The 288358-nt window shown below is 42.3% G+C and overlaps 3 protein-coding genes across 3 annotated transcripts; all 3 read right to left on the bottom strand.

Moving 5' to 3' along the window:
* Positions 1-74309: 74309 nt before the first annotated feature.
* LOC126413046 (esterase B1-like) lies at positions 74310-200576 on the bottom strand. Its single transcript, XM_050082942.1, has 7 exons — positions 200433-200576; positions 188642-188924; positions 177669-177854; positions 132470-132690; positions 119418-119583; positions 114018-114180; positions 74310-74457 (listed from the first exon to the last, which is right to left on the bottom strand). The coding sequence occupies exons 1-7, from the start codon at positions 200574-200576 to the stop codon at positions 74310-74312; spliced, it is 1311 nt and encodes a 436-aa protein (XP_049938899.1).
* Positions 200577-216313: 15737 nt separating this feature from the next.
* LOC126412872 (carboxylesterase 5A-like) lies at positions 216314-235599 on the bottom strand. Its single transcript, XM_050082748.1, has 4 exons — positions 235421-235599; positions 229234-229357; positions 219326-219458; positions 216314-216492 (listed from the first exon to the last, which is right to left on the bottom strand). Exons 1-4 carry the CDS (start codon positions 235562-235564, stop codon positions 216342-216344), a joined length of 552 nt encoding a protein of 183 aa, XP_049938705.1. The 5' UTR covers positions 235565-235599; the 3' UTR covers positions 216314-216341.
* Positions 235600-238085: 2486 nt separating this feature from the next.
* On the bottom strand, positions 238086-263757 carry LOC126413045 (esterase B1-like). The gene is made up of 4 exons (XM_050082941.1): positions 263529-263757; positions 246988-247173; positions 239987-240207; positions 238086-238259 (listed from the first exon to the last, which is right to left on the bottom strand). Exons 1-4 carry the CDS (start codon positions 263755-263757, stop codon positions 238086-238088), a joined length of 810 nt encoding a protein of 269 aa, XP_049938898.1.
* Between the last annotated feature and the right edge of the window lie 24601 nt (positions 263758-288358).

Raw genomic sequence — 288358 nt, 5'->3', positions numbered from 1 at the left:
CCTTTATTCTGAAATACCAAATGCACGAAAATGTGAGTGTTGATGATAAATTAGAATTTTATACAAAAATTCAACTCATCAAACACAAAACATACTTTTTTATTTTCTAAGGTTGAACAGTATTATTGACGTAGAGAATTGTTTCCATTTAAGAGAGAATTGTTTCCAATTAAGACACTTGAGATGTCATATACAGGGTGTTCCAAAAAGGTACGGCCAAACTTTCAGGAAACATACCTCACACACAAAGAAAGAAAATATGTTACGTGGACATGTGTCCGGAAACGCTTACTTTCCAAGTTAGAGCTCATTTTATTACTTCTCTTCAAATCACATTAATCATGGAATGGAAACACACAGCAACAGAACGTACCAGCGTGACTTCAAACACTTTGTTACAGTAAATGTTCAAAATGTCCTCCGTTAGCGAGGATACATGCATACACCCCTCCGTGGCATGGAATTCCTGATGCGCTGATGCAGCCCTGGAGAATGGCGTATTGTATCACAGCCGTCCACAATACGAGCACGAAGAGTCTCTACATTTGGTACCGGGGTTGCGTAGACAAGAGCTTTCAAATGCCCCCATAAATGAAAGTTAAGAGAGTTGAGGTCAGGAGAGCGTGGAGGCCATCGACTTGGTCCGCCTCTACCAATCCATTGGTCACCGAATCTGTTGTTGAGAAGCGTACGAACACTTCGGCTAAAATGTGCAGGAGCTCCATCGTGCATGAACCACATGTTGTATCGCACTTGTAAAGCCACATGTTCTAGCAGCACAGGTAGAGTATCCCGTACGAAATCATGATAACGTGCTCCATTGAGCGTAGGTGGAAGAACATGGGGCCCAATCAAGACATCACCAACAATGCTAGTACTGTAGAGCAATGAGTCGCACGTCAACACAAGCACCGAAGTCAACATTACCTTCCTTCAATTGGGCCAACTGACGGTGAATCGAGGAAGTACAGTACACACTGACGAAACTAAAATGAGCTCTAACATGGAAATTAAGCGTTTCCGGACACATGTCCACATAACATCTTTTCTTTATTTGTGTGTGAGGAATGTTTCCTGAACGTTTGGCCGCACTTTTTTTGTAACACCCTGTATATAGCCTGAGTCACGTAAGACGTAACACTCCTTTTATTTCACGAACGGTTACGCATATCGAAACTCAGTTATCGGAAAATGTTAGAGAGTCGGGGGCCACGCATGTTTTTGTTTGGTTAACGTTTTTAGCGCTGGTATCAACTGAGATATTCAAGTAAGTTCGTTTTTTTATATGGAACTGTATACTTTTTATAACTTCGTTCGATAGTTCTTGAGAAGACAAATACAATATATAGCGCATGTTATTGTTGGCATTGAAATCTGTCGTAAAAACGTTGGAGAAATGCCCTAGAACTTGAGAGCACGGCGGCCGGAAACAGCATGAGCAGTGCAAACACTGGCAAGCAGGCGTCTCGGACCCGGCTGCGTAGTTTTATAACGTAAGGTAGGCCTGCGTTTTCCGCTTGAACCAACGTACAACCTAGATGCAGGTTCATCGACGAGTGTTGCAAATGGAAATACGTCATATACTAGAAACTAGGACTTAGGAAAACTATCTCACATTTGTGCTTCCTCCCAGATATACGTGAGCTGAAACAGAGAAATCAGCCGTTCATTCTTCAAAAATGAAGAATTCTTACATGCTGCAAAAAGCCACTACCGTATTAAATATCTAAATATTAGAAAGAAGATTTGACCTATATTTTCCGGTACGTGGTCAGAGATGAAACACGTGCTGCCGGATAACTGTCTCTACCTATACTGATCTAAATTATAGCATATGGGATACATTCGTTGAACTAAATATTTTATTAAAAATGCATTGGTGACCATCTGTGCACCTCAAAACAAATATTGTTCTTAACGAAACGTCATTTCATACTGAACGTAAGAGCGTAATGATAGTGTTAATAGATGCGTGCAACACACACTGACGACTTATTTGAGACTGCGATGCAATTTAGTACACACATAAATGAAATAAACAGTTCACTAACAATGATTTGGTAACCACCTAAGTCACATAACAAAATTTTATCTTCCAAAAAGCGTCTCATCCTTTGTTTAAACATGTGCTCAAACTGTTGACCATGGACTGAAAGGCCATTTGCAATCGCCGTTCGAAAGAAATGTGAACAGTGGATGATATGGTAGGGCATGCACTGGCGATTCGGTAACACATATCGTTGGGGCTTCGTCATAGACTGCGTCTTTGAGTGCTCCCCAAAGATAGAAATCAAAAGGACTCAAATCGGGGGACTTCGCAGGTCATTTGACAGCAGAATTTCGTCCTGTCCCACACTGTAATTTCCTGCGACGCCGCACCGTACGTTTACGCTCCACGGCTGTTGACGGTGCGCCAGACGAAGCCAGTGTGGATTTTCCGCTGCCCAGCAGTGCATCTTATGTAAATTTAAGTTAGCGTGGTTAGTAAACGTTGCTTCTTCGGTAAAGAGCGCACCTTAGAAAAATCTAGGGTCGTCCCTCAGTTGGTAAAGAGCAAACCGACAAAATTCTGTACGACGTTTGAGATCATCGTCGGTGAGTGCCTGATATAGTTGCAGATGATAGAGATGGAAGTTCTGTCGATGCAAGATGCGAATGATACTCGTCTCGTTGATTCCGCTTTCCTTGGCAACATGTCTCCAACCACGGTGCGGTTTCATTAGCGTTGTAGTCAGAATAGCTACTTCGTGTTCTCTGTCGGTTGCAGTCTTCATTCTAGTCCGGTTTTTGACATTCAAGCAGCCTGTCCGCACTGCCTTCTTAATAATTCGTGCAACTGGATGGAGTGTCGGAAAATGGTTATCCGGATAGATAGCCCAATATCACTGTACTGTTCTTACGGCGTTTATTTTACATCAACTATATAACAGTAGTATATCCTATTTCCCCTCATTGGCGTACACGTCTGCACGCAACGAATGCTGAAGCAGAAATGAGCGGCCTGCAGTGAAACAGTAAAGAGAATAACACGAGAGCTCTGCTTGGCGGTGTTTGCACCGCTATGCCGTTTCGGCCATGGTGCTCTCAAATTCTAGGACATTTCTCTAATTTAACTAACGACAGGTTTCAAAGTCAACATTAACAAACGCTGTATCACTGAAATTGTCTTCACAAGAGCTATAGAATGCAGTTATAAAAAGTACACGGTTCCCTTTAAGAAAACGTACCTTCTTCAATGTCTCCGCTGCCATCAGCACTAAAAACATTAACCAAACAAAAAATACGGGCCCCTCGACGCTCTAACATTTGCCGGAAAGCGCGTTTCGATAAGTGTAACGATTCACGAAACAAAAGGTCATTAATCCGCCAGGAGGATTCGATCTGGGGCCGGCGCTCCTACCCGAGTCCAGGAAGTAGCTCCCTGGCGGGTCGTCATAAACAATGGGATGCGTGAAAGGCTGCCGCATTGTGTATGATGTTTAAAATTTATTCGCAACACATTTCGTAGACAGTATCCACAAATGTCGCTGAATGTTGCTACACAAATATATCAATGTACTCACATAGACAGAGACATATGACCCCATAAACACTGATATGTGTGGAAAGATGTCGCATCATGCGTTAATTCTTAATACATTTATTCTTTACGACCAAGACATTCCTACGGCTGAACCAACTTAACGAAATCCCTGCCACCTGGCAGCCCTTCTGACAGCTATCAACTGTGAAGTGCAAAAGGCTGTAGGCGAAAACAACAGCCGTTTATAGAGCTATGAAGAGGAGTTAAAATAGACACGGATAGAAAATCGCGTTGCAGACACACGAAGCAACTGCGCCCAGGATATTGGAACTATGTGATAATTTCAAAGGTGTTTTCACGAATGTATGGAAATGAAATTTTATCGGTATTACATTAAAAATACTGTTAATTTTTTTGTTTTCGTTTCTAATAGAAATTTGATAAAATGAATACCTGGGCAATGCCGGGTTTGGCAGCTAGTATGAAAATAAAGTATACGGACAGCGGGAGGTGAAAGTTCCCCTGAAACTCATGCATTTATATATAAGATCATTATATTCAAGCCACTTAGCACAGTAAATAACGTCAAATACCATGTTATGTGACATACAAGCATTGTATTTGTTAGTTAAAAAAACAGGAATTCTTGCAGACCGCAAACAAACCCCGCCTTTTACTGTAGCTCGTTTGTATGAAAAATGATCCTGGAGGAATGAAAGAAAATCTTGAAATTATCGCCAGCTTTCCTTACGCACGGCTTGTTCCAATATGTCTACTACCTGCCTAAGGGTGTCTGTCTCACAAGCTCCCCGCGTTTTTATTCTGCCCAGAGTCCTACCGCATCACTAAGGACCAGCGATGATGCCGTAAAAAGCGCTTTCAAGTTACAGGGTTCTAATTTTGTGTTCTTCGTATGAAAGATGACGCAGATACTTTAGAAAAATAGAAACTGCGGCAAGTACATCAACACTGACTGCTTTCATCCTGAGGAATGTGAGTCAGATGTAGAAATCAGTGTCATCTAGCAGCAGCTAACGCAGAACAGGGAATCAGCGATCATAAAGCGGTTACGGCATCGATGATTTCAGCCGTAAATAGAAATATTAAAAAAAGTAGGAAGATTTTTCTGTTTAGCAAAAGTGACAAAAAGCAGATTGCAGAGTACCTGACGGCTCAACACAAAAGTTTTGTCTCAAGTACAGATAGTGTTGAGGATCAGTGGACAAAGTTCACAACCATCGTACAATACGCGTTAGATGAGTATGTGCCAAGCAAGATCGTAAGAGATGGAAAAGAGCCACCGTGGTACAACAACCGAGTTAGAAAACTGCTGCTGAAGCAAAGGGAACTTCACAGCGAACATAAACATAGCCAAAGCCTTGCAGACAAATAAAAATTACGCGAAGCGAAATGTAGTGTGAGGAGGGCTATGCGAGAGGCGTTCAATGAATTCGAAAGTAAAGTTCTATGTACTGACTTGGCAGAAAATCCTAAGAAATTTTGGAGTTATGTCAAAGTGGTACATGGATCAAAACAAAATGTCCAGACACTCTGTGACCAAAATGGTACTGAAAGAGAGGATGACAGACTAAAGGCCGAAATACTAAATGTCTTTTTCCAAAGCTGTTTCACAGAGAAAGACTGCACTGTAGTTCCTTCTCTAGATTGTCCCACAGGTGACAAACTGGTAGATATCGAAATAGACGACAGAGGGAGAGAGAAACAATTAAAATCGCTCAAAAGAGGAAAGGCCGCTGGACCTGATGGGATACCACTTCGATTTTACACAGAGTACGCGAAGGAACTTGCCCCCCTTCTTGCAGCGGTGTATCGTAGGTCTCTAGAAGACCGTAGCGTTCCAAAGTATTGGAAAAGGTCATAGGTCATCTCCGTTTTCAAGAAGGGACGTCGAACAGATGTGCAGAACTATAGACCTATATCTCCAACGTCAATCAGTTGTAGAATTTTGGAACACGTATTATGTTCGGGTATAATGACTTTTCTGGAGACAAGAAATCTACTCTGTAGGAATCAGCATGGGTTTCGAAAAAGACGGTCGTGTGAAACCCAGCTCGCGCTATTCGTCCACGAGACTCAGAGGGCCATAGACACAGGTTCACAGGTAGATGCCGTGTTTCTTGACTTCCGCAAAGCGTTCTATACAGTTCCCCACAGTCGTTTAATGAACAAAGTAAGAGCATATGCACTATCAGACTTATTGTGTGATTGGATTGAAGAGTTCCTAGATAACAGAACGCATCATGTCATTCTCAATGGAGAGAAGTCTTCCGAAGTAAGATTGATTTCCGGTATGCCACAGGGGAGTGCCATAGGACCGTTGCTATTCACAATACACATAAATGACCTTGTGGATGACATCGGAAGTTCACTGAGACTTTTTTCAGATGATGCTGTGGTGTATCGAGAGGTTGTAACAATGGAAAATTGTACTGAAATACAAGAGGATCTGCAGCGAATTGACGCATGGTAAAGGGAATGGCAATTGAATCTCAATGTAGACAAGTGTAATGTGCTGCGAATACATAGAAAGATAGATCCCTTATCATTTAGCTACAAAATAGCAGGTCAGCAACTGGAAGCAGTTAATTCCATAAATTATCTGGGAGTACGCATTATGAGTGATTTAAAATGGAATGATCATATAAAGTTCATAGTTGGTAAAGCAGATGCCAGACTGAGATTCATTGGAAGAATCCTAAGGAAATGCAATCCGAAAACAAAGGAAATAGGTTACAGTACGTTTGTTCGCCCACTGCTTGAATACTGCTCAGCAGTGTGGGATCCGTACCAGATGGGGTTGATAGAAGAGATAGAGAAGATCCAACGGAGAACAGCGCGCTTCGTTACAGGATCATTTAGTAATCGCGAAAGCGTTACGGAGATGATAGATAAACTCCAGTGGAAGACTCTGCAGGAGAGACGCTCAGTAGCTCGGTACGGGCTTTTGTTAAAGTTTCGAGAACATACCTTCACCGAAGAGTCAAGCAGTATATTGCTCCCTCCTACGTATATCTCGCGAAGAGACCATGAGGATAAATTTAGAGACATTAGAGCCCACACAGAAGCATACCGACAATCCTTCTTTCCACGAACAATACGAGACTGGAATAGAAGGGAGAACCGATAGAGGTACTCAAGGTACCCTCCGCCACACACCGTCAGGTGGCTTGCGGAGTATGGATGTAGATGTAGATCTGAGAATTGATCTGGATGAGCATAGGACAGGTAATCTAAGGATAATCTAATTTATTTATATAAATGATATGTTTCTGGTATTACGGGTAAATCTAAAATATTTCTGTTTGCTGATGACACTAACTTGGTAGTAAAGGATGTAGTGTGCATCATTGGCTCGGTTTCAAATAGTGCAGTTCATGACCTAAGTTCATGGCTTGTAGAAAATAAACTAACGTTAAATTACAGTAAGACTCAGTTTTTACAGTTTCTAAGACACAATTCAACAAAACCTGACGTTTTTATTTCACAGAATGGGCATATGATTAGTGAAACTGAACAGTTCAAATTTCTGGGTCTTCAGATATATGAAAAACTGTCGTGAAAAGCCCACTTTCAGGATATTGTTCAAAGACTTAATGCTGCAATTTTTCTTATTCGAAAGGTATCTGAGGTGAGTCATCGTTCGACACGAAAATTTGTCTACTTTGCTTATTTTCATTCACTTATGTCGTATGGTATTATATTTTGGGGTAACTCTTCCATTCTAAAATGATATTTTTGGCTCAGTAACGGGCGGTTCGGGCAATAAGTGGTGTAAGTTCACGATCCTCTTATCGACCACTGTTCATGAGTCTGGTTATTTTGACATTGGCCTCTCTCTCTCTCTCTCTCTCTCTCTCTCTCTCTATATATATATATATATATATATATATATATATATATATATATATATATATATATATGTTCCTTACTGTCATTTCTTGGTAACAATATTAGCTTATTCCCAAGAATAAGCAACTTTCATTCAGTTAACACTCGGCAGAAATCAAACCTGCATTTGGATCGGAATTTCTTAACTCTTGTGCAGAAAGGTATGCAGTATACTGCTGCATCCATTTTCAATAAACTACCACTCTAATTCAAAAATTTTAGCAGTAATCCACGCTCGTTCAAACTGAAATTGAAGAGTTTCCTCATGGGTTACTCCTATTCTGTCGAGGAGTTCCTTGAAAAGTTAAGCGGATTCATGTTGTATTGCTGATTGTCTGTACTTAAACTTGTGGATTGACTTCCTTCTTCTTCGGATTCATTAACATTTTATTTTTATCTGTTGTTTCTTTTATGTTATAATTTCATGTACTGACACGTTCTATGATCTTGGAGATTTGCTTCTCAATTTGGTCCTATGGAAACTGATGTGTAAGAAATATATATATGGATATGCACTTATCTGCAGCAACTGACATTTCTATTGTGAAGATACGTTTGAAGCATATTTGCTTCATTTTTATCTACTACCAGAGATAATATACCCATATACCACATACAGGACCCATGCTTATCTAGCTGCTTCTGAACATCAGCTTGAGCTTCAGGGAGCCACTTACTCTGTTGATACATCCACAATCTGCAAAAACATAATTAATAAACTGATACCAAGGGATCAGTCCATTAGGCAAGCAAACTGTGACTAGTCATCTCTCAGATACGTCGAAAAACACTATAATGCTTAGCTTGCTGTAGAGTCCTACTGTGTCGGATATCAAAAACTACATCTACATCAACATCTGCAGGAGTACTCTGCAATACACAATCAAGTTACTGGCAGAGGGTTCATCGAACCACTTTCAAGCTATTTCTTTACCGTTCCACTCTCGAACAGCGAGCGGAGAAAACGAACATTTAAATCTCTCGGTGCGGATGCGGATCCCATACCGCGGGGCTATGCTCCGTAAGAGGACGGGAAAGCGTAGTGTAGGCAGTGTCTTTAGTAGACCTGTTACATTTTCTACAAGCAAATCGCAGTCTTTGGCTCGATTTTCGCACAACATTACCTATGTGATCGATCCAATTACGAATAATTGTAGACGAAATATTAGTTGATTTCACAGCCTTTAGATTTGTATGATTTATCGTGTTACCGAAATTTAGTGGATTCCTTTTAGTACTCATGCGGATGACTTCACACATTTCATTATTTAGAGTGAATTGCCACTTTTCGCATCATACAGGTATCTTGAATAAATAATTTTGTAACTGTTTTTAATCATGTGATGATTTTAGAAGACAGTAAATGACAGCATCGTCCCCAAACAGTCTAAGAACGGTGCCTCCAAAATCATTTACGTGTAGATCAGAAACAGCAGAAGGTCTATAATGTTTGCTTGCGGAATGCGAGATATTACTTCTGTTTTACTAGATGACTTTAGTACTACGTACTGTGACCTTTCTGACAGTAAATTATGAATCCAATCGCACAGTTGAGATGGTAGTCGTAGAGACATAATTTGATTAGAAGTTCCTTGCGAGGAAAGGTGTTAAAAGCCGTCTAGAAGTCTAAAATTATGGAATCAGTTTGACATGCCCTGTTGATAGCATTCATCACTTCGTGAGAATAAATAGGTAGTTGTATTTCATAAGAAGGATATTTTTTGAAACTGTGTTGGCTATCTGTCAATAAATCGATTTCTTCGAGGTATTTCATAACGTTTGAACATAATATATGTTTTAAAATCCTGCTGCAAGTCGACGTCTGATCCGTAATTTAGTGGATTGCACTTATTTTTTTCGGGGTTTTTGGAATGACCTGAGCTACTTTCAAGTCTTTAGATACGTATCTCTCGGTGAGCGAGCCGTTGTGTATGATTGCTACGTATGGAGCTATTATTTCAACGTACTCTGAAAGAAACGTAACTGGTATACAATCCGGACTGGAGCCGTTGCCATTACTAAGCTATTTAAGCTGCTTCGCTCCACCGAAGATACCTAGTTTTAAGTTACTGATGTTAGCAGTTGTTCTTGATTCAAATTCTGTACTACTTACGTCTTCTTCTTTGGTGAAGGAATTTCGGAAAACTGTATTTGGTAACTCTACTTTGGTGGCACTGTCTTCAGTAGCATCGGAAAGTGAAGGTATTGATTGTATCTAGCCACTGGTGTACTTTAGATACGACAAGAATCTCCTTGGGTTTTATGACAGATTTTGAGAGAGAGATGTATAGCAACTTTTAGGTAGCATAAACATTGTTGTTGTCGTTTGATAGTCTATGTTTTGAAGGAAAATATATCTGGTGATGCTGTTGGCTTGCGGCAGGCTTCCTGAGCCTTCAGAACGACGACATCCCGGGCAACGCGGGCCTTAAGGACCAGGTGCTGGCGCTACAATGGATACAAAGGAACATCGCAGCCTTCGGGGGAGATCCGAGCAGGGTCGTCGTCTTCGGGGAAAGCGCAGGTGGCTCCTCCGTATCACACCTCCTTCTCTCACCGGCGACCAAGGGTGAGCATCTCTCAAGCAGTCAAGGGCATAAACCACGTGCATTTATTCAAGAACTGGAAGACTCCTAAACAAGATACGAAAAAAATGGTTCAAATGGCTCTGAGCACTATGGGACTCAACTGCTGAGGTCATTAGTCCCCTAGAACTTAGAACTAGTTAAACCTAACTAACCTAAGGACATCACAAACATCCATGCCCGAGGCAGGATTCGAACCTGCGACCGTAGCGGTCTTGCGGTTCCAGACTGCAGCGCCTTTAACCGCACGGCCACTTCGGCCGGCAAGATACGAAAAGCAAATGTATCAGTACAGTTGACAAAGTTACATAAATATTTCAGTTTCTTTCTTGTTTTTGTTACAGCCTCTTTCGACTACCTCATTAAAATTCTTCTGTGTGTACTGACACAGCGTCTTCTAAAGCACTTAAAATGTTAAAATACTACAGTAGTCGTTTTGGCCTATTATAGCAAGTTTCTTCAGGGAAAGACTAGATTGGTGGGTAACGTGTGCTTCAATGTATTGATTTAACAAAACAAAACACGTCAGATTTCTTCGATTCTTTTGGGCCTGAAATACCACTGATCGGTATTAGGAGGCAGAGAGGCGATATGAAGCAGACTATTTGTGGATTACACGGCTTGTTGTAATCGGCCTCAACAGGCCACGTTACACATGCGGACGAGTGCGCCAAACTGTCCGTTGAGCAGGTCTGTCCCGCCCTGTTCACCTGTTCGTTGACGATGAGTCCGCGGTCGGATCCGTGGTCTACGTCCGTTGGTTCGATCAACGGACCTCTACCTACTTGCCCCGACCGCTAGGAGCCAACCCACACTTCCGTCAGTGCAACCAGGTAGGGTTTGGCAAACAGTCGCCGGTATGCACTCACAGTCGCACAGGTCGGCGAGCGGGTCGGTGGACCAGTCGCGCTGTGAATGGATGCCCATTACGAATCAGCTTCTGGGGAACATGAGGAGAAATGATGCCAGTTGTACACGCAGGTTGCAGCAGTGTGCGGTTAGACCGGTGCACTTCTGCCACACGTGGTGCGTCATATCATGATCGTTGGCAGAAAGAACTCCTAGCGTCTGTAGTTGTCTCCTCTATTGATGTTGTGAAGCTGTTTCAGGATCCAGAATGAGATTTTCACTCTGCAGCGGAGTGTGCGCTGATATGAAACTGCCTAGCAGATTAATACTGTGTGCCGGACCGAGACTCAAACTCGGGACCTTTGCCTTTCGCGGGCAACTGCTCTACCATTGAGCTATCCAACCACTTGCCCGCGAAAGGCAAAGCTCCCGAGTTCGAGCCTCGGTCCGGCACACAGTTTTAATCTACCGGGAAGTTTCATATCAGCGCACACTCCGCTGCAGAGCGAAAATCTCATTCTGGAAACACCCCGCAGGCTGTGACTAAGCCATGTCTCCGCAATATATTTTCTTTCAGGAGTGCTAGTTCTGCAATGTTCGCAGGAGAGCTTCTGTAAAGTTTGGAAGGTGGGAGACGAGGTACTGGCAGAAAGTAAGGCTGTGAGGACGGGGCGTGAGTCGTGCTTGGGTAGCTCAGTTGGTAGAGCACTTGCCCGCGAGAGGCAAAGATCCCCTGTTTCAGGATGTCAATCGCTGCTGTTATTTTGCGGGTGTGCATCCACATCTCTTTCTCAAGTATGCAATCACGGTGGTGTTCCGTTAGTGCTGATCTGCTGTGCCGCCTCAACCGAACATAGTGCTCATGCTCTGCTACGTGAGTGCCGACAGGCCTCCCGGTTTCCTCAGTGTAGGTGTCAACGCTCTCGCAATTTATTTCACCTGCGGCGTTGAAGCCTTTTAGCGCACCCTCAGCCGACCTTACCAAATACTGGATCCAGTAGTCAGTCTGGAAAACTGACTTGGTGCCCCCTCTGTGAAGCACCTTGCCCACTCGATAACTGACGCCCTGAAGGTGAGGTAAATGTACCATGGGACCTGTTCTTTTATTTCATTTTCTGTACCTGGTTTCTCCTTATTGGTTTACTGTCCTAATTAATTTCTCGGAGCAGAAGTTTTTCCGAATTAAACTATCTACTGAATTAAAAAGACGATATCAGTTCTGCAACTACCTCCGCATAAGCCACCAGTACAAGCCACGCGACAATTCAGTGCTACTGTCTTGCAGAAGTACTTTCAGTAATTTAAACAGACTGATGAAAAGAGCGAAATAGCAGCAAAGAACTGAAATTTGCTATTCAGAGTTATTATTTGATACCAAAAAAGATGAGGGATTCCACACAGAATAATCAGATTGATATTGCATTATTTACGTTGTTCTCTTGGCACAATCATACTAAGACCTGCTCAACAACGCGGCCAAAAAAAGAAAAATATTTAAACTGCAAAACCTTTTCGTGTATGAGATGCCGGCTTGCTAAACGCGATCAAGAATCAGAAACAACAATTAAATAAAAGATGATCTGCCTCAGGTTGATCATAACCACGGGTGCCAGCTGCTCGTTCGATTGCCAAAGAAATCACAGTATTGCAGTATAGCTCGCCAGGTTGTAAACTGAAGAAACAGATTACCTCGTATTCTGGAGTCCACGTATAGATAATACGCTCTGTTCCTAGCACCACTGCATGAGTACTAACCATAGGCTACTTTTAGGTATCGCTCTGCATCTTTCGCAGTGTAATACAATGCACCCTCGATAAAAATCACACTTTATCACACGTAAACAGTACAACTTGACTCCAGAGAAGCCTAAACGGAATGGATTGGAGTAGAACGCCTTGTTCAAAAATGTTCAAATGTGTGTGAAATCTTATGGGACTTAACTGCTAAGGTCATCAGTCCCTAAGCTTACACACTACTTAACCTAAATTATGCTAAGGACAAACACACACACCCATGCCCGAGGGAGGACTCGAACCTCCGCCAGGACCAGCCGCACAGTCCATGACTGCAGCGCCTCAGACCGCTTGGCTAATCCCGCGCGGCAGAACGCCTTGTCTTCCTTCAAATATGCAAGACTATATGGCGTAATGGCTTTCTCATTTCTTTGGTAGAATATTACTCTTTTCATAATAATAAAATATAGCATACTCAAGAAGGGCTCAGCCTTTACATGACCGATTTACATCCCTAAGTATTTGACAATGAAGAATTATTAAGCACAATATACTTTTACATTCGTTTGATGAAATCTCTCTCCCCACAATCATCTTTAATTAATCATATTAGAGATCAACAACACACGCAAATGTAAATGTAGCGCTGTTCTGTTACAATTCTAGCTTCTCCTTCCCCAGCTTGTGCTTCGTCTCTTAGTTAATCGTACGCCTACGGACTTAAGAATGTAATCTTATTTTCCGATGATCGCAAATCTGAGGGTGTATTGTTTGTGAAAGTTGTACTGAAAGAATGGCATGACACTGCTTATTTTCTTTTTATGAATGCACAATATATAATCAATACACCACACTAGGATACCAACTTAATTCGTAACTCCTTCATCGTGGGAATGATTCGTGTTTAATTTTAGGGAGAAATTTCTTGACAGGGCTCTTCAGCGGAGTAATCATGGAAAGTGGGGTGGCGACGACCCCTTGGGCGCTGACGGACAAACCCCGCGAGAGGGCGTACCGCATGGCGGAGGCGCTAGGGTTCCAGGCGCAGGGCGGCAACCACACTGACGACGACGACGCGCGGCTGGCCGCCTTCCTTCGCTCTGTGAACTACTCCGACCTCGCCACTGACGACTCTGTGGTACTCTCGCATTTCGTAAGTGCGCCAATTGACTATGTTTTATCTACTATTTCAACAGCAAGCTGCGGTTGAAATACCTGCTCAAGCAAATACAAAGTTCCTGAACATGTTACGCAGGACGTCCGAAAGAATGGCATCATGGATGAGGAGAAAATATTAGTAGCAGTTTAATAATAACAGGTATACTATTCACTGAAATGCCTTACAGACCTCCTGTGTGTCTGCCCCTAAGTAATCTTGGAGGAGGTTCCCTTCCTTTTTGTTTCTCTCTTGTGTACATTCTAACCCATATTCTGTGGGAGACCTCTTTTTCCATATATCATGGAGTTTTGAAGAGAGTTATGACTCTTAGAAATTGGAAGAGGTAGCCTTTCTAAGTTTTAGAACCACAGTGTGCGTTATGTCAGACGAAATCCCTCTGAGATTTATTTCATGACCCTGTACGTTAATTAAGCACGCAAGGGAACTAATGCGAAGACTTCGACACAATCACACAGTGACGATGTTTTTTATATCATTGCCAACCAATTCCTAACGAAATAATCCAGTCATCGTTGGTTTAACAAGGAATGCAGCGAGACGGCCGACCATCAGCGCGTAAAAGTGATTCGCATTCTTTAATACGAACATTTATTACGAAGAAAACCCTTTGCACCTATAGTGTTCTGTGTAATTCTGAGTGCATTGTGCATTCGAACATGGGCAAATCGTTGGTGGTCGTATGGTGGTTGCTTCCGTAACCAAGACATCCAAAGTGGTTGGCATTTCAAAAGGCACCGCATCGAAGATTTCTATACCATACAGGGAAAGCACAAACCGGACGAGAGTGTGTGTTGAATGAGAGTGACGGGTGGTCATTGAAGAGGACTGTAACGAGAAACAGAAGACGACAGCTGCAAAAGTCACTACAGAACTGAATGTCACCCTGTCAGCACAAAAGCAACACGAATGGAGCGCCGTAAGCACAGACTTGCAGGGAAAGCTAGACTTCCAAAACCACTCATCTGTAGTGCAAATACCTGTAAAAAGAAACGTGCTGCCAAAGCCATAAAATCTAGGTTATGAAGAAATGGAAGAATGTCATCTGTTCGGATGAGTCTTGTTTCACAGTGTGTCCAACTTCTGGCCGAGTTAACGTCCCAAGAATGAAATGGGGGTCCATAAGAAGAATGGAAGCAAGATAGTCGCAAACTAATGAGGCTCGATGGCTTAATGTGAATCAATTTGTTGTTTCTTGGATGTGGCAACATTATTTATAGAGACCGAAACAGTATCCCAAAGACCAGGTCAGGGCCGACCACGTGTGATATCAGAGAGAGAGGACCGCTATTTGGATTTAAGTGCACGAGGGTACCGCGTTAGAACTGCACGGCAACTGGAATATGACCTCGCAGTATCCACTGCACGTGTTGTATCGAGACAAACGTTGTCCAGAAGGCTTCAGCAGAGTAGCCTTTATTGTCGTAGATCTGCTGCAGGTTTACCTCTGATGCTTCTTCACACAAGTAAACGCCTAGAGTGGAGACGACAACACGCGAGCTGGGCGGTCGAAAGTAGGCCAATGTTCTTTTCACAGATGAGTCCCGATTTGATCTGGAGAGTGATTTTCGACGCATTCGCATGTGGAGGGGACGTGGAACACGATTTCGGGACCCAAACATTATCGAAAGAGATCGATATCGAGGAGGGTCCCTAATGTTGTGGGCAGGGATTATGTTGATCACATAAACACCTCTTTATGAAATTGTATGGGTGAATCGGTAAACTTTAACTGTTGTCAGGTATCGCGACGTGACCCTGGGACCTCATGTGAGGTTGTTGCCAGGTGGCGCGGGCCCAGACTTCGTATTGATGGACAATAATGATCGACCTCATAAAGCAAGAGCGGTTGATGTTTTCTTGAAAACGGAAGATACTGCACGCGTGGCGTGGCCTGATAGCTGTCCCAATTTCATTTCCATAGAGCATGTCTGCGGTGCACTAAGAAGACGGGTTGCATCACTTTAACATCCACCAACTACTCTCCAAGACTTGCGGACAGCTCTCCAGGAAGAATGGGCGTTATTGCCTCAACATGATCTCATTCACAGCATGCCCCGTCGTTGTCAGGCCTGTATTTCTGCCAGAGGGGGTCACACCCCATACTGAGCACATTAACCGGTTGTCGGAATGTGTGTGCAGATCTGTTAAGTTGGATAAAATGAAGAACATTATTGTCTACCATTATGCATATTTCAGTTGTTCACGTTGTGTATTCTTTACATTTTTTCAACTTTACTATCACCTGTTTTCCTGAATGCATATCAGGCACTTATAAGGAACAAAAGGCGCACAAAAGAGAAAAATTATCCTCTAAAATACTCTGAGATCTATTGATATCAACGGGATAATCCGCAGTTATTTTGGGAGTGTACTTATATGTCGATGGGTATGTATGTGTTACTATCCTGCTAGGAATTGATTGGTATTAATTATCTTTATTCACTATAAAAATTCCATTTGAATACAGTATTAGTAATAAGTATAAAATTACAGTATTAGATATGTCAGTTACGGTTTGTAATTAAAGTAATTCGTAACTGATTTTATTTCAAAAATTTTTATTTATTTTCTAAATTGATTTCCGTGTTTAGAAAACCTATTCTCAATCAGTTAATGTCTTTCCATTAGACACTAAGATTGATCAGAAAACAATAATAAAATAACTGTTTAGTAACTAACTCGGAGCACATAACCTGGGTAATAGTTGTTGTTTTGAAACAGATAATACAGACGCAGAGGGCACTGTTGTTCACAGTTTAGTAAATTTCATTACCTGATGGTGTCCATTTGGTGTGTAGTCAGATTAGGCTGAAACTTCATATCCTGGCACACTCCGCTGTAGAGTGATAGTCTGATTCCAGATTGGGCTGTAGGGTGACATCCAAACTGCTCGTGAGGAAAAGCAGTCTTTGTAAGTGTCGGCTGCACGTGTCGCAGTGACCAGGTCAGACTCCACCAGGCATCCACCGGCAACGACTCCACTTGACTTCCACACCAATTTTCTCTGCTTTTGAACAACTGCAACTGCTTATAGAATACATTATCCAAATGTCGCCTCAGTTGTATATGTTTCATTACACCACATCCGACTTCAGATACAAACGTCCCTTTTCGAGTTGTATCTGAAGAAAGTTCTGAAATTAGATGGGGTACAATAAAAGTTATGCTGTTAAGGCGAAATTTTTTATAACATGAAGACTGTCATTGCTTACGCCTGTGACTAAGATACTTCCCAGCTAATGTTCATATGCCTCAGATTATACATATTAGCCAAGCGTCTCCAGCAGAAGTTATTACTTGCTTCTATTTTCCTTTACATGTTACTGGGACGCCCAGATTCTTCGACCTACCGATCAAATTATTATTACATGCCAAAAGATACACTTACTCATCAAAAACGGTGATTTCTAAAAGTCTTCATGTCGCGAGTAATTCATACTTACTCTGATATCTCTTAACTCCATGTATAATGCTAGTAAAAGGACATATATTATCTTATCCTCAGGCTGTATGTTGCTACTATAAACCCATTATATGTCGTCCTTTCCACTGTAACTTGGTGCTGAGGGGGTGATAATCCTGAAATATCACTGTCTGGAGACTAGCTTCCTCTCCTTCAGGATCGTCTCATGCAACCAACGTTTAACTTGTAACCTAATTCTTGTAGTGCCGAACTACTATGCATGTACTTTTCTCTTTTCATTTTAATTTAGAAAACTTGTGGTCCAAGTGATAATTTGTGTGTGGTCCGCAGCTCGTGGTCGTGCGGCAGCGTTCTTGCTTCCCGCGCCCGGGTTCCCGGGTTCGATTCCCGGTGGGGTCAGGGATTTTCTCTGCCTCGTGATGACTGGGTGTTGTGTGATGTCCTTAGGTTAGTTAGGTTTAAGTAGTTCTAAGTTCTAGGGGACTGATGACCTCAGATGTTAAGTCCCATAGTGCTCAGAGCCATTTTTTTGATAATTTGTGTATAGTTGTGATGAAACATTCTTATTTAGAGGTACGACATGCTAACACCTCTTGCACCATTAACGCAATGTTCCCTGTGCAGGAGAAGCGCTGCCCGGTGCACCTGGCTTTCGTCCCCGTCGTGGAGCCACCATCGGACTCTGCAGTGGTCATCGAGCCGCCAGCAGACGTCCTCAGAGCTGGCAGCTACAACCAGGTCCCCATCATTCTTGGCGTCACTTCTGGAGAAGGTTTCCTGGTATATCTCTGTACGTAACAAAATCTTTGAATTCCCTTGCTTCACAGCCAACGCTTGCAATCACATGTGACTGACTATAAATTTTTTAGTACACTGCCGTTTGTGAAAAGTGCAACACCGAGAAGGAATTACCGATTAGCGCCACGCTTGGTGGAAGTGCCGACGGGTGTGAAAGCAGAACGTGATACTTTTTGCACCGAGATAGGGTACACGTAGGCGGAGGACAGCCATCTCGTGTCGGTCCGACAGGGTCAGTGTTGCGCCTAGTGTAGTCGGTGCAGAGCTGTCACACAAGGTGGAAACAATACAATGAGTGCCAGTATGCCTCGTCCACTTCGAAGGGAGCTATGTCGGCATGTAAGCGAGTTCGAACGGGGCAGAATGACTGGTCTCCGGGAAACGGGGTTGTCATACCGTGACATTTCGGCTCGCACAGAGCAGGCTGCTACGACAGCGATGCGTGTGTGGAAACAGTGGATAGAGAAAGGTCGTGCGCAGCTACGAGCGGGAACTGGACCGCGGAACGTGACCACAGCACGGGATGACCATCATCTTGTCCGCATGGCCATTACGGACCGTACAGCGTCATCCACAGTGTTGGTTCGTCGCTGGAGCACTACAACAGGTGTGAACTTGTCTCCATCGACTGTCCGTCGTCTTCTGCTGCAGGCTGGACTGGTTGCTTGCATGCCATTACGTCGGCTTCCATTGTCCAGAAACCACAAGCTCCGCCGACTGCAATAGACACGTGGACACCGTCACTGGATTGCTGAGTGGTAACATGTACTCTTTTCGGATGCGTCCCGCTTCAACGTATCCTACAGCGATGGCCGCATACGTGTCCGGCGGTACCGTGGTGAGCGCAACCTGGAGGGCTGAATTGTGGGGTGGCATAGCAGACAAACCCCAAGTGTGATGGTTTGGGGAGCCATGGCTACAACAACCGATCTCGCTTCGTACGTATTGCTGGCGCTTTGAACAGCAACCGGTACCTAACGGAGGTTGTGGAGCCTAAGGTACTCCCCCTGCTTCAGGCATCTCCGCAGGCCACATGTCAAGAGGACAATGCCCGGTCACATATTGCGAAGAATGTACGGGCCTTCTTCGAAGAGCGACGGTTACCATTGCTTCCCTGGCCTGCACGTTCGCCAGACATGTCGACCATCGAACATGTCTGGGATATGGTTGGTCGGCACCTAGTGCGTCACGGTCCTCCAGTAACAGGGGTTGTGGGCTCGGATACAAACTGCGTGGAGGGAAATCCCTCAGGAACGTACTCAGAACCTTATTGATTCAATGCCACGGCGTATAGCAGTTGTAATTGCACCGCATGGTGGCCACGCGACGTAATGAATAGTAGGGCTCAAACGACATGTACAGATTTGAAAAGGTAGTCATTCGTTACTTGTCATGTACGTAACTTGTGGTATTAATTTAAGTGAGTTCATGTGTTTCCTTCTTGGTGTTACAATTTCCACAAACGGTAATGTATTTGTATTCATTGTAGTTCCACGTGTCCTCACGGGTACTCAGATAACTAGTTCTGCGTATTTGGTTGAAACACTCCATTCACAAGATCGTGGGCGCACAGTACATTCCAGAAAATATCTTAGACGCTGTTTCATTTGAAATAAAGAAAATATGCAGTCTAAGTCTGAAACTGCGCTGTAGCTCGAATAAATTAACCTCCTGATTCACAGATGACAGTGGACGTGGTCCCTGTCGCTGGCTGGGGGACAGCATGGTACTTGCCCATGCAATGTCGATGACAGCTCGCACTGCAAGTGAAACAGAACACGCACCTCGAAATTGTTGTCTCCGTAATCATCAGTATTCGGGAGGGCATTGAGGGTTTTAGCAGTAGGAGCAACTGATTTAGTCACTTTGATGGATAAATCAACACCATAACTACACGCTTAAGGACGAATTACACCCATTAGATCAGTGCTCATCCTCGTATATTAAATTCAATGAAGTAACAAATTTCATAACAAAGCATGAAAAGAACTGAATGTAGAGGCTAAAACTCAAATTTTTAATGAGGAGGATCCACTACTAATGTAGTTATTCACATACTTTCATCTGTGGGCCAGTAAAACTGTTGTCAGAATTTTACTAAACAATAAGTTGCTCGGAGTGTTTTCCACAACATTTTCATTATCGCTTCCTTTGTGGGTTCCATATCATCATGCCGCTCTCATCGTGAACTTCTGTTTACAGCATGTCTTTGTAACAGTACTACTTCTGCCAGAGTACATTTTTATTGTTCTTTATTTCGTATCACTAATTTGAGTTTATTGCATTTCAAATTCTAATAACGCTTCCTGTGTTTTGGAGGTAACTGTAAGCCTCTTACGAAGGATAATAGAACGTTGAGAGGCATTGGCTATTGCCAATACTAAAAGTGGGCAACCTGTTCAAAACATAGCCTGCAAGCCATTGTTCTGTGGCTGCCGATTTTCATTTATTTGAACTATACATTATTTTCCACGAAAACCATCTGGGAGAGCCATCAGTTTCTTGCCTTCTCAACGAAGCGATTTGGTGCCAGTAACTACTTTATTTTGTGGAAGATTTTGGCGTCTGTTATGTAACTGTAATCACCAGTTCACGAGTTATCAAATACCGTTAGAAACATTATGTATGTCGTTAAGAATAAAAATTACTGTCTAGGTAAATGAAAGCAAAATATCTAATATTAACTCTGCAACAAAATGCACCCACTTTGGCGCGGCGTAGTTTACCAACAACCTCATTACGCTATCTAAAACCGATTGTGAAATTATGGGAGCTTTGTGACTTCTAGAATGACTAGGAATGATTTCACAAATGGGAAATGGGAGCGGGAGGGGGGGGGGGGGGGGAGGGAGGGGGGGGTGGACAAAAGTGAAACACAAAACAAATCGATCTTGTTTTTTCTTTCTTTTTCTTCTTCTTCTCTCTCAAGCATTAGACCAGTTGGTCCTTTGCGAATTCTTGCTCTACCCATTTTCTCTTGGATCTGCCAATGTCCATTCTTCCTTAAAGGATGTACTGTAGAAGTCGTTTTGGTGTACGTTCATTGTGCAGCCTTTCTATATATTCTTTCCATCCTTTTCTGTATTCATTAATCTGTTCATTTAAGTCGTAAGTCCCTACATCCTTTCCAATTATGTCTTTATTTCATTTGTCTCTTCTTATCAGTCTCTGTACTGTTGTCAAAAATCAAATCTCAGCTGCTTTGAGTCTACTATTTCTAGGGTTCATACTCTTACTCTCACACTTGCTTCTTCAATGTAGTCCACGTGGAACTGCTACAACTTTGAACAATTATAGCATGGTGTCCTTTCGAACTTTTCACCTGAGCGATTGCTTGACGGTGTCACACACTATATTGAATCTCCCAACCTTTTTTTCAACATCGACTTCGCCTTTATATGTCACAGCATTGCTATTTTACATAGTTTATACACCGCTCTCTCAAGTTGTCTTCGTTGTTCGCAGCTAGAATCTGGTCATCAGCAAACATAAGAGTTTTGATAAAATCTCTTCCTTTGAAGCTCTCCTCTATATTAACTTTCATAATCCGTTGTTTCTGTTCCCTCATAACGTCGTCTAAACACAAATTACGAATAAAAAGTATCGGCGAAATACATAACCATTGTCCAATCCCTTTATTAATATTTCTACGGGCGATGTTTCCAGATTCTAGCTTTACAGTTATTTGTGTTCCTCTGCATATACTTCGCGTAACTTCGGTCAATTGTAGTGGTATTTCACCTTTTTCCGTATTATTCTCTAGTATCTCGATCCTACAATTTTGACTGCCTGCCAGAAGGCGTGGACGTTGACGACAGCCGATTTGGTTTTTCTCTCTGGTCTGGGAGTGGTATTTCGCCGTTTGGCTGGCTGGCTTTTGGGGGAGGAGACCAGACAGCGAGGTCATCGGTCTCATCGGATTAGGGCTGGATGGGGAAGGAAGTCGGCCGTGCCCTTTGAAAGGAACCATCCCGGCATTTGCCTGGAGCGATTTAGGGAAATCACGGAAAACCTAAATCAGGATGGCCGGACGCGGGATTGAACCGTCGTCCTCCCGAATGCGAGTCCAGTGTGCTAACCACTGCGCCACCTCGCTCGGTCGCCGTTTGGTCTGCGTTGTCAGTCGTCCCTGTTGTGTGTGTGTGTGTGTGTGTGTGTGTGTGTGTGTGTGTGTGTGTGTGCGTGTGTGTGCCTTGTACCGGCGATTTCCGGTTGACGCCGGTCTCGACCCATTCCGGTCACAAGATAATCCATATTTTTCCTCTGTGCACATTAGCAAAAGCTTTACTGTAGTCTATAAAGACTATGTGGGTTTTTAAAAAGGTATTCTATTTTTTTCTGTTATTTTATTAAGGAAAAGATGATAGCAAAATTTTCCTTTCGAAAACTTGATATTTCTTCAAGTAATATGCCGTCTACGATTTTTCTAATTCTATTTACTATTATCTTCGCATATTTCTTGTATACCGTATTTAAGAGATTTATACCTTTATAATTTCCATAGTCTGTCCTCCATCGCCCTTTTAAAAATGGGTATTGCCATAGCTTTTTCTAGTACATGATTATTTTTTTTCACTACTAGCATTTGTTTAAAAAGTCAAGTAGCTTATCCTAATGGTAGGTATTCATAAAGTTCCATGTCTAAATAGTCCGTTCCAGGAGCCTTTCAGTTTTTATAGTTTTGTAAGGCCATCTTGAGGTTCCTTAAATTCTGTGTTATCAATTTTCGAAAGACATCTGCTCTTTTTTTCTTCTACTGTCTCATTTTGTTGTTCCTCCTCACACACATATTTTTACAGAACTTCATCCACTCATTTACATGTGCACTCTTTTACAGATTCCCCTACACGCTTTACATTTCCTTCACTATTAGTGCTACGTCTCTGAGTAATTATTGCACGTTGACGTCGAACGTAGGCTGTGGTCTCATTAATGTAACTGGAATATGTATTAGGAAGTCTTTGTCCGGGGGTATTTGTCTGGAATGCAGCCACGTTGACGTTACAGCTTGCATAGACCACGGTCGGGAAGTCCGCGTCACCAGCCAACCTTGCGTCCACTGTTGTCGTTGGACGTACCACACTCGGAGGGCCTAACTTAAATACTTTCGCACCATGGGGATCAGCAACGATGGGCACTGTGCTGACAATCCTTGTGCTCCAGATGTCAGTGGACTTTTAAGTGTGGTTACTTGTCCTGCTGCAAGTAATCTTAATCCCTCTGTCAGTGTACGTGACGTCGATGTGTAACCCTGACGGCCTAGCAAACAAAATGTCTGCCATCCCGGGCGCTAGTCGGGAGGCCGCTGAACTACCCCTGAATCCAACGAATCAATAGATGCATGAAAGTCGTATGATTCCGACACGTTGTTATAGATGTTTCTCCTTCTTTCACGAGGCATAACATGACCTTTTTACAAAGAACCAACATTTAAATGGGACCGAGACCGCTTAATTTTCCCTTAATGCAGAATGTAAATGACGAAACTAAACCTATTTTTGGCATTTGCAGTGAAATAGTAATCTTATGCATACCCAAGCTCGAAGTAAACTTGTTCCCAGATTTACCTTTGATGCATGCCGGCTTTTTGGTGTTCCAATTGCAATGACCAGTACTACACTGAATTACCAAACAAACATGGACCTAAAAATATTAAGCATAGACAGTTTTAGCACAGCATTATACAATACTAAAGAACCTTACAGAGCTTAACAACTGCTAAATATCTATGGGTATTGGATATATATCACAAAAATCCGCCTCGCGGGGTAGCCGCGCGGTCTAGGGCGCCTTGTCACGTTAGTTAGATTAAGTAGTGTAAGCATAGGGACACTCAGCAGTTTGTTCCCATAGGAACGTATCAACATAAAACTCCTTCTCCCCTTATCTCTCCCCACTTACTCTTGCCCCCGTCTGTTTGTCCATCTTCTCCTCCACCTTCTCTCTCTCTCTGTTCATCATCTACTACCTCCTCTCTCTGTCCATCTCCTTCTCCCCCTCTCTATTTCCAATACCTCACCCCCCCTCCCTCTGTCCTCTTGTTCCACTCTATGACCTTTACCCTTGTTGATTGTTATTGCAAACGATATCTTGATTTAGTGTTAAGCTCGCTTAAAATCAGTGGTAAATCGGTTGGGGTCATTGATATACCGGGTATGAGAGACTTCTCCTGGTGCTGGGTCTACGAGGATAGTAGCCTCAATGGCAGTATTTCACATAGTTGTAGTCTGCGAAGGGGCGAATTACAATGGTGGTGGTGGTTAGCGTTTAACGTCCCGTCGACAACGAGGTCATTAGAGACGGAGCGCAAGCTCGGGTTAGGGAAGGATTGGCAAGGAAATCGGCCGTGCCCTTTCAAAGGAACCATCCCGGCATTTGCCTGAAACGATTTAGGGAAATCACGGAAAACCTAAATCAGGATGGCCGGAGACGGGATTGAACCGTCGTCCTCCCGAATGCGAGTCCAGTGTGCTAACCACTGCGCCACCTCGCTCGGTGAATTACAATGCATCGGACGATTCAGATTCCGTAATAGTATTTTAGTAATAGGCCGATAAGCTAAAAATACAGTTTTCCTATTTTCCGTGTAACCGACGACAAGGAAGAAAACATAACAGCACATTGTTGTGTATATAATTTTTGTTTGAAAATATGTGCAAGGAGAAATAATGTCAACATGCGAGAAAAAGTTTGTGTAATGGTTTACATGTTCTTCTATCGTGGTTAAAAATCACTGCGAAAAAGAAATCGGAACCGCGTTATTTTTACAGCACAGCGTTTTCTATGTCTCAGTCTGTTATAACAGAGAACTTGTACATTACTGCTTAAAAACTATATGGCCTACGACCGTCTTAATGTTTAGAACAGTATAGTGTAAAAATCTGAAGTAATTCGGTCAATACCTTCTTGAGGTATTTGTTAACGAAGTTTCCCCTTTACGCACTGAGCGCCAAAGGAACTGGTACAGGAATGCGTATTCAATACAGAGGCAAGTAAACAAGCAGAACTCGGCGCTGCGATCGGCAACGCCTATATAAGACAACAAGTGTCTGGCACAGTTGTTATTATGCTCCAGTCATACTGTGCCTTGTGTTCTTTTAATTGTCGCAGTGTGTGGCTTTTGTGTGTGCTACTTTTAAACAGTTTTTTATCTCCATTTTACAGTCGCCCCTTTTTTTGTCTATTGTCTTCCATGATGTTCCCTTTTTTAATATCTATGTTCACCATATTCTCTCCTTTGTTATTTTTAAATGTCTTCTATTGTTTTTTCTATGTCTTTCGGCTGAAGAGCAGCGCATATGCTGCTGCCAGCCCGCCCCGATGGGGAATTGAAATACAATAAAGAAAAAATAATGGCGCAGTTGTCAGATCGGTCATTGCTGCTATAATGGCAGGTTATCACGATTTAAGTGTGTTTGAACGTGGTGTTATAGTTGGTGCACGAGCGACGGGACACAGCATCTCCGAGGTAGCGACGAAGTGGGGATTTTCTCGAACGACTATTTCACGAGTGTAGCGTGAACATCAGGAATCCGGTGAAACTTCAAATCTCCGACATCGCTGCGGCCGGAAAAAGATCCTGCAAGAAAGAAACCAACGACGACTAAAGGGAATCGTTCACCGCGACAGAAGTGCAACACTTCCGCAAATTGCTGCAGATTTCAGTGCTGGACCATCGACAAGTGTCAGCATGCTGAGGGCAAGTGGTTCTCGACGATTCAGTCTGCGCTACTGCTGCAGTCCCAGGTTCGAATCCTGCCTCGGGCATGGATGTGTGTGATGTCCTTAGGTTCGTTAGGTTTAAGTAGTTCTAAGTCTAGGGGACTGATGATCTCAGATGTTAAGTGCCATAGAGCTCAGAGCCATTTGAACCGTTTTGTCAGCGTGCTAACCTTTCAAATTCATGGATGTGGCTTTCGGAGCCGAAGACCCACTGGTGAATGCTTGATGACTGTACGGGACAAAGCTTTACGCCTCGCCTGGGCCCGTCAACACCGGAATTGGACTGTTGATGACTGGAAACATGTTGCCTGGAGGGACGAGTCTAGTTTCAAATTGTATCGAGCAGATGGACGTGTACGGCTATGGAGACAAACTCATCAATCCACGGACCCTGCACGGCAGCAGGGGACTGTTCAAGCTGGTGGAGGCTCTGCAATGATGTGGGGCGTGTGCAGTTGGAGTGATATGGGACTCCTGATACTTCTAGATACGACTCTGACAGGTGCCACGTGCGTAAGCATCCTTTCTGATCATCTGCATCCATCTATGTCCATTGTGCATTTCCACGGACTTGCGCAATTCCAGCAGGACAATGCGTCACCCCACACGTCCAGAATTGCTACAGAGTTGCTCCAGGAACACTCTTCTGAGTTTAAACACTTCCACTGGCCACCAAACTCCCCAGACATGAAGATTATTGAGCATATCTGGGATGCCTCGCAACGTGCTGTTCAGAACAAATCTCCACCTCCTCGTACTCTTACGGATTTATGGACAGCACTGCAGGATTCATGGTGTCTGTTCCCTCCAGCACTGCCTCAGACATTAGTCCAGTCCATGCCACGTCGTGTTGCGGCTCTTCTGCGTGCTCGCGGGGGCTCTATACGATATTAGGTAGGTATACTAGTTTCTTTGGCTCTTTAGTGTACATTATATACTGTATATGGTTATATCTTGGTGTACTGACACATACGTAGTCTATTTCGGACGGAATGTGATTAGAGTACCGTGTAAAAATCTAAAGTAAATCTTTCAAGTACATTTCGAGACTTTTGGTGACAACACTAAACAACGAGCTGGCTTTATGGAGAAGTATACATAAGTATAGCCTATAGCTGGGATATTACTCAATATGTGTGCCCACCCGCTGTATGCAGACCAGAAACCTGCTGTGAACATCGACTTATAAATACTGCATACCAGGACGTTCTACTAAATGACTGAAATCTTGGTGTAAATTTCATTAGCCTTTGCTAGAAGCTTTAATCTGGACCTGCAGCGCTATCGTTCATGGAATGTCTGGCTGTTGCTGGAGAGCTGTGCGTGTGTTGCAGCGGCGGGACTGCTGACGGAAGTGGGGATCGCCGACATGAAGGAGAACTTCACGGCGCTGGTCGGCTCCCAGCTGCCGCTCCCCACGGAGGAACAGCGAACTCGTGCGGCGCAACAGCTGGAGCAATTCTACTTTGGGGACGACGGCTTCTCCACAGACGACATGCAAGCCGTTGTTGATGTAAGCATAAGTAAGGCATTCTGCTGTGCCAAAGAATACTAGCTAAATCATATCGAGTTGGCTCCACATTGGGTTCCCTATAATACTCCAAAGCTGAATTGGGAGCCACACCCGGTTTGCCCAAAAGCAAGTATCCATGATCGAGTCTCTGTTAGTGTCTCAGTTATGACGCAAATATTGGTGGTTCAGTCGTGAGGCTTTAGGTCTCCTGAAATGAAGATACTGTAGATTTCTCGTTGAGTATTAATTAATTCGTTTGTGGTGAAGTATAACAGGGGTGGGCGGGGGGTGTTGATGAGACACCTTTCATATCATTCCTCTTTAACTCCGATGTATTGACGGAGTCTCATGACACTAGAATACTTCTACTTTCTTTATTTCGCAGTATTTAAAATGTGATGTGAGGCAATGCTATGGGAAATTTCCTACACGTGTATTCTTGTTTAGGAGTCTACACGACTTTTATTACCAAAGGGTTATGATACTTCTAGGTTTACTTGACTGTCTAGCACCAAATTTTCTCATACTTTCGGCGTTTTCTTGCTTGCAATTTTTTTCAAAACAAAAATTCTAGCTATTCTAGAGACAATAATCCTTCCCTATCGTAGTTAGTCACGTGCTGGTAGTAGAAGACAAGCGTCAGGGACGTCAAAACATATAACATATAACGTACTGATTAGGAATGATCTTTCTCCTATAAGGTACTCTTTAACGCTTTTCAAGTGGAATAAAACTATTCTGATTAATAATATTTTCTTAATCTGGAGAACCTGTGACAGAAACAGGTAATCTGTATTTGAATGTAGATATATCGATCACTAGATTCAGACACCACTGTAGTATCGTGCAAACTTCGGTTACACGATAAATCAGTCTAATCTAAAAGCCGTAAATTCAACTAAATACCTAGGTATTACAATTACGAAAAACTAAAATTGGAAAGAACACATAGAAAATGTTGTCAGGAAGACTAACCAAAGGCTGTGGTTTATTGGCAGGACACTTAGAAAATGTAGCAGACCTACTAAGGAGACCGCCGGCCGCGGTGGCCGTGCGGTTCTAGGCGCTGCAGTCCGGAACCGCGGGACTGCTACGGTCGCAGGTTCGAATCCTGCCTCGGGCATGGATGTGTGTGATGTCCTTAGGTTAGTTAGGTTTAAGTAGTTCTAAGTTCTAGGGGACTGATGACCTAAGATGTTAAGTCCCATAGTGCTCAGAGCCATTTACTAAGGAAACTGCCTACACAACGCTTGTCCGTCCTCTTTTAGAATATTGCTGCGCGGTATGGGATCCTTACCAGATAGGACTGACGGAGTACATCGAAAAAGTTCGAAGAAAGGCAGCACGTTTTGTATTATCGCGAAATATGGGAGAGAGTGTCACAGAAATGATACAGGATTTGGGCTGGAAATCATTAAAAGAAAGGCGTTTTTCGTTACGACGGAATCTTCTCACGAAATTCCAATCACCAACTTTCTCCTCCGAATGCGAAAATAGTTTGTTGACACCGATCTACATAGGGAGAAACGATCACCACGATAAAATAATGGAAATAAGAGCTCGTACGGAAAGATATAGGTGTTCATTCTTTCCGCGCGCTATACAAGATTAGAATAATAGAGAAATGTGAAGATGGTTAGATGAACCCTCTTAAGGCACTTAAATGTGATTTGCAGACTATCCATGTAGATGTATCAGTATTTGCTGCTCCATGTCCTCTTACCTGCGCAATCCAAGAAAAATAAACTGCGATAAGCGATTCCGGTGAAGAATTACTGCTTATGTTAAAGCTTGCCACATTTTATGCACCGGTAGCCGTTAGTTTGTAATTGTGATGGTCCACACATTCGCTGAAGACCTTGCCAATCATCGTCGAACGTGCAATAGAGTCAGCAAAATTCAGCATCGAACAGCCGATGGACCTCACTCACAGTCGTCATTTACTTCTGAAATGAAACGACATCGCATTAATTCTGTGAGAGAATAGAAGTTGCTCGGTATTCAGTCTGTGTTATTTCAATTGAAATTGACGTTTTTGACAGCTGCCTTCGACGGAAGACAAACTTCTGACCATATCAGGGATAAAGGCAGGTACGAGGTAGTTTACAACAGTGAAATCAACGCTCAGCCCATAGACTGATTCATTCCCTTCTGCCTGTGTAATCTATGTGAATCCTTTGGCCAAGTGGTAAACAGCACTAATAGCTTACTGAAATATTCCTTTGATACTTCTAGCTACCAGAAGCTTTATTACAACAGAACAGTGAAGCAAACCAGACGAGTATGGGGTTCACAGGACTACCATCTTTAAGATCACATAATTACAATCCTCAAACCGCTGTTTCTCTAATAATGTTGTTATCAGGGGAAGAATAGGGAAAAAATACGGAAGTTTGGTGGGAGATATGACAAGGACAGCCCTCTACAACGTTAATCTGTATGTGCTGACGCACTTGGCAGATGTCACCATTTATTTTTACAGGGTAATTGTTTATTTGCAGCTGTTTTCAGATCTCTATTTCATTCAACCAGCGAATTCCTTCGCTACGGCAGTGGTGAACTCCAGCAGTATACCTGTACACTTCTATTACTTCGACTACAACGGCCCTGGCTACACGAAATACGGTAAGACTGCACCATTAGGCGTTGCTTCCATCTACAGATCACAGTTTCTGAAAAACGTGATCACAAATTTATAAATAAAATTAGTTAAAATACTATAGTGTTTCCACTACAATTTTATTTCGTAGGACTACTACTTCTATGCACAATCTCACCACACTTGTCAAAAACCCAGTTACTGAATAATGTTGTTTCCTTTATTGGTTAATATTACGATCTGACTGATTTTCTCAAACAGCGGCGAATTACACGACATAAACAAGTATGCCAATTTTGTTTCTTCACCGCACATACAGGAAGATAGCACAGATTTAATCCACGTATGTCAGCCAATAACCTTCACACACATACACATTTATGGTTAAAAATTACATATAGACGCTTCACTTAAGGTAGCAGGGAGCTATAACCGAGGAAGAGAAGGGTATATTCAGTGCTTCTTTCATCGACAACAGGCAACAGCAAAGTAGGAAAAACTGACGTGTTGCTCCACGACTTAGGCTATGGCACAAGAAGAATAATGAAAACCCCCACTGTAGTAACTGAATACGCACTAACCAGTTCTCTGAGCTGCGAGAGAAAATGGGGCGTCTACTGTGATGATTGTCTGGAAGATCCCCCATAAAACTGGCGACTCAAAGAAATCAATTTTACGTATAATATCTAGTTAACCTCAGTGTTAAAATATGGTAGTACTACTTTCCCTATCGCAACTTAATCCAGGACAACAGCTTGTTATCAGCACTTGCGTAGGCACAGCTGAACCCACTAAGAGAGAGAGATGACACCTCAAATGTATTAACTAAATGAAAGTACGAAACTTACTTCCAGTATGCTGGATGGTAACAAGGCAGCAACCTGAAATGATTCCACAAAACTGTAAAAAAACGTCAAGTTGCACACAAGTTTTTCTTTATTAACTAAAGACTAGTTCTGGACCTTTTCAGTCACTTTTCAAATCATCCTGTAGCAAAAAATATAAGGTGCTCGAAACTGCCTGTTGGGTTCTGTCTCGGATTCGTCGGACGACGTTAGTCCGATGATTTTTCTGACGTTTCGCTAGCATGAGTGTTTGACGTTGTCAAAGGTTCACCCTCCATTGCTGGTGGTCGACTGGAGCCGAGATCGCGGCCGCAGACTACATGTACCTGGCGCGCCAACGTCCGAGGGCTTCTTCGCGGGCGTTTCCGGTACGGTTCTCTTGCTGTCTGCGACGATCATTAGCTGCAGCGCGAGAAGCCAGGATCCGTTTACCCTGAGTCTTTCTTCTTTCTTGTTGAAGCTGTTCTCGTCTTTATCTTCTTCTACAGCTTCTCTGAACAAGCGGGTGCGATAACTCTTCTCTACAGCCAGAACTTCTATGTCGATGAATTTTACTAAGCGGTCGGCCTCACACAGCGCGTGCTCTGTCACGGCCGATTTCTCCATCTGCCCCAACCTGCAATGTTGCTTATGTTCCGTGATCCTGGTGTTGATTGAGCGTCCAGTCATTCCAACATAAACTTTTCTGCACGTGCGTGGTACGCTGTACATTCCCGACATTGTAAGTGGATTCCTTTTCTCCTTTGCCAATTTGAGACACTTTCTGATCTTCTTTGTCGATTTTTAAGTAATCTTTACACCGTGTTAGTGCATACGACCGATTCTGTCCGTCAATCTGGGAATGTATGGTAGAAAGGCCATAGCTGACATTGCTTTTTCCGATTTGTCACTTCGCCGAGTGTTTGGCCTGTATACGAGTGCGATGCCCGTTACGTGTTTTAAGTGCAACAGAACAATTATTTTGTCACCGTAGTAATCCACAAGATTTCCGTCTTGGTCTCTAATTGATGTACCTATTTCTGAAACTATCTCACCGCAGTCGGCATGTAAATAGGCGAATCTGGTTATTGAACAATCTTATATCCAGGTTACGGCAAGCTGGAACTGATGTAACATTTGTGTGGGAGCAGCATTGTGGAATGAGCCGCCATATATGTTACAGTCAGCACATGGGACGTCAATATTATGAATATTTACTAGATGTTTTACTATTTATAAGGTTTTTTTTTCAGGAAAGACTATCTCAAAACCTAAAACTGAACCTATATTACCATCCAGCTTAAAATCGACATACCCATTACTCATCATCTCGCATCATTTGGGAATTTTATTGTAACTGAAGGTTTCACATTTTTTCCATTTCTCCGCATTATTTTTGTTACCATTCTTGATGTATGACTCCGCCTCCTTCAACAAGGTGGAAGTAATGTCACCGAATTTATAAGTGGCGTTTTTATAGTAACACTGTTCAAAACTTCCAGATCACGTATCTGATTACAAAAGTTGAAGTTATTGTTTCTCGATGTAATGTTTGTTACGGAAGTGTAAACAAATAAGGATAGAAACTGAAGCAACGAATACTGTCCTTATCGAAGTTAAAGTTGAGACTTACATGTCGCCAGAGAATGTAATTCCATTACATCAATGCAAGTAAATAAACTGAGTAAGGGAATTTCATATGCAATAAGGCTGAAGACAGCTGTCATAAACGAGTTTTTACCGGACGGGCTAAACGTTACACCATGTTAGATGGCATCCGTTGAGAGACTGTCATTACTTGCTAAAAAACTTGCTAATTCATCTAGAGCGCAGAAACTTGAAATACAGGTAGCCGCACCTCTGATTTTAGGTGACTGAATCGAACTGTCACTATACTTAATTGTCTAGTTTTTGAAATATCTCAGTATTTCCGGAGGAGGTGAAAGATTGCTGTTGCTGTTGTATATAGGGCGTATGCATAACAGAATTTCCAATTTGAAAACGCTGTTCAGAATTACGTCAGATTTGAACAGTGTGTTATTGATCCAAGAGGAAACGCCAAGGAACAATAAAAAAATTAAAGAACATTTCACCATAGGTTGTGCTATAAGCATCTTAATGTAAATGTGGCCCGCTACAAATGACAGATGAATCGCAACAGCACGGCTATGGTTTGAGTTGCACACTAAACATCCGTACTGTTCAATGTGAATCAATGCACAAGTTCTCTACTGTTAGTAAGACCTTGCATCAAGGCAAATTGTACCACACTGCGGCCTTTCAAAAGTAAATTGATGGTGACCCTCAATTACGTACCCTCAGACTCAGAGTTGAAATATTAAAAGTTTTGGCTAGTTTCGTTGTCTAGGGGCTGGAATACGTAGTTGCCACATTAAAGCCAAATACTGCTGAGTGTACAGTATACAACACGAACATACACATGAATCGAATGGTCTAAGGTTTCTATCACTCGGCAATTGCGAATTTTGAATGTAACATAGAAATTTATAAATGAAAGATTGCAATTAAATAAAATCTGCAGGTACTATTTTTAACAACTTTAAATGATGCATACGATACCAGACGTATTTTTAAGAATGCCGTTTATTACTGCAAAACACTTATTGATGTCGATGGTCCAGCAATTAAATAAAATATCAGTTGAATAACAGGGAAACAATAGATTCCTACTTCACGTAATTAGTTATGAACAACAACATAGCTCGCTAGATATTCACTTCAAAACGCATACTACATCTTCACTGCAGAAGCCACGGAAATCTCACAAGTACACAAGTCGGCACTTCGAAATATTTCCATCTCCCGCGATCACGCACAAACTGCTCAACACTCTCCAAGTATTTCCTGCGACCGTCCGTCGCGCCTTCCCGTCCAGCACTCCCCATGTCCTGTGTGACCTGATGCTCCTCCCCCGCTTCCCTACAGTGTCTCCATTGATTTCGGTAGTCGCCTATCGTAGTAACGAACTTTGTGATTGACTAGAGCGCTTGCGCCTTGCCTCCAAGCCAACACACACACACACGAACATATTGAAACACTTACGAAATACTGGATTTACATTTAAATAACTTGAAATTAAATAAATATTCCTGTGGCTGGAGCAAAAACACGCTCTATCACACCTTATTAAATACATAAACAAATCAAATAAACATATATCAAAGGAACAGAAAGAAAAGTAGGTCAGTAGCTTAATGTCTCCTTGTTTTCTAAAACACAGTAAATATTTGACCAATTTCGTCATGAATACTATATATCAGATATAAACAAAGACATACACGAATAAATATATTTATAAGCATGCTGCTACCGTTTCTTCATGTAACTGTGGAGTACTTACGGCCTGACGCGATCAATAGTAATCGGCCACTTTGAGCTCCAATAACTCATGTATTATTCAAGTTTCATACCTGTATTTCATACCAATTTAGGTTTACACTAATAGGTTTCTAAAGACACATCAACAAAATCGGATGAACCGTTTAGATTTTGGAAATTCGTTACTGGGTGTTACTTGTATAATTTACAGTCAGATACTAAACTTTAAACTAATAAAGATATTGAAAATCTGATTACACCATCAGAATTTTCGTGCAAATAATGGTAACATAGATGTTTCATTTTAAGGTATCATGATTTCTCTGACTATTATTAATTTCTACATGAACCGTGAAATGTCTGCCATAATGGTTTCACAAACCCCGCCATCTTTGGCACTTTCAGCATACAAATCTCCTTCATTGACACAAAGCCCATTTCTCTACACAGCGTCAACATGGAATTCCCAGCCACGCGATCGGTCTGGACCACGAGCTGGGGCTACCCCTCTTGCTCCGGCTAATGTTCAGCACCACATGGTCACTGATGAGCCCCAGCTTGCCGAGCGGCCCATGCGCCCACGCCACCTTCGAACTTAGAATACTTTCAGGGCGCCATAACTCGCCCATTGCCTCACAACACCGAATGGTAAAAATCGGTTTTCAATTGTCCTGGGCTCAAAAACCGCACAAAATGCAAAATGACGTCAGTTCTTAATTGTTGTGGACTGGTGCAGGACATATTGAATATGCTGTCCACCATTTTCTGTCACAAATGGAAATCACGGAACAGCATATTCCACTACAGTTCGCAGTGTCTCTGGAGTCATGTTTATAATGCGTTGCCCAAAGTACGCCTTCAAGTCAGCTACATTCATAATTAGAGCACTGAACACAATGTCTTTCAGATAACCCCATAGTCAGGAGTCCCACAGATTAAAATTAGGTGATTTGGATGGGCAGGTTGCAGGAAATAACGGCTGATAATTTTAGCGTTTCTGAGATCCCTGTGCAGCAGCCACTTCACTGGCTGCGCAATGTGCAAAGGAGTTCCATTTTCTATAATAATGATCTTACCCATACATAGACGTTGTTGAGCGGTTGGGATCACGTTGGTGCACAAAAGACTCTCCTAACGCTTACCAGTGATGGTACAAGTAACATTATTCATCTCCTTGAAAAATTACATTCTATGATACACGATTCGGCTTAGAATCCCAGTGACTGGACTATAATTGTCTTAAGTGATGAGCCCCACTTCGAACTGAGACCCAGTGACCAACGAAGACACGTCTAGGGATGCCCCAGACAGTGATGGGACACCAACCTGACTGTTACCCAATGTACAGCCCGATAACCAGGAGTTGTAGTCAGGAGTGCCATTTCTTTTCATATCAGGACCCCTTTGGTTGTCATCCACAGTACCCTTACAGAAAAGATTTCACCAACATAATCCCGCTGGCACACGGCGAGATTTTCTACTGCTTGTCTTACTTGCCAAACCCTACCTTGGCCAGCAAGATCACTGAATCTCTCCCCAACTAAGAAAGTTCGGAGCATTATGGGCAGGACCCTCCAACCCACTCGGGATTTTGACGATCTAACACGCCAATTGGACTGGATTTGGCACGATACCCCTCAGGAGAACGTCCAACAACTCTATCAATGAATGCCAAGCCAGCTTGCATAAGTACCAGAGGTAGACCAACGCATTACTTCAAAATGGTTCAAATGGCTCTGAGCACCATGGGACTTAACATCTATGGTCATCAGTCCCCTAGAGCTTAGAACTACTTAAACCTAACTAACCTAAGGACATTAAACAACACCCAGTCATCACGAGGCAGAGAAAATCCCTGACCCCGCCGGGACTCGAACCCGGGAACCCGGGCGTGGGAAGCGAGAACGCTACCGCACGACCACGAGTTGCGGACCAACGCATTACTGACTTGCTCTCAAAAAAATCACCCAATTTTTCAGATATTGTAATCAATTGTTTGTGTCTACGTGTACATCATCACATCTACCGATTTTCGTCCTATTCGGATAATTCTTTTTTTTTTTCTTGGAGTCTAGGCGCATTCCAAATCACTTCAGCAATACAAACATAAATTTCTAGGACACAAGTCTGAAAATTAGAATGACATTTGATATTTCACATCTTTGAATAACGGAGATTTAATATCGCCGGATAAAGTGCTATCACATTCGACATTTAATTTTAACGATATTGCTTATGGTAAACTAAATAATACGAAGCCATATTTTTCTTTGGGTCACCATTATGGCGTGGACTGCTTTTGTATGTGCCAATAACATTTCAAAACTCTGCACCAGTTAATTAGAGACAATGCTAATGGAACTACTCTTTTCAGAGGAGAGGAACATTATTTGAATCATGCATTCAGCGATCATGTCAACTTGGATATGACTTTTAATGCATTCCTCCAAATTTGCAGATGCGCATAGAGTGACTTAATGATTTAAGTAAAGGATATTTTCATATTATTTTCGACAATTATATTTGTGTTAGATATCATCTGTTATGCATGAGCAGTGGTATAGGCTGAGATGACTGCTTATAATCATTCCAGATATTGATTTAGCACTATGATTGTCAACAATTGTCTCTGTTCCACTTGACAAACGAATACTCTTAAAAGCTAGATGTTGAAGTTATGACATAAATCTCCGCAGGTAACTGAAAAGAGCAGTTGAAGCTGAGTCTGGAAAGAGCATCGGAACCTATTTTTCAGCGACCAGAGTGATTGGGGTAGGTTTTTCAGAAAGAAAACAAGGCAGACAAAGATGGACAGGGGGTCAAAGAAAACATAGTATCTGTGAAAGCAGATGTAGAAGAAGAATATGAATTAAATGAGGAGATGGTGATACAAATGAGAAAGAGTCACAAAAGAAAATTATGGCATAGGCTTGGGGTAAACTGGCAACATAAAAACCCGTGACACGGTATAAAGCAAAATATGTGATCAAACAGCTAAGTGTGGACGGTTATTAATTCATAAGTAACTGTTGAAGGAGATGATTTCATTATATATTAAGTGAGATACTGGGGATACAGGAGATTGCTTAATATATTGCTTAAAATTAGACTTTCTAAGAAGAGTCACTCAGCATTAGATTTTGAAAATTGTGTTAAAATACACAGGGCAAACAATGCTGATAAACAAAACAACTTCTTCTTCGGAGGCTATAAACATACCAACATCGTTAAACCTCCATTAGATAAAACTGCTTAGGAATCATTATTGACAGGTGATGACATACGTATCAGTGTGAGACAGAACGAAAATGCTCTTGGTGTTCTTGACTATAAGACATTTCCCACAGAATCACCATCACACATCAGTTTTGATGACTGTAATAATCCAAATAAATTGGTGGAGTGATGGTTTTTTTTTCGAAATTCAAAAGTGGTAGGCAATAACACACATGATAATAAAATGAAATGCGATGTTGTGTATAAGAACAGTCGATAATTGAAAGACTACCATAAAAGCGCGATTTGCAGATTTGGAAACAGTTCATGTAATTATTACATGGGATTTTGCATCTCGATCAGTGCACATTGGGTCTTGTGAACAGATGGCAAGGGACTGTATTCAATTTCAGAGGTAAATTGAAAATATGCACCGAATTATAGCACCAGTGTTATGCACCCAACTGGAAACTTAACAGAGTTGAGTGTTTAATGTACTGCTCAGCTGAACACCTCTTATTTCGCTCTCCCCTGTAGGTAACGGGTGGCGACTGCTAACAACTGTTTTGACATATGAGGTGTGGCAGGTGGCTTAAACATTCGTTAAATTTTGTGATGCAGAGTTGTGATCAGCCAATATAATCATGCAACACAGAGGCATAGAGAGGCAACAATAGCCGTGTTTCAGATTCTTGAACGCACACATCTGTTTCCTGTTACTTCTAACATGAAGATACAGCAGGCACATTTCAGGCTATGTGTCCTTAATTATGCATACCTTAAATCATACACACATACAAAGTCATGTTCTTTGAAATGTGGAAAATGAAATAAGATTGTTATATGGATAAGACAGGACTACCTGACTTATGCTGACTAACCGCATTTTTTGGCTGTTTCTGGCTAGAGAAGGAAAAGGAGTAGGTGGAGGAAAGGGGTAGGGGCTACAACCAGAACTGAGCTAGTTCCATAATTTTTAAATTACCACTCGACAACCTCTCTCGGTTTTACATTTGACACCACTGCCATTTTTCATTTTTAAATTTCCCATTACTGCCCTGGTGGCATTTTTCAAATTTCCCATCACTGCAATCTTGTATGTTTAAATTTCCCTCCAACACCATGTCGCATTTTATAGTCTCCCATCATCAACCATCTTGGATTTATGAGTTTCCTGTCAGTACCATCTTGTATTTTTAGCGACTTTAGTACCGACTAGTGGGAGAAACTCGAACTGTGTGCTAGAGGCCCCAGAGATAAAATACTTACAGACCTGAAGTAGTCAGTCAAGAAGTGGGTAGCATCTACTGCGTGATATCGTAAGTGAATATTGGTATCTAAACGTAACATTAGGTAATTTGCTTCATTACCTTATTGTTTTTACCTTTACCTATATTATGTCGCATTTCCACTCTGAACTTACTGTAGAGTCACTGGTAGTGTCGAGCTTACTTTTTCTGTTATTTATTTCTAATTTCAACGAGGTTTCTATTCCTGGTATTATGTGCATAGCAGGCAGGAATTCTGAAAGTTTAATTTCAATTCTCCTATGATAAACTAACGTGACCTGCTGTTGGTGCTGTGTTACACTGAATGTACTATTCATTGCTAGTGCATAGGGAGATATCACATTATTGCTTTTTAAACAAATATTATATAATTTTGCAAAAAATTAGGAAGTGTTTCCTATTTAATGTTAATTATTACTGGGTTTTCCTGATGGAGATATAATGAGCTTGCTCTGACAAATCATTCTGCTTTGTCTTATAATTAAAAAAAGAATATCTACTTACATCCCTATTACTTTAATCAATTTCCAACGATTAACGTACAAATATTTTACAGGTATGATACATGCTGGGGAAACTACGTATCTGTTTTCAGACGGTTTATTTAAACCAGGCACAGAACCTAATTCCAACGATTTGAAAGTCTCAGATCAGATGACAACACTATGGACCAATCTCCCAAAATACAGGTGAGTACAGCATCAAAAATTTTGCTTATTTACTTTTAGTTAGTAATAGCTTCCTCAGTCAACTACTGTTTGAACAGAATATTAATTTGTTGTTTTTGTAACCTTGGCGTGAACAAATCATAAATTGTATACAAAAAATCTTCTGTTGCTACAAAGGAAAGTAGGAAAATTCTTTGTCACCGAAAATAAAAAGTTGGTCAACATAGTTGCAATAAGACTATCAAGTATTGTAGAGAACTGTACGTTAAGAAAGCTGTGAGTACACGCTTGATTTAACAATAGAGCTGAACTGAAATTACTAAATGCATACGCTGGCGTAACCTATAATACATTGAAGAAGCTGATACTGATCAACACAAATGATTACTCATTTGGCCGATAGTCTTCTTTTGGACATGTCTTCTGACTGGTTTGATACGGCCCGCTATGATTTCCTGTTCTGTGCCACATCTTTTTTCTCAGAATTGCACATACAGACAACATCCCTAATTATTTTTTTGGAGGCATTCGTATATCTGTCCTGTCCTATAGATTTTACTCTCTACAGCTTCTTCTCATACCATACAATTTACTTCCTTGCGTCTTAATACGTTTCCTGTCATCTTGTTTCTTCTTCCTGATGGTGTTTTCCACATAATGCTTTCCTCGACGATTCTGCGCTGAATCTCCTCGTTACTTAACACCCTACCTAATTTTCAGTATCCTCCTGTAGACCAATTCGCAAATGCTTCGATTCTGTTCTTTTCCGTTTTTCAGAGTTTAGCGTGAAAGAGTACTTTCTAACCAATGCCATTCGGACTGTGGGTATCGAATGTGCAGCTTCTTCCGGGACGTAGCTGTTGTGTTGAGTGTGTGCATAGTGTAGCGTTGTGTTTGATGATGATGGTAACGGATGAAACATAGTGCCAGTACGTAAGCTACTCTTCTAGAATAGCACCAAGACGGTCATCGAGAGTAACGACCCACTCTATATGATTCTTCACCAAGGTTTGGAACCAGGAGTCATGTGTATAATCTGTCAATGAAGGAGCATAAGTTATCAAATCGCACAAACATTCAAATATTTCTTTAAGTGTTTCTATAGTTGAAGATATTAATCAGAAATGGTTAATAACGTAAATAAAGATTTTCCCCACGTAATGCCAGATTGCCTCTATAGATTTAACCGGGATATAAAGAAAGTTAGCGTGTCCCTAAATGAAATTTCAATAGAAATATTTAAGGTGGAACTTCCTAAATTACATACAGACTCTCTGTGGAGAAAGAAACTTGCAAAATTGGAACAATGGTGTTTTTATTGAACATTATAAAACATAAAACTAATAGCTCATGAGCCTCCACAGTCTAATGTACAGGTTTAACAATCAAATTATCACTCAACGACTATAAATAAAATTAAATTTTAATTAGGCAAAGAAACAAACTCTGTAGATGTGTAAGCAGCACAACGGGTCATTGGTAGGGGGCGAATTAAATTATAGAACGGAACAATGAATGGGTCAAATGGCTCTAAGCACTGTGGCACTTAACATCTGAGGTCATCAGTCCCCTAGAACCTAGAACTACTTAAACCTAACTCACCTAAGGACATCACACACATCCATGCCCGAGGCAGGATTCGAACCTGCGACTGTAGCAGCAGCGCTGTTCCGGACGGAACAATGAATATTAATCAGAATTTAGAGAAGGATTCATAACTGTTGAATCACCAACAATGTTCTAAGCTGTCCCAGAGGATGGAGAAAGAAAATGGATCATATAGGATTCATGTTTCTTTTTCCTTCGCTGTCATTCGTTTTCTTTTATATCAGTCCGTCTGTTTGGTACAAATTTTGCAACCGATTTTAAACTAACTTCCGATGAGCTACGGACTTGAAATTTCATAAATAGCTCAGAACTGAATAACAATTGCAATATTAACGCGCTTTTTTGTCTGGTGTGTGTCAGAGGGTACTTTGTGTGCACTGCCTTACCCCCTCTCTCCTGTTCCACTCGCGAAAATGCTTCGTGGGAATGGTGATTGCAGGTAAGCTTCAGAGTACGCTCGAATCTCTCTCATTTTTACCTACACGATCTTTTCACGAGATAGATGTAGGAGGAAGCAATGCATTGGTTGAGTCAGGTGAAATGAAACTGAAATAGGCCTGATATTTACCACAGATCTCAGTTGTAATCTCATCGAAATATTTGAAATCTATCGAAAAATTTCAGATACACACAAGACTAAATAGCAGAACATTATTATTTAATCAAAAATTAATTTTTAATGTATCACATTTTTAAATTAGAATAACAAGTATAAAATAATTTCACCCAACCCCATATAGACTCCTAATACCATACAGGTAGTCCTGAAAGTTTGTAATTGTGAATTTTTAAAAGCTATGAAAATGCTTGTAAGATATAAATCGAAAAACGTGGGGTACATGCAATATATAATTGATTCTTAGATATTGCACTTCCTTACTATTATAGTATTTACTGATTTATGCATGACTGCTTCACCTACTTTCCTTGTGTATTAGATGCAGCCCACGTTTTTCGTTCAAAAGTAATGGACTGTGCGGCTGGTCCCGGCGGAGGTTCGAGTCCTCCCTCGGGCATGGGTGTGTGTTTGTCCGTAGGATAATTTAGGTTAAGTAGTGTGTAAGCTTAGAGACTGATGACCTTAGCAGTTAAGTCCCATAAGATTTCACACACATTTGAACATTCGTTCAAAATCTTACATGTATTTTCACGACTGCCGGTATGGGGTTAGGATTCTGTATGGGGTAGGAGGAAATATTTTATAATTTGTAGTCTGGTTTATAAACGTGGTGTGCTAAAGATTCATTTTATTTAAGTAAGTACTCTGATGAGACTGCACTGCTTGTATCTCGTGTTACAGCCGCAAGAGCCAGCAGTGTTGCAAGATGACCACTTCCAATTCCAAAGTGATATATGTGGACTGCTGTGGAATTGGATTTCCGTTTCTGTGCCCGAGCAGCGTATCAAGAAAACTTACACAATTTATTTATGCATTTATTTTTGGTTTGCAAAACACCATACATTAAAAATCAAGTAAAGTCAATAGTAATAAAATTTAAAGTTACATATACTTGGCCAAATATTCAGCTACACAGATGGGCTTATTATTACCTAACTGTAAATACAGTGGGGTGTAGCTTTGCTGAGGTTTGGGTATGTCGGTATGTAGTCGTCGGTTTGGAAATTCCCAGGGTCACATAGTGGTTTCCCATCGAAGTAGTCCCATGGGGCAAGGTGATACTTGCAGTTTGAGACCCTAGTCCTCAGCCTGTTGAGAGCCTTCCAGGTTATGAAGAATTTGTTGCTTCTAGCTACAAGTACTTCCTTCAGCTCCTAGATGAATTTGGTGTTTCCTCCTTTTGTAGATGAAGTATTTTCTCTTCTACTGTGGGCTGATTGGCCCTGATGTCCAAAGGAAGCTTTTTCTTGAGCGAAGCAGCCTGAGCTGTTGTTGGTGCCCGTATAGGGGAGTGACGATTATCTGTCATCTGTTTCATCTTTTTCCCCCTCGGCAGCTACTTGCCGCCGTATACTGAGCATAGCTATCCCTATGAGAGGTTATATCTCTGTCGGCGTTGGCATGAACCACCCTGATCTGATGCAGGAGTACACTTTTGGCCACATCAATGTGTTTCACATAGGCTAAATTCTCCCACAGAATCGCGATACATTCAGCTGCCGACAAACTGAGTACAATGGCTTTTGTTCGAAGCACTTGTCGGTCAGCAGCCCAATTTGTGTTGGTCAGTTTACGAATGATATTACTCCTAGCACTAATCTTTTGCTTAGTGTCTGCGCAGTACTGATTAAATGACAGAGTTCTGTTTAACTTCACACCTAAGTATTTGGGACTGTAGCAGTGTTCTTGCCCCTGCCCTTCCCGACTCACATGGAGAGTTCTTTTGGCTTCTTTATTCCTAAGGTGGAAAATGCAAACTTGCGTCTTTGCTGGGTTTGGTTTCAGGTGGTTTTGGTGATAGTAATCCCCCAGTATTCCAAGATAACTCAATCAGGTGCTGTAAAGATACCACAGCATTCCAACGCCTCAGTAATCACCCAATGGTAATAGCCGCACTTGTCGGCACCTAGACCTTGGCTGTCGAACCGTATATGAAAGCATCAAGTAATGAAGAATGCTGTTATTGTATAACTTACTCAGTAACAGCATTCCCTACTAATCGATGCTTCGACACAGGAGTCGCGGGCTGAGGCTCGTGCCGACAACTGCGGCTGGTACCAGTGTGTGACTAGTGAGGTACTGAAATGTTGTGGCATCGTAAGAGCAGCTGACAATGACGATGCTCTGTCAGACGCAATAAATGGTCAGGCTTTATGGCTGGCCTGGCATACACTGCACTTGGTCCGAGACGGCTGGCAGGACTTGCAGGCATCCTGTGCTGAACTTATGATCAACAGGGATTGGTTGGAGAGTCAGGCGGTGGCACCCACTGGCCTTGGCAGTTCCAGTTCGAAGCCTGGAACCATCAGGGCTAGCTGATGTCCGTAGACCAGCGGCTTAACCTAGTAAGTGACGTTGCATGATGATACTGTGGTAGCTTAACGTCACATTGGACTGATGACTGGCATTGGGACTGTGCAGGCGGAACGCATGACGCCGAAAGGATTCTGCTTCTACCAGCTGAGCTGGGAGCATAGACACTCCGTCCTGTAGTGTAATGAGAGGAGCTAGATACCCCTCACGTAGCCAGCTGTGGAAGTGCTGCATCGTGCTCAGCACGTAGCAACCTAGTCCATCACTGATGGAAGAACCTCGCGTTGCAGGGTAATGAGTGAGTGCCATTCCAGTAACTGGATGTAAGACAACGTCCACCGCTGGCCCGAAAATCCCTTCGTTGGCTGTGTTGGCGAGCCTGAGGGTGATGCCACAGCTCTAGATACAATTCAACAAGAAATGGAGAAACTAAATCAGTTGTACTCAGAAGAAAATAGCATATCGAGAAAATTAGTACAAATTAACGGTAACATTGTAGACCAATTGGTCAGCTTTTGAATTGAGAAAGTTAAAGAATACTACTGGATGCCTATGTAAATAACTTGGAATGCGTTTTCTAAACTAATTGTTGTGTTAAAAACAAGCTTCTGAAGCATCTGTAAATGAATGCTTGAAGCCAATCGTGTGGCTAGTTTTGAAACAGGACAACGAGCCATGAATTTCTAAAGAGTACAAAAATGAATGTACCCTTATATCATTATTCTCTCCTACACAGTCAACTGATTTGGAGAATGTCCACAATCAAGTGGTTCCACAATGCACTTAATTATATGAACCATTCGAATAACATAAGAGATTTGTGACTTTATGAAGCATAAGAGTGTCCTCCGTTGAATGGAATGTGTTCGTCAGAGCAACTAAAGTTAATCCTCACAGTTACAATGGGTGACTGAAGTGATGAATTTTTCTCAATTACCTCGTTATATTTTAGTTCAAAATATATGCAGACTTTTCTACGAACGAAGGTAAAATTTATAATATCAACGATAAATTCGTGAGATGCCTGTTGAATTTTACGCAAAGTCTAGGTATAAAAAACAGCTGAATACATTTCAGGTTAATAGAACACACATCATGAAATATCTTCAAAAATAATGCGCCATTCGGCTCCAGCAGAAATAACACCAGTACCAAATGTGATTCCTACATCGAAGCCATGCAGGTCACATGACATCTGATGTTGCTGATCATTGTGTCAAAAAGCCCCGTAACAAGCTAATACAGTTTTTCGTGGAAAGGTGCTCCCAGATCGAGAAAGGCCTGTAAGCAGTAACACGACTCATGAAAGCATCCAAAACAAGATCTCTGGAGCACGAAACGGTTCACAGCAAGTGATGAGACGTCTGCTGTTGGGACGAAAGCTGTGTCGCCGAGATTTTAGCAAACTTATAGAATGGTGTCGTTTCCTATTGCTGGGAAATAAGAAGATTCATAAACGTAAATGGCCTCATCTCAACCTGTACATGTGTGTGCACCACATACCTTTACTGCCTCTTGAAGTGCCGTTTTCACAGATATTTTGTAGATGAAAATGGTCACAAGGTTCTCACCCGATTAAAACACCCATTATGCACTAAGTAGACTCATGATAGTCATCTATGAGGATAAAGTTCGTCCACTGACTTCAGTTTTGTGTACACTGTCCTGTCACATTAACGTGACCCTGTATCAAAAACCTGAATAACCGCCTTCCACAGCGCAGACCAGTACAGCAAGAGAGTCAGTGAGGTTCAGAAAGGTAGCAACAGGGAAGTGAACCATGCTAACTCCCGTCCATGGCCAGCCTCGCTAAGGTACTCAGTTGAGAATCCATGGTGCGAACAGTCCTATCGAGGTGATATCACAGATTCCTCGTTGGGTTTAAATACAGCAAATACAGGGAGTTTGCTGGCCAAGAAGTACGGTAAGCTCGTCGCGGTGCTCTTCAAACAACACGTGGACACTGCGAGCTGTGACTCATTGCATTGTCCTGTTGGTAGATACCATCGTTTTCAGGACCAACAGCCTGCATATAGGGGTGGACATGGTCGCCAAGGATTGATTCATGGCTATGATGACCCACTGTGCATTCCAGAATGAGGAGATCACCAAGGGAATGCCACGAAAACATTCCGCAGACCATAACGCTCCGTCCACCAGCCTAAATCCTCTCGACGATTTTTGCAGGATTTTTGCTTTCTGACATTTCACGCCCTACACGCCAAGGGCCATTTATCATCTGAAAAGACAACCTGTCGCCACTCTGTGGACGTCCGGTTGTGGAACTGAAGTGCAAATTCCAACCCTCGTAGCCGATAAACAGCAGTAAGCACGGGAGCAATAACCAGACATCTCTGTGGAGACCCATACACAGCAACGTTCACACGCGAACCGTTTACAAACTTAGCCGTTTCGGAAATGCTTCCACCTTTGACCCGAAAACCAATGAGCACGCCGTTTTGGACGTCAGATAAATTGCTCCGTGTCCATCTTACAAGACCGACTGCACTGTTTGACGCATCCCTCTAAGAGTGGACGTTGCACATTAATTTCGAATATAAGTGGTGGCCACGTTAATGTGACTGGGCCGTGTAAATTAAGCGCCCTTTGCAAACACTTCCTCTTCTGACAAGCAATAAACATCACATACTTGGTCTGCTGCCTCACTTACATACAGCCTCCCTGATTTATTCTGCAGACAGTGCTCAAAGCAATAAATTTTTCGGCGGATGTAATTAAAACTGATGTAACTGCTGGTACTGTATTCCTCTCCCGTCGTTTGTATAACAGCATTTATCGATCTTAAACCTTTAGTCGTCTTTGACTGAAACTTACGACTTCCCACTTGTAAACAGCGACGTTTCCATAGTTTATAAAGATAGGAAAGACAAATATTTAATCGTCAGTTACCTCTGCGGGAGTTACAGCCGCCCTCGTACTGTTTACGAGGTGACTATGACACCGTGCAGCCATTTGGCTATGTGGTCTGTCACAGCTTTGTGCAAGTTACGTTTGTCGATCTGAGCGCTGTTTGTTGGTGTGCAGCTGTACCAAGACAACCACGTATTAACTTTGGTGTCCATCATTTATATTCTCTCGAGCTAGGCGTGATTCTGTTATTTTTCTAAATTTGTAAAAATGGGTGAATTTTGTCGTTTCTCTTCCCATACAAATACAAGTTAAGAGTTTGTGTTACATTTGAATCAGATGAACTTTGTTATAGTTTCTGCTTGACAGAGATACGCACAATGCACCAGAAAATCGTCAATTTCTTTTCTAGGGATCCGGCACCATCTGGAAATCCAATAGTGTGGGAAAAGCTGACTGCTAATGCTTCCAACTACCTTGATATGAAACTCGAATTTGTGACACGTCAGGACTTGCTCAAGGAACGAATGGAATTCTGGAGAGAAATACTGTCTTCACACTGAGTGATATACTGTGATATACATTCTCGTGTACTGTTTAACGTAAATTGAATGTTGCTTCTGTTTCGTCTGTAAAAAAATTTATCATCACTACATCAATCACAATTTCATTCAAAGTGTCTTAACTAAGTTTCTATGACGAATTGTTAAGATGTAGCTGGTGTCAGTAGTGATGTGTAATTTGTAATCTTGCACTATGTGATAAGTACATTACTATTTTCAGTGATTTGGGATCTTTAATTTTTGATCTAGTTGTCAGTCTGAGAGCAACTGGTTGTTCATCGTGAACCTATACGAACATAATATTTTCGTAATCTGAATTCGATGTAAATATTTCTAAACAGGTATAGGCAGCTATAATGGAGCTCCTCATATATATATATATATATATATATATATATATATATATATATATATATATATATATATATACGAGTGATAACGGCGATGAAGATCATCAGAACGGCACAACTGGCGGAAGAGGGAGGCTTTTGTATAAAAGCACCAGACTGTAGCGTCTGTTCCCACAGTGGGCGGCTACAAAAGGTGTCTGTCCCACATGTTAGTGGCGGTCTCACTTATCATTCTAAGCTAAATGCTTGAATTTTTATCATGGAAAAGTTCAACTACTTTTCCCCAAATTAGACTTTAACCTAAGACATGATAGTAAATTTCAAAAGGAAAACTACTCCAGGAAGTAACCAATCTTCCATCTCTATTCATAGCGGTGAAACTAGGCCTTTGGATTCTGGAAAGCCTAGAAAGCCATGTAAGGAAGAGTCGCAACTTCCTAGAACTTCTTCAAAGATAAGAACCAAGAGGAAATTACTGGCGACTCGGAACATCGGCACATTTATGAAAGCTGGAAAAATAAAACACCTAACGGACACTCTCAATCAACGCAACGTACTTATATTAGCACTTCAAGAAACAAGGTATCTGGATGAAAATTCATTTTAGTCAGGTGGATATAGAATATAAAAAGGAAAACCAGCCATTAAAAATTCCCATAATACTATACTGGGGACAGCATTTATGGTCAAACACCAACTTACTGAATCAATAACTAATTTTATCCTCCCATCAGAACGAATTTCATTTCTGACTATAAATGCACATGCACCTATCAACCTACGTAACAGAACAAATGTTGACAAAGTGGAAGATTTTTGTGAAATGTTAGAACACGAAACATCCAAATTACCAAAAGAACATATAAAAATTTTAGTGGACGACGTTAATGCACAAGTTAGCAAAGAAATAAAATTTAACTCAATAGTTGGAGATTATCCAGCACATGAAAGAACCAACAGAAATGCGGAAAGACTCATAGATTTTTGTAAGCAATTTAACCTAAAACTAATGTCGATATTTTTCAGGAAACTTGCAAAAACGAAAAAACGTGGGTATCACCTAACCCAAATCATGATGAATATCAATTAGACTATGTGGGAATAACGACTCGTAACTAAAAGGAAATCTTTGATGTCAGAATGAGGAAGGGCTTAAACATAGACTCAGACCATTATCTGACTGAAATAAAGACCATGTTCCAACCGAAGAAACCTAAACCAAAACCAAAAAGATTTTCAAGCGTAAACACTACAAATCTCACTCAAAATCAGGAAAAATTCTGTGATGTATTAAACACAACAAAAATGGATGTCTGGGATGAAATTAAAGAAACAATGATAGAGTCAGTTAAAGAAATGGGAGAACCTCAAAAATACCAAGACACAGATGGAAGAACGAGCTGTGTGATGAAGCAATTGACAAGTGACTAAAGTCATGGAAAAAATGGAACAGTAATAAGAAACATGAATACTGGAGGGAGTTTAAAGAAGAAAGGAAAAAGACAGCAAAAATCATTATATCAGTGAAAAGAAAATATGAAAAAGACAGTTTAGAAGAAATAGATACAGACGTTAAAAGGAACAACATTAGAGACTTCTATAAGACTTTCAAAGAAGTTTTAACAGGATTCCAGTCACCAAGTTTACATTTCAAAGATAAAAATGGAAAAATGGTTTTAAGCAATAAAGAGAAATGGCAACTTTTTGCTCAATACTTTGAAAATCTATTAAATTGTGAAGAGCCTAATGACAGATTACAATTTCAAAAACCACAACATTAAAATCCACCATCGGAACCACCTACAGTAGAAGAAATAGAAAATATTATCAAAGCATTGAAGAATAACAAAGCACCAGAAGAGGATGGGATAACAGCAGAAATGTGGAAACTAGGGGGCTTATCCGCATCGCAGAAAATTCACAAAGTAGTTAAAGACATTTGGACAAAAGGAATCATGCCCAGTGACTGGAAACAAGCATTGATCCATCTTATACATAGAAAAGAAGATAAAACAGACACCAACAACTACAGGGGTATATCCTTGTTACCAGCAACATACAAAACACTGTCTAAAGCACTTCTAAATACAATGGAAGAAGAAGCAGGATCTAATATAGGGGATTATCAAGCAGGATTTAGAAAACATAGATCATGCGCAGAACAGATTCTTAATTTAAAAACAAATTGGGAGTGAGAGCTATACAAACTTAAAATATAGTAGATACATTCGTAGACTTCAAGAAGGCCTACGTTTCAATTGACAGACAAACACTATTCCAGATACTATATGAATCAGGTGTAGGCAAAAACACCAGAAGACTTGTTGAACAAACGCTCACAAATACAAAATCAAGGATTAAGTTTCAAGGCGAAATTTCTGATCCATTCAAAATCAAAACATGAGTTCGACAAGAAGATAGACTGTCCGCAATTCTCTTTAACTTGGTTTTAGATAAAATAGTAAAAACATTGGAAAGCACATTAAAAACAGAGGCACAAAGGTTATAAGCACAGGCTAAGGAAAGAACAAATTTCAAGTGAAATGTTTACCCTTTGCAGATGATAAGGCATTGATAACTGAAAACTGAAGAGACGCAACAGTTATGCTTGATCTGTTACACAAGATTGCTGAAAAGACTGGCTTAAAAACCGAGCGAGGTGGCGCAGTGGTTACACACTGGACTCGCATTCGGAAGGACGACGGTTCAATCCCGCGTCCGGCCATCCTGATTTAGGTTTTCCGTGATTTCCCTAAATCACTCCAGGCAAATGCCGGGATGGTTCCTCTGAAAGGGCACGGCCGACTTCCTTCCCCATCCTTCCCTAATCCGATGAGACCGATGACCACGCTGTCTGGTCTCCTTCCCCAAACCAACCAACCAACCAACTGGCTTAAAATATCCTATGGAAAAATCGAGTATATAGAACACAAACGTAACACAGAAAAGTTTACGAAAACAAAGTATGGAAAAATTAAAAGAGTTGATTAATTCAGATACCTTGAGCAATGGATCCAAGCCAATGGACTGAATAACACAACAAATAAAGAAAGAATAAAAAAGTGAGAATTTGCATATAAATTAACACAAAACAACTACAATAAGAAATCAATATCAATACAAGCGAAGATTAGACATTAGAATTCAGATATTAGGACATAAGCAACATATGGATCAGAGAGAGTAACATAGAATGAGAAAGGCGAATTAAGAGAACTAGAAATAGGAAAGAGACAAATACTAAGATAAACTCTAGGTCCTGAGAGAAACAATGAAAATAAGAGGATTAAAAGGAGAAATAAAGATTTATACAAAAACTACAGTAAAGATCACAGGTACAATGAGGAAGAGAAAGCTAAAATTTTATGGACATTTAAAAAGAATGGAGGGAACACGGATTATAATGAAAATTTAAATTATGTTACTAAGCTGAAAAAACTGTAGTATGGATAGACGCAATAAAGAAAGATGCCAACAAAATGGATGCTACAGAAGAAATAATGCGTGACAAGAATCACTTCAGGCTACTGATAGAAAACGCAAACTGTGAAGAAGATGAGCCAAAACCTCGACCCAAGAAAGTGTGAACAGATGAGCAGGGACGAGCAGTTGGAGAGAAAATGAGGAGGTACTGGGGAGAAAGGAAAAAAAAAGAAACACTATAAGTCTTAAGTTGTATGGGGTCCATAGCTGGCCAAATTCGTAAATAAAAAAAAAGGAGTAAATACATCAATATGCAACTTTCGGCATGTTATATTTAACAATGTGTACAATTTTCTGATGTATGCAAGTAATTTGTAACATTCATAGCTGCCAAATTATGACACCACCTTCGATAAAAATGTTACTGGATCACTTTTTCTGTGGCTCTAGGAAGAAGCTTTCTTCAACATGTAACACTCCCACACCCTACGGCATTCGTGGAATCGACAGTGACTAAGGGCACCAAATTACCGAAAAATACATCAATTTCGTACGAAATAAACAGAAATGGTGTGGAAAGGAGTAAAAACGCTCGTTACTGTGACATTTGGGTAAGTTGCCCTAACAACGATCGGCGCGAATCATAGGTAAACATTAAGATTAATGTTATTACCGATTAAGAAATTGCAAATTAGAGAAAATGTCATTAATTATTGAAGCTATATGGTAACCAGTCCTACAGTGGACAACAGTATTTGGAATTAACTGGAACAGATTGAATTTTAACTCAAGTAACAATTAATGATACATGTATGGATGACTGTGGTCATTACTCATGTAGAAGATCAATTTAATATATCAACTACCACAAAATTTTGTTGTTCACTTACCACCATATTCAACATTTAAGAATTATCTAAAATAAAAACTGACTGAATTATTGTCTCCCATGATGTGTTAATAATTACATAGCTTAATCTCACAGTAATGTTTACTGTTACAGAGTTTAGCTAACAATTTCTTCCAAATAGTTAAAATTCATTATCACAACCGCAATAATGATGTATAAATAACACCACAGTAAACAGCAATATATTAAGACAACGCCGAAATTTGGTAGCATATGAAATTACTAAACACACTAAATTGAATGATAAATATGAATATGAGTATAAAAGAAACTTTTGTTTCACAGCTTTAATAATTACAATACTTAAACAAGTTTCAAGAAGTTGATTAATATTGTTTGAGTAGAAGATTTACTTAATGGCTTTCATTAACTAGGAAGAATTTATATTTCAAAGAAAGTGAAAAAATAGTTTTTCTTTTTGGCTCAATTACTGTACTTATATTGATCATTTCTCTTTTTCATAAGGTGGTGCTCGATAGTTAGGATGATAGGATATGGGTCCTGGGTTAATAATTGCCATTGAAAGAGGATTAACAATGCTGGTTGTCTGAAATGGTACTGTCTTATAATGTAGAGCTAAAAGCATGATGCATTAGTTTGAAGGCAACAGTTACATTGAACTTGTCTCATATTGCAATTATGAAAATTGTTAGAAATACTTTAGCCACACAGTATCTTTCCTTTACCATGTTCATGAAGCCTCTTCAGCAATTAACACTGTACTGAGGCCTACAGGATTTCATGTCTCTCAAATCCACTAAGCTTTTCCAGCTACACTGCCACCAGCCCATACACATACATACTCATTCACACTCGCTTTTTATCACAGCCGCATTGCATTGAATCCCTTTCACTGCAACTTCCGACTCTACCCCGCTCTCACATACTCCACGGATAGTGTGTACTACCTTTGATTCCATACAACGCAGCATCTCTGACATTGACATTGTGTCTAGTTTACAAAATTTACAAAATCGTTTGAATGTGTTTACATGAAATCAGAACCACGGTATTGCACCTGATCTTCATTGACAAAGAAATAACGAAGAATATTACGTTCTTGGTAACATAATAACACAGAAAAATACAAAAGTAATTCTGTATCATAGTGTGACACACTATGTTGAACTGTTACATAAGGAGTAACATTTTTTGAGCTGGTTTCGGTAGTAACAAGACCACTAACCACTGTCTCACGAATCAATGTCCCACTATCAGAAGAGGTGCGCGCCTTCCTGTGATGAATGTAAGTGAACATGTAATTGTCGTGCAGGTCATGACATCTCCAGTGCGCCTGAAGTCTATCGGTCTGTGCCCTTTTGATGTAGCTATGAAACAACTACATAGTAAGTATATTCACACTTTCGCAATGAATACGACAGCCGAAAAGTGGATATGCATTTCCCTTGTGGTGAAAGTGGCCATTCCGTTAAGGCAGCAGCGTAGTTGTTTACAGAAAGATATTAAAATGTTCAAATGTGTGTGAATTCCTAAGGGACTAAACTGCTGAGGTCATCGATCCCTAGACTTACACTCTACTTAAACTAACTGAAAGTAACTTATGCTAAGAACAACACACACACCCATGCTCGAGGGAGGACTCGAACCTTCGGCAGGAGGGGCCGAGCAGTCAGTGACATGGCGCCTCAAACCGCGCGCCCATCCCGCGCGTCGAAAGCTGTCCTGATCGTGTCAAGCATTCGTTAACTACCCTTGGAATAATTTTTTAAACACACGAGACTGGATAGGTGAAGAATAAATGCGCCATGAAAAACAGATGCAACATGAGTCATATGCAGCCTATATTTTAGCAACGGTAAAAGATTAATCATGTGTCAGTCCATGGCTGCTTTAGGTGCGACAGTGACAATTCAAAACTTTCGTTGTGCGAATACTATAGTCCATCGCGTTTCATCCTTCCCACAATTCGCTCCAGCAGTGGTTTCATTGTAATGAATTTCAAAAGCTGTTACAGCTTTCAGAATGTTCTTTACATAACTGAGAATTAGTGCGAAATTTTTACGCAACTTTTTCTTTATCGATGAAGCACGTCTGTAAACGATGGACGATTCACTCTTCGCTGTATGCGCTACTAGCCAGCTGAGAAGCAGCGTTGGCTAAGAGAAGTGGAGAGTTGCAGACAGGACAGGAGACACTACGGGTTAGGCAGAAAAGCAGTCGCGGACAGAGTCAGTCAGAATGCTCGTCTGAACTCACTGTGAGTAAATCAATTAGCTGGAAGGGCTCTGCTGGTTTTATAATTTATACAGGGCGATTCAGCTTCGCCTACCAGTTTTATGCAGCTCACAACACCTAACCACATGCGCCAAGTTACTCTGATTGGAACATGTTCGTATTATGAATACATTAGAGCACATACTCCGTCAGTTCGGTGTTTAAGGAATTAGTTACTTCACTGTTACCTCGTTTTAAGCATTAATTTCGCTCTTTGCTACATCCGGCTAACAGGCACGACATAGAAACATAGTTAGAGGGTGATCCAGTGGCCCCTACAGAAACAGTCTTATGCAGCCCAGCAAACGTGTGAAGTCGTCACAAGGTCGATATTCCCCTGTGCGGGGTAGCCGGGCGTTCTGGTGGCCCTTGGCCTCGGTTCGCGCGGCTCTCCCAGTCGGAGGTTCGAGTCCTCTCTCAGGCATGGGTGTGTGTGTTGTTCTTAGCGTAAGTCAGTTTAAACTAGATTAATTAGTGTGTAAGCCTCTGTAGATTAGTTCAGTCCTGCTTTGCACAACAGTTTTTAGCATGGATAGGGACTGCAACTGCTGTGTTCGGATGCAGGCTGAGTTGGCATCCCTTCGCTCCCAGCTTCAGGCAGTGTTGGCTTCGGTCACACAGCTTGAGGCTGTTGCCAATGGGCATCACTGTGGGGGTCCGGATGGGGGTTTGTCGGGGACGGCCAGCTCGTCCCACGCATCCCCGATCGGACTACGACTGTGGCTGCCCAGGATACTGTCCACACTGAGGCTGACCCCTCACCTGTAGTAGAGTGGGAGGTCGTCTCGTAGTGTGGCAGGGGGCGAAAGACATTCAGGACGGCTGAACGGAAGGCCTCTCCAGTTTGTCTGACGAACCGGTTTCAGGCTCTGTCTCAGGCTGATACTGACCTTCGGCCTGACATGGCTGCTTGTCCTGTTCCAGAGGTTGCCCCTCAGTCTGCAAGATCCGGGCGGTCGCAGAGGGTGGGCTTACTGGTAGTTGGGAGCTCCAACGTCAGGCGCGTAATGGGGCCCCTTAGGGAAATGGCAGCAAGAGAGGGGAAGAAAACCAATGTGCACTCCGTGTGCATACCGGGGGGAGTCATTCCAGATGTGGAAAGGGTCCTTCCGGATGCCATGAAGGGTACAGGGTGCTCCCATCTGCAGGTGGTCGCTCATGTCGGCACCAATGATGTGTGTCGCTATGGATCGGAGGAAATCCTCTCTCGCTTCCGGCGGCTATCTGATTTGGTGAAGACTGCCAGTCTCGCTAGCGGGATGAAAGCAGAGCTCACCATCTGCAGCATCGTCGACAGGACTGACTGCGGACCTTTGGTACAGAGCCGAGTGGAGGGTCTGAATCAGAGGCTGAGACGGTTCTGCGACCATGTGGGCTGCAGATTCCTCGACTTGCGCCATAGGGTGGTGGGGTTTCGGGTTCCGCTGGATAGGTCAGGAGTCCACTACACGCAACAAGCGGCTACAAGGGTAGCAGGGGTTGTGTGGCATGGGCTGGGCGGTTTTTTTAGGTTAGATGGCCTTGGGCAATTACAGAAAGGGCAACAGCCTCAACGGGTGCTGGGCAAAGTCAGGAGATGCGGGGACCAAGCAGCAATCGGTATTGTAATTCTCAACTGTCGAAGCTGCGTTGGTAAAGTACCGGAACTTCAAGCGCTGATAGAAAGCACCGACGCTGAAATCGTTATAGGTAGAGAAAGCTGGCTGAAGCCAGAGATAAATTCTGCCGAAATTTTTGCAAAGGTACAGACAGTGTTTAGTAAGGATAGATTGCATGCAAACGGTGGTGGAGTGTTCGTCGCTGTTAGTAGTAGTTTATCCTGTAGTGAAGTAGAAGTGGATAGTTCCTGTGAATTATTATGGGTGGAGGTTACACTCAACAACCGAGCTAGGTTAATAATTGGCTCCTTTTACCGACCTCCCGACTCAGCAGCATTAGTGGCAGAACAACTGAGAGAAAATTTGGAATACATTTCACATAAATTTTCTCAGCATGTTATAGTCTTAGGTGGAGATTTCAATTTACCAGATATAGACTGGGACACTCAGATGTTTAGGACGGGTGGTAGGGACAGAGCATCGAGTGACATTATACTGAGTGCACTATCCGAAAATTACCTCGAGCAATTAAACAGAGAACCGACTCGTGAAGATAACATCTTGGACCTACTGATAACAAACAGGCTCGAACTTTTCGACTCTGTATGTGCAGAACAGGGAATCAGTGATCATAAGGCCGTTGCAGCATCCCTGAATATGGAAGTTAATAGGAATGTAAAAAAAGGGAGGAAGGTTTATCTGTTTAGCAAGAGTAATAGAAGGCAGATTTCAGACTACCTAACAGATCAAAACGAAAATTTCTGTTCCGACACTGACAATGTTGAGTGTTTATGGAAAAAGTTCAAGGCAATCGTAAAATGCGTTTTAGACAGGTACGTGCCGAGTAAAACTGTGAGGGACGGGAAAAACCCACCGTGGTACAACAACAAAGTTAGGAAACTACTGCGAAAGCAAAGAGAGCTTCACTCCAAGTTTAAACGCAGCCAAAACCTCTCAGACAAACAGATGCTAAACGATGTCAAAGTTAGCGTAAGGAGGGCTATGCGTGAAGCGTTCAGTAAATTCGAAAGTAAAATTCTATGTACCGACTTGACAGAAAATCCTAGGAAGTTCTGGTCTTACGTTAAATCTGTAAGTGGCTCGAAACAGCATATCCAGACACTTCGGGATGATGATGGCATTGAAACAGAGGATGACACGCGTAAAGCTGAAATACTAAACACCTTTTTCCAAAGCTGTTTCACAGAGGAAGACCGCACTGCAGTTCCTTCTCTAAATCCTCGCACAAACGAAAAAATGGCTGACATCGAAATAAGTGTCCAAGGAATAGAAAAGCAACTGGAATCACTGAACAGAGGAAAGTCCACTGGACCTGACGGGATACCAATTCGATTCTACACAGAGTACGCGAAAGAACTTGCCCCCCTTCTAACAGCCGTGTACCGCAAGTCTCTAGAGGAACGGAGGGTTCCAAATGATTGGAAAAGAGCACAGGTAGTCCCAGTCTTCAAGAAGGGTCGTCGAGCAGATGCGCAAAACTATAGACCTATATCTCTGACGTCGATCTCTTGTAGAATTTTAGAACATGTTTTTTGCTCGCGTATCATGTCGGTTTTTGGAAACCCAGAATCTACTATGTAGGAATCTACATGGATTCCGGAAACAGCGATCGTGTGAGACCCAACTCGCTTTATTTGTTCATGAGACCCAGAAAATATTAGATACAGGCTCCCAGGTAGATGCTATTTTTCTTGACTTCCGGAAGGCGTTCGATACAGTTCCGCACTGTCGCCTGATAAACAAAGTAAGAGCCTACGGAATATCAGACCAGCTGTGGGGCTGGATTGAAGAGTTTTTAGCAAACAGAACACAGCATGTTGTTATCAATGGAGAGACGTCTACAGACGTTAAAGTAACCTCTGGTGTGCCACAGGGGAGTGTCATGGGACCATTGCTTTTCACAATATATATAAATGACCTAGTAGATATGTCGGAAGTTCCATGCAGCTTTTCGCGGATGATGCTGTAATATACAGAGAAGTTGCAGCATTAGAAAATTGTAGCGAAATGCAGGAAGATCTGCAGCGGATAGGCACTTAGTGCAGGGAGTGGCAACTGTCCCTTAACACAGACAAATGTAATGTATTGCGAATACATAGAAAGAAGGATCCTTTATTGTATGATTATATGATAGCAGAACAAACACTGGTAGCAGTTACTTCTGTAAAATATCTGGGAGTTTGCGTGCGGAACGATTTGAAGTGGAATGATCATATAAAATTAATTGTTGGTAAGGCGGGTACCAGGTTGAGATTCATTGGGAGAGTGCTTAGAAAATGTAGTCCTTCAACAAAGGAGGTGGCTTACAAAACACTCGTTCGACCTATACTTGAGTATTGCTCATCAGTGTGGGATCCGTACCAGATCGGGTTGACGGAGGAGGTAGAGAAGATCCAAAGAAGAGCGGCGTGTTTCGTCACAGGGTTATTTGGTAACCGTGATAGCATTACGGAGGTGTTTAATAAACTCAAGTGGCAGACTCTGCAAGAGAGGCGCTCTGCATCGCGGTGTAGCTTGCCCGCCAGGTTTCGAGAGGGTGCGTTTCTGGATGAGGTATCGAATATATTGCTTCCCCCTACTTATACCTCCCGAGGAGATCACGAATGTAAAATTAGAGAGATTAGAGCGCGCACGGAGGATTTCAGACAGTCGTTCTTCCCGCGAACCATACGCGACTGGAACAGGAAAGGGAGGTAATGACAGTGGCACGTAAAGTGCCCTCCGCCACACACCGTTGGGTGGCTTGCGGAGTATAAATGTAGATGTAGATGTAGACCTCAGCAGTTTGGTCCCATAGGAACTTGCCACCACCACCATATTCCCCTGATGGCTTACATTATGGTACTAATATTTAGTGATTTCACCTTAAAACGATCCTGAACGCAAATAGCAGGTGGTGTAATCTGTTCGCAAAACATCAATCCTTTAAATCATGTATCCACTACCGTTCACCATATAACTATATCAATATGTCGTGGCTAGTGACGAGGTGTAGCAAAGAGTGAAAATAATGTTTAAAACGAAGTGATAGTGAACTGACGGATTACGTACTCGAATCTATTCGTAATACAGGCACGTTCCACAGCAGTGTAACGTGGCACATGTAGTTAGGCAAGTTTCAAATGGAGGCAGTACCAGCCGTTCAAGTTCGCGTTGTATGTGTTGCAATGCACCAACTGCTGTACATCTTGGACTAGGCCGACCCCGTCACTTGCGATGTATTGACCTCTACTCAGTGCTACTTGGACTGAGACGATCCGGCCACTTGCTGATAAACAGTCACTCTTTCTGTATGTAAGGACTTCGTTACTAGCATGATAAATCTCAGCTGGGGACGTCGGTTTTGCGTACGATATTTGGAAACAAACGAGAAAATTAATTGCATCTTCTGAGTTGCTTATTTTTCTCGTTATCCTCCAATACTATGTATTACCCTCATGAATTAGTCAGACCACCAGGTCTCCCTTTCACTTTAGTCAATCGGCTGAATTGCATTTAGCACAAACCCGTGTCGCTAAATCGCATGCAAAACCCATCCTCTGGTCACAATATTAATAAATTTTGTGCTATGGGTAGGGTCATGTGGGTTGTGTGGTTAGGAATTGATAGATTTTAATACAGCGACTGTAGCAACTGCAGGAAGTACAGGAAGTAGTGATTACTTGCAACTTTGCGAATGCACAGAGGTTAGGGCACCACAGCCAGTAGTCACAGCAGAAGTGTAGGTGGGTATCGTTCCGAGTGCGCAGCAGAGACATCTTCTGGCCGGGAAGATCAGCGTTCTGATAACCGTCAGCAGCAGGAGCAGGAGGCAGGAAACGTCGCCGGGGCAATCGGACGTCCAGGGTTCGAGGCCAGTGGCCCAAACTTCCCAGCAGCGGCAGCAAGTGGCGGGGTCGTCTCAGTCCAAGTAGTACAAAAGTCAACACATCGCAAGTGACGGGGCCGGCATAGTCCAAGATGTACAGCAGCTAGCGCATCGCAACACATACATAGTGAACTTTAACGGGTGGTACTGGCTCAACTTGAAACTTCGGGCTAAGAGGCCATGTTCGATGTAGAAAACTTTCTTATAACGTCTCCTCCCCGACAACGGTAGACATCTTCAAAAGCAAAGCAACCAGAGCCCGAGTGAATGACGAATATAAGGGCAGTGTAGAATGCACCACAGCCCGTCAGATGACGTCGACTACGAGATTGTCGCTGGTAAGGCCAACATTCTCGCATTATCGACTGAAAGTAATCGGTCGACCGAAAGACAGAAGCGCTGTGTAGTCGATATGTACACAAACAAAAGGTTCAGAGCTTCGCTAGCTTTCAGAATGCACTTTCTATTTCATGCTTGTAGGAAAACACACACACACACAAAATCACATGCACACGCCTGTCTCCCTACATTGTGCTCAGTCGACTGCCAGCTTTTTCCTAGCCCACAGTGAGTATACTGGGATGAGGTGGGGTCTTTTTCCTACAAATTTGAAAATGCATATTTTTCCTACAAGGCTTAAAACGGAGGTGCATTCCGAAACCCGTCCAATCTCTATACTTCTTGTTTGTGTACCTATCGAAGACGCAGCGCTTCTGTCTTTCGGTGTGTCGTCACCTTTATTCCTAAATAAATGGTATCTCTCAACCAGAACTTTCGGTACGAAAGTAACCGATCGTATTTTTCCGGTGCTACATTGACATTCAAATTTTATCTAATTTAACACCTTCCTCTTTTCTGTTAAAATTGTTACGATGTTTATAAATCTCAATAGCTTCTGTATACAAGCGGGCATGATAACGCAGTGTTTTCGATATGATGCTCGCCTCACTGACTTTTATTTCATGATCACCCTCTTGGTAAACATGTTCCGCTACGGCCGATTTATCCATTTCACCCAGTCGGTATCTTGTTTTTAATCAGACGGATGTTAACACTTCTTTTCGTGTTACCAATCCAAACCAGTCAACAATTACAAGAAATTTTATATATACCCTGTGTATCCTAAGGATATCGAATATTTTTACTGGTCTTAAACATATACCCCATGGCCAAAGATCCCATCCTCTCGCACGATAACAAGCTCGTCCAAAGAAATCAGTTGACTTTTATTCACCGTCTCCATCGTCAAATGGATTTACGGGTTGATACTGTTTAGATATATCAGGAAGTCATCCCAACTCCTCTGCACTGTGTGTCTATACTACGAAAATATCATCGACATATCGGTACCACCTGACTAATCTTTTACTAGCAGTCTACAACGCCCGTTGTTCAAAGATGTCCTTAAACAAATTGGTCACGGCCGATTTAAGACAACTGCTCACTGCCACCCCGTCTATCTTTCCATAAAAATCATTATTGTATTGAAAATACGTTGTGATGAGGGAGTGTCTGAATAATGCCACACTATCCGCTGGAAAAATATTCGCTATGGATGAGATAGCTTCGTACCCCGGAGTCGTGGTAAATAGCGACATACTAACAAGGATATCACCTGGACCTATGCGCATTCCTTTTAATTTGTCAATGAAATGATGTGAGTTTCTAATGTGACTATCTGTTCTACCAACATAAGGTTTCAGCAGTGAAGTAAGGTGAGTAGGAGACCATGTAGCACTAACAACAGTCCTCAAAGGAACTTGTGGTTTGTGCACCTTGACTAATCCATAGAGACTAGGCGGGTACACTTCCGTTTTGCAGAGTAGCTTCTTATCGTTAGAGGAGAAGACGGCTGTATCGCCAGTCATTTGGTGATTTTTAAAATCTTCCTAGTCTGGGCCTTCTGAAGTTTTTTTATAATTTGTGCAATTCAAAATATTATTGATCTTTTCATGACAGTGCTCATCAGGACCATATCAGAAGAAGAGCGAGGTCGCTTGGTGTATCCAGGGGACAATTTGAAACGATTTGAGAGATGTCGACCTCTTGTACTGTCATGTATAGTGTTTCTATTGCAGAAAGCGCTTCACTGTCAGGTTGGCTTACAGGTGTTGTGGCTTTAAACGTAGAGAAATCGCTGGCGTTACTCATATCATCGACTGGATTTGGGCAGTTTTTCATTATGTGGCCAGTAGTTTTACATTTATAGTAAATTACATCATCCATTTACACACAGATGTAAAAATACTGGCTTAGAATGTAAACTGTAATTTAGATGACACTCTATCGAAATCTTCAACGATAAATTGTGCAGTACGTCGAAAGCCCTGCATCTTAGACCGCATATGTCCAAGAGCGCGGTCGTATTTAGACACTTGATTAATTTCTCAGCTTTTGGATATGAAACGAAAAACAGTAGTAAAAAAAACAGAAAGGAACAACTTGTGTGACTGAACTTTCGCAACGCCTGAGTGTCGCAAACATCATGTTAATTAGCGTGCGCCTTCTTACAGTAATGAGTCAACGTATCCAACTTGTGTAGAAAAATACAGGTGTTGCCATTTGCGATACATGATTAGTGTGCAAAATCTGAGCTACATATTATGTCACTCACGTCTTGCAAATAGCCATGGATGACGCTATCAAGTAAATTCTCTATGAGGACCACTGTGTCTGGACAGATAAACAGTCAGGAACGATGGGTAATTGATGACACGTTGACATAGTCGATGTCAGATGCGACGGCGTGGTCGTGGAGCTGCCGGCTGTGCACGCATCGGCGCCTCGCATTGGTGCGTCGATATTCTGAGACCGTGACAGTAGTGCCCCCACAGAGCTGGTCGACGTACTAACCATGGCTGGTCACAAACCTAGTCGGATGTTTACGTTTCAAAATACATTAGTTTCTTAACAGAAACATCGCGATCGACTATACAAACCCTTACACGAGTTCAGTGGTTACTAACAAATCGACACATTAGACGCAGTAAACGAATAAACTAACTGTAGACGGTAAGCCAGTCACGTAATCTCGGAGTCAGCACGCGTTTTTTCACTTCCACAGCTGTCAGCCGACTTCACACATATGGCATACTATATGACATTTCATCCGAGGACTATATGAGAGAATGAACAAAAATAAATCTGAAGGAGCACCATTTTTCAGAGAAAAAGATAATGCATCATATCCTACATCAGAAAAAATAATCGATATTACTGATTTGCTAATACAATCTTTTTTCTTTTCATGTGGGGTCCACAAACAGTTATCTCAATTGGTGTTGTATGCAACCACACAACATTCCCTAACGCTATTCCACAACAAACTATACTAAAACTGATGCATTTTGACGAAACGTTTAATAACGGCATTTCGTCCGTAGGCTTATTGAGGTTATGTTACTCAAGGTACAAAGCACTAGCTATGAGCACCTGATAACAGAGAAGTTTTTCAGTAATGCATCATCTCACTAAGCACCAGTTTATGGAGGAAAAAGATAATGCATCACTTTCTACACAAGAACAATTTAATTGATTATGCTGACTGGCTAATACTGCATTTTATTTGCATTTGACCTAAACGTACTAGAGGTTATGTACAAAATGAACTTTTCAAGAGTTCTGTGACATTTACCACTGGAACTACATTGCCAAGGCTATCCGCACGTTTATAGCTCGTATTTCGATAACAAACACTCAATAATACCAAAATATTGTCGTAATGCTCCATATTACGAGATGTAAAGGCAAAACATAGCCAAAGGAAAATGAACTGACCAAACACCAGTTTACGAGAGAAAAAGGCACTTTGACAAGATTTTGTTGCGATGTACTACTTAGGTCTATACTCCACATTTTTGTAATAAGCACGGAGACTATGATAACCCAAGGAGTTTTTGCTATAGTGATGAAACATACAGGTTAAGGGACAGTGTTGACGACGAATGTTCAATTTTCAAGGCACAATGGACAGTCAAATCAAATATTACCACGCCAAAATTTTCTATATTACTTAGCAAAATAGATGTCGCTCCTTTATTAGCACCACTGAAATAAATTACATGTTAGCTGATGGTCTGAGTTAGATACCTACAAATCGTTCTGTAACACTACGAGACATACGTGGGCACTACTGCTAGTCTAATTTACAGTATTACGTCCAATTATCGATTAGAATAGTGTCTGATATTTGTACCAAATTAAATAACATAATTTCCAGATCTTAATTTTTGAAAATTTCATCTTATTTCAGCTAAAAGCAACATCAAAGTTAGCCATACATTACAGTTACCACCACAGGGTAGGGGGGGGGGGGCATTAACTTTATCTTGCAGTACAAAATGTTTATCTTTTGCTGTTATAGAGAAAACTAGTTGACAGACTGATAAAACAGCATACTTAACAGTGGTAATACACGTTTATATAGGTAGGAAATGAGGGTTGATATGCTTATCTTATTTTCAAAGTCAGTCAAATAGAATAGACCTCAGGCTGGGATATTAACTGTATCTTGCCGTACAAAACGTTTATCATCTTCTGGTGACAGTGCTAGCTTATGCTATTGCATAGTGGGGGATACATGGCATTCACCTGATACATCCTCATGTCACAGAAAATTGTAAGAAAATGCTGCTGTTACAGAAAGATTGTGACAAAATGCTCCATACATCTCAATGTTTACAAAACACATGTAGATTCCATACACTGCATTAAAAGTAATTTGTAAGCCTAGCTTGTTCTTTTCCCAGTGGGGAAGTGAGAAGCGAATAAATGGAAAAAGGTTTTGTTGTGAAAATATTTCACTGATTTATACATTTACATTTACAGATGTAAAATAAACTTTATTTATTACTACCATTTTTGTGCGTTCTGTATTTCTGGTGAAAGACACTAGTAGTACTAGCGGTAGTACACTTTCTTATTCATGATGAAAGCTCTTGATGTCACAAAATATGTTACATACTCCTTTCTTGGTCTTTTATAAGTAAAACAGCATTTTAATGGATTTGTTGTGTCTGGATTTCTTTGTATAATGTCTGGGTGTCAATGCAAAACAGTTCTATCCAGTTCTCGACAGATTTTCTATCTATGAGGGAAGCATTTGACTTCAGTTGTGCAACTGCAAATTTAAAAGAAAAACTATGTTACAGTTTCACTATATCATGAGGCAATTTATTACAATTTTGCAGTTACATGCGACAGTTTGCTACAATAAGCTTTTACGTAGATGGCAAGCAGACACCCACTGCACATACACACTGTCAGATACTGGTGATATAATGCAGTTTTAAGATCCAGCAGCTGACACCCCAGCAGTTGACAGTCTCCTTACCTGATAGCCCAGTAGCTGATACCGCAGCAGCTGACTCTCTAGTAAATACATCCGAGTTGCTGCATCCCAGCGATTGACACACACTGAACATACACTATTTCAAATCCAGTAGGGCTTACCTGTAAACTGCTGTCCACATATACCGTTAACTACTGCTGTTACAATATTGTTTTAGGATGACAACCACTGTCAGGTTGTATTGTCAGAATACTATATCAGTTCTGAATGCCTACTTGTTTGTTTCAGATATCACTGGATTTACTGTTAAGCATATCATTTTGTTCCTTTTTTTCAGTCGTAGCCTAAAACGAGGAAAGAAAAGCAAAAGAAGATTCTTAAGTGAAAAGAACATCAAAGGATTCAAACTTGGGAACAGCGAAAAATTTGATGCCTGTGGCAAATGCTAGTAAACTGTACAAAGATCCCAGTATAAAGCTGACAAATAAAATTCTATAAAAGATCCGGTTCAAAGACAAATGGGTCCCTACTGTGGAATACGTGAAGGATTTTAAACTCAGTTAGTTAAGTGAATCTTGGAGAGTCGAAAGAATGGATTCCCTCTTATTAGAAGTCAACTAATAGAAAATGTCCAATAAATACTTACAGCGTTGAAGGTGAATACTCCATTTGAAGATAGGATACCTGGAAACATGTGCACAGAATCATTTTCTCAAAGACACTCAGATATCAGAAAAAGATTTCAAGAGACAATGACTCCATCAAGGTACAGTGTTACTGATAGAAGATCAAGGAGTGAGTGATATAAAGAGCTTGTCTCATGAAAAGTAGGATGTACTATTACCACTACCTCTACAAGTCTGTGTCGTGAAAAAACCAGTATGTTCGAAAATCGTAAAAAAAGATGTCTTCATTTATGTTAATGTAAATACATAAATCAGTTGAAATTATTACAACCAAACTTTTTTTCATTTCCATGCTCCCAGTTGCAAGAAGAACAAATCAGACTTACAAAATTACTTTCAACACAGTTTGTTGAACCCCCTTGTGTTTTGTAAAAAATGCAGTGTGGAATGTATGGAGCACAGGGTCATTTTGTTACAGTTTTGCTGTAACATTAGGATGTATGGGTTCAAGTGTCATGAAGTTTCCACTATGCGATACCATATGTCAGAATTCTCAACAGAAGATGACACATGTTTTACAGTACAAGATAAAGATAGTATCCAGAATGAGATTTTCACTCTGCAGGGGAGTGTGCGCTGATATGAAACTTCCTGGCAGATTGAAACTGTGTTCGGGACCGAGACTCGAACTCGGGACCTTTGCCTTTCGCGGGCAAGTGCTCTACCAACTGAGTTACCCAAGCACGACTCACTCCCCGTCTTCACAGCTTTACTTCTGCCAGTACCTCGTCTCCTACCTTCCAAACTTTATAGAAGCTCTCCTGCAAACCTTTCTTTCAGGAGTGCTAGTTCTGCAAGGTTCGCAGGAGAGCTTCTGTAAAGTTCGGAAGGTAGGAGACGAGGTACTGGCAGAAGTAAAGCTGTGAAGACGGGGCGTGAGTCGTGCTTGGGTAGCTCAGTTGGTAGAGCACTTGCCCGCGAAAGGCAAAGGTCCCGAGGTCGAGTCTCGGTCCGGCACACGATTTTAATCTGCCAGGAAGTTTCATCAAGATAGCACCCTAGCATGGGATCACAATAATGTTTGACTGACTCTGAAACTAAGTTGAAAGCATATTAACCCTGAATTATTACTTACACTGAGGAGACAAAAGTCGAGGAATATCTCCTATTATCGTGTAGTACCCACTGTTGCTCTATGTAGTGTAGCCACTCGAAGTGGTATGGACCTAAAAAGTCGTTGGACCTCTTGATTACGTCCCATACATGTTCGATGGGACTCATGTTGGCAATCTGGATGGTCATATCATTCGCTCGAATTGTGGCCGTGTGTCATGGTGCACAGTCATCCATAGAAAGCCCACCGTTGTTTGGAAACGTTAAGTCCATGAACGGCTGCAGATGGTCTCCAGCTAGTCGAACATAACTATTTCAAGTAAATGATCGGTTCAGCTACACCATTCGACCCAGTACATTCCATGTAAACACAACCCGCACCGTTATGGAGCCACCACCAGCTTAACAGTGCCGACTTGGATCCATGGCTTCGTGAGGTCTGCGCCACACTCGAAACACACCACCATTTCTTACCAACTGAAATCGAGACTCATCTGACCAGCCCACGGTTTTCCAGTCGTTTAGGGTTCAACAGATATTACCACGAGCCCAGAAAAGGCGCTGAAGGCGATGGCGTGCTGTTAGTACAGGCACTCGCGTCGGTTTTGCTGCTGCCATAGCCGATTAACGCCACATTTTGCCGCACTGTCCTAAAAGATACTTTCGATATATGTGCTACATTTATTTATGTGGTTATTTCACGCAGTGTTGCTTGTCTGTTAGCACTGGCAACCCTAAGCAAGCGCTGCTGCTCCCGGTCATTAAGTGAAGGTCGTCAGCCACTGCACTGTCTGTAGTGAGAGGTAACGCCTGAATTCCGTTTTCCCGGCACACTCTTCACACTGTGGATGTCTGTATACTGATTTCCATAACTATTTCCGAAATGGAATATCCCATGAATCTAGCTCCAACTACCACTCCGCATTCAAAGTGTGTTAATTCCGTTCATGCGGCCGTAGTCACGTTGGAAACCTTTTTAAATGACTCACCTGAGTACAAATGATAGCTCCACCAATGCACTGCCCTCTTATACCCTGTCTACTGGATACTATCGCCATCTGTATATATATGTATATTGGTATTGCATGACTTTGTCACATCATTTTATTTGAATATGTATTACTGATCCTCAATATGTAATTTCATCAGTCATGTGGTGTCCGCTGAATGGCAGAAGAGAAACATTATGCACTCTAGATAAAATTAATATTTTAGTTTGAGGGGCGACATAATGTCCGGCTGATTTTGATACCGAATTTAGTTGAACTAAGAGGAGCCTTAGACAAATTAAGATACAGAAATAACATTATTTACTCTGATACAAAGACCACACTATACTCATACATTAGTTCACTTTAAGCTCTAAATTAGATCAGCAGATGACTCCAGGTCTGTTCTGTAATGTTACAGAGCAACTGTTTACCAACTTTTAAAAATTTAATGCGTTGTACCAAGCCCATCGACTAATGAAATTTTCTAACATGATTTTGGTAATGTTCTTGTAGTTTGAATGTTTCTTGCTTGCCGGGAAGTTTTCAGTAACACATCAAAAGGAAGTCCCTTCGTATGTCTCTCTCTATTGTTATTTCTCATGTAGCGTGATGCTAGTTTCTATAAAAAGGCTTAGAAAGTGTGGGGAGCACCACGATCCATGGTGCCCACAATAATCACCGAATATGAAACCAAAGAGTGCCCAGAGAGTCTGAATGCTTGTTGAGGGACAAACATAGAACTATCAGAGCTTGACAACACAAAGAAACCACAAAACAAAATGCGAATGCAAACTGAGTAAACAACAATTAGTGATCTTGCCCCAGCCTGCACTGGAGTTGCCATGTCAAGGGACAAAGAGTCATGGGGATCTCTGCTAGGGTTTCCACCTGGGCACTATGTTGGGACATCAGAGGCTTGGGATAGCGTTAGGTTGATGCTTCACCAGAGTTTGAAAGTGAAGATCCAACAAAGACTTTGGCGGGGGGAGGGGAGGATTGTTCTTTCTGATAGCTGGAGTAAAGATAAAGAGAGGTACTGCACCTGAATCAGATCGTCACCTGGCAAACGGGTCTTCTGGGTGGTGGGCGTCTACAGGCGAGGACATAAACTATATGGCGAATGGAGCACAGGAGGGAGTAACGGCAGTAGGTGTGAGTGCTGAGTGGTCTCTCCCACCTGTATTAAGAGTCCCTCTGTTCCTCACTTGGGGCGGCAGCTGTTCAGTTTGAAATGGGCACAATTGGTTCAGGTGACATTGTCAGGCGCTGCTAATCTACTGCAGTTATGTAAAGCTATCACATTTACTTCCAGTCACAATGGCCTGCGTCCACCCAGAATTGTGTGACCAGACTGTGGAACTCTGATAATGCTGCGGCGTAGCCCAGGGGCCACAGGCATGTGGGAGCAGGCGCAACAGTTTGACGAGTCTGTATTGTTGAAGGCCATGCAGTACCGCAGCTGGATTGCATCTGTTGATTGGAGCTGCCTGGTTAGATGCCAAAGAACAATACAGGGCGTCTTCCCCGTTTACCGCCAGACTCTTTTCTTCAGCTGCCATCTGAACATCCTGTCTTTTCAGTACTTAGCTACAGTCTGGAACTGCGCGACCGCTACGGTCGCAGGATCTAATCCTGCCTCGGGCATGGATGTGTGTGATGTCCTTAGGTTAGTTAGGTTTAATAGTTCTACGTTCTAGGGGACTGATGACCACAACAGTTAAGTCCCATAGTGCTCAGAGCCATTTGAACCATTTTTTTTCAGCACTTAATGTGACCACTTTGATGTAGTTTGTTTATGTACTTTTTTTGTAAATATTGATGGAACTGTTGTCCACTGCTGCATATATTTTTCGTCAAGTATCTCTTATGTTGCAATTCTTCGTTCTTAGCACAGCTGTGTCTGATGATGCTGTATCAATGTATGTCAATAAATTAATTTGCGACCAAGACCTTCCACGATTCATTGTATGAAGACGTATTTGTAGTGGGGACAAATCTTATGTTTGTCATACAATGTTAAAATGTATTCCAAACTTTGAAATTTAAAATTAAACGACATGACACCAACTGTTTCTTAGCTCGATATCTCTTAACGTACCATATACGAGAAAACTATTATTTTTGCAAATGATAGGTTACATAACATCTACACCGTAATAATTTGATGTCATGCTGTTTATTTCTAATTCCAGTCATCCAACTGCATTTTAATAATGGATGATGAAGGCATATTTTGACTACAACGTTCATTTGTTAGCGTATATCGAACACTTAAAAATGGTGCAGTTGAGAAAGTCTAAGGAACGTCAGGCAGTGCAGTAATTTATTAACTGTAATTTAGTATAATCAGTGTGTCCAATATGGGCTAGAATCGCCAAGTAAACAGGTAGTAGCGTGACCCATCTACCGACATTGTTAGCAGAACTAGCACTGAATCGGCAGATAATGTGAGAAGGCACGATAACAGGTACTAAACAGTTGTAGTAAATATGTGGGTGCCGCAAAGACTATTCTAAATGATCCAGAAGTATCACATAGTGGTATATCCAGTAATACAGGCCCATATAGGATACAGCTTCAAGAAAGTATTAACTATAAGTACATTTGTATTTTCTACAGGCAAAGACATGGTATAAAATCATACAAAATTTTTCCCTTACGGGAAAAGAGACTACACGAAAAAAATTATTTGTGATTATGAGTCTTTACGATACGAGGTACCAGACTGTAGTAGTAAATCAGTTACTTTTAAAATCTTTTCAACCTACTTTAGTAAAGCTCAACATGATTAAAGGAAGATTCACTTTGTATTTAATCACTTGGAAATCAATTTACTTCAATATAAGTTACTCGATGTATGTCATTTTCCCACAGTACAATCTGTTTGAAGATGATTTTCATGCGAAGTTTAGTAGAGGCAGTTTGCAGAAGAAGGTGTGAATACAGATACTGGGAGCAGAAGTATGTAACATACCCCGAGATTATCCAAGTTTTTCGTATGACGTTATCGGTGCCACTTTTACTTTCGTAGCTTTTGACACTGATTTAGTTCTGGAATACCTGTTACATGTTTGCTAAGAAAGTATGTGATACAGTCCTGCCTTTGTGACATTAGTAGATTTGTTACCTGTTTGTAAATAACGTAATCACTTTTCTCAGTCACGGCATGCTGTCAAAGATGCCGTCCTATTCTTTTACGACTATGAAGAATATAAAAAGCTAAACTAAACTCCTCCCGAACAGGCCATGAAGCCCCAACGATACCGACCGGCCGCCGTGTCATCCTCAGCCCACAGACGTCAACGGATGTGGATATGGAGGGCCATGTGGTCAGCACACCGGTCTCCCGGCCGTAGGTCAGTTTACGAGACCGGAGCCGCTACTTCTCAATCAAGAAGCTCCTCAGTTTGACTCACAAGGGCTGAGTGTACCCCTCTTGCCAACAGCGCTCAGCAGATCGGATGGTCACCCATCCAAGTGGTAGCCCAGCCCAACAACGCTTAACTTCGCTGATCTGACGGGAACCGGTGTTACCACTGCGGCAAGGCCGTTGGCACTAAGAATATGTACCAGACAGTAATTGGCTACAACTGTATTGATTAACTATGGTCCTTTTTTATTTTACGCCGAATATAATCTACAAAATTCTAAATAAATAAATATTAATTTAGAAATTTATCAATTATAATTTCATCGTTTATTGTTCTCTTTCCTAATTTGTGTAAAGTGAGCAAAGTCATTAAAAATATCGCGTTTAATGAAATATTATTAAAAACTCATCATTTCAAGACACCTCGTATTTTGAGATAATTCTGTTCTAAATTACAAATAGTTGTAAAGAAAAAACCTACACTTAGATTACATTTAAACCTACATTTCAAAATATATGAGCCATTCATCTAAATCTATTCTTTTTAGAGAATGTAACAGCATTTCGACAAATTTTCTGCAATTTCCAATTACAATAAGCTCATACACCAAATGATTGGTAATTTAAAACCAAACACGCTGCTATCACTACGTTACTTTATTTCAGTAAATCGGTTTGGTTTCAGCATTTCAGCTGCCAGACGGCAGTTTGTTTCTAACGTTGTGATTTCTTTTATCAGGTGAACTATATACAGTTCTTTGGTGAATGAAAATGTTTGTACAGAAATATGAGAAATGAAATCGTTACAGTAAAAATTAATTAAGAAGAATCACAAAATGTGCCCAGATGTAGAACGTTATTTATATGCCCGCTGAATTATACGAAACATTGGACACTGGAGGCAGATCTAAAGACAACCACTTTCTCCAGTAGAGGTTGTAACTTTTTGAGAGTATAACTTTTTACTTGCAAGAATGGTGTTCACCACTAAGGGTACATTGAAATGATGTATACATTTAGTCTATCACAAATTCTCCTTAATTACACGGCTCATTGCGAAGTATGTATGAACTTTTTAGAATGGCGGTGTTGTGGTATGAGCGGAGTAGTGCGACGCGAAGGAAATTCAAGACAACCCACAGCTGACCTGTAAAATGTGGGTTACGTTTTACTTCCGTAACGCGTCAGTCAATGCAGCATTGCGCCAACTGCTGAAGCCTTGTCCACCATCCGCCTAAGCACTCGATGGGTGTTTCAGCACCGCCAAGCAAGCAGGCTACCGCACAGAGCATGTGCTGCAGCACAACCTGAGCCAGAAACCGACGCGTGACCACATCCACTGAACGTAGATGTCGTGGACCGACGTCAGACTGCACCACCAGACAAGGGTGTGTACCTATATTTGCTCTAACTTGGAACAACAAAGGCTTTTCCTGAACGCCGTCTGCCTCACTACGGGTACCTACACCTCCAACGGACTCCTTTTATCACTTTCCAAGCCCTCGAACTCACAACGGCCAGGCGGGAAACCGACACACCGGAGGAACAGCTCTTCCACCAGCCACCGTAGATGCCAGCACACACCTGCATTTCCTGATGGCTGTCGATCTTCCACGATAATCGAGTCCATCAACATGAGGGAGCAAATATGAGGTAGCCAAGGAGGTGGAAAAGTCGGTTCCACTATGCCACGACTGCTTGATAGCTACAACAGGAAAACACAATTAATTAGCAGGAGTACAAAATAGACACTATTTATTACTTAACTTTGTTGTAGTCCATGATCTGTTGGTTCTCAATTATAGAAGACGCGACTACACTAAGCGTTTGTAGAATGACATAATTTACAAGTCACAAATCTTGTAGTGACGAATTAATCTCTCGTAATCTTGAACGTCGAATCCGGTGAATTTGAAGACTAACTTGGAATTGGGCTACAAAGACTTTATGGCAGCTATGTCGGAGCTACAGACGATGACTGACTAACATCGGCACTGGCTGACCACTTAGCGCGGCTACGAACTGTAGACTGGGACAACTGCACTCCTGCTACACATGAAGTGATCTAGCGGCGCCTCGCGGCGAGCCTAAGTACTGCGACTGGCTGTGTACTCTCTGGCTAACACAGCCGTTCTTCTGTTCCGTTTATCGAGAGAATCGCATCCGGCGAATCGATCTCTCATTCGGCGGTGTGGACGTATGACTGACGACATCATGCCTCCACTGTAAAACCTGTGGTAATAGTTACTACAAATCATAAAATGTTACAGTATGCTTTTGTTCGTAAGTAGCAGACCTATACGTAAACCATCTACAAATGAATACGTAAAATAAATCGACAGCTATAGATTTCAGTAAACCACGACCACACGTTGTACAATGCTCCCTACTCACGTCAGATATTCAGGTAAATGGATACATAAAACATTTTCTCGAAGTACCGATTAGCCGATGAACGATAAAGGTAGAGAGATTTCATTAGCAGGTTCTTGGAAACTTCACAAGTTTTATTGGAATCCTTACTTCAACTAAACAACAACACCGTTTCTGTGAGACTTATGTTTGTGAAAAATATTTCCATAATAAGGGTTTTCTTAATGGAGGTAGAAGGCTATTCAAATGGACGAAAAATTATAATGAGTTAATTAATAAAATAATTATGAAATATAACAAAAATTATATCACAATTTGCTTGCGTCGTACATTACAAAAAAGCCTTAATATTTCATAGATTGAAGAAGCGTGAAACTAAATCCACAAAAATATCTGTATCGACTTTATTGTCAGGAACGCTGTGGTAGTTGTTCCTCTCGAACCTCTTGATCGACTGATGATTAGCCAATAGTAACTTTTGTAGAGATACGTACCAACATAGTTGCATTGGCTCAGCCAAATGGAATTGAAGTTTTCACAGCTTCTCTAACCCAGTGTCGGTCAGAGATTCTCGAACTGAGTTACAACCTTTTGTAAAGTCCTGGAATACAGCTAAGTGTTGGCGAAACTATATGTAGCTACACATTTTTGGAAACTACAAACAATTATTGCGATCAAAATACGTTGATACTGTTGTCTTTATACAGCGATCTTTATTGGGCGTTAAGGCGACATGTGACACAAATGGATAAAAAAATCAGGTAGTCCTTTGTATTTGCTTTTGAATATCGCTCTCCTTATCCTATACTGCAGAATCACGAATGACTAATCGTTTATGGAACGAACGCGGCCTTAAAATTTCATTAGAGGAACTGTGGGATGGTGCATGGAACAGAATTAGGATTTATGTTGTGATGATACTTTTTTAAAATCAAATAGAAGCAAAATTTACTTTATGTTGAGCAGCACACGACAGTATATCACATTATGAAACTCTTTATGAAGGTAGTATTTCTCTCCAAAAATCCATCCGCTCCTTGAGCAAATCTTGACGTGTCACAGATTCCAGTTTCATATCCAGATAGTTGGAAGCATTAGCAGTGAACGTGTCCCATACCACTGGATTTCCAGATGGTGCAGGATCCCTGAAAACAAAATGAAAGCCCAGTCACACAATGTGCATATCAATCTCAAGTAATTCCTTTATTAATTGTGACCTCCATGAACACTGACGTAAGCACTCAGTATTTATATATATGGGAACTGGAACGATGCTCTGTTTTCCACAGTGACGTGACTAATGATTACAACATTCATAACCAGAGAAGTCATTCACACCAAAACCAATACGTGGTTATCATGATAGAACTACACAAAATCGCAACGCACCAGGCAACGGTAAGCGTTACCTGCGCAAAGGAGCTAACTCTGAGTCAGTGAGTGGGGGCGGTACTGGTGCTATGTCAACGAGCGGAGACAAGTGGAACAGACAACGAAGTCACATGGCACCGTGCTGTGACGGCCACCGAAAAAAAAGCTATGCTGGCAGTTGAGACACAGTCAGGTCTGTGATGGTAAATGTTTGTTGTTGTGTTGTTCCTAAATACTTCCAAGTTTGGCCAATGGCCGTTTATCTATGTTTAGTATTAGACGTTCAAACATACTGGAATGTAATCCAACAAACTACCGTCTGCTCTTTCTCCATTTACCGGAGTACTGACGTTATTGAACAGAAGGTTCATTACAGTGGTATGTAGTTTATATAGAAAGAGGTATGTGTGTATCGCATACCTTTTGTCCCGAGGGCAAGCGTATACAAAATGCACTAAATTTCGCCAGTGTAGTGGACGAATGTTCTACTCCATTGATTCATACTTCTAAGACTCAAACCAGCAGCGTTCTGATCTGACGAGGACCTGAACTCATTATCATCCACCAAAAATCTATGAGTAACATGTATCTGGACGAGGTTATGTATGTATGTAAGATTATTTTTTTAGGTGGTGCAGGTAGCTTTATGTGGTCTTTGGAATGGGGAGATGTATACGAACGACATCACTCGCCCTTATGTTTCCCTGTATGCTTTTTCAGTACAAAATAACAACATTCTACACCTCATTTTGAATGTACAGACACCGTCTGGATCACTATTTCTTTTATTAATTATTACCGGTTTCTGTTTGCCCAGCAGGTCATCTTTATATCTGTAGCTCATCTTTATATCTGTAGCCGCGAGGTGCAGTTTTTCAACAATGGTATGAGTGACATGACATACCATTTTTGTTGATTTTAACCATCGCGTACCAGAGATTACATTATTTGTCTAAAATGTACCCTCCTAATATGTAGTCACATAGTTTCTAAGCTTCATCGCAATCGACAGATAACTCATACAGTTATTGCTAATATTCTAATTGTTCCCTCGACTCAGGAAAAGAATCTTATAACTTTAGAACGACAATGAAAAAAATTCACAAATTCTGTATCATTTTGCAACTAAAATGTTGCTGTTTTATTGATAATGGTACTAAGGGAAGGGTGTATGTAACAGATTCTTCTCTATAAAACAAACTATTACTTTAATACCCTTACTTTAGTTATTGTCTAATACAATTGAGTGATCAACATTTCATAATCGGTACCTAATAATGGCCTTTTTATAAAAAGAATCAATAGATAACTGTATTGCCTTTTAATCATTCGACAATACGTTCAGACGACTACACCTAACTTTAATCACGCCAAAGCTATTTTCTTCTCTCAAATGCATTCTTTTAAAAATTCTGTATGAGGGATTGTGTATCAAACACGTTTGCTTTGAACCGAATATTCCAAAAGAATTAATGTTTTTAACGTAATGGATAGGCATGGCCCCTGCTTTACACAGAATTTAATTTATCTGCATATCTACAATGAATTGTGATACAGGAAGGCTGGGATATGTTCACAAAAAGTAAGCAGTTTAGAACAGGAATTTCATAATCACACTTGTTCACTCATGTATGTAATGTAAGTAATTCTTCTGATGTCTTTGCTCAAACCTGAGCATCTGCTAAATGCCAAAAAATCCATTAACTCCCACAATTCAGAAATGAAAAAAAATAATCCACCCGTGTTAGTAGTCATTCTATTCCGGAATTTTAGTTCTATCCAATGACAAGCAAAGAAATGACTATCTGTCTGGTCTGAGTGCCACATCGTTGGACACAGTGTTATGTATACAAAAAAACCGCATTTGTTTTACTAGAAAAATTCTAAAAACCTCGCATATAATGTAGAAGCACTGAAACGGCAAGCATTTACTGATAAGTAGTGAAAGAGATATTGTGACTGCAGCCATCGATCTCATGGCACACCGTCAGAACAAAGCCCAACTTCTGAGTCTGGAAAATCTAAGAAAAATGTAGAATTCAGTTCTGCACTTCACACAGTTTTGCTTCGAATATTTACTTTGGACATTGGAAGCAATTTCACTTTTTTTCGGAACAAGCCAAGATGGTGTTTGTGTGCGGTCAAGCAGATGGAAACGGTCAAGAGGCAGCACGGCTACACCAAACCAAGTACCCTCACAGACACCAGCCACATCACACAGCATTTCTAACCCTTCTTGGGCATTTGTGTGACCATGGGTCCTTTCAGACAGACGAACTTGCAGGCAGGCGATGGACTGGGCTTAAGCCAGATTTGGAAGACCCGGTTCTGCCTCTCGACTGTTTCCATCTGCTTGGCCGTACATAAACACCATCTCGGCTTGTTCCCTGTATGAATACTGCTGTTCACTGTACGCTGCGTCGATCACACAACCTGCGACACACAAGGAACACACACCATGCGGTCAGAAGAACTTTCATTCGTCAGCGTCATCTACCCTGGCAACGATGCGTTTCCAGACACATTTTTATAGGATATTTTTTCCTCCATTTTCACTCACAAATCCGTGCCTATAGTTTCTCGGTATTATTAATATTCATCCAATATATCAATTACGGCAGTAAATGTAGGGAATAAGTGTGAACTCTGTTACAACGATTATACATAAACTACAAAAACATACAAATATAAAGTGTATAGAAAAAAGAATATTTCATACATTGGAAGTAATCAACAAAAACGTTACATGAAGTGAATGTACACACCATCACATTCAAATCTTAACAAGACAACTTATAGAAAATGTAATGCATTTACTAGGTATAACACAATGAATTTACAGTTTATAAAACAGCACCTTGAAGCCATTGATGATGTTTGACCACAAAATGGATCAGTATGATCGAAATGTGATTTACAAGAGACTAGTACAATAAATTAAGATACGGAATGTATGCTAGAATTTAAAAAATGAAAGGAATAGGTTAGAAAATTTATAACAATAAAAAAACACTGATTGAACTCAATATGGTATATGAAAAGTAGTCAAAACTATATGTCAAAGCGTAAACATGAAAGAAATATTCAACTATATAAATGCAATCAGTGTTACAAATAAAACTGGCAGACAAGTAAAGGATTTTATCATGGGTATATTGTGAACATGAATGGCTGTCACTAATGTTGCATACAAGAAGAAATTGAATACTGAAAGAGGAAAACATTTAAATCTCTAAGACTCACATGTACAAGATTCACATCAGTAAACGCAAAGGTATTTCTCAATATGAAGAGTATCAAAGAAAAACGCATCAAATTAAAGCATAAGAAATACTCAATCACAGAATCATCATCAATTGCATATACAAGGCTTACAAATAAAGGAATAATTCTGTATAGAGTTTGAATACAAACAATCTTAACTAATCGTTCACATCAAAAACCAATTCATTACAGCCTAAATACCTACACATCTTCAGTGACATGAAAGGTGTCATCCAACATAGGTCTACTAGTCACATTAACGATTACAGAAATGATGTTTTTCGTCACTCGTAGCTAACACATTTGCCACATAGCACATCATTAATAAAAGATACATAGTTAAAGCAGCATCTGAGATGATTTGTGGACAAAAACATTCTCCAAATTGGCTTGCTTGCCCAGACTTCCCAACTTAAGCCAATGGAACACCTCTGTGAAGTGTTAGAACGCTACTTCGTGGCAATCCCAACGCTTAACGCCAGTACCTGCTCCTGTTTCGGCTATTGATGAACAATGGGCCGCCATTCGTCCACACATATTCACACACCTCCCCGAAAGTGTCGTCAGCAGAGTTTCACGCGTCACAAAGAGGAATGATGGATACACACCCATATTAATGTCCACTAACAGGTATCTGGATACTTCTCATCTCGTAAAGTATCTCTTGGGGTGGGGCGTCTGATACTGTTGATAGTGACTCTACATGTAAATATATACTCCGCAAGAAAATGTACATTGTATGAAAGAGGGTACTTTGTACAGTTTCTGTAGTATTCACTGATAAAAACTGCTGGAGGAAAAATGACTTTTTACATGCTTCTGCAGGCCCTCTGGCCACACATAATTTTCTCATGGCGAGATGTGAGATGGTAGCAGCAGATTTACCATACAGTCTTTCTAGGATGCCGGTTCTCTAAATTTACCCAACAGGGTTTAGCGACAGTAAAGTAGTCTTTCCTTCACATACTCCCAATTGAGTTTTCCAAAGATGTCTGCTACACTCTAGTATACGATATGGCGAACTATTTCCACCCTACCAGGGCGTCTCTACGTTTTGTCGATTTCTGTTATCATGACTACTTGATAAATACTCAAGTCGCTGGAGCCGTACTCTAGAATTGCTGTCTCTGACATCTTGTATGAGATTTCTTTTACAGATGTACTGCACTTTCCCCGAACAATGCCGACAAAACGGCGTCTTTCATTCGCCTTCCCTTCTAATTGATGATACGTGTTCGTCGCATTTCACATCGATTTTCAGTATTATTCCCAACCATTTATACGACGTGCTCCAGATATTCAGCACTGATGTTATCGCATGCTGCCTACTCTTCTTTCTGTTTGTTTGGGCTTTATCTTCCGTTTATCCCCATGAAAAGAGAGATGGCATTCATTACACCAATTGGAAATTTTATTCACGTCTTTCTGCACTTCGTTATGATCGACCAACGATGATAATTTTCTGTGGATAAAGCTTCCTTGGGACAGGGACAGCCGTCATTTGAATGCTGACGTTAGCCATACGAGTTAATAAAACTGCCTGTACTTATTTCAGCCACTCTCTGTAGAGTGTATCGTACGAACAAATAAGGTAAAGAAAGACAACTCAAAATTTAAATTACATAGAAGCTATTAAAGGAATCATGTGTCCACAGCTTGGACAGCATATCACCTATTATTTTACCTGATTATCTTACTGCTACAATAATATCTGACATTTAGTCTTCAGTGACTAAGCATTTGTGTTTTCTTTTTTTTTCAAAAAAATTGCTGTTTGTGTTTGCTAACATCACAGTTACGACTAATTAGTACTCCTTTCAAGTAATAATTGATTCTGGAACCTGTTGACAGCCACAGTATGAAGAACTATTAATGACACGACGTACCTGTATTTGCCGAAATTGGTCCATAGTGTCGTCAAGAGATTGGCCACTCTCCCATCATCCGAATTAGGATCCGTATCTGGCTGAGGCGAGTTTCCCGGAAACAGATAGAGGATTTCCCCTACATGCTTCATACCTGAAAAATGTTTGTACAACAAATATTGTTGGCAATGCCTTAAAGTAGATGATAGTCAAGCAGACGTCTCGTCACCAGCACCACGTAGCTGTACATCTTTAGTACCCTAATGATCAAAACAACTTAATTAAGCCCAGCGTGAATACAAGTGTTAAATACTAATGATTAAAGTTGTGACAAAAAGTGCACCGTATTTGTTTTCTATGGTCTGTTGCCAACAGCTGCATATATTATGGTATGGTATTAAAACCAATAGTGAAATAAATGTTTTTCATTTGAATCAAGAAAACCTTTCCATTTCTATGACTGGAATAACAATAGGTTGTGGTATTAATTTGCTCGCAATAGCTGCTACATAGAGCTGACTAAAACTGGAAATAAATATCAAGAAACATCAAATATCTAATGGAGAATGTACCGTTATCGTAACCTGATATCAATGGTGGAGGCTTATCTTTGGTAAAACTCAGTATTGTTTAATGAGATTCTTAAAGACTTAGAATGCGAAATAATCTGGGTGAAGAGAAGCAAGGAAGGTGTATAAAAAATAGTAATCATTTCTGTCATCATCCACATGAAGTACCGAGGTGTGGAATGGTTCAGTGAAAACTTAGGTAATATATGTAGTATATAAAGTCTCCATTAAGGCCATAGTGGATATGAGGAAACCTAAATTTGAGAGTTGTTGCCTGGAAGACAGACTTATTTTGAAGTGGTTGTAGGAACAAAGACTCTCGGAACTAAACATCTTTTTCGAAAATGGTTCAAATGGCTCTGAGCACTATGGGACTTAACTTCTGAGGTCATCAGTCCCCTAGAACTTATAACTACTTAAACCTAACCAACCTAAGAACATCACACACATCCATGCCCGAGACAGGATTCGAACCTGCGACCGTAGCGGTCGCGCGGCTCCAGACTGTAGCGCCTAGAACCGCTCGGCCACTCCGGCTGGCCATCTTTTTCGAAAATTACCGCCGACAGTCTGTCAGCCAGCCACTGCCACGGGACACATGTTGGCAAAATATCCGAATATGACGATTCAAAAAATTTAGTGATACGAATTAATGAAAAGTTGAGGAAGGTAGGAAGATATTTATTCGTCACAAAGTCAAGCACCTGAGCCACCAACAGCAAACATTTAGGTCTAGGGAGGAAAATGTGAGGAATGCGTGTCACAACTGTAAAATATTGTGACCTACACTGAAGAACCAGAGAAACTGGTACACCCGCAAATAACGTGTAAGGCCCCCGCCAGCGGGCAGACATGCCGCAACACAATGTGGCAAGGACTCAACTAATGTCTGGAGTAGCGCTGCAGGGAACACTGACACCACGAACGCTTCAGGGCTGTCCATAAGTCCGTAAGAGTACGTGAGGGGGGGGGGGGGGGGATGGAGATCTCTTCTGAAAAGCACGTTGCAAGGCATCCGAGACACGCTCAAAAATGTTCAGTCTGGGGAGTTTGGTGGAAAGCGGAAGTGTTTAAGCTCAGAAGAGTGTTCCTGTACCCACTCCGTAGGAATTCTGCACGTGTGGGATGTCGCATTGTCCTGAAGGAATTGCCCAAGTCTGTTGGAATGCACATGAAACATGAGTGGATGCAGGTGAGTACACAGGATGCTTACGTACGTGTCACTTGTTAGAGTCGTATCTAGATGTATGAGCGGTCCCATAGCACTACAACTGCACACGCCCCAAACCATAACAGAGCTTCCACCAGCTTGGGCAGTCCCTTGCTGATATGCAGAGTCCATTGTCTCCATCCCCATACACGGACATCCGCTCCATACAGTTTGAAAAGAGACTCGTCCGATCAGGCAGCATGTTTCCAGTCATCAACAGTCCAATCTCGCTGTTAACGGGCCGAGGAGAGGCGTAAAGCTTTGCGTCGTGCAGCCATCAAGGGTACACAAATGGGCCTTTGGTTCCGAAAGTTCATATACATGATGTTTTGTTGAATGGTTCGCACGCTGACACTTGCTGACGGCCCAGCGTTAAAATTTGCGGAATGGTTGCACTTCTGTCACGTTGAACGATTCTCTTCAGTCGTCGTTGGTCCCGTTCTTGAAGGATCTTTTTACAGCCTCGGCGATGTCGGAGATTTGATGTTTTACTGGATTCCTGATATTCACGGTACACTCTTTGAAACTGTCGTACGGGAGAATCCCCACTTCATCGCTAACTCGGAGATACTGTGTCCCATCGCTCGTGCGCCGACTACAACAGAGCGTTTAAACTCACTCAAATCTTGATAGCCTGCCATTGTAGCAGCAGTAACCGATCTAACTACTGCGCCGGACACTTTTTGCCTTATATAGGCGTTGGCGACCGCAGCTCAGTATTCTACCTTTTTACATATCTCTGTATTTGAATACGCATCCCTATACCAGTTTATTTGGTGCTTCAGTGTATATTCTATACACATTTGTGATGTTTGAGAGAGAGAAAATATCGTGGTTCAAGAACAATTTTAGACAATTATCACTAAATCGAAGACAGGTATGTAGCAGGTTAAAATGCTTGCTGACAAGAAAATGTTCAGTGAAGTCTCAGAACAGCTATACGAGATGCGCCCAATGTACACTGGCTGCCAAAATAGTGAAGCACCCAAAAGGGGACGAGGAGACGTAAAGGCACTTCTAGGGTTGAGAGGGTATATGATGTTACTTCAGTAATTACAAAACTGAGTCAAATTTACATATAGCTTGGCAGTATGAGCCCACTTAGCAGTGTGATGTTGCACAGTCTCTGGCCTGGATGTATGCCCTTATTCGGTTGGGAAAGGTAAGATAAAGTTTCCCGAGGTATCCGGCCTTTGATGTATATATTGACACTGAGAGTTGACTTTCGAGATGGTTTTACACATGTTCTATCTAGGATAGATGTGGGGAATTTGCTGGCCATAGGAGTACCTCAGTATCTCAAAAACAGTTTTTGCAGACACTTGTTATGTGTGGATGAGCATTTTCTGTTGAAAAATATCATCATAATGTTGTTCATGAGAGATAACACATGAGGACGCAGGGTATCAGTCACATACCGTTTTTCTATCACAGTCCCCTCAGTGTACCAGCCGCGGCTTGGAGTCACACGTGGTGGCTTCCCACACCTAGTCCCCAGGAGTGACACCGCTGTGCTTCTCCAAAACAGTGGAAGAATCAACACCTCTTCAGATCACTGCCGTACTCGCAGATGATGATCGTCTGGGCTAATGTAGGCTGAACACAATGCGACACAGTTCATCAGTAGACCGCACTTCCCATTTATGGCATAATATCTAATACAGCCGTTTGTGTTGTGATGTTAACGGCAACGTACACGGTAATTCGATAGTCCGGCTGCTGTTAGTCCCCAACCAATGGAGTGGGATGATACACAGTGTAACAGGGGGCCCATTATGTGTTCTTGAGTTTGGTCCTGAATACTGCGTTCCTCCCTTGTGATGGTCAGATTTGGTTGACCGGAAACCTGACGGTGCATATGCAGCCCTCATGTTCCCGAGCAGTTCAACATCGGGTCACTGATACATCCGAATGCCCCACAAGTCTGAATACGCGCAAATCGACCAGCCACAGCCGGAAAAATGGTAACTCACAATGAGGCTCCTTTCAGACTCTGTCAGGTTCTGATAACGCTGTCTCGCACGAGTACGCGGCATCTTCGCGCTCTTCACCGTGATCGCTTAAAATCTGACGCTCCGCTCTTCACGTCCCTTACATTCCCTACCAGACCTGATAACAACAGTAAAAATGTAAATGCCGTGTGGCGAGGGCCTCCAGTCGGGTAGACCCGATCGCCTGGTGCAAGTCTGTCGAGGTGGCGCCACTTCAGTGGCTTGCGTGTCGATGGGGATGAAATGATGATGACAAGCACAACACAGTACCCAGTCGCTGAGCGGACAAAATCTCCCGCCCTGCCGAGAATGGAAAACGGGCCGTGAGGTATAACATTCCGTCGTGTTGACCATTCAGCTATCAGGGGCGGGCATAACAACAGTAAACACGAGCAACACTACAGTTTGATCTACGAACGATAGCGGATCGTGCATGTCGAAGCACGGACGCGGATTGCGTTGTTGGCCATTCCAAGCGACAGTTGCGGTACGCAGATGAGCGTGTTTTCCACTTGAAGAATGCGTATGTGCTGCAAAATATGTCTCGCCGCTTATGCAGAATTTATCACTTACAACCACAATCAGTGATGAAAGTTCGTAACAAATGGAATCTAAATTCACTCAGCAGCTCCTTACGATCACGTTTAATGGTCGCATTAGGTACGGCGTTCTAAGCAAAACGCTCAGAACACTTCTGAACGTTCATTGGCTGCGGGATAATACGTCACGTAGCTGGGGAGAACAAGCCTAAACTCGACCGCCATTGTTCGTGACTTCGACTCTAGTGCATTCCTGTGACCGTTCTGTCTGTCACAGGTCACAGAGAATTGCAACTCTAATTATCTACACATCCGGCGACAGCGTGTACGTGTACGAAGTTGCTTTGGGATTCGACCATTTCTTCTAGGTGTTTCACTTCTTTTGTCAGGCAGTGTATTTGGAGAAATATCTCACCCACCGTGAAAATGATGAGTTCCCATACTCCGAGGAGCGTAGGTGTCGACGCGGGATACCCGCGCCGCAGTATTAGGAAGGTCCTAGCGGAGGAGGTTTGCCATTGCCTTCCTCCAACCGTAATGGGGATGAATCATCTGATGATGAAGAGGACGCAACAACACCCAGTCATCTCGAGACAGGGAAAATCCTTGATCCCGCCGGGAATCGAACCCGGGACCCCGTGCGTGGGAAGCGAGATCGCTACCGCAAGACCATGAGCTGCGGACCACCGTAGAAAAAGGCTTATAAATTTCGTTTCTGCGGGAAAAGTGTCAGCGGGATTAAAACTTATTAGAAGATTAGTCATGATACGAGTATCACTGAAACGGCACCGTCCGCTGTGGCCGAGCTGTTCTAGGCGCTTCAGTCTTGAACCGCGCGATCGCTACGGTGTTTGTGATGTCCTTAGGTTAGTTAGGTTTAAGTAGTTCTAAGTTCTAGGGAACTGATGACCTCAGACGTTAAGTCCCATAGTGCTCAGAGCCATTTGAACGATTTTGTTACATCACAAAAACACAGTACATAATACACCTGTTTACATAAGCTGGACATACTCTAAACACTGAAGATTATTCTTAAACGGCGCATAAGGCACAACTGCCTTCGCATTTGCGGAAGAGGAGTGCAATGTGGGTGGTGACTATGAGAATAAGATAGAATAGCGGTAACATTATAAGAAACAGGACGTGGAATACCAAAAGTCTGAACGTGGGTGTAGGGGAAGGAATGAAAGAAACGGTTACGGAAGAATATGGGCTAGGTAGTAAGAATGAGAGAGGAGAAATAGTAATTGATGTACTGCAATAAATTTGAGATAATAGTGGCACTCCGTTTAAGAATCACGGGAGGAGGAGACACGGGAGCATTCGAAATGGATTACATCATGGTCTGACAGAGATTCCGAAATCAAATATAGAGTGGTAACCCATACCAAGGAGCAGATACAGACTCAGATTTCAAAGTCCTAATGGTGAAGAGCAGACTGAAGTTCAAGATAATTGTAAGGAGAGTCAGTATGGAAGGAAGTAGTATACTGTGGTGCTGAGGAAGGATGGGATGTGTTTGAAGTTAGCTAATGATGTGGATACTGCGCTAAGCAATAGCAGAGTAGGCAATACAGTTGAAGAGGAATACACATCCCTAAAAAGAGCAATCACAGAGGTTGGAAAGACAAACAGAGGTACCAAGAAGGTAACTGCAAAGAAACCTTTGGTAACGCGAGAAATACCTCAATCGATCGACGAAAGAAGGAAGTATAAAATATTCAGGTAAAGACAGGAATACAGCAATACAAATAACAAATGAAATAAGTGCAAGGAAGCCAAGGCTAAATGGCTGCAGGACAGATGTGAAGAAATCAAAAAAGAAGTGATCGTCGGAAGGACTGACCCAGTGTGTAGAAACGTCAAAACAACCATCGCTAGGATTAAAAGTAAGAATTCCTCTCTTAAACGAAGAGGAGAGAGTGGACAGGTGGAAAGAGTAGATTTAAGGCGTCTACGGGGGTTGGGGACGTGTCTGATGATGTGATAGAAGGAGGAGTTAGAGTCGATATGGAAAAGACAGGGGTCCAGTTTTAGAATCAGGATCCAAAAGAGCTTTGGAAACTTTAGAACAAATAACGCAGAAGGGGTGGATAATTCTTGTGAGTCAAATCGCTTTGACCAGACCAGCGAACGGATGCACCTAACATTGAAATCTGGCGGCATTTCAGGGCTCTGATAGGGAAGTTTCCCGGGTTCTGATAATCAGAACGCCAGACCGCGCAGTTTGCGAATTTTCGCGGCGGCGTCAGAATATTAGAGCTGCCGCAGCGCCCCGCTTTCTGGCCCACAGCACACCGTTTTCTGCTGCCGCCTGAATCAAGGTGAAAGGGTAAAGTATTGCTGCAACGGCGTAGGGTTTTTAAATGGTATTCACTGCTCTGATACTCTCAGCTCAAACATTGTTAGTGGTACAGCTGATCGTAATTGATTCCATTGGAATAGAGGTGGGCCTCACAGTGGATGGAATTAAAAAACAAAGTCAGATTCCGTTGTAAAAGAGATTAATTCAGAGGAGAATTTGTGTACAAATGTTGATGGTATTGGGACAGCAACCAGCCACAAATTTACTTTCAGTTACTTTATTCAGAGGGTATTGTTACCGGTTTCGAATCGTTATGATTCATCTTTAGACTGTTTATATGCTTTCCTTATAATATGTGGTGCGTTTTTTACAGATTAATTGTCCTAAAATATAAATAATACATAATTATAAGCACGCCACGCACAGATGGTTGCTTTACAGATTTTCATTGGATGTGACTTACGTAAAATGTCGGTTTGGAGTGTTTGTTTTCGTAACATTCGACCAACAGATGTGAATACACTCCCATTGCATTCTTATTGTTGCACGCGTAAATTTCTCTCACTGAACACTTTAGATTTGTCACTGAAAAGATTTCTACCACGCACCACATGTTCTGATACATACAAACAGCTTACAAACATATGAGTATCAAAGATGCTATTATATATCGTAACATTTGAAGATGTCCTATTTTTGGAAAAAGACTATATATTCGCTTATGGAAATGAAACGCTTTTTACACTAGCATAGAGAGACATTAACTTTTTGAGTTTTTTGAGTGGATACTGTTACATTAATTATAAACTTGTTCCATTTTTTTAGAATTGTATAGGTAAAACAGTACATTATTTAATTACATGTAGCGTCATGAGAATTATAGTAACATATAAATTTGCTACTTGATGTGCAGATAGACATAGCAATATTATTTGCTTTGGAGGTTGGAAAATAATTTTGGAAATTTTTCAGGAAAGGGGTGTTAGCTAACTCTGTTCATTAAGGATATAGTCTGGGGTGCTGTTTTTTTGTGTGTGTATTTCTATTTCTTCTGATATATTCATAGTTGCTCCACTTTCTGCTAGATGTAAAATGTTTTAAGTTGTTCTCAATGTTTCTCATTGAATGGTTTTCTTCAGCAATATGGGCTGCAAATGCAGATTTGTTCAACTTTCCAAGCTTTGTGCAGCTTCCACGCTAATGTGTGCTTTGCCTACCAAACACCATTTCTTATCTGATTTGTGTTTGTCGTTTTCGAGTAAGATTTATCAGCTAGTTGTAGCTACTGAAGATTTAATAAACTTGTCATTATTATGTAAACTTAAATAAGCCACTGTCCTCGTTCATACTCCTTCTACTATTCATTGTTTTTAACTTTATTGCGTTGGTACATGAGTAGCTTCACTCAGACGTATATTTATGATTAAAGCGAGAGACAGCCTGCTGCATTATCCGCAAAAGCCAAAGATCCAGGTCCGGATCCCAGGTAGATTTCGACTTTTATTTTTTTGCAACTTTTCGTTTTTTGCTTTTAATTATTTTGAGAAAATTCGCCCGTCTCACTGGGTGTAACGATGATAGCATTTGAACTGATAAAATTTATTTCACTTTGGAAACAATTTTTTTTTTAAGTTTTCATCGGAGAGGTGTAAAGAAAGCATCTCTTTACGGAATGTCCTGGACCTCACTGGTTGCTACAGATAGATACGCGATTTGCGCCTGTTAATCTTCAGTGAACAGCACAGTGCATATTTGGTTTACTGTAGTAGATGTACTGATTGTTCTTACTGTCCTTCGTACATGTATTTCTGCGCCATGTCGTTCCGTTTTCTGTTGTTATCAGTGAGAGAAAGACAGAAGAAGCACTTCCCTTTGAAGCACTGTTCTTTCATTTCGCTACGTACACAAGTGAAGCAGACGCATATAATTTTTAACAATAAATAGAGCCTGCTTATGTGCCTTAAACGTATTGGTTGTCGCAAATGCAGATTCAATATCTGCTGTCTTCCACTGCTGATGATTCCAAGGAACTGAACGGAAAAATAACTGCTGTGAAATATATCGAATTACAATAACTGTACTAGGAATTTTCCATGTAGCAATATTAACCAATAAACGAACATAGAAAACAATATTACTCAGAAATTGGATTAATGTCAAATTTGGTGAAACTAAGAGTGCATACAGTAATATGTATTATTAAATGGAGGTTGAGCATTGTGATATTTTAAATAATAGGAGTTATTAATAGTATATTTAATGTTACCATAAAGCTAGTCTAGAAAACGTATGTGTGTGCAAATGCAATTCCTGGCGGTGAACGCTTACCGTATTCCGTGTTGCCGGTTCCGTTGTAGTCGAAGTAGTAGTAGTGAACGGGTAGACTGCTGGTGTTCACTACGGCTCTAGCGAAGGTGTCCCCTGGATACATGAAGTACAAGTCGGAAAACAGCTGCAAATAAACAGTTACTTCGTAAAATTCCAGCGAAATGGCTGCAGGATAAATATGACAGAATCGAAAAAGTAATGCCCGTCGAAAGGACTGATTCAACATACAGAAATCTCAAAACGTCCGTCGGTGAAATGAAAAACAAACGTTGCAACATTAAGAGAGATCGGATAGATGGAAAGAGTAGAATGAAGGCCTATGTGAGGGGGAGGAAGTACCTGATGACGTCATAGAATAAATTGGAGTCATTAAGTAAGAGATAGGGGATCCAGTATTAGAGTTTGACCTGTTGCTTCAGTTAGAAACTGATGAGCCTCAAGCAGGGGTAGGTGTAGACAGGACACAAGAAACTTTCAATAGGAAATTGAAAAAGAATGTAGGAAAGTCATCGAAAAGGAAGAAAGTTTTGTTGTTAGGCAGTTCTCATGCCAGAGGTGTAGGCCAACTTCTGCAGGAGGAATTAGGACCAGAATACCAGATCACAAATTTTTTCAAACCAAGTGCTAGTCTGGATCAGGTGACAGAGGATTTAGGTTCACTCTGTAAAGGATTTACCAGGGAAGACACCATGTTTATTGTGGGAGGGCCAGGGAACAGCATCGACAGAGATCCTGGGTACAGTATAGAGTGTGACCTGGTAAAGATTGTGTCGGCATCGAGACACACCAATGTTGAATTTGTATCTGTCCTGAGACGCCATGACCGGCCTCATTTGAACTCTTCTGTTGGGAGAGTTAATTTGGAGTTGGAACGGCTGCTTGGGTAGGGTGCGGGGGCTCATATTGGTGTGGTTCCTGTTGATTATCTCAGTAGGTGGGACTATACCAGGCACGGCCTACATCTCAACAGGAAAGGGAAGGGGAAACTGGCTGGGGTAATAGCAGGAAATTTAAGGAGGGGGAGGCACTGCCATGAATGGTAAAATACCAGTGGTTACAGGTGTTGGAGCAGCACCTTTTTTAGGATAGGTAAGACAGAAAGATGTCAAGTTCTACGAGAGGTCAGGATTGAAACAAATCTTCAGTTTAGGAAAGAAATTAAACAGCACAATTCTAGCACACTGGATCACCAATCACAGCTATCAATTATAAATTTTCACCAATCACCAGAAATTTTATCTTCACCAAGTTGTATCTCAGTCCTAGGTAATTGCATTGATGAATTAAAGTCACCCAACCCAGTTGACATAATCTGCCTCTCTGAACACCGTGTGACCACTGGTATAGGAACTAGGCCTAAGCACAATGAGAAACTCAGACAGGAGAGTACTGCAAATGTTAGAATAAGGAAAGGTTCTCATAAAAGTATAATTAAAAATAATGTAAGTATATTTCATCAAAATATTGGGAGTTTAAAGAATAAAGTAGATGAGCTTCTGGTTTGTTTAGAAGATTTAGAAGCTGAGAATGAAATAGATATACTATGCCTGTCTGAGCATCACATTGTTACTGATATGGATAAGGTAAATGTAAGTGGATATAAGCTCTCTGCACATGTAATGAGAGAAAATATGGAGAAAGGAGGAGTTGCCATATATGTCAAAAGTTATCATTGTGCAAAAGGTATAGAAACAAAAAAGTTTTGTGTAGAGAAACATATAGAAGCATGTGCTTGTGAGCTTAAATTAAATAAAGGCACGTTTATAATTGTAACTGTATATAGGTCCCCATCAGGAAATTTTCATCTATTTCTGAAAAATTTGGACTCCTTGTTGTGCTATCTGTCAGACAGGGGGAAGCAAATTATTATTTGTGGGGACTTCAATGTAGATTCTCTGAAAGAGGGTAATAGGAAAAATGACCTTGAAGTATTACTCGGTTCTTTCAATTTGACACCCGTTATTGATTATCCTACTCAGGTGGTAAAGGATAGCAGCTCACTGATAGATAACTTCTTTATAGACCAAGATAAGTTTAACCAGATAAATGCTCAGCCTGTTGAGAATGGTCTTTCTGATCATGGAGCACAGCTAGTTACAATATATGACATAGCTCCATTCAGCAATACTAAACAGTCCTCCAAAGTAGTACATTCAGTCAACAATTTAACAATTGCAAATTTCAAGGAAAGCCTACAGCAGTTAGACTGGGATGAGGTGTACCGTGAACCTGATGCCAATTTAAAATATAATTTATTTCATGACATTTTTGTAAATGCATTTGAAAACTGCTTCCCCAAGAAAATAGTTAAATATACTCGTAAGAAACCTTGTAACAAACCATGGCTTACTAAGGGTATAAAAATATCTTGTAACCGGAAAAGGGAAATGTATCTGACAGCAAGAAAGAGTAGTGACCCAGAAACTATCAAAAATTATAAAAATTACTGTGTTATATTAAGAAAAGTTATTAAAAAATCCAGGAGTATGTGTATCATGTCTGAAATCAGCAACTCTGATAATAAAATTAAAACAATTTGGAATATTATTAAAAGAGAAACAGGTCAACCAAGAGCAGAGGAAGACATCATTACCACCAATTGAATGAAAACTTTACGAACAAAAAGTCAGAAGTTGAAAATATTTTTAATAATCATTTTCTAAATGTCGTGGATATAGTAGGATCCAGGTGTTCATTAGAAGATGCTAGGCTGTTAATGGAAGAGGCCATACCTATGCAATTTGATACAATTGAAATCTCACCCACTTCTCCCTCTGAAATTAGGAAAATAATAAACTTGCTAAGAAGCAAAAACTCACATGGAATTGATGGCATTTCCAGCAAAATACTAAAAGCTTGTTCTCAACAGATAAGTAAGATTCTCAGCCACCTGTGTAATAGCTCTCTGGAACAGGGCATTTTCCCTGATAGACTGAAATATATTATTGTTATACCTTTGCATAAAAAGGGGGATAGATCTGATGTCAACAATTACCGTCCAATCTCCCTTCTAACAGCTTTATCCAAAATTTTTGAGAAAGTAATGTATTCAAGAGTAGCTTCACATTCCTGTAAAAATGAAGTACTAACAAAATGTCAGTTTGGTTTCCAGAAAGGTTTTTCAACAGAAAATGCCATATATGCTTTCACCAGTCAAATTTTGAATGATCTGAATAACCGAACACCACCCATTGGGATTTTTTGTGATCTCTCAAAGGCTTTTGATTGTGTAAATCATGAAATTCTGCTAGACAAGCTCGAGTATTGTGGCATGAGTGGGACAGTGCACAAATGGTTTAATTCGTACCTAACTGGAAGAGTGCAGAAAGCTGAAATAAGTAGTTCTCGTAACATGCAAAGATCAGCACATTCCTCAAACTGGGGAACTATCAAGAATGGGGTTCCACAAGGGTCAGTCTTGGGTCCTTTGTTGTTCTTATTATATATTAATCACTTGCCATTCTATATTCATGAAGAAGCAAAGTTAGTTCTCTTTGCTGATGATACAAGTATAGTAATCACACCTGACAAACAAGAATTAAGTGATGAAATTGTCAATACTGTCTTTCAGAAAATTACTACGTGGTTCCTTGTAAACGTACTCTCACTGAAGTTTGATAAGACACAGTACATACAGTTCCGTACAGTGAATGGTATGACGCCATTAATAAATATAGACCTTAATCAGAAGCATATAGCTCAGGTAGAATATTCCAAAATTTTAGGTGTGTCCATTGATGAGAGATTAAATTGGAAGAAACACATTGATGATCTGCTGAAACGTTTGAGTTCAGCTACTTATGCAATAAGGGTCATTGCAAATTTTGGTGATAAACATCTTAGTAAATTAGCTTACTACGCCTATTTTCACTCATTGCTTTCATATGGCATCATATTTTGGGGTAATTCATCACTGAGGAATAAAGTATTTATTGCACAAAAGCGTGTAATCAGAGTAATAGCTGGAGTCCACCCAAGATCATCCTGCAGACATTTATTTAAGGATCTAGGGATATTCACAGTAGCTTCTCAGTATATATACTCTCTTGTGAAATTTGTTATTAACAACCAAACCCAATTCAAAAGTAATAGCAGTGTGCATAACTACAATACTAGGAGAAAGGATGATCTTCACTATTCAAGATTAAATCTTACTTTGGCGCAGAAAGGGGTGAATTATATTGGCACTAAAGTCTTTGATCACTTACCAAATAGTATCAAAAGTCTGACAGATAACCAACAAGTAGTTAAGAAGAAATTAAAAGAATTTCTGAATGACAACTCCTTCTACTCCATAGAGGAATTTTTAGATATAAATTAAGAAAAAAAAAGAAAAAAATATTAAAAAAAATAAAAAAAATAAAAATTAAAGAAAAACAAAAAACACAAAAAAATAAAGTTGTTATATTAACTTAAGTATGTTGTTAAATTAACCTAATTATGTCATGTATTGGAAAATTCGACTCGTTCCACATCATTACGAAATATCGTATTCATGATCCATGGAACTAGTATTAATCTAATCTAATCTGATCTAGTCAGATGAGTGCTAAAAGGAACTCGTTAAACTTCGGTTACACGATAAATCAGTCTAACTAAAAGCCGTAAATTCAACTAAATACCTGGGTATTAAAATTACGAACAACTTAAATTGGAAGGAACACATATAAAATGTTGTGGGAAAGGCTAACCAAAGACTGCGTTTTACTGGCAGGACACTTAGAAAATGTACAAGACCTACTAAGGGGACTGCCTACACTACGCTTGTCCGTCCTCTTTTAGAATACTGCTGCGCGCTGTGGGTTCCTTACCAGATAGGACTGACGGAGTACATAGAAAAAGTTCAAAGAAGAGCAGCACGTTTTGTATTATCGCGAAATATGGGAGATAGTGTCACAGAAATGATACAGGATTTGGGCTGGACATCATTAAAAGAAAGGCGTTTTACGTTGCGACGGAATCTTCTCACAAAATTCCAATCACCAACATTCTCCTCCGAATGCGAAAATATTTTTTGACACCGACCTACATAGGGAGGAACGATCACCACGATAAAATTAGGGAAATCAGAGCTCTTACGGAAAGTTAAAGGTGTTCATTCTTTACGCGCGCTATACGAGATTGCAACAATAGAGAATTGTGGAGGTGATTCGATGAACCCTCTTCCAGTCACTTAAATGTGATTTGTAGAGTATCCATGTAGATGTAGATGAAAGAGCTGCGGAAGGCTTGAGATCAGATAAGGGAGAAGAGAAGGATAATATACCACGCAATTTCTAAAATGATATGGGTAAGTGGTAACGAAACCACTATTCACGTTGGTCCATGAGACTGGCGACGTACCATCATAATTACAGAAAAAAAAATTATCCTCACAATTCCGAACATAGCAAGAGCTTATAAAAGCGAGAACCATCGCGCAATCAGTTCAAAAGCAGCATCCAAGCTGCTGACGAGAATAATATAAAGAAGACTGAAAAAGAAAATTAAATATATGTTAGATGGTGATGAGTTTGTCCTTAAAAAGGTAAAGGCACTAGAGAGGTAGTCCTGACGTTGCGGTTGATAATGAAAGCAAGGGTGAGGAAAAATCAAGACACGTTCATAGGATTCGTAGACCTGGAAAAAGATTTCGACGATGTAAAATGGTCCCAGATGTTGGGTATTATGATAAAAACAGGGGTAAGATGAAGGGAACCAAACAGGGACAATAAGATTGAAAGAGCAAGAACCAAGTGATCGGTTTAAAAAGGGTGTAGTGCAAGGATGCAGCTTTTTGTCCCTACTGTTCAATCTGTACATAGAGGAAGCAACGACGGAAATAAAAGAAAGGATCAAGAGTGGGATTAAAGTTCAGGGTGATAGGATGTCAATGATAATATTCGCTGATGACATTGCCATCGTCAGTGGAGAATTACAGGACCTACTGAATGGAATGAACAGTCCAATAACTGTAGGATATGGAGTGAGGGAAAAACGCAAAAAACTAAAGTAATAAGAAATGACAGAAATGAGAATAGCGAGAAACTTAAGATCAATACTGTGGATCAAGAAGTAGACGATGTTAAGGGATTCTGCTATCTTGGAACGAAAATAACCCACGACGGACGAAGCAAGAAGGACATAAATATCAGACTAGCACAGGCAAAGAGGGTGTTCTAGAGCAATAAAAGCCTGTTATTATCAAACATAGGCCTTAATTTGAGGAAGAAATTTATAAGAATATTCATTTTGAGCATAGCATTGTACGGCAGTGATTGATTATGGTAAATCGGACCAGTAGAGAATCGAAGCGTTTGAGATGTGGTGCTACAGTACAATGTTGAACTTTGGTAGTCTTGTAAGAAAAGGGAAGAGGACGTTCTCCGTAGAAACTGAGAAGTAAGGAACATACTGAAATTACTTATGAGGAGGACGGTCAGAATGAAAGGACATGGTTAAGACATCAAGGAATAATCTTCGTGGTACTTGAGGGAGCAATAGAGAGCAAAAATAGTAGGGAAAGGCTGATATTAGAATAATACATTCAACAAATAACTGAGGCCTTTGAGTGCAAGAGCAGCTCGGGGACGAATAGGTTGGCGCAGGAGAGGAATTCGTGGTGTGTCCATGAAAACAGTCAGAAGACTGATGACTAAAAAGAATTATTGTACAAATAAGTGGAGACATCAGTCACGTGCATCAGCACATACAGATCAGCATTTCAGAGGCCTGCCACTGTCATGTCACCCAGTACGTAACACATTACCCCTTCCCGCACCCACGGACTGGTTCTTTAGCTGTTGTAGGTGCCAGAGCCGATTTCCAGTAGCGGGGGCAAGAGGTCTCGCTCCTCGAGTCTAGTATGTTGGCTAAAAGCATTATGATTTTCCCGCGATAGTTTATGTTTTATTGGAATTAGTCTTCGAAAGTCCTGGTAGAATGTCGCCGGTCGTGCGGTAGCGTCGTCGCTTCCCGCGCCCGGGTTCCCGGGTTCGATTCCCAGCGGGGTCAGTGATTTTCTCTGCCTCGTGATGACTGGGTGTTGTGTGATGTCCTTAGGTCAGTCAGGTTTAAGTAGTTCTAAGTTCTAGGGGACTGATGACCATAGATGTTAAGTCCCATAGTGCTCAGAGCCATATGAACCATTTAGAATGTCGCCGTTCGCCAACGAATGATATTAATGGGACCAAGAAATGGCCTCTGAAAATGTATACGTCCTGGTCCTGAGGTCGAATGGCTGAAATTAGTGGACGATAAAGCAATTTCGTGGATCGGCTGGAAGCTTGCCTAAGGAGATGTCAGCCGCCACTCTTCGTGGATGAAATGTGGGAACTAGGGAAAGCAGGAAAAGGTGTGTGGGGGGCCTAATCAGGTACCGTTGATTGCATAGTAAGTACATAAACTTCATTTAAGAAAATAATTATTTTAAAACATTCATTTCAAAAAAATTGACTGTAACACAAACTACACTGACGGCTGAAGGCCTTATTTGGAAAGAATTCAAAATTATTTGTCGGCTGAAGGCCACAAGCAATACTTCAGAACAATTAAGCGCTGAAGGCCTGAATTGCTAGTGAGGAAGACAATTACACGTTGAAAATACCAAAATAATTCTTAAAACTATCATTTAAAAAAAATTGACTGTATCACAAGCTATACTGACGGCTGAAGGCCTAATTAAGAAGAATTCAAATTATTTGTCAGCTGAATGCCACAAGCAATAGGAATAATTTAAACAAAATATTATTTTTAAACAATTGACATTATCAGAACAAATAAAGAAGGGCGTGATCCACAGACAGTGCTGCAAGGATCCACCTGAGAAAAAGTTCCTACAGCTGTGTAAGCGGTGAGACAGGCAGCCAAGAGTTATGCTCACTTAACTCATACTAGAGACAGCTTACGCCGACCAGCACACTCGCAAAATCCACCTAAGATGCGATAGCCAATATAACGATAGAATAACAGTTAGCATCGTCAAATGACAAGCATTTAATTGCACAATTTGGCTCCACCAAATCCTAGTACGCAGACAGGGTTAAGACCAAAGTGCCTATTCAAAATCTGACTAGATGCACATGAAATCGCAAAAGACAATTCCACAACCAACTCAAACAATGCTAAAACAGTCGATATACAGCAACAAGACGAACTGCACGTAGACATGAACGCTAAGAACACAGAAACGGTGGAAAGACCAGATACACGTCGTCCACTGAGACGACCGATCGAACGACCAACCATCGTCGCCAATCAAGTCAGGCAAGGCAAACGTCGGAGTATAAAACCGCCAACTGACAGCCTGATGGCGTGAGGTCACTTCGAGGGACGGACAGACACACAAGTGAAAGTTACATTAATCGAATATAACGATCCATTCAACTTAAACTCGCTGAATCCGGACCTCGACGTGGTTGTGTACTCTCGCGACCACATCCTTCCATCGTACAGTTCGTATATCGCCAGCTCCCTCGGCGAGTACGGGCGCTGTCGGGCCTCACTGCTGCTCCGTCTCATCTCAACTCCGACACACGACGACCCGGAAATACTAGAGGTGGCTCCAAAGATAGTACCACAGAACTCGCTATCGATAAACGCCGCTGCTGCCACTCACGGACAGACGAAGCGAGCAAACGTAGTGGCGCCAGTGAACGCACAAAGAAAACGAGAGGTCACAATCCGAAAACACGACGCCAACCTGTGAACGGCACAAAAGCGAGCCGGAACACGACTCAGTCGATACAGGAGACGATTCGCGAGCCTTGTAGGGTGGAGGTGATGTTTGAGAAGTGATGAGTGTGTTTCGCCGGAAGTGAGTGATCCTGAGAAATGAGCAACGTTGTTTTGCCAGTACACAAAGCTTTCAGAAAGTTCGCTGGAAGGTTGCTGCACATGGGCGTAGAATTCTGGGTAAGATGACGGTTTTCTAAGCGAGTGTAGCAGTTTAGCGAGTATGCCTGTTCTAGGTAGGAAGGGGCTGCGTAGTAGAGCGTGGAACCATCACCTGCCGCGAGTTGGTGTGACTGCACGAAGGCAACTCGGCGAGACTCAACTGATTTGTTTCTGTGGAAACTTGAAGAATGGGTTTCGCTTATCTTTCTCCATTTCTGATTTTAAATTGTTATCGTGCTTTGCTCTTGAAGGGCGTCCTTTGTGGGAGTTACTAGAAACAAACTTGAACCGGTGTATTGATTATTTACAGAGCACGTTTTCGAATCCAGTATTCGAATCTGGGAGGCTCTCTGATAGTGGTTGGGGTACAACAGGACATTTTGCAACTTGTATATAACCCCCTGTCCCAGACATGGATGCTTTCGCATTTAAATGATAGTCGACATTAAAACAAATGCATGCAACTAGACAAATTCAGGTGGAGACACTTCGTTTAGATTTAGTAGCGGTCTTGGAAGGCAGTCGAGTCTGAGTGTTGGGATGCTATCTTCAAAATTTCAGCCGTTGAACAAAATGAAAAATTTTAGGCCGAGAGAAGGGGGTGTTTCCTCTCCTGCCTTCTGATACAGGAAGCAGTTTGGGGATTAGTCAAGATACCCCCACAAACTTTTGTAGCTCTTTTTATGCGTATGCGAGGTAGTTTAAGTTTTAGGGGGACTTTACCGGGATGTGGACGAGAGCCATCCCAGCAAGCAGTCGGTGCTCAGAGGGGTATTTGGAAACCACTGCGAAATGGAAACCACTACGAAAATCAAAAATGTTTGTTTGCAATAGTTAGTTACGCCTTACGGCTGCTTTTCTTCATAGCCGACGCTCCGACATGGGCATCTGCCGTAGCGTTGTACCAACTTTCTATTACCCTCGTCATAGAAGGCAGCCGCCTGTGCTTTCCGCCAATCCTCTACGCTCGTCTACAGCTCGTTGTCTGTACCAAAATGTGATCCTCATAGCTAGCGGCTCATTTGAGCACGGCTGAAACTCAGGAAGACCAAATTACGGGCTATATTGTGGATGATCAGACACTTCCCATCGAAAACGCTGCAGGGGGATCTATATTGCCCCTGCATAGTGCGGCCGAGAATTGTCATGAAGAACGAAACGCATGACAGTTAAGTAATGTGGGCTGTCGGACATCAGGCGAAATCTCTCACCATGTCCTCATACTTGGCGGGAGACATTATTTTCTAGGCATATTTACATGCTCATTATGCTTTCAGAATTGAAAATAGCGACGTGCTGCGGTCGACGGGCATACTAGAGAACTACCAAACACATCTGTGTATAACTTCATCGGATTTTCTCAGTGGTGTCCATTTCGCCACCGATCGGAACTTAACTTTCCGAACAGCCCTCGTATATATAATCTAGTAGAAAGCGTAGGGTGCTCTTTAAGGCTATTCACAGATGATTCAGTCGCTTATACCAATGTAGCAACGCCAAAAGATAGTAAGAGTTTGCAGGACGACCCGCAGAGAATTAACGAAATGTGCAGACTCCGGAAGTTTACCCTGCACGTAAATAAATATAACATATAGCGCATACATAGGAAAAGAAATCCACTCCTGTACAGCTACACTATTGATGACAAACGGCTGGAGATAGCGTCTACCGTAAGATATCTAGCCGTAAATATCCAGAGCGACCTTAAGTGGAATGACCATATAAAACAGAAAGCTGGAAATCAGAGATCAGATTCATCGGAAGAATCTTAAGGAAATGTAACTCATCCACGAAAGAAGTGGCTTATAAGACGCTTTTCGGCCGATTGTTGAGTATTGTTCATCTATCTGGGATCCCTATCAGGTACGACTGAGAGAGAAGATCCAACGAAGAGCGGTGCGTTTCGTCACGAGATCGTTAAGCTGGTGAGAGAGCGTTACGGAGATGATAAACAAATTCCACTGGCAGACGTTACGAGAGAACCGTTGTGCAGCACGGAGAGATTTACTATTCAAATCTCGGGACCAGTACTTTTCAGAAGGAGTCAGCCAACATATACTCCGCCCCCCCCCCGCCCCCCCACCCCCCCACCCCCCCGTACATCTCGCGTATTGACAACGAGTAGAAAATTCGAGAAATTAGAGCCAATGCAGAGGACAATCATCACTCTTACCACGCACTATGCGCGAGTGGAGCAGGGTTGGAGGGATCAGATAATGGTACCGAAAGTACCCTCCGCCACACACCATTAGGTGGCTTGCGGAGTATGTTGTAGATGTAGATAACCATTCCCAGGTAATGGTCTGTTCAATTGGACCAGAGGATTAGAGGATTCAGTCCATTCCGTGTGAACATAACCCTTACCATTATGGAGTCACCACCACTTCCACAGTGCCTTGTGACATCATGGCTTCCTCTGCGATCTGTGCCACACTCTAACCCTACCATCAGCTCTTACCAATTGATTCGGGATTCATCTGATCAGACCACGATTTTCCAGTCGTCCAGGGTCTAATCGATATGGTCACGAGTACAGGAGAGGTGCTGCAAGCAAAGTCGTGCTGTTAGCAAAGGCACTCGCGTCGGCTGTCTGCTGCCATATCCCACTAACGCCTGATCTCGCCGCACTGTCCTAACGGATATGTCCTCCGTACGTCCCACTTTGGCACTCTGGATCTGTAGTTCTCGGAATACTGGATTCTCTACCGATTTCCAAAATGGAATGTTCCATTCGTCTAACTCCAACTACCAATCCACGTTCAAAACCTGTTAATTCCCGTCGTGCGGTCACAGTCCCGTAGCACACCTTTCCACATGGATCACAAATTACAGCTCCGTCAACGCACTGCTCTTTTATACCTTGTTTAGGCAATACTACCGCCATCCGTATAAATGCATTACCGCCATCTGTATGTATGCGTATCGCTATCTCTTGAATTTTGTCACCTCAGCCTATTTATATCTTCCACATCCTTCATTAGCACCTAAAAGTCGAACACTAGTAGATGTCGACTCATCACCACCTGAAATCGCTAGGAAAGATGTTCCTCAGATGCCAGTTTTAGTATTATGAATGAATATTTTTGTAATCATCATTTATATATGTTCCAGTGAATGAGAATTTTATTCGAGAAAATGAAGACACTTTTATGAGCAATAGAAGATCTGTGCTTTCGACGTACCGTAGTATGTTTCATTCTTTCTGGAATAAACTGCGCATACCTCCAATATCGCACCACAGCTTTTGACTCGAAAAAAATGGTTCAAATGGCTCTGAGCACTATGGGACTCAACTGCTGAGGTCATTAGTCCCCTAGAACTTAGAACTAGTTAAACCTAACTAAACTAAGGACATCACAAACATCCATGCCCGAGGCAGGATTCTAACCTGCGACCGTAGCGGTCTTGCGGTTCCAGACTGCAGCGCCTTTAACCGCACGGCCACTTCGGCCGGCTTTTGACTCGAAATGTGCTCTTAACAGAGGGAAGTCAGTGAGCGTTTGCACACTGCAGCACACTCGATGATTTAGGTCGGGAGCGTCCTAGTGAACAGCTAATTTCATACAGTAATATACTGAGCTATGGTTAAAGAGGTAATGAAAAAAATAGAGAGAAGGCGTATAGTAAGTATAACCCCTTAAGAATATGGCATTTGTGTAAGAGAAAAAGTAGGAAGATATTTAAACTAAATTCCTGATAGCATGTTTGTATGAATGGTTCTTTAGATTCTAGCAAACTCTTTTGTTAGCAAAATACCAATCACTTTCAAAGCATTACGTTTCCGTTATACGAGGAATATAATTCTTGTTCACAACCACCTGTGTTACATATACCATTGTTTATTATGGCCATTCCATACCACTAAAAAGTGACTAACTACGATCGCCTTCGACTGACCACTATAGCACCACAAACGATTTGCTACTTCAGTTGAAATATTCTGCGAGGTTTAGTTTTATTAACATTTGCAAACACGTAAACACTGATACGTCTCAAAATGTTTCGTTTTTCAGGTAACTGTACCCAATAATTTAACCTTTTGGCAAGAAAAATTCTTGTAGATAGTTATAGAAGAGTCATCTGTGTAGGAAATGTAGGTCAGAGACACAGTATTTCCCTACAGGGGCTTGAATGGTGAGGATCCCCTTGTGACATAACAAATACTTGTTTATCAAAGAATGGTTTAATGAAAATGTCGTGCTCCAATAGACAGGACCTTTCTCTAGAACCTACGATAGGTGTAGTGTTTAGTGTCCAATGGATTAAGAAGCAGAGCTTTGAGGTGTAGAACTGGTGGACAGCACGAAGCGAAGTAGAGAATTTTTCTGGAGAGAGCAGAAGCACATAAAGCCCAACTGCGGGTTTAAACAAACAGCTTGAAATGGAAAATTTCAGAAGGCTCGGTAACATAATGTGTTCAGCGTGATATAACAGAGCTACAGAAAATCCAGGTACACCTGCATTTACAACTACATCTTCACCCCGCAAGCCACCTTACGATGTGAAGAGTAGAGTATTTCTAGTGGCACCATAAAAAAAAATCGTTCAAATGGCTCTGAGCACTATGGGACTTAATTCTGAGGTCATCAGTCAAATGGTTCAAATGGCTCTGAGCACTATGGGACTTAACATCTGAGGTCATCAGTCCCCTAGAACTTAGAACTACTTAAACCTAACTAACCTAAGGACATCACACACATCCATGCCCGAGGCAGGATTCGAACCTGCGACCGTAGCGGTCGCGCTGTTCCAGACTGCAGTGCCTAGAACCGCTCGGCCACCCTGGCCGGCGGCACCATCAAGTAACATGTTGATCGACTCCTCTGGGAACTGTTTACTGAGCAACTCCGTACACCTCTCGCACACGCTAGCCGATCCGGTGATGAAACGGGTTGCTTTAAGTTGTATTTTCTGTGTCTGCTCTACTAAGAACGACCCCAGACTAACGATTAATCCTCAGGAATCGACCTTACGAGTGTTTTGTAGTGTCACATCGTGGAAGAATTATATTTTCTTAATTTTGTTCCATGACTCCCTACATGGCATCTGCTGTTCATACAATTAGTTTTACATGGTCTTTCCTCTGTTCCTCAGTGCTGTCTATTGGCTTTTACTGTTCCCGGTGATTAATCGCCAATAGCGTACTCAAACAGTAATGGATTTCTTTCCCCATGTATTCGCTATTTTATTTACACGCCAGGTCAATCCTGTACCAATTATCAATTCTCCTTAGATCTTCCCGCATTTCGCTACAGCCTTCCCTTTTTTCTTTTTTGAATCATCAGTCTTCTGACTGGTTTCATGCGGCCAACCACGATTTCCTCTCCTGCATCAACATCTTAATCTCAGTGTAGCCCTTGCAACATACGTCCTCAATTACTTGCTGGATGTATTCCAATCTCTGTCTTCCTCTAGTAACATGGAAGGTATTCCCTGATGTCCTCAAAGATGTCCCATCATCCTGTCCCTTCTCCTTGTCAGTGTTTTCCGCATATACCTTTCCTCTCAGATTTTGCGCGTAAACCTCCTCATTCCTTACTTTATCAGTCCATCTAATTTGCAACATTCGTCCGCAACACCACTTCTCAAATTCTATGATTTTCTTCCGTTCCGGTTTTCCAACAGTCCATGTTTCACATGCTCCAAACGTACATTCTCAGAAATTTTTTCCTCAAATCAAGGCCTATGTTAGATAGTAACTTCTCTTGGCCTGTAACGCCCTTTTTGCCAGTGCTAGTCTGCTTTTTATGTCCTCCTTGCTCCCTCTGTCATTGGTTATTTTGCTGCCTAGGTAGTATAATTCCTGAACGTCATCTACTTCCTCATCACCGATCCCAATGTTAAGTTTCTCGCTGTTCTCATTTCTGATATTTCTCATTATTTTCGTCTTCCTCGATTAACTCCCAATCCAAATTCTGTACTCATTAGATTGTTCATTCCATTCAGCAGATCATGTAAATCTTATTCACATTCACTCAAGATAGCAACTTCATCAGCGAAACGTCTCATTGATATCCTTTCACCTTGAATTTTAATTCCACTCCTGAAATTTTCTTTTATTTCCATTATTGCTTTTTCTGTGTACATATTGAACTACAGAGGCGAAAGGCTACATCCTTGTCCTACACCCTTTTTAATCCGAGTACTTTATTCTTTGTCTTCCACTCTTATTGTTCCCTCTTGGCTCTTATACATATTGTTTATTACCCGTCTCTCCCTACAGCTTAACCCTATTTTTCTCAGAATTTCGAACATCTTGCACCGTTTCACATTGTCGAACGCTTTCTCCAGGTCGACAAATCCTATGATTGTGTTTGGTTTTTCGTTAGTCTTGCTTACATTATCAACCGCAATGTCAGAATTGCTTCTCGGGTGCCTTTACCTTTTCTCAAGCCAATCTGATCGGTATATAGCACACCCTCAATTTTCTTTTCCATTTTTCTGTACATTATTCTTGTCATCAACTTTGATGAATGAGCTGTTAAGCTGATTGTGCGATAATTCTCGCATTTGTCAGCTCTTGCAGTCTTTGGAATTATGTGGATAATACTTTTCCGAAAATCAGATGGTATGTCGTCAGACTCACATGTTATACACACCAACGTGAATAGTCGTTGTGTTGCTACTTCCCCCAACGATTTTAGAAATTCTGATGGAATAATATCTATCCCTTCTGCTTTATTTGAACTTAAGTACTTCAAAGCTCTTTTAAATTATGATTCTAATACTGGATCCCCTATCTCTTCTGAATTGACTCCTGTTTCTTCTTCTATCACGTCAGACAAATCTTCCCCCTCATAAAGACTTTCAATGTATTCTTTCTACCTATCCGCTCTCTCCTCTAAATTTTTCAGTAAAATTGCCGTGGCACTCTTAATGTTACCACCCCTGCATTTAATATCGCCGACGGTTGTTTTGGCCCTGTATGCTGAGTCTGTCCTTCCGACAATCATTTCTTTTTCGATTTCTTAACACTTTTCACGCAACCATTTCGCCTTAGTTGCCCTGCACTTCCTATTTATTTATTTCCTCAGCGAACTGTATTTCAGTATTCTTGACTTTGCCTGAACATTTTTGTACTTCCTTTTTTTGTCGATCAACTGAAGTGATTCGTCTGTTACCCATGGTTTCTTCGCAGTTACCCTCTTTTGTACCTATGTTTTCCTCACCAATTTCTATGATTGCCCTTTTTGGAGATGTCTGTTCCTCTTCAACTGTTCTCCCCACTGAGCTATTCCTCTTTACCACGTCTGCAGCCTTAGAGAACTTCCGTATCCCACATCTTTGTGTATTGATTCTTCCTGACAAATCTCTTAAACTTCAGCCTACTCTTCATCACTACTACATTGCGGTATGAGTCTATACCTCCTCCGGGTACGCCTTGCAATCCAGTATCTGATTACAGAATCTCTGTCTGACCTTTATGTAATCTAACTGAAATCTTCCCGTAGGACCCGGCCGTTTCCAAGAATACCTCCTACTCTTGTGATTCTTGAACAGAGTATACGCTATTACTGGCTGAAATTTATTACAGAATTCAATTAGTCTTTCTCCTCTCTCATTCCTTGTCCCAAGCCCATATACTAATGTAACATTTTCTTCTGTTTCTTCCCCTACAACTGCATTCCAATGCCTCATGATTACTAGATTTTCATCTCTCTTTGCGTACTAAATTACCCTTTCAATATCCTTGTATACTCTCCCTGTCTCATCTTCAGCTTGCAACGTTGGCATGTATGCCTGAACTATCGTTGTTGGTGTTGGTGGCTCTCTGCCCAACCTTCCCATTCATAACGAATCCTACTCCCGTTATACCATTTTCTGGTGCTTTTGATATTACTCATCTGACCAGAAGTCCTTATCTTCTTTCCATTTCACTTCACTGACCCCTATAAGCTTCTGATATTCCACGCACCGCCTTTTAGAACGTTATCCGTTTGTTGATTACTCAATCTTTTTCTCGTGGTCGTCTCCCCTTGGCAATCCCTCCTGGAGATCCGAATGGGGCGATTCCGGAATCTTTTGCCAATGGAGAGATAATCATGACACTTTTTCTGAGCATACACGCTATGTGTCTTTAATGCAGTGCTTTCCATTGCCTTCTGCATCCTCACGCCGTTGATCATTGCTGATCCTTCTGCCTTTAGGAGCAGTTTCCTGCCCCAAGGACAAGAGAACGCCCTAGTCAGCTCTTCCGCCCTCATTGACAAGTTGGCAGAATGAGGATGACTTCTTATGCCGGAAGACTTCGGCCGCCAGTGCTGATTATTAATCAAAATTTAAGCAGCAACGGGATTCGAGCCCGGGACGGAGGACGGTTAGATTACTAATCATAGACGCAACCCCTTCATCGCGGGTCTTCCCATAGACAACAGCACCGTCAACGGACAGCCTAATCATTCTACTGGTCTCACTGAAAAAAATTTAGTGCCTCGACGAGAGTCTTCAAGACAGTTGTTAAAGGAGAGTCAGTGAAATTTTAAGATCAGTTTTTCACAGGCTATAAAAACTTCGGCTGCTCTCCAATCTCAAAAAGAGCAGACAAAAATGATGTCTCGTATCAAAAATAGTAATCTCAATTATGTTCAGCACATAATTTCACGTTAATATAGTTGGTAGTTACAGCCCTAAATTTACTGTTCAGTATATGAAGCATGAAAATGAGTCCGGAACGCTGAGGGCTATTCGGAAAGTAAGAGTGAACTATCGCCCAAATGGGAACCACTGTGAAAATCCGAGGAAGCTTTGCAGTAATGTGTTGCGCAGTATCTCTAGTACGCCCGCGGATGGCTCCTGCAGCGTTTTCTGTCGGAAGTCATTGATCATCTAGCGTACAGTCCGGACTTGGCACTCTCAGATTTTCAACTCTGCTCACATGGATCGCTGGCTATGAAGACAACGGCGGCTGTCTTCTACGATGAGGGTGTTGCAAAACTGGTACGATGCTACGACAAATACCTCAGTCGGAGAGGCGTCTATGTAGAGAAGTAGCTGGAAGGTGTTTCTAACTGTTGCAAATAAAACATTTTTGATTTTCACTGCAGTTTCCATTTCGTGACAGATCGGACCTTACTTTCCGAATAGGCCTCGTATGTACACTAGATAAGAGGAAAGCATGCGAAGAACTGACTGATTTTCTTATCCCATACATCATGAATGATTACCGTTGCAGTATATTTAATAAATATTTGGTGAATAAAAATTAACTGCCATTAAAAATGGGTGTGGCTGTGCACTTAAGTTAAGGCACCCTCATAAAGAGTGACTGAAAATGGTCTAGTTGCATGTGTTGTTTACATTGGTACGTACATTTTTGTGTATGTTTTCTTTATGTAAGCTATCTCGTGTGTAATTCGCCTTCACTTTTTTGCTGTTAATGAGAGCTATAATAGACCCAGAAGCATATATGAGCTCTTAGACATTTAAATGTGCCTCTTTTGACAGGTATAATTTGTTTTAAGAATGTGCTAATTTTAAATGACTCGTTATTTTTATAATGTTAGTAAGACGCTTGGAAATTATTCACGAAATAGCGCAGAAGTACTCGGTTCTTGCTATTCGGTCGTTACGCTTCGTGTAAGTGTGTGTTTTTGGCGAAAAGGTAAATTGGTCCAATGACTGTCTATAAACGGTATGATCACGATGAGCTATCGCTGGACTTAAAATATTTCGAGAGAGATCTCAAAAGTGGCATTTATTTTACCAGAAAATTTTAATTTCTACTGAAGCAGTTCGGATTTATGCGGCTGAAGGATGTTGGGACACTTTCGGATTTAACGTCAACTCATACTGTACGTCTCCGAAATGGAACTCAATGGAAGGAAACATCAATGTCAAACGGTCGAGGCCCAATAGAAATACGTACCCCGCAACGAACTAGTGACGTCACACTAGTTGCCTTGCCTGACATACAACGCGGACACTTGGCTAAGTATGGGGCCAGATTGGAAATCACTATCTCAAAGTAAAGATACTCACTAAAGTCTAAAGACTTGTGTTGTGTTATCGACAGCGTGAGTGTATTTAAATGCGCAGTTATGAAGTGTTAAACTGCTCTAAAAAGTAACTCGCTCCCCACCGGAGTTGGTCACTGTTACTGGTAACACTTGTGGTGTCATGTCCTGTGACGCACGCTACAGGGCTCGTACATTTGGTCAGGTCCGCAAATAGTTGTGTTTTCACACCAAAAGGAACGTTACGCTAACACAAAGTCACTTCCATTGTCCCAGTATCGTAAGGTCCAAGTGCGGCTATGAGATACTGTAACTAGTAATATAGTACTGGGATTATGGAGCTAGCAGTGGATGAAGAAATTATAAACGGCTAAAAGAAACATAATAATGGATGTTCCTGACAACAACTGGATGGTAAATTTGCCACACTGCTGAGACTCGAAACATAGGGAAAGTGACGTTCAAACATTTCAAAACATATACAAACAAACACATCAAGCAATAGGGTGTTTAAAAGGCAATAAATATAACTTTTATACTTTATTCCCTGTGCTTTCCTTTCTAAGCACCAAATAAGGCAAAGAGACTGTATTTTCCTCCTTCTATACTGCCGGATTTTTCATTATCAAAAAACTTTATTAATGAAACCTGTTTTATCCATTCATGTTCTTATTTATGCGTGGTGTACGCTTGTTCTCTCTCCAGGAATTGCAAAACCTAAATCATTTTATGGTTTCAAATATTTGGAGGAAAACTCAAAGAAAAAATATACTTCCTGCATCCATCACAAAGATGAAACAAACGACAAAAATAAAGATTAAGAAGACACACAATCGAGTGAGTTGACTACCGTCCCTCAAAGTCAAAATTTTCTTCACGAGTATCCTTGACATCGACGCCCAGTTTCGTTGCGTTCCGACAGGTTACGTTGACGGTTTGTGTGAAAACCACCACTCATATGCCTTGAGGACGTCGTTACGTCCAGTTTGGACAGACCTTTGTTATATATATCTATATTTATTATATACATGTTTATCAAAATGGTTCAAATGGCTCTGAGCACTATGGGACTTAATATCTGAGGTCATCAGTCCCCTAGAACTTAGAACTACTTAAACCTAACTAACCTAAGGACATCACGCACATCCATGCCCGAGGCAGGATTCGAAACTGCGACCGTAGCGGTCGCGCGGTTCCAGACTGAAGCGCCTAGAACCGCTCGGCCACTCCGGCCGGCACATGTTTATCGAATGTATTTAAATCCCCTAAGGCTTATGGGACTTTAGCGTCTGTGCTAATCCGCATCGTATAGTAATTAATGCTCTGTTCAGTCATCTTGTAACGTGAATCAAGGATACATTGAAGATTTGCGTGAAGTTTAAGCTTGTCTGCGAGACTGGTGTGTAAAAAGATCCAAAGATCCATCCCACAGCTTAAATTATAATTTTTAAGGCAACCTTTCCCTATGCGAAATTGCTGAAATACACTGAAGGGTCACTTCCCTAATATCGTGTATGTCTGAAGCAGTGCTGGTTGGAACTGACACCATGAATCCGTAAGAGTACGAAGGGGTGGAGACCTCTTCTGAACAGCACGTTGCAAGGCATTGCAGACATGCCTAATAATGTTCATGTCTGGGGAGTTTAAAGTCCAGCGGGAGTGTTTAAACTCAGAAGAGTATTCCTGGAGCCCCTCTGTAGCGATTCTGGACGAGTGGGGTGTCGCATTGTCCGTCGGAATGCACAATGGACATCAATGGATGCAGGTGATCAGACAGGATGCTTACCTACGTATCACTTGTCACAATCGTATCTAGACGAATCAGGGGTCCCATATCAACTGCACACGCCCCACACCATTAAGAGCCTCCACCAGTTTGAACAGTCCCCTCCTGACATTCACGGTCCATGGATTCACGAGGTTGTCTCTATACCTGTACACGTCCATCCGCTCGATACAATTTGAAACGAGACTCGTCCGACCAGGCAACACGTTTCCAGTCATCAACAGTCCATTGTCAGTGTTGACGGCCCGGGCGAGGCGTCAAGCTTCGTGTCGTGCAGTCATCAAGGGTACACGATCGGGCCTCCAGCTTCGAAAGCCCATATCGATGATGTTTCGTTGAATTCTGTGCGTGCTCACTCTTCTTGGTGGCCCAGCTCTGTAATGCGCAGCAATTTGCGCAATGGTTGCACTTCTATCACGTTGAACGATTCTCTTCAGTTTTCGTTGGCCCCGTTCTTGCAGGATATTTTTCCGGCCATAGCGGTGGGAGATTTGATGTTTTACCGGATTCCTTATATTCACGGTACACTCGGGAAATGGTCGTACGGGAAAATCCTTTCATCGCTACCTCGAAGACGTTGTGTCCCATCGCTCGTGCGCCGACTATAACAGCACGTTCAAAGTCACCTAAATCTTGAAAACCTGTCATTGTAGCGGCAGTAACCGATCTAACAACTGCGCCAGACATTTGTTGTCTTATGTAGGCGTTGCCGACCGCAGGGCCGTATTCTGCCTTTTTACATGTCTCTCTGTATTTGAATATTTTTTTTATATTTATTTATTTATTGATTTATTTAACCTGGCAAGATTAGGTCCATCAGGTCCTCTCTTACATCTAACCAGGCATTCTACTTATTTTACATTCATATGTTTTAGTAGGCATGTTAAACTACATCTAGTACAAAAAGTGAAATAAACAATTTGAAAGGTACACCTGGAAAAATACATACATATAGAGTTTATATTCTTAGGTCACAAGTACTGTTATAATTAGACATTATTGAAGAGACAGATTTTAGATAGGAGTGCCGGCAGCAGGGAGTATGAGGGAGACTCATGGTGAAGGGAGGAGAAGAATAGAGACATGATGAAACATAATTAAGGAAATATAAAGGAAAAGAAGATTGCGTGGCTAATAGAGAAAGATGAAGAGGAAGGCATCTCAGAAGCAAGATAGGAGACGCTAGCTTTGCTATTTGACAGATGAGGGGATTGTCCTTGTACATTAATTTTGTGGAGAACTTTGTGAGGATGATAGTAGGAAATGCTTCAACTTCTTCTTAAAAGCAGCAGGAGATCGAATTTTGCGCAAGGTAAGGGGCAGTTTGTTTCAGAGGCGGACAGCGGCAACTGAGAAGGAGTTTGCAAAAGTTTTTGTTTTGTGAGTGGGCACAGTTAGGATACCAAATAAGAATGACCTCGTGTTTCGATTATGATGACATGACAGGTTTTTAATCTCTGAAGCATGGTACTGGGGTGCTTGCGCGATGAGGAGTCGGTGGAGTAGACATAGAGTGTGGTAGTCACGCAATTTGTCCGGCCGCAGCCACCCTAGCTCGGAGTATGAAGCACTAACATGATCATATCGACGAATGTTGCAGGTGTAACGCACACAGGCATTCATGGTTAGCTCTAGCCGTCTTTTGTTTTCACTACTCATGCCTTGTTGAATCACATCACAGTAGTGGAGGTTCGGTAGAACGAGTGCTTGCACGAGCTGGCGTTTCAAGTCCTGTGGAAATATGTTCCGAAACTTTTTGAGAGCATAGAGACAAGCAGACGTCTTTCGGCACACTGCGACTGTATTCTCCGCCCAGTTGAGATGCTCATCCAAAGTTACACCCAAGTTCTTCACTATTTTCTGATATGCTATTGGAGTACCGTCGAGCAGAATAGGAGGTAGCCGTTCGCGGAAATCTGAACTTATTAGTTTCTGATGGGCTATTAAGATTACGTGCGTCTTTTTTGCATTTAGTTTAAGCCCCAGGTTTTTCGCCCATCTCACTACTGAAGACAGATCATCATTCATCTGAGCGATTGCAGTGTTTACATCTTCAGGTCTGACGCTTAGGTAGAGCTGGAGGTCGTCGGCATAGAAATGATATTTACAGGAGGACAGAACCGACGAAATATCGTTGACATATAAAGAAAACAAAAGTGGTCCTAAGACTGATCCTTGTGGCACTCCCGAGGAAACATGTTTCCAGGAAGATTTTTCATTTACGCAAACAACACATTGCTGTCTGTCTTTTAAGTAGCTTTCAAACCATCTCATTGCACTATCAGAGAAATTAAGCTGTTGCATTTTTCTGAGCAATATGTCAAAGTTAACAGTGTCAAAAGCTTTGCTGAAGTCCAGTAGCGTCAATATTGTTGCCTTTCGATTGTCGATGGCATATTTCAGGTCATCAGTTACTTTAATTAGAGCAGTGTTTGTGCTGTGATGTTTACGGAAACCGGATTGAAATTTGTCATATAGGCTGAATTCATGCAAGTGTTCAGTGGAATACGCATGCGTACACCTGTTTTTATGGCGCTTCAATCTAAAATCAGTTGAGTTACACAGTTTTTGATCGTTTATTCAAAACGGACACTACTTTCATATTTGATTTAGCAGACATCATTGTTTCACGTCGCTCTTAATATGTTCAGGGATGTGAAATAGGTGTGGGGGATTCCTTCTTGCATTTGCGATAGCCATATCTGACACATGGTGAAGACTTGTCAAACATCCCGCTGTCAGCAGGCAGTTTCAGGCCAAAAAACTCATAAACAAACTTTAAATCATGGATGAGCATATCAGCAGTCTGCATCCTGTTGTCTGACGGCGGTCACGTTGCACTAGATGGGTCGTTGTTTATACACTACTGGCCATTAAAACTGCTACACCAAGAAGAAGTGCAGATGATAAACGGGCATTCATTGGACAAATATATTATACTAGAACTGACATGTGATTACATTTTCACGCAATTTGGGTACATATATGCTGAGACATCAGTACCCAGAACAACCACCTCTGGCCGTATTAACGGCCTTGATACGCCTGGGCATTGAGTCAAACAGAGATTGGATGGCGTCTACAGGTACAACTGCCCATGCAACTTCAACACGATACCACAATTTATCAAGAGTAGTGACTAGCATATTGTGATGAGCCAGTTGCTCGGCCACCATTGACCAGACGTTTTCGATTGGTGAGAGATCTGGAGAATGTGCTGGCCAGGGCAGCAGTCGAACATTTTCTGTATCCAGAAAGGCCCGTACAGGACCTGCGACATGCGGTAGTGCATTATCCTGCAGGTATCGAATGAAGGGTAGAGCCACGACTCGTAACACATCTGAAATGTAACGTCCACTTTTCAAAGTGCCGTCAGTGTGAACAAGAGGTGACCGAGACGTGTAACCAATGGCACCCCATACCATCGCGCCGGGTGATACGCCAGTATGGCGATGACGAATACACGCTTACAATGTGCGTTCACCGCGATGTCGCCAAACACGGATGCGACCATCATTATGCTGGAAACAAGACCTGGATTCATCCGAATAATGACGTTTTGCCATTCGTGCACCCAGGTTCGTCGTTGAGTACACCATCGCAGGCGCTCCTGTCTCTGATGCAGCGTAAAGGGTAACCGCAGCCATGGTCTCCGAGCTGATAGTCCATGCTGCTGCAAATATCGTCGAACTGTTCGTGCAGATGGTTGTTGTCTTGCAAACGTCCCGATCTGTTGACTCAGGGATCGAGGCGTGGCTGCACGATCCCTTACAGCCATGCGGATAAGGTGCCTGTCATCTCAACTGTTAGTGATATGAGTCCGTTGGGATCCAGCACGGCGTTCCGTATTACCGTCCTGAAGCTAGCGATCCGATATTCTGCTAACAGTCATCGGATCTCGACCAATGAGAGCAGCAATGTCGCGATACGATAAACCGCAATCGCGATAGGCTAAAATCCGACCTTTATCAAAGTCTGAAACGTGATGGTACGCATTTCTCCTCCTTACACGAGGCATCACGACAACGTTTCACCAGGCACCGCCGGTCAACTGCTGTTTGTGTATGAGAAATCGGTTGGAAACTTTCCTCATGTCAGCACGTTGTAGGTGTCACCACCGGCGCCGAAGCTAATCATTGGCATATCACAGCATCGTCTTCCTGCCGGTTAAATTTCGCGTCTGTACCACGTCATCTTCGTGGTGTAGCAGTATTAATGGCCGATAGTGTAAGTGTAAGCTCGCGCCATCATTTATTAAATTTTACGTCTAAGACTGAGGAATGAAAGAAGCAGATTTCATTGTATTCTGATTTCTAGAGTGCCTCTCTATACAACATAGGTAGAGCAAAAGAGTAGGAAGGGAGGCACGCTGTCTCTCAGGCTGCGCCGGAAACAAACTTAGAGAATGTACAAGGACTTTTTCCTCGTGCCAAAAGCCTATAAATTAGGGCCGCCAACATTTTGTCAAAACTGTATGGATAAAAACTGTATCCAGCTGGGCGCTCCTAGCGTACGTGCCACATAAATTGGTAAGTTGCCGCTTCAGAGACCTAATTATAAGGCAGCCAGACTGCATCCTGTTCAGTACTACTTAATATGTATAGTCTATCAGAATAGTGAATCAGCTTATTTACATCAGTGACGGCTTGCATGTCGTCCGTGGAGAAGCCCTCGTCCCCAAAGTAGAACTGCTCCAGCTGTTGCGCCGCGCGAGTCCGCTGTTCTTCGGTGGGCAGCGGCAGCTGGGAGCCGATCAGCGCCGTGAAGTTCTCCATCAAGTCGGCGATCCCTGCTTCCGTCATAATGGTGGTGTCTGCAAAGTAAATGAAACTCTCCATTAACTGCCAAATTTCAAGTGAATTCGAGCGAAGTTCTACAGGATTACGGCCTGGCATCAAGGAGTCATCGCTTGACATCTCTTACTGGCAGGAAATGAAACATGACAAAGATCGAATGACCAGACGAGAAGTTTGAGGATTTAGAGCCATGCATAACAAGAGTCAAGATGGATACTGACTACAGTAAAATTTAAGAGACCTTTGGAGGAAATAGAAGGAGCTAAATGAATATGAAGAGCTAGATGGCAAGCCAGTATTAACTAAAGGCGGGAAAGTCCAGATATGGAAGGGATATGTAGAAGGCCTGCACAGGGAAAGGTGAGGGAAAGTAGATGAAGATAAGTTGGAAAATATGATCCTAAGACAAAAATCCGACAGAGCAGCTAAAGACCTAAGTCGAGACAAACTGCATGGAATACAGGATTATTACAAATGATTGAAGCGATTTCACAGCTCTACAATAACTTTATTATTTGAGATATTTTCACAATGCTTTGCACACACATACAAAAACTCAAAAAGTTTTTTTAGGCATTCACAAATGTTCGATATGTGCCCCTTTAGTGATTCGGCAGACATCAAGCCGATAATCAACTTCCTCCCACACTCGGTGCAGCATGTCCCCATCAATGAGTTCGAAAGCATCGTTGATGCGAGCTCGCAGTTCTGGCACGTTTCTTGGTAGAGAAGGTTTAAACACTGAATCTTTCACATAACCCCACAGAAAGAAATTGCATGGGGTTAAGTCGGGAGAGCGTGGAGGCCATGACATGAATTGCTGATAATGATCTCCACCACGACCGATCCATCGGTTTTCCAATCTCCTGTTTAAGAAATGCCGAACATCATGATGGAAGTGCGGTGGAGCACCATCCTGTGGTACGTTTAGCTCCCTGCTTGCTTTATTCGTCGACTTCCGTGGGCTACGCGTGAAACTTGCCCGCACGCGTTCAACCGTTTCTTCGCTCACTGCAGCCCGACCCGTTGATTTCCCCTTACAGAGGCATCCAGAAGCTTTAAACTGCGCATACCATCGCCGAATGGAGTTAGCAGTTGGTGGATCTTTGTTGAACTTCGTCCTGAAGTGTCGTTGCACTGTTATGACTGACTGATGTGAGTGCATTTCAAGCACGACATACGCTTTCTCGGCTCCTGTCGCCATTTTGTGTCACTGCGCTCTCGAGCGCTCTGGCGGCAGAAACCTGAAGTGCGGCTTCAGCCGAACAAACCTTTATGAGTTTTTCTACGTATCTGTAGTGTGTCGTGACCATATGTCAATGAATGGAGCTACAGTGAATTTATGAAATCGCTTCAATCATTTGTAATAGCCCTGTAGATGACATTTCATCACAAATTACTGAGATTCTTCGGATAGCAAGCTATTACGAAGTATTCTACCTATTGTGCAAGATATGCGAGAGAAGGGAAGTATCATCAGACCGCAAGAAGAATGCAATAATTCCAATTACAAAAAATGCAGGTGCGAGTAGATATAAATACACGTATTACAGAACTACACTGTAGAGCCAAAGAAACTGGTACGCCCGCCTAATATCGTTTTTGGCCCCAGCAAGCACGCAGAAGTGCCGCAACACGACGTATCATGGATTCGACTAATGTCTGAAGTAGAGCTGAAGGGAACTGATACCATGAGTCCTGGAGGGTTGTCCATAAATAGATAACAGTACGAGAGGGTGGTGGCCTCTTCTGAACAGCACGTTGCAAGGCATCGCAGATACGCTCAATAATGTTCATATCTGGGGAGTTTTGTGGCTCGCGGAAGTGTTTAAACTCAGAAGAGTGTTCCTGGAGCCACTCTATAGCAATTCTGGACTTGTGGGTTGTCGCATTGTCCTGCTGAAATTGCCCAAGTGGGTTCAAATGGCTCTGAGCACTATGGGACTTAACATCTGAGGTCATCAGTCCCCTAGAACTTAGAACTACTTAAACCTAACTAACCTAAGGACCGGAGCGGTCGCGCGGTTCCAGACTGAAGCGCCTAGAACCGCTCGGCCACACCGGCCGAAATTCCCCAAGCCCATCGGAATGCACAGTGGACATCAATGGATGCAGGTGATCAGACAGGACACTGACGTACGTATCACTTGTCACAGTCATATCTAGAATGATCAGGGATCCCATATCACTCCAACTGCACACGCCCCACACCATTACAGAGCCTCTTCTAGCTTGAACAGTCCCTTGCTGGCATCTGGGGTCCATGGATTCATGAGGATGTCTCTTTACCTGTACACGTCAATCCGCTCGATACAATTTGAAACGAGACTTGTCCGACCAGGCAACATGTTTCCAGTCATCAACAGTCCAATGTTGGTGTTATTTTCCAGACGAAAGGGAACTCATCTGCGAAAAGAACATTGGCCCACTCTTGGACCGTCCAGGTGGCATTTTGACGACTCCACTCTAGAACTTCCCTTCTGTGAAGACGCATCAGAGCTGCACATACAGAAACCTTCTGTACACCGTTTGTCTCGATACAAGAAGTCCCATGGATGCTGCGAGGTTAGAAGCCAGTTGCCGTGCAGTAATACGGCCACACCGTCGGCCAAATAACGGTTCTCTGTTTTTGATATCACTCGTCGTGAGCCCTGCCCTGGTTTCTTGGATTCTGTTTCGGTCTCTGTAAATTATCGCCACATCCGAGAAACAACAGAACGGTTCACATTAAGTCTTCCGCCATATCAGTTTGCTACTGTCCTGCTTCCATTCCTCTTAGGGCCCTCCACCACAGAGAGTCTGGTAGGCGTCTTCTTTGTGCCATACTGTATCGTCTGTGACTGTGTACACAGCGAATGTGGCTGTGGGACTACCGGCAAACACTAACGCGTTTGACAGGTGCCCTGACGTTATCGTTGACGTGGTTGTCCGTTAACCGGAATGTCATCTTCCGTGCAGAACACGACTATACGGACATCTCTTGACATTTTGTATGATTATACTGTGAATTAGACACAAGACGGGAAAATACAGGTCTGTTGCTTTAATTTTGGGCACCAGTGTAGTAACCAGACGAAGTTCCATGGCAGTTAACAACGGGACATCGTAACATGTTACTCATCCTCTGGCTTCATAAATCCAAGACAATAAACCCAACTAAATGCATAAAAGAAATTCGTGTGAGGAATCCTCATATTGATCATCAGCAACATTTGATCTCTCCATTCTCTGTTGTAGATATTTGCAGCTAGCACAACTTGGAAATAGCATATGAAATAATCTTGATGTCTGTTGTGACGTAACAAGCTAGTTACGCCACACTGCGAAAGGGGCCGAAAGAAAGGCACGCGTACACACACGCCGACTGGCGTCAGGTCTGGAACAGGATAACTATTTAATGGTAGCAAGAAAAGTACGTAGCTGCTTTATACTTAACTTTTAATCTTTGTTGTTTACACGTTCTTCTTTAGACATTTACACGATAACTCTCAAACTAGGTAAGGCTAATGGCGCCTTGCTAGGTCGTAGCCATGGACTTAGCAGAATGCTATTCTAACTGTCTCTCGGCAAATGAGAGGAAAGGCTTCGTCCGTATTGTCGCTAGCAATGTCGTCCGTACAACTGGGGCGAGTGCTATCCAGTATCTCGAGACCTGCCTTGTGGTGGCGCTAGGTCTGCGATCACACAGTGGCGACACGCGGGTCCGACATGTACTAAATGGACCGCGGCCGATTTAAGCTACCACCTAGCAAGTGTGGTGTCTGGCGGTGACACCACAATGTCAGTGATGTAACGTTTGCTTACGAGCATGCAATATTCATATGTTGCTGTGAATATAGTACGAGGTGTGATCAAAAAATAATCGGTAATTCTTTTTAATTTCGCGGGGCTTTATACATCCGATTTTCAAAACATTTTTATGTTGTTGGTACAAATTTTTCTGATGTATGATTTCAGTTTCAGCTGTTATTTCATTGTTGACAATCGAAAAGGTTGTAGGTGTTTTCCAGTGCTCGGCGAAGTTTTACTATCGTAAAAGATGCACCAAAGGATTCGTATTAAATTTTTGTTTAAAAATGGAATAAAACACAGCATTGCATTCTAAGTGTTATCTTTGGCTTTTGGCAAATCTACTAAGAGTAAGACAGGAGTTTACGGATGGTATAAACGTTTCGAAGAGGGTCGAGAAGACGTTGAAGACGACGACCACTCTGGACGCACTAGCAGGTCAGTCACTGACGGCAATGTGGAAGAAGCAAAGAAAATGGTCTGAAAAATAGACTAAGCATCATCAGAGAAATTGCTGATGGTGTCGGCATATACTTTGGCTCATGCAAAGCAATTTTTACGGTTGTTTTCGGCATGAAACCTGTAGCAACAAAGTTTGTTCCCAAACTGTTGAATTTTGGCTAGAAACAACGTCACGTAGACATCACTCATGAATTGCTGGATGAAGTCGGCAATGATACAGAACTTCTACAGCAGCTTATAACAGGTGACGGAACATCGGTATACGCGTATATCGTCGAAACCAATGTCCAGTCGTCCCAATCTAAACTGCCTGAAGAGCCAAGATCGAAAGAATTCGACAATTTCGAGCACGTGTGAAAATTTCTTCTCAATGTTTTCTTCTATTGCAATGGAATAGGGTGAGTTCGTGCCTTATGGTCGTACAGTAAATAAGGAATACAACGTGAGCAATCCGAAGAAAACAACCAGAATGAGGGCAAAACCACTCGTGGAAACTCTATCACGATAATGCTACCGCTCACACCTCAGTATTTGTTGGTGAATTTGTTGGCAAAAGAAAACCGTTGTGTTGTCTCAGTCACCGTATTCACCGGACATGACCGTCTTTCTATTTCCGAGGCTGAAGAAATCCGTGAAAGATGTCGTTTTACCGCCATTGAAGAGATAAAAACGGAATCACTGACGAGCCGAACACCATAACGAAAACGGAGTTCCAGAAGTGTTTCCAAGATTGGAAAGAATGCTGGCGCAAGCGTATATTTCTGAAGGGGAGTACTTTGAAGGTGACAAAATTGATGTTGATGAATGAACGTATGAACATTCTATAAGAAAAACAAGAATTCCCGTTACTTTTCGATGAAACCTCGTGTGTGAACCATAAATGGTAAAATATGCTGAATTTACAGCCACATACATAGTGTACATCACAAAAATTACAAGTAAGCCATATATGAATCCAAACAAAATTAGTGAAGCCCAGATTTTAAGAGGTTTTGTTACTTACTGATGGATATAAGGACTCCTTCTCCAGAAGTGACGCCTAGCATGATGGGCACCTGATTGTATGTGCCAGCTCTGAGGACGTCCACTGGATGCTCGATGACCAGCGCAGAATCCGAGGGCGGCTCCACAACGGGAACGAAATCCAGCGGCAGTGGGCACCGTTTCTCCTGCACAAGGTGCACAGCGTTAAGGTTGGACCCAGTATAGCGGAAACGACTGTATACGTATTACATTTTGTTGTTGTGGTGGTCTCCAGTCCAGAGGCTGGTTTGATGCAGATCTCCATGCTACTCTATCCTGTGCAAGCTTCTTCATCTCCCAGTACTTACTGCAACCTATATTCTTCTGAATCTGCTTAGTGTATTCACCTCTTGGTGTCCCACTATGATTTTTACCCTCCACGCTGCCCTCCAATACTAAATTAGTGATCCCTTGATGCCTCAGAATATGCCCTACCAACCGATCCCTTCTTCTAGTCAAGCTGTGCCACAAATTTCTCTTCTCTCCAAATCTATTCAATACCTCCTCATTAGTTATGTGATCTACCCATCTAATCTTCAGCATTCTTCTGTATCACCACATTTCGAAAGCTTCTATTCTCTTCTTGTCTAAACTATTTATCGTCCACGTTTCACTTCCATACATGGCTACACTCCATACAAATACTTTCAGAAACGACTTCCTGACACTTAATTCTATATGCGATGTTAACAAATTTCTCTTCTTGAGAAACGCTTTCCTTGCCATTGTCAGTCTACATTTTATATCCTCTCTACTTCGACCATCATCAGTTATTTTGCTCCCCAAATAGCAAAACTCCTTTACTACTTTAAGTGTCTCATTTCCTAATCTAATTACCTCAGCATCACCCGACTTAATTCGACTACATTCCATTATTCTCATTTTGCTTTTGTTGATGTTCGTCTTATATCTTCCTTTCAAGACACTGTCCATTCCGTTCAGCTGCTCTTCCAGGTCCTTTGCTGTCTCTGACAGAATTACAATGTCATCGCCGAACCTCAAAGTTTTTATTTCTTCTCCATGGATTTTAATTCTTGCTCCGAATTTTTCTTTTGTTTCCTGTACTGCTTGCTAAATACACAGGTTGAATAGCATCAGGGATAGGCTACAACCCTGTCTCACACCCTTCCCAACCACTGCTTCCCTTTCATGCCCCTCGACTCTTATAACTGCCATCTGGTTTCTGTACAAATTGTAAATAGCCTTTCGCTCCCTGTGTTTTACCCCGGCCACCTTCAGAATTTGAAAGGGAGTGTTCCAGTCAACATTGTGAAAAGCTTTCTCTAAGTCTACAAATGCTAGAAACATAGGTTTGCCTTTCCTTAATCTATTTTCTAAGATAAGTTGTAGGGTCACTATTGCCTCCAACATTTCAACGGAATCCAAACTAATCTTCCCCGAGGTCGGCTTCTAGCAGTTTTTCCATTCGTCTGTAAAGAATTCGTGTTAGTATTTTTCAGCAGTGGCGTATTAAACTGATAGTTCGGTAATTTTCACATCTGCCAACACCTGCTTTTTTTGGGATTGGAATTATTGTATTCTTCTTGAAGTCTGAGGCTATTTCGCCTGTCTCATACAACTTGCTCACTAGAGGGCAGAGTTTTGTTAGGCCTGGCTCTCCCAAGGCTGTCAGTAGTTCTAATGGAATGTTGTCTACTCCAGGGGCCTTGTTTCGACTTAGGTCTTTCAGTGCTCATTATTACGATTTATCTGGCCTATTATCAAGCGGGTGTCGAACCAATCGGCGTGATCGGATGATCTAGTCGTCCTGACAACAATATATCAAGAGCGCCATTATGTAATAGGCTTGTACGCTCGCAGTTTATTCATCTTCCGCTCGCGGACTAAAACGGGCGCTAATGTTGTTCTTTAGCTCCCCAAAATATGGAAATCACGTAGGGAAAGATCAGGACTGTATGGAGGATGTGTAAGGGCTTCCCAGCGAAACTTGTGCAGCGTAATCGAAACGATCTGGCCAACATGTGGGCGGGCATAACTCTGCAACAGTATGGCGCCGATCGTCAACATTTCTAGGAGTTTGGACGTGATGTTGAGCATCAAGGTTTGCCAGGCGTCCAAGTACCGATGTTAACTGTGGCGCCGAGTTCGAGACAATCGAAGAGCAGCAGGCACTTGTAGTCAGAGAAATGACGACACAATGTTTCATCTTCCCTGACAGTACGTGACAGGAAACGATATTCCTCATCGAGATATCGTTCCATGTGGTGCAGCGATGTCGACACTCTGTTCAACTTCGGTTCCTCCGTCAAGCTGTAGGAAATCGACTGTGGTGACTGCGTGTGCGGTACCGTAACTAATGTCCAACATGTCCGCAGTCGGTCTTTTCTGATGGCAGTAACCACCGCAGCAGCGACAGGACGGGTAATGACACGATGTGCCTGTCCTGGCCGACTGCTAACTTTCAGTGGTACCACACATTTTCGAAATCGTTTATTCCAGGCAAACACACGCTCACATGACATACTGTGATCGCCATACGCAACAGACATTTAGACAAGAATTTCACTTCCTGATACTCCATCAGCAGTCAGAAATCGAACTACAACTCGCTGTTGCTCTTTCGGAGCTTCATAATGAAATCCGACGCACACGCGACTGGCTGACTTCACGTCGAGCACGTATAACAGACAAATAGTGAGCAATGAATGCACACGCTGTTCGTTCCTGATTCCGAACAGAGGGCACTTCTGTACAGATACCTACCTGCCTTTCCAACGGCTGCCCTACACTCGTTATATAATCTGTCTCGTTTTCATCTGACTGTCCCTTATAATATTTTCATGTTTACGTTCTGTCATGCAAAAAGATGTTGTAAACTGATTCACGCATTCATTTCTTTTGGAGAATCACTGTGAAAGCACAGGCCGCTGAAGGCGAAAGTTTGGCAAGTCTGTCTCCCCTGCTGACCGTTTCACCACAAATATGCATTGTTTTGAGTTACCGACATCGCGCATGCAGCAGTCAAGAAAGGTAACTGGTGAGCAACTGACCTGATGCGCTTGGTCCTACCATCCCCATCGCCCAGTGTTAGGAGCCAACTACCTAGGCTGAAGCCTAGCCTACACAGATCACGGTATTCAGTGCGATGCGTCGGACCTGTCATCAAATCCAACAGAACCTACTGGTGGAGTGGTCCCTGTTAGTGAAAAAGACAGTTTGTCGTTGCCCTACATAAGAATGATTCGCCTAAGTATGTAGAATCCGAATAACCAATTTTCTAATATGAAATGAGAAGAAAGTAGCTTATACAGGGAATCACGTTACTGAAAATGAACTGACTTACAACTCTAATAAAGAAATATCTTTCCAGTGGTCAATATTTGTTCGCTAGCACTTGCACGATGCTGTAATCAGACTTCATGGTGTTCGTATTTTTATAACTGTGTCAAGTAACGTTTATCTGCATTTTATAGAAGTGTCCCTTTTTTAATTTAGTTACGCACACTAATAACTCATTTATGTTCTTTCCTTATAGTTTCTTAGCAAAGCTCTTCGTATCATGTAAACATAGAAAGTATTCTGCCTATAGTTTTGTGCCTATAGCAGTACAAATGAGGAAAGCAGCTGTATAGTCTGAAACATACTTTCTGTGTATTGTTCCTATTTAACATACTAACATGACCACAGGTCGAAAATCAGTGTGGGTGCTCTAAATCACAGTTCACAAATGTTGAAACTAAACCTCCTGAAAATCCAGTTTCAATATCTTTGAATGAGCAACACCTGACAAAGGTAAACAGACTACTGTTTATTACGTTCTTTTGCCACACTAATCAATTAATACAAAAAGTAATCCACAATCTATATGCAACTGTTTTATTTTTAAAATCTTTGTGTAATTTCTAATTCTCACTCATAAAGAATGTGTTCCTACGAACGGTGAATAGTTTCATGAAAAAGTACGCCACAATGACAAGGTTCAAATTTTTTGCTTCTTGTTATTGACATCCAAAATACCATTGTTGTTCAATTTCTCTTGCGTCGTTGTGTAGCACAGATAAGATTTTAATCTTCTAAGGGCGGACAAAGAAAGGTCTGCTCTACCTATAGAAATTGGTATCGTTAAAGCGATCGTTATCAATTTCATCGTGTCTGGGTTCGAAGCGCACTAAGTCTTCTGTACTTACAACGAAATAATTTTTAGATTTACACACATTGAACATCATATTCGTATGGAAAGTTGGTCTTTCTGGGACAAAGCTAGCCTTATAAAATTCTGTTACATAACTACAATCTTTAGTTTTGAGAAATATAAATGTCTCTATTTCTTTGAAGTTTGTCACAGCGTCTTTAGAAAATCGATCCTCGAAAGACTGGATCACAATAACTCTCCGGTTATAACCACCGGGGCCCGGCAGAAGCGTATGTTGAAGTGCCGTAAGCAAGTTTTCGAGAAGCGATTCAAACTTTTGGATGTTTCAAATGTTTCACATAAAATTTTTTGGTCAGATCCAAGCAAGAGCTCCATACGTCATCGGAACTGTCATCGGTTCGAGATAACTTCACAACATCTCGGACACTATTAATATTGTCCGTCGATTTATGAAGATGTAGGGAGAAATTTTGCAGAAAAACATGCGCAGTTTCACCTCGGTCTAAAATGTTGACAGGAAGTGTCATGACAAAGATTGATACAAAGGAACACAGAAAATTTAAGATACTTTTAGCTTTAGCACCGACATCATATTTTTCGAGCTCAAGTTCCCCAAAGAACAAAATTAACTGTTCGTAGTTCTGGAATACAATTTTCAAAAAATTTGTTCTACAACATCTCCTGACAGGGAAAACAGTTCGAGGAGCTACGGGATGAATAAACTTAACACCTTTGGCAGCTCGCAAGGCTTCAAATATTGCTAGTCGCTTGGGGGACGCGAGTGTAAAATTGATTGTTTCTTTCACACTTGAAAGGCTCTCACCATAGTCTCACTTTGCATTGCCTCTTGTGTCACACGGCTCAAAGGCAGTGAACCTCTAGAACTCAGGGCTCAGTTTCTCTGATTTTTCCTAGCAACCCAGAAAAAGCGCCACTCATATTTGCCGATTTGTCAGTAGCAATACTTCAGCATGACTTGATATCTAGAGAAAAACGAGTGAGAACGTCCATTAAAGTCGTCAACAGTGCGTCAGCTGTAGAAGATTCCGTATAAGAGAAACCAAAAAAAGAATTATTAAATTTGAAAATTACCACCACTGACACATCCACAATTATCGAATAGTAGTGGGAATATTTTACTAACTGCAAACTGTATCAAATTTTGTAAGACTTCTTTAGCCATAATAGAACCTATTTCACTTTTTATGGCGTGCGAAAGCCATCTACACTTTGTAAGCCGGGGCTAAGAGGATAACTAATAGTAACAATCCATTATAATTAGAATTTTCATCTGTGTGGCCAGGAATTGCTAACCTATGCTGTAACAGATAACGCAGTGAAGGTAATATTCCCAACAGATGTATACCATATATAGACCGAAGACATGAACGAAAATTTTTAACAAGGCTGGGACTCGAACGTGGGTCTCCTGCTCAATAGGCAACTGTGCTAGCCACAACGCCACTCAGATAGAGTGGCTTTGCACAGCTGCACGCACTAACCTAGACATCTCCATCTTCAATCCCAATTCTCATTCATGCCTCAGCCCACTTCAGATTCCCAGCAGACCCCGTTTCGTTCGATACTGAAGTGCTACTCCAGCCTTTGCAGTGCTGTTCAAGATGGAATACCAACTGCGCTGAGGCGTGAATGGAATTTGGGATAAGGCGGGACGCGTGCCAGGCAAATCTGCTCAGCTGTGCAAATCCACTGTGCCAGTCTGGTGTAGATGTTATCGCATCTGCCTTGAGCATGACACCTTGGTTCGAATCCTAGCCTTGGTATAAATTTTCATTCGTCCCTTCAATCTGCATATGTACATCACAGATGTTGAGACTTGAAAACGTCTCTTAAAACATATTTTTTCATTTGATTCTCAACAGAACTGCTCTTGCAGAGTTCATTTCTCCCTCGTTACCTTAGACATTAAACGCTAACCGTTCACACATCTATCAAACGCACTTTTCCTAGTGCAACATGACGTATGAGAATTAAACTTCTCATGACGAGCCAATCTTTCTAATGCTACGTTCCAAGAAGAAAATCAGACTTCAAAGAATGCTTTTATCACAAATTCGTCTTGTTTAGCTTTCTTCGCGAAAGGCCCACTACAGGAATTCATTTCCTTACATACACAAGAAACACTGTACCATATTTCGCGTCTTACAACGGTCACATTTCACGGTGTTTGGAATGAACAACCACCACCAACACGACCAGTCTTCTTTGTTTCATTCGATACAGCTGTCGAGTTGTAAACATCTGAAGCAATAACTGGCTATGTCGCCGACGAATTACTTTTCTTCATTGACGAGCGAACAATGAATTTACCCATTACAAAAATCAACCACGACAAAAAATAAACAAAATAAAATTTAATTATAAATAACTGTAAATGATACTACGTTACGCAATAATAATTGTAAGCTAAAACCTACTGTCCAACAAAGAACAGTACTAAGTGAGTATTTATTGACGCAAAGTACGCGGTGTGAATCTCTACCGCCCGTTGCCCGTTGGGCGGATCATTCAAAAACTTTCGTGACGTTTCCAAGAGAGAGTAGCGCTGAGCACTCGTCAGTTGTTTCTTGAGGACTGCTCAGAAGCACCAGGCTGAGCTTACGTAGGCCAACGCGAGAGCGTGACAGCAGAATTGGAATAATTGAGAGCTTCGAATTTTTCCTGAATTTTTCTGTTTTCTTATTTATTCCTTTCTACTTTCCTTCGCATATTGTGTGGGTGCTGAGCATCCCAAAAAATTTCGGGAGAGTGCGCGAGCGCTGGAATGTCCACCGTGTCGGCTATCCTGCATACTAACGTTTTATACTTGCAGTGCTGGAGCAACGATATGCTGCTCTTTGTGCCCGAGCGCTATCAAAGTACACCAAAAATCGACGTGTTAGCTAATTGTAGCCCATAATTGTCAGTTTAAATGTTAACGGAGGACATTTTTTTTTTACAAGTACGTAAATAGCAAAAATCTCTAGATAATTCCTCTTTGAAAGGAAAATAAAATATCTCTGAGCGTCTTGGAAGGTTCTTGCACCACACTGTAATTAAGTTTGGATGTATTCATGCTAAAGATCTTCTAAAGCCTCTCTTTTCGTTCACTTCTCTACATTGCTACGCACTTTTCTAGTTCACATTACTGGAATCATACCAGAGCACTAGACAGGGTGTAACAAAACACTACCGAGAAACTTCGAGCGGTTGTAAAGGATGCCTAGAGGAACAAGTTGAGAATAGGAACCCGCGTCCGAAACGTCATTTAACGACGCTATAGAGTGTCGGCGTTATATGAGCTGGCGCCTGCTGCTAGGCCGCCTCTCCGACAGCAAACGTGACTCTGTACGCTGACGGACCGTAAGCGGAACGTGTCGCCATGTTGTTTGTCATACAGTGATTGTGACTGGCTACCACCACCGCCAATGGAGCAGATGGAGCTGGCTACTGCGTAGATAGGCCTTGTCTTCTATGAATGCGATGCTCTACTATCTCGGTGGATGATGTTTCGGGCGCGGGTTTCCATCCACAGTTTATTTTTCTCTTGTATACTCAAGAACATTGGAGATTTTGGAGGGTTTGGAAGGGAAAAGTAAACTGTGGATGGAAACCCGAGTTCGAAACCGTCATCCACGAAGGCAGTAGAGCATCACCTTCATAGGGGACGAGCTCTATCTGTGCAGCTCTTATCTTCTCTACTGGTTACGGTGGTAATCGCTGTATAAAAAACAACATGAGACTTTCCGGCAAACACCAACATTTCCCCGCCTCTTGGAAGACGGCCAAGGTGCTGATGTTCAGGAAGCCTGGCTAAGACCACTCCCTCCCACAAAATTACCGACCCATCAGTCTGCTGAGCGCGCTCAGCAAGATCGTTGAGAAGGTAATACTAAAACGACTCATTAGGCACTGCACTACAAACGACACCCTGAGGCCGGAGCAATTCGGCTTCAGGAAACACCACTAGACAACACAACAACTCCTCCGCGTCGCTGAATACATAACACACGGATACGACACAAACAAAGCAACTGGGGCGGTGTTCCTGGACATCGAAAAGGCCTTCGATCGTGTGTGGCACAACGGCCTCATACGCACTCAGCGACGCAGGGTTCCCCGACGGGCTCGTACGTCTCATACATTTATATCTCATGGACAGGAGTTTCAACACCGATGTGCAGGGCAAACAATCGACACGACATGATATCCAGGCAGGAGTACCCCAAGGAAGCATCCTAGAGCCCTTACTGTTTAACCTCTACATTAACGACCTCTCAGCTACACACAACATGACGGAGGCAATCTACGCAGATGACACTGCCATCCTTGCGCAAGATTGGAAGCCGTCAAACATTAACTCACGACTACAGACTGCACTCAGAACTGCAGGGCCTTGGCTGGTGAAATGGCGTGTTAGAGTAAACGTCGCAAGTGCGAAGCCGTTCTGTTCACTAGGAGACCGAAACTACTGCGCAAACATCAACACTCCAACCCAATAACACTACAAGCACGCCCAATACGTTTCCGCGAGAAGGTCAAATACCCCGGTGTCTGGCTGGACCGGAAGCTACTCTGGGGGGAACACATTCAACACGTGACCAACAAAGTAAACGCGAGACTGAAACAACTCTACCCTATGCTTAACAGGCGTAGCACACTGAATAGGAGGGTGTGCACGTCCATGTACACCACACTTTTCATACCTCTGATGACGTATGCTGCTCCCGTCTGGGGATACGCTGCGCCCACACGCCTGCGCCGTCTGCAGCTCATACAGATCAAAGTACTCAGAATCATAAGCAACGCACCGCGCTACACACGCACCGCAGATTTTCACCGGAAATATCGGCTAGATACCATCTTGCAAGTATTCCAAAAACTCACCGCACGACTGTACAAAAACACGAGACATTCGCGAAACCCCTTTATCCCTTCTCTGGGTAACTACGACCACAACCATAGATGGAAACATAATAGACCAAAGACACTATTGCCGGCTGGTGTGGCCGAGCGGTTCTAGGCGCTACAGTCTGGAACCGCGAGACCACTACGGTTGCAGGTTAGAATCCTGCCGCGGGAGTGGATGTGTGTGATGTCCTTAGGTTAGTTAGGCTAAAGTAGTTCTACGTTCTAGGGGACTGATGACTTCCGAAGTTAAGTCCCATAGTGCTCAGAGCCATTTGAAATATTTGAAAGACACTATTAGCAAGAAACTATGGCCCATAGCACGCTAACACGACAGTACTGGCGAGCCCCTGAAACACAGCTACTACTGACAACGCCAGTTGCTCGACCCCGGGAAAAACAGGCAATCGCAGGGAAACCGTACTATACACAGCACGCAAACCAGCCACACACATCCCCTACACTGTGAGCTGATCTATGACCGAATGCCCACTAATATATGACGACCTTGAATTGGTACAGGGACGCAGCAGCTGCAGCAAGCCCTACAACGAGCACACGCAACGACAAAGGTAGCGATGCACGATACCTCGTACTAACATAACCACACCTTGCATGCACTGTCGCAGATAGCAAGCCGCTACTGCCCATACTACCCGTCCTACTGTCGCAGAGGTTTTCTCCCTTGGCGCTTGCCTTGGCACTTTTCTCCCTCTGCCATTACAAACCGCTACCCTTCGATCGCTTTCGTCCACTTTCTGTCTCCTGATGGACCATGTCAATGAGTAATCCTACCCAAACCCATGGACAACATCGCAACCCGCATCCTGTGACTCACGATTTGAAAACTAACATGTTTTACGGAGGTGACAGTAGAACTTCAGGTTTGGTCACCACGTTGGTCTGGGTGAGGAGGGGCCCCATCCTTTATGAAAAAAAATCCTCCCGTCTACCGTCCGTCAGTGTATAAAGTCACATTTTCTGCTGAAAGGGCGGCCTCTTAGCAGGAGCCGGTGCCTGTAACTTGGACGCTTTGTAGTGTCTCTGAATGACGTTTCCGGAAGCGGGCTCCTATCCTAAATTTCTTCCTCATGACGCCCTCTACAAGCTCTCAAAGACTGTCAGTATCGTTTTGTAACACATTGTGTAGAATGTAAGACCACTAACAAATGAAGGCGTTTTCAGAGCAGAATTTGAACGCTGGTTTCTCCTACAGCAGAGAACTTCGCATCAATCACACCTTTTATTGTTGTCAATTGTAACAGGGTTATAACGCAAAACCTTAGTACTTCCATAGCTTCCAAGTTCAAAAATGAACTGTTTATTCAGAAGCGAACCACAATGATATCACTGCATGATCGGTTATTTATTTCTGCTATAAAGTTCTATTTCTGTGAGTATACTAAAAAGCTGCTGCCTGCACTGCGAATTTATATTCGAGTATTTGAGGTCTCCTACACACTGTCCCATTCCGCTGCCAAATTAAGTACAGTAGAGTCTCGATTATCCGACCTAAACCGGCCGCGGCAAGGTCGGATAAGCGGGAAGGTCGGATAACACGGAAAATAATACAAAAAAACACAAAAATTAAAGTAAAGTAGGCCAAATGAGTTAAACATTTAATACAATACAAATCAGATTAGACTGAATAGATATTTACTGTGTGAAGAAGTTAGTAATTGTCTTTTGTTTGCCTGTTGTTTGCCGTTTTTCTTTGCTGCTAAATCTCGTAGTTTCTTAAGAAGTAAAACCTCGGTAGACGATGTTTCCTCTAGTTGCTGTACATATTTTAAAGGAGTTTCTAAGGCCTTGTGTCCTCCGTTGTGAAAAATCTTGGGCGCACTTTCCTCCACTACATCCGCTTCTTCGCCTTCTTCTTTTTCGTTTACCGTGTTGACTATTTCTTCATCTGTCACTTCAAATTCTTCATCTTGGACAATCCATTCATTTACGTCATCTTCTGTGGCGTCAGCACATCCCAGAACTTTTCGTAACAATGAAAGCAGGGTAGTATTTTCTGGTTCCGTCTGGTGCTATAGATTTTATTCATCTGGAGAATTTTCTTGATTTTCCTGTAGCAAAATTTACAAGGATTTTGCAATTGTATTTGCTCGAACCCTCTCCCAAGATTGGGCCAAGTCATAAGCTACGTCTTTCAAATTAATACGGCGCAACTGCTCTAGTATGTCTTCTCCATTTTCCATAGCATTAATTAAAGAGGAAAGCAAGTTTCTACGGTAGTTTCTCTTCAGTGTCTCTAAGGTCCCTTGGTCCATAGGCTGACATAAGGATGTGACATTTGGGGGCAAAAAGATGGCCTTTATATCTCGATCTTGAAGTTTATCTTCATTAGGATGACAAGTGGCATTGTCTAGAAGCAACAGTGCTTTGCGGGGCAAGTTGTTGGCTTTCAAAAACTGACAACACGTTAGTCATTGACCTGTCGTCGGCTGGCGCACGGCCGGCGCGGTGAAAGGGTGGGATAACACAGAAGGCCGGATAACCGAAGATCGGATAATCGAGACTCTACTGTAGTATTTAAGTTAGTGCTAGGTTCATCAAACCAACTTGTTGGAATTCAGAAAATACTTTTTTTCTTCGCCACTTATGTCTCATACAGTTCTTAGGCTGTAGGACACATCTGTGAATATATTTATGACAATGTTCGTTGATGAATCGCTTGCCGTAGTTAACTTTAGTAGCCACAACAGTCCTTCCACAAACGGACGTAGCTGAAATTTCGGCCATGAAATGAAAATTGTCTACCTCCCTCTATAAAATGACTGGCACTGATAGAACACACTGGCAAGTGAGAATGTTTGTTCAAGAAGTCCCAAATATCAGCAGGACTGACGATATCACCGCACCAAACCTTAACCATACATCGCTGAACACTGCATGAGTTGCATCACTGAGTATCAACTGTTCGAGAGAAATACCAAAGGCGTCGCACATTTTCACAAAAATAATAACTACGAAAAACAAGGTAGACGTTGGTAGCGAACGAAACGACAGTCAGCAACATAAATGGAGTTCTCCTATTAAATTTCAGTCGTATTGGAAAACAAAACTATTTCCTGTTGTGAGTTAACTAGCACTGCGCTCTCATTTAAATGTATGGCCGAAAAAGTCAACCATCAGGAATTGTGAACCGAACCCTGTCGTCCAGGACCGCGTGCCACAAAGGACGCACATTCAGCACGAGATGGGGATTCACAGACCTCTATTGTCTATTGCGGCCAAAGTGCTGTAGTGTGCGAGTGAGACAGACGAGGACCTACGTCATAGGGAAACCCAGTAGAAGCTGTTTGGGGCTAGGGAGACGTAGCAGTGTTAAATATGGCGGATCTAAGATCGATCATAAAGGGAAACAATTACGAAAACTATTTAATACTGTGGTAATGCAGGGAATCAAGCCACAGTAATTTTAATCTGCCATCCTTCATAAAGTTTCATGGTGATCCCAATAAAACTTGAATATTGATCATATCTATAATAGTTCAGGATTTACTGTTAAAGTGAAACTGACAAGTTTCGTAACAAAGACCTGAATGCTAAAATCTGAACGCTTTAGTCGATCTTAACGATCGACATTTCATATAGAAGCGCATCATTAAAATGACAAACGTTGTCAGTATCAATTCTGTAACTTCATTTGTTTAAAAGATATAGTAAATTTAAATTATCAGTATTTTCAGTTAAGCATCAGATCATCATTTCCTCCGCACAAAACACATTAAACGATGACAGCATGACATCTTATTGAATCATTAGCTAATAGAATATTTGTTGTAAAGTTTAGTGCATAATAGTTAATTTGGTTCTTTATTTATTTATCTGAAAGCACATTGGTGCAAGGCTACTGGCCGTGACATTCAAAGTAAAGAAGGAAATTGAGTTTGAGCCAAGGCATTTTGACGAAGAGGAACCGCATGTAAGCCCGAACATACATGGGATGTTAGCTCGCAAAAGTAGTACACACATCACACAACATTAACAGGTTCGCTTACGAAATCTGAGAGTGCAATTAGGTCGGGGCCGTTGAGGATGGAGTAATTTGTGGCACGAAGGAGGGCGGCCAGCCGCGCGTCGTCGTCGTCAGTGTGGTTGCCGCCCTGCGCCTGGAAGCCGAGTGCCTCCCCCATCCGGTACGCCCTCTCGCGGGGTTTGTCCGTCACTGCCCAGGGGCCCGTTGCCACCCCACTCTCCATGATCACTCCGCTGAAGAGACCTGCAGTGAAATTTCACCCTTATTATTAAAGAGCACAGTGACAGAAACATGGATGAAATTATACCATACTTTAGCGTTTGTACTGTGAAGAGCATTCGTAAGAAAAGTGCCTCTGTGTCAACGGATGATTTCTATACATATAGGGCGTTCCGAAAATATTCGTTCTAAGTAATACAGGAGGTAGAGAACATGAAAAAAAATACATTTTGATAAGGAACGTATGGTCTCTGAAGTCAGCTTGTAATGTTAGGGAACGTTTTCGTAGTCGTTCTGACGTGCAAGCTGTTTTATAATTTACATACAGAAAACCGCTGCGACTGTTGTTGTTGTTGTTGTTGTTGTTGTTGTCTTCAGTCCTGAGACTGATTTGATGCAGCTCTCCATGCTACTCTATCCTGTGCAAGCTTCTTCATCTCCCAGTACCTACTGCAACCTACATCCTTCTGAATCTGCTTAGTGTATTCATATCTTGGTCTCCCTCTACGATTTTTACCCTCCACGCTGCCCTCCAGTACTAAATTGGTGATCCCTTTATGCCTCAGAACATGTCCTACCAACCGACTGCGACTGTTAGAATTCTTTATTGGAAAACACGACCGTTTTCACAAATTAAATTTGCATCCTCAGGTGCTTCACTGTATACAAAGGAACAAAAGAACTTCTCAGAAATCTAGCCATGCCAAGAAACAGTCAGATAAAAGTGATAAGGTCTGTGTCTTCTCACAGTCAAAAGGCTAAAGGTTCTATTTAAACTGGATAAGCGTTGCTGTTGCCGGCGCAGACGGCTGCTATGGCCGAGCGGCTCCAGGCGCCTCAGTCTGGAACCGCGTTGCTGCTACGGTCGCAGACTCGAATCCTGCCTCGGGCATGGATGTGTGTGACGCCCTTCGGTTGGTTAGGTTTAAGTAGTTCTAAGTGCAGAGGACTGATGACATCAGATGTTAAGTCCCATAGTGCTTAGAGCCATTTGAAACATTTTTGTTGGCGGCGCCAACTACCCGCTATTTGAACCGAGACTACCGGGGAAAGTCCCCCGTGCACAGTGTCGCAGACATTAAGAAACCAGATACCTTGACTGAAATGTTGGGGGCTGGCTACACGGTTTAAATTACCAAACTACAATAATCAGAAATAGTACAGTCTGTTTATGAGTCGCATAAGTCAGAACTACTATTATAACAACTTTCGAAGGGCTTTCTAACACTATCTAGGGTCCTATGTGCCAGCATTATCAAACGAAGTGTCTTCATAATTAATAAAATTGTTTTCAGAAAGATTGTAAAGAGACTGCATTGTATGGTATAATACGCTCGATATTTATCCTTTAAAAAAATTTCGTATGGCATCACGGCCTGATGCAAGTCCATCGATTGGAATCCACGGCTCGCGCCTCCTTAAAACGAAAGGTAATTCGTCGAAATACTAGCCAGGCAGAACGTTGCTTGATTTCGTTGATAGGGCGCGAACCGGTGTTACCAGCGTGGAAAAGCCGTTGCCCATTTTTTCGTTGCCTCACGCAGACTACACCTACAGAAATCTATGCATGTGGCAACTGATCGTACCTACAAACCACCCTAACTATTATTCCTTTGGGAAGCTAGTAGCATCTTGAAGATCTGAGGAGATATGTCGTGTATGTGCGTGGACAGCTCTATTGAAAGAACACTGCTGTCGAAAAATAAGGATGCTGATTAGAGATGTAGTGTTGTAAGCATAACATACACTATGTGAGCAAAAGTATCCGGACACCCGAAAAATATACGTTTTTCATATTAGGTGCATTGTGCTGCCACCTACTGCCAGGTACTCCATATCAGCGACCTCAGTAGTCATTAGACATCGTGAGAGAGCAGAGTGGGGCGCTCCGCGGAACTCACGGACTTCGAACGTGGTCAGGTGATTGGTGTCACTCGTGTCATACGTTTGTACGCGAGATTTACACACTCCTAAACATCCCCAGGTCCACTGTTTCCAATGTGACAGCACAAAAGCGTATAGGACGATCTCGTCTGTTGACTGACAGAGACCGCCGACAGTTGAAGAGGATCGTAATGTGTAATAGGCAGATATCTATCCAGAACATCACACAGGAATTCCAAACTGCATCAGGATCCACTGCAAGTGCTGTGACAGTTAGGCGGCAGGTGAGAAAACTTGGATGTCACGGTCGAGCGGCTGCTCATAAGCCAAACATCACACCGGTAAATGCCAAACGACGCCTCGCTTGGTGTAAAGAGCGTAAACATTGGACTATTGAACAGTGGAAAAACGTTGTGTGGAGTCACGAATCACTGTACACAATGTGGCGATCAGATGTCCGGATTTGGGTATGGCGAATGCCCGGTAAACGTCATCTGCCAGCGTGTGTAGTGCCAACAGTAAAATTCGGAGGCGCTGGTGTTATGGTGTGGTCGTGTTTTTCATGGAGGGGGTTGGCACCCTTGTTGTTCTGCGTGGCACTATCACAGCACAAGCCTACATTGATGTTTTGGGCACCTTCCTGCTTCCCACTATTGAAGAGCAATTCGGGGATGGAGATTGCATCTTTCTACACGATCGAACACCTGTTCATAATGCATGGCCTGTGGCGGAGTGTTTTTTTTTTTTTTTTTTTTTGGTCATCATTCTACTGACTGGTTTGATGCGTCCCGCCACGAATTCCTTTCCTGTGCTAACCTCTTCATCTCAGAGTAGCACTTGCAACCCACGTCCTCAATTATTTGCTTGACGTATTCCAATCTCTGTCTTCCTCTACAGTTTTTGCCCTCTACAGCTCCCTCTAGTACCATGGAAGTCATTCCCTCATGTCTTACCAGATGTCCTATCATCCTGTCCCTTCTCCTTATCAGTGTTTTCCACATATTCCTGTCCTCTCCGATTCTGCATAGAACCTCCTCATTCCTTACCTTATCAGTCCACCTAATTTTCAACATTCGTCTATAGCACCACATCTCAAATGCTTCGATTCTCTTCTGTTCCGGTTTTCCCACAGTCCATGTTTCACTACCATACAATGCTGTACTCCACACGTACATCCTCAGAAATTTCTTCCTCAAATTAAGGCCGATATTTGATATTAGTAGACATCTCTTGGCCAGAAATGCCTTTTATGCCATAGCGAGTCTGCTTTTGATGTCCTCCTTGCTCAGTCCGTTATTGGTTATTTTACTGCCTAGGTAGCAGAATTCATTGACTTCGTGACCATCAATCCTGATGTTAAGTTTCTCGCTGTTCTCATTTCTAGTACTTCTCATAACCTTCGTCTTTCTCCGATTTACTCTCAAACCATACTGTGTCCTCATTAGACTGTTCATTCCGTTCAGCAGATCATTTAATTCTTCTTCACTTTCACTCAGGATAGCAATGTCATCAGCGAATCGTATCATTGATATCCTTTCACCTTGTATTTTAATTCCACTCCTGAACCTTTCTTTTATTTCCATCATTGCTTACTCGATGTACAGATTGAAGAGTAGGGTCGAAAGGCTACAGCCTTGTCTTACACCCTTCTTAATACGAGCACTTTGTTCTTGATCGTCCACTCTTATTATTCCCTCTTGGTTGTTGTACATATTGTATATGACCCGTCTCTCCCTATAGCTTACCCCTACTTTGTTCAGAATCTCGAACAGCTTGCACCATTTTATATTGTCGAACCCTTTTACCAGGTCAACAAATCCTATGAAAGTGTCTTGATTTTTCTTTAGCCTTGCTTCCATTATTAGCCGTAACGTCAGAATTGCCTCCCTCATCCCTTTACTTTTCCTAAAGCCAAACTGATGGTCACCTAGCGCATTCTCAATTTTCTTTTCCATTCTTCTGTATATTATTCATGTAAGCAGCTTCGATGCATGAGCTGTTAAGCTGATTGTATGATAATTCTCGCACTTGTCAGCTCTTGCCGTCTTCGGAATTGTGTGGATGATGCTTTTCCGAAAGTCAGATGGTATATCGCCAGACTCATATATTCTACACACCAACGTGAATAGTCGTTTTGTTGCCACTTCCCCCAATGATTTTAGAAATTCTGATGGAATGTTATCTATCCCTTCTGCCTTATTTGACCGTAATTCCTCCAAAGCTCTTTTAAATTCCGATTCTAATACTGGATCCCCTATCTCTTCTAAATCGAATCCTGTTTCTTCGTCTATCACATCAGACAAATCTTCACCCTCATAGAGGCTTTCAATGTATTCTTTCCACCTATCTGCTCTCTCCTCTGCATTTAACAGTGGAATTCCCGTTGTACTCTTAATGTTACCACCGTTGCTTTTAATGTCACCAAAGGTTGTTTTGACTTTCCTGTATGCTGAGTCTGTCCTTCCGACAATCATATCTTTTTCAATGTCTTCACATTTTTCCTGCAGCCATTTCGTCTTAGCTTCCCTGTCCTTCCTATTTATTTCATTCCTCAGCGACTTGTATTTCTGTATTCCTGATTTTTCCGGAACATGTTTGTACTTCCTCCTTTCATCAATCAACTGAAGTATTTCTTCTGTTACCCATGGTTTCTTCGCAGCTACCTTCTTTGTACCTATGTTTTTCTTCCCAATTTCTGTGATGGCCCTTTTCAGAGATGTCCATTCCTCTTCAACTATACTGCCTACTGCACTATTCCTCATTGCTGTATCTATAGCGTCAGAGAACTTCAAACGTATCTCGTCATTCCTTAGTACTTCCGTATCCCACTTCTTTGCGTATTGATTCTTCATGACTAATGTCTTGAACTTCAGCCTACCCTTCATCACTACTATATTGTGATCTGAGTCTATATCTGCTCCTGGGTACGCCTTACAATCCAGTATCTGATCTCGGAATCTCTGTCTGACCATGATGTAATCTAACTGAAATCTTCCCGTATCTCCCGGCCTTTTCCAAGTATACCTCCTCCTCTTGTGATTCTTGAACAGGGTATTCGCTATTACTAGCTGAAAGTTGTTACAGAACTCAATTAGTCTTTCTCCTCTTTCATTCCTTGTCCTAAGCCCGTATTCTCCTCTAACCTTTTCTTCTACTCCTTCCCCTACAACTGCATTCCAGTCGCCCATGACTATTAGATTTTCGTCCCCCTTTACATACTGCATTACCCTTTCAATATCCTCATACACTTTCTCTATCTGTTCATCTTCAGCTTGCGACGTCGCCATGTATACCTGAACTATCGTTGTCGGTGTTGGTCTGCTGTCGATTCTGATTAGAACAACCTAGACACTGAACTGTTCATAGTAACACACCCTCTGCCCTACCTTGCTATTCATAACGAATCCTACACCTGTTATACCATTTTCTGCTGCTGTTGATATTACCCGATACTCATCTGACCAGAAATCCTTGTCTTCCTTCCACTTCACTTCACTGACCCCTACTATATCTAGATTGAGCCTTTGCATTTCCCTTTTCAGATTTTCCAGTTTCCCTGCCACGTTCAAGCTTCTGACATTCCACGCCCCGACTCGTAGAACGTTATCCTTTCGTTGATTATTCAATCTTTTTCTCATGGTAACCTCCCCCTGGGCAGTCCCCTCCCGGAGATCCGAATGGGGGACTATTCCGGAATCTTTTGCCAATGGAGAGATCATCATGACACTTCTTCAATGACAGACCACATGTCCTGTGGGTACACGTTACGTGTCTTTAATGCAGTGGTTTCCATTGCCTTCTGCATCCTCATGTCGTTGATCATTGCTGATTCTTCCGCCTTTAGGGGCAATTTCCCACCCCTAGGACAAGAGAGTGCCCTGAACCTCTATCTGCTCCTCCGCCCTCTTTGACAAGACCGTTGGCAGAATAAGGCTGACTTCTTATGCCGGAAGTCTTCGGCCGCCAATGCTGATTACGTAGCAAAATTTAGGCAGTGGCGGGGATCGAACCCGGGACCGAAGACGTTTTGATTATGAATCAAAGACACTACCCCTAGACCACGGGTACTGTGGAGTGGTTAAACGACAATAACATCCCTGTAATGGACTGGCCTGCACAGAGTCCTGACCTGAATCCTATAGAACACCTTTGGGATGTTTTAGAATGCCGAGTTCGTGCCAGGCCTCAGCGACCGACATCGATACCTCTCCTGAGTGCAGCACTCCGTGAAAGTATGGGCTGCCATTCCCCAAAAAACCTTCCAGCACCTGACTGAACGTATGCCTGCGAGAGTGGAAGCTGTCATCAAGGCTAAGGGTGGACCAACACCATATTGAATTCCAGCATTACTGCTGGGAGGTGCCACGAACTTGTAAGTCATTTTCAGCCCGGTGTCCGGATACTTTTGATCACATAGTGTAGCATCGCTGATACACGCGTCGTATTATTACTCCAGCTAGAATTCGCAGACGCCGTGTCTGTTTAGAGAGAACTGTAGTTCGGATGCTGTATGTGCAGAACGCGGGTGTAACGAAGTGAAGCTAAAAACTTCTTAATTTGAATTTATGTAACTGGTAAAATCTATGGGTGTAATTGCTGTTAATGAATAATACAATATTTACTTTGTGAGTGAAGTGCACACTTTAGTGCCAATAATGTGTTCTGATGTTAACAATCAACTTCGTGGCGAGAGGTAACGTGACATTCAGTAATTTACATTAGTAATGAAACTTCCTAATAGATTAAAACTGTCTTCCGGACCGGGATTCGAATCCAGGGCGTTTGTCTCTCGCGGGCAAGTACTATATCACCTTTTTTGTCTTTTTCTTAATTGGTAGGAACCTTCCTAGCGCCATAAGGGAGGGTTGGGAGTCGCAACCCGAGGTCTAGCCACCATGTTCTGTTCCCACCCTTCAGGAACCAAGGAAAGCGCAGGAAACGTGGAGTAGAGGTATAGTGAACGTCAATAGTTAACTTATTTATTGCCCTTTTCTTTTTTTTCAATTAAATTAATACCACCGAGAATAGGAGGAAACCTACGTCGCGAGGAGGAGGGCGCAGCAATACGTCAGACTCATTGAGACGTATAGTTTTTCCGAGAACATTCCGATGACATATCGGTTCTAAGCGTGGAAGAGGAACAACCCAGCCCTGGGTGAGTTAAGCAAGACACTGCAAAGGAAACGAGAAAAATCGTATGTATTTTGGATTACGGACAACTGAACAATGGCGTTTATTCAGGAACTGTCAAGAATCAAGGCTACTTTTCTCGCCCTCAGCAAACAAGTAGTGCGCTGCGTGTCCACAGATCCACTTCACAGAGTTCGCCTTTGCTTGAAGGAGGTATGCCGCGTCTCGAAACACGAGCAGTTGAGCAGGTATCCGATGAGGAGTTGTATAGGTAATTACGGCCAGCCTCTGTCGCATTAATAACCAGACACCTCTTGCCGATCCGCGCATCAGGCGATGCTCGTCTGTGCCCAAAACATCACAGGTATACACAGTGGGGTGTCTGCGATGTGAATCCCCTGAAGGCATGACCGGTATACTTGTTTCCATTGACAGTATGATACCATGCAGGCTGGACTTCAGTGTCAAGATAAGGGACTCACACCGATCGACAAACGGCACACAAGTCGACATGGGGATGCTTCCCCTCAACCACGCTGGGTCGCCTGTGCTGCTAAAGAAAGTCATAGATCGCCTTCGTGGATGTCAAGTGCGCTGGCATTATCGCAGTACGGACGTAGCTCACGTCGAGGAGAAAGTGGCGGAAGTAAAAGAAGGGCAGTGGGACGTCCGAAAGCGGTTCAGGTGCTGAGAGAGGGCGTAGTGCAAGGGCCTCCAGCAACAGAATGGTAAGGCAGGTAGGACAATGGCGCCTTTGCGCCATGTGAGAGGCAATCAAAAGGGCTATCGCTCCGTTAGGCACAGGGGGAGGGGGAGGGGGAGGGGGGTCTCGTACCTTATCTTGAACAGCAAGCCGTGGCAAGCAAATGAACGCAAAGCCGCTAGCATGCAGTGGGCCATGGATGGCGGAGTAGGAAATGTCTGTGCCCTGGGGGATACGTGATGCCAAATATACATTTACAAACTGTGTCCATTGCAGAAGGCTGAGTGCTCGTAAACGATGATCTAAGAGCCTACCTAATAATTGGGAAAGTAGGTGCCGGCAGTTGAGGGCAATCGTGGGTCGTAGATCACTTGCGAAATCAAGTCCTAAGCATCGGATAGTATCAGCTATATCCAAAGGAGCAGAGCTGTCAGTAGGAAGCCCTGTATTTATAACCGTGACGCTCGATTTGCGAACCTTAATGCAGCTACCAGAAGCCTCGCTGTAGGTGGTAACCCATGCCAGTGATTCCCTGACCGCAGCACCGTACGAAGAACGATGGCGAGACCGTCTGCATAAGCAATACAGCTGAATACATGGTCACCGACAGACATCTCAGACAGCCGTTGGCGGAGGCTGCAGAGCAACGGCTGCATGGCGAAAGCACGCAACAGTGCAGAGAGCGGGCAACCTTGAGTCACTGATCGACCGATCGAGATGAGAGGAATGTGACGGCTGTTGTAGTGTACACGAAACGTAGCTCCACGAAGGAGACCCCCTATGATGTCGACGGTAGTATCAGGATATCCCATACTGCGGAACACCCCTTCCAGGTAGTCGTGACAGACCCAATCGAACGCCTAGCTGAAATCAAGAGCTGCCAAAGTCCAGACATACGACGAATGTGAGCAAGAACAATTATTTGCCAGTAGTGACAGAGGGCAGTGCGAATGTTATTGGCACCTTCCAATGAAGTTTTATCGGTGGAAACCACGAACCGAGCTGTTTGTTTAAGACGCACAGCCAACATAAGGCCCTGACAAATTTCCGTCCACACTGGCGCCAGAAAGCGACAAAATGTCCGATAAAATGTCATGGCCAAGCGACCTGTTCATAGAAACCATCTGGATAGCATCATGGACTTCGTCCTTTGTGACATTAACAAGCAGGTCCGTCGTCGCATTCACAGGAACCGAGTCGAAGGAGAGTTTTGAGACCATCGTATTACTGTTAGGATGGTGACGTTGTTCAGAATACAGCATAACAATGTGCATGGAGCGCAGACCTTATATACCGTTGGGTATCAAATGGTTCAAATGGCTCTGAGCACTATGGGATTTAACATCTGTGGTCATCAGTCCCCTAGAACTTAGAACTACTAAAACCTAGCTAACCTAAGGACATCACACACATCCATGCCCGAGGCAGGATTCGAACCTGCGACCGTAGCAGTCGCGCGGTTCCGAACTGAGCGCCTAGAACCGCTAGACCACCGCGGCCGGCGTTGGGTATCAAAACGCCGCCAATCATTGGTCGTAAGAACATTAATCAACGTCCTGGGACGGTGTCGTCGTTCCGCTATGACAAAATACACAGATGGACGGTCTTGCACTAATCCGTCGTGTGTCTGCGCCCCGACCATAGCTCCTTCAAGGTGGCCGGCGAGAGAGGGATGTGAGCTGAGCCTCAACACGATGTACCACCGGCTGGCGCTCTGGCGAATACCGCATCATAGTACATTCTCAGAAAACGTTGAAATAGGATTCCTGAGCTCGTCGCCGCGACGCCGCAGCCTCCCTTCCGTGACCAATCAACACCTTATGGAGGGCAGGCTTTGCACAGAGCACGCACCAGGACTGGACAGACTGATAGACCTCACGGCGTCGACGACAAGCAGCCCACATGGTCCCGATGAACTGCCGGCAGTCGGGTGAAGAAAGGTGGATAGTGTTCAGTTTCTACGGCCCACGGCCGCGCTACACTCTTTTGCGGCAGAGACTGAGGGCGTAGATACATGAGTCATGGTCAGAGAATGCAACGGGTCAGACTTCAGCATCCTGCGCCCCACTGACAATATGGCGGGAGATGTACGACGATCGAGGCGGCTGGAAGAATGTCTAGTGAAATGTGTAAACCCCGGACGATCGCCATGAACGTTCTACCAATAATCCACTAGGCTGAGGTGCTGGAGAATTGTCGCTAGCGCCGCACACGAAGAGTGACTTGATAGTTGGTCTTTGGGTGCCTGGGTGCAGTTGAAATCGCCTCCCATGATCAATGCGTTCTGTCGACACAGGAAAAGAGACGTGATTGTCTCTGAGAAGAAGGTGGAACGTTCATCGCAGCTACCCGATGGCGCATAGACATTGCCGATCTTGACGCCATACCTCTGTCATCAGGGCAACAGGCAACTGCATCAGCGAGGATACCGTCTCGCAAGAGCATCACCGCCTCATTACCATTAGGGGAAGCATGAGAGACATATGCACTAAAACCATGAGGAGTACAGGAAGTTGCAACGTGCATCTCCTGAAGGAGAACAACATCAACGTCCACAGTGTACAGCATGTCATGAAGTAAAGCCAGTTTGTGGCGTACGCAATGGTATTGACATTCACCGTGGCTATGCAATAAGTCTGGGAAGCTGTCATCGCCAGGAAGACGGGCGATTCAAACACGGGGGAAGCACAGGGAACTCCCTGTTGGGCTCCCGGGGAAGGAGCCGATCCCACCAAGGGGGGTCCATTGCACGGTATACCTCTAGAATGTCAATCCTCACCATCGATACCACCTGAGCCATCCGAGCACGATTCACAACGCGCCCTCGCAACTTTACTTCCGTCAGTACCTCCTCTCCTACATGTAAGAATGGGTTGAGAGTCGTGCTCGCGCAGCTCAGGCAGTGGAGATCTTGCCCTTTAAAGGCAAAGGTCCTTGGGTTCGAGTTACAGTCTGACATACAGACTTAAACTGCCAGGAAGTTCCGTATCAGCGAACAGTCCGATACGCAGGGAAAATTCGTTCTGGATACATTAGCAGTATTAGAAAACTTCGTATGACATTTCTGGCTATGGCAACCGAAGAGGATCTTCAGCTGCCTGACCGGAAAGCGTTTCCTCCCACCGTACACAATTGTCTCTTTCCACGAGATGTATTAGAGTTTTCTTTTACGTGTACCTGTTGGGTGTAGTTGACTGTAATGGATGTATACATCGTGCGGGGTAATTTTTGTGTTGTATGGTGATAAGTGAGATGCTTGAAACCTGGTGCCGGTACATAGCCTACTCTTTTCGAAAATCACCAAGTGTACCTTCGGGCTTAATGCCCCCATTTTGTGAACAGAGCGCCATCAACAGGCTTTGCTGAACGTTAAATCTATTTTAAATATGACCCAATCAAAAATTCTATACAGGTTGAGTCATCTAAGACGTAACGCAAAGGACAGGACGCTAAGGGGAATGTACTTTGGTATGTGACAATCGATCGAGATATTGCAGGAAGCATGATTTTTTTAAAATAGGATGATATATATATTTTAGCGACACCCAAAAGCGCTTGAAAAGATAGTGATACAACGCTTGTTAACGTTGATGTTGAAACTAGTCGCTAAAGAATCGGTGGGATGTACTAAAATTGGAAAGTGGTGTGGCCAGAGGTAGATACTGGGGTGTAAACGCCACCGAGCGCAAGCAGAGCTCTCGTGCAGCAAGACAGGCCTACGCTACCAACACAAAACCTTATTTTCCATCCTACATAGATACAGGGTCAGTTACGATTTACGTGCATGGAATTACGGCATTTGCTAGCTTCTGGGGCATGAGATGGGGCTTAGGAAAACTATTTCAAATGTGTGTAAGTTTCAAGGTTTTTATGGAAACCACAAAAACGTAAACGTTGCTTCGCCGGTAAAGAGTACACGTTGGAAAAGTATCGTGTCTTGTCTCACAAGCGGTGCAGAGCAAGCCAACAAAATTCTTTATGACTTTCTAAACCACGTTCTCCGGAGCCTGATGTAGTGACAGATGATAAGGATGGGTTTATGTACATCAAGATGTGAATGTCACTCCTCTGGCTGATAACACATTCTTTGGCAATACGTCTCGTGTCAACATCCGCCGTATAAAAGTTGCTTGTCTAACTTCTCATTGGTGTACACTGTAAGTAGACTGTTTAGTTTTTTTATTGGTAACGCCACGTAGCGCTTTTTATGATAATCACTGGCTGTACTGTGTGCAGTCTGTGGCTGGTTTGCATTGTTGTAATATTCGCCATTGTAGTGTTGGGCAGTTGGCTGTGAACAGCGCATAGCGTTGCGCAGTTGGAGGTGAGCCACCAGCAGTGGTGGATGTGGGGAGAGAGATAACAGAGATTTGAAATTTGTAAGACTGGATGTCATGAACTGCTATATATATTATGACTATTAAGGTAAATACATTGTTTGTTCTCTATTAAAATCTTTCATTTGCTAGCTGGCAGTAGTGGCGCTCGCTGTATTGCAGTAGTTCGAGTAACGAAGATTTTTGTGAGGTAAGTGATTTGTGAAAGGTATAGGTTAATGTTAGTGAGGGCCATTCTTTTGTAGGGATTATTGAAAGTCAGATTGCGTTGCGCTAAAAATATTGTGTGTCAGTTTAAGCACAGTCCTGTACAATTTTTCAAAAGGGGACGTTTTATATGTCGACTCTTAGCCGAGGATACCTCACTGGAATCTTCTGATTTTTTTCTTGTAGTTTGTGTAATTAGCGTAGCCTTTGTTTATTGCTAGCGCGTAATCATACAGAGAATTTCCTTTGTAATTGTAGTTTTTCATTGTTGTACAGTAAAACAGTTGTAACATGCATGTAGACTTGCACCAAGTATTTCGCAGCTGCGCTTGCAATTAAGTAGACATTATTTCCATTGCTATGTTAATGTGTTATCTTATTTTGCTCTTCAAATTGTGCTTTTCTGTGTTATCGTGTGAAATATTGTACTATTATGGCGTGTGAAAAACGTAATACTAGGCTCCAAAGTAAACTGAGAAATGATAGTGAAGACGAAAGCAGTGTGTTAGCGCCACCGTGTAATGAATTAACTAATGTTCAACATAGTAATTTGGTAATTGTGCATAGGGAAATGGAGCGGGTGGCAAACAATGGCGTAGGCAGTGAAACAATTAGTGAACAGCTCGCCTCAGGAATCCGAAATGACAGGACACAATTTTGCAAATACTGTAGATTCGGGTTTTGCGTCCTCACCGTTTTCTCAAATAAGTCAAGACACATTTTCTGCTTGTCAAAATGTGAATGTTGCCGGTGCAAATGCACTGCCGAAAAGCGTAGAGGAACAGATTCCAGACACTAATGCATTGCTATTACAGCTAATGCAACAAATGGAACAAAATCAGAGACAAACACAGCAAAAACTTCAAAAGTTAGACACAATGGAACAAAATCTTCAAAAGTTAGACACAATGGAACAACACCAGAGACAAACACAGGAACAGTTAGACACAATGGAACAAAATCAGAGACAAACACAGCAAAAGCTTCAAAAGTTAGACACCACACTTGAACAAACACGTGAAGATTTAACTACTGAGTTACATAACATTGAATCGAAATGTCAAAAAGTCTGTAATGAAGTAAAAACACAAATTTGTGAGCGTTTTCAACCTATTTTTTCGCGGCATGAAAATGCATTACAGAATCACGAAGCAGCCATAAAAGAACTGCAAACCATTGTTCATGAAAATCACGACACCTTGCAAGCTAAAATTGACTCAGTTGCATCTACCGATTCGGTTACGCAACTTGCAAAAACTCAGGAAAACTTAAAGGACACAGTAGATACTCTGAAACTTGGTTCAGAAAAACACACTGAGGAAATAAGTACACTATCGGAGAAAGTACCCGAACTTTCGGATCAGTTCACTAACTTATCTACAAAGGTAGATGATGATCTGAATGACACAAGACCTGTAGTCATCACTGACACAGAAGAGTATGAACAAATTAAGAAATTCAAACAAAATCAAAATCAAATTAATACGCAACACAAAAGAGAAATCCGGGAAGTACAAGATCAGTTGGCACAAGTAATACAAAAATTACATATTTCAGAGGACACTCGCGCTCCAACACGGGAAGAGGGACTTAGAAATACGGAACAACCACAAAATAATAACACAGGACACTTCGGAAATTATGAAAGAAATTGGCAAGGCACACCGAATTTTGAGATGGAACCGCCGAAACGACGTAACAATGACCGACATGCGACTCGCCGACATGATGTTTTTGACTATAAGCTGTTCATTACTACACGTAAATTCAAAACATTTAAGAATTCTGGCAACGACATTCATCCACAAGCATGGCTGCATCAATTCTCTCATTGTTTTCCTCCCAACTGGTCGTTAGAACACAGATTAAAATTTATGTGTGGCTACTTAGAGAATGAACCAGCTGTAAGAATGCGATCGGTCATTCACGATTGTCACAGTGAAGGAGAATTTTATCATGCCTTCCTCTCAGCATATTGGTCTCAAGCTACACAAGACCGAGTAAAACATAGCATCATAATGATGAAACGTTTCGAACAATCTGAATTTTCCAGTGTTGTGAAATATTTTGAAGACATGTTGCACATGAATCAGTACCTGTCAAACCCATACAGCCCCTCAGAACTCATCCGCATTTGCTTAATCAAATTACCTGACCATTTACGACATATTATTTTGGCAGGACGTTGCAAAGACGACATTGAAGCTTTTCAGGGACTCTTACAAGAATTAGAAATTGACACTGACAATCGCAGAACGCGAAAACAGGAATACAACAATTACAGGTCACATCCGACGCAATTCCGCGATGAAAGAAATAATAACTGGACACGACAAGGCTATTCTCACAACAGAAATCGTGACCAAAACAGACACCACCCGTATGACAACCGTTGGCAGAGTAGTAATAATTACAGGGAAAGATCACCTCTCCACGGCAATGACTATGACAGATATAACCATAGAAACAGACAATATGGGAACCAAAACAATTATTATCAAGGGAGGCAGAATAATTTCAGATGCAACGGCCCACCGCGCAGTTACGACTCATGGAGAAATTCTCTACCACGTGACCGACAAGAAAAAAATTACAGCAACTACCGACATGACGACAGACGATATAATCGTAATGACAGACCTGAATTCCATCAGAACTGGCGGGATTCAAACAGGGCAGGGCCCTCCCGACAAGGTGAATTTGTAGAACTTAGGTCTCCAAATCCCAATAACGACGTGCGCCAACAAAGAGACAATAGGCAATAACTCACACCGCTGGCAGCCACAAAATGTACTTATGAAGCTGACGACGTAGCTGCCGTGGCTAGTAATTACGTAAAAATGGAAGACATTAGGGACACGACGTAAAACATAACAACATTGCATATTCTGTGATTCATATTACAGTAAATGACGTAAAATTTACGGTAGTACTTGACTCTGGCAGTCCCATTTCAGTAATTAGTGAAACAGCCTTTAGCAAATGCAACAATTCGAACGATTGCCCCACACATCCGTTACGTAAGATTAAATTACAAGGTGCAATCTTTGGAAAAAGTGTAGATGTACGCCAACAAACCAACTTAGAATTCTTTTGTCAAAGCCACAGCTTCTCTATGAACTTTCTTATTGTCCCATTATTGTCGACGGAAATTATACTGGGAGTAGACTTTTTGAATGAATACAAAGCAATCTTAAACTTTCACGATGCTGAAATAACTTTAGAAAAAGAAGGTAAGTCAGTAGCTTTGAAATTTGAAGATTGGCTCTCAAACCATGACGAAGAAATTAATCGGCTTTACCTGCTGCTAGACAACAGTTCGGAATTTTCGACGGAACTTGACACTAACAATCACTCTGCAAGTACTGACAGGGATGATATCGACGGCGCATTTGATACTAATGAGTTAATTCAGAATAAAATTCAAGCAATTGAGAATTGTAATGACACTGATAGGCAGGACCTTTTTGAGATTTTACTCACAAAACAGGAACAATCAAGGGATTTCAATACCTATTTCGTGTTCGTGAGCATACTAAATTTTGTGTTAGACCATACGTAATTCCGGCGCATTATAGGGACCGTGTTAGAACAGAAGTACAATCTATGCTTAACGAGGGGATTATTGAGCCTGCAGTAAGCTCATACAACAATCCATTACATGTTGTTGAGAAGAAAAATGGATCGATCAGGCTTGTCTTAGATTCGAGACAAATCAATACTACCTTCATTCCTGAAACAGACAGGCCGCAAACGTTGGAAGAACTTCTTCAAAATTTTAATGGTGTAAAAGTGTTGTCTTCCAGTGATCTCAGATCCAGCTTTTATCAGATCGAACTTCATCCAGAATGTAGAAAATACACAGCTTTCCTTTGTTTCGGCGTTTGTTATCAGTTTCGTAAACTTCCTTTTGGTTTGAACATTTCTTCAGCAACATTCATTCACGGGCTAAATTCCATATTACCTGAGTTCTTAAAACGTCACATCACCTTATATGTGGACGATATTCTAATAGCAGAAGCTTCATGGGAACAACATGATCGCATCCTCAACAGTTTGTTACGTATTTTTGCAGAATCTGGAATGACAGTTAACTTGGAAAAGTCTGAATTCGGTAGGTCAAAGGTGAGGTTTTTGGGACATATTATTTCTTCTGAAGGCATTCAGCCGGATCCTGAAAAGTTAGAAGCAATCAGAGCCATTCCAGTTCCATCCACAAAAAGACAAGTCCGCAGTTTTCTAGGTCTCGTAAATTTTTACCGTCGTTTTCTGAATATGCAAATTCTAGTTACACCAAAACTTTGTTCTATCACTGGAAAAAAATACTATTTGGAACTGGGACGAACAAGCACAGTTGGAATTCAATTCTTTGAAAGAATCGCTACTTAACGCGCCAATACTAGCTCATCCAGATCTGTCACAAGATTTCTGCCTTAGCACGGATTCTTCTAAAGTCGGTCTTGGTGCCCATTTATTTCAAGAAGCCACAGAAAATGACACTACTGTTCAGAAAACCATTGCTTTTGCTAGCCGAGTGCTAACAAAATCTGAAAAAAATTATTCCGTTACTGAATTAGAAGCATTAGCTATCGTTTGGGCATTTAACAAATTCCGTTTCTTTCTTTCTGGTAAGCACGTAAAAGTATACAGTGATCATCGTGCATTACGATTTATTACGTCTTCAAAATTAAATCATGACAGGTTAAAACGTTGGGCATTGTTTCTGCAAGAATTCCACTTGACAACAGTCTACATTCCCGGCAAGGAGAACATTGTTGCGGACGCAGTGTCACGCGCACCGGCTGGGCTTGAGAAAAGTAACACAGAAGGCAACCTCGAGAAAAATTTCAGTATTCTTTACATTCAGAAAGTCGCCTTTGAAAACTTCATCACCACATCTTTAAAGGACATTGCTCATGAACAAGATAAAGATCCGATTTGGAAAGACATCAAAAGTAAATGGCATTATTATCTGGTTAGAAACACTCTTCAAACGCTGCACCGTTGATGACAAGGTATGGGTACTTTGCATTCCAGACTATTTTGTTAATAAGCTCATTTGGTACATTCATTTCAGCTATGCACATTTTGGTCCACGAAAATGTTATCATATTCTTCGGACGACTTGTTATTTTAACAATATGGAAAAGAGAATTCGAAGAATCTTGTCTATTTGTAAACTTTGTCAAAAGGCGAAACCATCTACTATCTCACATCATGCTCCGTTGTTTCCTATTATTCCTTCTAAATTAAAAGAATTTGCTGCTGTTGATCTCTTGGGACCCCTTGTCAGAACATCGAATGGATTTTCGTACATTCTAGTCGCTGTTGAACTTACTTCAAAATTTGTTTCTTTCACTCCGTTACGTAAAGCCACTGGACGGTCTGTATCCAACGCCTTTATTAAAAATTTCTTACGTGAAGTTGGCCACGTTGCTAAAGTCATTTGAGATAACGGACCGAAATTCAGAACTGCTGTTTGGTCACGCATGCTTTGGAATCATAAAATCAAACCTGTTTTTATTTCATTGTACTCACCACATTGTAACCCGTCTGAAAGGATTATGAAAGAAATCAATAAGCTTTGCAGACTTTATTGTCACAGAAAGCATCAGCATTGGGACAGATATTTACACTTATTTCAAAATGTGCTGAATGAGATGCCTCATGATTCCACTGCTTTACCACCTACTCTTGTACTGAAGAATGAAGAACCACCGAACAGAATCAGAGAGCTTGTACCTTTCCCGAATACACGTAAACTTCGACACAAGGACATAATTGATTTGGCTATTAAAAATATAAAATCTGCAGCAGACAAGAGGAGAAAACTACACGGTAAAGCAAATGCAAAGAAATTATACATTGGTCAGAAAGTTCTCATTAAAGCTCATTCATTATCACATAAGAAGAAACACTTGAGTCACAAATTCTTTCTAGTTTACGATGGACCTTACAGAATCCGAGGTATACCACATGATAATTGCGTTGAAGTTGAAACTCTGCGTACTGGGAAGAGTAAAGGATTGCACCACATTTCACGTGTAAAACCGTTTATTGAAAGATAATCTGTTTTTGAACTTTGTCTTTGCCATATAACTTTTCACTTTACATTACTAGTAAGCTTGTCAGACTTAGAATCTGTTAACATGCAACAATGTTTGAAGTTAAATATCCAGTCAAGAACCAAGAGAACTTATTGAAACAGAAATTATGAATGCATTGTTATAGTGACCAGATGTCACAGTGCTATTGTGTGTGTACATACTTGATTGTTAGCTGCACGATTACATAACGACTATAAGGCTTACATATTTAGAACATATATTGGTACTGCTAATGAGATTTTAATGCAACATTTTGGTTTACTTGAAAATACATTCTGGATTTAAAGTACTTTCTGTGAGATACCAGACTACACAGTGGTTAGTTTATGTGACAACTACACGGTTTCATCACGACGCTACTAATGAGTGACAATTTACAATGTTGCTTTTGCGGTGTTTCTGTTTTATATCTGCACATTTTTTCTGCATTATTCTGGACAGTAAAACATGTTTTAGTAGTAACTTTTGTGGTATAGCAACGATGACAGAGCCTTTTTCATGGCACAACAATACGTTACTGTACAGTACTTTCTTCATCACGCCAATAAGCATAATAACTATGATATCTATACGCAAAGCATTTCACTTTTGTTTATCATGAGGTAAGTACATTGGCTTCTGCAGAACTTAGCTTTCGGAGGACGATAACTACGACACTTCAACAGAGATTATGTTGCAACAAGATGCACAGTTTAGCGCTACAGTACACGTATTTGAGTGATTAATTTTGTACTTAAATCATTTATTTTTAAAGATATTTGAGTTACAATGATACAAAGGTTTTCCGTGGTACATTTCATTCCATTGCTGTAATCTGTAACACCTGAGGGTATAATTACATTAATCCTCAGGGGGGTACATGCTTACTTTGTGTACCATGTGTTTGGCAAGCACAAGGAGCCCTAGCTAATATGGTATTTGCTTATACAACTTTACACATCGGTACCATATTTCTCTAACACACAAATTACACAGCTATCTGATCATTTAACTAAGAGATAAACGTTTTTTTTACTACATCAGTGACACATGTTTACGCAATTACACCGTTGGATAACTTCGCACTTAAGAAATTGTATTTTGTCTGTACTTTGTGAACTGTTAATATTTTTTCGGACCCATTGTGATATTATGAGAGCTTTGAATGATGTATTTGGTATGGGATCATGATTTTTAAAGTACGTTTGAGGTAGATGACACTATTGAAATGAGCAGAGAATTTTTTTGTTTTGAAATTATTGGAGGAAGCTACGACGATTTTGAGATTTGACTGAGGTTTTATGATGTTATTTTTACGATGACGATGTGTATTATGCTGTTGAGGTATGTTTATGATCAATAAGCTGATGTTATATGATGAATTTGATTATGCTACATATTTATTAAGATGAAATATTGAAGAAGTGTCGATGGATATGTATATGTGCAATAAGGTAAGGAATAATGAGTAGTGGTTAGGGACTCTGACTTGTGAAGAAGTATGTTGGAAACCAAGAATCGTACTTTAAGAGTTATGAAATGTGTGTAAATGCGTGACTGTATCACAATGCTGACGAATATTTTTTTGGACACTTATATTTATAGGATTTTTTTACTACAGATTTGCAACGCAAATTCTCGAACTGTGGAATTTTTATATGAGACTGCCACTATAGCGGAAACTGCTGTCGTAAATATTTCAGTAAGAAAGGTAAGTGACCTTGACGTAATGTGTTTTGGACGCCCAGCTGAGAGGTAGTCGTCTGACAAAAGAAAGCCATTAGGTGCAAAAAAAAAAAGAGGCCATTATCCTCGCTATTGACATTTCTTTGTCAAATACGACACGCTCAAACTTGAAAACATATGATAACACTGTGGCGCTCTTAATTTATTATATTTACTGAAATGTCTAATGAAATGACGAGAAATACACTCCTGGAAATGGAAAAAAGAACACATTGACACCGGTGTGTCAGACCCACCATACTTGCTCCGGACACTGCGAGAGGGCTGTACAAGCAATGATCACACGCACGGCACAGCGGACACACCAGGAACCGCGGTGTTGGCCGTCGAATGGCGCTAGCTGCGCAGCATTTGTGCACCGCCGCCGTCAGTGTCAGCCAGTTTGCCGTGGCATACGGAGCTCCATCGCAGTCTTTAACACTGGTAGCATGCCGCGACAGCGTGGACGTGAACCGTATGTGCAGTTGACGGACTTTGAGCGAGGGCATATAGTGGGCATGCGGGAGGCCGGGTGGACGTACCGCCGAATTGCTCAACATGTGGGGCGTGAGGTCTCCACGGCGGAAGGTGCACGTGCCCATCGACCTGGGACCGGACCGCAGCGACGCACGGATGCACGCCAAGACCGTAGGATTCTACGCAGTGCCGTAGGGGACTGCACCGCCACTTCCCAGCAAATTAGGGACACTGTTGCTCCTGGGGTATCGGCGAGGACCATTCGCAACCGTCTCCATGAAGCTGGGCTACGGTCCCGCACACCGTTAGGCCGTCTTCCGCTCACGACCCAACATCGTGCAGCCCGCCTCCAGTGGTGTCGCGACAGGCGTGAATGGAGGGACGAATGGAGATGTGTCGTCTTCAGCGATGAGAGTCGCTTCTGCCTTGGTGCCAATGATGGTCGTATGCGTGTTTGGCGCCGTGCAGGTGAGCGCCACAATCAGGACTGCATACGACCGAGGCACACAGGGCCAACACCCGGCATCATGGTGTGGGGAGCGATCTCCTACACTGGCCGTACACCACTGGTGATCGTCGAGGGGACACTGAATAGTGCACGGTACATCCAAACCGTCATCGAACCCATCGTTCTACCATTCCTAGACCGGCAAGGGAACTTGCTGTTCCAACAGGACAATGCACGTCCGCATGTATCCCGTGCCACCCAACGTGCTCTAGAAGGTGTAAGTCAACTACCCTGGCCAGCAAGATCTCCGGATCTGTCCCCCATTGAGCATGTTTGGGACTGGATGAAGCGTCGTCTCACGCGGTCTGCACATCCAGCACGAACGCTGGTCCAACTGAGGCGCCAGGTGGAAATGGCATGGCAAGCCGTTCCACAGGACTACATCCAGCATCTCTACGATCGTCTCCATGGGAGAATAGCAGCCTGCATTGCTGCGAAAGGTGGATATACACTGTACTAGTGCCGACATTGTGCATGCTCTGTTGCCTGTGTCTATGTGCCTGTGGTTCTGTCAGTGTGATCATGTGATGTATCTGACCCCAGGAATGTGTCAATAAAGTTTCCCCTTCCTGGGACAATGAATTCACGGTGTTCTTATTTCAATTTCCAGGAGTGTATTTTATGTCTATACACCTGATTATGGCTACTGTCTTTCTAGTTGAGAGATTTTCTGTACTACCTTATGAAATGCCATATGGCTAATGAATGATGTTTCATACCTTCCTTTGTACATATCTGCTCATTTTCTTTAATATCTAGTTTCTAGCTGCACTGCTGCATTGGTTATTATAAAATTTAATAGATGTACTAATATCACTATTTTCTGTCTACAGACCCAGTAAAGAATACGTTTCTCATATACTTTCTTAGAAAAGACAGCACAAATAGACATTTCCCTTCACAGGAATTCCATAAATAATTTTTTAATGACTTGGTAACTTTCTTGCAGAGTAAGTTTTTGTGATGCATCACTTTAGTGTTAAGATGTGACATAGGTATTAGACATGGCCATTTTTAGTGTAATATTTTTTCTGCTTGAGCTATGTCATGTTTAGATATAAGTTACTGCATTTGCTGCTGCTGTTTGCCAGGCATAGTGCTACTAAATTTCACTTTACATTACTCTGTTAAGCCAGTTTTACTACGAATTTATTTTTCTTGTTTGCTGTGCATTACCTTATATTAGTTGTAATATTGCATTGGCTTTGCTAATTTATGTTGTTTGCTTTGCCATTTGTATTTTTTATCATTGCTGTTTGTGTTAATTGTTTTGTGCAGCTGCATTGCCTCATTCCTTAGTTTAGCATCTGAGCTCAGTATATTTAAGTTAGCTTAAGATGGGGTAGGCTATATGAGAGAACGAGTTGTGATGAATTGGAAGAAATGCATTGAGAAGCTATAAGAAAATGGTTTGGCCAAAAAAGTATTTTGAAAGAGGATATGAGCAAAACAAGTAGGGTTTAGGGATAACAGGTTTAGGTAGGATTTTCTTTGAAATAAATGATGAGGTAAGATAGTGGAAAATAAATAATGAGGTAAGAAATATGTGAACATATAAATACATAAAGCATGCTTGGATAGGATTTTTTTGGTGGAAACAAATGTTGAAATAAGACGAAAGATCTATGGAATGAAGTTTTTAGGTTGGACTGCTGTACCAAATGTTACACTGAAAACAAACTCTGCCCTTTCCTTTTGTGTTACTCTGCTATGTGTTTGTGTACTCTTGTATATTTGTGTTTTTCCTGTCTTTATGTGTTTAGCTGATATGAGTTATGTTGTGGAATTTTTCTAATAATATGTTATTTTCTTTGTAAAGATGTTTAGACATTATTTATTCTGTTTTGATTTAATGCTCATGTGTGAAGTTGGTCTTTCAAAAGTTATTCTGATATTTTATGTATTTACTTATGTCATAATTCATGTAACACTGATGTATATGTTTATTTCTATTCTTTTGTAAAGTTTGTGTTACCACAAATGTTATCTGTATTGTTATGTTCTTTAATGATTTATTTTGTACCATTGTTATTGTATTCTTATGTTATAAAATTGTAATTGACACCAGTTCATCAAATTAAGTAACTTGTAAGTTACATTTCACTACACACGTTTCTGTTGGTCATAGTATATGGACAATATGTGAGAAGTAGGGACTGATAGTGTTTGCACGTGTGTTAATAATTCAGCAAGGGACTGGATAACAGCATTGCTGGTTCTAAGGACATTTCAAACAAATTTTTTGTGAGTGGACATGCGGTGGTTTATGGACTTGCTATATTTTCCGCAAGACTCTTCGATGGTGATTGAGCACCTGCACAGTCGCAACAGATGGCTGCTGGCCGTCTCTACAAGGACTACAGTGGGTCTGCATCTTTGATGGCCCACCAGTACCATTATTTCTACAAGGACTACAGTGAGTCTGCACGTTTGATGGCCCACCAATACCGTAATCTCTATCAGGACTACAGTGGGTCTAATCTGTGATGACCTACATACCAGTATTCTTCAAAACTTCGACTGAGTCTGCGGTGGCCCATTACCTGTCTGCATGTCGAGAGTCAGCACTGTCTTTCTGTTGGACGGACAACACTACTTCTTCAAGACTGCGTGGAAATCCACTACTTCCGTGTGCATTTTCTTTTACTGCTCAGACTTTGAGAAAAACACTGCTATTTTACTGTGATGAATGATCAGGACTGTCTTTATAGACTGTGGGAAAATTTTAGCTTTTGACCAACATTGTAGCAATGAGTGTGTGCATTTGATTTATTTGTTATCGTAATGATGAAATTTTTTTTCAAATCTGTATTGGCCACTGCCCAAAACAATTTGTAAAACTTTTTGTGGGGAGCATTGGGGCTATGTAAGTAGACTGTTTCGTTTTTTTATTCGTAACGCCACGTAGCGCCCTTTATGATAATCGCTGGCTGTACTGTGTGCAGTCTGTGGCTGGTTTGCATTGTTGTAATATTCGCCATTGTACTGTTGAGCAGTTGGCTGTGAACAGCGCATAGCGTTGCGCAGTTGGAGGTGAGCCACCAGCAGTGGTGGATGTGGGGAGAGAGAGGGCGGAGTTTTGAAATTTGTAAGACTGGATGTCATGAACTGCTATATATATTATGACTATTAAGGTAAATACATTGTTTGTTCTCTATTAAAATCTTTCATTTACTAACTATGACTATCAGTAGTTAGTGCCTTCTGTAGTTTGAATCTTTTATTTAGCTGGCAGTAGTGGCGCTCGCTGTATTGCAGTAGTTCGAGTAACGAAGATTTTTGTGAGGTAAGTGATTTGTGAAAGGTATAGGTTAATGTTAGTCAGGGCCATTCTTTTGTAGGGATTATTGAAAGTCAGATTGCGTTGCGCTAAAAAATATTGTGTGTCAGTTTAAGCACAGTCATGTATAATTGTTCTAAGGGGACGTTTCAACACGTCTGTATGCAAGGAATAATCAAGCAAAATGACCTGCCGGTAAACGACATGGTTACTGTTAGTTCTGCAGTGCAGACAAATAAATAACCGATAGGCTTGACACAACAACGTACCCCAGAAAGAGCGTGTTTACAACGCAACAGCCGAGTCCGGCCGACTTACTTTGTAATTTTACACTATTTCTTGGCTTATTTTGCAATGAGTCTCAGTCTCAGCATTAACAAGTATTATATATCTGTACTCACCTTTTCAAACTCTCTCGGACACCATCAAAACAGTATGTCATGCTATTTTCAAAAAATTATACTTTTTCAGTATCTTCATCGATGCAAGAACTAGGACACTTTGTTACATATCAAAATTCATGCCCCTTAGATTACTATCGTTAGCAAAAATCTCGTTTTGATACCTGGAACCATTTACGAAATGAAAGGGGTGTTGCATTTTAAGTGACTCACGCTATGTGTAAGATGAGCTTTATTACATATGTTGCATGTAATGTTAATGGCTATTTTTTGGCCGTGGCCATTTTCTAATGCAGTTTCGTCGGTGAAAGGTGTGTGAAAACTAAAAACTATTTAGCCGTACGTGATTACAGTGGCTTGTTGCCCCCACCCCCCCACCCCACGCATTTTGAACATCTGCACATATTTCACGGATGCAAGTGAGACGCTATGCTGTGCACAAACTTTGAACCTAATTCAACGAATTGGGGATGGATTTGATGAAAGGAAGACCAATAGCGCTTCGTTTGTTATCTGTTATCAATGCAACGAATCAGAAATACATACTAAGGAAACTCTTTTAATTGACAGATTTCTTTCTTAAATCTTTGTTGGGAGTCCAACTTCAGAACCTGAAATTCTACGATACCATTCTCGCAAGGTACAGCAAAGGATGATTATACAAAACTGATTCCTGAAGGTCGCGTTTTTGTACAATCTGCTACAGCAGCTATACAAAAGACTGCACTGTCAAATAAACGACGAATTATCATTCATTCAACATTACTTCTATAGCTCCGCAAGACAGGAACTCGGAAGAATTGGAACAGAAACTGACAAGAACTATATATTAGTTGTTGACATAATACGATGAGAACATTATGAAGCCTGACCAATCAGATATTCAGGGTGCGCATTTTACCTAGAAAATCGCGAAACAAAGAAAGACGTTGAATATGTCGGTTTCATCGGCACCCGCAAAATAGCTTCCACCTAATATATATCCTCGTAAACTTCTTCAGACTTCTGATATTAAGGAAATATACTCTCAAGAAAGAAGAAAGATGGATACAAGAAACTACCTTCTTCATATAAAATTTGGGCACTGCCGTCAGTGCTTGTCACATTCTTTCACTATAGACGAGTATTCCCTTCCTGTAACGTATACAACATCGGCTAAAGTCTTGATCAGGGCCAGCGGCAGTCACGGCGGTGCTCATCTACTGCCCATAGGTTGGCAACGCGTCAGATACCCGCAGCCAGTTTTTATGGTTCTTTGACCCAACGTGTGAGTGGCGAGAACACAGGTAATGTATTTCTAGAGCTAAAATTGAAAACATTGTTTTGTTTGCTGTTTTTCAGTGTATTAGTGAATTTTGAAAGATATATTTTTTGAAAATGGCAGTGAGTACTATAAAGCGGACTGATGTAATCGATTTATTTCTGCATGGCGGCGTCGTCTGTTGTTTCACGACTCATCGATTAATTGCAGAGACACGAATATGTACCATATTTGGTGGTGAAATGACTTTTAAAGTGTCAAAGATTTGTGTGGATAGAATCACCTGGAAGTGCAGCAAAAGCCGCCGTTTTGAGTAAGTGGAACAATGTTTTTCAATTCAGTCATAGGAGAAGGTTCGTGAATCAATGTTTATTAATGATATAGAAGCACGTTCGATGTATTAATAAACATTGATCCTCCTACCCTCCCTAATGATTTAATTAAAAAATAATGATCCACCGGCCTACTCTCGTAAGTTAACTGAAAAAAATTGACCCACTTACTCAGATCAATTGCATAGCAACACAGAGCCAAGAAATATTTCACTGATTTTTCGAATATATCACGGGTTGCGACGCCGTCCTTGGTTTTCAGATACTAGCGCAGTTTAAATAGCTGCGATTCAAACAAGAAGCAATTACATTTATTATCCTCGCTTACAGTAATATTACACCATTTCTTCCGAATCTATTACTTCGAAACAAGTCGTAGGCCTGCTTCTTTCTCGATGGCTGCATAACACATACTGCTGACACAAGTTATTTTGTTCCCATCATACCTCACCGCATGGGCTGACAACATTCCTGCACGAAAGACGTACACCACTTCATGACGATCACGTTTCCCAACTGCAGTGGCATTTTTCAGTAAGATATTGTGCCATGTCACAAGACCAGGAGTGTGATGGAACGTGGCGTCAGAGTTCGTGAATTAACAAGAATCAGGTGACTCGTGTGTGCAGATGCGGTGCCAACTCCCTCCAGCGACCTATCAAGGCCTGATTGCTTTTATGCCACGACGTGTTGCCGCTATCATCGGTGCCAAAGGTGGACAAACCGGCTATTAGGTAGGTGATCATAATGTTCTGGCTGATCAGTGTACCTAATTGCCCTGTCTCCGGGTTATTGTTTTTCCGTCTGCTACTTGTTAAAACGACCATGTCATCCGCGAATTACGCAAGTACAAATTGTGGTATTGTGGCTATTGCCTAACTATACTCTGACTTTTGTGGCTCTTCGACAATGAAAAATTCAGTCTGGGGGAGAAAGTAATGCATGTTCCTGTTGTACGGGTGCGGTATAGAGGCAGGGCCTGATGTCAAAATCCAAGAGCTGAATCATCTCTTACACGACGCCGGTGGCTCTGTCACCACGCGCTGGGGCAATAACAGCCGTTTCGGCGGCGCCTGGCGGGCTGCGCACGTAACCTCAGCTGAAACAAGACCTGTCTTGTTTGTATAAAAGCTGGCCGTCCGTCCAGGCTGGGCAATTTGTGACACCTCGGCTTTGAATCGGCGTCCACGTTGTGTTTGCCATGTACCTACCGTTCGCCTAAGAGGATCGGCAACCCCTCACACACTGAAGCATCATGGGTTTGCATATGTCTAAGGCGTTGCCTCCTCCTGGACTGTGTCGATGACAAGGACGAGAGGCGGTGGGACGAGCGCAACCAGAGGTCCTCTCTGGCAGGCACTATTTCCTTCGCCGTGTCTCGTATGCGGAAGTGGATTGTCACAAATTCCTTGACGCCTTGGCTATATAGGATGGGACAAACCAACAGGTCGATCAACCCTTCCAAGATCCAGTAATCATCACAGGTCGTACCATCTGCTCCTTCTGGCTCCATGATTTTTACATCATTTATGGTCGTCCTATCCACCTCACTCCTACCCTGATATACTTTGGCCTCACCCTCGACCGCCACCTCACCTGGACTCACCATCTCCTTACGATCCAACACAAAGCCTACAATAGACTCCGCCTCCTGAAACTCCTGTCTGGCTGCACATGGGGACTGCATCCTCCCATCATTGTTCACACCTACAAATCCTTGATCCGCCCCATCCTTTGTTATGCCAGTGTCACTTGGATTTCCGGTTCTTCCAGATTTTATAAAGCCCTCCAAATCCTAGAACGCCATGTCCTCCACCTCGCCTTTCGTATCCACCTTCCATTCCCCAAGCAGATCTTCTATGACCTCATCCCCTTCCCACATCTTCTTTTCCTCGAACACCTCTGCACCCTGTACATTGTCTGCCAACTCGATCTCCCCCCTCCCCTGGTGTCTTCTTCTATTCCAGTCCGTTTCAACGCCTTTATCGTTGTTTCCCGCCCTCTCTCGATCTCCATACCCTCCACCTTCTTTCCCAAAGCAACTACCCCACCCGGATGATGAACTTCGCCGTGATGGCTACCTCTCCTACCAACTCTGACCCTATCTTCCCCCTCTTCTCCTCAGGGCTCCCTCTACCGTCCTCTTCCCGTCCCCTGAGCGGTTTTCCTCCCCCCTACAACCCCCTCCTTTTCGTGTGCCCCCGTGCCCCCCTTCTGTATCTTTGTGGTCCTTCCCGACTTGCCTTCCATCTCTCACCCCACCCGACTCCTGCCTCTTGGTGCGCCTCCCGACCCCCTCTTCTCTTTTCTTCCTACCCCCTCCAGCCCTCTCCACCACTGCACCTTCCTCCCCTCTCTTTCCCTCCTCTCGTGCCTCCTGTCCCTTGGCAGATCCCACCCAGCAGTTTTTATTCTTCATGTGTACTCCATGGCTTACAGTGTTTTTTAAGTATCTTTCGTTCTTTGTGTTTTAAGCTGAGGCCGACTTTTAACTGGTATGTGTGATACCAGTGTATTTTAAGTGCCCCACAAGTCGCCAGCTGTGCTCTTTTAACTTTATGTCGACTTTTTTTAACTGTCCCCCAATTGATGTCCCTGTAGTCAGTGTATATTTTAACTTCCATTGTCTCCATTTGCTATGTTTTTGTACCTCCCTTTTTCCCACCCCTTTTTTATGTATGGTTTCCTCTTTTTATATTTTGTAATGTCACTTGGCAGTTTATGATAGCATGAATAGAGAGCAGTTCCAGATGAATTGGGAATCTCGAGAAAGTTGGTAAGGCTGGTGAGAATGACAATGAGCGAAACACAAGGTAGTGTAAGAATAGGAGGAATGATGTCCAATACATTGAGTATTAAAAATGGAGTGCGACAAGGGGATGCTTTGGCATGTCTTCTCTTTAATGCCGCCCTGGAGAAGATGATGAGAAACGCAAACCTTCTGAATAGGGGAACGATCTTCTATAATCAGTGCAGATACTGGCCTATGCAGATGACATAGATACAATAGCAATAACCCAAAAAGCAATGGAAGAGACATTTACAGCTCTTGAACAGGCGCGTAGGAACATGAGGTTAATTATTAATGAACAAAAAACTAAATATACGGCAGCTGGAAAAGCAGATAGAGAAAATATGCCAAATGCAACAACAATGGGCAATTATACATTTGAGAGAGTTGAACATTTCAAGTATCTGAGCTCGACAGTTATCCATCTAAATGATACCTCCTATGAAATTAAGCAGAGATTAATACTAGTCAATAGAGGCTACTTTGCCCTAACAAGACTTCTATCCTCAAGGCTACTGACTCGTACCACTAAATTAACTATGTATAAATCACTTATACAACCAGTGCTTACATATGCCTCTGAAGCCTGGACATTAAAGATATTGAAACACTGGATGCATTTGAAAGAGACGAATTATCGGCCCAATCTGTGAAAGAGGAAGATGGAGGAGGAGATACAACCATGAGTTGTATATCATATACAAACACCAACCCATCAGAAGGATAGTGAAATCATCCAGACTGAGGTGGGCGGGACATGTGGCTCGCAAGAATGATACAGAAGTACCAAAAAGAATATTACAAGGAAAGCCAGGAGGGGAGAAAAGACGTGGTCGACCAAGGGCCAGATGGGAAGATGGAGTAATCGAAGATCTTAGGAAGATGGGCTACAGAAACTGGAGAGTATTGGCAAAGGACCGAGAGAAATGGATGGAAATTGTAGAAGAGGCTAAGGTTCATCATGAATTGTAGAGCCAAGAAAGAAGAAGAATAAGAATGCCACTTGGCTGAAGATCGGTGGATTGTGCCACTGTCTGCCCTCCCCTGCCCATATGGGGTAGGGGAATGAAATCACAATAAAGAAAAAAAAAACAGGTCTACAGTTCGCTCCACCAGAGCTCTGGGCAAATTTATGCACTGGGACCTACAACTTTCCAGCGATATTCCGAGATGTACCTGTCGGTCAACTACGCTGAACGCTCAACCTCCGCTGTAGGGATTATCAGTGGCATACTATTCTCGTCCTACTTTACGGCTATGTGTTCCAGATTTATTTCTGTTAGTGTCTGAGAAGTTATATAATTTTTTATTGAGAAGAGTTTCCCTCTGTGATTAAATCTCTCTACTGTGATCGTAATAAACTATTGTTCTTGTTTGCTTGTGTCTTATTATTTCTTATCAAGTAGCTCCCCATGGGAAATATAGCAGTGTTGGCTTCTGCACGGCTTTCAACAGTCTTCTGCCATCTAGCAAAGACCGCGAGCCGCTGGCTGCCAGCCAGCATATGAGACTTGCTTCAGCTGGGCGGGGCCCAGTAGCGCCACCAGCAGAGTAACATCACCAGGCCACCACGACTGACGCCGCGCTATCGATGTATGCCGACCAGGCCCGGTCTTGGCACTGCTGGGGCATCAGTTACGATCATCCTCGTCACACCCCTTGCCGCCACCGTGGGCCGCGAGATCGGCGCCTGACCTCTAGGCTGGCCTGGATCGACGCCGAGAAGTGCCTCCAGACAAGAGCACGCATCTGTAACTGCTTTACACTGATCAGTCAAAACATTATGACTACTGGCCACTGTGACGACGGATGCCACCTGGTGGCGATGCGGGCACGTGACGCGGTAACAAAAGTGTGCAAGCGGAGCAGACACAAACGGGGGATCTCCCGAAGGTAGATATGGGCAGAAAATGAAGAAATCCATTCACATACGCGACTTTGACAAAGGGTAGATTATTATTGCTCATAGCCTGTGAAAGAGTACCTCGAAAACGGCGGAGCTGGCCAGATGTTCATGCACTACTGTCGTGAGCATGTACGGAGAGAGATGGGACAGTTAAACTACCACTAGGCGCTAAACGATTGGACATCCACGAATGTGAGATTCGGAGGTTTATCTACTCCGTAAAGTAGGATAGATAGTGATCTGTGGCACCTCTATCGAAAGGGCGCAATACACAATGTTGTACGTTGCTGAATATGGAGCATCGCAGCAGACCACCCCTATGTGTTCACATGTTGACCCGACGACATCATTAGTCACGACTACAGAGGAAACGGGACCGTGGGTTCGACCATCGATCAATAGAAACGTACTGGCTCTTCGGGTGAATCACATTTTTGCTACCGTAGGTCGATGGTCGTCTCCACAAACGCCGTCATCGAGGTGAACGGCGCCTCAGAAAGTGCATCAAGCCACGGTCGCGGAGCAGTATTATGCTATGGGAGACATTCTTCTGCTCTTGCATGGGACCTGTTGTAATAAACGAAGACACGCTGACAGCTGCGAACCATCTGCATCCATTCATGCCTGATGTCTTCCCCGACAGCGATGACATCTTTCAGAAGTATAATTGTTCGTGTCTTGGAGCCGGAACCATGTTACAGTGGTTTGAGGAGTATTAAGTGAGCTCACAACAATGTCTCGGCTACCAGATTCGCCTGATGTAATTCCTATGGAACCCATCTGAGTCGCTATCGGGTTCCTTAAATGCGTACGGAAATCAGAGGCCCCGTTATTTACGCCAATTACATTACCTGTGTGTAGCATCTAATGGCACATACCTCCATAAACCTAACAACAAATTATTGGATCCCTGATACGCAGAATCAGTGATACATTTAGTTCCAAAGACGGACAAACAAGCTATTCAGCAGGTGGTCATAATGTTTTGGCTCACCAGTGTAGATTGTTAGGGTGATGAAGGGTTTACATTCAGGTCTTCCATGTTGCAGCCACCTTCTCCTCATGCAGGTCTCCCGCAGCCCTTGCCATCCCCTGGAAATCACGATGTCCAGGATCGGAGAGCTCCCGCCGTCTCGACAGCTAAAAGAAGGGATCCTCCAGCCTTTCCATAGCGGTCATTGCACACCCAATCCGCTGCGTTTTGGAGTGAGAAACTGAGTTGCCAGAGATGCTTTGGTCATCAGCAACGTAAATGAGTAGCAGCATGTACATTATATAACCACTCCCGAATTCCTGTATCTGTTGTTCCTGGACTTTTCCTCCTCCCGGTGCTCTTTTTTCCATTAAAGCTGTCGACCGCTGTGGCCGAGCGGTTCTAGGCGCTTCAGTCTGGAACCGCGCTGCTGCTACGGTCGCAGGTTCGAATCCTGCCTCGGGCATGGATGTGTGTGTTGTCCTTAGGTTGGCTAGGTTTAAGTAGTTCTTAGTCTAGGGAACTGATGACCTCAGATGTTAAGTCCCATAGTGCTTAGAGCCATTTGAACCATTTTGAACCATTAAGGCTGGTGTAGACTCGGTTATGGTTAGCGGAAAGCCTGAGGGATAAGCTAATGACACGATTTATGTGTATCCATTGTAACCTAATGGCTCATACGGCCCATGCACTGAACCGCATCGTGTGGAGTTTTGGGTACACCGAAAGAAATGGCATTTCTCCAGACAAACAGGGGGAGGAGTGCGCTTGAAACAAGGAACGCCTTGGGTGCCAGAAAGGTATAAGTCTGTATGCAATGCAGGCGTTATTTATTATAAATAGAGATTTAGGAAAAAACCTCAATAATCGCAATTTGCATCACAGGCTGCTGCGAGGCGTGCAGTGTCAGTGGAAGTGTCTGGAAGGAATCGACAGGGGTCTGAAGCCATACTGACTACAGTTCCGTGGCCAGCTGTGCTAGGTTTCTCGGTTGAGAAAAGAAGACATGAATATTGCCCACTCGAGGTAGCGTGCAAATTCTCAATTCGTTTAAATCTGATGAGTTCGGTGGCAAGAGAGTGAGTAAACTCATCTTGGTGTTTATCCAACCACGTACGTACACAGCAAGCTGTGCCCAGGAAAAACAAACTGCACCTAGGGGTGGACATGATCCCCAAGGATAGAGGCATACTTGTGTTGATCAACTGTACCTTTCAGAATGACGAGATCACCCAGGGAATACTCTAAAACATTACCCAGACCATAACCCTCCCTCCTGTGTTTTCTTTCAGACGTTTCATTCCGTACATGTCAACGACCATCTGTCCGACGGAGTATGAAACTTGATTCATCTCAGTGGACGTCCAGTTGCGGTACTAGTCTGCATATTCCAGCCTTCGTAACCGATGAACAGCAGTCAGCATGGGTGAATGAACCAGGCGCACACTTCAGAGGCCTATACACAGCAACATTCGCTGAACGGTCGCTGAGAAGACAGTGCTGGTAACTGTTGGTAGCTCTTCAGTTCATCTGGGCGATCAGTTGCTCAACTGTTGCATGTTTATTCGCCTGTACGCATCTCCGCAGCTGCCGTTCACTCCTGTCCCCCATGGCCTAACGTGCATCACAGTTACCTCGGAGACTGCTTTGGACAGCGCCATTTTGCCATGCAGGGTATACTTTAACCACAGAAGCACGTCAACATTTTCGGTAATGTTCCTCCCTTGGCCTGTACCCCAATGATTACGCCCTTTTGGACATCAGATAATCACTCCGTTTCAGCACTACAACGACTCCAAAGTTTCCCGCGACTCCCTGACACGCTTTATATACCCTCCACTGCTAGTGCTGCCACCTGGCGTCTGTGAGTGCTTATTGCACGTAGATTTCGAACATAGGAGGTGGTCACGTTAATGTGACTGGCCAGTGTAAATCTATAAAGGATGAAACAAAACGGTAGGACGAAACTTCCAGGAAACATTTCTCAGACTTGAAAGAATAAAATATGTTATATGGACATGGGACCAGAAACGTTTTATTTTCATGTTAGAGCTCATTTCTACTTTATTCTTGGGAAAGACGCGGAAACAGAAAGCATCAGCGCTACATAAAACGTTTTCTTAGATGAAATATTCAAAACACCCTCTTGATTACGTTTGTTTAGAATGTAGAGTAAGTTGAAATTCTTAGGTGCACCGACAATGTTTGTAGTTCCAATTGAACGAGGATAATGTTGATATGTGACTCACTTCTTTGCTATACTAGCATCGGCCACCTAGCATCAGCTGTTCAGTGTTCATCACGGACTTGGTTTCCGGCACAGTGCAGTGGAAGTTCGCTCTAGAGCGGAGCTGACAGACACCTTTTGCTGTAAGGATTAGCAGATTCTAATGGCCATGCCTTTTAATCTTTGTATCGGGAGAGATTTCCAGAATCACAGTGCCCCAATAGGATGTTGTCTGAAGCAATTCATCATCGTCTTAGGGAGCATGGGTCATTTAAGCCTACTACTCATGACTGCGGGAGGTGTAGAAGGACGAGGACACGCCAGCTGTGGGACGAACTTCTTCGTGTAATTGTCAACAACCCTAGTGTCAGCGTAAGGCAATCAACAGCAACAAGAAACGTTGATGACATGACTAGAGAGCGCTACATGAGAACCTGCTGTATGCGTACCATGAGCAATGTGTGCAGGTACTATCAGCAGCTGATTTTCCTACGCGGGAACACTTCTATGAATGGTTCATTCAACAGTGTGTCTACAGTCGATTTAGTACAAATGGCCTGTTCACGGATGAGCTTTCGTTTCAGAGTAGACGATAAATATGTTGAGGAGCTGTATAAACTAAATTCTAAAATGGAAATAAAACTTTTTCGGAGCCATGTCCATATAAAACTCTTGATTCCTGTGTGTGTGTGTGTGTGTGTGTGTGTGTGTGTGTGTGTGTGTGTGAGGAATGTTAAGAGTTTGTCCATACCTAGTTTGGCCATACCATTTTGTTACGCCCTGTACATGTGGTGGAGTTCGGCACATGTCTCAGTTTTTGCCTAAGTTTCATCTTATTATTTACTTGGGATAGTTGCGCATCCATACTCGCATTAAAGTTATGTTTATGTTTGTGCTGCGTTTATCCGATAGCATTAGAAGTGAGCGTAAAAGAATCATTTTGTTTAGGCAACAGGTTATATGAACTGTCGGATGAAATTTCTATTTAGAGTGTTGTTGATAACAGTGGAAACTTAATATGCCTGTCAGGAAACATTGATGTTATATAGTGCAACAAGTTAATTTTTTTTCGAAGTGTGCACCTGTCATAGAAATGGTGGTTTATGAAGAAGTAGTTCCACAGACATGTAACACGAGTGCTCTAAAAAATGAAGAGCGTACTAGGAAGTAGCACAAGTATTAATTGACACAGAATATATAATCAGGGAAATATTTAATGAACGCTGTTTAGTTCCTAGATGCAAGATAGACAGTAAGGTAGATGTAAACAGTGATAAAGCACTGACCAAGGAGAACATGGAATAAGTGACGCAGCAGCGCCGAATGTTTAGCGTTTGCTATCTTCGCATCATGCGACACTGACTCAAAGCAGCATAACGCTGATAGGATGCGAGATGAACGTTGTATGTTACGTCATCATTAAACTGCTCCAGGTCTCCCGAGATAGAGTGAGTATGACTGCAGAAAATCCGCCTGCGACATCTGTCCAAGTTAGAGAAGTGACATGACGGGAGAAGGACGAGGACACGTCAGCTGTGGGAGTAACTTTTTCGTGCAATTTTCAACAACCCTTGTGTCAGCGTAAGGCAATTAGCAGCACCAAGAAACGTACTAGGGGAAGTTTCATGATGAAAAGTGTACCAAGGGCAGGAAAGCTACTTGACAAGATACTGCTGCCCAGGAAGTAAGCTCCTGATACCGCGGAGCTCCTGTGGCGCAGTATGTGAGGTAATTGTGACTTAAGACATTGAAGTTTATTATGAAGTAAAAAGGATTTATTGTGAAGATGATATGTTAGGATTATGACTGCGTTGTGTAATGGAAGGTTGTCAGGTATTGTAGATATTAATGAAGTATCGTATGATGATAAAGTTAGTAAATGGAATTGTGATAGTTCCCAAGTCATTATGTCTGAAAATGCGTTCACAGTGATGCTATCACTAACTTCCTTCTTTTGTAAGCAGTTTTTCTTAGCTCATAGTATAAGGCAACAGGATAGTCTTCATATATATGGATAAGTTCTTATAGATCGAGAAGCGCCTGTTTGTGATTTTTGGTTTATATAGGATAAAGGAGGGAGCGGACAACGGTTTATGTGAGAACTTTATTCAGTTTTTCTTTTCGTGTTATGTGAATTTGTGTGTCATGCATTTATGAGAAGGTAATAGCGCTAGCGTATGTATATTACTAGATGGGAGAGACTATCGAAGTTGCCCTGCAGAGTTCTCCCGGATTACTACACCCTTATTACAATGAGATGGTTTCACACTGCCGCCAAAATCGAAGGTTCACAGCTAAAGTCTAAGAGAGAGTTACGGACTCCTCAGTGAGCCAACATGATGAGTGTTGCAGGAAGCAGCAAGTGGACCAAGAAAATCGATGTAGGGGTAAGGTGATGCAGATGTCAAGCTTCAAAAACTCAATGACTTAGCCCCTTGAATGAGGCACGTCGCAAATAGTAAAAATATCTGAATCTACGTGATATCTCTACAATTCACAATTAAATACCTGGCAGCTGGTTCATCGAACCACCTTCATGCTGTTTCTCTACCGTTCCTCTCTCAAACAACGCGCGGGGAAAACGAACACTTCAGTCTAGCCACGCGCCCTCTGATTTCACTTATTTTATTACAATGATCATTCCTCGCTATGTAGGTGGGCACCAACAAACTGTTGTCACACCCAGAGGAGGAAGTTGGCGGTTTAAATTTCTTGAAAAGATCCAGCCACAACGAAAAACGTCTTCCCCATTTCGTGACAATTCAAAACGAGCTGCCCTTCTTTGAACTTTTTCGATATCACCCATCAGTCCTATCGGATGCATATCCCGTACCGTGCAGGAATACCTCAGCAGATGGCAGACAAGAGTAGTATAGGCGTCCACTTTAACATTTTCTAAATGTTTGCCAATAAATCGCAATCTTTGGTTAGCTTCCCCATAACATTATCTACATGATCGTTCCAATTTAAGTTATTCGTAATCGCAAAGTATATAGCTGCATTCACAGCCTTTAGATTTGTGGCAATCCCGCGTAACCGACATTTAGCGGATACGTTTAGTGCGCACGTGACGGATTTCACATTTTTCATTGTTTAGTGTCAATTGCCACTTTCGCACCACATTTATATCTGTCTTAATCATTCTGAAATTCGTTTTGATCATCTGATGAGTTTACAAGACGGTAAATAACAGTATCATCTGCGAACAGTCTAAGAAGGCTACTCAGATTGTCTCCTAAATCGTTAATGTAAATCAGGAACAGCAGAGGACTTGCAACAATTCCTTGGGGAATGTCAGATATTACTTCTGTTTTACTCAATGACTCATGAAATGAGAGTTTTCTGAACCCAGTTGGACAAATAGCACGATACTACGTAGACACGCTATTTGATGGGAAATCACTTGTGAAGGACGGTGGCAATAACCTTCTCGAAAGAGAGGGAGTCAATCTGACATCCCCTGTCGATATCAGTCATTACTTCGTGAGAACAAAGAACTATTTGTCTTTCATAAGAATGATATTTTCTGAATCCATGTAAACTTTTTGTCAATAAATCGTTTTCTTCGAGATCATCCATAATGTCTGAACACAGTATATGTTCCGACACCCTACTGCTAATCGACGTTAGTGATATAAGTCTGTAATTCAAAGAAGTACTGTTATTTCCTTTCTTGAGAACTGGTATGACCTGTGCAGCTTTCCAGTCTTTAGTTACGGATCTTTCGACGAGCGAGCGGTTGTCTATTATTTCTAAGTATGGATAGCACACTCTGTAAGGAACCTAACTGGTGTACAGTGTGGACCGGAGACCCTGCCTTTATTAAGTGGTTTAAGCTGCTTCGCTATATCGAGAACGTCTAAAGTTACTCATGTTGACAGTTGTCCTAGGTTTGAATTCTGTAATATTTACTTTATCTTCTTTGGTGAAGGAATTAAAGAAAACCAACCGTGTTCAGTATCTCTGCTTTAGTGACACTGCCATGAGTAACGTTACCATTGCTATCGCACAGTGAAGGTATTGATTGAGTCTACATCTACGTGATTACTCTGCTATTCACAATAAAGTGCCTGGCAGAGGGTTCAATGAACCACCTTCAAGTTGTCTCTCTACCGTTCCACTCTCGAAGGGCACGCGGGAAAAACGAGCATTTAAGTTTTTCTGTGCGAGCCCTGATTTCTCTTATTTTATCGTGATGATCACTTCTCTCCATGTAGGTGGGTGCCACCAGAATGTTTTCGCAATCGGAGGAGAAAAATGGTGATTGAAATTTCAAGAGAAGATACCGTCGCAACGAAAAACGCCTTTGTTTTAATGATTGCCACTCCAATTCACGTATCATGTCTGTGACACTATCTCCCCTATTTCGCGATAATACAAAACGAGCTGCCCTTCTTTGTACTTTTTCGATGTCATCCGTCAGTCCCACCTGACGCGAATCTCATTCCAGAATAGGGCGGACAAGCGTGGTGTAAGCAGTCTCTGTTGCACCTTCTAAGTGTTCTGCCAATGAATCGCAGTCTTTGGTTTGCTCTACCCACAATATTATCCATGTGATCGTTCCAATTTAGGTTATTTGTAATTGTAATCCCTAAGTATTAATTGAATTTACAGCCTTCAGTTTTGTGTGACTTATCGCGTAATCGAAATTTAGCTGATTTCTTTTAGTACTCATGTGGATAACTCCACACATTTCCTTATTCATATCCACGATGAGAGTCTCTTTGGGTTTTCAGCCAGATTTCGTTGTGGAAACAATTAAAAGCATCTCGCATTGAAATCACGTTCAATTTCAAGCTTCTGTAAAACTACGCCAGCCTTGGGTATTTCGTGCTCTTTTAAATTTAACATGCTTCCTCCGTTGCTTCTGCAACTCTGTATCCGCCAATATCCGCCTACTTGCTTACAATTATGTGTTGCTCAGAAGTCAAGAATGTTTTCGCAACAATTCACACTTTTAATTGGCTCCCAGACAATGTTTTATACATACCACCGACTTTATACGTGTATTTTCGCTAAGATGTCGAGTGTAGGTTGAAGTTCCTACCAACTATAATTGTGTGAATGGGGTGCCTGTTTGAAATTAGACTCAAGGTTTCCTTGAACTCTTTAGCAAATGTAGCATCCGAGTCGGGGGGTTGGGGGGGGGGGGGCAATAAAAGAAACGAATGCAAAGACGTTTTGTTCGTATGTAATTTAAGTTAACGGCAAGACACGATACCTTCTACACGATACCTTCTCTGAACGATAGCAATGAAAACACTGTTGATGACAGCGCTGCTGGAGCAGAGTTATTAAACACTGTCTTACAAAATTCCTTCACCAAAGGAGACGCATACAGGAATCTCAGAATTCGAATCAAGAAAAGCTGCTAGTATGAGTAACTAAGAAGTAGATATCCTCTGAGTAGTAAAGCAACTTAAATCACTTAATGGAAGCAAGTCTTCCGGTCCAGGTTGTACACCAATTAGGCTCCTTTCAAAGCAAGCAGATGCAATAGCTCCATTCTTAACATTTACGTACAACCGCTCGCTCGAGGAAAGATCCGTACCCAAAGACACGTCACATCAATATCCAAGAAAGGCATTAGGAGTAATCCACTAAATTACAGGCTCATATAATTAGCATAGATATGCAGCAGGATTTTGGAAAATATATTATGTTCGAACTTTATGGATTACCTCGAAGACAACGGTCTATTGACACACAGTCAACACGGATTTAGAAAACTTCGTTTTTGTGAAACGCAAGTAGCTCTTTGCTCGCTTTGTAGAGTGCTATCGCCAAAGGATTCCGTATTTTTAGATTTCCAGACTGCTTCTGACACCCTACGTCACAAGTGGTTTGCAATCAAATTGTGTGCTTATGGAATATCGTCTCTTTTGTCAGATATGAGACTATTCAAAATTTCCTGTCAGAGATGTCACAGTTCGCAGTAACTGACGGAAAGTCATCGAGCAAAAAAGAAGTGATTTCTGGCGTTCGCCAAGGTAATGTTATAGGCACTTCTGTTCTTCCTTATCTATACAAACGATTTAGGGGATAATCTGAACAGCCGTCTTAAGATGTTTGCAGATGCTGCTGTCGCTTATCGTCTAGTTAAGTCATCAGAAGATCAAAACCACTTGAAAAACGATTTAGATAAGATATCTGTACGGTGAGAAAATTATCAAATGAAAAGTGCGAGTCATCCACATGAGTGCTAAAAGAAAAGAGTTAAACTTCTGTTACGCAATAAAGGAATCAAATCTAAAGACCGTACATTCAACTAAATACCTAGGTATTACAGTTACGAATAACTTAAACTGGAAGAACACATGGAAAATGTTGTGGGGAAGGGGAATCAAAGAAAGCGTTTTGCTGGCAGAACACCTAGAAGACACAGCAGATCTATTAAAGAGACTGCCTACAGTACGCTTGTCCATCGTCTTTTGGAGTACTGCTGCGCGGTGCGGGATCCTGACCAGATAGGATTAACGGAGCACATAGAGAAAAGCAGCACGTTCGTACTATCGATAAATAGGGGAGAGAGTGTCACGGACATGATACAAGATTTGGGGTGGACATCACTAAAACAAAGGCACTTTTCGTTGCAGTGGGAACATCTCACGAAATTTCATTCACCAACTTTCTCTTCCGAATGTGAAAATATTTTGTTGACGCCGACCTACATAGGGATAGACGATTATCATAATAAAATAAGGGAAATCAGAGCTCGCAAGGAAAGATTAAAGTGAAGGTGGTTCGATGAACAATCTGCCAGGCGCTGAAGTGTGATTTTCAGAGTAGCCATGTAGGTGTAGATGAACATGTAGAATACGAAAAAGCATAAAGAGGGGAATGAAGAGTTCAAGCATATGACGGCTAAACCTTGAACTATTTCGGTCTTGTGTTTTGGTAGTGATCTTTATAAGCGTAAGCTGTAAAAGTAACAGCACCCCTGTTTCAGCTGTCTCTGTCTGTTGCGGCCTTTATTTGATTACAAAATTGTTAAGGCTTTCGTGGCCACTTCTTGAAAAACTGCCTATTGGCTTCTGTCTCGGGTTCCTCGGCCGCCGTTCGTCTGATTATTTTACTGACGTTTCGCCAGCAAACGTGGTTGGCAGTGTCAAAGCTTTACCCTCCATTACAAGAGAAGTCTACAACTAGTACCAAAATAGGCCTTAATTTGAGGAAGAAATTTCTGAGAATGTACATTTGGAGCACAGTATCGTGTGGTAGTGTAACATGGACAGTGGGTAAAACCGGAAAAGAAGGGAATCGAAGCATTTGAGAGGTGGTGCTACGTTGAAAGTGAGGAATGAGGAGGTTATCCGGACAATCGGAGACGAAAAGAATACAAGGGAAACAGCGACAAAAAGAAATGACAGGATGATAGGACATCTGTTCAGACATCATGGAATAACTTCCACGGTACTAGAGGGAGCTGTAAAGAGCAAAAATTGTAGAGGAAAACAGAGATTGATATACATCCAACAAATAATGGAAGACGTAGGTTGCAAATACTATTCTGAGGTGAAAAGTTTGCGACAGGGGAGGAATTCATGGAAGAGCCGGATCAAACCAGTCAGGAGACTGACGACAGAAAAAAGTAACTGAAAGATGTCATACAACACAAAAACCCTTCCTACCTATAACGACAGAGTCGCATAATTAGGACCCAGTACATGAAATTACCAGATCCGATTGTGCTTTGCACCACCAGTAACGCTGAGTTTCATATACAATATTTCCAAGAGAAAAGGTAACAATCTAGAAAAATAAACTGCAAGATTGATCTACGTATTCATAAAAATAGAAGGAACTCCGATACAATAATGAAGTCATAATAAGATCCTACACATAAGGAAGACTGAACACCTTCTATGAAGTATTCCGAAAGAGAAAAGTACCAAAAATGAACATAAAAATAATTTTGGAGCTCAAAGAACAACCTAGATGTCAAACAGATCTAAAGGTGAGCTGGCAACACTCTGAGATGTTCTCGAGAGCAACATCTCCAACAGAGAACGAAGGACTGAAATACATCAGATGATACAGTCAAGCCTGTTGAGTAGAAACCGTGGACGGAAGAGGGGAGAAACTTGCATACCAAGACAAAATAGTAATGTGGAAAAGGAAACGAAGACTGTTTCGAAGCCGAAACAAACGCGATGTAATGAGACATATTGAAAAACTAGAAAGCAAAGGAAAGGAAACTAGAGGAAAGGAGAAAGAAACCATCTACACCTACATCCATACTCCGCAAGCCACCTGACGGTGTGTGGCGAAGGGTACTTTGAGTACCTCTATCTGTTCTGCCTTCTCTTCCAGTATCGTATTGTTCGTGGATAGAAAGATTGTCGGTATGCCTCTGTGTGGGCCCTAATCTCTCTGATTTCATCCTCATGGTCTCTTCGCGAGATATACGTAGGAGGGAGCAATATACTGCTTGACTCCTCGATGAAGTTATGTTCTCGAAACTTCGACAAAAGACCTTACCGAGCTACTGAGCATCTCTCTTGCAGAGTCTTCCACTGAAGTTTATCTATCATCTCCGTAACGCTTTCGCGATTACTAAATGACCATGTAAGGAAGTGCGTTGCTCTCCGTTGGATATTCTCTATCTCTTCTATCAACGCTATCTGGTACAGTTCCCACACCGGTGAGCAGTATTCAAGCAGTGGGCGAACAAGTGTACTGTAACCTACTTCCTTTGTTTTCGGACTGCATTTCCTTAGGATTCTGCCAATGAATCTCAGTCTGGCACCTGCTTTACCGACGATTAATTTTACATGATCATTCCATTTTAAATCACTCCTAATGCCTACTCCCAGATAATTTATGGAGTTAACTGCTTCCAGTTGCCGACCTGCTATGTTGTAGCCAAATGATAAATGATCTTTCTTTCTATGTGTTCGCAGCACATTACACTTGTCTACATTGAGATTCAATTGCCATTCTCTGCACCATGCGTCAATTCCTTGCAGATCCTCCTGCATTTCAATACAATTTTCCACTGTTACAACCTCTCGATGTACTACAGGATCATACGCGACTGGAACAGGAAAGGGAGGTAATGACAGTGGCACGTAAAGTGCCCTCCGCCACACACCGTTGGGTGGCTTGCGGAGTATAAATGTAGATGTAGATGTAGATGTAGAACTTTCGTTGTTATGCACAAGGTCATTTATATTTATTGCGAATAGCAACGGTCCTACGACACTCGCCTGCGGCACACCTGAAATTACTCTAAAACTTCTCTCCATTGAGAATGACATGCTGCGTTCTGTTATCTAGGAACTCTTCAATCCAATCACACAATTGGTCTGATAGTCCATATGCTCTTACTTTGTTCATTAAACGACTGTGGAGAACTGTATCAAACGCCTTGCGGAAGTCAAGAAACACGGCATCTACACAACCACAGGAGAAAGAAAACGAACGATATGGACTGAACGCACCCTACCTGACAAATAAGAGTGAAGCATGCAGAGGACATCGTCACATGTCAATGTAACTTCGTAATATACACACCGCTGGTGGATGCATAAGTGCCTAGAGTTACAATTTCCTGTCGTTGACCGGCCACCACAGTGGATTAGTGTTCTTCCCAGCCTTGTAGGGTATATAAGGGGCTGCAAAAGCGTCAGATGTTGAGTGATCACCACAAAGACAACACAAAGACGCCGTGTGTTTGTGGGAGACAGTCTTATCAGCATCTGATGAAGTTTGAAGGAGCCTCTTTGTCCGGCTGACGGAATCCTGCAATATCCAGATCAGTGGAGCGTTCTTTTGTGACTGTGGCCCGAAGTTAGACTGCATGGGAGCTCAGAGTCAAGCATCCTTGTCAAGGTTCTGGTCGTCCACGCCCGGTCACTCCGGGCAGGTGTCATCCCAGGCCATTGGTTGGAGGTTAGCAGCAGCCGAAGTAGGAAATTACTGTCCCATGTGTAGGCTGCCATTAACACCAAAACCGAAACCTCTGCACCTGGAATGTTGGCGTGAACGATGAATCGTGGTTCTGCACTTCACCGCATGACCATCGTCGGCTACTTTTCCGACGACCTTGGGAGAGGTCCCTTTCTTCCAACGCTTTGGACAGACACAGTGGTGTTATTCCCGCTGTAATAGTGTGGGGAGCCTTCTGATATGACTCCACGTCATGAAATGTAGTGACTGAGGGAACTCTGCCGGCACAACAGTACGTCACGGACATTCGGCGTCCTTACGTTTCACCCCTCATGCGAGAATATCATGGTTCCAGTTTTCAACAAGACAATGCTCCTCCACACATGGCTCGTTCCTGTATGGCCTGCATGATGTTGAGATACGCCTATGGCCAGCAAGATCCCTAGATCTGTCACAGACATAACATGTACGTATACAGCTCAGAAGTACACTCTGTCCCAGTCCCAATATCCAGGATATTAAGGACCAGTTACAACAGATGTAGGCCAGCTCGCGTCAGAAGAGGGTACAATGGTTTTATGACACGTGGATGCACCCAAGCCAGAGGAGGTGCAAGGTCATACTGATAAATGAGGTCATAACGCCAGCTTCTAAATTTGACTTGATTTTGTAATCACTACAATAATATCATATACCTTACAAACCTGTAAAATTTCATTCCCTTTCTTCCCGTTCTTCTGGATGCTTCACTTTTTTTCTGAGGCAGTGTATGTTTTCTTGCCACTGTGTAGATATTTTTGCTTTTCGTATCTCGTTTTCTACTCGGCCATTTATTCAGTCAACTCACCAGCGTTAAATATTTGATAGCTTACGAGAAACTTACCCTTGGTCGCCGGCGAGAGGAAGAGGTGTGATGTAGAGCCAGCTCCTGCGCTCCCTCCCATGATGGCGACCCTGCTGGGATCTCCACCAAAGGCGGCGATGTTTCTCTGCACCCACTGCAACCCCAATACTTGGTCCTTGAGGCCTGCGTTGCCAGGGATGTCGTCGTTCAGCAGGCTCAGGAAACCTGTCACACATTAGCAGTACTTTACTGTTGAAGTATCCAAAAAAGACGACGAATTTGACGTGTAGTGTTGTAACAAATCTAAAAAGGTCTGAAGATACGAGAAAGTGTATCTGAAATAAATAATCAGCTGTAAAGTGACTCACGTTGTGGAGACTTAAGAATTCGTCGGAAGTTATTTTTGCATAATTTTAATACTTTTTCTTATCTCACAAGTTAGACAAGCCTATGGATTTAAAGTCACTTAACATTGTTCTAAGTGTCATAAACGAAACTTAAGAGAGGGCTAACTAAACAATCTGCTCATCGAAAACTCATGAACTACTTACGGTAGCATGTCACTGGGATATCCTCAGGATGGGTATTGGCCATCGGCGAGAGAGCTGAGTACAGGGTAGGAAAGATACGTGATGCCAACGCATTTCATGTTGGCTAAACATCCACATGCGGCCCTCGTCCAAGGTAGTGCAGGCACTTGGCTTTCCACGTACCACCGTGCTCAAGGTAAGCTATCAGTAAACTGGCTCAACTGAAATCGACTATCGCCGACTGCAACAGTGAGTAGAAGGGCACGGTGCAGAAATTCATTTGACAATTCAGTGTTGGTAATCGACTGTTGGTGGGTAGCCATTCTATCTAGAACCTCTTCCTGATTGAGCTACAAAACCCACCACTCCACAGGCGTACCTCTGCTCACCGCAGGTCATATGGCACAGAGACTAGTGAGATACAATCATCGGACGTTTGAAGCATGGAGAAGATCACCTACAATAGCAAGACGCGGTACATATTGTTCCGCTTGGATGCTTCAGTACGAGTACATTGCCGACGTCTGGCTATGAGTGAGACGGAAACTACGCAGTAAGATGCAATACACTACTTCAGACAAGTGGATAAGGTGTTTTAATATTAGAGATATTTACACTATCTGATCAAACGTATCCATACACCAATATGTAATGCGAAATTCACCACCAGATGTCACAAGAGGTGGACGCACTAGTATACTGGTAAAAGGATGATTGGAGTACCGTGTTGTCAGAGGAGGCGCAGTAGGAGGAAAATGGGTCGCTCAAGAGACCTCAGTGACTTCGAACGTGCACTAGTCATAGGATGTCACATCAGTAAGAAATCCATCGGCGACATTTCAACCATCCTAAAGCTGACTAAGTCGACTGTTGCTGCTGTAAAGCACGTTATACCCTATGGCAATCCATGGAAGTGTTTGGGTTTAGCGAATGGCTGGAGAACGTTACTTCCCAATAGTGAAGCATGAAGGACATGGTGTTTGTTATGTGAATTTTTATCGTGGTTACAGCGTGTGGCATCCTTACTGCGTTTGACAAAATGTTAAATGTGGAAGAATATGAAGATATTTAACAGCATTGTGCACAACGTCCAGTAGAGGAACAATGTGGAGACGTTGATTATTTGGAAATGCATTACAGTCCGCCCTGTCACAAATCAGAATCTGTGAGGCAATTCTTTGTGGATAATAACACGCCTGAAATTGTCTGGCCTGCCTACAGTCTTGATGTGAAAGTAGCGGAACACTACGGAGTGAGTTAGAGCGTCGACTTCGCTCCAGACTCCAGCACCCAATATTATTACCTTCTCTGGCTTCGACTCTTGATGACAAATGGTCAGCCATTTCTCGACAGACATTCAGAGAGCTCATTCAGCCGGCCGCTGTGGTCGAGCGGTTCTCGGCGCTTCAGCCCGGAACCGCAATGCTACTAAGGTCTCAGGTTCAAATCCTGCCTCGGGAATGGATGTGTGTGATGTCCTTAGGTTAGTTAGGTTGAAGTAGTTTTAAGTCTAGGGGACTGATGACCTCAGATGTTAAGTCCCATAGTCCTTAGAGCCATTTGAACCATTTGAACACCTCATTCAAAGTGTCACCAGTAGTCAACCCATCGCAAAGGTGAGGGGTGGACACCCTCCTTATTAATGTCCAGTAACATGTGTATAGATACTTTTGAACGGATATTGCACATAGTGTGAATAGGTCCATGAAACGCCTGTCATCGCCCCTCACTAGCAAACGACGCAGGAGGCCTTAGATCGTATGCATCCGAAACCACAGCATTATATGACAAATATTTCATACACTACTGGCCATTAAAATTGCTACATCACGAAGATGACGTGCTACAGACGCGAAATTTAACCGACAGGAAGAAGATGCTGTGATATGCAAATGATTAGCTTTCAGAGTATTCACACAAGGTTGCCACCGGTGGCGACACCTACAACGTGCTGACATGAGGAAAGTTTCCAACCGATTTCTCATACAGAAACAGCAGTTGACCGGTGTTGCCTGGTGAAACGTTGTTGTGATGCCTCGTGTAAGGAGGAGAAATGCGTACCACCACCTTTCCGACTTTGATATAAGTCCGATTTAGCGTATCGCGATTGCACTTTATCGTATCGCGACATAGCTGCTCGCGTTGGTCGAGATCCAATGACTGTTAGCAGAATATGGAATCGGTGGGTTCAGGAGGGTAATACGGAACGCCGTGCTGGATCCCAATGGCCTCGTGCCACTAACAGTCGAGATGACAGGCATCTTATCCGCATGGCTGTAACGGATCGTGTAGCCACGTCTCGATCTCTGAGTCAACAGATGGGGACGTTTGCAAGACAACAACCATCTGCACGAACAGTTCGACGACGATTGCAGCAACATGGACTATCAGCTTGGAGACCATGGCTGCGGTTACCCTTAACGCTGCATCACAGACAGGAGCGCATGCGATGGTGTACTCAACAACGCAACTGGATGCACGAATGGCAAAACGTCATTTTTTCGGATGAATCTAGGTTCATCATGATGGTCGCATCTGTGTTTGGCGACATCGCGATGAACGCACATTGGAAGCGTGTGTTCGTCATCGCCATACTGGCGTATCACCCGGCGTGATGGTATGGGGTGCCATTGGTTATACGTCTCGGTCACCTCTTGTTCGCATTGACGGCACTTTGAACAGTGGACGTTACATTTCAGATGTGTTACGACCCGTGGCTCTACCCTTCCTTAGATCCCTGCGAAACCCCACATTTCAGCAGGATAATGCACGACCGGATGTTGCAGGTCCTGTACGGGCGTTTCTGGATACAGAAAATGTTCGACTGCTGCCCTGGCCAGCACATTCTGCAGATCTCTCACCAACTGAAAACGTTTGGTCACTGGCGGCCGAGCAACTGGCTCGTCACAATACGCCAGTCACTACTCTTGAGGAACTGTGGTATCGTGTTGAAGCTGGATGGGCAGCTGTACGTGTACACGCCATCCAAGCTCTGTATGACTCAATGCCCAGGCATATCAAGGCCGTTATTACGGCCACAGGTGGTTGTTCTGGGTACTGATTTCTCAGGATCTATGCACCCAAATTGCGTGAAAATGTAATCACATGTCAGTTCTAGTATAATATATTTGTCCAATGAATACCCGTTTATCATTTGCGTTTCTTCTTGGTGTAGCAATTTTAAAGGCCAGTAGTGTAAATACTGACGGTGACTGTCTGACCTGCCTCGTCATGCTACCTAACACTTCTAGGTTAACACCCAATGACATATACACGCCCTTAACGTATCTCCTAACAATATCTGTGTTATGGGTGTAACGTATAAATTGTTAGCAGTTGTCATCTTGAATTGAAAGCGTAGCTTGCCGGGTAGCCGGGAGGAGAGTTGATTTTGGTTCTCTCGCTGGCACAGCTGACGCTGGCAACTGGGAAGAGCGAGCGATGTACCTGCTTTACCCTGCTTGCAATACGTTATATATACTTTCTATGAATCTGAAGAAGTACTATTGAATACTAATCGATCTTTTTCATACTTGTTGTTGTTGTTGTGGTCTTCAGTCCTGAGACTGGTTTGATGCAGCTCTCCATGCTACTCTATCCTGTGCAAGCTTTTTCAGCTCCCAGTACCTACTGCAACCTACATCCTTCTGAATCTGCTTAGTGTATTCATCTCTTGGTCTCCCTCTACGATTTTTACCCTCCACGCTCCCCTCCAATACTAAATTGGTGATCCCTTGATGCCTCAGAACATGTCCTACCAACCGATCCCTTCTTCTGGTCAAGTTGTGCCACAAACTTCTCTTCTCCCCAATCCTATTCAATACTTCCTCATTAGTTATGTGATCTACCCATCTAATCTTCAGCATTCTTCTGTAGCACCACATTTCGAAAGCTTCTATTCTCTTCTTGTCCAAACTATTTATCGTCCATGTTTCACTTCCATACATGGCTACACTCCATACGAATACTTTCAGAAATGACTTCCTGACACTTAAATCAATACTGGATGTTAACAAATTTCTCTTCTTCAGAAACGCTTTCCTTGCCATTGCCAGCCTACATTTTATATCCTCTCTACTTCGACCATCATCAGTTATTTTGCTCCCCAAATAGCAAAACTCCTTTACTACTTTAAGTGCCTCATTTCCTAATCTAATTCCCTCAGCATCACCCGACTTAATTAGACTACATTCCATTATCCTTGTTTTGCTTTTGTTGATGTTCATCTTATATCCTCCTTTCAAGACACTGTCCATTCCATTCAACTGCTCTTGCAAGTCCTTTGCTGTCTCTGATAGAATTACAATGTCATCGGCGAACCTCAAAGTTTTTATTTCTTCTCCATGAATTTTAATACCTACTCCGAATTTTTCCTTTGTTTCCTTTACTGCTTGCTCAATATACAGATTGAACAACATCGGGGAGAGGCTACAACCCTGTCTTACTCCCTTCCCAACCACTGCTCCCCTTTCATGTCCCTCTACTCTTATAACTGCCATCTGGTTTCTGTACAAATTGTAAATAGCCTTTCGCTCCCTGTATTTTACCCCTGCCACCTTTAAAATGTGAAAGAGAGTATTCCAGTCAACATTGTCAAAAGCTTTCTCTAAGTCTACAAATGCTAGAAGCGTAGGTTTGCCTTTCCTTAATCTTTCTTCTAAGATAAGTCGTAAGGTCAGTATTGCCTCACGTGTTCCAGTGTTTCTACGGAATCCAAACTGATCTTCCCCGAGGTTGGCTTCTACTAGTTTTTCCATTCGTCTGTAAAGAATTCGTGTTAGTATTTTGCAGCTGTGACTTATTAAGCTGATAGTTCGGTAATTTTCACATCTTTCAACACCTGCTTCCTTTGGGATTGGAATTATAATATTCTTCTTGAAGTCTGAGGGTATTTCGCCTGTTTCATACATCTTGCTCACCAGATGGTAGAGTTTTGTCAGGACTGGCTCTCCCACGGCCGTCAGTAGTTCCAATGGAATATTGTCTACTCCGGGGGCCTTGTTTCGACTCAGGTCTTTCAGTGCTCTGTCAAACTCTTCACGCAGTATCGTATCTCCCATTTCATCTTCATCTACATCCTCTTCCATTTCTATAATATTGTCCTCAAGTACATCGCCCTTGTATAGACCCTCTATATACTCCTTCCACCTTTCTGCTTTCCCTTCTTTGCTTAGAACTGGGTTTCCATCTGAGCTCTTGATATTCATACAAGTTGTTCTCTTATCTCCAAAGGTCTCTTTAATTTTCCTGTAGGCGGTATCTATCTTACCCCTAGTGAGATAGGCCTCTACATCCTTACATTTGTCCTCTAGCCATCCTTGTTTAGCCATTTTGCACTTCCTGTCGATCTCATTTTTGAGACGTTTGTACTCCTTTTTGCCTGTTTCACTTACTGCATTTTTATATTTTCTCCTTTCATCAATTAAATTCAATATTTCTTCTGTTACCCAAGGATTTCTACTAGCCCTCGTCTTTTTACCTACTTGATCCTCTGCTGCCTTCACTACTTCATCCCTCAAAGCTACCCATTCTTCTTCTACTGTATTTATTTCCCCCATTCCTGTCAATTGCTCCCTTATGCTCTCCCTGAATCTCTGTACAACCTCTGGTTCTTTTAGTTTATCCAGGTCCCATCTCCTTAAATTCCCACCTTTTTGCAGTTTCTTCAGTTTTAATCTACAGGTCATAACCAATAGATTGTGGTCAGAGTCCACATCTGCCCCTGGAAATGTCTTACAATTTAAAACCTGGTTCCTAAATCTCTGTCTTACCATTATATAATCTATCTGAAACCTTTTAGTATCTCCAGGGTTCTTCCATGTATACAACCTTCTTTCATGATTCTTAAACCAAGTGTTAGTTATGATTATGTTGTGCTCTGTGCAAAATTCGACCAGGCGGCTTCCTCTTTCATTTCTGTCCCCCAATCCATATTCACCTACTATGTTTCCTTCTCTCCCTTTTCCTACACTCGAATTCCAGTCACCCATGACTATTAAATTTTCGTCTCCCTTCACAACCTGAATAATTTCTTTTATTTCATCATACATTTCTTCAATTTCTTCGTCATCTGCAGAGCTAGTTGGCATATAAACTTGTACTACTGTAGTAGGCGTGGGCTTCGTATCTATCTTGGCCACAATAATGCGTTCACTATGCTGTTTGTAGTAGCTTACCCGCATTCCTATTTTCCTATTCATTATTAAACCTACTCCTGCATTACCCCTATTTGATTTTGTGTTTATAACCCTGTAGTCACCTGACCAGAAGTCTTGTTCCTCCTGCCACCGAACTTCACTAATTCCCACTATATCTAACTTCAACCTATCCATTTCCCTTTTTAAATTTTCTAACCTACCTGCCCGATTAAGGGATCTGACATTCCACGCTCCGATCCGTAGAACGCCAGTTTTCTTTCTCCTGATAACGACATCCTCTTGAGTAGTCCCCGCCCGGAGATCCGAATGGGGGACTATTTTACCTCCGGAATATTTTCCCAAGAGGACGCCATCATCATGTAATCATACAGTAAAGCTGCATGCCCTCGGGAAAAATTACGGCTGTAGTTTCCCCTTGCTTTCAGCCGTTCGCAGTACCAGCACAGCAAGGCCGTTTTGGTTATTGTTACAAGGCCAGATCAGTCAATCATCCAGACTGTTGCCCTTGCAACTACTGAAAAGGCTGCTGCCCCTCTTCAGGAACCACACGTTTGTCTGGCCTCTCAACAGATACCCCTCCGTTGTGGTTGCACCTACGGTACGGCTATCTGTATCGCTGAGGCACGCAAGCCTCCCCACCAACGGCAAGGTCCATGGTTCATACTTAGTACACCAAATTCTATGGATAGTATAACCATACTGTTAAAATTTCAAATCAATAACTTCAGTACTTTCGGAGATATAACTTTTTACCTAAAACACATAATAACTTTGCTGGCATTGTGAACTGATTTAGGGACGGTAATGTATTCATTTGTAGTATCAACTGAAATTACAACCAAGAGGTTAATTTCATATCTAATTTTCTGGAATTTTCTTTAGTGACGTTACCACAGATTTCTGACGTAATTGAAAATGCTTTGTAAAATCATTATTTCTCGGTATTTTGGTTGTGTGAGTGTTTTCGAGAAATTGAGAGAGTGAATGGACACACACAAGGATGGGGCCCCTCCACGCCCGCACCAACGTGGTGACCAACACAAAAGTTCTACTGTCACCTCCGTATGCATGTTAGTTTTGAATCAGGCGTCACAGGATGCAGGCTGTGATGTTATCCATGCGTCTGGGTAAGACTACTCATTAACATGGTCCATCAGGAGATAGAAGTGGTCGAAAACGATCGAAGGATAGCGGTTGTAAGAGCAGAGGAAAAAAAGTGCCAAGGCCAGCGCCAAGGGAAAAAAACCTCTGCGACAGTAGGACGGGTAGTAAGGGCAGTAGCGGCTTGCTATCTGCGACAGTGCATGCAAGGTGTGGTTGTGTTAGTTCGAAGTGAATGGAGTGCACATGTAAAGTGAGAATGTAATATTTTATTAAAACTATGTAAATGTTTGCGTTAGAAAGTTGTTGCACAGTAGGGGGGATTTGTGACGTATGTCCGAGTGAGCTTGATTCTGCAAAAGGCAGCCAGAAGTGGTGTGGAGTATTAAATTTACTAGTAATTTATTTTATGAACAGTAATCTTAATTTGTTTTCATTAAATTTTATTTAGTTTTGGAATTGCGAAATTTCTAGTGTAAATTACTTGTGGTAATCTGATTCTCTGACATCAGAAATACAGTGAGTAAATAAGTGCTCGAGATGATCTGATTGACCGCTTAACACTAGTCAGCTGGAATTCAGTCATTTCCCGAACGTGTGTGGAGGGCTTTGTGCCTCAGATCTAGGAGTCGAGAGAATCGTTAGGGAGCCGTCTTCAAGTAAACACCTATGTTAAACCGCGCTTATCAATTTTTGTGCGAAAATGTAAATGTTCGAACGTTTGATCAGTTATCGTATCGCTGACGAAAAGCGATTATAGTGTTGAGTATTTTGTGGAAGTTTGAGATTTGGGAATGATTTATTTTAGGAGATATTCGCGTGTGAACACTTCATGTCGTCAATAAACTCCACGTGGCGTGTTTCGTGCAGATAACGAAACACTATGACGAACACTTTTTTTACAAGAAACCTACAGAACGACTGAATGTGTTAATTCGCAAGTGGTCGCGAGTCAGTGACTGTTTCGGACGTTCAGAATATTGGGTCGGGCTAAATACCTTCTGGCTGCTTTCGGGTGTGAACTTGTAACAGAGACAGTCAGTAACATCCCGTAATTGATTGTGGGATATTCAATACGGACTTGGTCGCATGTTCAAAGACAATACACCTACTTAAACGAAACTTCAGTGTTTTTTTCAAACGGTCATTCAAGAATCCAGAACACTCGATAGTTTAACTAGCTTTCAGCTACTACCCATAGGCTGGAGGTATGTAGCCTTTGCGTGGTAGGTATTTAATCGAATTTTCGTCAACGCTACTTTTGTCGCCTAAATCAGTATCTACCATCGCAGAGTGAAGAGGCAGACAACCTGAAACCTACCCGGGTAGGTGGACTGATTGTTTAAATGATAGTGAGAGTCCAATGCGCCCCGCCGCATGGGGAGTAGATGAGCAGCTCTGAACAGGAAGGCTGCACAACACTTTCGGTGTGTGGTTAGGTCTATGCCACACTCTGACGTCATAAAAATTCAATGGGGTGCTTCTAGGCAAGTGTTTCTAATCCGCGTGAAAATGGTTTACTTTTTTGGTTACCAGGAGGCTACACTGGTTTCTAACACCGAATGTACACTACTGGCCATTGAAATTGCTACACCAAGAAGAAATGCAGATGATAGAGGGGTATTCATTGGACAAATATATTATACTAGAACTGACATGTGATTACATTTTCCCGCAATTTGGGTGCATAGATCCTAAGAAATCAGTACCCAGAACAACCACCTCTGGCCGTAATAACGGCCTTGTTAGTCTGGGCATTGAGTCAAACAGAGCATGGATGGCGTGTACAGGTACAGCTGCCTATGCAACTTCAACACGATACCACAGTTCATCAAGAGTAGTGACTGGCGTGTTGTGACGAGCCAGTTGCTCGGCCACCATTGACCAGACGTTTTCAGTTGGTGAGAGATCTGGAGAACGCGCTGCCAGGGCAGCAGTCGAACATTTTCTGTATCCAGAAACGCCCGTACAGGACCCGCAACGTACGGTCGTGCATTATCCTGCTGAAATGTAGGGTTTCGTAGGGATCGAATGAAGGGTAGAGCCACGGGTCGTAACACATCTGAAATGTAACGTCCACTGTTCAAAGTGCCGTCAATGCGAACAAGAGGTGACCGAGACGTGTAACCAATGGCACCCCATACCATCACGCCGGGTGATACGCCAGTATGGCGATGACGAACACACGCTTCCAATGTGCGTTCACCGCGATGTCGACAAACACGGATACGACCATCATGATGTTGTAAACAGAACCTGGATTCATCCGAAAAAATGACGTTTTGCCATTCGTGCATCCAGGTTCGTCGTTGAGTACACCATCGCAGGTGCTCCTGTCTGTGATGCAGCGTTAAGGGTAACCGCAGCCACGGTCTCCGATCTGATAGTTCATGCTCCTGCAAACATCGTCGAACTGTTCGTGCAGATTGTGGCTGTCTCGCAAACGTCCCCATCTGTTGACTCGGGGATCGAGACGTGGCTGCGCGATCCCTTAAAGCCATGCGGATAAGATGCCTGTCATCTCGACTGCTAGTGATACGAGGCCGTTGGGATCCAGCACGGCGTTCCGTATTACCCTCCTGAACCCACCGATTCCATATTCTGCTAACAGTCATTGGATCTCGACCAACGCGAGCAGCTATGCCGCGATACGATAAACCGCAATCGCTATAGGCTACAATCCGACCTTTATCAAAGTCGGAAACGTGATGGTACGCATTTTTCCTCCTTACACGAGGCATCACAACAACGTTTCACCAGGCAACACCGGTCAACTGCTGTTTGTGTATGAGAAATCGGTTGGAAACTTTCCTCATGACAGCAAGTTGTAGGTGTCGCCAAAGGCGGCAACCTTGTGTAAATGCTCTGAGAAGCTAATCATTTGCATATCACAGCAGCTTCCTGTCGGTTAAATTTCGCGTCTGTAGCACTTCTTCGTGGTGTAGCAATTTTAATGGCCAGTAGTGCACTTATTATTGTATTGTAGGGTTTTGTGGTGGTCGGCTATTCTGACTCATAGCTCTTTTTCGAAGTAGAGAAGTGAATAATTACACATTCCCTCTGTTATGCTCTATTTTGGCAGCAAACGATTTCACAAAAGCTTAAAATCAGCTGTCTGATTATCGCAGAGAGCAGAACCTTCTGAGTTTGTCTGAGATGTTTTTAGTCAACATTAGATTCGAGACTGCGTCTACTAAAAGCGAAAAGATATCCAGTTACTTACCGAGGGCGCCGAGGCGGTAGGCGACTGAGACCAGCAGAACGCCCCTCTCAACGAAGTAGTCCGGAGTGCCGCCGGCGGGATTTCCTATCCTGAAGGCGCCGCCGTGGATGTAGACCATGACGGGGAAAGGACCACTACCATTAACGGGCACGAACACGTTCAGGTACAGACAGTCTTCGGAGCCGACAATTGTCTGTATGCCGTCATAAGAGGGCTGGACACACACATCCGCGAAGGCCAGCGCGTCTCGAACCCCGGACCAGGAAGGCGCCGGCTGCGGAGCCTGCGCACGTGAGCACACGGATCAACAGCTGGCCCGCAAGATCAGCCACCACTGTCACGCTTAATTTACTTTCAGGAACATTTAAAAATCAATATTCTGAAATAACGCTATTGTTCTACGATGAGTCACTTGCTGAATTGCTGAATTTCTCGGCGAAGTGACCAATAATAGTCCCCCATCATGTTGGCGTTCCAGCGGCCTTGGTGAAAACGCTCCCCTTTCTCCTCACTAACATCTCCCATATTAGCCGGCCGGAGTGGCCGAGCGGTTAAGGGCGCTACAGTCTGGAACCGCACGACCGCTGCGGTCGCAGGTTCGAATCCTGCCTCGGGCATGGATGTGTGTGATGTCCTTAGGTTAGTTAGGTTTAAGTAGTTCTAAGTTCTAGGGGACTTATGACCACAGCAGTTGAGTCCCATAGTGCTCAGAGCCATTTGAACCATTTCTCCCATATTGTCCGAGAAGTAATCAAGGTAACTGTTCAAAAAGTGAACTTTCAGGCTCATTAAACATTCTAAAGTTTTAAAGTTCTTTAACATTGTAGCTATAATAGAAACATATTCAGGGTCTTTTTCATGTCCTAAGAACTTTGTAATGACTTGCTTGAATGATACCCATGCTTCTTTCTCATTTAAGGCCATTGTGGATTCAAAGTTAACATCAAACATCAATTTTCTAATGTCAGATCCGACAAAGACGCCTTCTTTTAGTTTAGCTTCTGAAAGGTGTGGAAACGTTTGGCAGAGATACTGAAAACATGGTCCATCTTTAGGCAAAGCCTTTACAAACTGTTTCATTGGGCTTAACTTTATGTGTAGAGGTGGTAGGATCTACAAGGTTTTTGCGCAGAATCTTCTTCTCACCAGGTTTTAAAGACTCTCTCACAGGCCAGTTCTTTCTGCACCAGTGTTGATCCCTAGTCCTACTGTCCCATTCACACAAGAAACATGGAAATCTAGTAAAGCCACCTTGCTGACCAAGGAGCACGTATATTACTTTTAGATCGTCACATATCATCCAATCATGAGCAGAATAGCCTATTTTATTTAGCACAATTTCTAGGATTTCATATCTTTCTTGCATATGTTCAGAATGTCCAACAGGTATAGATGCATAGATGTTACCATTGTGTACTAAAAGAGACTTTAAACTAGTTTTGGATTAATCAATAAACAACTTCCAGTGTTCCTTTTCGTACTCAATACCCAACTCATTCATCAGACTGGAAATGTCTGAGCGGTACACTAAATCACCTTCTTGTTGAAAACACTTGGAAAATTGCTGTTCTCTCTTTCTATACACGTATATACTGGTTCCAACTGCCAATAAGCTCTTTTCTTTTAATCTAGAGCCATGCAGTTCAGCTTTTTCTTTCGTTAAGCCCAGATCCCTAACCAAATCGTTAAGCTCGGTCTGAGTAAACAATCTGGACTCTAGACTTTCTGTATTACAGTGGAAGTTATCATCATCTGGTTCATGTAAGTCAGATTGTACATCAGAAAATACTTCTGTTGGAATAGAATTTAAACTGCCTGGTGGTTCAGGAACCGGCAAATCTGCGCCATGCCGTACTGGTCGGATGGCTTACGGAGGGTTAGGGTGCTTATAACCTTCTTGTTTTTCGAATTATTAACAGTAATATTAACAATGCAAAAGTAGCAATCAACCGAATGATTTCATGGCTCCCTCCATATCATAGGAACAGCAAATCTAAAGGCTTTTTTCTCCTTTTTGGACAATTTTCTCATATCTTCAACACACTCATAACATACCTTACGTGGCCCCAAGATTTATCTTGATCACCAAGTTTAGTGCCAAAGTATGATAGATAAACCTTTTTCACAAAGTCTGTAATGTTTCTTTAGTGTTTTTAATCACAAATTCTCCTCAAATATAATAAAAACAACTGTGAGCAGAGTTTTTACAATCACGATTAGACATTGTATTGAGCACATGTACAGGAATCGGGAAAGTGGAGTTAGATTGACAGTAAAAAAAAAGAAACACCATCTGTTAATACAAAAATAGAATCGACCTTTTTTTGCCAGCAAATGCTTTTCAGCAGTGCTACCGACGTCATCTACATTAATTACACCTCCTTTTTAAATTATTTCAACTATTTAAAAGCTGGTAAATTCTTTAAAAATTGCTTAATTTAATAAATTTAACTGTAAAATGTGAAGAAGTGGTGGGTGATACAGTTTTTTAAGTATCATATTTTGATTTCCCACCCTAAAAAACATAAGAATAAGGTATTTTCAGGAAAAAAGTTTTGCATCGTTGGCCTGTGTAATATTAAGTTGCAATTTGACGTTCTGACAAGTGGTGTTACTTCTACAGCGGTTTGGAAGTTTACCTTTAATTATAATCACCCTGAACTTAAAGCGTGATCGTCTTCCATTGGAATTATTTAGTTTCATGTCGTCCGATTGATACTTTGTAAGCTGCAACAGAGTAGGCATAGCTACAAATTATTGGTTCGCTTGAGAAACGAAAAATCATTTTTTGATTCCTTTCAGCATTAGCTGGTCGTTGTTTCATTTTCTGCAGACAACTTAAGGTCGCCCTTTATAAATGACTTATGCTATAATTATATTCTCTATAGCATAATAATTGTAATATATCTTAAGGTTTGTTTCCATCAAAAAATGCATGTTCGAATACGGTATTAATGCGATTTAAGATAGATGACATTTGTTATCTGTTATGTGAAGTGATACTATGTGCTGTTGAATTTACGATGAGTCATTATGACTCGGATATAATGCACTGAAGATAGCTACACGGTATCTGAAATCGATCTGCAATAAACAGATTAAGAACTTCCGACCGATGCTTTCCTAGCTCCCATTTTGAATATAACCAAAACTATACAAGACAGAAATGATAAGAGAACAGAAACGGATGACAAAGAGACGAGAGAGGCGAGGAGTTGAAACATAGTAAAGATAGTTAAACAGTATATCGTGAAGTTTACGGACCCTGTCGGAGCTGCCGTTATATCTAGATATAAGCCATTATCTTATTTTTCAAACAGAAATGTGTAGTATCCTTTGCGCTATGGCGACTGTTACCTAACAGTTCAGGACTTCACAGAAACACTTCTGGCGTGAAATATGATTGAAACTAATTTCCAGTGTAAGGATCTGGTGTTCTACCAATGATTTGAAGTAGGAAGAATATATTTGAGGATACATATTTGGGGAAGCTACAATAGAGAAGACGATAAAGCCAATAAAGTTTGCACGCCGTCGAAGTGTATGCAGTCAGAAGAGTTCTCTATGATTACGGCTTTACGGCGAGCTCGCGACTTCAAGAGTACTCACTATTTGGACCTCATTATACACGTCCTAGTAATCAAGACATAATTGAGCAAAATTAGCTCTTGGAACATTTCGTTTTTGAAGAAAGCCTTTTGTTGTTTTGAAAAATAGGTGCATACATACCTTTTGGCAGACTTGCACAACACCTCAATGCCAAATAAAACGCTCATACAATGTTACGCTGTGTTCTTTAATGAAATAACAGGGATTTTGATGTTGTTTAGAACAACACGCAGGTAAGATCAGAGCTGATGATACGTTGATGCGTTGTGACACTTGCTTGAGATTTAGTAAAGTTCAGCTAGAGTCCCACTTTGACCAGTCATAAACAGCTCTTGGACGTATTTGTTAATGGAGCTTATAGCTTGAGTCAGATTTTCAGGTCTGGCACTCACATAGAACTCAAGATTGTCTGCAAACAGATTTTAGACACAAAGTGAAAATATGGAAGACCTACTATTAATGTTTGGAAGACATATGAACATGCTTAGGCCAAACATGACCATCATCTGAAGCACAACCTATACTGCCACGGAAACCCACCGAACGTCTTGAAACTGCGTACCGTATTGTATACCGCACATGTATTCAAGGCCGACTCATGCATGACCCGTCATAAAGTTTCCGCGTGTTAGGCGGGCCAGTCTCTGAGGGACACCAACACGAGAGGAAATATCAGCTGAGAAACCAGTAGGCCTATTAGATTATTTCGGTTAATCGATAGTTACCGAATTCACTGGTAAAATATTTTATATTTTAAGTGGTGGCAATCAAATCAGGAAGAGATTGCTTTGTTTCCTGCAGTATACTCTACAGCGAACGTAAGAACAAATTAACTGGGCGATCACGAGCAGCACGAAAGATCCTCTTCTTACAGTCTTACGGATTTCAGAAACATATTGTGATTCGTGCTATGTTACGTGAGGCCTGCTTTCAGTTTGGGTATATCTACTGTGAACAGTTTTGTGATAAGGTTGTTGTTTCAGAATACACAGCAAACCAACATCGACAACGACAGTTCAAGTATACATGCCGACGTCGCAAGCTGAAGATGAAGAGATAGAGAAAGTGTATGAGGATATTGAAAGGGTAATACAGTATGTAAAGGGAACTGTAGAATGCAAAAACTGTAGAGGTAGACAGAGACTGGAATACATCCAGCAAATAATAGAGCGCTTACGTTGCAATTGCTACTCTGAGATAAAGAGGTTAGCACAGGAGAGGAATTCGTAGCGGGCCGTATCAAACCAGTCAGAAGACTGACAGCATGACGTAATTACCGACCAATCAGAAGTCGTCTTTGTGCTACATAAGGCCACCTCACCAGCAGTTTTGACAGTCAGTTGCTCCTGGCGAAGACAATAGAGGTAATCGTTGAAAGCTCGACGTTTTACTTTGAATTCATGCGGGAATAAGTCCGAGAAAGCTTTATACGACTGTCCCGTCACGAAAGATCTCATTCTTACATATATGGTGAGAGTCAGCAGCCCTTATCTATTGGTTTTATGGAATCCGCAACACCTTAAAGAACCTCGTGTGGGCTTTTCATATTGTCTTGCTTGCTATGTGCAAACTATTCCCACAGAGGAAATGAACAAGACTCTTTTGTAGAAAATTTAATGTAGTTAAATTTTGTACTGGGATACGTTTTCGCTGGAGGCCATGGTTTCCGAGTTATTCAAGAAAAAAGCGTTTAAAAGTCTCTTTTAGTAGAAGAAATGTCTTTCACACGAGCGAAGACAGGTAGGTGCTCATAGCTATTAGGGTAAGTATTTTAGATCCCATATTTACTGGACATTTTTTCCTTGGGTTGGTCCACACTACTCCCTCCCAAAATGGAAAAGCAGAGTTCTTGAAGTAGAAGAGATCTGTTTCATAGTACCGAAGAAGACAAGTGCCACAGTTCTTAAGGTATACATTTTAGAGCCCTTGTTTTCTAGACACTTTTCTCTTGCTTTTGTGTATGGAACCTGTCCCTAAAGCTTTTTGTGGTTTTTTTGGGACAATATGTAAAATTAAATGAATTATCATGGGTTTGCAATGATTACTAAATCCAGTCAAATTTACAAAGAATTCGACATTGTCAGCCAATGTATCAGTATGACTTTGCACGACATCTGGCCTGGATGCATTAGGATGGGTGGCTTAAATCTTTGTATTCTCTCTCTTCAGTTGATCGATAAAAGATGGAAGTACAAAACTGTTCAGGGAAATTTACGAATCCAGGCATACAAGTCGTTGTGCAATGAAATAAATAGGAAGTGCAGGGAAGCTAAGACGACACGGCTGCATGAAATCGAAAAAGAAATTAAGGACAGAGTCAACCCATAGGAAAGTCAAAACAACATTTGGTGAAATTAAAAGCAAGGTTGCTAAAAGTTCTACGGGAATTTCATTGTTAAAAGCAGAGTAGAGAGCGTATAGGTGGAAAGAGTATGCTGAAGGCCTCTATGAGAGGGAAGAATTGTCTGATGTGATTGAAGAAGAAACAGGAGTCGATGTAGAACGACGGGGAATCCAATAATAGAATCAGTACTTAAGAGAGCTTTGGAGATCTTTAGATTTAAAAAAAGCAGAAGGGATACATAAAGTTCCATCAGAATTTCTAAAATCATTGGGGCAAGTGGCAACAAAACGACTATCCACGACGGTGTGTAGAATGTATGAGTCTGGCGATATAACACCCGGCTTTTGGAAAAACATCATCCACGCAATTCCGAAGACTGAAAGAGCTGATAGGTGCAAGGATTATTGTACAATCAGGTTAACGGCTGGGTATTTGTCACATGTCGATCAATTTGGCTTTAGGAAACGTAAAGGCACCAAGGAGGCAATTCTGACGTTGCGGTTGATAATGGAAGCAAGACTCAAGCTGGCCATGGTGGCCGAGCGGTTCTAGGCGCTACAGTCTGGAACCGCGCGACCGCTGCGGTCGCAGGTTCGAAACCTGCCTCGGGCATGGATGTGTGTGATGTCCTTAGGTTAGTTAGGTTTAAGTAGTTCTAAGTTCTAGGGGACTGATGACCTCAGAAGTTAAGTCCCATAGTGCTCAGAGCCGTTTGAACCAAGACTCAAGAAAAATCAAGATGCGTTCATAGGATTTGTTGACCCTGAAAAGCCTTCGACAATGTAAAATGGTGCGAGATGTTCGAAATTCTGAAAAAAAATAGGGGTAAGCTATAGGAGAGACGGGTAATAGTATTCACCATGTACAAGTGCCAAGAGGGAATAATAAGACTGGGCGACCAAGAACGAAATGCTCGGATTAAAAAGGTTCTAAGACAGGATTGTAGTCTTTCACCCCTACTGTTGCATCTGTACATCGAAAAAGCAGTGATGGAAATAAAAGAAATTATCAGGAGTGGGATTAAAATTCAAGGTGAAAGGATATCAATGATACGATTCGCTGAGGATAATGCTATCCTGACTGAAAGTGAAGAAGAACTGCATGATCTGCTGAATAGAATGAACATTCTGTTGAGTACAGAAGATGTATTGAGAGGAAATCGAAGAAAGACGAAAGTAATAAGAAGTAGCAGAAATGAGAACAGCGAGAAACATAACATCAGGACTGATTGTCACGAAGTATATGAGGTAAAAGAATGCGACTCCCTTTTGTGGAACTATATTAAAGAGCAATAATAAGCCTAAAACCACTGCTGATCTGAAAACAGCCATTCGGGACGTCATCGACAGCACAGATGTTGCGACACTTCAGAGGGTCATGCTGAATTTCGCTATTCGTCTGTGCCACATCATCGCCAAAGATGGCAGGCATATCTAATATGTCATAACCGAAATCCGAATATCTGTAGTGACATCCACATGCTGAATAAAGTGTGTGCACGCCTTAGTTTGTAACTAATTCACGTTTTTCTTCGTATAGTTCAATAATTGTCACCCTGTAGATACATCCTGTAATCCTGGACAAGAGACGTTCTTTAGCAGGTAACGGAAACTCGTATCGCTAGTTATTTTTGTCATCTGCGGTATCGGTTAGTCTATTAGCTCTTTCGTACAAGACCAAGCAATATTCTGAGTTAGTCACCTATTGGAGAGCACTGGTGATAGAGACAAAGTTCGTGGAGATGTACAAGAGTGAGTTGCCAATAGTAAAGGCGGTTTCAGTAGGTGCAGTGTGAATTTCCTTAACTCCGTTCTGCGGGCATTTGTATTAACGTTCCGTATCTTGCTCGTGGCCGGTTGGTGTGGTCAGCGATAATGATACAGCCGTACTGCCGCAAGTGACACAGCTGCAGATTTCTATGTTATATCGGTAACTGGCAGGGATATAAGATCTCTCCCTCCTCCAAATTTTCTGAAAGAATCCCTGTCGAATGGGCGGTGAATGACTAGGTGCTGATGTTAGTACTGCTGGCAGTGGCTGAGGATTAATCACAGCCTTTGACCACGTAAGCGGAGCGTCTGCTGGTGCAGGGACCAGTTTTGTGGAGAAGGTACTGCCACCTACACCTCTAAGCCAAATTCCACCGCTGCTGGTGAGACTGGCCTGGTATGCTAGTCTGGCCTTGAAACTAAGGATGGAGCCCGTCCATTTGCTGGCAGCACTGAGGCTTGGCAGACATGAGACCATCAGTAGTACACCTGACTGGTGAATCACTGGACTATTTTCAACTAGGCATTCATGGTGTCCAAAAGTTCAGGCAACGTTCATTAGTTAACCAGCTGTCGGAGAACAGTGTGGACGGATTCAAAGGCCGAGGGAGAGCATCAGGGCGAGGCAGCAGTGGCTCAGTCCGACGAAAGACAATCTGACGAAGACAGAGTATTCCAGTGGCAGCGGAATCGGTTAATCGGATTTGTGATAGGTTGTATTGACCTTCCACAGACTCCTTCAGGGCCGGCTGAAGTAGTCGGCGATAACGATACGCCTTTATCGTGTTGATTAACGGACCTTCGAAACTCGCGTTAACTGTATCCATTGTTGGCAGGGATGAAAGAAATCCTATGGTTGATTTGTACATCGTTGTTCTATACTTGCCGTTGCTCTGTTGGCGGTGATGTGTCATTGCCTTCATCCAACTTGTGAACAGACTTACGTCTTACATCTTACTTTTAGGAGAATTAGCATGGATTCCTAATCAGTATGCAGCTCGGCACTGTTCACACATACAGTGCGTTGCAAAAGAAGCAAGTAACGGTGAGAAACAGAATAAAGTATAGCGACCGTCTAACAGTGGAAGCCCGAATGTTTCGGTCTGCGGTATGGCACTTGCGCAGTCATATACACAGACCCACATCTTTTCATTATTGTATAACGCTTTTTCTAATAAAAGTAATAATTGAATTCATGATACATTTTAATTTTAGAAACTATTTTAATGCTCTATATGAATTTAAGAAAAATATTTTTTGAGGTTGTCAGGTAAATGAGCTGTAGAAAAGCCCTCTAGGCAACATTTAGGACTTACGTGTGTACGTGTGAGTGTGTGTGTGTGTGTGTGTGTGTGTGTGTGTGTGTGTGTGTGTGTGTGCGTGTGTGTGTGTGTGCGCGCGCGAGTGTAGGTGGGTGGATGCGTGTGGGTGTGAGTGTGTGTGTGCAGGCGTGGTTTACTGCAAAAACAGGTACTAAACAGGTTCGAACCGTCACGTCTGCTGAGAGAGACAACTTTGCAACTTGGAATTTTGCTGTTTTAATGGTTGTAGTAAGGCTACGTTTCCATTTTTTGCAAGGAATAAATTTAGACAGTATCTGCGTTCAAATATGCGACTAGAACGTGGCGGGTCTGCAGGAAAATTCTTTGGATTATTTCACCGGATTTATTGTTCTTCGTTTCATATAAAAGGCACCAACGACACGCCGATCTTGTTTTTTTCTGGACATCTCCTATCCTATGGCCAGAGATAATAAAGATGGTTTCTCATCTTCTCCACCACTCTAATCTTATAAATTACAGCCTCTGGAGGGATCTGTATTTTTGCATTTTAGTAAGTTTGTCACTAGAGCTTGTAATCCGTGGATGGAAAATAACCTTATCAAGAAAGTGACCATTTGTGATACTACTCCTGTAAAGTGATATGTATTGCTAAACACCATTAAGTCTAGTAACATTCCGGCAGGATTCATGACGATTGGCATCTGATCATTCAGTACAAATGAATTTGGTGACGAAGATTACTGGCTATAGGCTGTGACCCATCGTACAAAACCAACTGAAAATGTAAGTAACCTGTTTAAAAAAAGGAAACTGATTAATGATAGGCATGTATGAAGCATTGCTTCTTCTTCAGAAACATGTTCCCCCTGTGGTAATGGCATTGCTACTACCATTGAAGTCCAGGAGGCTTGCCTACCTAACAGCTCCTTCATGGAACTTCAGGCTACAGCGCCACCTTCGGCAGTCATTACGTAATGCCGTCGTCCTCGTGGGCAGAAGAAGCTTTCAAACCGGCAAGAGTAACCTAAATACGTCTTTTCTTGTGTTCGCTCTAGTGGCACCAACAGCTCTTGTATATTCTGCCTCTCTAGTTACGCTTCGGGTCAATATCGTGAACTTCACTTATCATGCTACCTCATGCACAATTCATTTCAGAGGATCGCGTTCTGTTTCCTTTTGTTCCAACGATACTTATATCAGACATTCAAATTTGTATTATAACTGACGTGCCATGCAAATTTGCTAATGAAGAATTTGTAGCCTATTTAACCCCGACAATTGCAGAAAAATGGTTCAAATGGCTCTGAGCACTATGGAACTCAATATCTTAGGTCATAAGTCCCCTAGAACTTAGAACTACTTAAACCTAACTAACCTAAGGACATCACACACACCCATGCCCGGGGCAGGATTCGAACCTGCGACCGTAGCAGTCCCGCGGTTCCGGACTGCAGCGCCAGAACCGCACGGCCACCGCGGCCGGCACAATTGCAGAACAGTTGTATTTTTGTGTTATTAAATACACTCTGTCTTACGATAGCGTACTCCATATAATTTGTTTAAAAAGAAAATAGTAATTCATGTTATGCTGATACAAGATGTTGGACTGTTTCCTAAAGACGACAAGAATAAATCTGTCTGTAAGCGAAAGCATATTGAATATTCTGCTTTGACTTGTACGTCGGGATGGGAGTTGTAGATGCTTAAACCGAAGAAGATGTGTGATTAGATGCTCTCACTCAGCGAAAGAGAAACAGAGAGAGAGACAGAAAGGGATAGAATGAGGGAGGGAGAGACAGAGAGAGAGGGAGAGAGAGAGACAGAGAGAGATAGAGAGAGAGAGAGAGAGAGAGAGATAGAACGAGGGAGGGAGAGACAGAGAGAGAGGGAGAGAGAGAGAGAGAGAGAGAGAAAGGGCACAGAAACAAGGACGCATCGGGAAAAGACGTGTAGAGAGATGACATCCTATGGAAACGGTGCCTCGTTCCGCGCTGAGTTTGCTGGACTCTACTAGAAGTATAGGCTACCAAAAAAATGACTTCCGTGTCGTAGGTGTACTGAACGGCCTATGAGAACAAAAACTGCAGCAACAATAATGACTCTGAGGATAATTCAAATAAAAAGGGTTTCTGAAATGAGAGGTTAATTATTAGAAAAAAATCAGACTTTTCTATAACATTAATAAGCTATTACATTTAGTCTAAATGAATCTTAATAGCTAATAAAAAAGTATGAAGTTTATTACCCTTGCTTAGCAGGCTACACTTTGGGTAACAATTGACCAAACCAAACGTGACAACATATCCAATTGTGAAGTAATGTCTTACTATCTATGGAAGTGGAAAGAACCTCCAATTGGCGAAGTTCCAGATAACTTGAAAGACGTGGAACGTGGGAACCGTGGGCGGAGAGGAGGGGAGGGGGATGGGGGGGGGGGGGGAAGTAAATATGCTGAATGTGAAATAACGGTACTATATTACAAAGTGGGTTGCATTACAATAGCTTTAAAACTGTTTTTAGAATTATTATTTTATATAACAGCAAACCTACAGTCTACTTTACAGTTCTTTTTTGTTCTGTTTCGTCCGTATGATAGGATAATAAAGTGATATTGTTCATATGGAACTGAAGTTGATCACAAAAAGGATGTTTAAAATTACTATCTAAATGTATTACACAAATATGTATTTCTTTGTTTTAGAACTACTTGCTCCAGAACCGAGACCAAGTACAAAAATACAATGGGTGACCATAGTGTTTATAACTTCCTGATGTGTAGCACTCACTCGGAATCGGAGATCACCAAGAGGCGGCGTGGCGAACGGTATGCCCCGGAACTGGTTGTAGAGAGCGCCATTCAATGACGTGGCAACCACGCCCCTCAGAACTCCGTTGTCAGTAGTCACGAACACGTCGTCTCCCTGTAACATGTTCTCCGGTCAACACTGCAATGAACTGAGATTATTGCACCCCCAGTACTGTCTCTCACCCACTCCTTTTTTCAAACACACACACAAGAGCAGAAAGCGTGCTTAATTGAACACTGTCAACGATAGTCATTTGTGGCTATATCGGGGTCATTACATTGCGGAAAGTCTGATTATCATCAAGCGTGCAATTACGTGATAAACACGAGCAAATTTGAGATTTAATCCAGGCCTAACGTGAAAATTCTAGTGAAGTGAACAATTTTATTTCCTAATCGTGTCAGAAGAACAGAAATATAAAAAATAAGTGTTGACTTAATATTACACAAAAGAAGACCAAAAATTGGACACTTCAAGAGCGTTTGGTGCAGGTCTCGTGAGGTCTTGCATATTGCAGGTGGTTGGTGATGAGGAACACTGAAAGCAATGGCTGCTCAGCGCCACACTGGCAAAGAACTGAGACCACAGAGAAACCCCAAGTCCGCAGTTACGTCTTTCATCTCGTTGAGTTTGATCGTAATCTATTGAAATGGTTCAAATGGCTCTGAGCACTATGGGACTCAACTGCTGTGGTCATAAGTCCCCTAGAACTTAGAACTACTTAAACCTAACTAACCTAAGGACAGCACACAACACCCAGCCATCACGAGGCAGAGAAAATCCCTGACCCCGCCGGGAATCGAACCCGGGAACCCGGGCGTGGGAAGCAAGAACGCTACCGCACGACCACGAGATGCGGGCGTAATCTATTGAGAAACCTCCATATTGACCACTTCTCCGAATGTCCTGGGGGAAGTTCTTCCTTTGGAGCCATCCATTCTCCCAAATACCGACATCGCGAGATCCTTGCCGCATGTGGATTCTCGATGAGAGCCTCAGTAGTTGTCAGGAAACTATTTCCTGATTTCAGCCTAGGATGTGCGGGCTGACGACCATATAGTGGATGGGCTTCCTTCGTTGTAGCCTTACTTTTCTCATATCTCGCAGCTACCTCACGTCTGATTTCAGGAGGAGCTATGCCAGCGAGGCAATGGAGTTTGTCCACAGGAATAGGTCTTAACCAATCCGCGATAATCCGGCAAGACTCATTTAGAGCCGCATCTACGTTCTTGGCATGACTGGACTTGTACCATACCGAACATGCATATTCAGCAGTGGAATAACATAGAGCAAGCGCGCTGGAGCGCCCAGGGCATGGATTAGCACCCCATGATGTACCTGTCAATTTTCGCACTATGTTATTTCTGGCTGCCATTTTCTGTTTGGTGTTTAGACAATACGTTAGCGCGCGACCCAGAATTACTCCAAAAAATTTGGGAGTAGGATTATGTACGAGTACGATTTAAGGATTTATTTGCCTGTTTATTCTTCAGGTGGAAAGCGCAGGTCCGAGTCTTGGCAGTTTTATGTTTCAAATAATTCCCATGATAGTAAACAGTGAATTCTTCCAAAGATTATGATAGCGTATCTTCTACAGTCTCAAAACAGCGAACAATAACTTTCGTAAATAACATCACAGTCACCTTTTATGTTAAAGTTATTTATTAGCACTATCGCAATTTCGGCCGCGTGTCCATTAGGCCATTATCGAGTGGTATAGCAGTGATCTAGCACACACCAGAATCTAAAGGTATTCTGATATCGCTACGGTCGCAGGTTCGTATCCTGCCTCGGGCATAGATGTGTGTGATGACATTAGGTTAGTTACGTTTAAGTAGTTCTAAGTTCTAGGGGACTGATGACCTCAGAGTTTAAGTCCCATAGTACTTAGAGCCTTTTCTTTTATTCTGATATGTATATACAACGTCGTCGTATCTGCGCTGCCATACACACAGTGTACACAAGTAGTGGTTTGGCATGATTCACATTAAAGATGTTAACAACGTTAAAAGGCCTGCTGTACGGATTCGACAACGAATGTATACAAGGCTTAAGATTTGTAGGTTACGATATGTGCTAAAACACAGTTGGACCACTTGATGATGGTCACATGGCCTAAATTGTAATAAACATCCCGTTTGAGGTCGTTGTTACAGCACATGCATAACGTAGCTCGACTCCGATGTTGCTGAATAAGCAGGGACCATTCGTGTGTTTTCCATGTGCGTGCGGTAAATGCGCAAACGTGAACTACGACGACGTTATTACCAAATGTATCCAATTTGGTGGGAGACAATCGAACACCCGTCCTATATCCCGATCTCTCTCCATGCGATTACCACGCCTTTGGTCCCTTAAAAAAGGCTTTGCAGGACAGCCTACCTCCTTCGGAGAAAGTTGTGCAGCGGGCAGTTACAGATTTCTTCGCGCAGCATGTCACGGTGTTTTAGCAAACGGGTGCCTTCAACCCGGTGCGCCGGTAGGACGATTGCGTCAATGTTCAAAGCAATTCTGCCTGACTGGCATACCGATTCTGGATTACACGGCCTTCGAATAGAAACTATTCGCCACCCTCTCGTATCTCCTTATCAGCCAGTTTCTGCCAATGGTAATATCTGTCAATCCCACTGTTAGGAGCTTCTTCCTCCTTGTCATAAACCGCATTTCCAAACGTGTTAATGGTCTGAGCTGCATAGGCGGAATTCCTTGCGCAGGGAAGAAGGCCATCCGCAAAAAACAAAATTGTCACTGAGCAGTAGAACACTAAATCAGTTCAACAGAGCTCCCTAGACAAATAGCAGCGAAACCACGTTTGATTTAATGCAGCAGTGTTTAGAGGAAAGAAACCTCAAATATCTATACAGGTCAGATTTAGCAGTTGAAAATTGCGGAGTAGTGCTTATGAAACTAACTCGACTTCGACAGATCTTTGTTTGCCTGAGATGATTTAAGATTTATTTTGGTTACCCCAAGCAGTTCAGGCAAATCACAGCCGATTGTACACAAGCCGAAGGCATGACAACTGGCAACGCTGTGAAGACGGCCTACTACCGACGCAGTCCTATATTCAGCAAAATACGAGTTGTGATTATTTTGATTTCAGTTTTAAGACGTGTAATGTCTCGCAAAATGTTTTCCCTAGACGTCCATATATTTCTGATCTGTCTGTAAATGCAAGTTTTCTTACTAAAGTATTACTATAGAAACGATGTCAAAATATAGCGCGAGTGTGTGATGAGACAGAGTAAACGGCATAAATGTAACTGTTAGTAAAAATTTGTGTTACATATAGCAAATGCTTTATTACTATTAATTAAATAACTTTTTATACATCCCATACAAATACACTGTACAATATGTGCGAACAGTTGCTGTTAGCGAGGCGATAAGAGTTAAACCGCGGTAATCCGGTTCTCAACAGGTATGAAGACACGCGGAGTAATTCCGAGGAAAAGCTGGATAATATTCAAGGGACCCTCGGTCCGTGTAAAGCATTTTGAGGAGACGATATTAACATCAGCTTATACTTCTCTCAAGATTTGCAAGCAAACGAGCAAAAGTACCCAAGAACTCGACCAAAATTACGTGAAGGCGCAATTCCAACAATTTTCTCCAACCTGTCATACTATTTAGTTAAACTAGTCTGCGTCTGGATAAGCCGTAATGGAAGAATACTGAAGCGAGAGCAAGATTTTAGCAAGAGAAATGACGACTGGCTCATAGAAAATGTGATTAAAAGGCTCACGTACGTGTATGAAAATATACCTACGTAATCAGCTACATTTACACAGACAACTCCCCTACTTCGGGAAGGAACCACTTAGGTGGTTGAAACTGCACTTCGGGATCTCCCAGCCATTTATCCCACAGGACTCTACATTACATGTAGGAAGCGACAGATTTTACGCTTCTGCAATAAACGATGCGTTTATTTTTCTACAGATTATCAGTAGAAGGAATTCCAAAAACTGAAACTAATGTAAAGATTAACAGTTGCAAAATTATTACAGTTCAACTGCAGATAAGTCAAAAGAGTAATGGAAACTGTTCGCACATCCTGGCACTACTTATCTGTGTGGCATCTGGAAAATGTTATTTAAATAATAATAATAATACACATTTACTGTTCGTAATACACAACTTCTTACTAACAGTTAAATCTATGCAATTTGTCCTGTATCTGTGCACTCTCACACTATATTTTTAATACTGTGCCTACAGTTACACAACAGTAAGGAAACTCGACTTTATAGACAGATCAGCGATCTTTGGACGTCTAGAGGAAACATTTCACCACACATTGCACATCTTATAACAAGTGAAATCAGTTCAAAAAAAATGGTTCAAATGGCTCTGAGCACTATGGGACTCAACTGCTGAGGTCATTAGTCCCCTAGAACTTAGAACTAGTTAAACCTAACTAACATAAGGACATCACAAACATCCATGCCCGAGGTAGGATTCGAACCTGCGACCGTAGCGGTCTTGCGGTTCCAGACTGCAGCGCCTTTAACCGCACGGCCACTTCGGCCGGCAAGTGAAATCAGTATTCAAGTACTCTCATACTCTTGTTCTCATATACCCAGTACATGACGCTAATTTTTACCTGTTGGTTTTGTTATTAGTAAATTATGACGATAAAACGGCATTAAACCGAGAGCGAAACAATTTCAAACAAACCACACGAAACCTTGTCCTACCACAAAATGTTTAAAACAGTTGGAAGTTGTGCTCATACTGTGCATGTTTTTCGGCTTTCCGTACTCTTTATGTTTCTGGATATGCAACACCTGGAACGAATCTACCGAAACAGATCATCAGAAGAGTGTTAATTACAAAACATTTCAGACATATCATCACTTCTTACTGTTTACGTAAGGAAACAAATAATGAAATTCTGCCGAACTGAAATGATCGCAAAGTAACACTACAGACGTCTTTGTGTATAGTTCATGGCAGCAAAATGATGGAGTGCAGCTGTCAGTAGTCCTACTCAGTAGTCTTGAATGAACTCTGAAAGGAGCCCAAACATCAGGGCTTGACGCACTAGGGCACGTATCACAATTCTGAAATACAGCATTGATAATGGCTAGTTTCTAGCCGAAATGTGGATTTGCCTTAATAAAGCCTGAAAGGAAAGGGCGACTGACTGCTGCGCGCCATCATTTTGAAAGTCATGTCACAGTCTTTGAGTGCGTTCCACATTCCTAATGGGAGGTGATTTAACACGACAGCAGTTATTTCAACATTTTTTAGATCTGTTTCTGCGGAAAATTTGTTTGTAACGTGCTATGTACGTACATACCATGCACTGTGCACTATACTTGACCGGTGCACAATGTTTAGCTTTCGTGTCTCATAATTTTCGTCGTTTGTTAAAATTCCATTATTGCCCATTTAAATGGGAATAGTTCCTGTACACATGTATTAATCGTAGCATTGCTTTTATGTATGAGCATATGGCACGTACTGTCATTTAAGATACTTGATTTCTGAAACCTGGTGGTAGTCAAGGAAGGCAGGATTCGGTTACGATTGTGGACGGGGCCGTAATCAGTTAATATTGGTTGGGTTTTCTTTTAATCACACAAAATTTATTTAAAATCAACAACCAATTAAAATAATGGCAATAATTTAAAAATGGTTCAAATGGCTCTGAGCACTATGGGACTTAACATCTGAGGTCATCAGTCCCCTAGGACTTATAACTATTTAAACCTAACTAACTTAAGGCCATCACACACATACATGCCCGAGGCAGGATTCGAACCTGCGACCGTAGCAGTCGCGCGGTTCCGGATTGAAGCGCCTAGAACCGCTCGGCCACCGCGGCCGACGCAATAATTACAAATTGTTTCAAGGCTGAAGGCCTTAATGGGAATAAATTAAGAACTATTTAAACTTGTTGTAACTTACAATTACAGTTATTAAAATATAAAAGACAAATCACAAATGATCTTAAAGCTCACTGCTAAAGTAGAATTACCAAATTAGGATTTTCAAACAAGTAACCATGCTCTCGGCTGAAGGCCTTAATGGCAATAAATTAAGAAAAATTTCACTGCTGAAGGCCTTAAACGCCAAGAATGGCAATTATTAAAAATATTTAACAATGTACAATAAAACAGCAAACATAATAACAAAGGTTAATTCAAAGGACAAGCAACTGATCACCAAAGAGGTGAGACAAATGATGGTAACTTGGTACTACAATAATAAAATAATAACACAATAAAAAGACACAGGGGTCAGACACAGTCGGCGCTCAAGGAATCGGTCTCTGAGTAGGTCAGGCCAAAAACACTTTCGCGAGCGATGAGAAAGGCAGCCTAGAGTTGCTCACACCACAAGATGGTAACTCAGACTAGTGGCAGTCTGACGAGTGACTAATGATGATAATCTTTGTTGGGTTACCTGACGTCCAATAAACCAAATGCAAAGATGTAAAAATACGCTTAAGCCGGAACCGGCGGTCTGGAGACCGCCCACAGAATACTGTGCTTATAGCGCCCAGAACAAGAAAGGAATCACTACCACCAAGGTAGGAGAATCGCCAGGCAACCTACAATCAAGAAAACTGTCAAACTTACACGTCTCACCGGACAGTGGACGCAAGGCGAGGAAATATACACTGCCGTTACATACACTAACCCCCCAGGGCAGGTACTTGGGGCGTTAGCGGCCACTAGACAGGAAAATATCGCCGGTTGAACTTAACAATTGTAACAAGCAGGAGGTAGTAAATAGTAATTACAAGCCCAGGAAAGCTAATCAGATCCGCCTTCCCCAAGCACTCCACTCGCTGCTCTTTGCCTCGGCGACACTACGAGCAGCAACACGATCTCAAGTCACTGGATAATCGCGAGATTTCACAATGGTGGAGGTTTGTCTACTCGAATTGAAATGCACTCAGTTTAAAACTTGCAGGATCCAGTTTCGAGAAGATCGTGCACCCTCGTGATCACAGCCCTTCGATCCGGCAGTCGATGCGCGCTGCCAGCAGTCCCGGCGTGTGTATGCTCTGCGTGGACCTGGCTCCTCCTGCGTCCCCAACCGAACCGCCCATTCACACGACACGGAAGAACAACGACGTCACCCCAAAGATAGGGCCACAGTTACTACATATCGATAACGCCACTGCTGCCACTAGCGGACAGGCAACACTTGTGAAACCAAGTGGCGCCAGTCAACTCAAGAAGAACACAAACAACCGCAACCATGTCAACTAAACGATACAGTCTGACCTCGAACAGAGGACGGAAACCTATAAACAGCAGCAACGCGAGAAGCAGCACGGCTCAGCAATTTCACAATGTTCCATTTTCGTGTTTCAAAATTTTCGACACTTGTTAATATTATATTTGTGGATATTTAAATCGGAAAATAACGGTAAATTCATTCTTGTGTCCAAGTGATAACCGAGTACATGTATTAGAGAGTAAAACAGCTTTGTTCTTGTGTGAAAGGAGGCGTCCATACGGAGAGTTGGGCCATCTATCTGTCAGCAGCGCGGCATTGTCATATTGAAGGCGCAGGCTTGTGAAGACTAGAATACGAAGCAAATGCCAAGACGGTTCAAAGATGATTATACACAGTCGCCTTGCCATCTGACCTGTCATAAACTAGATATCTAAGGGACACGTTGATTATCGTACCTCTTGAACAGTGGGACGGCGTGGGTCGGCTGCCACTGTTGTGGAGAATGTTACAGCAATCAGCAGTAGCGCGACAGAATGCATGTTTGTCTCTGAGCGGTCACGGTTGGACAGGCAGTTAGCTTATATACTCAAACCACAGCCCAATTATCTTTCACTTGCTTTCCGATAGCACAAACTCGATAAGTTTCTGCACTTCATACGCATTGCACGTGGGTCATAGAAACCGATTACCTCCACCCTGGCGATATAAAAGTAATGTTTATTCGTTATCTCCAAGACCGGAGAACTCGGCAATATGTTCAGGTCTTAGCCACTTCGCGTAAAACGACACAGACACCGTTATCCGCAGTAGTTCATCGCATATAACATTAGGGGGACAGTAAAGTACGGAGTGTGTGCAAAAAGTATCGTGAATTTCCATTTTTTGGAAATTTATTTATTCGTCTACATTAATTTTAGCGCCTTCAAAGTAATCCCCATTAGCTATTATACAGTAATGCCCACGATTCTTCCAATTCCCGAAAAACATTTGGAACTCGATCTTTGGGACAGCATTTACTCTTTCAGCTACGCGCTTTTAACCACATCTAAGCTTGTAAAACGTCGGAACTTTAAGGTTCTCTCTATTTTTGGAAACAGAAAAATGTCACAGAGGGTGGCCGAGGAATCACTACCGTGTTGTTTTTCACCAAAAATTCACCAACAAGCTAGGAAGAGTGAACAAGTGTGTTATCGAGGTGCGAAACCCATGAGTTGTGCGACTTTCCTCGGATTTCTTCCACACAAACGATGGTGAACTTAGAGGTAGTACTCACCTGTTATGAAAGGTTTCGAACAACTTCCATTCGCCACTGTCTTTGCTCTAAATTCAACACCTATGGCACAAATTCTGCAGTCCCTATCCCCACCCTCCTATCGCTTCGTACCCAAAATATCCGACAAGACTTCCTGACATGAGCCATTCAAGCCATTCATATACAGACATCATCAGAAACTTCTCTGCTTGTGATTCGGCTGTTGTTCACAATCATGTCTTTCACTTTTTCCACATTGTCATCTGTTGTTGATGTGCTGGGGCGTTCATCTTTACCATGGCCACCTTGGAAACGCTTATACCGCTCGTAAATCCTTGTTGCACAAATCCTTGTTGTACTCATGGCAGACTCATCAAAAACATTGATAAACATTTCTAAAACTTTGTTACATTTTATCCCTTTCAACAGCTAATTTTAATGCAAATTCTCTGATCAATTTTTAGAACAAATCAATAATCACCACTCTTAAGCAACCGTACGTAACTTCCTTGATTTCTAACGAGCAGACTACAAACCCAACACGGCTACTAGTGTACTGGTACGTTTTACACATGTTAACCAACACAACAAAGAAAAATCGCTTGAAGCCGACTAAGATAACTCATGTAACTACAAAATTCCCGACATTTTTAGAACACACGTCATAATGTCGTTCGAGCGAATGTCGATATTCGTCTGTCATTTACCACCTCGTAGTGTACTTCAAATTCTTGTCAAAGATATTTTAAGGTTAGAGTGACTTCTTTACTCATAAATAATTAAACTTTAATTTGTTGCAGTGTATGGTGAAACGACTAGACAAAAAGCAGAAGAGGACACATCCGGCATCGTATGGCTTTTGAGTTTCGCAAGAGCAGTAACGCAACAGTTGCTACCTAAACGTTGGGCTGGTTGTCAAGTTCATTAGACGTTCGTAAATGTCAAAGGTGATTTTATCAGCTCAAATTCGAATGTTTTGAACTTTCCGACATGAAGCCCAACAACTTTAGACAATGACATCTTAAGGGCAGAAGTGGAAGCAAACCCGTATCAAACAATCGAGGAACTATCAAACACTCTTAACCAACATTAGTCGACAGTCCAAGAACAACTGCAGCAGATTGATAAAGACAAAGCTAACTGATCCGCAACATGCAACTTATTGCTTCAGCGACAGAATAGGAAGCTTTTTTTTGTTCTATTGATCACTGGTTACGCCAAGTGGGTCTTCAATGATACTCCAAAATTCATAAGCCAGTATCTCTCTCTGAATTAATCGCCATGAAGTAAAGCGGAACCGGGTTTACACATCAAAAAGGCGTTTTTTGTGTGTTTGGTCAGGCGTTCACGGGGTCGCTCATTTTGAAGTGTTGAAACCTGGACACATTGTGAGTGCAGACCCTAACTATAAATAATTCGATCGAGTACTCAACCTCTAACCGATTAAGTGCCCAGTGATTGTCAACAGAAAAGGCTCTGTTCTGCAACAAGGTAACGCACGACCGCACTGCGCATGACGAACCCTGGTAAGTATTAATGAACTGGAGTGCAAGGTATTGCCTCTCTCATCACACTCACCCAATATCGCGCCATCGGATTTCCATTTATTCCCCTAACTACAACATTTCCTAAGCGACAAAAAAACTGAAAATAAGCATTATGTCCGAAATGCCATCTGCAGAATTTTCCTCAAAAACAGATTTATTTATATCGATCCAGCGTTGAAATTTTTCAGGTTATATGGTAAAAGTTTGTTGATAGCGAGGGTAATAACACCACTGATTAAAAATAACTTGTTAACCATCTGTTTGAATTTAATGTAAAAAAAGAATATTACTTTCCGATCCCCCTAATACGAATACGACATGCTGTTGCTCATTACATGAGAAGTTAGTTAATGAAACATGAGACAGCTGTATCTTGGTGCAAAAGAGCAATTACTGATCTATTCAGACACCATTGTACGCCCTACAGAGTGGTTACAGATCACCTTAACAATTTAAAAAAAAGTAAAACATTCACCAACATTGCCCGAAAGACACTCATATCCGTATGTTCACGGGTCTTCGAGATATAACGCGTTATGGTAATCTGTGAGGACTAAACTGTGACCAAATAGCACATAAGCATGTACCTTCTCAAGTTATCGACATAATGCGGTCTTTCTGTAGAAACAATGTCAATGCCCATGTGATATCACACACAGCTGAATGTCTACTTACCTTTCCCACTCTAATCCCCCAACTAAACATTCAGTTCCACACCGAAAGCAGTAGTAGTAGTGTAAGGTCAAAAACTGTACCAAATAGACAATGTCGAAAAACAAACGCACTTTTACTAAAAAAAAAAAACTCATCTTTTTCTTTCAAGGTTGAGAACAATCCATCTTGCTCTTGGTGCAATTCCCTATAATGCTCTGGAACTATAGGGAAGAAACTGTACAGTTCTCTGCATTTAATGATAAGCGTTTCCTGATTTATTGGGACTTTCAGTAGCTTATTGATAAAATTAAACAGATAATGCAGGTTATTAAACAGAACTGAGAGTCTTAAGCTGTTTCATTATTTCGTTTACGTATCCTGTCATCATTCTGTATTTCCTGATTTAATAACTTTTGTTGTATTGCTGCAGACCACTCAATGTCTCCATCGTCCATGTGAGATGTCTTCAGGCGGCAGTTCTTAAGTTTTGGGTTTGTTGTTATATTTTATATTAAACAGGAGGGCGCAATTTCAGTACTTATTTATATATTATTTTCGTTGCAGGAATAGTTCAAGTTCCACGTTTATCACTTTCTTGTGATATTTCTCTAGTTTATAAATTAATAGCGACTTATCCTACAGTTTTGTTAATGTAAAATAACGTTTAAAACTGTCATCCACCTTACGGAAAAAGTGGAGATGACGTTTGTATGTGTATATGTGAACTAAAGAGAAATAAAGTAGTTTTGTGTAGAAAGTTAGATATGTGTGTATATAGTACGGTGTCCTTTATCTATGTTTCCCACGAAACATGTTTGCTTAGTCCATAATGGTTGTTTAAATGAGAGGTTGTTCAATATTTGTTTAACATGGAGAAGAACAATGAACCTCATTCTCCAGACGTCTGAGTAGCTGACTGTCGACAAATACACTACCAACGAATTTAAAAACATTGTGAATATTTTGCTCATAGTAGAAAATGCTGAGCAAGAGCTGTAGAGTCTGTAAGTGACAACTTTTTTTAGTGTCGACTTGTATATTTCAGACAAGGATAAAACAATGATAGCGCCAGTCAAACGGCTACTCATTCTGCAGGTGGCACACATAATTTAATGTAAATTTGTAAGAATCTGTGCACACTATGTTGCTCCGTGGAAATGAAAAGTCAGTTGTACAAGGTTAACGTTGCAGGTGTTTTACTACTACACATATCAAAAAAAGTTTTGCATAACCTCGGTTTCGAGAGTTCCGGAACCTGTACAGAAAATTGGAATAGAGATCAACATAAACATCATTTCTGCCCTTTTTATTCCTCATGAAAACCACGCATTGCATATTGTACCACCATACAACGACACCTTCAGAGGTGGTTATCATGATTCCTGTACACACCGGTACCTCTAATACCCAGTAGCATGTTCTCTTGCATTGATGCATGCCTGTATTCGTCGTGGCATACTATCCACAAGTTCATCAAGGCACTGTTGGACCAGATTGTCCCACTCCTCAACGGCGATTCGGCGTAGATCCCTGAGAGTGGTTGGTGGGTCATGTCGTCCATAAACAGCCCTTTTCAATCTATCCCAGACATTTGTGATAGGGTTCATGTCTGGAGAACAACCTGGCTACTCTATTCGAGCGATGTCGTTATCCTGAAGGAAGTCATTCATAAGATGTGCGTGATGGGGACGCAAATTGTCGTCCATGAAGACGAATGCCTCGCCAATATGCTGCTGATATGGTTACACTATCGGTCGGAGGATGGCATTCACGTATCGTACAGCCGTTACGGCGCCTTCCGTGACCACCATCGGCGTACGGCGGCCCCACATCATGCCACCCCAAAACAGGAGGGAACCTCCACCTTGCCGCACTCGCTGGACAGTGTGTCTGAGGCGTTCAGCCTGACCGGGTTGCCTCCAAACATGTTTCCGACAGTTGTCTGCTTGAAGGTATATGCGACACTCATCGGTGAAGAGGACGTGACGCCAATCCTGAGCGGTCCATGCGGCATGTTGTTGGGCCCATCTGTACCGCGCTGCATTGTGTCGTGGTTAAAAGACGGAACTCGCCATGGACGTCGGGAGTGAAGTTGCGCATCATGCAGGCTATTGCTCACAGTTGGAGTCGTAACACGACGTCCCGTGGCTGCACGAAAAGCACTACTCAACATGGTGGCGTTGCTGTCAGGGTTCCTCCGTACCATAATCCGTAGATAGCGGTCATCCACTGCAGTAGTATCCCTTGGGCGGCCTGATCGAACAACATCGCTTTGGTTCACTCCGAGACGACTGGACACTTCCCCTGTTGAGAGCCCCTCCTAGTACAAAGTAACAATGCGGACGCGATCGAACAGCGGCATTGACTGTCTAGGCATGGTTGATCTACAGACAACACGAGCCGTGTACCTCCTTTCTGGTGGAGTGACTGGAACTGATCGACTGCTGGACCCGCTCCGTCTAATATGCGCTCCTCATGCATGGTTGTTTACATCTTTGGGAGGGTTTAGTGACATCTCTGAACAGTCAAAGGGTGTCTGTGATACAGTATCCACAGCCAACGTCCATCTTCAGTAGTACTGGGAATCGGGGTGATGCAAAACTTTTTTTGATGTGTGTATTTTAGTACATTAGCCTTCGTAACATACATTATGTTAATCTTAAATTTTTCTCATTAATTTGGACAATGAACACATGTCGATGTATGTAGCCGAAATACAACCACTTAAATCGACATATATCTTTTGTTATTTGTTTAAGTACGACGGGAACAGAATTTGAAAAGATAGCATAAAGTGGAAGATCCTCGTAAAAATTGCTTAGAGACGCAACTGCGTTGTAAATAATTAACAATATGTCCGTACTGCGACCAGCAATACAAATGTCTCTCAGACATCCGGCTCCAGGTCAAAAAAAGTCTTAACTGTTCTGTATCCTGTACAGTAAACACTTCTTGCAAAGTGCGATGAACATGGTATTCTGGTCCACCGCCGCTTCATATAAGCCTGACAGGACGGACGGCTCCTTCGCTAGCTTTGGGTTTTCTGCGTTGATGAAAGACGTAATCAGTGTGTGTCAAGATTGCAATGCACATCAGTAGCGTGCGCAGTCTGCCATTTAACATCAGTACGAATCACCCTTGCCACGCGACGTTGATACGAAACACCCTCCGCCATGCAGTATTTGTACGAAGTAAAAAAAAGGGTTTTGGCTGTTTTTTCCTTGTGATAACTATTTTATGAAATTTTTATTTTCTTTATATTTATTTCAGCAGTTGCTGAAAATGCTTAAAATACATTACAACTCTTGAAGCGAATGTTAATTATTTCATAAACAACTTTCTGCAGCTACGTGAAAATACGACCGGTATTAGATTCCAGGAAGCGAGTGCCGGAACTGTAAACAATAACAAATAAATAATTTAAGTCCCGGGCAAGAAACAGGTGGAGGTGAATATCAAATATACACTCCTGGAAATTGAAATAAGAACACCGTGAATTCATTGTCCCAGGAAGGGGAAACTTTATTGACACATTCCTGGGATCAGATACATCACATGATCACACTGACAGAACCACAGGCACATAGACACAGGCAACAGAGCATGCACAATGTCGGCACTAGTACAGTGTATATCCACCTTTCGCAGCAATGCAGGCTGCTATTCTCCCATGGAGACGATCGTAGAGATGCTGGATGTAGTCCTGTGGAACGGCTTCCCATGCCATTTCCACCTGGCGCCTCAGTTGGACCAGCGTTCGTGCTGGACGTGCAGACCGCGTGAGACGACGCTACATCCAGTCCCAAACATGCTCAATGGGGACAGATCCGGAGATCTTGCTGGCCAGGGTAGTTGACTTACACCTTCTAGAGCACGTTGGGTGGCACGGGATACATGCGGACGTGCATTGTCCTGTTGGAACAGCAAGTTCCCTTGCCGGTCTAGGAATGGTAGAACGATGGGTTCGATGACGGTTTGGATGTACCGTGCACTATTCAGTGTCCCCTCGACGATCACCAGTGGTGTACGGCCAGTGTAGGAGATCGCTCCCCACACCATGATGCCGGGTGTTGGCCCTGTGTGCCTCGGTCGTTTGCAGCCCTGATTGTGGCGCTCACCTGCACGGCGCCAACACGCATACGACCATCATTGGCACCAAGGCAGAAGCGACTCTCATCGCTGAAGACGACACGTCTCCATTCGTCCCTCCATTCACGCCTGTCGCGACACCACTGGAGGCGGGCTGCACGATGTTGGGGCGTGAGCGGAAGACGGCCTAACGGTGTGCGGGACCGTAGCCCAGCTTCATGGAGACGGTTGCGAATGGTCCTCGCCGATACCCGAGGAGCAACAGTGTCCCTAATTTGCTGGGAAGTGGCGGTGCGGTCCCCTACGGCACTGCGTAGGATCCTACGGTCTTGGCGTGCATCCGTGCGTCGCTGCGGTCCGGTCCCAGGTCGACGGGCACGTGCACCTTCGGCCGACCACTGCCGACAACATCGATGTACTGTGGAGACCTCACGCCCCACGTGTTGAGCAATTCGGCGGTACGTCCACCCGGCCTCCCGCATGCCCACTATACGCCCTCGCTCAAAGTCCGTCAACTGCACATACGGTTCACGTCCACGCTGTCGCGGCATGCTACCAGTGTTAAAGACTGCGATGGAGCTCCGTATGCCACGGCAAACTGGCTGACACTGACGGCGGCGGTTCACAAATGCTGCGCAGCTAGCGCCATTCGACGGCCAACACCGCGGTTCCTGGTGTGTCCGCTGTGCCGTGCGTGTGATCATTGCTTGTACAGCCCTCTCGCAGTGTCCGGAGCAAGTATGGTGGGTCTGACACACCGGTGTCAATGTGTTCTTTTTTCCATTTCCAGGATTGTAGCTTGATAGTTTAGGAAAGAGCCCACGTATCATTGCAAACAATTATTATGGTAAAACTGGGTTAAGAGTGTGATACTTACTGTACGTAAAGGTGACTTGAGACGCAGCTGGATCAAAATTCTGCAATTGTTTTATATTTTACTAAGCGATGTAATTTACATCTCATTTACCTCAGAATTACGAATGCTGAGTGATTGAGCAGCGAACTCTTGAAATTCGACAGAGGAACTGTGGAACGGAAGATGGAATGGAACTGTGTTTTATGTTGCAATGATACAATTTTTTAAGTATTAAACACAAATAACTTTTATTTTACGTCGAGCAAACAATGTGCACCACAGCATGTAACTCATTGTGACGATAGAAGTTCTCTCCAAAAATCCATCCGTTCCTTCAGCATGTCTTGACGTGTCACAAATTCCAGTTCCATATCCAGATAGTTGGTAGCATTCGCCATGAACCTCTCCCACACTGCTGGATTTCCAGATGGTGCTGGATCGCTGGAAGGTAAAATGACAGCCTTTTGATACATTATGGAAACTGAAACTCCTTTTTTAGCGCCTAAAAATAAAATGAAAACGAAAATGCAGTAGTTGCCATAACGGAATGAGAAATGACAACAACATCCACAATCAGAGAAGTTACTGAGATCAAAGCCGAAACGTGATTGTATTGGTACTGTTGCACAAAATTACGACACAACAACCACCGACGCTGCGAAGAACAAGCGTTATAGGCACACAGGTGGTAACTGGATGCCTGGGAGTTGGAGAGCGCCGGTGTCGTGTGAATGAGAGGAGACGGGTGGGACGTACAACGTTGTCAGATGGCGTCGGGGTGTCATATTCACTGGACGAACAGCACTGGAGGCAGCTGAGAGCTAGGGAGAGGTCACTGGTCGTTAAATACTTTTCTTCTGTTGTTCCTAAATTGTGACAATGCTGTTTGTCCATACGAGTAACCAAAGCTGGCCAAGGGACATTCACCAACGTTTTGTGTTATTTGTCCGAAGACTGAATGTGGTAACATTAACCTACGATCTATAGTTTATAAGCTTGTCACGAGGGCAAGTGCTTGCAAAGAGCGCTGAACTTACACTGCGTACGAATGTTCTGTTTCTTTGATTTGTAGATCTAAATCTAATGGTGGAGTCAGATTAATGTACTTTGTTGATCCCTTATCTCGTTTAGTTGCGTTTTTATATATTAGTATGAAATCAGTCCAATGTTCTGTTTGTAACACGGTGTGCAATGATTCTATCTGGTGAAATAATGTCTGAAATAAATAAATAAGTAACAAGCAACAGTGTTTTGATATGCCGAGGTTTCCGTCCAACAAAGATCAATGAATAGAATGTCTGTGAGTGAGGTTGTGTACGTACATAAAACAGCAGTTTTTTAGAAGAACGCACATATCTCAACATACACTTTGGACTGCAGAGGTGTGTGCATATTAGATGACTGACGCTTATTTTCCAATATATGCCTCTGCAATAGAATATAACAGAATTCTGCAAGACGATAACGCTAGATTACACGGGGTTTCGCTAGTACACGAATATTTTCAACAACAAATACTTTAGCGCGAGAAATGACCAGCCGGGTCCATCGACCTTTACTCAACAGGGCTTGCTTGGAATGTATCCTAGTAGAGATAGCTCTGAAAAAGGGGTCGGGTTGCAAAAGGTGGAGTTGGAGTTTTTTTTATTTTCAGGTACGTTGTTTGTGTTACGCCTTTCGTGAAAAATCCAAGTCTTACAACTTCTCCCCTGTGTGCGTTATCTGCTCTCTTGAAAAAGCGCTAAGAAATGGCACTTTCCTCCTCAGTAACGCGCTTCTAGAGAATTTTAGTTAAAAATATCCACCGTCCGTTTTAATGAAGTTAAATATCCCACAAGTTTGATGCATAACGTGTTGGAAAATTCGGAACAGCTACTGAGATACGAGGCTGTGAAAACCTGCAAAAATGTCATGAAATGACAAAAAGATACGTCAAAGTTCCCGCCTTAATAATTTTTTTTAGTTCAGTTTTGAGCACGTTGAATAATAATCAGTGTTTTGGATAATTTAATTTCCCTCAAGATTCATGCGAAGTATTTGTAGTTACTCAGTTACTCCCTATACGTGCTGAGAAATATTGCACTGACAGTTTGAGTGAAAGTGGACTCGAAACTGAAAATACCATCATTAGTCAAAAAGTGTATTCCTGAATGTAAAATCACCAATTTTAAGCCATTATATATGAGTAGAGACATGTAGCTCGTGAGATTCGTGTAATTTCTTGGGAATAGGCATTTTTAGAACTAGTATTCCTGAATGTAGTATCACCGTTAAGCAACTATATATTAAATATATACACGTCTTTCATGAGATTCATATAATTTGTGGGGAACAAGTATTTTTTAAAAAGAAAATCGTTAATTTTAGACTCTCTTATATATACTTATTTTTTAGTAAAATACAACTTAAAAATGGATACTAAATTTTACTTTGATAATCTATACAAAATTTTAAGTTAAAAATTCATCTTATGTAAATACTTATTCCCAGAAATTACATAAATCTTATGGGCTACATGTATATATTTCATACATAATGTCATAAAGATGATATTATATTCAGAAATACCATTTTTAGTTTAGAAGGGTATTTTCAGTTTCGAGTCCACTTTGACTAAAATTGTTAATGCTAGATTTCTTAGCGAATATGGGACGTAGTTATAGATATTTGGTGTAAATATTGAAGGAAATTAAATCATATACAACTCTTGTTATTATGCGTGACATACCTAACGCATAGTGATTTCTTGACATTTTTGCAAATTTTCACATGGTTCTTGTATCATATTCGAAAGCATATGTCACACATGCTGTGCTGATTCTTGAAGAAATCACAATCTGTATTTTTGCAGCAGACAGGCGTAACATTTTTGCAGATTTTAAATACTGTGCTTCCGAAAACAAACTCTAACACACAAAAAGAAAACGACGCACCATTCCGCTCTCTAGAATATTATCACACACACAAGAGAGATCAACCGAGACAGCTAGAGATTTAGATTGTAGTTGTTAGCGCAATCACCTGTCATAGCTTGTCTGACGGTCTTTTACAGCAGCTGATCATCTTGCGGCTATAATAACAGCCGACTTTTCGGTTTCAGTAAATATTTTTTGTTTTCCTCATAATCATATTAGGTTTTCGGATACACACTTACCATGCTTTCGCATTTATATTACAAATGCGACTAATTAATTTTCATTTCAGGTGATAAATTATTCAAGAACGTATTGTCAGCTGTGATAAAGTAAGCAGAATACTAAAAGAGGTGACTCACCCATATTTAGCGAAATTGGTCCATAATCTTGTCAACTGATCTGCTACCTTCCCATCGTTGGAATTAGGGTCCGTGTCTGGTCCAAGTAAGACGCTCGGAAATAGATATGAACCTTCTCCTCCATGTTGCATACCTGCAAAATATTTGTACATCAAACTAGATGGCCTTAAATTACCTTATTTGCAAATACATTTTTCGCTAACTGAACCACACCGTGAGGTATATATCGGAGGTATCGTTACTGAAAACTCTGTGAAGTGTTGAACAATTTCTCTAGCCGACGCTGATGGTTACATAGTGTAGTAGAGCCTGAAAATATGTGTTAAATTTGTAGTATAACTCAGATCACACAGCTAGCATGAAAGTCTTCGTAGGCACAATGTCTAGTGCACAGTCGTGCAAGCCTCTTCATCTCTGTAACTACTGGAACCTACTTCCATTTGAACCCACTTACTGTATTTAAGCTGTAGTTTCCCTCTATAATCCCCCCCCCCCCCCCCCCCCACATACATACACACTTCCTTCCATTACCAAATTGACCATTCCTTGACGCATCAGGGTGTGTCGTATGAACTGAGCTCTTCTCTTATCGTTGTACTTATAAGTTGTAAGACGGATATTCGATAGTCGAAGCACCTCATGTTGTCATCGGTTACATCCAAAATGAATTATATGAAGGGTGAAACTGAAGCCTCTAATTTTAGGTGAGGGAAACCCCTCCGTATGGCCTTTAAGCGGCTACTTTACAAAACAGATATGACCTGCGGGGGAAGAGCCACCGACAGGTCAGTAAAAGACAAGTCACACAATTGCATCCTGAGCCGAACAGTTACGTTTAGTTAGCATAACCAAGACTGATAATCATGCACTGTACGTGTACTGAAAGATTACTCCCACTAATGACTGGTGGCACGCACAAATAATAACTGATACAGAAAACTGACTAAAGCTAGAAATAAATAGCAACGAAATATTAAATTCTGAGTTATATACCAATGGTGGACGCATATTTACTGTCAGTAGTTTTTAGAGGGGTTTAAAAAGAGCTATAACGGGAAATGACCTGGGTGAAGATTAGCGAAAAATGTGTATTAAAAATACTACAAATATTTCTGTCACCACCTACATCTATAGCCGAAATGGTGGAACGCTTCAGTGGGAGCTTAAAAAACTTAGCGTCTGAAGTCGCGGATCACGCCGTGGTTGATATGAGGACATTTCAGTCAACTTTAGGCTGGAAGACGAACGCCTTTGGAGCTGATGATATCGATAAACACTCTAGTGACCTTCTACTAAACATCTTTTCCGGAAATTCCCGTCGACATTTTGTTAGGCAACTCACTAGCCCAGGATAAAATACTGCATCTGTTGGCAAAAAATGTTTCCATCCATATCGATTTAGCGGATGTAGAGATGGGAATTAATTACAACGAGGGTGTTATTAAATCGTTGATCATTCATGATAAACGAAAACCTGACTAAGGTAGGTGTACGTTTCTGTTAAACGAAGGGAACGAGTAGATTATTAACGGCAATAGGAGCAAAAGGATTTCTGAAAAAGAAAAATATATTTACTTCTAATATAAATGAATGTGTTTGGTCGTCTTTCTGAAGCTATTTGTCTGGATTAAAGCCTATATGGATATGAATGGTGGAAGTTAAGGAATTCTGACAAGACAAGAATAGAAGCTTCACAAATAAAGCTTTATACAAAAATGCTGAAGATTAAGTGGGTTGATCGAACAACAGATGACGAGGTACTGAATCGAATTGGAGAAAACAGAAATTTATGGAACAACTTGACTAAGAGAAGGCCTCAGTTGATAGGACAGATCCTGCTGCGCCAAGAAATCGTCAGTTTGGTAATGGAAGGAACTCTGAGTGTGTGTGTGGTGGCGATGGGGGGGGGGGGGGGGGGGGGAGGGGTGAGGGGGGCGGTGGAGGAGGAGGGGTTATACAGGGAGACTATAGTTTAAATTACAAATAGCGGGCTCAAATGCATGTAGGTTGCAATAGTTACAGAGATGAAGAAGCTTGCACAGAATAGACTAGCATGCAGATCTGCGTGAGACCAATCTTCTGACTACAGACTACAACAACAACTGTTTCAAATGTCGAACAATTTGAATTCGGTTTATAGAGAGGCAATAGACGACCAAAGAATTCTCTGGGAAGCCTTCGTAGGAGATAAAGTAGGGCATTTGCTTGGGGGTTTCTAAACTAACTGCTTTGAAAATGAAAAGAGCCGTAAGGAAAAAAATGTATGAAATTTTGAAATATGGAATATTTAAGACGGAGTGTCGAGGATTGTTACTGCAGGAGACTTAGAAGAGGTAAATTGCTGAAGGGATTACTTACTAAATGACATTCAACAGCCTAAATCGCATAAAATATTTCTTTATTTAAGACAAACGGTTTCGACAGACTTTTCTATCATTTTCAGGTCTTAAAACATTTTTGTTGTGCAAACGTGTACATTTTACGCGAAACCTCATTCCAAATTGTCACGTGGATAAAAAATTGCACATTATAACCTTTTTTAACGTGCAGATTCTAATCCACATGGCATTAACGAGAATGATATATCAGCTGGGTTTATTTCCAGATATATTGAGTAAAACGTGTCTGACAGACTGCTGATATTTTTCTGCTCAAGAAGCACTCATTTTTGTCATTATACTTCTATACCCCAACGAATCTTATAATCTGCAGTGGAGCGCACGCTTTCATGAAATTTCAGAATGCAGAGGAGTGTGTGCTGGTCTCATACTTCATGGCAAATTAAATATTTATTGAGATATGGACATGGACGTCGCTTCCTAAAAACTCACCCTAGTGATCCCGCAGTCCTATGTGACGATACCGTGTCGATCCATGGCGGACAACACGGTACAACCCTTGTAGCACGTACATCGCTGCGTCATTCGTAAGGTGAACGGGTTACGTGCTGCTGTAGTGTTGGAATGTGAACGCTGACTCTGCTCTACGTACTGTTTTAGACGATGTTGTATTCAAATCCTGAGTATGCCATCGATGCATTTCATGTATAGGAGGGTGAGTGACAGTGCCATAAACCACTTCAGTTGCATCACGAACGATATCCATATCGCCGGTGCCCTGACAGGAAGACGTTTCAAGAAGTCCACTACCGCTTATGTGAGGGACAGACGGTTCTTGCGCAGAAGGTTGCCTGTTGTATTAGAAGACCTTTCACTACAACTCCGGCAACTGATGAACTTCGTGCATGATGGCGACACTGCCCGTTTTAGTGTTATCGTCCGCCAACACTCGACTCGCCACCATGCTAACGTGGGATAGGTAGAGGTGGACCAACTGTTTGGCCCCGACTCTCACGTGATTTAAACCTGTTGGAATTTTTCTTATGGGGCCATTTGGAAGCGTTGCTGTATGCTACACGTGTGGAGAATGAAGCATCACTTCTTGTAAGAACTCAGGCGGGAAGTCAAAGAATGTGTACAACCCGTGGAGTTTCTGAACGTGTTCGTGTCTCCCTATGGCGGCGAACAGAAGCCTGGCTGAGGGCGGGCATTTCGAACACACCTTGTAAGGCAGTGAACTGGTTGCACCATTGTGAAAATAAACTGGAGTTTCTCATACATTAAGTAATCGACTTTCCTGATTCATATCTCAGTAAATTTCCATTCCTGGACCCCTGTTCATCTTTCTCTATCTTCTGCATGTGCTGAACCTTGTCGTGAAATATTTGAAAAACCCTTTATAATGCATCCGTATACTGAATATTCTGGACCACAGCGGCGGTCACCGATGGATTCGCGATTTCACTTATTAATCTGCCTGCTGCTCAAGCCCTTATTTTCCTTTTCTGTTGTCGTGGGTGTGTGAGAGAGAAAACGCTGAAACACGCTCTGCCACTGAAATCACAGTTCACGTACCTCTTCGGTAAGACACACTGACGGAAAATTTTACATCATGAACACCATTACAGAACGGTACCAGCATTTCAGTGGCTGTGTAGTGTGTCCATTATTTCCAGTACAGAAAAAGGTCATTCCTGCAGATTAAGAATCGTTAGTATATTATGGCTATCGAATGTACCTATTGTTTATGGAACTTTGCAGGTGGAGATCGGATGAAAGCATGCCCAGACAGCGTGCGCATTTACCTTTTCACCATCTTTTGCACTTTGAGATCGGTCGAGTCACTAGCATGAGGGAGATGGGAGCATTCCGACAGACCGCACAGACAGAAAACTGACTGCAGAATGGGTGGTGACGAGACGGGTTCAGGATAACAGTGTTCCGACAGTAATAGGTGCGGATCCTTTCAGAAGGAGTACACCACGAGAGGATCGTGGGATTGTTCGACTGGCTCTGGAAAATAGACCGATATCAGAGGTGAAATCCGGGCAGAGGTTACAGCCACTAACCGTCTATAACGGTGTACTGGAAGCTGGACTGACATCTCGAATTACCCTGCAACGTATACCGCAGATGCCGTGCCACAGACAACAGAGACTTGCGTTGTGTACAAACAAACTCAACTGGGGCACTGAATGCATTCTTTGTTGTTCAGCGAAAAGTTTTGTCTCTGTCTGAGGTGCTCAGATCGACGTCAAGGTGTCCCTAGTCGAACCGATGAAGAGTCACAGGTAACAGAAACTGTGATTATTATTATCGAGACCCATACCTCAGCATCTCCTGCAATCATCATGCTGAGAGTCACTGGAAATTACAAAAAGCGTGATATGATAGTCGTTAAAGAGATGCTGAGTACTCGCCAGTATGTGGCAAGAATGGTACATCTCGTTTGCATATCCTTAATGATAAGATACCATCTTGCGTATCCTAGGATAATGTAAGAAAAAGATATTGCCGAGAACCCGAGAAAATTCTGGCCCTATGTGCAGTCGATAAGCAGGTCGAAGGCTTCTGTCCAGTCACTCGGAGACCAGTCTGGTATAACAGTAGAAGACAGCAAAAGGATAGCGGAAGTTAAATTCCGCGTTCAAGATTCGTTTGACCGTCGCACAGACTCTAGGATGGATGACATAGTAATGCGCATCCCTGGCGTAGAGAAACAGCTGAAAGAGTTGAGAACAAATAAGTCGCCAGGTGCGGATGGAAATCCAGTTCGGTTTTACGAAGCTTAGTCTACGGCATTTGCCCCTCACTTAACTTGCACTCATCGCGAATCTCTCGCCTAATCGATCGGTAAAAAGCGAATGTAACTGCTTCTTATAAGAAAAGAACGGACCCGCAAATTACAGATCAATGTCCTTAACGTCCGTTGTTGCAGAGTTCGTGAACATATTCTGAGCTCGAATATGATAAATTTGCTTGATGACGAAAAGTTTCTGTCCGCGGATCAGCACGGTTCTAGATAGCATCGCTCGTGCGAAATTCTGCTTGCTTTATTCTCCCATGACATACTGCGAATTATGGATGAAGGGCAACTGGCAGATTCCACATTCCTAAGTTTCCGAAAAGTGTTTGACACGGCGCCCCATTGGCGATTGTTAAGGAAGGGATGATGCTTGGTTTGTGGGGCGCTTAACTGCGGGTTCATCAGCTCCCGATTATTAAGGAAAAATTCAAATGGCTCCAAGCACTATGGGACTTAACATCTGAGGTCATCAGTCCTCTAGACTGAGAACTTCTGAAACCTAACTAACTTAAGGACATCACACACATCCATGCCGGAGGCAGGATTCGAACTTGCGACCGTAGCAGCAGTGCGGTTCCGGACTAAAGTGCCTAGAACCGCTCAGCCGCAGCGCTATGAAGGAAGGTACAAGTATAAGGAATAGGTTCCCAGGCGTATAAATGACTCGAAGAGAAGTAACAATACTCAGTATGTTGTCCTCGCCGGCGAGCGTTCATCCCAGGCAAGGCTCAGTATTGCCCAAGGAAAGTGTGAAGGACCGCTATTCTAGACACATAAATAATCTGCGATCGTTTGCTGGTAATGCTGTGGTGTACGAGGAGGTGTCATTGGGTGACTGTAGGAGGATACAGGAAGACTTAGAATTTCTAGTTGCTGTGATGTATGGCACCTAGCTCCAAATGAAGAAAAATGGAAGTTAATGCAGATGAGTCGGGAAAGCAAATCAGTAAGTTCTAATACAGCATTACTAGTGTGACACCGAACAGTCACCTCGATTAAATATTTAGGCGAAACGTTGCAGAGCTATGTGGAATGGAACGAGCACGTAAGGATTTTAGTACAGAAGCTGAATGATCGACTTCGTTTTATTGGGAGAATTTTAGGAACCGGCATCGATATGTAAAGGAGACCGCATATAAAACACTAGTGCAAAGCTTTCTTGAGTACTGTTAGAATGTTTGGGATCCCCACCAGGTCGAATTAAAGGAAGACATCGAAGCAATTCAGAGGCGGACTGCTAGATTTGTTACCAGTTCGCGCTAGTGTTATGATGGTGCATGAAGGACTAAAACAGAAGTCGCTGGAGGGTAGGTGACGTTCTCTTCGACGAACATTATTGACAAATGTAATACTACATGCTTCTCCGAAGGATCGTTGCATGGTACTTCTCAGAAACACAGACACTGTAATATCGTATTCATCCGCCGAAGCCGGTGGGAGTGGCCGTGCGGTTCTAGGCGCTGCAGTCTGGAACCGAGTGACCGCTACGGTCGCAGGTTCGAATCCTGCTCGGGAATGGATGTGTGTGATGTCCTTAGGTTAGTTAGGTTTAATTAGTTCTAAGTTCTAGGCGACTGATGACCTCAGAAGTTAAGTCGCATAGTGCTCAGAGCCATTTTTCATCCGCCGATACCAGGCTAGCGACTTCCGATTAAATGCGCCCCTTGTACGGGAATTACAGTCAGTGAACGAGTGCAGGTTAATGACATATGGGTGACGACATACTGAAGTTTCGATCTAGCTCGGATGCCTGCACGGACAGCCGAAATTTTTAAAGCGACCGCTCACGACAAGCGGAACATCCGGGTTCGAGTCCTGGTCCAGCATAAATTTTCAGTATCGTCATTCCGTTCTACTGTTTGAGGTTTCCCGCACTCGCGGATGCTAATAGAGTTCGGTTGGGGACGGGCGAGCAGCCAAGTCCGCGCAGAGCGCATACACGCAGGGACCACTGGCGGCACGCATGCACTGCTGGGTGGAAGGGGGGGGTTCAACCTCGTTGTCAACCGGACCCACGAAGTTTAAGTTGAGTGGACCTTAATTCAAGTAGTGAAACCTCCATCATTGTGAGATCTCGCCATTTGCTTGCGTGTAGCTGCTCGCAGCAATGTCGCCGAGGCGAAGAGCAGCGATTTTTTTTATTTTTTATTCATTTTTTTTCCTCCTACTCTGGTGGTAGTGGTTCCTTTCTGCTTCCAGATGCTCTAAACAACACCGGAGTCTGAAACATACTGCTGACCGCCGGTTCCGGCTTGGGTGTGTTATTCCATCATTGAATTGGTCATCAGAAGTTAGATAGATTCGGCAAATGATTATTAGTGATGGGTTTAAACTGCCACTAGTCTGAGTTACCATCTCGTGAAGTGAATGCAACTCTTGGCTGCCTGCCTCGTCGCTTGCGAAGTTTTGAGGGACTTTCCCAGGTAGATCCTTGGAGCAACGCCCCCCCCCCCCCCCCTTTCCCCGCTCCTTGGTTTGGTCAGATTTGATGATTTTTTAAAATTTTAATAACTATAATTTCAAGTTTGAAGATGTATAACTGGTCCTAAAAGACTGCTATTCAGGCTTTCATCCATGAAACATTTTTTTAAATTATTACTATTCGAGCGTTCAGCCCAGAAATAGTTGAATTTGTTGTCATTTAGGCCTTCAGCCATGAGTGTTTCTTGTCGTAAAATTTTAATTAGACAATTGTATTCTAGCAGTGAGACTTTGATGATTGTTCTTTTAAAAATATTTTAAAAACTGTAATTGTAAGTAGAAGAAGTTAACTGGTTCTTAAAAGATTGCTATTCAGGCTTTCAGCCGTGAAACAGTTTTTAAATTATTACTATTGGGCCCTTCAGCGGAGAAATAGTTTCAATTTGTTGTCATTAAGACCTTCAGCCGTGGAACACTTCTTAATTTATTGTCACCTTCTATTTCTTGTTGTTTCCAAATAAAGTGTACGTGATTGAAAAATTAACTAACCAACAGCAGTTGATTACGGCCCCGACCACAATCGTAACCCAATCCTGCCTTCCTTGGTTCCAGGTCTCGACTGCTAGCAGAACGTTTAGAGAACCGGCATTTGAAGCTGACTGCAGAACGATTCTACCGACGCAAACGTACATTTCGCCTAAGGAACACGAAGATAAGAGACATTACGGCTCGCACGGAGCCATGTAGACGGTCGTTTTTCCCTCGCTCTGTTTGCGAGTGGAACGGGGACGGAAATGATTTGTAGTGGCACAGGGTACACTCCGCCACGCACGATACGGCGGCTTGCGGAGTATGTAGATGTAGATGTAGAAAATCTCATTTTATGTTCCACATCCCAAACACATTGAGGAATACCCGGCTCGTTGACTGAGATGCACCATCCTCTGATTTGTCACCCATATAGAATGCCTGGGATGCGATGGGAAGACATATTCTGTGATACCAGCCTCCAGCCAGAAATCCATATGGACCGAAGCAGCATGTATTTAAGGCATTGCAAAAAAGGTGTTTCGTACCTGTGGGGATCACACCTCGTACTGAAGGTGGTGATAGACGTCATAGCCGAATACCTGTTACATTATGAAATCTCCACAAAATCTGATAAATACTGGACTAGACTTTCAAGACATAACACTTTCCGTTTCTGTCAGTGTATCACAAGGATCACACTTACAGTAGTAAAGGAGTTTTGCTGTTTGGGGAGCAAAATAACTGATGATGGTCGAAGTAGAGAGGATATAAAATGTAGACTGGCAATGGCAAGGAAAGCGTTTCTGAAGAAGAGAAATTTGTTGACATCGAGTATTGATTTAAGTGTTAGGCAGTCGTTTATGAAAGTATTTGTATGGAGTGTAGCCATGTATGGAAGTGAAACGTGGACGATAAATTCTTTGGACAAGAAGAGAATAGAAGCTTTAGAAATGTGGTGCTAGAGAAGAATGCTGAAGATTAGATGGGTAGATCACATAACTAATGAGGAGGTATTGAATAGGATTGGGGAGAAGAGGATTTTGTGGCACAACTTGACCAGAAGAAGGGACCGGTTGGTAGGACATGTTCTGAGGCATCAGGGGATCACCATTAGTATTGGAGGGCAGCGTGGAGGGTAAAAATCGTAGAGGGAGACCAAGAGATGAATACACTAAGCAGATTCAGAAGGATGTAGGCTGCAGTAGGTACTGGGAGATGAAGAAGCTTGCACAGGATAGAGTAGCATGGAGAGCTGCATTAAACCAGTCTCAGGACTGAAGACCACAACAACAACATCACAAGGAATATAGGGCGATAAAAAAAGTAATTCACTGATGTCGGCATGCCATCCCTCATCCAGAGTTTTTAAAATATTTTTAAAAGAACAATCATCAAAGTCTCACTGCTAGAATACAATTGTCTAATTAAAATTTTAAGACAAACGTTAATGTAGAAAAAACTGCCTGGCAGATATGCAGGTTCTATCGCCCTATCTTCTTGTTTGGAAGATTCAAATAAGCAAAACTGACAAAAATATATCGAATAATATTTCACACTACAAGAAATGACCTAGACAAATATTCGAGTAGAATTATGTACAAACAGTATTCTTCAGACATATGTTTCACATCAAATGTGGTGAAACCAAGAGTGTATAGAAGAATGGGCGCTATTAGATAAAAGCTGTCTGGAAGCACTTAGACATTTTAAATAATTTTATGCAGGTACAAACATTACATTTAACATTATCACCACGCTTATCAGAAAAATTTATTCTTATATAAAAGCAATAGCTGATGGTGAGCGCTTACCATATTCCGTGGAGCCGGTGCCATTGTAGTCGAAGTAGTAGAAAAAAACAGGTATAGTACTGGAGTTCACCACTGCTCTAGCGAAGGAGTCCGCTGCATTAATGAAGTAGACGTCGGAAAACAACTGAAAATAAAAAGCTACTCTTTGTAAACACATAGACGCATCAACACATAGAAAGCTCTACTTCAGATCATTTCACTAAATTATGGTACAGTCGACAGTAACGAACGTAAAAATTGCTCGCTAGAACATTTCTTAAATTTCATATTTTAATTACTACATATATATCATCATGATCAATATAAATTTCGCTATTATTATCTTCATATATTGTCCATGTACTACACAAACTGTGTTGTTGAAACGTTGAGAATGTCTGGTTAGATGTAAGAGACAGTCTGAAGGCCACTGTCTTGCAGGTGAAATCAATGCAAAAGTCAATAAAAAAATTAAAATATCTAAACTTCGTGCCAGAAAAGTGACTATTTAATTTAATTTTAGGATTAACAGAAGAAGATAAGGAAAATATTAAACTGAAGTCTTCAATGTATAATATTCTTTAGGCTAAGTTTCATAAAAGCCTGGAAAATCATGTACACATTTTCATTAAGCTTGTTATATATTTACGGAATTTTGGATCATAAAATTTCTGCATACCCTAGAATGTTCATTTTGTAAGTCATCTGTTACAGATGCAGAATCTTAAAATCATTTTCATTGTTCTCAATAGTGTGTCAAGTCTGCTCTTCAGCTGATATTGCGTCCTTTTCGGCAGTCACCAGCATCTACCCGACTATGGATGGGAAATCCAGCATGCATGGTGTTGGAGGGAACTTTTGAAACATTTGAAAACAAGGACTGCACTCGGTAGTTTTCGTTGTGTGCTAGGGCAGCGAGAAAATTTCTTATCCTTCTGAAGAGCCGGCAGTGATATCAATAAAGTTTTATTTTCATTACTCTGATACATTTGCAACAATGTAAGTTCAGTATCAACGTCATATGAGTAATAGGTTTTTTCCCTGTGTAGCATTAAATCAGCATTGTGTGTGTATCTATTTGCGTGTGTGAGCGCGTTTCGTTCATCTGAATATCTTCATATACCGTGCCGTTATAGAATTCTCTGTCTTGAAAAGCTTACGCCCAGTACATGTTCATCCGAGTTTCAGTTTGCTAAACTTTGACAACGGCTAAGGAGTCTGCTGAATAAATTGAAACGTCCCCTTAGAAAAATTATTGAATTACTGTGCTGATATATCTCTTACATTATTTGATTTTCAAACAGCTGAGCAGAACTGAACGTATTCAGACATTTCGCTCTTTACCTATTCTGATAAACACTAAACTGACACACAATATTTTGAGCACAACCCAATCTGACTTTCAGTAATACCTACAAAAGAATGACCCTGACTAACATTAACATATACGTTTCACAAATCACTTACCTCACAAAAATCTTCGTTACTCGAACTACTGCAATACGGCGAGCGCCACTACTGCCAGCTAAATAAAAGACTCAAACTACTCAAGGCACTAACTACTGATAGGCATAGTTAGCAAGTGAAAGATTTTGATAGAGAACAAACAATGTATTTACCTTAATAGTGTTCAAAAGTCATAATACATACATCAGTCCATGATATCCAATATTACAAATTTACGGTTTCTGATGGACACACGTCCAGATCATCCGCTCTCAAAAATCCGCCATTTCACTTCCCCACATCCACCACTGCTGGCGGCTCACAGCACAGCCAGTGATTTTCATACAGAGCGCTACTTGGCGTTACCAATAAGAAAACCTAAACAGCCTGCTTACAAAATTACAACAGTTAAACGTAGAGCAGGCGAATCCAGGTTTGGCCGAACTACTCCGGAAGACGTTCGACGAGAAAGACGTCCAAGCCACCGACGAAAACATCGACAAAAGTGCAGAATACAGTATCGGACGATCAACAACTAATTTTATGTATGGTGTGTGACACAAGAGGCGTTCAGAAAGAAGGGTACGACACATTTTGTATGATGAATGAACGATGAGAAGGAGAGACAGGTGTGGTATTTGATGAATGTTGATGAGAATCAAGTGCGGATAATTTCTCCTCAAAGTTTATAACATTAAAAAAAGTAACCTAAATTATTTTGTGTGACTATTCGCTTCTCTGGGTGAGACGAGAGCCCACCAGTTTACCATAGGAAGGAAACACCAATAAAATTTATTTATAATGTTGGGAACCCTGCAAAATAAAGGAGAAATGGATTTCTTCTGCCGGGATTGGATTGAATAGTGTTCCACTTGTCACAGGATGATTAAAGGGTAAAAGATTAACTGGCACAGGTTTTCTGGAAATGCTAGGTAAAAAATACGTGAAAAGGGCCTGCAGTCCAAAAGAAATAACTTATTTCTTTTGTTTCTTATTTATTTTATTTCTTATAACATCGTTCTCAGGTCAATGAATGGATGAGCAGTTCTGTATCAGTTTACCACATCACGTTGTGATCTAGCTCGTTTCATGCCACACTTAACACCTGACCACGATGAGGGACGAAATCATCGTAAGATTGACATTTTAACGGCATTTGGAGCTGCACTTTAACCAAGAACTTGCTATCCCAGGAATCCGTAACGGAATGGTTTGAGTTCAATGAAAAATCGAACGATGTGGCACAGTGAGCGCGTCATTGGACATGCATTTAGTAGAAGGGAGCAGTCTTGAGATTCTCGTCCGTAGAGCAACATACAAAAGGTGAATTTCGGGAGGGTTCCTTTGTAAAGGACACGATCAATTTCATTCCCAATCCACGTTAAATCCTACCTTGTGCTATATCTCTGATGATCTCTTCGACACCACGTTTAATTCTAATTGTCATCTCCTCCAGGTTATAGAGCCTGCAGATGAATATTTTGTAGACATTCTACAACAACACTACGAAAAAGAAACTTGCTTACTGGAAAAGCATTGAAGAAACTGAATTGATTTAAAATGGAACGACTTAGGAAATTAAATGCATTTTCGACGTATAAAACGTAGTCTTATTCTGTCAAGCCGAGACATTGTCTCCTAAGCTCTTTAATTTGTTTCCGTAACTGGTAACAGTTAATATATTGGTACCTTCCGTACCTCCAACAACACTCACAATCTTTAAATACCCGTTATTAATAATTGATGTTGGATAAGACCCCAATAGCACCCCCAATTGAGGGTGTGAATGGAGGAAAGTAGTGACATGCAAACACAGTTCTTTAAAGCCTCGAATAATTTAAACCAGATGTGTTAAAAATATTACTCACTATACGGAAATTATCCCAAAATTAGGGGTGGGATGGCCTAAAATGCAAAAAGTGTAAACAAGCTGTATTGGTTTCGAATGCGTAGTATTCGGAGTTTATGGTCTGGTCGATGAAAGTCCTAATGACATTTTACTCCTAGGGATGAGGTGGCAGTAAGATTGGTTGACACGCACAGCTTAACCCTGGCGTGCTTGGAAGAATGTCAGCTAAACTTGGTCCGAATGCGACTCATCTGGGGAACATACTGGAGCGGGTGTGGGAAGGGGCGTGGGGATAAGGGGGCAATAACGTCCGCTAGAGGTTGAGGATGGGTAGGGCAAAAGGGTAACTTGTTAAAATTATTGGCAACCCCCGATATTAGTGTCGAAAAAAAGGTACGGCCAAACTTTCAGGAAACATTCTTCACACACAAAGAAAGAAAATATGTTATTTGGACATGTGTCAGGAAACGCTTACTTTCCATGTTAGAGCTCATTTTATTACTTCTCTTCAAATCACATTAATCATGGAATGGAAACACAGAGCATCAGAACGTACCAGCGTGACTTCAAACACTTTGTTACAGGAAATGTTCAAAATGTCCTCCGTTAGAGACGATACATGCATCCACCCTCCGTGGCATGGAATCCCTGATGCACTGATGCAGCCCTGGAGAATGGCGTATTGTATCACAGCCGTCCACAATACGAGTACGAAGAGTCTCTACATTTGGTACCGGGGTTGCGTAGACAAGAGCTTTCAAATGCCCCCATAAATGAAAGTCAAGAGGGTTGAGGTCAGGAGAGCTTGGAGGCCATGGAATTCGTCCGCCTCTACCAATCCATCGGTCACTGAATCTGTTGTTGAGAAGCGTACGACCACTTCGACTGAAATGTGCAGGAGCTCCATTGCGCATGAACCACATGTTGTGTCGTACTCGTAAAGGCACATGTTCTAGCAGCACAGGTAGAGTATCCCGTATGAAATCATGATAACGTGCTCCATTGAGCGTAGGTGGAAGAACATGGGGCCCAATCAAGACATCACCAACAATGCCTGCCCAAACGTTCACAGAAAATCTGTGTTGAAGACGTGATTGCACAATTGCGTGCGGATTCTCATCAGCCCACACATGTTGATTGTGAAAATTTACAATTTGATCACGTTGGAATGAAGCTCTATCCGTAAAGAGAACATTTGCACTGAAATGAGGATTGACACATTGTTGGATGAACCGTTCGCAGAAGTGTACCCGTGGAGGCCAATCAGCTGCTGATAGTACCTGCATACGCTGTACATGGTACGGAATCAACTGGTTCTCCCGTAGCACTCTCCATACGGTGACGTGGTCAACGTTACCTTGGACAGCAGCAACTTCTCTGACGCTGACATTAGGGTTATCGTCAACTGCACTAAGAATTGCCTCGTCCATTGCAGGTGTCCTCGTCGTTCTAGGTCTTCCCCAGTCGCGAGTCATAGGCTGGAATGTTCAGTGCTACGTAAGATGCCGATCAATTGCTTCGAACGTCTTCCTGTCGGGACACCTTCGTTCTGGAAATCTGTCTCGATACAAACGTACCGCGCCACGGCTATTGCCCCGTGCTAATCCATACATCAAATGGGCATCTGCCAACTCCGCATTTGTAAAAATTGCACTGACTGCAAAACCACGTTCGTGATGAACACTAACCTGTTGATGCTACGTACTGATGTGCTTGATGCTAGTACTGTAGGGCAATGAGTTGCATGTCAACACAAGCATCGAAGTCAACATTATCTTCCTTCTATTGTGCCAACTGGCGGTGAATCGAGGAAGTACAGTACATACTGACGAAACTAAAATGAGCTCTAACATGGAAATTAAGCGTTTCCGGACACATGTCCACATAACATCTTTTCTTTATTTGTGTGTGAGGAATGTTTGCTGAAAGTTTGGCCGTATCTTTTTGTAACACCTTGTACAGTTCAAGGTTGACTGATAACAGTTCCATTGGGTCTAGAATTAACGTGACATAAAAATGGTCGACAACGACTACTGTTTGTGTCGAATTCACTGGATTCGAGGTTACTACGCTGAATGGTAATAGTACTGATTCCAAAATTTATTTTTAGGGAGGGGTGTAGGAGTGGGATAGGACGGGGTAACATCTGAAGTACGAGTGTGGAATATGTGTCATAATTTTAACCATTTTTGGTACACGTAAGAGTATTACAGCTTTCTATAGAAGAAGTAGCTGTGCAGAAGATTTTAGTGAGAAGGAGAGAAGGCAACGTTTAACGTTCCGTCGATGACGAGGTCATTAGAGAACAAGCTGGGATAAGGATAACTGGGAAAGGAAATCGGCTGTATCCTTTTCAACAGAACTAAACTGGCATTTGCCTTAATCGGAAAATCTATATCTTGACTGCAGGACGAGGATTTGAGCAGTTGTCACCCCGATTACGAGTCCAGTGCCTTACAATTTAGGCACAGTCGTTGCACTTCTGTGTGGAGACTTCGAATAGTGAGGATTGCTCATTTATAACATTTCACATCGAAGACCACCGAATGGAGGTAGAAAATTTTGGTATTTTGACAGTACAAAATGCCCTAACTACAACCGCGTTAAAGAGAGAGTCGAAAAGATGACCTTCGTATCCTCCATGCCCCCTACTCCACAGCCCCACCTCTCACTGCAGCAGATTTAGTTAACACTAAAGAAGAATACTAAACTCTTATGTTTTCACAATTTGTGTCAAAATTGTGTCACGAAGGGTCCTTTGGTCTTCCAAGCCCGTCTCTGAGGGCTCTGCTCTTCTAACTGAGCGAACATAGTGTGCCTTTCAAATTATCTCGGATCCTCCAGTTTTCGGAAATTGCAAGGTATCGAAACTACAGCCAACTCAGCACAATGCTGCAAATGCCTTACACTTACGTCAATAACGGACTGCATCTGCTCCATAGAGAAGCCCTCGTCCCCAAAGTAGAACTGCTCCAGCTGTTCCGCCGCGCGAGTCCGCTGTTCCTCCGTGGGCAGCGGCAGCTGAGGACCGATCATTGCCGTGAAGTTCTCCATCATGTCGGCGACTCCCGCATCGGTCAGCAGTTTGGAGTCTGCAATAAAAATGTAGGCTTCCAGTAACAGTCAGCTTTACTGTGAATGATGGCGCTGATGTGGGTGCGTCACGAAATGTCCGCTATCAGAGGGGCGAGGGGCACGATAAGAGGAAAGCGCCTTGTGCGCATGCGCATCGTGAGTAGCCAAGTCCCAGCGGTAAACATTGTCAGCGTGGGCAATACTGAGAGAGAAGCTAGTTTCGCTCGAAACGTGTACTTGCCCGGTACATTTGTCGACCGCTGTGGAATTTCGTAGTCGTGTCGAGTTTTACAGTAGTAAGGTGTGCGAGAGGACTCCAGGAAATCGCGACATGTACGGAAATAGGCCGCAAAATATTTATGACAAACAAGAATATAAATATCATCGCCACTCTTTTTCCCTTGCAGAAATTTGAGCTTTATTTTTAGGGTCCTGCCTCACATTCGGAAATTTCTATGTATTTTTTTTTAAGCCAAATATTTGTGACAAACAAGTCTACAAATGTCACTGCTACTCACTTCACTTGAAGTAATTTGATATTTCGCCTTGTAGTTAGAATCAAATCACAAATTGAGCGAAAGTACCCTTGGCAGAGCGCTGTAATATACAGGGTGGCCCATTGGTAGTGACCGGGCCAAATATCTCACGAAATAAGCATCAAACGAAAAAACTACAAAGAACGAAACTCGTCTAGCTGGAAGGGGGAAACCAGATGGCGCTATGATTGCCCTTCTAGATGGCGCTGCCATAGGTCAAACGGATATCAACTGCGTTTCTTTAAATAGGAACCCCCATTTTTATTACATTTTCGTGTAGTACTTAAAGAATTATGAATGTTCTAGTTGGACCACTTTTCTCGCTTTGTGATAGATGGCGCTGTAATAGTCACGTGGTATCATGTAACATTCCGCCAGTGCGGACAGTGTTTGCTTCGTGATACATTACCCGTGTTAAAATGGACCGTTTACCAATTGCGGAAAAGGTCGATATCGTGTTGATGTATGGCTATTGTGATCAACGGGCATGTGCTACGTATGCTGGTCGGTATCCTGGACTACATCATCCAAGTGTCTGGACCGTTCGCCGGATAGTTACGTTATTCAAGGAAACAGGAAGTGTTCAGCCACATGTGAAACGTCAACCGCGACCTGCAACAAATGATGATGCCCAAGTAGGTTGTTTTAGCTGGTGTCGCGGCTATACGGACGAATGTCGTGTACAGTTCTGCCATTGGGCACAAGAGAAATTACGGGACGATGACAGATTTTTTGCACGCGTTCTATTTAGCGACGAAGCGTCATTCACCAACAGCGTTAACGTAAACCGACATAATATGCACTATGGGGCAATGGAAAATCCACGGTGGCTGCGACAAGTGGAACATCAGCGACCTTGACGTGTTAATGTATGGTGTGGCATTATGGGAGGAAGGATAATTGGCCCCCATTTTATTGATCGCAATCTAAATGGTGCAATGTATGCTGATTCCCTACGTAATGTTCTACCGATGTTACTACAAGATGTTTCACTGCATGACAGAATGGCGATGTACTTCCAACATGATGGATGTATGGCACATTGCTCGCGTCGGTTGAAGCGGTATTGAACAGCATATTTCATGACAGGTGGATTGGTCGTCGAAGCACCATACTATGGCCCGCATGTTTACCGGATCTGGCGTCACCGGATATCTTTTTGTGGGGAAAGTTGAGGGATATTTGCTATCGTGATCCACCGACAACGCCTGACAACGTGCGTCAGCGCATTGTCAATGCACGTGCGAACATTATGGAAAGCGAACTACTCGCTGTTGAGAGGAATGTCGTTACATGTATTGCCAAATGCATTGAGGTTGACGGACATCATTTTGAGCATTCATTGCATTACTGGGGTATTTACACATAATCACGCTGTAACAGCATGCGTTCTCAGAAATGATAAGTTCACAAATGTACATGTATCACATTGGAACAACCGAAATAAAATGTTCAAACGTACCTACGTTCTGTATTTTAATTTTAAAAGACCTACCTGTTACCAACTGTTCGCCTAAAATTGTGAGCCATATGTTTGTGACTATTACAGCGCCATCTATCACAAAGCGAAAAAAGTGGTCGAACTAAAACATTCATATTTCTTTACGTACTACACGAATATGTAATAAAAATGGGGGTTCCTATTTAAAAAAAAAAAACGCAGTTGATATCCGTTTGATCTATGGCAGAGCCATCTAGCGGGCCAACCGTAGCGCCATCTGGTTTCCCCCTTCAGGCTAGACAAGTTTCGTTCTTTGAAGTTTTTTCGTTTGACGCTTATTTCGTGAGATATTTTGCCCGGTCACGATCAATGTACCACCCTGTGTAAATAACCTCAAATGTTGCAGAACGTACTATTACATTTATAAGAAAGTACTTTTTGAGAACATTTCTGGTGGGGAACAGCGGTCTGGCAAAGAGTACTTTAAAAATGGAAAGTACTGAAAAACAGGAGTTGACAGACTTTCTTACGTACTTCCAAGTATGACTAATCCTTCTCCGGAGGTGACGCCCAGCATGATGGGTACTCGGTTGTAGCTGCCGGCTCTCAGCCTGTCCGCTGGGGGCTCGACGATCACAGCAGAGTCCGAGGGCGGCTCCACGACGGGCAGGAATGCCAGCGGCAGGGGACAGCGCTTCTCCTGCGACATGGGCGCAGAGGCAGTCAGGATTACCGAAGATATTGGCTACTAGTTACAGTAAATCACTTCGTCACAAGTGTGTGGAAGATATCACCTGGAACATAAACTTTCTAAAATAATGTGAAAGAAACAGGCGTAGGAGCTGGTATGTTAGTGTGAGAAGCTATTCTACAAGTCCAATAAAGAAATACCTTTTCAGCAGCGTCGCTGTTTGTTCATCAGTTCTTCATGATATTTACACAACTATGCCTAGAGACATTTGACAGATTTTAATCAACATCTGACAGCTCTGCAGATGATGAAGAAATTGATGAAATGTGTGATGAGATATAAAAAATTATTCAGGTAGTGAAGGGAGATGAAATTTAATAGTCATGGGTGACTGGAATTCGAGAGTAGGAAAAGAGAGAGAAGGAAACATAGTAGGTCAATATGGATTGGGGGTAAGAAATGAGACAGCAAAGGACTTTGAAGAGTAGTTGAATGGAATGGACAGTGTCTTGAAAGGAGGATATAAGATGAACATGAACAAAAGCATAACGAGGATAAGGGAATGTAGTCAAATTAAGTCGGGTGATCCAGAGGGAATTAGATTAGCAAATGAGGCACTTAAAGTAGTAAAGGAGTTTTGCTATTTGAGGAGTAATATAACTGATGATGGTCGAAGTAGGGAGGATATAAAATGTAGACTGGCAATGGCAAGGAAAGCGTTTCTGAAGAAGAGAAATTTGTTAACATCGAGTATAGATTTAAGTGTCAGGAACTCGTTTCTGAAAGTATTTGTATAGAGTGTAGTCATGTATGAAAGTGAAACTTGGACGATAAATAGTTTGGACAAGAAGAGAATAGTAGCTTTCAAAATGTGGTGATACAGAAGAATGCTGAAAATTAGATGGGTAGATCACATAACGAGAAGGTATTGAATAGAATTGGGGAGAACAGGAGTTTGTGGCACAACTTGACAAGAAGAAGGGCTCGGTTCTTAGGACATGTTCTGAGGCATCAAGGGATCACAAATTTAGCATTGGAGGGCAGCGTGGAGTCTACAAATCGTAGAGGTAGACCGAGAGATGAATACACTAAGCAGATTCAGAAGGATGTAGGTTGCAGTAAGTACTGGGAGATGAAGAAGCTTGCACAGGATAGAGTAGCATGGAGAGCTGCATCAAACCAGTCTCAGGACTGAAGACCACAACATCTACAACAACTGACAAATTTACGATAATACCTACGAATAATAAGTCAACGTGATCCACAGCCATTCGAACAAGAAAATATACTCCATTGTATGTGAACGGAGTATAAAAAGTGTTATTCATGATGTATTGATATTCAAGGAAGTTTGTGCGAGATGGGTTCCGAAACATTTGACATCAGGAATGAAAGAAACGTGCATAGATGTGTGCAGGGAGACCTGAAGTTCGTCTGCTTGCTGCCCTCTCCTCCTCTCCTTCCTCCACCCTCTGTCTTTTCCGGATCTGGCATCTTCAGATTATCACATTTTTGATCCCCTGAAAGAAGCTATTAGTGGCGCAAGGTTCGCTGATGATGAGGAAGTCCTGGTGGCAATGCATAGCTTTTTATGCAAACGTATAATTCCACATGCAATTGAGAATGTTGTCTAGCGCTGGCATAACTTGAGGAGGCTATTTTTTTTTTTTTTTTTTTTTGATGATCCCTGTATTTGTTTGGGAAAATGGTATACATTTTCTGCACTAGTAACTTACGAATTCCGTGAGGGCGATAGTGTCATCCCTGGCGAGGTCGGAGGCGTTGGCGGCGCGAAGGAAGGCAGACAGTCGCGCGTCGTCGTCGTCAGTGTGGTTATCGCCCTGCGTCTGGAAGCCGAGCGCCTCTCCCATGCGGTAAGCCCTCTCGCGCGGCTTGTCCGTCAGCGCCCAAGGGGCTGTTGCCACCCCACTCTCCATAATCACTTCGCTGAAGAGCCCTGCCGATAAATTTGACTTTTACCTTCAAATACGAATCACTCCCACATTGACAGAATTTACAGTTAAATTAGTACCCTATTGTGGTGCACTAAGTGTGTAGAAACTTTGTAAGAAATGAATTCACACATATTATATAAACGGATGTATGTATGTTTGTATGTTCCGTATCTCCTCCTAAACCAATGGATCGATTTCAACTAAACTTGGTAAATATATCCATTACTGTCAGGCAACCATCACTGTGGTGGTAAGAACCATCAACCTTTCATCGCTCAGGAAATATGACGCCATAAACAATGAGATGCGTGATAATCTACCGCATCTTGGATGAGTTTTATATTTATTACTTCGTAGTTACTAATTCTATTTCCATGAAAATTCACAGGCTGTACCCACACGTGCCACTAAATGCACGTACAAAATTATATAATGGTACCCCAAATAATTCAGGAAATACGATGTCATAAACACTGAGATGCGTGAAAAAATGCCGCATCATACATGAAGTTTTAATACATTTGTTCTCTACTATTTAGTCACTCCTACAGTCGAGTTAACAGAAGAAAATCGGCGACACCAAGCAGCGCTTTTTGACAGCTTTCATCTGCGAAGCGCGAACGGGCGGAAACAGTAGCCGTCTATACGGCTTGAAGAGGGAGCCATAGAGATTTTTACAAAATCGCGTTGCAGACAAGCGAAGCAGCTGCCCCCAGAGGACATAAACTCTACACTACAAACACAGTTCATTTTTTGTTTTCGTCTCGCATAGAGAACTGGTCACATGAATTCCCGAGCAATGCCGGAATTTTCTACTTTTTTTTTTCTTTTTTTTCTTTTGGTCATCAGTCTACTGACTGGTTTGATCGCGACCCGCCACGAATTCCTTTCCTGTGCTAACCTCTTCATCTCAGAGTAGCACTTGCAACCTACGTCCTCAATTATTTGCTTGACGTATTCCAATCTCTGTCTTCCTCTACAGTTTTTGCTCTCTACAGCTCCCTCTAGTACCATGGAAGTCATTCCCTCATGTCTTAGCAGATGTCCTATCATCCTGTCCCTTCTCTTTATCAGTGTTTTCCACATATTCCTTTTCTCTCCGATTCTGCGAAGAACCTCCTCATTCCTTACCTTATCAGTCCACCTAATTTTCAACATTCGTCTATAGCACCACATCTCAAATGCTTCGATTCTCTTGTCAACTAGTAATTCTATAAGCACACAGATACCTGCCGTCCCATTGCGAACTATCTTCCAGATTCGCTACTCTTGGGACATCATGTTAGAGTGTAATGTCCTGCCGACACACAAATACAGACGGAGCAGAAGCCTGCGACGCATTGATAGTTTAAAAGTCTGTCAGATATGTGTGAAAACTGTCTACCAGGACCATTTTGAATACCAATCAGTGTTCATTATACATGGCGTTTCAAGGTCTGTGACTAATGTCTGGCTAAAAGGTCACGTCAGTAGGAACACCTTTTGTTAGAAACACTTCCTTGGAAATTTAGGCAACCTTTAGTACTCGCCGGCAATGGGACGACAAGATATCACCGAACTAGCATGGTATAAAAATGGGTGTGTCTAAGAGGAGAAAGATATTTTAGAAACGAAACTGAAACTTCGGTTTTACGTGGCCTACCGCCTTTCACGAGGAGCAGATGACTGGATAAAAGGCAACACACAGCATACGAAAGCCTCAGGGTGCTTACGTCCTGCAGGCTTCTGTTTGTAACGAAAGTTATTCCTCAGGACGTGACCTATCACCATTAGAAGTTGTCGCAAGAACTCTGAAACGCCCTGTATAGACGTGTTAACTGTGAGACGCCACAACTTGTGCGAATGTGTAGTAGATGTCACTACTTGATAGTCGTTCTAGCTCATCGTTTCGTCACTCGTAATATACTAATAACAGTCATTATAAGTTAACGGTCACTTAAGGTAGTGGTCCTTATTGATGGCAGCCGTCCCGGCAATCTCCAGACGTGAATTCGGCTGGTAATGGAAAGCCTTAATCAGAATGATGAGATACGGGTTGGACTCCTCTAATCCTGGACGGTTGTGACGTCCACATTTGTAGCCATTTTATTTAGCACAGCAACTCGTTTCAAGTCGTCGGAGGTCGTCCTTAATTTGAATGCCGGGTATGTGAAGTTTGCGTTGGTGCGCCGTATCTTACGCAGCTACGGTGCTCACTACATAGCTTGATCCTAGCACCTCATTTGTGTGACTAATTTGGTATTAAGATTTTTGCATTCTTCTGAAGAAGCTTATCTGTAATCAAACTATTCCAGATGGAAGTATATAATTGGTGCTGCTTCCCATAGGTGTTGAGAAGTCGAAACGGAAATGCTATGTCATGAGACACTTAAATTATTTTGCACTTTTTGTTGGGTGCTTTCATTATTCCACTTCTTTAATGCAACTCCAGTGCTGCTACATAGAATATATACTTACACAGGTCAACGTTTAAAAAGTTCTAATAGTAAGAACTACGTATATGAAGATCAGAGAAGATGCGAGTATTATTATTGATTTGCTTATTTAACCGAAGAAGGCAGACTTCGGAATCCTACAAATAACATATTGTGATATTTGTATCATCAGCATCTTAATTAAATCGAATAAGTACAATCAAAAAGGGAAAGTTTTCTAATATTAGCCATAAGTATCAAAAATTTTCCTGCGTTTAAATACACCGATGGAAAAAATCCGCAACACCAAAAATAATTATGTAGAGTACCGAAATTTCGGGGCAACATTTGTTTAGGCGACATATTTAAGTTGTTAACATTGAAAGAATACAGGTTAATACAAGTGCGAGATAAGGCACTGCAAATATGAAATGCTGGTACATTAATAACCTGTGTAACGTGCATGCGTTGTGTTATACAGGAGCCGGTTATCAGTTTGTGAGATGGAGTTCCATGCCTGTTGCACTTGGCCCGTCAATGCAGGGACGTTTGTTGCTGTATGTAGGTGACGCTGGAGTTGTCGTCCACGTCCCGTATGTGCTTGATTGGAGATAGTTCTGGTGATCGAGCGGGCCAAGGCTATATGTCGGCACTCTAGATCATGTTGGTTTACAACAGCTTTATGCGGTCGAGTGTTACTCTGTTGCAAAACACCCTCTGGAATAATGTTCATGAATGGCAGCACAACAGGTCGAAACACCAGACTGACGCACAAATTTGCAGTCAGGGTGCGTGGGATAACCTCGACAGAGTCCCTACTGTCGTACTAAACTGAACCCCAGACCACAACTCCAGGTGTTGGTCCAGTGTGCCTAGCACACAGACAGGTTGGTTGCAGGCCCTCAACTGGCTTCTCCCGACCGACACAAGGCCATCACTGGCACCGAAGCAGAACAAGCTTTCATCAGAAAACACAACAGATCTCCACCCCGCCCTCCAATGGTCTCTCGCTTGACACATCTGAAGTCACATGTGGCTGTGGTTTGGGGTCAGTGGAGTGCACGCTACAGGGCGTCTGGCTCGGAGCTGTCCTTGAGTAACCGATTTGTAACATTTTTCTGTGTCACTGTGGTGCCAACTTCTGCACAAATTGCTCTTGGAGATGCAGTAAAATGCGACAGAGCCATACGCCAGACACGATAGTCTTCCTACTGGTAGTTCCTCGTGACCGTCCGGAGTTCGGTCTTCTTCCGATCGTACATTCTCGAGACCAAGCAACCATCCACCGCTAACGTGAGTCATGAGAGTGAAGTGGTATGGATGTTGCAGTCGTTTGAATTGAATCACCACAGTAAGATGAGATGATGTAGAGACGCGACAGAACAGCGCAGAGGAACATTCGTATTTGGACTTGCCGATAACCTCAACCTGAATGAAGTTGCCCGATTTGTAGATGTATCAACGCGGACTGTCGAACGTGTCTACACAGTGTGATGTATCATTCACAGACGCACCGTAAGATCAGTGCCCATAAAAGCTACTAACCGACAGAAAGTGTAGGCGAACGTCACGCTTTGCAAATGACAAACGGTTTAATCTGCTATTGTCAGTGAATGTAGGTTCATATCAACCAGATTCCGAATGAACATGACTGGTAGTGTCATAGTAAGAACTAAGACATGATACGAGTGCTATTCAGAAAGTAAGGTCCAATCGGTCACGAAATGGAAACTACAGTGAAAATCCGATTAAGCTTTTGGCAGATGCATTGGGCAGTGTGTCTAGTGTGCCTGTTGATCACGTCACGTAGCTCTTTTTGTTTCTGAGCACACAGTGAGCACGCAGGAATGCCTAGAACTACAGTGTCTCCCACCAGGTATAGGTGCCCACTGTGAGGTTTCGCCTGATTTCATGCAGCCCCACATAACATACGAGGTGCTTTCAAGTTCTAAGGCCTCCGAATCTTTTTTTCCAATTAACTACTCACCCGAAATCGATGAAACTGGCGTTACTTTTCGACGTAATCGCCCTGCAGACGTACACATTTTTCACAACGCTGACGCCATGATTCCATGGCAGCGGCGAAGGCTTCTTTAGGAGTCTGTTTTGACCACTGGAAAATCGCTGAGGCAATAGCAGCACGGCTGGTGCAGTGCGGCCACGGAGAGTGTCTTTCATTGTTGGAAAAAGCCAAAAGTCACTAGGAGCCAGGTCAGGTGAGTAGGGAGCATGAGGAATCACTTCAAAGTTGTTATCACGAAGAAACTGTTGCGTAACGTCAGCTCGATGTGCGGGTGTGTGGTCTTGGTGAAACAGCACACGCGCAGCCCTTCCCGGACGTTTTTGTTGCAGTGCAGGAAGGAATTTGTTCTTCAAAACATTTTCGTAGGATGCACCTGTTACCGTAGTGCCCTTTGGAATGCAATGGGTAAGGATTACGCCCTCGCTGTCCCAGAACATGGACACCATAATTTTTTCAGCACTGGCGGTTACCCGAAATTTTTTTGGTGGTGGTGAATCTGTGTGCCTCTATTGAGCTGACTGGCCCTTTGTTTCTGGACTGAAAAATGGCATCCACGTCTCATCCATTGTCACAACCAATGAAAAGAAAGTCCCATTCATGCTGTCGTTGCGCGTCACCATTGCTTGGCAACATGCCACATGGGCAGCCATGTGGTCATAGGTCAGCATTCGTGGCACCCACCTGGATGACACTTTTCGCATTTTCAGGTCGTCATGCAGGATTGTGTGCACAGAATCCACAGAAATGCCAACTCTGGAGGCGATCTGTTCAACAGTCATTTGGCAATCCCCTAATAGAATTCTCTCCACTTTCTCGATCATGTCGTCAGACCGGCTTGTGTGAGCCCGAGGTTGTTTCGGTTTGTTGTCACACGATGTTCTGCCTTCATTAAACTGTCGCACCCACGAACACACTTTCGACACATCCATAACTCCATCACCACATGTCTCCTTCAACTGTCAATGAATTTCAATTGGTTTCACACCACGCAAATTCAGAAAACGAATGATTGCACGCTGTTCAAGTAAGGAAAACGTTGCCATTTTAAGTATTTAAAACAGTTCTCATTCTCGCCGCTGGCGGTAAAATTCCATCTGCCGTATGGTGCTGCCATCTCTGGGACGTATTGACAATGAACGCGGCCTCATTTTAAAACAATACGCATGTTTCTATCTCTTTCCAGTCTGGAGAAAAAAATCGGAGGCCTTAGAACTTGAATGCACTTCGTATGTCTCATGAGTTTCCTTCTGCACGAAAAATCTCGGCTGAATACTGCAGGGGCAACGAATACACCCCTGCAGCGTTTTCGATGGGAAGTATTTGATCACCCTCCACACAGCCCAGATTTGGCTCCCTCTGATATTCATCTCTGCTCACATGAACCACCGGCTATGAAGACATCATTTTGGCACAGACAACGAACGGTAGACCAGCGTAGAGAAGTAGTGAAAAGCGCAGCAGCTGCTGTCTATGACGAAGGTATTGGGAAGCTGGTACAAGGCTACAACAAATGTCTAAGTCGGAACAGCGACTAAGTTGAGAATTAGCTGGTAGATGTAGTAAACTGTGGTTTCCGTTTCGCGACTAATCGGACGTTACTTTACGAATAGTCCTCGTACTACGACAGTTATAAGCCTCCATAGGTTCACTTTGTATCAGATGTGCTGACTTTGATGTACAATACCTGGAACAGAAAAAGCGAAAACATCGGACAGGAAATTGAGAGGAATACCTAAAAAGCTATAGAAAGTGCAGAATGATGTACTTCATAACAGTGGATTAAACAGAACACGGTCAGGAAAGAAAGACCTATTTCTTTCATTCAAGCACTCATCATGAACATAAGTGAGCTAGCAAAAACGGTACTTACACAAACGTAGGAGCTCAAATAAAAATGAAGAAAGCTGGTAACAGAACAAGGTGCACTGGATAGCGAGGATTTCAAACAGATAACCGACGACACGAGTTCTGTTCACCAGCAGCCACCGACAGAAGAGAAGAAGAACAGTGTGTACCTGGGGAAGAAGGATGCATAGCAAAGATACGAAAAGATGGTGGAAAACGGAAAGAAACTAGAGTGGAGAGGAGAGGAGAGGAGAGGAGAGGAGAGGAGAGGAGAGGAGAGGAGAGGAGAGGAGAGGAGAGGAGAGGAGAGGAGAGGAGAGGAGAGGAGAGGAGAGGAGAGGAGAGGAGAGGAGAGGAGAGGAGAGGAGAGGAGAGGAGAGGAGAGGAGAGGAGAGGAGAGGAGAGGAGAGGAGAGGAGAGATGAATTTCTCGCTTTCGTGCTTTTTAGTCTTTCAGTTAATAAATTATCATGCTTGGTTTATGGCGTGAGAGAAACTCACCCTTGGTCACCGGCGAGAGGAAGAGATGTGATGTGGAGCCAGCTCCTGCACTTCCCCCAAAGATGGCGACCTTGCTGGGATCTCCACCGAAGGCCGCGATGTTTCTCTGCACCCACTGCAGCGCCAGCACCTGGTCTTTGAGCCCCGCATTGCCCGGGATGTCGTCGTTCATCAGGCTCAGGAAGCCTGCCACACGACGACAACTTAAGCAGATATTCTCTCTTTCAGCAAACAAATTATTACACATCATTCCTTCCCACAGAGTTTCTAATTTTTCCGCTGTGTAACAAAATATTCAGCTTAAAAGATAGTAGACTACAGAAAACTAACCGTAGCTATCTTTTTAAACATGTGTCGTAGAAAAAGTACAGCTTTTGGTGATACAGAAGTTGTGCAGGGTTACTGAGAACTCATCTGGCTATCTATTTTGTGGTACTGAATACAATTAATTTAATGATTTCATTACAATAATAAATGCCAAGGGTTTTTGACTTTTACTTAATGCACGTACAGCCGACAAAACAAAAGGAAGGAAAAATGGCTAAATTCTGCACCGGGCATTCTCGGAATGTGCAACCGCGTCACGGGTTGTGACAATGCCTTCATCCCACAATGCCCATGTTGGGCTGGAGCAGCAACATATTATCACACCAGTGGGACGTAATATACACACTATTGGAAATGATTACCACTTTAATACAGCACAATTAATGATAGGGTGTAGACAGTGATCAAGAAATACATAGTGATTTGACCAGCAACGCTAGATGTGAGCCACATGAGGTCTGAGTCCCAATGTGCAAGTAGCTGATGGTCAAAGTGCCTTGTCGTCACTCGCTGAATCAATTTGGCTGTGTCTTCTGGTCAGTATTTCTTTATGTCCGTATCGTCATAGGTCGTAGCGGCTTTTCTGTGACAGCTTCTTTTGTCGTGGTGACTACAACTCTTGTGCATATTATCTGTAGTTTTTATGAGATCTACTGTAGTACTAGCTAACAAAAACTGTATCATGTAGCTTTAAAAACAAGTCATTCAAGTTATTTTAAGGTAATTTGTTTTATAGATTTGTAGCAAAATTTTATCTTTCACATAGCATGTATTGCAGATGTAAGAGAGAGTAACTAATCCAATCAACAATCATTCAGCTCTTTGGCACGAGAATAAAACTTATATATATATATATTGTTGTGGTCTTCAGTCCTGAGACTGGTTTGATGCAGCTCTCCATGTTACTCTATCCTGTGCAAACTTCTTCATCTCCCAGTACTTACTGCAACCTACACCTTCTGAATCTGCTTAGTGTATTCATCTCTTGGTCTCCCTCTCCCTCTACGATTTTTTACCCTCTACGCTGCCCTCCAATGCTAAATTTGTGATCCCTTGATGCCTCAGAACATGCCCTACCAACCGGTCCCTCCTTCTAGTCAAGTTATGCCACAAACTCCTCTTCTCCCCTATTCTATTCAATATCTCCTCATTAGTTACGTATCTACCCATCTAATCTTCAGCATTCTTCTGTAGCACCGCATTTTGAAATCTTCTATTCTCTTCTTGTCCAAACTATCTATCGTCCAAGTTTCACTTCCATACATGGCTACACACCATACAAATACTTTCAGAAACGACTTCCTGACACTTAAATCTATACTCGGTGTTAACAAATTTCTCTTCTTCAGAAACGCTTTCCTTGCCATTGCCAGTCTACATTTTATATCCTCTCTACTTCGATCATCGTCAGTTATTATGCTCCCCAAATAGCAAAACTCCTTTACTACTTTAAGTGTCTCATTTCCTAATTACCCGACTTATTTCGACTACATTCCATTATTCTCATTTTGCTTTTGTTGATGTTCGTCTTATATCTTCCTTTCAAGACACTGTCCATTCCGTTCAGCTGCTCTTCCAGGTCCTTTGCTGTCTCTGACAGAATTACAACGTCATAGCCCCATACAGATTCCTAACCCCTTCAGATAGTCCTGAAAACCTGTATAATTTAAAACGTAAACGTGGGGTGCATGCAGTACCCATTTGATGCTTGAGTAGTTTAACTCCTTCCTTTTACCTGCTGCATGGTTTGGTTCCTCCTCGGCAAAGTATCTTGCCTGTTCGGTCACTGACGCCTTTGACTAAAGGTAAGCGCACCACTGGGAGCCGTTCTTTTAATTTCATTTTTCTGCATCTGGAACCTCCTGAACTTAGCAGTTATTATTGTTTTATTGTCGTATCCATTGTATGTTGTTGTTGTTGTTGTTGTTGTTGTTGTTGTTGTGGCCTTCAGTCCTGAGACTGGTTTGATGCAGCTCTCCATGCTACTCTATCCTGTGCAAGCTTCTTCATCTAACTTTCTGAATCTGCTGAGTGTTTTCATCTCTTGGTCTCCCTCTACGATTTTTACCCTCCATGCTGCCCTCCAATACTAAACTGGTGATACCTTGATGCCTCAGAACATGTCCTACCAACCGATCCCTTCTTCTGATCCAGTTGTGCCACAAACTCCTCTTCTCCCCAATTCTATTCAGTACCTGCTCATTAGTTATCTGATCTACCCATCTAATCTTCAGCATTCTTCTGAAGCACCACATTTCGAAAGCTTCTATTCTCTTCTTGTCCAAACTATTTATTGTCCATGTTTCACTTCCATACATGGCTACACTCCATACAAATACTTTCAGAAACGAGTTCCTGACACTTAAATCTATACTCGATGTTAACAAATTCCTCTTGCCTTTTTATTCAGGGAACACAAAAATTCACTATCACTCACATTTTCACAAACAGTCAGATCCAAGTTCAGTTTCTATAGAAAAAGTTTTGTCTGCAAAACTGTTCACAGAATTAGCAGACACAACGGGAAAGAGATGAAGCAGAAAAATCATTACGATGGAATTGAGTAAGATGGAATAAATCTTTAACGATGAGCTCATAAATTTTGGTCTCGAAGTAAAATTTGCTGATCTGCTGGAAAAATAAGTTCAACTGCTCAGCGCAATGGGTCTGAATAAGACGTTTAAATTCTGACAGATAATATTCATTAATATAATGTCCAGTGATTCGCAAGAGATAAGCAGCCCTGAAACTGCACGAGCTTCCAATTAGTAGGACAAGCGTAGAATATGGTTTTTCACAGAAAATTATGATTCGTTTGTCCCTAATTTTCGAGGAAAATGGAACTCATTAACTTCGATGGTATGCGGGTACGAAACTGCGGATGCCAGATGACAGAATTCAATAGGCTTCGCCTTACTGCAATTAGAATTTAATTTCAGAAAAGGCCTATTTACTCGCATGTTTTGGTGGCACTGTTTTTAATTTATCAAAATGATACTATAATTACTGGAAGCGATGTTTACTATAGCGGAAAGGTGCCTATTGTGGAAGTGTTCGCTAATGTAGACAACTAGGTTCTGACTAAAGTAAGAACTCAACTCTATTGGGAAGTATCAGAACTTAGTTCTCACAACGCCTGAGGCCTAGTGTAGTGGCAATAAGACCATTATGGAACTGGACATTGTCGACAATCCTTGATTTTAAAAGTGTCGAATGCCACGTTTTTTGAGTTTATTTGCTTGTAGGGCTTTAACGTCTGAAACTGAGTAGCTATTGGAACCATATTCACGTGGTTATATTCTTCACAATATTTCATACGCTATAATTACCCTCCAAAACGCGCAGCATAACTATGAGGCTAGGTTCCTAGTGCTAGTGGCTTACTCCTAACATGAGATACCACGGGCATCCTAATACGCGACAGTATCGCTTATTTGGACGTCCTGTGTCGTATTTGGATAACTTCAGCTGCCCCAGTAGCCGGATTCAGCTTCTTATTTTTACTAAGTGCTTTGACACTTTTGTGAATGTCGTGAACTCATCTGGTGATGATCGTGTTGGGCTAATACTTGACGTACATCATGTCTCATTTGTGTGATAGACAAAGCACGAGGAAACCATGTCCTCATCATCTGTTTGTCACTCCATTCCATGCATAAAATGCAGCCTCTTGTGTGGACTTGATGTAACCGGTTAAAATGTATTATCCCCAAGAAATAGAAACTTGGTTAACAAATTACCCAGATCCAGTAGTAACCTCATTTTGGATTATGAGGTAATTTGGAGCTGCCTACTTGAGAGCAGTAAGAATGGAAAGCGCTATAAACGGCTTCTGAAAACTGGACTCTTAGAGACAATGACTCTGCAATAGACCAGGAATTTGATGTTCAAGACTCATATAGTGGAGTAAATGTGAGACTAGATGGTATCTGGCCAGCTCCACAGTTCAGTAAGCCATATCAAGAGCCACTGGCTCTAGTAAAATCAGCACCTTCTGAGCTCCACACAGGGAACTTTTGAAACAATTCAAAGCTAAGAAAGCCGCAAAGGAATCAAAGGAGAGAGAACCACAGGAAAAATAATGTTCCTGTCATTCGGGCTTGATACAGATTTAATTGAGGACAATGCTTCGGGTGTGCAGCTTGAAGAAGAAGAGGACGCTGAATGCATGTACTACAGTGTTCGTTACTCTGAATATTCACACATAGAAATAGGCACATTGCATGGAGTGCTATCCCTGGGCTTTCGAAGAATGTTAACTAGAAAAAAAGTTTTTGTATGCCCCGACTGCACTTATTTCCACAATTAACGAAGAAAAGGTTGAATGGGCAGAAAGGAAGAGAATATTATTATTTTACGTTTTTACCCGTTTTTATAATCGTCGATATTAAATGTTTTCTCTGTCTGTCTCATATTAGGACACGATTAATATTTCTACTCAATTTTTTTGTGTTTTTTTTAATTTAAATGTATTCAATATTAATTAGCACGAAATCAATAAATAATATTTAAAGTATAGCGATTTTACTTAGCTTTCGAATCAACAAACATACTGTTGTACCAAATGTTGTAATATAAAATGCATATCGAGAAGAGGGGGGGGGGGCGGTCTAGTATGAGGTCTAAAAACATACTGTTGTATCAAATATTGTAATATAAAATGCATATCGAGAATGGGGGGGGGGCGGTCTAGTATGAGGTCTAACGACCAGTGGAATCAATTACTTGCCTCACCCGCCGAGGGATGGAGGCAATAAGCCTCTGAAAATACGTCTCAATGACCGCGAAACTCTCCCATGTATCCAACACTAGGTCCCACAATGTACTTGGGCCCAGTGTCGGTCAGTGTATGTTGATAAGATGCTTCATTTTGGTGTACAAATTTTCAAGAGATTCACGTCCGACGCCCAAACAGGCCAGTCGATCAGTTCGACTTCAGTCTCTTGCCAAAAATATTGCTGACGATTAGACACGTGTGAATTGGTGAGAAGTCCTGTCTAACTGGATCACTCCATTGGGATAGGGCGTCGTCAATTTCGGTGCCGTAGTTTCATGATGTACTCATTGTGATTCGCGGAGGGATAACCATAAATTCGATGATGTATCACTGTCCTGTCCGATGACATCCACCACCAGCACGAGAATGATGCACCACATACAGCGAGTTGTAATCTGCTCGCCATCGCCTGTAGACCATCATCGGACCCTCATTCAGTGAGCTAAATATTGACACATTTGAAAAGATGACGTGGTGCCAGTCACGATCTACATTCAGTTCAGCGGAGGCAAGCCTATAATATTTTGTCACCATCAGAGAGGGCTTTTTTATTAGCAGCCATTTCGGCTATAAGGCCAGCATCCCTTAAGCGGTTGCAAACGATTTGCGAGAATCCTGGGATACTGGTCTCATTCTTTATTTGGACGGCGTTTAAAAACGACGCTTCCCTAGAGATGTCAACTAAACATTGTCTTTCTGAAACGTGAACACGTTTACTAAGCCTGTCCCTCGAAGCCAACCAATGTCTCGTGCCACAGCTTCATCCACTTCTGAACGCAGCGAGGTTGAACGTCGCACCTGGCTGCCATGCACTGAAACCAACATACTGGACGAGTGCCAGAATGCTATCTGCCATAGCCTGTGTGTGCTGAAACATCCTGGCACCAAATGACAGTTTGTCGTATATCCTTCAATGGCGCACTGTGTTATGATATTCGGCTATATTTGTGCTATGTTTCCCGTACATCAACAATACAATGTAAACATGTAAGGTATCGAGAGGATGTGACCCTGATTACAGAAATAATGCTGCCATGTGGCTACCACGTAATTATAAAGAATTGATTTTATTTGTTTATTCAAGGCAGAAGTATCTCGGTGTTTCAAGAAGATAAAAGTAGGTGTTATAATGCACATAAAAAACAACATGTGGTAATTATACGATTAACCTGTAAGTAAAACTGTTATAGTAAGATGGGAACAAATACACTACTAAAGGTTTGTTACATGTGGTGCTGCTGCAGATGCCAGTGTTTGTTCCTTGAGACTAGTGCGAGCTGTACACAACCGAAAATACCCGTGCTTATCAAGACATGCAAAATGTTTTGTTTTGTTAACGATACATCGTGCAGATGTGGCGAATGATGAAGGTTATACCTCGTACGACATGGGAATTTCACGTCGTCAACTTCATTGCAGTCACAGTCCACAGTCCACCGCAACAAGAAGCCTGAAGCTCCACAACACATCTTGTGCCAATCACGATTTTGTAACAAAAAAATTGAATGAATAGTGAGTTTAATGAATGTTTTTATATTGTTTTCAGTCTCTTATTTACTGGTCTAGAACGAAGTTAAATTCCAAAAATATGAGTAATTTTTTATTACGTGTCATGTCATTGTATATTTCTAGTGAACATACATCCACTTGGAGTTTCTGTGAATAATGTTGAATAATCATTGACTTAATCATGTACCAAGAAAATTATCTCAGTGGTACCTATTAAAGGAATTTTTATTCAGCTGGTTACATGTATTTGGAAAATTTGAAATGTTCTAAGAGTTTGAAGGATATCTTTGGTTTTATAATACTTCGCCGACATGCACTTAAAAACAGTATTTAGGTGCTTCAGACAACAGAATAACTTACTGTAAGGTCGGGTGGTCTAACCTTCATTTCTTACATATTCCGACCTCATCATCGTATTCTGCGTATCAAGACATTTCATTCGAGCCTAAACTCGATAGGGTAGAGTCAATTTTACATATTTCCATTTAACTGATAAGCAAATCTAATAAGTAAATCACAAGTGCGCACCGAGATCAAAAAGTCGAGGCTGGCGTACACAAACATTCAAGACATGACAGCCACAGGAGTTTTTGTTCAGCAGAGGCAACCAGCCCGCTGGAAAGCCCGTAGGAGGTTGAGTTAGCACACAGCTGCGCCGGCCGGCCAACCGCCCAGGGACCAAAACAGTTTTTGCCAGAGAAAAGGGATAATGACCTGCGTGTTCACCTTAAAGCAAACCCCGCTGTATTGTTTGGAAGAGCCCCAGCATATGCATTTTTGACAGACCTAGTGCACAGTGTCAGAGTTCTCACAGGTGGAGAGTAAACACCTAATGCCGACGCTATATATTTCTGGATTGGTCGGCTTAAACGGAGAGCCATTCTCTCGTTTGTAAGAGTAACGCTCAATGGCGGACTATTTCTGACGCAATGAGCTGGAGGAGTGAGGGAAAGACAGCGGACGATATACCCTTTCGCTTTTTTTGCTTGGAGAGGGGTCATTCCAATGGCGCTTTTGAAGCAGGAACATGTAGCAGGAGAGAGTGCGCTCGTGCGTGAACGCAGAGAGCGAGGAACAAAGTCTCTACTCAGTACTGCACTGAGAGAGCACCTCTGTCGCTAGCGAATTGGAGTGATACTCTATATTGAGCCACTCGCGATTAGGCATTTGTTCGCTATGCTGGCCATGACACTTAATGTGTGGTGTGAACACAGACAGAGAATTAGTTAGCGCCTGCGAGCGAACTTTGAGTGGCATCGCGGTGGACTGGTTACCTGACCAGTGCACCACGCCAATAGTTAGACTAGGGGCTGTTAGGAGTCCTTGACTTCATCAAGGTGTAGTGAGAGTTCGATTGGCGAAGGTCAATCCAGATAGAATGAGATAGTTTTGTTATTTTTCAGCAGTGAACGACGCAGGCAGCAGTCGTCGCAGCTCATGGTATTGTGCGCTACAGCGTAGGCGAGCCCCATCTTTCCTCCATTAGAAATAACATACTTCATTCACGTCACTCCATTACATTTCTCATGCGACAGCCTCAACCGCACTTAGAAAAATTCAATAGGATAATGATTCAAGCCATTCTGCCAAGTAAACAACATTCTTAAAGAAAAGGGATAAAAAAGCTTTCTCGTACTTTGTATATAAATTTCATTAACAGGATTTCTATCCATAAGAGGTAACCTCCAATTCTGAAAAGAACGCAGAAATTCGTGTATCAGTTTATAAATAAAAGTTTCACTTGATTTTCTTGGATTTTGCAAAAAATAATATCTTCCATTCGTTTAACGTTTTTCTTACACTAACTAGCAATACTTCAGTATCCAAGCATCCCACTAGTTATGTAAGAAAATTGAATATTGTTGTGTCTTTTCCTTACAGCGGACGACTCCAGAAGATATTTGTTGATGAAAGTTTTTCAGGCATTTTTGGTACGTTAGGAGCGTCTGTCTGACTTCTGTTGTTGTGTGGGGTGGAAATTACTTCTCGCAGGAGCCAATGGGTACTTAACAGATCAATCAGTTGCGCAACTCGTCAACGTAACTCCCACATACTGACATTTTAAACTGTGATTGTAGAGAAGACTTTTCCTTTCTTACCATAACGTTCTTCCTCAAATGAGCTAGAAGTGCCAACATTCATGTCATTCACAATTTAATGTATTAAATATGAAAAGACAATGTGGTGAATATGGAACAGTACACAGTCGATTCTTAAACTATATTTGTGAAGTTCCTCTTGTTTTGGAGTGTACTTATTTTTCTAAATTTTACGTTTACTGTAACTTGGCAGGCAGCAGAAGTCAATTCGGTGCCTTAAGCAGTGCTGCAGAGTAAGCCGGCAGCCTGTAGGAAGCTGATTCTCACGAAGGCAGTGGTGACGACTGCACCGTGTGGCACTGTAGTGAATCAGAAGACTTGGGAGAGGAACACGACCCTTGAGAGAGGACGTCGCTTGGCAGTCAGTACGTAGAAGAACCACCAGTGTTTTGGCGCGAAACGCCAATCTTACTTTATGAAATATTAATGATTTAAGTCTACTTATTCCATAAATGGTACTAAAAGGAGTCTAAGGGTCATGAGAGCTTCAATACAATAATAACGCTGTGCAGTAAACCACTAAATTCAGTAAACGAATGAATATTGTTAACTTACCAAAGATATACGAAAGGCTACACAGTATTACGACGAAAGCAAGAAATTTCGGTTGCAGGCCAACCGCGCCAGTCGGCGATGGAACGTACTCAGAGTTTTTTCTTATATGCTGGTCGGCTTTACCACCCTCTCGGAATTTATAAAAGTTTTGAGAAGAATCGTTTATTAACACTAAACTATTTCGGTTTTACGGTGTCTGCAAATAAACGCGTCATAATGGCATCCTGGGAATTATTTCAAATAAACTAGCTACCCGCACTACCAGTTATAAACACAAGTCGCCTGTCTGCATCTTCTGGAGAATGCAGTGCGCTACAAGAGCTGCTTTGGGGGACAACATCTGCGAGAGCTTGAGAACAGGTTGGAGGAAATCCTAAGCGTTGATTCACTAAAGTAACGTGCGGAAGGATCATCTTAAGTATCGCAGTCTACAGTGGGAAGGCCTGATCAGTATACTGTACGTCACTTGCACAACCTTCTACTGAGATTTTGCATTTTCTTCACAACGTTCAACACGGCTAAAATCACCCATTCCATCACAATCTTCTGCAGATGTGTACCCACAATCATTGATTCCGGTTACTCATAACCACTGATATCAATTTCAAACATTATCGTTTGAAGGGTAATTTGCGTACCATTGTCATTCCACCCCCCCCCCTTTTTTTTTGTGCCTGTTGCGTATGGTGCGCGGAAGTCCCCCTGACTTGACTGTAGTGGTCTTTATGCGAGATATGCCTGAGATAAAGTAACATATCGCCTCCTTTTATTCTGTAGTATTTTTATATTCACTTTTATTTTCTTCTCTGGGTAAGTTTCACTTGTATTACAGTTGTTATAATACGAAATGAAATGAAATGTGCTTATGGCGGTATTGTTCAGGAGTCCCTATGTGGAATGTTCGGCCACCTGGAGCAAGACTTTTTATTTGACACCATCTCGGGAGACTGCGCCGAAATGATGATGAAATGATGATGGAATGATGATGAAGACAACACGCATGACCACTCCCGAGCGGAGAAAATCCCCGACTCGGCCGGGAATCGAACCTGGGTCCCGTGGTGGTCAGCAATACTAAACACAAGACCTTGAACTGCTGATACTTTGATATGACTAACAAGTATGATGGGTAATATGGCATAAATAATTTATAATTTATGGAGGAAGACCTTTTTCCAAACATCATAACGTGCTTGTGTACTTGCAAAAGTAGAAAATATTCCTGATAACAAGACGTAACACCCTATTAAACATTGTAAGACGATGCAATGCAGTTGTTCAAGCAAGTGGGACTCGTATTCTCGTGTGAAGGATAATTACGTTGGTTGAATGTCGACTCTGTTGCACATGCTGTCGTCACTCAACACCTAACTGTACAGAAACCTACTATATTTTTTTTTTAATCTCATATTGTTCGCTTTTGTTCGTTGCATCTGCTCGGGGCGGACGTCGTAAGACATCCGTTTAAGTTCGTTGTTAATCGATTAACTCAGTTTTTTACTACAGACGGCAGTTAAATCCTCTGACCGAACACGCTGAGCTACCGTGCCCGCTTAAAATGTTCAAATGTGTGTGAAATCTTATGGGACTTAACTGCTAAGGTCATCATTCCCTAAGACTACACACTAGTTAAACTAAATTATCCTAAGGACAAACACACACACCCATGACCGAGGGAGGACTCGAACCTCCGCCGGACCAGCCGCACAGTCCATGACTGCAGCGCCCTAGACCGTTCGGCTAATCCGACGCGGCGCTATCCGATCGTGCGCATATGAAGTCACCTCATTGCCCACCGAGTTAAGGATCGTTGTAAGGGCCTCCCCAACGCTTGAGGCGTCTAACGCAGTCACTGCCACAGCGCAGCTTCACAAATTTTTAATATGGTGTTACACGCACCCACACAGGTCTATTTGAACTGCTCATGAACGTAAAATCTAAAAGGATTTTTAAATGGGCTACGTCCGTTATCCGTTTCCAACAGTGCCCCCTGCTTTTCATGTATGGTGTGGTTATTACAAATCCATGTAGTTAGTGATTTTCTATGGCTTACAAATCCATGTAGTTAGTGATTTTCTATGGCTGCAGGCGATAATGTCATTGACTTAATACTTTTCTAAGAAGGGAACCTCATATTTTAAGGAGAAAATAAGCAGCAATTGGCCACGCGCGAAAATTTGCGCCAAAATTCTGACAGTAGGCAGTTACGATCTTCTGAACGTATAGATATTAAGCTTTCGATGACACCATTTGTCACTCGCTTTGCCGTACTGCAGCTGCCTAGCGTCCGAGCGCTAAGTTCTGTACAGTGCGTTAAGGCAGAGCTTTGTGAAATATTATCTAGAGATTGGTAACATGCTTTTCTTTTATTGTGTCAAAGTGTACGCTCGCTAACCTGTAGCTGGAGCCATATACTTCTTTGCTTGGAATATCGTATCATAGGTTTCACAAATACGCTGTGAACGACCGAAACGAATGTGTGTGCAATTAAAGAAGTAGCGAAGCAATATTTCATTATTAAAATCGCTGTTGTGCATTATCTTCTTTGAATTTTAAACTTGGTATTGTTAAAATGAAGTACGTTTGCAGGAATTACGCTATTCTTCAGTGTGACTGGCATGATTAAATTGTAAATAAAAAATCATTAACATCATTTCATAAAAATTCTTTACTTGTTGAAGTTTATTCATATTGGTTTTGAGGCATATATAAGGTCCAGAACGTCAGTACGTGAATACTGTTGAAATATTACATACATACATTACGTACTGTTTTTTCGCGTAGAATGTGTTCTCGAACAAGATTTGAAAACACTTGTTCACCTTCCCGTTCCTCTTCCTAGCTTTCAACATCCCACGAATAGGAAGATTCTGGTTGTCTCTGCAATCTACGGTACTTAGCGCTTAGGCGGCTGAAGTGAGCTTGCCGAGCGACAAACGGTGCGCGCCGAAGTACAGAAGCTGTAATTTCCGAAGGTCGTAACTGCGTACTGTCACAATTATGCCCCAAATTTCCACACGGGCTCGATTTTTAGGGCTGATATCTTGCATGTGTTCCTTTTTCTCCTTAAAATATAAGGTCAATTTGGTGATGTTTCCTTGTAAGTACAGGTAGATAGGTACGAGAACTATCACACAATCAGCTCAACTTCTCAAGCATTCGAGTTGATTGTAAGAATGATTCACAGAAGCATGAAAAATAAAATTGTGTGTCTGACAGACGACAATCACTTTGACTTCAGGAAAGGTAAAGGCAGCAGAGGGGCAGTTTTGACGTTGCGCTTGCTAAAGGAAGTCAAACCGAAAAGTATACAAGATTGGTTCACAGGGATTGTCGGCCAAGAAAAAGCTTCTGGTGCAAGATCGAATTATAAGAAAAATAGGTATAACCTTAAGAAGGATAATATATACAATGATGAGCCAAAGCATTATGACCACCACCTTAATAGCTTGTTCGTCCGTCTTTGTAACGAAATAAACCACTGATTCTGCGTATCAGAGATCCGACACTTTGTTGGTAGATTTGTGGTGGTTTGTGGCATTAGATGTCTACCCACACATCATGTAATTCGCGTAAATAATGGGCCACTGATATGCGTAAGCGGTGATGGCGCCCGATAGCGACCCAGCTGGGTTTCATAGGACTTACATCAGGGTAATTTGGTCGCCGAGACAGTAACGTTAGTTTCTTATAATGCTTCCCAAGCTACTGCAGCACGGTTCTTGCTCCGCGACACAGACAATTACATTACTGAAAACTGACATCACGATCGGGGGAATACATCAAGCATGAAGGGATGCAGGTGGTTCGCAGCTGTCAGTGTCTCTTCGATTACTACCACAGGTCGCATGAAAGCGCAGGGGAATGTCTCCCATAACATAATACTGCTCCTACCAGGCTGCGTCCGTGGCGTGCTGCACGTTTCGAGCAGCCATTCATCTCCATGACGGTGTTTGTGGAAACGACTATCAACCTAGTGTAGCAAATATGTGATTCATCCGAAGAGCCGACATTTTTTTCACTCATCGACGGTAGAATCCCAATGGTCCCGTGCCCACTGCAATCCTAATTGACGATGTTGGGTCAACTTGTGAACACGTAATGATGGTGTGCTGCATAGCACCATTTTCAACTATGTGCGATGAGTGGTGTGCTCCGAAGCACTTGTGCGTGCTCCAGTATTGTGCTTTTTCAACTGAGATTTCACAGATCTCTATTTATCCTACTTTATAGAGCAGAAAAGCTTCCGAACCCCACGTTCTGTGAAGAGTCGTGGACGTCCAACCATTTGGCGCCTAGTGGTTGTTTCACTGTCCTTCTAGCTCTTTTCGTAGATAATCACGGCAGCAGCCCTTAACATTTGACCAGCCTCGCCGTTTCCGAGAGCTGCAACTCAGTCAAGTCTTCCAAGGAAGTACTTGAGAATTCACGACATCCAGAAACCGATGGCCACATTATGCCAATATAGATCATTTTTGAGAGGTGTACTTGGGGCCTGAAGGAGGCATACTGAATTGCCGAAACTGGTAGCGAAAACAAAAGAAAATAACTTCTCAATTTGCACGGCTGTTTGGCTAATTTCTTTGTTAAATGTGATTATCATGTCACCAATACCTTCAGTTTACCAGTAGGTGAATCTGGATGATACCGCTCCTTCTTTATTCACGCAGCTCTTCATTTGGTCTCATGAGGCTGAGTGGAACTCGCTACATCAGAACAAATCTTTGTAGGTATTCGCAGCGGAAGACATGTCCTTGTGTATAAGGGCAGTGGCACTAACCGTTCAGCTATGCAGGCAGCCAAATTGGAAAACTGAGAATGAAAGCCGAAGTGCGAAGTGCTCGGATTACAAAGGATGTAAGACAGGGACGTACTTCAATCTACTGCTCAATCCATACATCTAAATCCAAGCCAAGACACGCGCCACGAAGGAATTAACCGTATGGGACGGAAATCAGTAGATGTGACGTACACGTACATACGAACAAATGATTAAAATTTCAGAAAAATTGGATGATTTATTCAAGAGGCAGAGCCTTACAAATTGAGCAATAACACCATTGTCCACCTCTGCTGCTCAGTTATTCGGCTTGGCATTCACTGATTGATGAAGTTGGATGTCCTCTTGTGGAATATCGTGTCAAATTCTGTCCAATTGGTGTGTTAGATCGCCAAAATCCCTAGCTGGTTGGGCGGCCCTGCCCATAATTGTCCAAATGTCCTGAACTACGGAGAGATCTGGCGACCTTGCTGACCAAGGTGGGGTTTTGGCGAGCGCGAAGACAAGCAGTAGAGACCCTCGCCATGTGTGGGCGGACATTATCTTCCTGAAATGTAAGCCCAGGATACCTTGCCATGAAAAGCAACAAAAAGAGACGTAGAATATTGTCGACGTATCGCTGTCCCGTAAGGGTGTCGTGGATTACAGCCAAAGGGGTCCTGCTATCAAATGAAATGGCCCCCCAGTCCATCACCCTTGGTTGTCAGACTGTATGGTGGGTGGCAGTCAGGTTAGTATCCCGCCACTGTCCAGATCGTCTCCAGCCATGTCTTCGTTCATCAAAAGCAGAATCGTCTTCAGTGATGAGTCCCGCTTCGAACTCAGTCCTACTGGCCAGCGAAGATGTGCCACCGAAGACGTGTCTGGAGACACCCAGGACAGCGATGGAACACTAAAGTGATTGTCGCCCGCCATATGGGCTAACAACCAGGAGTGATGGTGTGGGGTGCCACTTTAGTTCATAGCATTCGGTTGTCATCCACGCCACCCTTACAGGTATACGCCTCGTTTTGTTGCCCTTCATGGTGACGATCTAACATGCCAATTGGACAGAATTTAGAATGATATCTCTCAGGAGGACATCCAACTTCATCAATCAATGCCAAGCCGAGTAACTGGTCGCGTAAGGTGCAGAGGTGGTCAATCGCGTTATTGACTTGCTCAATTTTTGAAGCTCTTTCTCCTGAATAAACCATCCAACTTCCCTGAAAGTTTAATCATTTGTTTGTCTGCACATCACCCAGTTTCCGTCCCATTTCGATTATTCCTTCGTTTTTTTTCTTAGAGTTTTTAATGTAAACTATGCTGATGACATTGAAATCTTCACTGAAAGTGTGGACAACTGTAGGACTCGTTGAATGAAATGAATAGTCTAACGAGCAAACATTACGCATTCAGAGTAAACCAATGCAAGATGGAAGTATTGGGATTAGCGACAAATTTAACATCAAAATTATGCACCACCAAGTAGACGAAGTGAAGGATTTCTACTACCCTGGAATCAAAATCACACATAAGAGGCGAAACGAAAAGGACATAAAGAGCAAAGTAGCACAAGCAAAACGAATCTCTGGCCAAAAGGACTCTACTAGTATCAAACATTGCCTTTGATTTGGAAAAGTTGCTTCTGAGAATGTACGTTTGGAGCACAACATTGTATGGAAGTGAATTATCGCTATGGGAAAACCGGAAATCGAAGTGTTTGAAATGTAGTGTTACAGAAGAACGTTGAAAATTAGGTGGACTGATAATACGCTAGAAGGTTTTCCGCAGAATCGGCAGGAGACGAACGTATGGAGAATACGTCTATAGTTCTCTCTAGTACCTCGAATTCTGATGACTTCTTGTTTCCTATGAGTTCGTCTCCTGTCTATTGTGCGGAAAAACTTTTGGATGGGGCTGGTACTGGAATGCATCCAAGAAGTGAGGACGTGGGGTGGAAGTGCTACTCTGAAGTTAAGAGGGTGACACGGGACAAGAAGTCGTTGCGGATCTGCTAAACCAGTGAGACGACTGATAACTAAAACAAAAGCGTTTAGTGCAAATGTGACACAATGTGTGCCGGGCTATCGATCTATGCCAATGTTCTGGGGAAATTACCGTGCTAGATGACCCTTTTCCACGCTTTGAGCGTCCAGCTTTGGTACTTGAGCGTTCATGTTAACCGGTGTGTTCTGTGTGCGAGAGAGGACGTAAACGTGTGGAAAGTTGGCTTATTTATCCCATAACGAGGAAATGGATCTGGAGGGGTTGCTACAGGAGATGCATTCATAGAGAACCGCATCAAATCAGTCAGACCTCTTGTAACATAATTAAGGGAGCGGAATTTACATTCTCTTTTATGTGCTCTGTTTCGGCATCAGACTACTCCTGAAAAGCTTGAAATCCTCTGTGTTATTTCTCGTAAACCAAAATCTTCTGCACTTACGTGACTTTCAGCCAAAGCCTGAGTCCACACTGCACTCGAAAAGCAAAAGCAAAAGGATTTACTTACCAAGGGCGCCGAGGCGATAAGAGATTGTGACCAACACAACACCCTTCTCCACTAAGTAGTCCGGATTGCTGAAGAAGGGATATCCAAACTTGAAGGCGCCGCCGTGGATGTAAAACATGACGGGCAGAGGACCACTCGCCGCAGCCGGTACGTAGACGTTCAGGTAGAGGCAGTCTTCGGACCCGGTAGCATTGGGCAACAAGCCCATAAGGCCGGGCTGAGTGCACATGTCGGCAAAGGACAGAGCGTCTCGAATACCGGACCACGAGGTCGCCGGCTGCGGGGCCTGAGCAGGTAAGCACACGGGTCAAGGGGCTGCTGGAATAACGAATCGCCATTGCCTCACATACTTACGCATCACCATATGATGCAGTTTTGCAAACGTTTAAAAATTAATATATTTATTTACTAATCTGATTGTTTTCCACAGCCAGATTAAGGTCTTCATCCCTTTTCTTACATCAACCCAGCCGGCCGGAGTGGCCGTGCAGTTCTAGGCGCTACAGTCTGGAACCGAGCGACCGCTGCGGTCGCAGGCTCGAATCCTGCCTCGGGCAAGGATGTCTGTGATGTCCTTAGGTTATTAGGTTTAATTAGTTCTAAGTTCTAGGCGACTTAACTTCTAAGTCGCATAGTGCTCAGAGCCATTTGCACCATTTTACATCAACCCAGACGACTGACAGGCTATAGCTTACTTCTTGGTGATAAGGACAGTACATGGTTGTGATCCCTCTGATTTTCTCGCCGTGACTGATTAACGGAATAATTTCGGGTGTCCAGCAGAGCCGTTATTTTCGTTTTAAGCACAGCAACCCGTTTCTGTCGATACGTAGATGACACTGGTACAACTACATCGAACGAAAAAAATTGAAGAGCTCATTGAACTTTTACATTCTAAGCATCCTAATGTCAAATGCACTATAAAACTTCCATAGGAGGGCCATCTACCTTTTTTCGACTTTTTAGTAATGAGAATACCGGGTGCATTCTTGGGTCACAGTGCGTTTAGAAAACGTACACACACTATCTTCACGCCATGCATCACAAAAACATTCGATGCTACAGATTCTGGTCCATAGATCTCGAACACTTTCAGGCGAACTCTACAACAGACGGGTGTGAATGATATTGGACGGTAGTTTTGTGGACCACTTCTGATAGCCCTCTTCGCAGACAGTTGTGACCTCACTTACTTTTAACTGCTGGGAACTCTTTTTTGTTCGGAAGCTCTGCGGTATATTATGATTAAAACATGGGAAACACAGCGGCAGATTCTTTTATGTTCGGCTAAGCGGGTGTTTACACTTCTTTTCGTTGTTCCAATATATACTTGTCCACAACTGCATGTAATTCTATATACTCCAGGTGTTGCTAGGGGGTGTCGGGCGTCTTTTGCAGTTCTTAAATGTTCCTTAATCTTCTTGGTGGGTCTGAAGATTATTTCGATCCCATACTTGGCCAGAACTTTCCCGATACGGACCGTGACTTTATTAATGAACGGTAGGAAAACTTTTCCAGTAGGTGACCGTTGTTGCTCTGCGCATGTATAGAGAAGCAATAGAGATTCACAAACACCATAATAATTTTAATAGAAAAGACGAAGTTTTAAAGTTGGACAAACTATGGATGTCGACGTTGCGCCAGCAGAATGACAGTCGGTTACTCTTAATCGAAAATGATGACGCCTTCCAGAGATAAGCATACTGTCGGCATCACGTGACGAATGGTGGTGCCCTCTATGCGCTCTATAAATGCGAGAGTACATGGAGCCTCAGTGGCAGTAGCCGGACGACCTCACAAGATGTCTCCCGCAGATGGAGACGAAACGTCAGGTGGAAATTTTACACATCGACCACGGCCTCTCGGCCCGGAAGTTTTAAATGAAGACAACACCGGCCGTGAAAGCCTACATTGTATGATTAGATTCTGTATAGTTTCTCACAAGTTCTGGAGACTTGTGTGATTTAACCGATTTCAGCAGTTTCTCAAGCCACTATCGCTGATATCTACGACAGACAGATGGCAGTGTTGCTGGACTATTGTGCACAACTTTTGATACCCTCCTTGTAGATGGGCACTGTAACATAGAGGACAAGGGGTATAAGAGGGGACGCTAGGAGGTAATTGCCACCTTCTGTAATCTGGGAACAGAGTTTTTATTCGTTACAGAATTCTCACACACTTCTAGCCCTGACTATCAGCGGCTCTAATCAACAGCAGCTTTAACACTGCTGAGCCCGAAAGGCTTTAGCAGTCACATAATCTTGGCACTTTTTTGGTTGTCACGCTGTTCAAGGGACATTATGTCGATTCCTAGATGCAGTGGCGATTTCAGCGCTGTGCTGCAGTCAAGAGGGATGCGAAACTTTACAGAATTGTGCAGAAATAGTGTCCACAATCTTTTCTCTGGCATTCCTCTTACAGCCCTAATCGAACTGTAGATCCTCTGGCACATGAATTCCCAAGCCAGTTCTCAAAACAACATAAACACGCAGCAGTATAAGTGCCCGACTACCGTTCTCCATTTGCGATAAGGATTCCCCTCCGTGCTGTACAACGGAATCATAACAGTAGTTTGCCGTTTGATGTGGACGAAGAAGACTCGTGCTGGCTTGCTGGAGATACATTGAGTTTTACACGGCGGAGTAGAGCTCCATGAAAAATATCCTGATGCTCTACTGTAGATGTGTACATTTATACATAATCTTGGGAGTTGAATGCAGCAGTCGAAATAAGTCTGTTATATATGTGGCGAAACTAGTTTCAAATATGAATGTCGAAAATATGTGCTGTCCGGAGATTGAAACCATCTCAAAACTCTACGGGGTGAAACACAGTGGCAAGTGCAGTCATAGGGCTACGAATTCTGAAACCCAGTTGGCCTGGTTGCACAATAAGTCGACAAACTTAGGAAACTAGGACTGTCCTCAATAGGTCCTAGGTTGTCAAAAGCCGGCTCTGCCGGCCAATTTGAGATCGGTTTTGAAAGATTTACCACTATCATCTAGTGGAATGCAGGATCTGGGTTTCACTCTTTCCAACCAACCCAGAAAAATCTTTCATAATGCATTGTATTCAACTTTAGTTCAACAAAATATTACTGCAAGACACTTACGGAAAAAATTGCACCACCAAGAAAGGGTTGTGCGACATAAACGAAGGTTGGTAGGCGTATTTCTACATCTGAAAGAAAATGTCTCTTCAAATTTCGCGCCAGTCGCATAAGAGTGGCGCTAGTAGCAGCAATATGAGCAGCAGTGGACGCCACAGTTACGTAACTACAAATCGGTTACTTCAAGGCTCAGAGAAAACCGCCGTGTAGCATGCTTTCCACTGACCCCAAACCATCGTCGTTTGCGATTTCAGTGGTGTCAAGTGAGAGCTCTCTGGAGGGCAGGGTGGATGTCTGTTGGGTTTTCTGATGAAAGCTGGTTCTGCCTCGGTGCCAGAGATGGCCATGTGTTGGTCCGAAGAAGGCCACCTGCCTGCTTGCTATGCACGCTGGACCTACACCTGTAGTTAGGTCTGGGGTGAGATTTCATACCACAGCAGGAACACTCTCATGATTATCCCACGCAACTAAATTGTGCATCAGTCTCTTGATTCGATTTGTCGTGCTGCCATTCATGAACATTATTCCAGGTGGTGTTTTCCAACAACATAACGCTCCCCCTCCCCCCACATACCACTGTTGTAACCTAAGTTGCTCTACAGAGTGTTGACTTGCTCGAAGAGCAGATCTGTCTCCAATCGAGCACATATGAGACATCATTGGACGACAAGTCCAGCGTCATCCACAAATAGCATTAGCCGCTCCTGTATTGATCAAGTGCAACAAGCATGGAATTCTTCCCACAAATTGACCTCCGGCACCTGTACAAGACAATGCCTGCTTGCATACAACACTTTGGCGGTTACAACACTGATCAATGTACCAGCATTTCACATTTGCAGTGGCTTATCTCGCGCTTACATTACCTGAGATCTTGCATTGTTAATCACTTAAATATTTCATTATTCTACATTAATTTTTTTGTGTTGCGATTTTTTTCGTCAGTGTATATTAAATAATTTGTGAATATTTTGTACATATATTTCACAGCTAATGGGCTACGGTGGATGTAGTTATATGATTACTGAACCTTAAAGGTAATATCCACATTCATATTAATAGTATCAAAAGGTTATATACACTACTTAAATATGCATAACGTTTGGATGTCAAAGTAATCGATCTTAAAAGTACCAACTCAACTGGGTACTTATGAATCGTTTTGTATGATTCCTGTCAAAATTAGTGCGGGGGAGGGGAGGGGGGTGCACGACGCGTTTAAAACTCATCAGATAAGTTACATCAATAATTGCGTTTTTAAAGATTTGGCTTCTCTCGGACAAATCTATGCTGATGCGCAAGCACGGTATTTAGTATTGTTCCACATGATAACTTTTCGTACCTACCATTTGCGAAAGAAAGTACCCCATCACATAAGAATACTGAAGGTTAGATGAGCACGTCAGACAACTTAAGATAATACATCGACTGCCTGAGAATTATATTATGGTACAACCTGACTAAACGAAAGAGTATGTTGATACGACATATCCTGAAGCATCAAGGAAGTGGTCAGTTAGGTAATGAATGGAAGTTTAGAGAAAGGTGGCGGGGAAGGGACGGGGGGGGGGGGGTGGAGTCGAAATCGTAGAGAGATACCGAGACTTCAGTAAGCACTCTGAAGTGGTTGTAAGTTGTTCTGCACATATTACGAGACTTGCACGGGATATACTAGCGTGGAGCGATACGTCCTATCAGTTCAAAATGGCTCTGAGCACTGTGGGACTTAACTTCTGAGGTCATCTGTCCCCTAGAACATAGAACTACTTAAACCTAACTAACCTAAGGACATCACACACATTCATGCCCGAGGCAGGATTCGAACCTGCGACCGTGGCGGTCGTGCGGTTCCAGACTGTAGCGCCTAGAACCGCTCGGCCACTCCGGCCGGCCGTCCTATCAGTCCTCAAATGAAGAGCACCACAACAACCGACGGAAATAACCTCAAATGACCGCAGTTCCCGATATCGCAAAATAAGAGGAGGAAATCTGTTTATTATACTGGTGTTACATTAACAGTTCCCGTGCTTTAAAACAGCTATGAAACATACTTGCAGTAATTTTCTTTACAATAACAGTAGCAACTAGCCCCGATGTCCTCAACAATTCTTCATCGTTTTCATTCGAACGCACATTAGGGTCATTCTAATATAATACGAGCCTCCACAAGGACCACATAGGATTGAATGACGTCATAAAAAGAACGATTAAATTTGATTGTTAAATAAAGTTATCAAGAGAGCTTTCATCGTGTATTAATATATTGAAAGCCTGCTGAGCTCCGAAACTAAGAGAAATTTTATACAAAGGATTGCTATAGAAATAAAAATTTTAATGTATAATACTTACACGGAATCGCAGATCTCCCAGCGGCGGTGTGGCGTATGGTACGCCCAGGAATTGGTTGTAGAGAGCGCCGTTCAGTGATGTGGCCACCACGCCCCTCAGAACTCCGTTCTCCACAGTCACGAATACGTCATCCCCCTGTAATAAGTTCTTGGTCACCATTCCTCGTAATCAGAACAATCAATTCGTTTATTACATTTACCTTTTCTATGTAGAATTCCCCACTGAACCATACACAGAAGCAAAAATCTAATGACGTAAGTTCCGAGGACCTTCATACCAACACATGTGACCATTTCTGGCGATCTGTCATCTGGGGAATGTTAGATTTAGATGATATTTCAGCTCATGAGAATGTCAAAGGACTCTCCCTATGCTGTAAGAGCATACCTATCCATGTATGTAAAGGAACCTCTTCCAATAATTTCAGGAAGGTCATGTTTAATTAGGTCCAACCTATCCTCATTTTTTCTCTTTTTGATATGCAAATCTAATTAATCAATCGAGAAAACATGTTCAGATCCATTGAATCTTTCTCTGATTTAATACGAGAGTAATACCAGAGATTGTAAGATCATATCACCTTCTTCTTCCCTAATTAACAATATGGGCTTACGTACAGTTGGGTTTCCCTTGTGAAACGCAAATATTTTATTGTAGAGGTAAGAGCGGAGCGTGGATAGCAGATCAGCAGACCTCTCCCGCGCTGATACCGAGGGGAGGATGTGCAGTTTTGTGTGTCGTTTTATATCACCGGGGGCAGAGGCGACTGGCTGGAGCTGTAATAGTGGGATGAGAGAAATTTCTCCGCGCACAGGCCGAAAGAAGAGTGTTGAAAACTCGTGAAAAAATAGTGCTATTTCAATATTTTTCCGACCGGTTATTAGCTGACTAAAAAGCAGGCGTTCATGACGGAGGCCAAAGGCCCAGAATTCTCGGTACAGAACTTGTCGACAGACACCAGATTGGAGGCTACGTTTTTTTACAGTCCATGTTGGGAGTAAAACTACAAGTGGTATTGGCAAGAGGAAGAAAGAACCTTGTCAATGGCGGTCAAATTTTTTTAGCGTGGAATCGCGCACAGAGCAGTTACTGGGGGCATAGTGTCTTCACCCTTCACCGGACTTCTGTAGACTTCTCGAGACTTCAGACTTGTTTTCACTTCAGGGAGCTTTTGCAGGCTTCTCTTCACATCACTTCATAAGCAGGCAACACAGACGGTCTTGGCCTTAAGATGCGGAGAGAGATGACGGAAATATCTGCAGCTAGATTGGTAGCAGTCGAAAATCTCTTGGCCTTCACCTACACGTCTGCACTCATCTCGTCTGTCATAGATACGGTTCAGCAGCTTTTTCTTTCTTTTTTCCAGCCATTATTTATCCCGATCTCTGTCTTGCTCTATAGTTTTTACCCTCTATAGTTCCCTCTAGTATCACAGAAGTTACGCCCTGATGTCTTAATAAGTGTCCCATTATCCTTCTCCTTGGCAGTGTTTTCCCTATTTCCTTTCCCCGCCGATTCTGCGGATAATCTCATCGTTCCTTACCTTACCAGTCCACCTAATTTTCAACATGTTTCTGCAGAACCACATCTCAACTGCTTAGATTCTCTTTTCTTCCGGTTTTTCCACAGTCCGTGTTTCATTACCAAACAACGCTGTCCTCCAGACGTACGTTCTCAAGAATTTCTTCCTCAAATTAAGGCCTATGTTTGATACTAGTAGACTGGATCCCTATTTCTTCCCTGCTGACTACTGCTTAGATAACAATAAAGTTAGGGATACGTTAGACTCAAATTCCCGCAGGCTCACCACGACCGATCCATGTGCATAGCGCTCAAGAAGTTCTCCTTCTTTCTCTCGATCATGCAATTACCGTATTCACGCTAGTTCTTTACGCTTAATGAGTCTGATAGGAAGTGGTTAAGCAAGTCATACATTCTCTTTCCAGACCCTTAGTGCACTTTTTCTGCAGTCGATTTCATGTATGAGTTGAATGTTCTTGAAGTGTGTAACGAAATTTTAATGTTTTCAATTATCCTGTGTACACATAATAACGTGTAACAAAACTGGGATTTACTTGGATCATGTGTTTCATTTCGTAATTAGTAAATCCCTCGGATGAAATTAATCAGTATAATAGTTGTGGAAATGTCGGCAGTTGGAATTTAATATTAGCATCACCTTACTAACAAAACTGCGTTAAATTTGACTTCGATGGATAACTTTATTAAGCATTTGGATTCGAAAGAGCGATCCGCCTCCCAATAGGTGCAGTTGATGTAGATCAAACAAGCTCACACACGGCATTTCGCATCAGAGCCCTGTACGACGAGCCAGTAAGACGAAGGGCCCGATCGACTGACTGACTGTAATACTTCACCACACATTTATAGAGTAGCGCTCCTCAAAATGCGTCTGCACAAAGGCATGTGGGTTTTCGTCTCACCAACGGTGTGAGTTGCAAGCGATAGACCGTCAAAAGTACAAATAGTATGAATGAGATTACATGGCGATTTAAAATAAGCCAACGACAAAGCTCCAATCATCGACCTTTGTCTCCTAATAGAAATTCCTGAATCCGCTACATATGGTAAGGATAGAGGCTGTGCGTACGTTATATTCACAATATTTTTGTATGTTAAAATTCTGCGAGTGATTATTGAAAAGTAACAGCTGAATAATATCTGCTACTTCATCCCACATTGTTAATATGTCCGTTCACATGAAATATGACTGCTACGCACCGTACTAGTTTTATGTAGGCTGGCGAAAACTGGAGTAAACACTCTAGAATCTGGTATTCTGCTGTTGGAAAATCCTATCCGTTTTCTCTACAAGCAGTAACAGCATACCCATTACAAAAACCGTAGACAGTTACCATATCAGCATTCTTAGCAATTGTAAATGCGCTTAAACAGTCGATACAGTAGAACTGGACAGTAGATCACAATCACACTTGAAAAAAATCAATTATTTAAACATGAGAACAACTTCACAGCTTAAAATTCAAAACAAAATTACAATCGATAGCAATGGAGAGATTTATCCCAAATGAATTCATAACAGGTACACAAAACAGGTCAGAACACTATTATAGAAGCAACAACAAAGTGTGCCACATGTAAAAGACCGCAAAAGCCCCAAGACTGGTGAAGTTCTACAAAAGATCGACATTTAGAGCGAAGTTCAATGAGAGGTGCTTTTAATAGTTTCCTCAACGAAACTCTGTCTCAGTCTATTAGAAAATCCAAAGACCTTCTGGTCGCATGTGAAGCACGCAAGTGGCAAGACACAGTCAATACCTTCACTGCGCGATACGAAGGTAATGTCACCGATAACAGTGACACTAAAGCAGCGTTACTAAATACAGTGTTTCAAAATTCCTTAACCGAAGAAGGTGAAGTAAATAATCCAGAGTCAGAATCAAGAACTGATGCCAAAAAGAGTAACCTAGACGTACATATCCTTGGTGTAACAAATCAGCTTAAATAGCTCAATAAAGGCAAGTCCTCCGGTCCAGGCTGTATACTCATTAGATTCCTTTCAGATATTGCTGATACAATAGCTCTGTACTGAAGGGGACATTGTATGTCCTACGCCGCCAATGTTAAATTATCGAATTTTGTGACCCATTATCTTGGAAACTTTTTAAGACACCAACTTACAGTTTTTCATAATTATTGAATGCACCTTTCTAGATACAGTGAACTAGAAGTATTACTAACATTGTATTGTGGGGCATGTTATCCTTTTCTTTTCATAAACTCAATTTTTGACGGAGTTTTGGAAATAAATGATCATAAAACAAAACGACTCAGGACATTTTAATTATTCTAGTGCCATATGTGTTGAATCTCATACTTGGCATGCTGTGAAAATTTCATATCTCTATCATCAGTACTTTTTTAGAAAACGGTTCATTTATTGCAAAAAATGTAGTTCGGAGATAATGAGGTTTAAAACTTTTTTATTATAAATTCTTTTTCAGACTGACATTTCTGCGTCTTTTATGCACTAGAATTTGCCCTGGTACATAGTCTGTGTCTTCTCCAGTGTCACAACAGCCCAGTGCTTGCCCCCACCTTTTCTTTCTTGCTTCTTTTGTCATTTGCTGAGAAGCTAACTCTGCTTCACGTACACGAAGCTCATCCAGTTCCCGCAGTCCTTTAGCTGTGTTCTGTCTAAATCTTACCCCTAACTTCTCTATAACCTTAAGTCTTTCATAGTTCCCCCCGCTAAAAGTTACTACAGCATCAGACACAGCTAACTTTAGAGTCATAAGGTCAACAAATACATTTTCACGCACACGGCTCCACACAATATTATTGAAGGACTCATTCACATTCTGGGTCTTCCCATGTAAACACTTCTTTAGTAACTGAGGATTTGCCAAATCTCTGTAAGTAGGTGTAACTGCCTCCATTACTGCCAAAGGAAGAGAATATTTATGTGTAAATTCATGCACAGTGCTAGAAAATTCAGCTTGCCTATATTTACACCAAGTGTTTGGTGGAGGTAGACACAAAGCATGACATGGCTTTTCATCGGTTGATATTCGATGAAAGAAAGCGCTCCACACAGCTCTTTTCATCTCCTCTAAATTATCTGCCAGTATAACGATTTAATAATCCATTTCTTGCCTTTTGTGAGAAAATGAAATGCCTACAGCCGTCCTTATGATTTTATTTGTTTTGTAGCTACCAGTTTTGGCAATACCAGCATCAGAAACAAAGGACTTATTTGTTTATTTGTAATGCCAGATTCTGAAACGTAGCAGTAGTCATAAAACAAAGCAATTCACAGCCTTATAGACTGTGTAGTTCCCAAGATATGACTGCTCAACTGTGGCGGTATATGCGTAGCCGCGAAATTTGAGTCACACGTCAACATTCAAAATATTATTTGAAGTTCTCATAATTGTATGATTTTTAATGTATTATACACCAAAATGTCAGGGAAGTCCAAAGTACGTTATGATGTAGAAAACAGAAAATGTCAAATTTCAACGAATTTCACGTACAATGTCCCCTTAACAATCATATTCAACTGCTAGCTCGACGGGACGTCAGGACCTAAAGACTGGAAAGTTGCACACGTCACACTAATACGCAAGAAATGAAACAGGAGTAATACGATGAATTATAGATCGATATCACTGATGTCAATTTTCACTATGATTTTGAAAATATACTGTTTTCGAACATTATGAATTACGTCGACGAAAACGATTTGTTGACACGCATACAGCACGGATGTAGAAAATATCACTCTTATGGAACACACCCTACTCTTTATTCTAAAAAAATGAGGCAGTTGACAGAGGCTCTCAAATTCATTCCATATTACTAAGTTTCTAAAAAGCTTCTAATCAAGTTGCAAGCCTCTGGAGTACCGTCTCAGCTGTGTGACTGGATTTGTGATTTCCTGTCGGGAAGGCCACAGTTCGTAGTAACTGGTGAAAAGTCATGCGTAAAACAGAACTGATATCTCGTGTTCTCCGAGAAATTGTTATACGCCCTCTACTGTTCCTAATCTATATAAACGACTTACAGATAGGAGACGATCTGAGCAGCCATGTTAGACTGTTTGCAGATGATACTGTCATTTACTATCTAGTAATGTCAGCAGAAGATCAAAACCAATTATAAAATGATTTAGACAAGAGATCTGTATGGTGCGAAAAGCGTCAATCGATCCTAAATAATGAAAAGTGTAGGATCACCAGATGATTACTGTAAGGAAGGCGTAATGAGAAATCATACAACAGTAAGGGCTGTCAACTCAACTATATAATAGAAAATATTGTGGGGAAGGCAAACCAAAGACTGCGTTTTGCTGCCAGAATACTTAGAAAATGATACAAGAGACTGCCTACACTACGCTTGCCCATCCTCTGTTAGAGTATTGCTGTGCAGTTTTGGATCCTTACCAGGTATGACTGACGGAGGACATCGAAAAAGTTCAAATAAAGGCAGCTCGTTTTGTATTATCACGACGTAGGGATGAGAGTGTCACGGATACGACACATGAGTTGCGGTGGCAAACATTAAAACAAAGGCGTTTATCGTTGCAGCAGGATCTTTCCAGGAAATTTCAGTCTCTAACGTTCTCCTCCAAATGCGAAATTATTTCGTTGACACACACGCACATAGGAAGAAATAGTCATCATAATGAAATAAAAGACATCAGAGCTCGCACGGAAATACTGTAGTATTGGTTTTTCCTGCGTGCTGTTGGAGAAACGCAAGAGAAATATTTCAAAGTGGTTCAGTGAACCCTCTGCCAGGCACTTAAGTGTGAATTGCAGGGTAGTCATGTAGATGCAAATATTCCAAGTCAACTAGAGTACCAACACGCGAAATGAAAACGTACATCGGTAGTCAGTTGCATCTCTCTGTAATCAACCAAAAGTGTACACTTGTTCCATGGTATGTTTTATTGAAATTAATCTATAGTACTACATCCTAAAATATCTTCTGTTCCTCCTGAAACACCTTGTAGGCGCTGTTCAGCAACTGAAAACGACGACACCTCGCTGAAGAAACTAGACCCGACATTTCTGAAAAAGTGCTCGTCACATCCCATTTTGCCTATCCTCTTTTAAGAATTGGTTTGGATCCCGAGACATTTTCAGACAAATAATGCGACACTGAAACTTCCTGGCAGATTAAAACTGTGTGCCGGAATGAGACTCGAACGCGGGACCTTTGCCTTTCGCGGGCAAGTGCTCTACCAACTGAGCTACCCGAGCACGACTCACACCCGGGACTCACAGCTTTACTTCTGCCAGTACCTCGACTCCTGTCTGCCAAACTTTACAAAAGCTCTCCCACAGGAGATGGAAGGTAGGAGACGAGGTACTGACAGAAGTACAGCTGTGAGGACGGGGCGTGAGTCGTGCTCGGGTAGCTCAGTTGGTTTGCCGGCACGGTAACTCAGCGTGTTGGGTCAGATGGTTAGTTGCCCTCTGTAATAAAAGAACTGAGTTAATCGATCAACAACGAACTTAAACGGATGTCTTACGACGTCCGCCCCGAGCACATGCAACGAGAAAAAGCGAAAAAAAAATGAGATTAAAAAAAAAGTTGGTAGAGCACTTGCCCGCGAAAGACAAAGGTCCCGAGTTCGAGTCTCGGTCCGGCACATAGTTTTAATCTGCCAGGAAGTTTCTTATCAGCGCACACTCCGCTGCAGAGTGAAAAATCTCATTCTAAATAATGCGACTGTTCCATGGAGATTCAACAAGGCCTACATGTCTCCCAAAATTTATGTCTAAGGAACGTTAAAGTTTAGCTCTACTCCTTTCGTTGTTGATTAGCGTACCTCTTGAACCGTGGGAGGGCGCGGGACAACCGCTGCCCCTGTGTACAAGACCACAGCCAACAGCAACAGCGCGACGGAATGCATGTTTGCGTCTGAGCGAATACATTTGTGTTTCCTATATATACTCATAGATCATATCGGAATCACTTCCGATTTGCTTTACGATAAAACAAACGCGATAGTTATGTGTACTTCAGTTACCCAAAATACTCTTCCAAGAAAAGTATTATCTCCTTTCTTGCGACATAAGTGGTAATCTTTGTTTTCACTGCAGGAGAAGTCAGCAACGTATCACCATACGTAACGATCAACTAGATATGATCGTCAATGAGTTGTTGGACATGTCATACAGGAAGAAACTTGTAGACTCTCTTTCCTAGCGAAACAGAGGCTATTATCAACTCTAGAGGCGAAGTCACACGATGTTATCTTGATGTATTCTGGGTCTGGCTGACTTCTCGACTAGTGTGATTAGTAATGTTAAAGCAGTACTGGTATTATGTTCCATTTAATTATTTGCAAGCACATTCTATGATAACAATTTCGGCAGCATAATGGCAAGCTACAAAGCAATAATTCATTACATCACGAGCTGTAGAATGATGAAATGTCTGCATGTCTATTTCATCTCGTGTGTCACACTTGCCTCGTTGCGTCCTGCCCTTCCTAGCAGATGTATGAATGAATGAACATATGTGTACAGGCAACTAGCCGGCCACTAACCAAAGCTATGTAGAAGGTGGTGGTTTACGAAAACAGAGCAGACGGTAACGCTGAGCAAAGAGGCTAGCAGAGGCTTTGGGCTGAATCGATAGTCTAGAGGAAGTTATATCGGTCAGCTAATGAGGACTATCCTCTGCCCTCAGTGTTTGAAGGGAGGGTAGTTTGTGGCCAGGTGGTCTTGCTCGTCACTCAGTCGCGGGGAGCTGACGTGTGTAGTCTCATCGTCGGTAAGCGTAGAACCATGTTTATTAAAGTCACCATTGACAGGGAAATATCAGAAGATGGTGTAATTTTCATAATTTTGATCTTTTAACTTGTTAGGGCTTGGTAACTTAATGTCGTGCAGGCCCTCAGCCTGGCATGTTTGTGTGTGGTTAAAGTTAAGCTAAATGTTCAATAAGTAAAAGTGGGAGTGAAATGTTTCTTTGCGACAAATGGCTATGTTGTTTTTTTTTAATCAAAATTAACGATATTTTCTTTTTGATATATTGAACTTCTATATTATTTGAGATATAGCTGAGTTACTCACTATATTAAGTGTTCAGCTGAGCTCAGAGTCACTTGCAATAATTTTGAAGAAATTGTATTTGAATTTAGACGTAGTTCTCTTTTCGGAACGGGTACTCGTAATTCTGTGCCAATTGCAGTAGACATGGTTCACTGTAGTTGGTGCTCATTAAAATGCTTGTTGCTGTTGTATAATGTGTGCCAGGAAGTGGATACGTAAGGAAAGTGATTTTGAACTTTGTGTGTGTTTTTAGGTAGGTTATCTTTGTGATAGATTTTGGCCACGTGTGTTCTGGCTAACGGAGTGGGGAGAATAAAAGCTTAGATCTAGCCAGAATAAGTAGCAATAGGAATCATATATATGATACAAAGTGATAAATTTTGGTTCATTTGTGATTTTTCTTCTTAAATTATGGTTTGCTTTAGTGGCTGTATTTGTAGTCAGATAGGCAAATTACTCCAAATCTATGGTAGCTTAGTTAATCGCTACCGTCCGGTTATAAGCATTACGAGGGAAATACAAATGCTGAGTATATTTATTTTTTGGATTTAAGTTGCGATTTAGTTATGAGTTCCAAATGTGGTAGGTTGTGTGGTACTTTCTACTGATCTTAAACCACAATAGGTATTTTTCAGCACGGCATTTAAATAAACATAAATTAACTTCGATCATTTTTTGAAAGAAATTGTAAAGTTCTATACTATGAGACGCTACAATTCAAGTATCTGGTAGCCTCATTTGTTTGGCCTGTTACTTAGTAATGTTTAAACGATAGTGTGTAAAGAAAAGAGTGATCTGTATGATAACGTTGGGGAATGATGGCACAATTTTTATTTTGCTGCCATTCCTATCTACCTCATACCAACAACGAGGTATCAACAGTGCGGCCCAAGTAAATTTAGTTTAGGAAACCAATTAAAGTCCCGATTAGGAATTAACAAGGTGTTTTATGTTCGACATTTGTGTAAAAAGTTGAGTGTAAACTATTTTCGTGAATGAGAAAAATGTTTTATGAATTAGTGTTAAATCTTTGTTTGAATTCGCAATAGTAGTATTCGCAATAGAGAAACGCCCAACCTCTCATGTCCACCAACATAAGTGACGAAAGAATAACAGAACAATTAAAAAATATTAAGAAAGGGGCTAAAAGATTTCAATTTCAGATAGGAACAGGTGTACGGTAAGTTAGTTAAATGTCGGACATAACGCAAAAACTCCCCCCCCCCCTTTTTGGTCTGATTATCATGGTATGCCATTGTCATAGGGAGCGTCATCCATTGCACAATTATTTGCTTTGTGCATAAACAGTTAATACAATGAGTTTGAGTTAACTTACATTACAAGAGGATCCCTGTTGCGGTTTACCAAGACAAACGGAACGAGGTATGATGAAGGTAAAATATCATATACCTCTGATGCCCATAGAATAAATAATATAAAATAGCGAGTAATCTGTGGCAGATCGACTTTAGGAATAACAGAATTCAGAAAAAAAGCTGTAATTGCGAATACTATAAGTGGGGGTTAAATTTGCAATGTCATGTTGTTGGACTGCATGTATGAAGTTTCTTAGTGAAATGGGAAACATCTGTAACTTGGTGTTAACGAAAAGTTGCAAATTTATGCACATGTCATTCGATGTGACATATGTAATGATTTAAAACTCACGTTACAATTTCAAAACGCTGAATTAACGCCAATGTTGAATTTAAATACTCAAACGTCAGTCTTAAAGGTGCTTCATACATTGCGTCATGGGGACAAGGTGCAGACTAAACTGTGGCTAAACAACACAGTAACATGTAACGTAAACCGCTTAGTGTGCCTGCAGAAATCCATCTGGGCAGAGGACACGAGTATAATGATTTCCATTGCCACACCGTCGGAATATTCCACTTTATTCCATAATCTATAATTTTCTTAACTGGGTCGTCTTAATATTCCATTTTATTCTAATCTATAATTTTCTTAACTGGGTATGTGGATCGCTTTCGGCAGCTTTTTTGTGTTGTACTTCGATCGAACAACACTCGACTTACACCACCACAAGTGAAATACTCATCGGCATTGACCTATAGGGATTTTGAGACATAAATATCTACAGATTTTGCATATTAATTTCTCTCAGTTATCGTTTTTACACACTCCAATAGCTAATGAAATAATGGCCTTACTTCAACGAAACCTAGCGTAGCTGTTTTCTACTATACCAACATATGACGCTAGTAGAGGGCCACTCTATGTTCTGGCCCAAATTGCTACCATCAGCACTTTTTCTCTGTTTCATATAACAGCTGATGTAATAGTGCATGCACATTATGCAGTGTCATTGGTGACACAAGTCAAGGTCAGCCAGAGGATGGGAATGGGAGTGAGGGGGGGGGGGGAGGAGGAGGTCTGCCACTGGGAATCAAGTTCCCTCCCGTCCATTTTACTCTTCAGTAACAGCCATCATTAGAGTTCTGTGTTCTGTAGTGAGAAGGCAGTACAGACTGAACTGTTATGAAAGATGTAGATTATGCAGTGACAAAATTTCTAATAATTCTGCTTGTTTCACTGTAGCATTTACAGTATCTACATGTTGTTATAAGCCATGAATAATGTATTGCTTTGGAGAGGACAGGGCTGGAGCCTCAGCTTTTAAAATTGAGTGGTATGGAGAACTGTCGAGAATAATTACTGATGGAGTTTCTAAACTTGGTAAGTATTTTCGAAGCAATTTAAAAATGTATCATAAATCATTTCTTCGTGGTACTCTGACGTTTTCTTTGAGACTAAAGCCATGGTAAGTACCAGCATGCAAAAGAATAATTTTTCCATCTTTGCCAAAGGGGATGGTGTACTTTCTCCTTTGTCATCAGTCCAACTTTTCGTAACAGAAAGACCAGCTTTCATACATGTTTCGTCAATCCAAACAATACTCTCTAAATTAGTGTCTAGGATTTCATGTAAAAAATCTGTATCGCAATGCGGCTATGTCTGCTAGTTCCATCACCATTTTACAGCCTGAAATAGTTCTGTATTTAAAACCGAGAGTCTGCAGAACCAGCCGAAAACGACGATTAGCTGCCTTCATAAAGTTCTCTCCCACGTAATGTCATATGAAGCTTATCTAATGTAAGCTGATGTCTGTGAGAATTGTATATGTGGCACCGAATGGGGTCTATTACGAAAGCATCCAGATTTCTCTTTTTTCCCAATGTACAAAGACAACAGGTTCCTGCTACACTTCTATCCTTCTCTACTTTTCTTTACCAGTACAAAGTATGGTCATTTCACCAACATTAACCATGAATGCAGTTTGCACAAATTCTTTAGTAATCAGTAAGAAATGCCCCATTTTTCGCCATCCTCTCAAAGCATTCTCGCACGTTGCACAATGGGAGTGAACTAACGACATGCTGTGGCAGTCTGGCAATGGCGAACAGTTCGTGCGTGACATTGAGTGCTCTAACTGGAGGAAACCAGCTCCTACTTGTGAAGTGTCAACCAACAAGTAATTTTAATCAGACTTTAGTAGCATCCTTATGATGGAGGTAACAGACAGGACATTATAGAAGATGGGCAGCCACCCTAATCAATGACTACTTAACCATTGCCCAAAACTCGAGACTCGGACCAAGGAGAACCCATTTGCAGCCGAGCTAGATATTAACCAAGACTGAGATCAGCTATCTGGTGGGAAGACGGGGTGGTCCAAAGAGTGGCTGCATCATGGGAGTGCTGTTCACAATACTTTGATCATTTTTTGAGAGGGATAAGCTGGTGCATTGAAGTGCTGAATGTGCTGGACGCCTGCCGGGTACTTGTGCAGTTGGCAATTGGTTACCGTATCACTATCCAGTGATAGACTACAGTAGACATACACATCTCCCTCAAGTTAATGACTCCAGCTCATGAATGAATGGTGCTCTATCGGTAACTGGGATGAAAAACCTCACGCAGCTTGTAGCATATTTGCATTCTGCTATCACCATCTACTAATGTGTACCAAGACTCGTTTAGCGAGGCGACTGTCTTCCGTGCTTCGAGAGTATATTGGCCATATTCCTGCCACCATGTCATTTTCTGTGTCCTGTTACGTGTGAGAGCAGAGCTAAACATCCGTTGCCTGGGCTTCTGCAACCCATAGAAAGCTACCCTATTCAGCGTTGAAATGGTGAATGGTTTGCTGTACTGTGGTCCATTTAACCAATTTTACAATCAGTGTTTTTTCACAATGATGCATCTTCGTAACATGATATTGCAAATGGGTGTTTGGGCTGGGTGTACTCTTCAAATCGAGGGATTACATTGTACCTGATACCTCACACCTAGGTTTGGGATGGCTTTAAGGGAAAACATGGAAGGTGGACCCACATATTATGTCATTTATTGTTTCATGTAATAAATTGTATTAGCTATCAACAACATTAACATAATGATTTAAAAACTTATTAATAGAATCAGAATTCTCACCAAAACATGAACAGGCTCAGATCATTTTTAAAGAAGCAACTTTAAAAATTTACCATTAAGAGCAGGATTTGAAAATCGGAAGTACAGAGTTGCCAAAAACAAGAAAAGTCACATCAACTGGGCGTGGCTCCAAGCAGGTTCAATAAACAATTTTATCACCCGAATGAATTACAATAACAGTTGGTAAATGTACGAACAAATTTCAATAATAGGTAACTGTTACAGAATCAGACAACATACATCCAAACACAGGAATGATCAAAAACACACCACTGACTGCAGCTGTTCGAAAGCCACTTAGCAAGAAGCCGCTTAATAAGAAAAATCCCTTAAGCAATAAAATTCACAGTCCCTCAAGCACACCAACTGGCAAGGTACAAAATTTAAACATAAATACCCACCCGTAAATTCCAAACAAACATTAAGATTAAATTCAACACTCCTTAAAATTACTAGCATTCACAAGTGACCATATCGGCGCCTGCTGATGCAATGACACAAACATATATACCAGTATGTACCACCTTGCCTCCCACACAGATCATGTTACAATTTATTCCATTCACAGAACCTATGAACCACGACGTATGGCCTAGAACACAAATTGCAATTAAAAACACTGACCAAATGGCCATGCACTCAATCACTCATAGGCGCCTTAATGTAATAGGTCCAATTCTGTATAACACAGACACGGCCTTACAATACTAAGTACTCAAAATATGAAAACAACTCTTAACTCCACTCTGGTGTGAAGGAACCGTGACTCACAGAGCGTTGTTGCCTCCAACCCATACACGCTATCGCCGAGGTGCCGTAAACCGTAAGTTTGCGGTGTAATCGGAAAACTTCCTGACCAGGTTGCATGCGACATCTGCCTGTATTCGTCTCACACGCCTCTGCAAATTCTTAGGCGAGCCGGCCAGGCTTGCACCTGACTGATTTAACCCTAAATCTCTTCTCGAGATCCGCGCGGGACGACTGGAGTCCCCCAGAAGCCACAACTTGACAGCCATGTCCCGCTCAATCGACTGATCCTACAGTCCCTGACAGACCAACCACACGCACACCTCGACTAAAGCCCTTAGCTCGCGACACTCGATAGAATCGATATCGGCAACCTCAGTAGTTAGTCGCGCCAGTGAAATGCCTTATCGTCAAGATAGAGCCGCCACGGCTCAATACTCTTAACACAGAGGCATGTGACAAGCCCAGTGTCCGCACGACCTAGGAGAATATTTGGAAATGCGCTGCGCTTGTGACCAGGCTCCTGTCAAATGTTCTGATAACACACGTCTTGACCAAGCAGCGCCAAATACAGTGTAACGATCTGTCAATGACGTGACACGCCAATTGTTGCATTCGTTGTGGCGGGCTTTAAAGTCTATTACCAACAAAGCTGCTGTCTCTAACGCAAATGTCATGTGTGCATTTTCTTCTTTTTTTGCGTCATCAGGCTTATGATTGGTTTGATGCAGCCTCTCTTGTGCCAACTGTTCATCTCAGAATAGCATCTCAGAGTAGCCTCGATTATTTGCTGAACGTATTTCAATTTCTGTTTCCCTCTACAGTTTTTACTCTGTACAGCTCCCACGACTACCGTGGAAGTTATTCTCTGACGTCAGTCATCCTGTCCCTTCTCTTGTCAGTGTTTTTCACATATTCTTTCCCTCACCAATTCTGGGGAGAACCTCCTTATTCCTTACCTTCTCAGTCCTCCCAGTTTTCAACATTCTTCTGTCGTATTACATCTCATGTGGTTCGATTCTCTTCTGTTCCGTTTTTATGTTTCACTATAGTACTATGCTATTCTTCCGAAAATTAAGACGTATGTTTGATACTAGTAGGCTTCTCTTGGCCAGGAATGCCCTTTTTGCCAGTGCTAGTCAGCTTTTAATGTTCTTCTCTGCTTCTTCTTATGTCCACTTTGCTGCGTCTGCTGTAGGTAATTTTACTGTGTACATAACAAAAGTCCTTAAATTCGTCTACTTCGTTGTTACCATTTATAAGTTTTTCATTCTTCTCATTTCTGATACTCGTTACTTTCGTCTTTCTTCGATTTTATCTCACTCCATATTTTGCACTCGTTGGGTTCTTCATACCATTCAACATTTCCTGTAATTCTTCCTCACTTTCAGTTAGGATAGCAATGTCATCAGCGAAGTTCATCATTGATATCCTTTCACCTTGAATTTTAATCCCACTCTAGAACCTTTATTTTATTTCTGGCATTGATTCTTCGACGTACAGACTGAAAAGTAGGGGCGAAAGACTATATTTCTGTCCTACATCTTCCGTAATTTGAGCACTTCGATCTTGCCCTTCCGGTTTTATTATTTCCTCTTGGTTCTTGTACATATTATTATTACTCGTCTTTCACTATAGCCTACCCCTATTTTTCTCAGAGTTTCGAACATCTTGCACCATCTTACACTGTCGAACGCTTTTTCCATCATGACAAATCCTATGAACATGTCCTGACTTTTCTTAGGTGTTGCTACCTTTATCAACTGCAACCTCAGAACTTCTTCTCTGGTGGCTTTATGTTTCCTAACGTCAAACTGACCGTCCTGTAATAGATCCTCAATTTTTTTCCACTCCTCTGTTTGTTGTCAGCAGCTTGGAACCATGAGCTGTTAAGCCGATTGTGCGTTAATTCTCGCACTTATCGGCTCCTGCAATCTTCACAATTGTGTGGATGATGTTCTTCTGAAAATCTGATAGAATAGCGCCAGTTTCATACACTCCACACACCAAAGTGAATAATTGCTTTGTTGCCACTTTCCCCAATGATTTTAGAAATTCCGATGGAATGTTATTTATCCCTTCTGCCTTATTTGATCTTAAGTCTTCGGAAGCGTTTTTAAATTCTGATTCTAATACTGGATCCCCTATCTCTTCCCTGTCGCCTCTTGTTTCTTCTTCTATCACGGTATCAGACCTCCCCATCAGAGGCTCTCCATGCACTATCCGCTCTTTCCTCTTCATTTAACAGACGAATTCCCATTGCACTCTTAACGTTATCAGCCTTGCTTTTAATTTCACCGAAGGTTGTTTCTACTTTTCTCTATGCTGAAACAGCCTTTCCGACGATCACCTCTTTTTCGATTCCTATTTATTTCATTCCTAGGTGATCTATATTTCTGTATACCTGAATTTCTCGGTACACTGTTGATCTTCCTTCTTTCGTCGATCAACTGAAGTAATTGTTTCTTTGCAGTTACCTTCCTGTACCTATGTTTTTCTTATAAACTTCTGTGGTTGCCTTCAACTGAACTACCTATGAGCTATTCATTATCGCAGTATCCATAGTCTCAGAGAACTTCAAGCGTGTCTCTTCATTCCTTAGTACTTCCGTATCCCGTTTCTTTGCGCACTGATTCTTCTTCACTAGTCTCTTAGACTTCAGCGTACTCTTCATCATTACTAAATTTTGATCTGGGTCTGTATCTGCTCCTGAATACTCCTTATAACTCAATACTTGATTTCGGAATTTCTGCCTGACCACGATGTAATCTAACTGATCTCTCCGTATCTCCCGGCCTTTTCCAAATATACCTCCTCCTCTTTTGGGTTCTTGAACAGGGTATTCGCTATTACTAGCTGAAATTTATTACAGAACTCAGTTAGTCTTTCTCCTCTCTCATTGCTTGTCCCAAGCCCATATTCTCCTGTAACCCTTTCTTCTACTCCTTCCCTTACAACTGCATTCCAGTCCCCATGACTATTAGATTTCATCTCCCTTTACGTACTGTATTACCCTTTCAATATTCTCATACACTTTCTCTATCTCTTCATCTTCTGCTTGCAACGTCAGCGTGTGTACCTGAACTATTGTTCGATGTTGGTCTGCTGTCGATTGTAATAACAACCCTGTAATTGAATTGTTCATAGTAACTCACTCTCTGTCTTACCTTCCCATTCATAACGAATCCTACTCCCATTATAGCGTTTTCCGCTGCTGATGACATTACCCTGTATTCGTCTCACCAGAAGTCTTTATCTTTTTTCCTACTCCACTGACGCCCACTATATATAGATTGAACATTAGCATTTCCCTTTCCAGATTTTCGGGCTTTCCTACCACGTTCAAGCATCTGAAATTCCACGTCCCGATTGTAGAACGTTCTTTTTGTTGTTTATTCCATGTTTTTTTCATGGTCACCTCCCCCTTGGCAGACCCCTACCTGCTGTCCGAATGCGGAACTAGGCAGGAACCTTTTGCCAAAGGAGAGATGATCATGATCTTTTTCAATTACGGTCTACATGTTCTGTGGGCAAACACTGTGTCTTTAATGCAGTGGTTCCCATTACCTTCTACATCCCCATTCCGCTGATCATTGCTGAATCTCCCACCGTTTAGGCACACTTCCGCCCACGGGCAATAGAGTGCCCTGAAGCTCTATTCGCTCCTATGCATACCTCGGTAGAAAATCAGCAGTAAGGGAGAGTGATGCTTCGTGACTGGTGGTTGTCCAGTGACCGATCTTCGAATCACAGGAAGCAATGCACACTTGAGACCACCGTTGTATTTTGCGCAGTTTTGGCAAATAATTTAAATTATACCTTTTTTATGATGTGTAACACCATATCAAAGCTATTTGGAAGATGTTGTTTATTCTTCAGTTACAGAATGTCATGGTATGTGAAATTCTACATATTTTTGAAACTAGGTACATAGCGTGTGTAATGTGAAGCCATACTTCGTTGATCGTGCACCATGTTGTACCTAGAAACGGAAGGAGGTTCTCCAACCTGGAATACTTGATATTTGCAGATGAACTGAGTTTCATCAATGTCTTAACAATTTTAGCCTCTTGAAAATAGATATTCCTGTTAGTACCCGACAGTTTCTATTTAAAAATGAATTTAACTTACAATTGGTTCTTGATAATACTGCTAGTTAATTTGATTTTATTTACAGATTAATGGTATGTGGTACATCTACATCTATACTCCGCAAGCCACCCATTTGTGGCGGAGGGCACTTTACGTGCCACTGTCATTACCTCCCTTTTCTGTTCCAGTCGCGTATGGTTCGCGGGGAGAACGACTGGCCGAAAGCCTCCGTGCGCGCTCTAATCTCTCTAATTTTACATTCGTGATCTCCTCGGGAGGTATAAGTAGGGGGAAGCAATATATTCGATACCTCATCCAGAAACGCACCCTCTCGAAACCTGGACAGCAAGCTACACCGCGATGCGGAGCACCTCTCTTGCAGAGTCTGCCACTTGAGTTTGCTAAACTTCTCCGTAACGCTATCATGCTTACCAAATAACCCTGTGACGAAACGCGCCGCTCTTCTTTGGATCTTCTCTATCTCCTCCGTCAACCGGATCTGGTACGCATCCCACACTGATGAGCAATACTCAAGTATAGGTCGAACGAGTGTTTTGTGAGCCACCTCCTTTGTTGATGGACTATATTTTCTAAGAACTCTCCCAATGAATCTCAACCTGGTACCCGCCTTACCAACAATTACTTTTACAGCCTTCAAATCGTTCCGCACGCATACTCCCAGATATTTTACAGAAGTAACTGCTACTAGTGTTTGTTCCGCTATCATATAATCATACAATAAAGGATCTTTCTTTCTATGTATTCGCAATACATTACATTTGTCTATGTTAAGGGTCAGTTGCCACTCCCTGCACCAAGTGCCTATCCGCTGCAGATCTTCCTGCATTTCGCTACAATATTCTAATGGTGCAACTCCTCTGTATACTACAGCATCATCCGCGAAAAGCCGCATGGAACTTCCGACAGTATCTACTAGGTGAAAAGCAATGGTCCCATAACACTCCCCTGTGGCACGCCAGAGGTTATTTTAACGTCTGTAGACGTCTCTCCATTGATAGCATGCTGTGTTCTGTTTGCTAAAAACTCTCCAATCCAGCCACACAGCTGGTCTGATATTACGTAGGCTCTTACTTTATCAGGCGACAGTGCGGAACTGTATCGAACGCCTTCCGGAAGTCAAGGAAAATAGCATCTACCTGGGAGCCTGTATCTAATATTTTCTGGGTCTCATGAACAAATAAAGCGAGTTGGGTCTCACACGATCGCTGTTTCCGGAATCTATGTTGATTCCTACAGAGTAGATTCTGGGTTTCCAAAAACGACATGATACGCGAGCAAAAAACATGTTCTAAAATTCTACAACAGATCGACGTCAGAGACATAGGTCTATAGTTTTGCGCATCTGCTCGACGACCCTTCTTGAAGACTGGGACTACCTGTGCTCTTTTCCAATCATTTGGAACCTTCCGTTCCGGCTGGAGTGGCCGAGCGGTTAAAGGCGCTACAGTCTGGAACCGCACGACCGCTACTGTCGCAGGTTCGAATCCTGCCTCGGGCAT

The sequence above is a fragment of the Schistocerca serialis genome, chromosome 7 (assembly GCF_023864345.2).
Source record: "Schistocerca serialis cubense isolate TAMUIC-IGC-003099 chromosome 7, iqSchSeri2.2, whole genome shotgun sequence".
In the NCBI taxonomy this organism is placed as follows: Eukaryota; Metazoa; Arthropoda; class Insecta; order Orthoptera; family Acrididae; genus Schistocerca; species Schistocerca serialis.
The sequence above is the reverse complement of the archived record's forward strand: the minus strand, read 5'-3'. Positions and strand labels throughout refer to the sequence as shown.

Coding starts and splice junctions, on each gene's coding strand:
- LOC126413045 (XM_050082941.1), bottom strand. CDS start 263,757: ATGTGCACTCAGCCCGGCCTTATGGGCTTGTTGCCCAATGCTACCGGG. Junction 240,208..246,987: donor CCTCTCGCCGGTGACCAAGG/GTGAGTTTCTCT, acceptor ATTTATCGGCAG/GGCTCTTCAGCGAAGTGATT. Junction 238,260..239,986: donor CTATCGCCCTCACGGAATTC/GTAAGTTACTAG, acceptor CCCATGTCGCAG/GAGAAGCGCTGTCCCCTGCC.
- LOC126413046 (XM_050082942.1), bottom strand. CDS start 200,576: ATGTTACAGGGAGACGACGTGTTCGTGACTACTGACAACGGAGTTCTG. Junction 119,584..132,469: donor TAATTGCACTCTCAGATTTC/GTAAGCGAACCT, acceptor CACCTTGTGCAG/GAGAAACGGTGCCCACTGCC. Junction 74,458..114,017: donor GGCTTCTCCACGGACGACAT/GCAAGCCGTCAC, acceptor TTTTGTTTTCAG/GGATCCTGCACCATCTGGAA.
- LOC126412872 (XM_050082748.1), bottom strand. CDS start 235,564: ATGATGGAGAACTTCACGGCAATGATCGGTCCTCAGCTGCCGCTGCCC. Junction 229,358..235,420: donor AGATGCAGTCCGTTATTGAC/GTAAGTGTAAGG, acceptor TTTTATTTTCAG/TTGTTTTCCGACGTCTACTT. Junction 216,493..219,325: donor ACCAATTTCGCTAAATATGG/GTGAGTCACCTC, acceptor TTTACCTTCCAG/CGATCCAGCACCATCTGGAA.